Raw genomic sequence first — 249,855 nt, 5'->3', positions numbered from 1 at the left:
ATTCACTCACTGATGGTCACTAGCACGCGGTTTAGAATCTACAATAGGTATAAATGGAAACTTAACATAGAGTTAATTCTTGATTCTGGGGCAAGCAGGTGGGTTTTTAGATGCTTCACCTTGGGCAAAAGAACCTTTCTGGGCCTTGGTTTCCTTATTTGTGAAATGACAACACTGGTTTCTTCCTGGTTTGGCCGTCATGACGTGTAAGTAAGAAAACACGTGGAAAGCACTTGGTATGATGGTAGCTGGGAAGCAGCCACCATCACTATGATGCTGGGTATTGAACTTGGGAAGCAATGACATCTCTCCTGGGACTCTCTTGGGCTGGTGGCACTTGGAGTAACTTGGAGAGAGGACTCCTGCTCCTGGGATCTTGTGATGATGGCTGTGTGGTTGGGGTGTTTCTGAGGCTTTGTAGAGAATTCGGCAGTGCTCAGGGTGATTGTGCCCTAAGCGTGTGATTTCAAGCTTGACGCACATTCTTTGCAGAGCAGTTGCCAAGGAACGAGGCAATCCTGTGACAGAATACCACCTGGTGTTTCAGTTTGCTGGTCCAGAGGGTTTTGGGTGGTGTCAAACTTTGTCACTGGCATTCCTGGTCTCCCTGAAACAACCACGTGAGGAGACAAATAAAAGGCTAAAAACCGCAGACCCAGCTTGGGAACCTGCAGACAACAGACACTTCGTTATTGATAGTGATTACAAAGATGTACGGGATTTAAAAACAGTAACACCAAGACTGCATACTTAATCCACAGCCTGGCACTTGGCAAGACGACTGATAAATTGATTATCTTGGGGAGTCCTGGGCGTGGCCCCTTGGCTCTACCCTCACTAGATATGTGACCACAGATGAGTCAGGTCACCCCTCTGAGGTCACCGCTGCCTTCCTCGGGGTGGATGGGAAGTGAATCAACACACACAAGCAGAGAGCAGGCACCGGTGACTGCCCGCACCACTTCCTAAGAGGCGCTGTGAAGAGGTGGCTCTCGTCCCTCTGTTCTAATGCAGCTACATCAGAGCACACAGAGCTCGGGGTTATGAGGCAGAGAGGACTGCTCTTTCTATGTGAGTCCTCAGTAAAGGGGTGTAGTGTGACGTTAGTGATCTCTATACTCCAGAGTGAGTGGCTCTTTGGCTAATAACTTCTGGTGATTATGTAAAGCATTTCTAGCCCGTTGAGTCAAGAAGAATTTCTAATGATGTGAAAATAGCGACCCTTAAGAAGAGCTACTGTGATCACGTGGCTTGATTAACATTTTTTGCAAGTTGAACATGGATGTAACGCACATAAACTCGACATTGACAAAGGCAGGCGCTCCTCAAATAAACTCACAAGATCTTATTACAAACTTTGTCATCCAAGGACAAAAGCTTTCCCTGGAGACATTAAAATTATAATGAAAGTTACACCTGAAACTAATATTGTAAGTCAGCTATACTTAAATAAAAATAAAATTAAATAATGAACATCAAGAAGAAAACAGATGCAAATTTGATTTTACAAAATTTGACAATCAACCAAAAGAGTAAGGTATAATCAAGACATTCAGTCATTTTCATATTATTTTTCATTAAAGGTTATTACAAGATATTGAATATATATATGCATGACTGGGACATAATGCTGTACAGCAGAAACTGACACATTGTAACTGACCATACTTAAATAAAAAAACCCCGACATTTAGTCCGTTACAAGCCGCTTTAGCAGTTTTAAGAACAAGAGAAATCCCAGTAGATAGCTCAGGGGCAGCCTCCCTAGGTAACGTGGGGATGGAGGGGAGGTGAGGACCGGCGGCAGAAGGTTCTGGAGGACCCTGTGAGGGTACTCTCCAGAGGGACTCGTCTCTACTGGTACAAGCCCTCCCCTTGCGGTGGGGACAGAGTCTGAGTGGGTCTTGTTGCTGTGTCCCTACTTCTATCTCCTCTGAACCATGAAGCAGCACAGAGGGAGAAGCGGCCAGTCCCCGCCCCCACAATGGGACCAGGTCTGGAAACCAAGGGTCCTGGCCCCGCCCCCCAGGGAGGGCTGCCTCTCAGCAGGTGGAAACCGCACCCACGGGGGCTCCTGCGGCACCGCCCTCGTGGCTGTGGGTGGAGCTAGGGCACCGCGGGGAGCAGTGCGCACCCGGAGACCAGGGCAGGGAACGCCCCATCCCCACTTTTCCTCAGGGTGAGCACGCTGCGTCCCCTCCAACTAGGGGAACAGTATTCTATGGACCAAAATGAGCAGGACAAGATGCTTAGGTCGCTTCTGGACACACAGGCAATCTGAGAGATGTACTTGAGCTGCTGACGTGTCAGATTTTTGGAGATGATTTTTGGAGATGATAGTTGGAGTATTTCAAATCAAAGGTGTGCTAGAAAACTGGTCAGGATGACAGGTGAGCCAGTGTGTCCTGTGGCCGATGGTCACCCAGCCCACAAGGGACCTGAGCCCGGTGCCATTGGTCAGCCTTGGTGCCAACCTCAGCACACCGAGAGCTGCGGGCTGAATCCACATGGAGATCCAGGATCTGCACTGGTTTTCAGGAAAAGCCCGGAAATTACAAAAGATCCTGTCCAGTTTCAAGGTCAGCCTACTGTGGCCACCCAACCTCCATCACAGATACAGCCTTTACACCTGGAAGACAAGCTCAGCCAGGTATCAGCCAGGAGGCGAACTTCAACCTTTGAAGCTTGGAGACGCCAGACTACAGTTAGACCCTCCCGCTGGGTCACCCCAGTCTCTGAAACAAGGCTGAGAGTCAAGCCTCTGACAGTCCCACAGGAGGCCCCAAGAAAACTGCGGGACAAGGAAGTGGCGGGCGGCCTCTAGTGGCCACTGATGGCCGCGTGTCACAGCAGGTCCTTGACTACGGTGGAGAAAAGGTACTTTCAATCTCCTGTAATACAGCAGCTGTCCTGAGACTACAGAATAAAGAAACCAGGAAGAAAAGATGTTTGTAATTACATCTTCAGTATTTTGCCAAAGAAAAACCTCAAATACTAGACAGCTGTCCTGAAAATAAAATTAATCCAGGCAGATTCTTTTGAGGATGTATTTATTAAGTTGTAAAACCTTGAATAACTTTTATTTAAAAAACTCAAACTGAAAGAAAAACTAGGAAAACTAGAAACTTCAACATCTTTCACAGAGGGTTGCAGGTGTCCTTTTTAGTTATTATTTTTATTTTTATTATTATTATTTTGCCTAAAGAAAGGGGAGCTATGTTTCGGAAAGCTTCATCGACTGGTGAACTTCATCTTGGTCTCCACTTTATGTCTGTTACCCCATGAAAATGTCTTTTCAAAGCGGTGTTATCTGCCCACGGAGAATTTAAACAGGAGTCATCATCATTTTCTTCCAATTTCTGGAAATAAATGTGTTTTACTCAGGAAGGCATCGCAGGAAAGTGTTTGGCAGAACCGAAGACCAACCTCCTCGCTCCCCGCCTCCCCAGAAGCAGGGTATTTCTAGGCTCTAATGCAGGTGGACACCTGGTGGGGCCCCACAGCCCTGGAGAGGCTGAAGCTCAGAAAGTCTCCTCTCCACATCCTGCAGAACACGCTGCCCCTTAACTGCCCCAGTGCTGTGGGGAAGGCATGCGGGTGAACACCCAGGCGCCAGCTCTGTTGAAAACCCGTCATTCCCCTGGTACCTTGAGCTCCTCCTGTCTTCTGTGGTAATGCAGCATCAGCTGTTTCTGCTCCTCAGGACTAATAATAGGCTCTCGGGCTGGAGCTCCCTGTCCCCTCTGAAAAGATGAGGGTTAGGGTTTGCAAATTGCAGGTTAGGGCATCCTTGTAAGGACGCCCCAGGAAGTTACAGCAAATGTCTTACACTTGCCTTTGTCAACTACTAAAGATAAACAGGTCATCCACTTCCATTTCTGCTCCTCCAAAGTGAAGTATCAGGGGAAGTTAGGTCTTTGGCAGCCCCTCAAGACCCTCACAGGAGAGGCGGGGTTGTGCCATCTCAGTCACAGCCATTCCCAAGTCAACCACCGCAGGCCCAGTGGGAAAGGGGCAGAGATAATCACGGGGGGGAGGGGCTGCTTCCCCCAGTTGTAGAGATGATTTGGGAGAGAGCACACCACACAGCGGCCTGCAGAGATAAGGCCCCACACTGTCCTTACGGCCACCCCCCCACCCCAGCCTCCTTCACAGGGGATCAGCACTGAGGCAAACTTGAAAACAGAGCTCTCAGCTGTATTTTTCATTTCAAGAAACATTTTTTAGTTACCTGGAGCCCTATTTTTAAAGCTGAAATTAACAAGGCAGACTCTCCTTTCCCCCCTAATTAAAACACACCCTAGGTATTGTCCTCAATCCATACTTTCCTCCAGTTTTTGTAGCTCTGTAAAGAGGCCAGTTTTACTTTAAGCCTGGACCAGCAGGACTGAAGTGTCTGCACGAGGAGTTTAAATCTTTCAGATTCACTGTAAACTGCCGTCAGTTTGAAAGTAAGTGAAAAATAGTGGTATGTCAAAGTAAAAGTACTTACTTGTTGAATCTTGACAATAATTTTGGTTTTTTCATTTTTCCCCACGTAGTCGGAAAGCTTCTTTGTTCTTCTTAACTCTTTGGCAGCCCACCACAGTTGTGCCTCTGATTCTTTGATGACATTCAGTCCTGCCTGGGGCCATGGTAAAAACCAGCTTTAGGGTTGTCAGGACACTGCCAGGCACCCTGGGTGCAGGGAGGCTGGCCAGAGCCCCTCCCAGCGTGGGACAGGCTTCCAGCATCCTGCCCTCCCCCACCTACTCAGAGCCCTTGCTCATTCCAGCACCTTCCCTGTTAGTTTCAACTCAGGCCCTAACTCCAGTAACTTCTTGCTCTGGGAAGGGGGTATCCTATCTCATGGGCACTCTCATCTGTGATAGGTCCCTCTTAGATGGATTTTTTGGTTACTGCCAGGGAAGACGACTGGAATCCTGCTGGGTGTTGAAATACAGAAGTCTGCAACTTATGACAGTTCGATTTCTGACTTTTTGACCATATGATGGTGTGAAAGTGATACGCATTCTGTAGAAACTACACTTCAAATTTTGAATTTTGATCTTTTCGGATACACAGTGTGATACCTCGTGACGCTGGGCAGCAGCAGCAAGCAGCGCTCAGTCAGCCTCGCCTGCCAGTGATCAACCCGCACACTTACAACCACCCTGTACCTAGACCACTACTCTGTTTTTCACTTTCAGTACAGGATTCAATAAATCACATGAGATATTCAACACTTCATTATAAAAAGGGCTTTGTGTTAGATGATTTTGCCCAACCATATGCTAATGTCAGTGTTCTGAGCACACTTAAGGTAGGCGAGGCTAAACTATGATGTTCAATAGGTTAAGTGTATTAAATGCATTTTTGACTTATATTTTCAACTTATGATGGGCTTATGGGGATACAACCCCACTGAAAATCAAGGAAGAACGGTCTAGCTATAATGGGGCTGTTTGTTCGCTCCTGAATATTCCAGTGATTTAAGATGGCTCAGAGGAATAGATACCATCCCATAGAATAAGGAATAAATGAGAAAAACAAAGGAGAATGGAACATAAACCTAGGAAAGTAACAAGGAGCAACAGGTAAGGCTAGAACACAAAATTCCATGCAAAGGAACCAGTATGTTTGGGTAGAAATAGGCACCAATTAGGTTTCTAGCTTTTCAGTGGCCAAAGAAAACGAGAGTGTTTTCAGTTACTCCGGCTGGCCAGCTGCACAAACCTTGCGCCCCTGTGTGTCTGTGTGCGGGCCAAACCCGCAGCCAGGAGCGCGTCCTCAGGGCGTCCCCTGAATTCACGGCTCTGCTCTGAAGCCTGGCCCAGCAAGTGGAAAGCTGCGCATGAAGCGTAAACTACACCAGAAGAGGACGGCCAGGTCTGAGGGCTTTTGCTCTTCAGGGAGGGTGTGAACCCACCTTACAGACGGCACAGGGGCCACATACCTGAGTTCCCGACAGGTCTTCTTTATTTTCAAATTCCATCCGGATGGGATCGTAAGGTGGCAACCCCATGGGATACACAATCATCACCGCACCTCGAAGCTGGTCCAAGGCGTCTTTCACCATCTCCATGGTAACGCAGACGCTGGCTTCCACTTGTTTCTAAAAGTAGTTGCAGCCATTGTTATCTAAGACACAGCTAAACAATTCAACAAGTTATCAGTCAAGTTCTTGTACAGCCCCGTGCCACATACTGCCAGAGTAATGAAACGAACCAAACACAGCTCGCTCCCAGTGACTACAGCCTACTTCTGGGGCTGCGCCACGGCCACCACGACCTGGATCACAGAGCAGAACACGAGCAGCACCAGGGAGACTGCAGTGATGTGCAGGGAATGGTTCAAGAGGAAGGAACCCCAGTCCAGCAGTACAGACGGGATGGGGACCAGGAAACAGTGCAGAGAGGACAGCATCCCAGGTGGCCCTTCAAACGCAAGTGGAGTGACTGGGTGGAGATGGGAACAGGGGGCTTCAGAACAAGCAGCAGCAAAGAAAAGCAGGTAACAGCCAGCAGCCCATGCTGCTTGGGGAGGGGAAGAGAAGAGGCTGCTGGCCGGGCCGGCTGGAGCCCGCTTTGGAAGGGCCATGGACGCCAGGCTGTGGAGTCGGCATTGACCGTGAGAACAACGGGCAGCAGGTGGAACTTCCGGGAAGAGGTGGTGATGCTGGGAGACTAACCTTGCAGTGGGTGGAGCACGGAGCTAGGCAGTGGGGAGACCAGGCAGCAGGCTCTGAAGAGTGCAGGGGAAAGGTGTGATATAAAGGATGTATCTGATCTCTGCCCCCTGCTTCTGGCACTGCTCCAGGCACAGAGCTTCAGAACCCCTGGGCACTTTGTAAATGATCGGAGTGTCCTGTTATTCGTAACGAGTCTTTCTGACCAAACCTGAGTTCATGCCAACAAGGTGACCCACATGAGCCCTTAGATAGTTTCATGGCCGGGGGAGGACAGTCTCCCCAGGAAGCCTGAGCTGAGATTAGAGGGCTGGAGCTTTCGGACCTGCCATCATCAACGCCTGGGGAAGGAAGGGGACTGGGATGAACTCAATCACGTGGCCGATGATTTAACCAATCAGGTCCAAACAATGAAACCCCGATAAAAATTCTGGACATTGATGCTCAGAGGAGCTCCTGGGTGGAGAACACACTGACGTTCTGGAGGGTGGGTGCCCGGAGTCCACGGAGGAGGAGAGGGCACGGAGGCTCTGCACCCCGACCCCCAGCCTTGCCCTATGGGTCTCCTCCATCTGGTGGTTTCTGAGTTGTATCCTTTACGACAAAACTACAAGAGTAAGCACAGCACGCGCTCTGTGAGTCACTCTAGCGAATTACTGATCCTGAAGGGGGTCGTGGGAACCTCCAAATCAGTAGCCAAGTCAGACAGAAGTGTGGTTGCCTAGTGTCTGAAGTAAGGGAGGTCTGGTTGGAGACCTCACCCTTTAACTTGTGGGGTCTGCGCCAGCTCTGGTGGTCAGCGTCAGAGATAAGCTGAACTGCAGGCACCACCCACGCGCTGGTGTCTGAACACAAAGCTATCAGGGAGCCTTAAATAAAGTGGTGACTGCGGAAATGAAAGGAGGAGGGGGATTTAAGATGCTTCATGGGAGCAGAAGGGACAGGACCAGACTTAAGGCATACGGGCATCCGAGAGAAACGTGCTGAAGGTGACACCGAGGACAACAGCCTGGACAACTGAGACACTGGTGACTCTGTTAGTAGAAGTGAAAAGTCTGCAGAAGTGCCTCCGCCTGGGTACAGAATACAGGGCGGAGGAATCGATGAATCCCTGTGCAGGGACCTGAGACCGCAGTGCTGGCTGGACTTTCAGGTGGACCCACCTAAGAACCAGCTGAAAACTCAGGCTGCAGGTGGAGGACAGAGATTTCAGACTTATCTGCAGAGAGTGGAATTTGTATTTGGCAGAGAAGGTAACATGTTTAGGGAGAAAGAGCAGAAAGAAATAAGAAGAGGGCCAAGGGCCTGGTCGGTGAGGCCACTGGGAGCGAGCCCTCACCTGCTGGCCCACTGCGTTCTGACCTACGGGCTCACAGGGCAGGTCTGGTGAGGCCGGTGTGATGGGAAGTTGGGCCTGGTTGCCCGGAAACTCGGCAACTTTTGGCAAATCACCTCAGCAAATGACTGAAACCCCTGTGAAATCCCTCTCTCTAAATTATGAAATGACTACATAAAAATACACACAAAGGGAAGAAGTGATAGGAATGAATAGGAAGGATTTCCACAGAAGAAAGTCTTGGGGGGTGAAGAGAGCCGAGCAGGGTCCAGGCCACCACTTTCCTAACAGGTTCTCAGATATGCCAATCTGACAAGATGTTAATAGTTATTATCTGTACTTTTTAAAAAGGTTCTGCAGTCAGATGCATTTTGTGAACACTGGACTGAACCGAAGCCTTCCCTGTAGGCCTTCCCAGAGCCTTCCCTATGTTAACAGGCACAGAGGGGCAGTCTTTCCTGAGGCACTTAAAGGGTTGGTTAAGAGCTTGAAGAATTTGGGAAACCATAATTATGCCCAGTGCACCGGGAGGACTGAAAGAAAAAGCAGTTATCAAGTGAGAAGGCCTGCGGTGGACGGTGGTAGCAACTAGCAACAGCAACACAGAAAGAAAAGCATCTGATAAAAACATTCATTTCTTTAAAAATCCTGAAATTCTTTTCCTCCAGACTCACATTATCTGTATGTGAGTGGTATGACTTATGTTTCTCCTTCGATGAAATGGTTTTTGTGTAAATACTTCAGACGATTACAAGAAGCTAACGCATAACAGACACGTGCTGGGTCAGCCAAGTGTCTACAGACCTGGCAGACGGTTCACATCCCCTCTACTTCACTTTCTTTAGTTCTTAACAGATACAAACTACTGCAAATAAAACAGATAGGCAACAAGGACCTACTGTATAGCACAGGGAATTATATTCAATATCTTGTAATCTCTAAAATAGAATATAATAAAAACCAAAACTGAATCACTCTATTGTACACCTGAAACTAACATAATATGGTAAATCAACTATACTTCAATTAAAAAAAAAGTTAAGGAAATAAACTCACATATGCATCAATTCATATTTGTACCTCATTTACACAAGCCAGTAACATTTTTTTTTTTTTTTGCCTGACCTGCAGAAATTGGGAGGATTGAGGACAACTGTCATAATTACGAAAAGAAAAAGCTAGGGCTCACCCCAAACATGCTTGTTTCCCTTGCCTCTGGAAAGCTTGAAAAGAAGAAAAGAAAAGAATAGAAAGAAAAGAAAGGAAAAGGCTGGTTGGCAGATAACTCTGGAAACCATAACTGGAGTTGACATTTCAAAAGACAAGATTTAGAGCATCACTTAGAAAGCTAACCTTAGATATTATCGCTTTGGCTTCTTCTATAGTCTTCTTCAAAACTTGCTTCATTTTTTCATTTGGAGCTATAGAAATAGAAAAAGGGAGGGGGAGAGAGAGTCATCTTTAAAACTCTTAAATATCCTAAACCCTTCTGTCTGAGTTGGGGAGGAAGTGAGCTGAGAGAACGTTCAGAATGGGATTCAGGGGAGGGACACAGGAAAGCTGGCTCTCAGAAGTTAGGTAAAAATCTCTCAAACCTTATATTCTTAATAAATAACGGTAATACTTAGACATTAAAAATACGAGAAATATAACATTGTATTAAAATAGAAGTGATTAATTTAGACAGTTTTGGTTTAAGGATGATAAGGAACTGGCTAATAATAAACTGGTAACTGTTCTTATGAGATACTGTTATTTTTTTCATTGATGCAATTCCTTCCAAAAAGCAATCTCTCCAATTTGAGAATGAGTTTAGGTATAAAAAGATATGGCAGACAACCAACAATTTTCTAGGTTAAAATTAAAAGGAAAAAATACTAGAAATTCCTATTACCTTCAATACTAAAAAACTTTTTCTGGGCATACAAAGGCCTTATGGGACACTTATGTATTTCTTTTGCTCCCAGTACTGTTTTAAGGGTACAGTAGTTACTTAGGTGTTTGTTAAATGATCAATTACCGTCTTTTAAACAGAGATCTTTATGCTGCTTAAAAGGGATAGGCCACCAAAATGGATTATCACCCCTTTTTCCCTCCAGTTCCACATGAGTGACCATGTACTAAAAGCAGAGTAATTTCCTCAGTGCTCCAACATGTCCTAAGCTGCTCTGTACAAAAGAGAGGCGGGTCCTCAATTCAAGTGGAGACCGCCGGGTTGATATTCATTTCTTTCTTCAGCACAGAATCTCTAAATAAACCCTGATCTGCACACTGTAACAAGCCTACCCTTCAACACATTGTCAATGATTACCCCCCAAACTATCAGGTTGAACCATATGAAACTGCCAATTTTCAACCATCTGTTGCTTACAAAACTGGTCATTTCATATGGTTCATGTATTACATTTAAAGGCTAGGGGGCAACTTACAGGAAGAAGACAGACGCTCCCTTTATCCACCTAAGTCACACTGGATTAGCATTTTGCCACGAGGAGTTACACAGGGCAGTATTTCATAAGTTTGTATAGAACTATTGAAATCCATTTTTTGACTTAAAGAACTGCTTTCACACTGGTTGCTATATTCAGGCAGACACACAGAAGAAAACTATTGGATTACCTTGACCATTCCTTCGTCCAATATCGTCCTTTTTAAATACTGAACCCCCACTGGGGACACACTTTTCACCCCATTCATCTTTCAATTTCAGTTCTTCAATCTGGTCATCAGTCAGTCCTTGCATATTAGGAGGGAGAAATATGCCATGTTCTGCTAATTCTTCCATTTCTTAAAAACAAGAGAAGTTACACAATATGCATCACTATCATCATCGTGACACCTTACACCTCATCAGAATGTGAGCTCCCTAGTGGTCAAGGGTCTCGCCCGCTGGCTGTTTTATTTAACAAACACTTAGATGCCAATTTGCTGTGTACTAGACCTGTCCTTGACCTTTGACAAATGCTCACTGATTCGTGAGCAGAGGTCGACAGCAGCAGAGTTTAGGATCTCACCCACCGTCACAGGTTGCAGATTCTGCGCTCCAAATCTCTGTGCTATGTTGTACTTCCTAGCACTCAGGAGGCACAAATTAAAATTCATTAACAGTCTGCACACCTAGTCCCACAGGGCATTACATTTCTCCAAGTGCACTGACAAGGTTTATCTCTTTTCTCCAACTTGCAGCTGTATCACCTGAGGCTTGCTCAGGTCATACTGCCACTACTGTGTGTAAAACTTTATATAAATACTTCATAAAGAACTTATGCACCCCAATGTTCACAGCAGCACTATTTACAATAGCCAAGACATGGAAGCAGCCTAAATGTCCATCGACAGATGACTGATAAAAAAGATGTGGTATATTTATACAATGGAATACTATTCAGTCATAAAAATGACAACATAACGCCATTTGCAGCAACATGGATGTCCCTGGAGAATGTCATTCTAAGTGAAATACGCCAGAAAGAGAAAGAAAAAGACCACATGAGATCGCTCATGTGGAATTAAAAAAAACAAACATAAATACAAAACAGAAAACAGACTCATAGATATAGAAAAGAAACTTGTGGTTGCCAAGGAGGAGGGGGGTGGGAAGGGGACAGACTGGGAGTTCAAAATTTGTAGATACTGACAGGCATATGTAGAATACATACACAAGATTATACTGTATAACACAGGGAAATATATACAAGATCTTGTGGTAGTTCACAGAGAAAAAGAATGTGACAATGAATACATGTATGTTCATGTATAACTGAAAAATTGTGCTCTACACTGGAAATTGACACAACATTGTAAACTGACTATAACTCAATAAAAAAATGTTAAAAAACTTATGTAAATCTGTGGACTACTACTCAGCCATAAAAAAGAATAAAACCATGCCATTTGCAGCAACATGGATGGACCTGGAGATTGTCATTCTAAGTGAAGTAAGCCAGAAAGAGAAAGAAAATACCATATAATATTACTCTTATGTGGAATCTAAAAAAAAAAGAAGACACAAATGAACTTATTTACAAATCAGAAACAGACTCTCAGACATAGAAAACAAACTTATGGTTCCTGGAGGGAAAGTGGGTGGGAAGGGATAAATTGGGAGTTTGAGATTTGCAGATACTAACTACTATATATACAATAGATAAACAAGTTTCTTCTGTATAGCAAACTGTATTTAATATCTTGTAGTAACCTATAATGAAAAAGAATATGAAAATATACGTATGTAAATGTATGACTGAGACATGCTGTACACCAGACATTGACACATTGTGAACTGACTATGCTTCAATTAAAAAATAATAATTTATGTAAATCAGATCATGGTGGGGGGTGGATTTAAGGCAGCTCACGCCCTTCTAAAGTGCCTGACATAGGAAAAGACTGATTTTCTACTATCATGTTCACTATTCAGATGCATGCTTTTTATTTTTCCTATTCCATATATATTCACAACCAAACGAATCTATGTTTTAACCTTGTAAAACTGCCTTTCTTTCTTTCCTTCCTTCTCCCTCTTTCCTCTCTCCCTTCCTTCCTTCTTTTTTCTTCGATGTGAAAAAGGTACATGGAGCTAAGTCTTCCCACCGCACTGTATGAAGACACCAGGTGGCCTGCAATAATACAATACTATGGAACAAATGCTGTGACTTAACGGGCTATTTATGGGATATCTATTGTCTCTCTCCCCACCAGACTGTATCAAGAGGGCAGGCGGCTGGCCTCATTCATCCTTGTCTTTGCTGGGCTTAACATCAGAGCCTGTCTAAATCAACTGTAGATGAAGTGAATGGGTTTTAAGTAGAAAGTTCCAGTGCACTGCGCTGCTCCAGAGCGTTGAGAGGACGGTGACAAAACTACTGTAACATGAGTATCAGGCTGTTTCCTGGAGAAGGGAACACCAAGGGAGGCAAGAACACCAAGGCTTTCTCCCTGTTTCTCACCCTTGAAGGCCATCCCAAAGCTGGGTGGTTCACCACCGGAAACTGCTCTATCTCAAAAGTCTCAAAATATGATATTCACTTTTCAAAAACGGCCCCACTGGTCGTCCCACCTCTCACACTTGTTAAAATCCACTACACCTCCTCTGGGGCCCAGGCTTTCGGCTCCCTCCTGTGCCTCTTGCCTCTGTACCGGGTCTATTTCAGTTTGCTTGCTCACAGCTCCCCAATCCCGGTTCCAGGACCCTGGGGCGCGGCCGCCCCACTGGCTCCGGGCGCCTCTCCACCGGTGCGCCGGCTCTTTAACCATCTCTAGGCGAACCCCACTGTCCCAATTCAAGCCCGTCTGCCACATATCTCTGCAAATCACAAACTTGACCCTGGCCCCAGCCTACTCGAGAAAGCCCCTTGGGTCCCGCCCAACTTCCTCCGTCTCAGATGGCCCCGTCTCTTCTTCCCTCCTGGGCCCCGCACGGCCCGGGCCCTCATCCCGCCCTGGCTCGGCTCTACCGCCCCGGCGCGGGAACTCGCCGCGCCAGGTCGCACCTGAGCAGACGCGCTGCACCTTAAGCCGCGCGTTGTAGACCCGGGCCACCTGCACCGTGAGCTCCTCCAGCTCTGTGCTCCCCGGCGCCTGCAGGAGGAACTGGCTCTCGTCGCCCCGCTTCACGTGCAGCAGAACCATGGCCCCGCCGAGGCGGCGAGAAGGCCCGGGATGCGCGGCCCCCGGTCACTCGCCGGGCGAACAGCGAAGGCCGGACTAACCGCTGCAGGGAGGCCGGAACCCGGGGCTCGGACGCCGGCGGGGCTGGGGGAACTGCACCCGCTCCCGGAAGTGGCTGTCGCCAGGAGCAACAAAGAAACGCAGTCTGAGGGGCCACCGCTAAAAGTCAGAACCCGAGGCTGGGGAAGCTACGGTGCGCGGAGACCCGGCCCTCCACTCCCAGAAACGGTCCACACAGCCCGAGAGAGCCGCCGGGCCGGCCTGCGGGGCCAGATTAGCCGAGTCCTGTCCCGGAAGTGGCTGTTGTCCGGGCAACCATCAAACAGACCAAGTCGTCGGAGGGGATCATAGGCCCCCAGTCGTCTAGCTCGTGGCCTGAGATTCCACCCAGGGAGATGGGTGGGTGGGAGGGAGGTTGCTAGGTCGGGAAAGAGTGGGGTGGTGGGCACCCACAGGTGCCGAACCGTGCGGCAGCCTCCCCACCGCCGCTCCTAGTCTTAGCAGTACTTCCGCCTGCCGCAGTTTCACTTCCGGAAACGAATCTTGCTGTTTCCGGTGTGGAGAGTCTTGGAGAGGTTCTCTCGGTTCGCTGAGCCCTGGTATCTGTCACCTCTGCTTTGGTTTTTAGCACTCAGGGGTCAAGGAAAGTGCCCGTACTCCTTCGTGCGAGCCGATTCGGATTCGCATATCTAGAGTGGCTCAAGCAGTTGCGTTCAGAGCGACCCTCCCTTAACTAGCCAGCCAGTCACAGCCCAGCAAATGCTAATGGAAGGGCTTCGGCGGCGCTGTTTTTTCCAGGCGCCGGTGACACGGAGGCAGATCCAGAGTCACTGCTTTCATGGAGCTTATATTTAGTGAAAATGACAAAGAGAAAACAGAAACAGACTGGCAAATTCAAATAGAAGTATAAAGGAAACAAAACAGTAATTGGTTTTTTAGATTGGATACTCAAGGAATGTCTTTAGGGATGGATAACATTTGCACTGAGCCTTTGATAATAAGGCGCTGGCAAAGCTGAGATAGTGCCAGGCTCCTACCCCTGGTTATTTCCTTCTACGGGCCATTGCTGAATGCGAGGTTCGAATATTAAAAGCACCTGCTACTTTGTATACCCGAAATTTTGGCTCCCTGCATTAAAACTGTATACCTGGAGTTCTGGGGCAGGGTAGAGAAAGTGTGTGACTGTAGGCCTGGAAATGCCCAATCTACGGCTTCATAGGAGGACTGTTAGACTGATACTGGATGGAAGAGGGGATGGCGCCCAAGGAGAGGAGATGTGTTTTCATCTCTAGTACTGTTAGGGCAGGAATCACCCAGACCCTGGAACATGCAGTACTGGTCAGACTGGCAAATGTCTCTCTTCCCCAGAGGGAGAAAGGGGCATACTGTGTTCTCTTAGCTCCTGACTTTTGGGGTTAATAATAAGATCATCCCCCTATTTCTCCTGAATCCAATTCCACATCCATCAGGCCAACTCCTGCTTAAAACTTGTTTTACAGTTTACAGTATAGCCTTCTAGGTATTGAAAACCATTTATCCACAAACTCATGTATTACAAGGTTTCTGGGTGTAATTTTTAATAATAAAATGAATGAAAAGTATTAGGAAACCCATGTTTGTACTGAGCATCCAGTTTTGTTTAAATATGTAGTTTATTAACTACATATCTGATGGAAAGTCTGCCAGATTGTCACAGATTAAGCCCTTGCACCAACTTTAATCTGTGCCAGCACTGACACTTGCCTTTGTAGTCCTCTTAACTTTATTCTTTTTTTGCATTCCCTTCAGTGTTCTCTTAAGGACTTTTTCTTCTCATATAGGCCTTGTCTTACAGACTTGTGTGTAGGTTTTTCTCAGTGTGGTTTAAGTGATCATAAATCATGCCAAAGCCCGTTGTCTTGCCACCACCCAAGTGGGTTCTGAATCCAAAAACAAAGATGACATCTGTGTGATCTTATGTACTTTGGCTTATTGTCTCTAAATATTTTAGGTACTGTTGCCTTTCTAGGGGGAAAGGCATCTTATGATCATTTGCATCTGTTGAAGCAATCCATTAATGACAAACACTCTGGTCCAGATAATTAATGGTCCACTCATGATGGCTGTCAGAAACCAGGCAGCCAGGGAGGAAAAGAGCACATTTTTTCTCTATTGAAAAATTCGTCTTTTTAATCTCATTAACACATGTATGTATCCCTAAAGAGTAGAGCCTATTGTTTTGAATGTTTTAAATTTTATACAACTGGTGTCATACTGTATTATTTTGTAACTTGCTTTATGGCTTCATAATGAAATTTACTAACATTTCACTTACTTTCACTGCTGAATTGTATTCCACTGTATGAATATGTCACACCATCCCCTTCTTGATGGTTAGTTTATTTCTAGTTTTCACCATTACAGACAATGCATGTCCCGTTCCACGTGTCCTAGAGTTTCTCTACAAGTCAGATCTCTTGTGATAGAATATATGCACTTTACTGGACATTGTTAAATTGCTGTCTAGAACTGATGTGCCAGCCTGCCCTCTCACCAACAGCAGATGAATTCCCATTTTTTTGCACGTTCGCTAAATCCTGATGTGGTCAGACTTATTTTTCTAATATCAATAAATTGGCATTTTGATTTGTATATCCATTTTTTATGAGTTTGGTTTTCCTGTGTCAGTCACTTATGCTGCAGTTGTGGACCTGCAGGGCTCACGATCTGGCCAGTGGAGCATGTGAAGAGGCTTAAGAGATAAGCTAAGACAGGGAGAAATATCTGCAAAAAACACCATAGTAAAAAAAAATATCTATTTAGAAAATGGACAAAAGACATAAATAGATACTTCCCTAAAGAAAATATCAGATGGCAAACAAGCACATGAAAATATGTTCACTATCATTAGTTACTAGGGAAACACAAATTTAAAGCCACAATGAAATATTCACTACTAAAATGGCTAAAATAAAAAATACCAACAATAGCAAATGCAGGCAAGGATGCAGAAAAACTGGCTCTCTCAAAAACTGCTGATGGGAATGTAAAATGGTAGTCATTCTAGAACACAGTTTGGCAGTTTTCAAAAAATCCAAGCATGCAACTACCTTGTGACTCAGCAGTTGTACTCCTGGGGATTTATCCCAGAGAAATGAAAATTTATGTTCACATAAAAACCTGAGATGTATGTTCATAGCCGCTTCATTCATACTAACCTCAAACTGGGAACAACCCAGATGTCCTTCAATGGGTGGGTGAATGGTTATACCAACTGCGGTACATCCATACCGTGGAATGATTCATAGCAGTAAGTAGGATCAAACTACTGATACACGCAATCTAGATGAATCTCCGAAGAATTATGCTGAGTCAAAAAAGACAATCCCGAAAGGTTACATATGATTCCATTTATATAACATCCTTGAAGAGGCACAATTACAGAAATGGAGAACAGATTAGTGGCGGCCAGATGTTAAGGACACAGGAGAGGGGCACAGGATGGGAGGGAAGTGGGAGAAGGGTAACATGTGGGATCTTTGTGGCAATGGAACGTTTTCTATTGATGTTAGTGTCTGGGTGTGGAACTGTGCTAGTTTTGCAAGTCGTTACCACTGAAGGAAACCAAGTAACAGGTACATGGGATCTCTCTGTATTATTTCTTAAACAACCATGTACAAATCTACAATTATCTTTGAAAAGTTTTTACAAAGCCTATTATTCTGTATCTGTAACTTCTTCATCAGAGGTTAATGAATACAATTGAACTATTTGAGAATCAAGGTTTTTGTCTTGAAAGCAATCTGAAAAAAGGCAATGCTGATGGAACTACCAAACTGGACCTCTTACTTTGGGTCTTTTAAGGTGGTCTCTTCTTGTGTCTGGCTGTTCGTGTGCCTGTTTCCCCTCCGGCCCCCAGGTGTTTCTTTTGCGGTGGGTTAGAAAGTCGTCATTCATGCTTCATGTGTTATTTTCAAGCCAACAGGATTTTGAATGGGGGCCTCTTACAGACTAAGTGCATGGCTTCTAAATGATGATCAGTATCGCAGAATAGCTTTCTTCTTACTTTTAGCCGAAGTATTATATAGAGAAGTGAAAGGGATGAAAATAAGATCTTGAATGTAAAATACCTGATTTGACAATAAGAGTTAGTCCTCAAATGTCACTAAACTTGTTAAAGGAAAATGGCCGAGAAAAATTCTTCTCTTCTGAGCAAAGTAGTCAATATGGTAAAGACAGGTATATTTATTTCATATGAGAGCACATTTCACAGGATATATATATATATATATACACATAATGTTTATATACCACTGACTGTAATACTGTACTTCTATAAAGTACATAGTTATAAATATTGTATGCCACATAAGCAATAAAATTCTTACATATAAACAGCAATCTACTATAGAGAACAAAGAATTCACAAAGAGATCCTTAGTGTCTAATTTCTGCTCTGCTTTTAACAGAGCTCATAAATATTTTAAGGATACACAGAATGATGGCTAGTTATTTGCAGCATACCTTTAACTTTCGTAACTGAGCACTTTTTCAGCAACTTGCCAAATAGAATTTCCTGATAAAGGCTGAGCTGCGGTATGATATGTATACTTTAGACAGTAGTTTATATTCAATAGGAACCATTGCTCACAGAACTGCAGTCTGCACTAGTGAAGTTCATAATGAATAATTTTGCTAATAAAGAGCAAATACCATATATACTAATCACATAGATGTTAAAGCCACAGTTTCAACAAGTTAATTCACATTTTGAAGCACACTGCTTATAGTAATACTGCTGTTTAAAATACACTACTGCTGAAATGATCAAGACCTCCAAAAAAAGCACAATATAAAACTCACAAGAGTTATTTCTAACAGCAAATACTGGCTGTTAATAGAGAGAGGATTAGTTTTATAAATATAGTATTCTGATAACATTGGAGCATTTAGAAAAGTGCTTTTTCCTAACAGATTTGCTTTACGTGTTAAGTGCAATGCAGTTTGCTGTGCTTTTACATTTTACCTATCCTTAGCCATGAACTCTATTTTCTGATGTTGCCCCAATGCACATCTTTGAAGGTGAAATGTAGACAATGGGATTTAGGTGGACATATACAACTCTTTGTATAAAAGGAACGTTAATGTAAGTCTTAACGGGTAGAGGTGATTTTAACTTAAACTGACAACAAACTATTGCTCAAGGAGATTTCTGATTGGGATTACTTAATGATATCAAAATACTACATTCTGTACAAACTCCGTGTACTTCTTCATAAAATTAATCAAAGCAGGATCAGTTGCTTATTGGCAGTGCAGGAGACAAAATCCACAGCTGATTTGAGGTGGAGCCTCTAAAAACGTAAAGCGGCATCACAGATGGGTCGTGTAGCCTCGTGAGGGGAGAGAGCACACACGCAGCACACCCCGGTTCAGCACACCTGCCTGGGGGACGGGTGCCCTGCTCACCGACTTCCAGAGCGGGAGCAGCGGACAGAAGTGTGGGAGGGACGCGGGCAGCGTACGTTTAGCTCTAACAGTTCTCACTGAACTTGGTGGCAGGTGCCTTCCTGACATCTAAGGCCAGCGTGCATTTTTGAAAAGGCTGTAGAGTGTCTGTCCACACGACAGTGACCACAGTATGCTGTTCCCGGCTGCAGAGCCTCCTCCCACAGAACAGCAGGCGGAGGTGCTGGAGTGGAAAGTAATGAGAGTGTGTGATGTGTGGCACAGGGGCGGGTGTGGAATGGTAGCAGATTCTGGTTCTGTTGTGAGATGATTCTCGTTTTGGAAAGAAAATTAATGAAATGTCCAAATTTCATTTTCACCCATCCTTTTGATATTGAAATACTGAAAAAAGAACTCTGTTAGAGCTTTCAGGTAAAAATTTGGTCTGACATGTTTTAGAATTTAAATGAGTTTTACAAATATATGTGTATATATTAGTGTGTGTGTGTGTGTGTGTGTGTATACACACTTTTTTTTTTAAAGCAATGTCTTTCTAAATTGTTTCAGTATGACTTTGACAGCTCTTTGGTAAAATACTTGTAAATACCAATTGTCAGCAAGTCCGACGGGCTGGCAGTACTGTCAGCTAGAATTTGGTTGGGCTTTTGGAGATTCTTTAAAGGGGACTGACAAAGAATTTCTGAATAAAGACCATTTTCTAAAGTAGCTTTGAGCACTTTTTATGGCTTCTACTCTCTCTTATTTATCCCAACAGAAACACACCAAAATTCCAGTTAATAACGAGAAAGATTTTTCCTTATTCCCAATATACACATATTCCAACTCTGTACACATTAAATAGTGGTATTTCATGACAACCATCAGTGCACTTAACAATTACTTATTGCACATAATGAAAAACTAATGCCCGACTCTTTTGGCTCTACCCTGCCGAAACTAAAAAACAGCTGCTTTCTACCGCAGAACATCATCTTTCTGTAAAGTCTAGTGTGGGTGATGCCTTAGATGCCAAGGTGGTGAGAGGACCTCCTGGAGGGGTGGTGCCAGGTGCGAGGAGAGGGACAGGAGGTGGAGGTGGTCTTCTTGCCGGCAACACACAGAAAGAGACACTGGTACCTTGGTTCCAGTCATCATCGAAGGTCGCCTTGGAGCCGGAAGACAAATCCAGCTGACTGCCCAGTAAGTCTGGACAACAAGTGGACCTCGGCTTCCCTGTCACCCCAAAGTCCTCTTCTTCCTCGAAGGTTACCCAGCCTTTGGGGTTGCTGATTTTTATTGTAGGTGGGCCCTGAGGATCAAAACTGTCCTTAAAGCCATCCAGCAAAGATGAAGGCTTGCTGCTGTCATGACCGAGCGGCTTCAGAGAAGGGAAAGGACTGGGAGCAACAGGCTCTTCTTTGGAGAACCATGGAGTTGCCTCTGATTCTTGAGCTTCGGCTCTAAATGGGTTTCTGGGAGCGGCAGTCCTGTCGGTGAAAGGATTTGTGCTGCTGGAGCTTGTGACGAATGGGTTTGGAGAACAGCGCATGTTTTCCTGGGATTTGCTCCGGGTTGGGATTGGAGGCATTGTCGGCATGCAGCTTACAGAACTCAAAGGATTCGTGTTACTTAGGGTTGCAGAAGGCAACGAAATCAACCCCTTTGGGTCTGGGGTTTGAACAGATAACTGAGCCTTTGATACAGTAAGCAGATTCAATGACAGATCTTCAAAAAGGTCATTCTTTAGTGGTGATTCCAGTCTGATGGCCAAGACGCCATTTGTTTTTACCTGGAAGACAGGAAGCACTGAATAATCAAAACAAACAAAAAGTAATACATTTACTTTTACTACCCACTATGCTTCCTGTCTTAATTATTCTTCATTTTAGGGGGCAAGTATACAAATCTAGGGGAAAAAAAAGGCAGCTTTGTACAGTCTGTTACTCTAGTGGTTTAACTAAGAGAAAACAGCTAAAATCTTATTTTTTAAAAACTCCTTACTAAATAAATCCTTTTATTAGAAAGAGCTTATTTTGTCCATGCAAGTATTGATATGGTAAAGTGGAGAATTGTACAGAATTAGCAGATGAGCTCTATTCATGCCCTTTATCAGATTTTAGCACGAACTTAAGAAACCATATTCTAAATCTCTATAAATAAACTTCCAACACCCATCCCCGATGATGATGTGGTTTCATTGTTATTTTAAATATAATTTCATTTAAAGTTAATGTTACTATGGAAATATAACTTTGTGGATGAAAATTAATTTTATTAGTGTATGTATATTCATAAGCTGAAGACAATGCATCTTTTCCTTTTCAGCTTGAAAAAGAAATTTGCAAAGCATTTTTGCCTCTTAAGTTCTTTGCAGAATAAACTCTGTGAATAATGGCACAATATTCCTTAACTGACCTTCTTCATCTAAAATGTTCCAAAACAGATATGTTTATTAATAACCAAAGGCAATGATTGTTTAAAACTGGGTTGGGGGGAGATCCCATTTTCTATTTGGTTATTAATTCTGAAGCCAAGATGAAGCTGAAGCTGTGCCCAGAGGGTGCACAGTCCTCTCTACGTGACAGAGCTGGCTGTGAACTGCTGTTGGTAGGAGGAGGGTTCTGAATTACTTCACAGTCATCAGAAATCTGCCCTCTGCGCCTGTTTCACAAAGAAGCCGGCTGGAGTGGAGTATGGCTGTGGGCTGAGCAAAGCCAGCTTTTCTTATGGGAAGTGAAACATGATTCTGGCCTTATAAGATATTCAGCTCATCAGGAACTTCACTTCATTAAAAAAAAAACAAACTATATAATTATTAAAATTAGGTGGATGACTTGGATATTTATGCCAAATTAAAGGTAAGAAAACAAACCTTTGGGTTAAAAAGGACAGGAACTTTTAGCTTAAGGCTTGCAATGTAACAAAATGGAACATTATGTAAAATGATTTTCTTTTTTTTTCCTTTTTTTTGGGGGGGGAATTAGGTTATTTTTTTTTTTTATTTTTAATGGGAGTACTGGGGATTGAACCCTGGACCTTGTGCATGCTAAGCATGTGCTCTAACCACCGAGCTATACCTACCCCCCCACACACAATGAATTCAGATAGCTGTTAAAGGAAATAACTAAACATTCATAAAACTGTTGGAAAAAAAGAGCAGCAGTCCCAATAACACGTAATTGCATCTTATAAAACAATAATCTGGTGCTTAAGAACAGGGAAGGCTGTTCGTCTATGAAAGGAAACGGTGAGGATAACTTCATAAGTGAATTGCCCTCAAGTATCTGTTTTCTTTGACTGATCTAGAACATACTTTATAATTGAGTCAAAAAGTATGTTTTTCTTCAAACAATGTGACAATAAATTTGTACAAAGTTAAAGAGCAAACATGTCACAGATTGTCAACTGTATTCTAAGTGTATTAAAGTACTTGAGAGACAAATTTATTATAGACATAAAATTACAATTAACATCTACACTATCACTAATGTCTGGATTATTTATGGTTCATATAACAAAACAGAAATACTTGATTGGGTCTGTGACCCAATTCTCCCATGACAGAAGAGTCCACAGCATAGACATGATAGGTAAGAAGTTTCTGCTTTGCACAGCTTAGAATAGCAGGCCCTTGCCAAATAAATGCTATACATTTAAATGTTTATTTTCATATATTAAAACTTTTTCTTTCCAAATGAAGGTAATTTGATAGCAGATGATTTTGCCCAACTATACTTGAAATTACAGTGAGAGCCACACCACCATTCATTACATTAGAATTCATTTATACATATCTAAGCAGGATTTGTGATGACTCAACATTAATATTAATGACAATGATGTTTTTACAGAGAAGGGTGTTGGAAGGCCCCTTAAATAAACCTGCTATAATGTTAACTTTCATCTTTGTAAATCATCAGTTTTTCCTTACCAAAAAGAATCTTGATACTAAAATTATTGAAAAAAATTTCCCAAGTGAAACAAAACCTGAATTTTGTATTTATGTAAAACTATGCCATTGTTAAAACCAAGAACCAATTTGGTTTTGCCAAATAGACATTCATATTCCTAAAGCTTATCTTCTAGAAGTACCCTTTTTAGTTTTGTTAATTTTTGTAAAAAAACAAAGCAAAAAATGGTAAAGCATTAGCAAGAACAAATAAAATGGTTCCTAAAAATTCAAAATACTAAAAAGAAGGAAAGTTTTATGGTATGATAATAGAATTTATTAATGTGGACAGGTGGTTTTAAAAATGGGTGAAAATTTAGATGTATGAAGCAAAAGATTCATACATCTAATGTGCTGATAAGACAGATGAAAAGCACATATAAGATTGAGAAATAATCCGATACCTGTTACCCTGATGGCTGCTCCTGCTTTGAGAAAGGGAACACAGACATCAAAGGAGAGAGTTAGGAGGACAATCTGAGACCAACCAGCAACCCTAATTATTCGGTCTTCAAAATACTTTCAGTTCTACATCATACAAGGAATCCAAGAGCAGTGATATCTGCAGGTCACAGCATAAATTCAGGAGACAATTCCGATTTCATTTGTCATTTTGAATGAGAAAAATGTATTGTTGAATTAGGGCTTCAATTTTGACTTTCTCTGAGGTTGATTACTAATTGGTTCAAAATCAAATAGGTTTTTGGAGCTCTTAAGCAGCCTGTTATGGATAAAATGTTTGTGTCCTCCCCCAAATCCATATGCTGAAGCCCTAACACCCAGTGTGATGGGATTTGGAGGTGGGGCCTTTGGGAGGTAACTGGGGCTGGATGAGGTCATGACGGTGGGGCCCTCTGCAGGGCATTAGCACCTTTAGGAGGAGGCACACCAGAGGGCTGGCTGTCTTTTTCTCCCCCTGCAAGCACCAAGGAAAGGCCATGTGAGGTCACAGTGAGAAGGCAGCTGTCTGCGAGCCAGGAAAAGAGATCTCACCAGAACTCCACCATGCTGGCATCCTGATCTCAGACTTCCCAGCCTCCGGAACTATGAGAAAACAAATGTCTGCTGTCTGAGTCACCCAGTTTATGGCTTGTTATGGCAGCCCAAGAGTAGGACATAGCCTTAAGATAGCCATTAGAGAAAATGTACAAAATGGCATCACTGTGCAAAAAAAGTGAAAATTGATATTTATTTTAACAAATGGTCAGGATTCATGCTTGTTCTGTATTACTCAAATTTTCTGAAGGATGATACTATCATTAATTCACTTCATAATTTATTGGTTGAAAAGTACAAGTTAAGAAACTAGATTCTCTTTTTGTTGTTTAAAAGTGAAATCACAACCTTTCTATAACACAGCAGTACTTTTAAAAACTGCAGTATTCTCAAGAAACAGTTTGAGCAAATCCTCCCCAATATTTAAAGCTTACCTTATTTTAAAATACCAAAACTCACTTTGATAATTTAGAGAGACACCATTCTGAAATACATTATGTATTATTTGTTTCCTGCCTACAAAACATGAGACTCCTGAATTTAAGTTATGGATATATAACATGTTACATAATCATTTGAATTAAAAGGATCTTTTCTATGTAGAATTATAGAGTCAAAGAACATTTCAATAGTAATAAAAAGTAAAGCAGGGTCATGTGTGTTTTTATGTTTTAAATACCTTGCAGATTTTTGGCAGAATTAATAAAGACTTGTAAAAATTACTAAGTGTTCAATTCTAAGACTACTTCATATTATTACCAAAATATCAAATGTCATATTTTGATATCTTATTCTTTAAGTTATAGACACTAGAGAAGGTTTTAAAATTTTTTAATGTTTATAATTTTTTGAATAGGCATTATTCTATGGTTCAAAATTTGAAGGATACAAAAGGTAAAATTCTTCCCCTTCCGTCTTGCCCCTCAGTGCCGTAGCTCCTAGGAGGAAACTAACCACTTTGTGATTGTTCACAAAGACAGTCCAACATGAACAAGACCCCCACCCCCAACCCATGAGAAAGAAGAGTGTGTCTGTATATAATGTTCACAGGAATTTGACATCAATGACTGAGGCAAAAGAAATGTCTAAAAAAAATCTTTCATAGCTTTGATGAATAGAATACAGGATTTGAGAATACAATCCACTAAGCCACACACAAAGCATGTACTTGCTGTGTGTCACCAAATCACCCATTCCAGTGAAAATCAGAGACCAAAACAAGGGAAATGACCTAAGAAAACGACACACTGCAGTTATTGGAATATTCATCCTGCAGTATTTTTATGTCATAAGATGACTTTCTATTGAAAATTGCAATCTTACTTGACAGTTTATTCTTTCTGAAGTTTTTCAGAGTACTGTATTTACCTACAATACTTAAAACATTTATAGAGTTTTACTAATTGGCATTCACTTTTACCAGGAATAGGAATGATCACTTTCTGTCCTAAAACAGTAGTACAAAGCTCTAAGGTGGCTACTTTGAAAGTTTTTTGCCCTCCAATTATATTAAAGAGAAAACACTATAGTGCATCTTAGAAGAAAACTAGAAGAAAATTCATGATGCACTGAAAGTGGGTTGGCAGAGAAAATTCATTGCCTGAAAGATTTCTACAAGTATTATATATCTTCAGCATGCTCAATTTTCTGAATTAAAATACAAAGAACACTTTTTTGTATTAATTAGCAAAGAGAACATTTTGTCTTTCTTGATTATATAATCCTCAGATTTTACAAATGTGACCAGCTAATGAGTCTAATGAGTAAGTGCTAATTGCTAACAATATTCGTTTTAAGATTCATATTTATTTTAATGTCTAGGTTTCACTATGGAGAAGCATAAGAAACTGTTAACTTCTGCCAACTAACTGGACATGCTCAGATATCTATAAAAATAAATGCAAACTATTATTTATTAATGTGCTTAAGGGACATTCCCAATGTATAACATTTCTGTATTTCAGATCTTTCCAAAGTTTAAAAGCAGATTACAATGTCACATATTTCTTTAGCCTTGGTGGCATTTTCAAGTTAAAACTTTAGGATGAAATAAAATGTAAGGCTGGACAACAAAAATGCACTTATACTAAAGATAAATTTTAACAATTTTACTGAAATGTATATAATACAAACAAAGTAAAATAGCATCCAAATAAAATAACTTGCATGATTATTCCTGTGTTAAAATAACTTTGTACACACACACCAGAAGTCTTTCCAGTGTGAGATCACCCTGGCATAACAAAGTCCCTGTGACCCTAAGACTTCTACCCACTAAGGCAATGGCACTGTTTTCTGTGTGATAATGATGAGATAACTTACTATTTTGATGGTTTTTACTTTGGTGAATAAGCCTACTGCCGCACGCCCCAAACATCTAAACTGACCCAGCAGTGTCTGAAAGTGTTAGAGAGACCGGAGGAACCCAGCGCCAGCTGCACCACAGACAAGAGCTAACTGCTGCCTTAGGTGGAATAAAAGAGTTCTCCTCCATTTACTGGAAATGAACGACATTGCCAATGGTCAAGGATTGATCTATGCCTCTCATTCCAGGAAGTGAAAGGGAAAACGAATTTTTGGCCACAAACAATAAGAAAATAAATTATTATTGTCCATCCTATTCCATTAACTATCTGAAGTAAATTATGCATTAAAAAAACCAAAAAGTCACAAACACGTTAAACATTAACAAGATAAAACAGCCTCGGAGGCACTTGAAAATTCCCTAAAGAGCCTCAATTTAGGGTTCCTCTCTGAGAACCCCTGATCAAAGCAACAGGTTCAAACAAACATAAACCCCAAACCCTCAAACAGCCAAACCATGCATCTGTTGTGTGACTAGTCTGACATGTCAAATGACATTCACTTGTTGAAGTCACATCTCAAGATGCTATTAACTACCAAAAGACAAATATTTAAAAAAAAAAACTGAATCTCATATTTGTTTCTTAAGCTAATAATTAAAATAACTATGCTCAAAAACTATACCAAAGGCATCAAATATATCTCAATAAAAAAATAAAAATTGAAAAAACAAAACAACAAAACAAACACCCTTCTCCCTCACAGAGGTATCACGATGCTCTTTTGTTTGCTGGGAGGACTTACCTGCGGTTGTGATGAGGGCTCTGAAGGCAAGCTGTGGGAAGACCTGCTCCGAGGTGGTGGCTGTGGTGGGGTTTCCAAGTTTGGCTGCGGGGCGGCCTGAGGCATAGGTGCGGCCACTGGGACCAGAGGCTCCTGCATCTTCTGAACAGGTGTGGGCAGAGAGGGCTGCGCAGGAAGGGCAGCCTGGGGCTTCAGTGGTTCAGGAAGAAGAGCTGGCCCTGAAAACATTTCAGAGGTTGGGTGTTTTCTAGAAAACCATGTTTTATCCTTCCTTTAGTGAAATGTTAGGGGATTATGGTATCATCCCTGCCCCCACCCCACCCCCGTCCCCCTTTCTGGCCCCGAGCAGCCTCATTTCTTGCGGCATAAAGAAAGAAAGAAGGGTATTCTTATTCGAGCAAGTTGTGTAAAGTGAGAGACTGCAGAAAGGAAAAGGAAAAGAAGTGAAAGGAAAGAATATAGAAGGAAACTGCCGTTTCTGATACAGTGTCTACCTCTCAGTACTTCTGCTGGTTTGCTTTGGCTTTCGGGGGTCAGTCTCCCCGCAGACGCCCGAGCATGGCTCTGCGGGGCGCTGATCACTCCAGCGCGGGGCGGAATAGTCTAAAAATGGGAAACGTTAACAGTTGAGACATTTACTCATTTTCAACAGTTATGATTCGGTGAAAATACCTGCTTTTGCATCTTGTTTTATTTCCTCAGCCTCTTGTCATTTTAATTGCTATTGACAGCCATACAGTGATAAGTTTTAAAATCTTCCTTTTTATTTTCCACTGTTTACTATGTACCAGGCGCTGTGTTAATTACACACTGTATAGGCATTTCCATTTCATCTTCCAAATAGCCCTCAGAGGTAGGTATTATTTTATCATCTCTATTTTAAATGAAGATGCAGAAGTGTATACAACTTTCCCAGAGCCAGAGAGCTAGAAAATAAAGCCAGGATCCAAACTCAGGTCCGACCAGCAGCAGGGCCCTTGCTCTTCACCCTGTGTGGCGCTGCGTGCGTGGGAGACGGGATGGTATCAAAGGTCACAGGAGACGGTCAGGGATATACGCTTTGCAACCCGGAGGCTTACAAAAAACCACCCTGAGAGTTATTTCTTTAAACATGGAGGTGAAAGCTCTTTAATGATTAAGTCAATATGCTGAAGTAAATAAACTGAAAGACATGCTGGCGAAAAAAACTTTCTACTTTCATACGTTTGCTGAAGGCTTTAAGAAGCCCGATACTTCTTATTTTAAGCAAAAGTTACAAAGGGACTCACAAAATCCTGACTTTCCTTCCCTACTCTTAAGAGCATTAAACAGAATAAAGAAGGTACTTTGTGGAAAGTAGTGGAGTCAGTGAACAGCAATTTTCCCTTTCTTGAAAAAAAGGAAGACTGGGTAATGGTTATTTTTAGGTATATTCCACAGACACTTTGCAGTATAGTATTATATACAGTAAAGGACATTTAGGTTGGATGTTATATAGAAAACTGCAAGACAAAAAAACAAAATGTTTCTAACTTAGAAATTTTATGAGAATTTCTTAGAAATTAGAAGCAGAAGTTTCCTAATTTCTGGTTAGAGTCATAGTTCCCAGACCCCCCTTCAGCTAGAGGCCTCCCGCCTGCCCCAGTCCCCACCAGACCAGTCCAGGTCACTGAGCACTGGTTTCCATTTTCTTTCTTTTCTTTTTTCTTTTTCTTTAAATTACTTCTCTATCCCAGAGAAAATTTTCAATTGGGTAAATAACAGAATAATTCTATGTATGAGAGAACACTGGTAAACACCCAGAAAACCAGAGATTCACGGCATAGGGAAAAGCTCTGTAACACCGTCTGCTCTCCTGCTTGTAATTCCTTTAGAACCAGCTTGATTTGACCGACTACCATAAATGGCTTTTCTGAAATCTAATTTTAAAATTCTTCTTATTGAAGAATGATTTTACCTCATTAATTACTCAGACAATATCATAAAAAGTTGCCCCAATACAGTACTTCCTCATATACTTAGAGACTTCTAAGATATTTATTTAATGACAGTAATTACTTAACTGCATCACTTTTATTCAAACAATGAAGTATGTTAAGTTATTTATGCAGAGGATGTTAAAATACTGTTATTTGAAAGATGCCTTGGAGATCATCAAGTGCGATTCCCTCATTTTAAGTTGAGGAAACTGGGGCCTTGATGGGCCCCCTGACTTCTCCAAGATAACATATTTGATTAGTAGCAAATTGGGACCTAAAACCTGGACCTCTCGGCTCCCAGGCAGGGGTGCTGCCTACCGGTCTGGTTGCACTGTATCCAGCAGGTCCTGGGCCTGTGAATCCTGCCTGAGGTGAAGGCTGGTTGCGTCCTAGAACAAAGAGATCACACCATGTATTTAAGTTTTTGCGAGAAAGAAAGAAATAAGAAACCATGTACTTCTATCCCAAGTGTCTAGTCATGATCCAGTTGTAAGGTTAAGTAGCTAAATTCAAGTGTTTTTACCTATATTTTCTTTCCGTGTCGTTCCAGGGCTTTTGGGTGCTTTGAAGCAGGAAGGGAAAAAAATTAGTCATAAGTAGACAATAAAGCAATATTACATAACATTAGTGGGCTGTTCTGTTTCATTATCAGCAGAAATGGGGGTATGAGATGAGAACAAAAGTACTTTGTTTTGGATAATGATGAAGGGTATTATCAGCCCTGAAGGGTATATCCCCAAACAGAGAAAAATTACAACACTTATGGTGATATTTCTGGCAGACGGGTTAGCACTCAGTCTGATACCTCATCCATAAGGTCACTTTTAAGGTGACTTTCCCAGTAGAGCTGTCTCCTGTGAACCTAGGACACATATGGTCAGCCTGTGGGAATGGTCACAAGATGTGGTACTACTAATTCCCAGAACTTGGCGGACAAATTACTCCGGAGCAAACAGACAAAAATGCATTTTCCGAGTCACGTAAGAGGCACCTGAAGGTGCCTCAAGCTGAAGATGTCATTATGGATAAAGTAATCTTACGATGAGATCTTCTGGATTTCTACAGAAAAATCCCAGGATTAAGGCAGAAGACAGGCACATCTTGCTATTAACTATCTGCCTTATGCAAGACAATGTTAAAATATGGTTCAGTCTCAGTAGAAAGGTAATAAAAGGATGAAATGAGATTAAACTACTTTGGGGCCAAAAGGAGTAGGGGACACTATTAAGGGCAGCATCTAAGGTTTCTTCTTTTTGAAAGGAAATTCAAGTGTAATTGTTATATGAAATATATCAGTCTTTTAGTAACTATAATCTTAACGGCCTCTAGTCTTAACAATCTTTTAAGCGAACTTAATTCAACATCATTTATATAGAAACATTTATGTTACCTGAAATCATCCAAAAAACACTATATTCTTGGACCTGAATTAATAAGGTTTAATCGGTCAAGTACAGTACATTTCTAAAATCTGACTTATTCCCCCTCAAATTTTGAAGGCATTCTTCTTAAAAAAAAATTGTACAGTAATTTCACATCCTGATTATATATGAAATATATAAAAAACAGAGTGCAAAACAGCATAATAAGAACTGCAGGGAAATTAAGTGGACATCCATTAGAAACTACACACAACATAGAATGAAAAGAGAAAAAATACAAGGTAACAAGGACTACATAAGGAGTGGGAAGAGGAGTTTACAGCTGGACTAAGAAAAGACTTATTATGCCTTTAAACACTGGAGGGGCTGACATTTAGGAACCAAATGAGAGATCCGTTTCCATGATGCAAAAGTCTTGTTACCTTCCATCTCTCGCCTAGCTACCCCAGGACTGGGAGGGGCTCCAATACCTTTTTAGAGAAAAACAAGAAGCTGTATATGTTCAGAGCCCACAGCACAGAATGAAAAGCAGGTACACAAAACAATTTCTGAGTTAAACTTACTTTTGCAAAGAAAGTTCACCACTTTAAATTTCTTCAAAGATTATCAGTACAAACCAAAGTGACTTTAGATGCCTGGCCCAAACCTGAGTTGGGCCCTTTCCTCAGTTATGAGTAGAAAGGGGATGCTAGTTTTCTTTTTATATCTGAAATTACTAGCAGTGGGGAATTTAAAAATCTGTGTAATGAAAGACTTCGCTTCATGATCATATCATTCTTTATATTCACAGTTAAATCATTAATAAAAGCTCCAATATTTGACAGTCAAAAAGGGAAAAAAATCTTAAAGTTCCAATTTCATTTTAAATTTCTATGAGACTATTTTAGTCTCTTAGAAGTTAGTTTTTGATGTATTATTTTAAAAAACTCTAAAAGTTCTATAATTACTTTCTCTGAGCTTACTACCTTCAAACAGTTATTGGTTTACAGGGTTAAAAAAATATGCTGCAAACACTGCCTACAAAAGAACTGTGAAGAGGAGCAATTTTTAAAATTAAATCAGATTTCTAAGTAAGCCACTGAGTTGCTAACAGGTATAACTTTTCACAAATTTATTTAAAAATTTATTTTTATATAGATAGATTTGTTAATTAAAGGAGAAGAAATAGAATCTATCATGAAACTATAAATAGAATATGAGTTTGAAATGGGAAAAAAAATGTCTGTAAGTCAATCGGAAAATTATCACCCAGCAGTATTTTGCAGAAGCTGTAGTGCTGAAATAATTTTGCTGTCCTTATTATACAAAGTCTTTCACATCTACACACAGTGAAGTCAATCTGTAATAACACATGAATCGGTCAGCAGTGTCGTTAGGCAGACAGAGCAGAAAGAGACCAACTACACGTGAGCCTTAATGATGTTAAAACTGGATTTGTAAAAGCTCTCTGTGGGACTGTGATAACCTGCCTCAGCCCTTCTAGAGAATTAAATTAAATTAGATTAAATAAGCTTGTCAAATGTATACCTCCGACTGAGCTTTGTGCGAGTTTTCATGTGAACCAAATAAACAAAAAGCGACCCATGTGTTAGTAAGAAGTTCTTTATTGAAGTATATCAAAGAAAACTGTTCTTCTATTTTTAAAAATGAGGCATGAATTTTATGACAGGGCATGAAAATGCCGTGTAAAATGAAAGATGTATTTCAGATAATTATTATAATTGTAAACTGCATTCCTGGAACATGTTGCTAATCCACAGGCTACTAGAAAGGGAATGCACTAGAGCTGATACAATCTAATAGAATCAGATACTTGGGAAATATTCTATATTCACTGTACCTGAATCATTCTTGAAATTAGTGTGATTTGGGGGAATTAAATCTTTGTAGCCAAACTGACTATATTTATTAAGAAAAAGCATATCAGGCCTTGATGAGTAACTCAACTGTGCTTATCTGGGAAACGGACGCTCTCATTAATTCTATTCACTAATAAAACCGAGCTCTGATCTTTCACTCAGCAGGAATATAATGGAAGTTTGCACTTATTTTTAACTTGGAATATAAATGTCATTCATTTTGACTTTTATCAAACAAACCTAAAATGTCTTTCAGTTATAGGGACCAAACACCAAAAAATTAATGAACCAAGATCCATACATTATAACAAATATAAATGGTTACCTCCAAATTCTTTTCTAGCAGGTGCAGGACTCCTAGCCCCTTATAGTTCACAAGAGAATGTGCAGCAGAAAGGAAATGACATTAAATAAAGAATGGAAACAAAGATTTACCATAGTATTCATGATGTCAAACAGCATGTAGAAACTACACATTCATATACTGGCACCATAAAAAAGCTATGATGTAAACACTTCTAATAACTAAAGAAACAACACTATACTTACTTACAAGGAACATAATACTTAAAAAGAACAAATACATAAAACTTTGTAGTAAATAAGTACATGCATGTTCTTCAGTTCTAGTTATGCATTGTACAGAAATTAGTATGACCATATGAAATCAGCAGAAACAAAACAAACGCCTCTCGCACGCTTGTAAGAAGTCAGCTCTGAAAACATGCTGCAGGAGTCTAGCTGGGCGACAGTCTTTCCACCTGTCCTGTCAGGCCTGCCATGTTCTTTAGTAAAGCTGAGGAAGGAGCACCAACCAAAGAAAAGCAATAAAATCTAGAAGCTAGAGGTTCGAAAACATGCAACATGTTTTAAAATAGAGTGGCGGAGGATTTTCAACCTAGCGAAACTGGAAATAAAATGGTTTGTTACCTGAAGGCGGAGGCGGTCTCTGTGGGGGAGCTGGGCGTGCAGGAGGGGCAACGGGGCGGGGGGGAGGAGGCCGCTTGGGTTCTAAGGTCTGGGAAGACTCTTTCTGCTGCGGTTGTGTTGCTGGCAGAGTGTCAACAGGAGAACCTACAAAAGTGCCTCAGGTAAGAGGGTCAGGTTCCAGGTGGGTATGAGCACAAAGCGCAATTTCTACACGCATCTCATCAATTCTCTCTTGTGCTATTTTCTAACTTTATACTACAGCATAATGACGCACAGTTTTACTATCAACAACTTAAGCAGTTCTGCTATTCAATTATGCTTTGGTACCATGGAAGCATAAGGCTAGCTCTACCGGACCCCTTCCCCAGGCCCCAGGTGCTGAAGGGGATTTACTGAGTGGCCCCATCGAGACCGCACAAAGTACTGTAGACATAAGTCACTGTGGTCTGCTGGCCAGTGGAAAAGAAAAAGAAAAAGGGAGTCTCTTCTCTCTCTACCTTAGCTTATCTCGAATTTATTGAACGAAGCCAGACCTATAAGAGTCGCATGGGGGAACTAGGGAAATGTGTAAGTGGAAGACATTTTCTGAAGATGCTGGTTAACATGGAACATGCAACTTAACCACGTCATGTAACAACTTCCAGAGACAAGTCTTCCCACTTTGAAGGAGTCATGACCATAAAGTTGAATTTGAAAAATTTGCTTTGTCTCTTTTGTTCCATATTATAATTTAGGTAATGTACAGACATACAGTTAAGCCCAAACAGCTAGGGGTTCTTACAAAACAATAGAAAATCATCAATGATAAGTTACGGACAAACCTGACCACGTAGAAAAAGGATGAAGAAAAATTCTCATCCAGTGACAGTGATGAGTATCCTGTTCATTTACTACTTACAAAGTTTCCTCTTTCATATGCAGAGAAAACATGGTACACATTAGCCTATGGATATGAAAGTTAAACAAACACGGCTCTCCAAAGGAGATCCAAGGGCATCAGAGATGTAACCTTCCAAAATCAAATGTATCAGCCAGGGAAAGTCATACAACACTTTAAATAAAATACACACTTTGTGAAGCTGGGTGCCCAGGCGTTCTCGATGGTGCTCGACTTGGTCTTACGGGAAGGGCAGGTACAGGGCCCTCCGATATTGTGGGTGACTGGCAGGGACTGGTTCGGGGTGAAGAACCCGGGGAAGTGCCAAGGCCAGAACTCGAAGATGGCTGGAGATGCTGAGGAAGAATTTCCTCCACCTCAGCACTGTAGTCATCGACATCGCCTGGGAAAACACAAGGTTCTTAACGTTACCACCGTAACTTTCTCAGAGATTTTTTCCACCAATCTAGGTTTTAAGGGGTTTATGACACTGTAAATACATAAAGATTAAACATGCAGGCATATATAAAAATGTATATGCATAAAACTAGGAGCACAAATGCTCTGATGGAAAATGTAACTAAAGACCGTCTCTTGTCTCAGAGCAGAGGATGCAGGTGGTGACTCACGCCCAGAGCTGGGCTGATTCAATGGTGTTCAGTGTTCCCGTGCGCAGCTGTCTCCGTGCTGGCTGACTCAGACGCTTACCGCTCTGCCTCCAAACCTCCCATCTTACTCTAGGGCACTGCCTCCTACCCACTGCCCTCAGTTCAGGTCTGGTCCTTACAGCAGACAAGCTCTCACAGAGTCACACACCCTGCCCCAAAAATCTCCTCACTACTCTGTCCCCTGTGCTCCTCCTACCCAATATACAGCCTCTTTGCTTGAACTGAACAGGAGGAAATGGTTCTCCCCTGAGGTCTCCTCATCTCCGCTTTCCTTAGGGTTGGCAAGTGCGGTCAGGGTGCCCCTTGCAACTTAATTCCAATTCCAGAACTATAATCCTCCAACCTGGAACAAAAAGGCCTATTTCTTGGAGCTGTGCCATCAAGAAATGTATATCACACCCTCAACCACCGCTTGCCGCCATAATCTCCAACCTCCCTCCTTCTGGTCACTTGAACCCATTCGTCTAGGACTAAGGACAGAGCAAGATGGCAAGTGGGTCCTATCATCTTTCTGAGTGACACTGAAGTCCATGTGGAGAACCCATCAATGGGCTAATGTCTTATCCCTGCTGCCAGTCTCCTCCACTTCAAACACATGCGTGCCCGGAACCGCAGGACCTCCGAAACAACACGCTCAAAACGCTTCACTCTGACCACCAGCTTCCAGCCTTTCAGTCTTGCCCTTGGTTACTCTTTCCTCTTTTGACTTCAGCAGGATCCAGGCCTTCCATCCCTCCTCTTTTGGCCCCTATTCAATTCTGCGTCTCTGCATCTGTCTTCACATCCTCTGGTTCTTCACCTCGGCTGTCCCCCTCCTGCACATTCCTCCATTGCACCTGCATCGATCCCGCTGTCTGATCTCTCTATAACCGCACCAAGGCTGCCGAGGGCTGCAGCCAGAGGAAACAACACAGTCCTGATGACTGCAGTCATGTTAACTCCGTGGGTTTCAGCCTCCTCTGGGCTCCCACAGCTGCCTGGCAATCCCACAAGTTCCTGGCTGGCTCTCTCTCCCCCTTACCCCTTCTCAGGAGTGCTATCTTGAACCTGCTCAACTCTCCGAAAACTGTGGGTTGCCTCACTCCTTAAACTTCACAGAGAAGAAGGGCAGTCTTAAGATGGAAACCCCTCTCTTCAGTAACCTGCCCCCCAGCTGGCATTGAATCACATGGTTGGCACTCATATTTGTAGATGAAAAGAATGGGGTTCTGACCACCCCTGTTTTCTCTGCCACCGTGCTCTCCTGCTCATTCTCCCCTGCCCCTCCCCAATGTCGCCAGCCCTTTCCATCAGCACTAAGCCTTCTCAAGCCTCTCGATTTCAAAACTATACTCCCTGGGGCAACTGCCTTCCTATTCCCGCTCCCCCTCAACTCCGCCTTAGCCAAACTTCTTAAAAAGTTGTCTACAGACACTCTCTGCACTTCTTCACCTTCCCTCCTCACCTCGATTTACCACCATCTGGCTTCATCACTCCACTGAAATCACTCCCCTGAACATCACCAACAGCCTCCTCCCCGGTGCTAAACCCAAAGGGCAAGCTGCACTGCTCACTTCTCTCTCTGCAACACAGGACACCTCGGACCACGCTCCCCTGTTACCCTTTCTTTCCTTGATGTTTAAGCTGCTGGATTCTCCTGGCTCAATGACATTTCTAGTTGTTTCTTCTCATTTTCCTTTCATGCACAGCCTTGTTCTGCCTATCCTTAAAGTCTGAGTTTCTGTTCAATCCCAGGACCAGTCCTCTCCCATCTCTGTATAATCCCCCTGGCCATGCTAATAAACACGCAGGACTCTAACTCTCACTGGGGCTGCCTCGCGGGCCCAGAGCTCTCTGCTGAGCAACTAGTCCACACACCCACAGCCTGGGCACGACAGACCTCACAGACCCCTCAGATCCAACATGCCCAAAACCAGTATCTCCTGCCATCCACCCTGCTCCTCCTCCCGCACTTCACCTCACTTACTCCCACACTTCTCCTCACTTACTCCCACACAAGCGTACCTGCAGCGTCTGCTTAGATCCTTTTTCCCCCTTAGGCCTCTGAACACTCCTCCTTTCTGGTTCACCCTGCTCTATTCTCTTTAATCTAATTCTCACCCAGTCCTCAGATTCTCAATTTCAATTTCTCTGGGAACTTTCCCAACTTCCCAACTCTAGGTTAGACAAGTGTCCCATAACTCCTGTACCATCGTCCCCTTGTGCACTGATGTCACATGATTATAACTGCCTGCTTACTTGTATGTAGCACCCACTGAGCTGTGAGTCTGGGGAGTGCAAGGATGACATCTGTTGAATTTCTAGCACCTAGCATGTACCTGGCATATAAAAGGTACTGCATAAATGTGGGGACTAAGCAAACAAATGAACAGAGACTGAAAATGAGACAATCTAAGGTGTTCAACTCTGAAATGCATTATCTAGCTATACAGGGTATCACAATATGATGTATGTCATTTTATAAACTAAGGTATGCATTTTAATGGAAACTATGCTAAAATAAAATAGCAGATAGTATGAGAAAGCAAATGCATTTCTTAATCACATTTAAGCAAATTATTATCTTGAAATAACCTGTCCCAAATTCTAAAATTGAAATGATTACATTTATATAGGTGTGAAGGGTTCAGTTTCAAATGCATGTGTTCCTAGCCACTTGGAAAATCTTTTAAAGTTAATTTTGAAATATATCCCCTTTTGTAGCAACTATTTTGAACTCATTTCTGCACAATGAACTTCTCCTTTTTTACCTTAAGGACAATTAGTGGGACCAAACCATACACCCAAAATACCAATTTGTGCTCTTATCACATAAGGACATCAACATTTGTAAAGGTCTTAACCTATGAATGGCCCAATGGCAAATACATCTGAAGTCTGGGTACGAGTAAAATACACACAATACAATGCAAAACAAAACCTAATTAATATTGCTCTGTGTGTTACAAGAAGGAAGAAAAGGATAAACTCGGAGGCTGAGACTTCACTGATGGGAAGGAAACTTATCTAGAAGTACAGAAGTAAACGCGCCCAGTAAGCAGACCTTCCATGTCGAAGTCGGCCGTGACCTCCGCGTCCTCCCCCAGCAGTGTGGAGCTTGTTGACGATGGCAGCGGGACACCGATTTTCTCTAAACTCATTTCTTCTTCCAAATTTTTGATCCAGTCTGGACTTTTTAAAGTAATAGTTATAGTCCGACCCAATAACTAGGTAAGTAACAGAGATATAAAATAAAAATTCATTGGCATGAAAATTAACTCTCTGGGAATAAAGTGACTGCCTTAGTTATACTACGCAACAGTATAGGCTCAATTCGGCTACACTCAATTCAAAATAAACTGTTTTACATATACTGCATTTTTAACTAGTTAAAAATGTTCCCAATTCTCCCTTCAAAAGCCTATGTTGCTAAATCTAAGGTCTTCTTTTCCAGAATGCACACAGATTTAAGTTTCCTTTGCTGACAGTATCTTCCGAAGGTGAGATATAAATTCACTGACAATTCTGCTTCATCATTTCATACTTCCTAGGGTTTTGAGATACAGATTAAATCACTGTTCTTATGTGAAACAACTTCAGAAAGGACGGTGGACAATCCTTAAAATACTTTCCCTGTTCATTCGGTATAAGGGTAACTTTCTAACTTGGTATAATGGTCTTGAAAGTTACTTATACTGCCAAAGTAGTTTCAGCATTTCAAATGTCAGAAGAATAATGAGAGAATTTAAGACCATTTTTAATCTTCAACAAAAGTTTAATCATTCTAAAAACAGAAAGGCTGGTATCTATGACACTGGCACCCTGCCTTTCCCATAAATATGAGCAGCTTTTAGATAAAAGTATAATCTAAACCAACCAGTACATTATAATCAAGGTATACTGTCCTGTCGATGTATTAAAAAAATACTCTCCTTGGCTCAAAGTGCTATTGACAGTAGAATTCTTTGAAGGCATAGGATGGAGAGATTGAAAGCTGCTGGCGTGAATAGCACAGCTATGTATGAGAGTAATTAGTGTCTACATTGAGCTTTGAAGTCAAAGTCCTAAGGACTAATTCTTTACTCACTTATTAGACCACATCAGTTAAACTTCAGAACTTGGCAACAGGCTTCATAGGTCATTTGTTACTTTTTAAAGTCAACCACATTCTTTATGTATTTGCCAAAGAATACCAACAAGTATTCTTAAGCCCCAGTCACTATCATGGCCATTTAAGATGAACTTCCTTAAGAATATCCACTTGGCAGAAATTGGAGCCCAGAGAAAAGAAAAAAAAATTACGTGACAGAAAAGGAAATGCTCAAGAAGGTCATCCTTTAGGTTTGCCCTGCTGAAGCTGTATACTTTTTCCAGATTCTCCCCTGAAATGGAAGAGTTCCTATTGATCTATTTGCAGCTAGAAGATTTTGGGCTGAAATAACAGTACTAACAAAGATAGACCAGAGGCGTAGAAATGTCTAACTTTCAAAAGGATAAATCAAACATTATGTATTTTCCAAAAACATTATTTTCTCAGAATTTTGAAAATCTTTTAAGGGAGCTAAGGCGGCTACTTTCTAAGAGCATAACATAGATGACCAGACTTGAGGGTGAGGAACAGAGCTGAAAAGAAGGAAGGAAAAACAAAACTAGGAAAATTATCAGGGAAAGGTAAAAGAAATATTCAGGAAGGGAATAAGGCTGACAAAGTACCAAAATGAGAGTTGCTCTTAAATGTGTCTTCATGGGATGAGGAAGGGCTTTTAAGAGGTCAAAGGTAGAATTAAATTTTAAAATCAATACTTTCCATATGGTGAAGACACAGCAAAGTCACAAGACAAGCTGGGAAGAGTATCTTCAGCACATTATAAAAAGGGATTAACATCAAGGGAGCTTCAAAAGATGAATACCCCAATGGGGAATGGGCTAGGTCATAAACAGCTTGTCAGAGAAGTACAAATGACCAATAAATTAAAAAAACTAGTAATCAAAGTATTAACACAGAAATGACATAGTACTTCTAGTTCTACAGATTGTCGAAGTTAAAAAATACCCCATTTTGATTAGGATGTTGGATATTAGGTAATCCGAGTCACAATGCAACTAGATACATTCTTTCTAAAGAGCAATTAGCCAATAAATATCAAATTTTCATATGCCTATATTCTTTGACATTGCAAATGTACATTTAAGAATTTATCTTAAGGAATAACAGGATAAGCATGCACAATTATAGTGTATACAGGGGTTCCCTGGAATGTTGTTTTTAATTATTAAAAGTTGGGAACAATCCAGATGTCTACTAATAAGAGTCTGGTTAAGTAAATTTATATTTATATTTATATATTTATCTACATAATGAAACTAATTCAGCCATTAAAAATGACATGTTTGTTCATGTAGATGTCCATGATTCATATAGCTCATTTGTGTTAATATATATATGCATATATGAAGCTTAAGAAAAATTATTTTGTAATGGTCAGATTACAAACAGTCTTTATTATTTTTCTTTATAGTTTTCTGTATTTCTTGATTTATTTTTGCATGAGTATATTACTAGCGCATTCAGGAAAAACAAATAAAATCTTACAAAATCTATTTCAAAAACAATAAATGGATGAAAATCTTTTTCTCCAAGTGGAAGTTCTGAAACAGAAGAGGAAGCTCAGGAAAATCTTTATGGAATTACCTACCATTGGAGAAATTAGGCCTTGATTTTAGTCCAGTCTATTGATCATATACTTAGATATTTAGGATTTGTCTGAAACCATTCACGAAACACTAGTGGACATAGACAGCATCTTACAGAAGTAAAATTATTCTAGGCCATTGATGTAAACTTCTCCCATCAATGACACTTCAAATCACAGGCTAGGAACATCTCCACTAATTAAAAATTTCTAAAATGCCTCAATGGGATGGACTTGTTACCTATGGGAATTATTCTACCTTTGCTTGAAAAAAGGTACCTGGGTACCATGATCCAAGCCAATAAAACAAGTTCCTTAGACTAATGAGCACCTTCCTCCCTTGTTTTCTTGTAAATAAAGCATTTTCTTCATTTGCTAGAAATCTGTTCTACTATATAGATGAGCCATAGTAACTATTCCAATTAAAAATTTTAGTTTTATATAAAAAAATAATAAAAATAAAATTGGGTAATAATACTTTTTTTTCTTAGTCTATAGCCATGATTAATATCTCTAGGGAGGGACCAAAATAATCTTAAATTAATCTGAAACCTAGTCTAAATAATAAATGTTAAAGTACACCATAAGGTCTTTTATCCTCTTGAACTAGAAATATATTTAGATAATTTGCTGTATGCCTATAAAAATACAATCTTCAGATACTTAGTTGCAGAATGGTTTAGAATCAACAAACTTACCTCTTTACCATTCAGGCTCAGAACACTCAAGGCAGAGCTTCCCTCCAAAAATGTAACCCACATTTTATCTTCTACAAATCTTTAAGGAAGAGAAAAACAAACAATAAACAACTATAATTAATATTCAGTTTATAACTAGCTCAGTGACTAGTCCAATGATTACTGATTCACGAAGGCTTACAGAGGCCAGAAAGTAAAAACACAAGAGCGAGAGCAGTGGGGCCAGTGGTGACCTGCAGAGGGCACTCTTCCCCTAAAAGCGTTCAAATACAAATTTCTTTCAAGTACTATGTTAGTTAATAGAACAGTCTGCCAGAAGAAATGGGCCTGTGGACCTCCAGTTATGATCCCTGCTAATCTAATCTTTCATTTCATTGACAAGAGAAAAAGGGCCAGAGGTTAAGGGGCTTGTTCAAAGTGACCCTACGAGGAGAGTAAGTTACAGGGCTAGGATCCCAGTCTCCCAAGCCTGGAATCCAGTACTCTGTATTGCCACTGTCTCAGTGACTTTCCTGAAGCAAATTTCCTGAAGCAAATTTCTTTTGACCAGGAAAGAAGGCAGGGAGTTGTCACAACAACAACAACAACAACAACAACAACAACAAAGTCTGTCAGTCAGTCACTCAATCAGACTGGCCCGAGGGACTCTTAGGTTATGGTCCTGTCTTTATTTATTCAATGACAGCCAGTTACTCTCTTGAGACTTCAAAGCCTTACTGTGATTCTAAGTTTATAGTTTTGAGATAAGAAACCCACAAAAGGAAAAATAGAAAGGCCATTAGAACAAGTTCTGAAGAAGACGGTCACTGATATGAAATAATGTTATCATGAAAAAAGAATAAAACAAATTATAACATTATGAGTCTTATTTATAGAAACAATTTTAACAGTTGAACTAAATCCAAACTGTATTTATAAATTCAGACATCCTTGCAGATCTTTCAGATGAGAAATGGCAAAACACACAGACGTGTGCACGCACGCGCGCGCACACACACACACACACTCAACTTAGGTAAGAGACTCAATTTCTTGGCATGAAGTTATTACTAAGTTGCAGGATGCTATTGTTTGAACAACATAGGGACACCATTCCTACCTAAAGATTATGAAGGGATCTTAGTCAAATTGTTGACAACGGACAATAACCTTCCTCCAAAGGTTATAATCACTACTATACAGCTGCACTCAGGCTGCACCAGTCTCCCCGACCCCAAGCAGCATTTGTTCTTTGATGGTGGAACCAAAGCATTTGTGATCATAAGGCAGGGCTAATTTCTTGGTCCTATTCTTAACTGCCAGTGTGTCCCTTACACGTTTTTTAACTTTAACAAGTTAACTGTTAACTGGATTCTGATTCTGATAACCCACAGATTTATGTAGGACATTTCAGAAGCTGTGTTTTCTTCCTATTTTCACTCACTAGGATAAAAACTACACTTTTCCCCCAATAAGTATCTAAATTTGCCCAGTCTACATTTCCAGAAAATCTCTTAATTACATGTAAAGGGGTGTACAGACTTGAGCCACTCCTTAATGGTTACCTTATTCTAGACCAAAAGGTGATAATCAGTTTAGCCTTACCTGTGACAGCAGTCCTGTCCTTGTTTACTTTCAGCGCCTGCTTTTTCTAGTCTAACTTGGATATCTTAAGGTGTAACAACTGGAATATTCCGTGTGAGGAGGCACCCCATGGTTTTATAATGTTAGAGTAATGCCTTGTTCTGTTACCAATACTTCTTCCAATGACAACAAGCATTTGGGGGGGAAGCTTTTGGCTCTAATTTAATACCAAGTTCTTTGAGACTAGGATACAGACAAGACAGTCCTCTTCAGAGTCTTTCATCCCTGAAGTGCACTTCAGGTTCTGTCTAGCCCAGTGCAATATTTCACACTTGCTCAAAGGACGTTTATCTGCTACTTGGCCGCCCACTCACACAGTCCACATGATGGTCCCGGTGGTTTGGCATTTCTGTACTTGGCAAAGCTTACTGTCATCTGTAAACTTGCAGATTTCACTATGGACTTGCTAGAGCCTTACAATTTTCAGATATTTCATGTCTCATTTTAAATCCTTGGGGTAGATCTTTGTCAAACGGTTTGAGGGAAGTCTAAACACAATTTCCTCTCTATTTGCCCATTTACTCTCTAAAAGGACTCTAGGGTTCTCAGTCATGTTCCTCACTCAACAAGAAATCATACCAACTTCATTCTGTGGACAATTCTGTTTAGGAGCTAGGGAGGCCATTATACATATGCTGATCACCCCTAGATTCCAGACAGGAATTGAGTCTTCAGTTTCTCCTCTGCTCTTCCACAGCACCTAGTATAGAGATGTGCCCACCAACTGTCTATAAAACACACCTAAATAAGCAGATGGACAGCACAGAAAGGAACTTAATAGTACCTCTTCTGTATGGAAGTCAGACACATATGTTTTTCGATGTCTCAAAACTGCTGCACATTCAGAAGAGAACTTTTTTTTTAACAACAAAAGAGGCATCTGGTTCTGCAAAAGGCACATGGTTAAGTCGCTGACGGGAACCAAGACAGGAACGGGTGACTCCTGACTGTTCCCCTAGCAGTACTGCTTCTCCATTAGCTGGAAATTAAATGACTTAAAATTATTAAAATATTAAATTTCTTAAACCTAGGGCAAAACAGTCACTCCACTTTACTCTTACCTCTCCTTGAAAAAAAACAGCAATCACATCTTCATTTTGCCACAGGTTTACATGTTATATAGCATATTAATCTTGAGAGAACACATTTAAATGTGCACATATTTTTGTTTATCAATTGTTCATATACAGTTTCACGACTCAAGAATTCAGTTTCAAAACCTATGAGCCCTTTGAATAATACTTCTATAGTGTGATTTTCTTTTAGTTTGAAAATACAAATACTCACACACTAGTCAAACATAAAGTAAGTGATTTCTAATACAGAAAATATTACTTATGAGTCATGAGTTGCTTTTGGACAGTACATACTTTACTCACCTTATGAGTATAACTTCACCAAAGTGTGTAAACTGCTGCAGAAGCTCATCAATCAAAGCATCGTCGAAAAAATTACTTTCTGGTAAGGAACTCTTGATTGAGACTAACACCGTACCATCTGGTGGACCCTGAACGGCAATCACTTCTTTATAAATGTTCTGCCTCTCTTCAGCTTCAACTTCAAATATATCGATATCAATCAGGGCAACGACAGGCCTTAGGCATAAAGGAAGAGAGATGTGTTAGAAACATTTAAGAAAGGATGTATTTCAAGTAAACTGCAAGCACGGTTATAGAAATACGGAGACTTTAAACCTATGGTCCGAAGTCTTCAGCTCAGCCCTTCCGTAGTGCAGCAAAGTGCCAGGAGTCCACGTGTAGAGGATTTTGCTTCCATCTTGAAAACTAGCATTTAGAAGATCTAAATCTTCAGCTGCAGTCAGAATAAAACAAAACACAGAAGCCACATGAGCATGACAGGTCACGTGGAGAAAGGAGCTGCCGCCTTTGTTTCACCAGCTTCAGTTTTCTGAGGCTGGGACGCCAGACACACTTGCTAAGAGGCAGGAAGCATACACACCATTAGGTTAGAAAGGTTCTTTGGTGAGGTTATCATGCTATGCTTTACTTAGTTAAAATTAAAATGAGCCTTTACTGAGATTACTTAAAGGCCTGTGACCAAACAGGGTTTCACACATAATTCAACAGACAAGTAGCAGTTCAAAATATTTGCAAACCACTTGACTTATTCAAGTTAAAAACCTTAATTAGCATCCAGCCAACAATTTTATAAAGAGGTTTCCTTGCTTTTCTTTATATGACACTATGTCACTGAAAGAAAATAGACTGAAAAATTAAATAATTATAAGCAGGTCTGAGAATTTTTTTTAAGTTTTACTTTTAAATTGCATTGATTTTATCCTAGATAACCTTTATTGAAAAAAAAAGTAGCCCATCTCTCTCCTTATTTGATATTTATATCATTTCCCTTTTTCTTTGTAAAATTTGCACTAACTCATTTAAATGAACCCCATTTCCCGACCTGATCTGTCGAAAGGCCATTTCCGTCTTCTCCAGAGGACACGGTCTGTCCATGCAGGAGTGCGGCACTTCTCACTGGTGTCATAGTCATCGGAAAACAAATCGTATTTGTATGTTGGAGCAAAGGTTACTTTTCCTTCTAAAAATCCCCTAAAGATCTAAAATGAACATACACAAAGTAAGTTATTCAAAAAGGCAAAAATGTTCTGTTTTCACTCAGGCAGCCATTCATTAAATATCTACTATGTGCTGGAGACGCTCATGTGAAATCTACGTGCCTCTGATGAACACTTCTAACTGAATGGACAGACCTTAAGGAAAACAACTTAAGACTTGGCCTTTTTCATGGCACTTGTCTAACATTTGGTTAAACAAAGTACAAAAACATGAACGGTGGAATTCCATGAGACTTTTGCGCTATATGAGGTATTTAGAACTGTATGGAATTTTGGAAATCACAGAGTCTGGTGTCTTACTCTCAAATGAGGAACTGGGGCCTTAGAAAGTTACATAGTACCCAAAGTGTTAGAATTTAAGGCGGATGACCACAAAGGTACCATATCAAATGGCCTCAATCACTTCTTTTAAAAAAAAAATTTTTTTTAGTAAGTTCTTCCCAAATCTTATGGTCACAAGTTTTAAGAAGTAAGTTTCAAAAAGTCAGATTATATGAGAAACAACAGCAAAAAATAAAGCCAATTACCATAGGTTCTTAAAGGCAAAAAAGCAGTAGCCCTGATGAGTAAGATTCTAAATTTGCTATTACTGAAAAAAAAAAGCATATTCTTCTACTTGAAAGTGAATCTCATAGAGACATAATACCTTTTGCCCCCGGGAATTATTATGAGTTTTTCTTTCCTTTTCTTTTTTTAAAAGAGAAGCTAGTTTTACAGCTGTTAAACTATAAATATACATTTATTAAGTATAGAGAGACTCCAAGAGATTAAAAGAAAAAGCAATAGTTTGATTAAGGAACGTATGTTTTCATAACCGCAGATCCTCTTCTTAATGCAAGTACTTTAAGTATGTATTTACCTGCCCAGCATTTTTCTGATTAATAAGTTGATCTCCTGCTATAAGAGAATCCCAATTTTGCTGTCTTATCAGCTCTTTAACTTCTTCATTAGGGAGATCAATTCGGTAGTTGAAATCACCACACCAAAATACATAGTCATGGGAAAACAGCATCCTTCCCTAGAAGCAGGGAGATAAAATTTTAAATTAAAAACCATCAATTTAAACGATGTTTTACAACTTTTTCTTTGCCTCAGATACGCTTGCCTCCCCCATGCTGTGTCCTGTTTATGTAGCCTGACAGTCATGTCACATGAAGTATCTATTCAGGTGAACACTGCTGACATTTCTAGGAACTGCCTGAAGTTTGCAAAAACTGATATAGAATTTGGGGTAAACTGTAATACATTTCAAAGCTTCCAATTCAAAAACAAGCCGCAAGAGTTTACCATTGGAAAACTCAGCTTCCGTGCTATTTCTACAAAATCTTCATTTCTTTCTTTGACTTGTGACTGTCCTGCAGCAAAGTGGCTGCAGACGAAGCAGAGGCTAGTTGTGTGGAACAGCATGCGTATTGCAACCGCTCCCTTATTTCCAGTGGCGCCTCCCATTCCAGTCTTCACAGTATCAACCGCAACATCCCTTTAAAATGAAGAATTCTAAATCAAAGACCAGAAATTCCAACAGTTCCGTGTGCATGAGCAATTAGGAATGTCTATTACATAATTACAACCCTGCACACCGTGGGGCACTTTGAGGGCAAGTCTGTGAAACAGTACAGTGAAACCACTAGTGACTCTCCAATCAAGAACATATTTAGACACAAGAACCATGAGTAAGTGTTTCTCTGAAGCCACAAATGTGCTTTCCCTGTTACGAGATTCTGGGAAGGAGCCTTGGGGGAGTGATCTGTTTACTGACCTGATGAACGGAGCATGCTGTGGTCTGATAAAAACAAACAGGCAGACGCCCACCAACTGCTCAGAAGCCAGCAGCACATACTTGTTGTCTCTGGAGATGGTCTTCTGAAGTTCCACAGCCCAGAGCTTCTGATTTGTTGTGCTATCAAAATTATTAAAAAGGAAACCTTCAAAAAGATGACTACAGTAATATAGCCTATTTTGTAAGACATTTCACTTTTATATGCCCACATTTATTAAACTACTGACGTCATGAAATCCACACCAGCAGTGGAATGCAGGCCGTTTCTTGGTTTCCTTTAAAAAGGAAAATCCCAAACTTAGCCAAGAACACCACACTTCGAAGTCTAACTTATTACTCCCTTCCTTACAAAGAAAACTTGAGCTTACTTATTAAACGTGTGTTCGCCATGTGAGTAACCTCAAGCTTGTACACTTTACTTCTTCCTTAGTATTCACTAAGGTAACAGAGAACATGCTTCCAGATAGACTTCTCCCCCTCTTTCATTATTTTTATGGATTGTAATAGCTTAAAAAAAGTTATTATGGAAAATTTTAAACATATACACAAAAAGTGATAATCATAAAATAAACCACCATATGCCCATTACCCAGCTTCAACAATTATTAACATTTTGCAGATTTTTTTCATCCATACTCCTCCCCCCACCTTTTTATTTTAACTTGGAATATTTTAAACCAAATCTAAGATACAGGCCATTTCACCCAGAAACACCTTAGTATGTACCTTTCACATAAGCACAGTGCCATTATCACAATCAAATGTTAACAATTCCATAATATCATCTGATACTCAGTTCATATTTAAATTTCCCTGATTATCTAAAAAAAGTCTTCTTACAACTGGTTTATTTAAAACAGGGTCCAAATAAGGCCCATACATTGCATTTGCTTGTTGTCTCTTGAATCTCTCTTAATCTTTAATAGTCCCTCAGCCCTCCCTAGCACCTCTATTTTTTTTTTTTTTACACTCCACCCCCTTTTTAAGGCATTTACTTTTTTAGAAGCTAGGCTATCTGTCTGTAAAATGTTTAACAGTCTGGATTTGTCTAATGCGTCTTCATGGTACCTTAACTTGATCCTCTAATTGTCAGATTTGTTTTAAACTGGTTAATATAGAAGCTTGATTAATAAATAGTCCATTTTATTTATTTGTTTTGGCAAAAAAATAATCTCATAGGTGGTATAGTCACCCTTGCATCACAGCAGAAGTACATACTCTCTGATATTACACCCGATCAGCTGTTCAGACTGTGACAATCAACTTTTTTTTTTAAATTGACGTACAGTTGATTTACAATGTTTTGTTAGTTTCTGGTGTACAGTGAAGTGACACAGTTACACGTATATATTCTTTTTCATATTCTTTTTCATTATAGGTTATTACAAGATATTGAATATAGTTCCCTTCTATATAGTAGGACTTTGTTGTTTATCTATTTTATATATAATACTTTATATACAATCACCTCTTTATAATAAAAAGTTCCCCTATTGATCCTTCTTCTAAGGTTTTAACACTTACTGGTGATCACTGCCTAGACCCATTATGTCATTAGGGGTTACAAAATGTTGACTTTATAATTTCAGCATTCCATGGGCATTTGTAATAAGTTGGAATTCAACTATAAAGAACTTTTCTCTAATCAATGATTCAGTTATTTTGAAACACAGTTAGCATAAACGCTTGAGCCATTCTATCTAGGCATTTTCAGAGTAATAAGTTTGTGCCCAAGAACCTCCAATGGTGAGCAAGAGTTTTTCTCATAGTTCCAGGTCATACAAAGGATAAATGGTAAGCCAGACTATGATCTCACACCCATCCATCTAATCTACGTCACACTACGCCATGCTACCACCAAAATACAAATTCAGCGCATGGATTCTCTACCCACCATGACTCCACCCACCACGACCTGGATTCTGAAAAGAAAATGACAGCTTTCGCCCTTTCTTCAGCTCACTTCCCAAGTCATCTTCTCCATGAATCCTAATCATCCCACTCAAAACTGCACACATCTCCCCACCTCCACATGCTATGTAATATACTTACTAGAGTTGTTTATTGTCTGTCTCTTCTATCAGAAAAGAAGGTCCATGCAGGTCAGGGTTTTTGTGTTTTATTTAGTGATGTATCTTTAGCACCTAATATAGGTGCTCAATAGATATCGATTAAATACATGAATGAGTAATTACTACTTTTATTAAAGGATAATTTGATTAATCTCTACTTAAACAAACAACTGAACAATTTGTTTGGTACTGGGAAACCTAAGAGTATGTTCTATTTTAAGATCTGAATATGCATTTTCAGGAAAGATATTCAAACAGCAAAATGAATGAAGATGGATTTCTTTTCTACTTCCCTATATAAATTGTTCACTTTTGCTAAGAAAAAGTTTTCATTCACAAGATTGATGGTTATATACCATATGATTTCTGCCCATAATTTAATTTTGAAAACTTTTTTAAAAAAGTCACAAAAATGTCAATGGACATTTAGGCTGTTTCCATGTCTTGGCTATTGTAAATAGTGCTGCTATGAACATTGGGGTGCAGGTGTCTTTTTGAAGGGTTAAAGAAGATGTGGTATATTTATACAATGGAATACTATTTAGCCATAAAAATGACAACATAAGGCCATTTGCAGCAACATGGATGCTCCTGGAGAATGTCATTCTAAGTGAAGTAAGCCAGAAAGAGAAAGAGAAAGAAAAATACCATATGAGATTGCTCATATATGTGGAATCTAAAAAAAAGGAACATAAATACAAAACAGAAACAGACTCATAGACATAGAATACAAACTTGTGGTTGCCAGGGGAGCGGGGGGAGGGAAGGGACAAAATGGGAGTTCAAAATTGTAGAATAGATAAACAAGATTAATACTGTATAGGACATGGAAATATATACAAGATCTTGTGGTAGCTCACAGTGAAAAAAAATGTGACAGTGAATATATGTATGTTCATGTATAACTTAAAAATTGTGCTCTACACTGGAATTTGACACAGCATTGTAAAATGACTATAACTCAACAAAAAAATGTTAAAAAAAAAAGATCATATCCCCCCGCAAAAAAAATAAAAAAATAAAAGACCCCTGAATATAAAAAAAAATCACAAAAATGGGCAACTACTAAACTTTCAGGGCAAGTATCCTTTCTTAAAATAAAACTTAAGCTTTAAATTTCACTAAAATAATTTGTATTTGTAATAAGGCTTCAGAACAGCAGTTCTCAAAGTGTGGTCTAGGAACTGGTGATCCCCAAAACCTACAAGGACAGAACTCCACTAACACATTGTTTTGCCGCTTTCACTGTGTTGCCTGACATTTGCATGATGGTGCAAAAACGAGTAAAAGTGCTGACGCCTTACCATGAAACCAGGCACCAAACTGTACTACTAATATTCCTTAACCTTTACTGCCACACACTCGCAGTTTAAAAAAATGCCATTTCATCTCAGAATATCCTGATGAAGCAGTAAACATCATTAATTTTATCAAAGCTCAATCAAAGTCCCATCTTTTTATATTCTGTGTGATGAACGGGAAAAACACACCAAGCACTTCTGCTGCATACTGAATGCACACACGATGGTTGTTTCAGAGGAAAACACTCGACAGTCTGAGTTCAGAGCTAAAATGCCACTTTTTTTTCGTGGAATACAATTTTTACTTGAAGGAATTAATGACAGACAGGCTATAGTTATTCAGATTTAGGTTATTTGGCAAACTTTTTTTTAACCAACACTGTCTTTTCGAGCGAAACAACCAATAGTATTTATTTCCAATGATAAAATTCATGTTTTCAAGCAAAAATGAGAATTTTGAAAAATCTGCTTCTGCTACTATGATCTTGAAAGCTTCCAAATACTTGAAGAATCTGCTGATGAGATCAGTGAGGAAATTAACCAGTATGATGTTTTGATACTATATAATGAAATGTGTCAAAATTTGAAAGACCTACATAATTCAGTGAACTAATATGTTCCAAATGACCAATACACGATGTTTCAAAATCATCCAAGGGTAAAAGATGGACCAGTGTTTTAGTACAATAGTGCAGAAAAAGTTCATTGCTATGGTTTCAGACTCCCCAGTGCAACTAAGCTTTCAGAAACTGCTCTTTGTTAAGCAGTATCAGAGAAAAAATGATCTGAAAAGGCGATTAAAATATTTCGGCTTCCAACTACATATTTATGTGATCTTCTTCATATACTTCAAAGAAAACAACATCTTGTCACAGAGCAATGCAAAAGCAGATGTGAGAATCCAGCTGTCTTAAGCCAGATACCAAAGAGATTTTGCAAAACTGAATGAGTGCTATCCTTCTCAGTAAATTTTGTTTTGGAAAATAGTTACTTTTCAGGAAAAAAAAAAGTGTTAGTTATGTTAACATGTTATGAGTTTATTATTGTTATTTTTCAATGAATTAAGTGTCAAAATTTTGACTTTTAATTTCTAATGTGGCTCTTCCAGATTTTCAATATTTTTTAGTGTGTAGAAAGACCTGAAACCAAAAGGTCTGAGAACTGCTATTTTACAGTTTAAATAGCACCATTCTGTAAATTATCTCAATCTATCCTTGTAACAAGTACTTAGTTACCTGCCCTCTGTGTCTCTCAACTAGAAAAATTTCCTGTGTGTTACCCAGCTGGCTTACCTTGCATTCACAATGTTTCCAGCATTCAACTCTACCATTTCTTCAAAACCAATTGCAAATATATCAGTTGGTTTACTTCTTTTATCTACAATTAAGCATCCAAGAAAGACTTTTAAAATATGGCCTTAGTTAAATGGCAACTCCCCTATCCCCAACACAACTAAGATCAACATCAGATCTCATAAAAGTCCATTTTTGTGTTTCAAGTTTAACCAAATTCAAATCAAAGGCAAAAATCCATGAAGGGGACAAAATTACTTTAAATATACTTTCTATTTAGGTGTCCTAAGTTTGCTTCTTTAAGTTTGTTATTCTTAAAGATCCTTAAGTCCTTTCAGAAAGCATTTTGCAAGAACTCTTGCTGAAGTTTCTACCATGGACAGCAGAGAAACAAGCCACTTCTCAAAGGTTAAAGTGAATCAAACTGGTGAGGTAAAGACATTTTTCAGGAAAGGCACAAACAATAAAGTGGTTGGGTAACCATCTCAAACTAGAGAAAACAGTTGAGAGATTTTTTACACTTAAATTTGGAAATTCCTAGGGGGAAGAAATCTAGGAAAATGAGAAGAGTCAGGGGTTTAGGCTGATTGGTCTGTTCTAGCCATTAGCTGTCTCAGAGCTGACAAGACCAAAAAGAACAGAAGCTGCTTTAGATAAGCAAGCCTGGGGGACTTTGGTGGCCCAAGGATTCAGAAATGAGAAAAAATAGCTAGAGGGAGAGCCTATAAGTACTATGAGTGAATTCTGAAAAATACGAAGATAAAAATATTTATTGACTGCTATTATGTGCAAGGCTTATATATGAATCTTCTCATTTACCACACAAACATCCTGTGAGACTGATTTTATCTGCCTTTTACTTACAGACAGGAAACTAAGGCTTTGAAGAAGCCAAGCAACTAGCCAAAGTTCAGACATAAAATGCAGCATGGCACAACTCTGGAACCAAACTGCCTGAGTTCAAATCCTAGCTCTGCCACTAGGATGTGAACCTTGGGCAGGTCACATCTCTTACTGTGCCTCAGTTTCTTCATCTGTGAAACTGGAATAATAACAGTGACTGTAACTGTGTATTAGGTCTGTGATAAGGATTACATAAATAGATGTAAAGTACTTAGAACTGTAGTGTTAGCTGTTATTTTATTATTGCTATTATTACTACTACAACTACAATTTCAAGTTAGGTTCAATGTAAAAGAAAAGGGGCATTTTTTAAAAAGTTTAGGGAAAAGTCCCAGGGTTTAGGGTGTGACTGGTTAAAGATAACTCAAAAGGGAAAATGTGTCTCTCGTGATATTTCCTAGGCACATCACCTTTATAAACAAAACTTGGCAAATATGTACCATTTTAAAAAGGAATTAAAGCTGACTTCAAAAAAGGAAGGCCTCAAATTCATGATTCTAATCAAAATCTTAATAAAAGCGTCCTTAGCTTAATCCTTGTTTCTGGCTACTAAGAGCTTGGTGGCGGAGTCCCCAAACTGAATGACAAGCAAGTTTTTACAAGGATAAATCAGCACTGTTAAGTATAAAGGGCCAACAAATGTCAAAACAAGTTCTGTAAAACTGCTTGTGATCCACCCTGACTACTCTTATCTTAGTAAGCACAGGACTGTATTTGAAAAGTGGAACATACTGGATTTGAAAAATTATCAATTACAAAATAAGCTTGCTTTGTATCAATTTAGAAGAATAAAAACAGAACTAGCATTTCTCATCCATGTGGTTATCTTAAAGATACCTATTTATATATGGATCCCAATTCCTGACAATCAAACATCAAAGAGAAAGTTTTTTTTTATTTTCCCATGATGTCTTCTTATGAAGTAGCAGATAAAGGTCTAGGAATACAAAAGAGCTAAGATTTTAAGAGATCTGATCTGTAAAAACACTGGTCTTCAAATGTATAAATCCCAGTTTCTTCTGTAAAGTAATGCATGTTGTGAAGTGCCACATTTGCTTTATAGGTTAATAATTCATAGTCAGAATTGAGTAATTAAATCCGTTTTCTAGAAAGCCAACCTTGAAACTCCTGGATGCCAGCTAACTTGGGTGCATCAAGAAGCCAATCGGTGAGGGTCTGATTCTTAAAAGCTATGCTGCGAAACTGCTTCCCGCCGTTCACGTTCCACGTGCCCACACACACTCGAATTTTCTTGGGCTTTGAATACTTGTAGAAATTTTCACACATGCTCTTTAGTACTTTAGAAGATGCTAATCAAAAACAAAATACAACAGCATTTTGGCTGCATTAAACCACCGATAGCAACTGATTTTCATTAACTCAGAAATGATGGCTGTAAAGTACAATCATCACTGTCAGCACAAACGAGCCTTGGATACATGCACAGGCACACAAAAAAGGATTAACCTTGAACACAGAGCCCAGCACGATGCCATTAACCAACACAATTGAAAAAAAAAATCAACTCATTAAATACAACAGGCAAAGGAAAAAAACAATTACAAAATTATTGCAGGAACATAAAACGTGCAGAACAAACAGTCCTGTTTCAATGAAACAGTACATTATTTTATGCTATACAGAATTAGACACTGCACATTTTTAGGAATATAGCAACTGACTTTCATACAACTTTCATTCAAGGGCTGGTAAAACAAATTTTATTCCTCCCCAAACAAAAACACTCAAGAACTATTACATTTAGGATTTTAGCTAAGCTAGTGACAGGTGGTTTGATGAATTACAGCTCCCTGACAAAAATACAAATTATGGACAATAATGAGATGACAGAGAATGAAGTCACTACTAAATGCTTCCCATCACAGAGGAGACACCAAGTCCTTGAGGACGTTCTACAAGGTCCTAGAAAACCTGCCCTGCCTTTCTGCCCTCATCTGTCACTCCATCCCTGTTCACTCACTGCTCAGCCTTTGGACCCTCCTTCACACTGCCTGCAACATTCTTCCCTCACCCACTTCAGGTCCTGACTTTCCTGACCACCTGATTCAAATCCGCATTCTGTCTCTTATCTTCCATAGCCCCTCCTTGTGCTATTTTTCTCTACAGCATTTATCGCCTTGTACAAATTATGTATTTTATTTATTTATCCTGTGACTGATCTGTCTTCCCTCCTCACAAGAACAGAACCTACCTAAGGGCAGAAGTGTTGGTCTATTTTATTTGCTGCCATATCCCTAGGGACTAGAAGAGTGCCTCGTACACAGTAAATGCTCAATAAATGATGGTTACATGAAAAAATGTTCAACACATTTTGAATCCTCAATCTCTTCCCTGCCTATTTTTTGACTTCCACGTATCTTTTTTCTTGGCACTTAAAGTAAACAGAACCTTAACAAGACCTCAACCTAAAGACAGAAAATAAGCCTTTAATTGGCAGTTAATTGGTCAGAGGAAAAGGAAGTATAAATGATTCTCATCTTTCACCAAATGATCTTATTTTATTATGATATTATTTTTGGATACCAAGGCACAGCAAGCAGTCTTGAGAGAGAACGAGTGAAAAACGCAAATAACATTGCAGGATTAGAATGAAAATCGTATGACCTGTGAATCCCATGAAAGAACTGCTGATTTAGATGACAAGCACATCCCCCTACTGCTCCCAGGGACAGACATGCAGATTTCTAGCCCTCTTGCTATTTGATTAGATTACTTGTGTAGAGGTGTCCAGTGGGAATGGAAGTAGATTATTTGTTCCGGTCTATTGAAATCGTTAACTGAAGGCTGGCTGTACCTCGATAAAGAATCATTCCCTATCACTACGACTTATCACTGGTCTTTATAACTGAAGTCATTGCCATTGTTACTGCTACAAAAACAGCTTCTATGATCCTTTCTACATCAAAACATAAGTTCTATGAGTTAACAGCTTAAAATAAGTCAGCAAGACAAATAATGAGTTGTGTGAACAAAAATACATTGCCACATTGTGTGAACTACTAAAGTCAGTTTACAAATGGGATAAAAATTTTTTTAAATTCCTAGTTCATTCTTAATCGGTTGGCATCTAAACGTGCAGAACGAAATGAGTCTGTGTTCAAACAGATGTCCATCCCTAAATACCGAATCATTTTAGAAAATGTATTTTATGTGTAACTTAAAAATATATCCAAGTGCTCTCTTTTACAACCTTCTCAAAAAAAAAAAAATCACCAATAGTTTCTCGAAACATTCAGAACAACAACTAAGTGAAATAAATCTTAAGTGATACCAAATCTTAACTGAAGGAAAGATGACTTTTTGGTTAAATTTCAGACAAGAGTTTAGCTTTGGCCCCTTTTGCCACAGATTCAAGTTTAAAGACAAGCTCATAAATCTTGTCCAGAGAATGAAGGCGTGAGATCCCTAAGAACAGGAAAGGAAAGAAAAATAATGACCCTTAGGTCTTATACACTTAACTCTTCTAAATTTGTCAGCAATCTTAATGCTTTTTAAAAGAGTTCAGATCTTATTTTCGTGCTGGTCTTATAGTTACAGAAAATATCTCATCCACAATATGAGAAAATGAATCAATACCTTTTAAAATATTACATGTGAAAGAGACTGCTGAGCCATAAATCTCACAAAGAGTACTCGGACATTAATCCAAAAGAGTCACATATGGGTTTTTTCCATTATCCTATTAGGAATAAGATATAACACTACTAATGTTTGTTCAATGAAATATAAAGTGAAATTAAAACTCCATGAGCTATATTTAACTGGAATGAAGCATTTGCTACAGGAAGACAAAGAGCACTGCATATTTCCTTCTAAATGAGCTACTCAGTTTTCTCAAACAAATTTTTTTTCTCAGATTAAAACATGGTATCAATTTATCCTGTTAGGATCTGAAGGCAAAATAAGAGAAAGTTTCCATTTATTTACAGCTTTATTTATATACAACATCAACTTAAAAAAATAAAGTTGCTTTTATTTATAGATTGATTTTTCTATACTGTACCTGACTGTAATGTCTGTTCAGAAACTACGGATGCGTCAGGAAGAAAACAAAGAATCATTAGTGAAACAGCAAGTTACAGTTGAAGTCTAGAGTGTTAATGACAAAACAGTCTCAGACGGTCTCACTTTTTTCCTTTTGATTTAGTTCAATGACTTTCTTTTCTTCTGATGGCAATAGGACATCAAAGATAAAAATAAATGACAATAACTGATGCAAACCCTCTGCATCTAAGAAAAAGCCGACAGTGACTCAGGGATGTCCAGAGTTTCACAATCAGAAGGTGCTAGGCCTGCTGCCCAGGCTTCTCTGTGTGTATGTATGTGTGTGCATGTGCACATACTTGTAAGGGAGAATATGAATCTGAAACCCTAAGAGGCTGGAGGACATTGAAATATGGAGATACTGCCGTAACATATACCTTTCAGTAGTCTTTCTGGGATTCACCAGTTGGTAAGCACAATCAGTTATAACAAAACATATGCATTCCAGCAAAATCACTGTGCTCTGCAAAATGGTGCAAATTCACACAGCCACAGGGCTTATGGCAAAAATAGGGTTTGGGAACAACACTCAAAACACTTCGGCAATTACGTGCCAAAAAAGATAGGCACCGAATATAAAAACTGTAGCAGAATTTTGCATGTTACATGGTTAAGAAATATTGAATATGTAGAAAATATGGTACTTTATCTTAAAAAAGTCATGAAGTTTTCTTATAGAAATGGGCATCAGGAGGCCTGTGCTTGTAATTGTGAATCCTGGAAGAAAAGGTCTCTGAAGTTGGACGGTAAGCTGTAACACCAGATATGGATGAATATGGCTCATCACACATCTGGTGGACTGAGGGAGAGGGGTGTCTGAGGTGTACGTACACGTGTACATGTGTCTTGTATATGTCTACCCAACTCAGTTCTGCTGGGTGCACTTTTCTGCATTTACCTAGCATTATTGCCAGTGAAATCATGCATAAACTGATGCAGAATTGGCATTATGCTCAGAATGTTCCCTGATATGGCATCCATGTGGGAACAAACTCCCATTCTCAGAAAAAGCGTTATAGTAGAACTGTGCTTTTTTTAAAGGTGTATTTTTCATAGAGTAAAATGTGCAGGAAACTAAAAAACTGATGATCAAGTCTGAGAATTACTCAGGGCCCTCACTTCTTTTCTTTCCTTCAACGGCTTACTTTCAGTTGTTGCTGATTAATGCTTCCACATCAAAGTAGCACAGGTGGAAAGAGGTGAGAAGATGCAAATCAGTGAGTGTCTACTGCTGGAAGCCAGGAGGAAGCCTGAAGTTAAAAGCGGTTGCTAAGATCGGATTCTGGTCTTCAGAGCTTTAGCAGGTTTCAGTCCCCCAGCCTACCCACAGATCCCTGAGGAGGTGACTATAATTAACTACCTCCAGCCCCAAGTGGAATTCTGAAAGAATCCATGATAACCTATTTGACCAAGGAATCACCCAAGAGTACATTATTTGATGAGAAACAATTTCTCCTGCTTGAACAGGGGTAATTGAAAAGTTTGGTTTGGGGGATAACAGAAGAAATGAAAATGTTCAGAGTGCTGAAAAGTTAAAATAGAAAAAAACATAAAACCAAGGAAGTCTAATTTATTAAGTTCTACAATGCATAATACTGAGTTTTCCCATGATACCACTTAATATATGCTCACTGATCTGAGCTCAAATTCCTTTGATTTTAATGAAAGACACAGTGAAAAATCAACAGCCATCCTAAAAGCCATATACTTATGTCAAATATTAAAACTAGGAGTGGTAGTGTCCAATAATAAGCAACATTTTAAATTATTAATATGATTTAATGCTTATTTAAACAATAGCATTTAAAAAGTAATACCAAGTTACAGAAGCCTTTGGTGTGGTGATTAGCAAAATAACCAACATAGGGATGTTTTTCTATATAACTGGGTCATTGAAATACTAAAAGTACTAGCTGAATATTTTAGGAGATCCTGTCTTATATTAAGCTAGCAATACCTAAACCATTTACCCCCTCAATCATAATCTATGAAAGATTATGCATAGGCCTTGGTTTATGGCTTAAAAATTCTAATGATACAAGCATCTTAGAAGAGATAAACTTCCTCTGAAGAATACAATTTTAGAAAATTACATTGATAGAAATCCCTTCCAAAACTATTTTAATCAACTCAATCTAAAAAGTATTTATGTAAATAAGTTTACATTTATCTCTTGGACTTTTGGAAGGAATATAAACAAAATAAAGTAAGTAAAATATAAAGCATGCATACCACGCAAACTTCCAGTAGTTAAAAGGGCTCGAGCTTTGTCAGCTAAATCACTATTTAGAGTATTTCCCAGTAGCAAAACATCGATGGCCTCTTGTTTGGAGCTGTCAAAGAAGTTATTCTGAATTGTTCTGGTAACAGAACGAGCACCATCTTTTAACTTTCCAGCCTGTTGGGGAAAAAAAGCACGGACTTTCATTCTAAATACTGATGTTTTTCCTCAATAGGTACTTTGAACCTAGTTTTATATGACTTTATTGTAATAAAAAAAGACCTAATCATTCTATTTTGAATATCAAATCATCACATTAAAATTCCTCAAGATGTCACTGTTTCTTTTCCTCTTTTGGATAACAGCTCTGCACAGAGATGGAAGAAGCTCTGCGCCACACTGCATCCACTAATGATATCTACAGAGCAGTAAAGTTTAAAATTGTTTACTATAAAGGAAATAAACTGATATGTACTTATTTAAAACAAGGAAATGACTTCTTGCACTATCTTTTAGACTTGGGGATGGATGGGTTGGGTGGGGAGAAGAAGGGGACATAAAGGAGGCTACACCACACTTATGTGTTCTTAGAAAAAATTCAAAGTACTCTAATAGAAGAAAAATAAAATTGAAATTGCCCCCAAATAGCTCGTATTAGTTAAAACTAAAACTGAATATGAAAATGAAGGTCTAGCCTATAACATATAAACTACATTTAGTAACTTTAGGTCATTTTGTTGCCTATGTAAATAATAAAAATCATAAACTTATGCCAGTTCCTAAAGTGAGAGAGTTGATTATTACTTTTAATGAACATATATTTTACTCAGGCATGTTAGTTACTATGAAGATATTCTGATCTTATGGATTTTGATAATTATTAAAAAAAAAACTTAGTTTGCAATATGTAATTCTTATTCTTTAAAGAAATAATAGTAATTTGAAGTTTAAAATGTTACTTCCTTCCATAAAACATATGCAAATGACATTTGAAAAGACACTCACCATTCACATTATCAGGCAATTAATCAAAAGGAACACAGAGAAAGGAAAAGAAAGAGCAGTTCAGATGTTAGATTTTAGTTCAATTCAGGTTGGTATATTTAATACATAAAATTTCCTATCTTTTGTTAGAGATGAAAGACCATTGAAAATATATGTAACCTCTGTACATACACAGTCTTAGTCAACTACAGAGACAAAAAGGCAGAGCACAGAAGAGTATTTTAGGCAACAGCTGCAGAGAACCAGGTTTGAAAGCAAGAATTATGTTCTCTATTCAGAAGGAACACTTGAAAGTTTAACTATTTCAGCTTTTCAAACAAAGGGCCCATTTAAGAAGTAAATATTTGTAAATGTCAATAAAAATTTCTGAGTTGAACAAAAGGAACTTTGCAGGCAAGGCCAATACCTCTGAACAGAGGCATAGCATTTTATGAGACAGAAGAGGAGGAAGATCTGAAAGTTAAAAGAAGACTTGGAGATAATAAATGGTCCTTAAGAATTCCAACTGCTACACTGAAGAGGCTGAATAAGAAACTATAAAAGTGGTAAATGTCCTTGTTTCTATTCCTGGGGTAATTTGAGAAATTGTAAAGATTTAGAATATTAATAAATTCAACTGAGGCCAGGAGCTTTAAAAATTCAATAATTAAGTATAAAAAATAATGAAAAATAACTTAAGTATGTATCCAAAGTCCCTCAATAAGGGCCAAACAGTAGAGTAGAAAGTAGTTTGCAGGTAATACCAGCAATAAAAAAGTAATGATAAGGCACAGAATTATAATTAAGTCCAGATCTCACACTTCGTTTGCAATTTTGACAGCCTCCTTTTCAAAATAAGATTAAAAAAAAAAATAACTTAAGCCCTAATAGCATTGGGTTCATAGTGGACCCACAGTGGATAAATTGCCCATTGGTTTATTGTCCATCCAGCATCTGTCACACATCTATTCAACAGTATGAACTATCTAAAGTGCTGGGGACACAAACACAAGTGAGAAAAAACCTTTTATTAGAAGGACTAATGGATAGGATTTTTTAAAAAATCATATTTTTAATCAAAATAAACATTATGAAAAGTAAAACAGACATGCAAGTGAAAATCATTTTAAAAATGTAAGCAGTACATATGTAGGTCTAGTGGATTATCACTAAACAACCAAAGGTCATACATATACACCCTCCAAACCTAGGGAAATAGCTACCTTCACTCAGTCATTAGTATCCAATATAGAAGGAAGTGTCAGAGGACATAAAAGCATGATAAAACAGAATTCTAAAACAGATACCTAAAAAACAAACAAAAAGCCTATCAATTTAAAAAAGAATCCATTTAAAGCTTTATTAAAAAAGGAAAAAGAGGATCTTTTACAACATTACAATAGATCTAGATCTACCTTCGCCTTTCCTTCTAGAGCTCCAGTTCCTGCATAAATTTTACTGATTGAATCACCATTCACAGACCACATAGATCGAAAAACTTCTTGAAAGCGAGTCACCAACTGGGGCTTTTCAGCTAAGCCGAGATCTTCCAACTGTTTGGCTAGCATCTAAAATAACAAAGGAAATCTTATATGTATGTTAATACATTAATTATTATGTGACATTTTAAGAACTGCCAGAATGAAACCAAAAATATACAGTTATAGGACTATGGGGGATTGGATTCTGAAAACACAACAGTTTACTAAGCTGTGTTATTTCCCACCATTTCAGTTTCTAAAGTAAGTGCCACATCAGTGAAATCTACAAGCAACTCAGCACCCCCTTATCGTAATAAGAATTTCTTTCTGGCTAAATGATATTATTTTATTAAAATGTCCCTATAAATCAAACAAGTTTACCTTGTTCACCTAAAAGAACTAATTATGCAACAGCATGCATTGGAGCAAAGAAATATTTACCTAGTTTATTTAAATATATATAACTAAATTTCTTTAGTTTGGGGATTTGGTTCTGTAAGTTTGGCTAATTAAGGTCAGAAGACTATGAGAAAAGTAGAGCTGCTCTTGAACTGTTACTAAAATTTAAAAAACAAGTCATCTCTCTGAATAAAGTCACATCAGCTTTTATAGAATAAAATTCATACTGATAATGCATAGAAGGGAGAACCAGTGTAAACACAGCATGCAAAGACTGCAAGGATTCCTAGGCCAGCACAGTTCCTTCATCACAGATCACGGTAGAAGTGTTGAGAAAAGTTACTGGTCTTTACTCTGAATGAATTTTAGCCTTGAAGTCTGGCAGAGTCAGTCTGGCAATGTATAATCCTTATCCAGTCTATTTCTCTTATTTGGAATATAGTCGTAACTTGTGCCTTGCATTTTTCTTAACTCCCCACCACTTGTGTTTTCTTTTATTTTGTCTATCAGTGGAGATACTTATAGAGGGATCAAAAACTAAAATAATATAAAAGAAAACCTAAACTGAGTCTATCTGATTGCCAAGGGACTTACACGAAAGCTATTCTTTGCTAGCATGGAGAATTAAAAAAAAAAAATTCCAGAGTCTCCTTTATAATTATACCTTTTTTTTTAAGGAACTGGGCAAAATAGTCTTCACCACTAGTAGTCCAGTTTTGCCTACTTTAGCAGTAACTTTTGTAACCAGTTAACCACTTGCTATACCACGGAATATTCTCACACCTAAAAATGAACAGTGGGTACTTAGTCAAGTCAGATTCTGAAAACACCTGTTTAACTTTTAATGAAGATGTTTAAGTATTTCACTAAGTTTACTCTCAGAATCTAACTACATGTATTCAGCCACTTAAGAACAGAACTCAAAACAACCCTGGGCCATGTGACAAACTCCATCCCAATGACCAAATGCCTGCTTTCACTTTTCTTGTCTCTGTCAGATTTTCCAAATAAATTAAAATGATAAAATTCAATGACAGACTTCAAAAAAGGCAGGGTAGTAACAGTTTTTTTAATTGTTAATATTTAATTTTTATTTTGAATACTTTTTTGCTCAGGGTCAATGACTGTATATTGCGAGTAAATGAAGTAGATGTTCATGATAGTAACATTTATTTAGTTGCATGAAAAATATATTTCTGTAGCAGAGAATTCTACACAGCATATTTTCATTTTTGAGATAGAAAGAAGAAATTAACCAATATTCTGGCCAAATCTAAGATGATTTACTAGAGAAAACAAGAACATGTTACTTTCTATTCCTGTTTTTTACAGTATTTGAGAACTATGTTAAGTTCCTATGGAACTAAATGAAGACCCAGGATAGCCCTAGGACCCTAACTATTGCATAATAGGTAAGACTTAGGAATCTCAGCATTGCTTCACAGTTTGTCAAATAGTTGAGACTATGCCTAAATTAGACTGAATCTGATAGATTTAGTAATAAAGAAAAACACTTTGAAAGACTTTGTTGGAGAAGTTGGCTCTCATTTACTTTCATTCTGACAATGACATTTTTCATCTGATCCTGTTTTTTGTAGCAACTGATTTGAAAATGCCATGTAAACTGCTCTGCATAAGACTCTGTCAAGTATATAATACTATTGAGCTGTACGTGTGAAAACAAATCCTCCCCAATTCTGAAAAGACTTTTAAAAGAGAATGAAGGCCAAATATATACATATATATACATATTTTTTCTTTATCCAAAAGACAGGCAAAAGAAGCAATTACTGGAATAGTATAAATAGCACTTTTTTTTTAAGAGAAAGTTAAACGATAGAGGGAAATAGAAGCTATTTAAAGGAAGTAATTAGAACAGATAAAGGAAACATTTAAATGAAAAGGGATGTTGGCAAAAAAAAAAACTAGAAGAATGCCTTTAGCATAACTTCATTTTATGAAAATTAATGAGAAACATAAAATGTTAAAAAAGCAGTGAAAAAGTCATTTGATACAAGTTGCATACACATATTTTAATTTTTTTTTTTACCTCTAAGCCAAGGAACGCCTGTACACTATTTGTTCTATCAAGACAATCCAAGCAGTTTGTTCGAACTGTACCACTCTGGCATCTGTAAAAATGTGGTGAAGTTAAACAGCTAGTTTGAAACAAAAATAGGAAAGCTAAAACAAACTGAGAAAAATTAAGCAGATTAAAATGTAGAATCCACTTTCCACACCCCCAACCTTTTTGGTATAATTCTCAAACATACAAAAAAAGTGAAACAATTTTACATTGAACATCCGTTAACCAACCATCCAGATTCTGTAACTGTTAACACTTTGCCATATATTCTTTACTACACATCTCTCTTTTCAGCCACATCCACTTATTTTTAATTAGGCCAGCAGTTAGGAGCTGAACACACATTCAGATTTATAACCCTACAGTTCTATGCTAAAGCAGACGATAATAGTGTTTTTTTATTTTTATTTGCATTTAATAAGCCTTACTAAGGTCACAAAATATTAAGACATTAATTTTAAGAGAGAAATAGAATAGAGCATTAAGTCTGGAGCCAGATGAATCCTAGCTCTAATGCCTCCCAGTTATGGGACTTGGGGCGGATGATGGCTTTATGCCTCCATGTCCTCAGATGCGAATGGTGACAGTAATAGAACCTATCCCTACAGTTGTTATTAATACTTGTAAAGACTAAGTACACTGCCCAACCCCTAGTATGTGCCCAGTAATGTAATCTATTATCACCACTTGCTGAATTCTAAAGAAAGAAAAAAAGCTTAAAATCAAATATAATAAAGGAAGATATTTTACTTAATTAAATAAAATTACAGCAAAGTGCCAATTTAAAGAAAAGCGAAACAAAGCAGTCAGACCTTTGAACTTCACTTCCATTGAAATAAAAAAATCCATAATCTAGGAACTTTTGGACTTGAGGTTTAAGGACACTATGTAATTTTTCTGCCTTTCCTCCTTTAACCATTTGATGATAGTCAAAATTCACCATCTGGATATCAGCAGCATGCTCAGAAGCTTTCAAATGACTCTGAAAATAAAAGGCAAATAATCATTTAAATGTTAACCAAATCTGATCTTATCAATACAGTGTTATAAATGGAAACTTACAGTTTAAATTAAAATCTCAGCATGGTCCTTGAAATCTTACTAATCTCACAAAGCTTTCATTACCACTGGCAGTAAAATGGAAAATTACTTGCTGATATCTTATGGCATCTTTTCCCTAAAACCTCATTCACAATCCCAGAGAGATTAGGTATGACATAATTAATATAAGGGAATTTAAATAACATTCTCATCTGGTTTAGAAAATGAAAAGCGATTTTCAACTACCAGCATTTCATTTACTATGCGAACATAATGACTGTTTATATCTATTACAGAATCTCAAAATAAAGAAAATTATTTTTAAGACAAAGCCTATCAAAGACTGAAAAATTCATTTTTTGTAACTTCATTCAACACATACAGATATTTTAAAAGTTTAGCATAAAAAGGTCATTCGCTAAAGTATAAATTGTTTACTAATAATATTAAAACAAAATAGCCAAATAATAAATTATTATAATAATAAATAATTCTGGACTTCATTAACTTGAACTTTAGAAAATGTTTTCTAACCATGTTGTTTAATTTAAGCTTATAACCTTATGTAACACCATAATTTATATCAATTCTTTTTTTTTAATTTGGGGGGAGGAGGTAATTCAGTTTGTTTGTTTGTTTGCTTGTTTGTTTGTTTGTTTGTTTTAATGGAGGAACTGGGGATTGAACCCAGGACCTCATGGATGATAGGCACGCACTCTACCACTGAGCTATACCCTCCCCCTATTAATTCATTATTGAATCAATAAACATCTGTAAAAAATATTTTTTCTTTAGAAGTCATACATTTCTTTAGGTTCTTATTTACTTGAAATTCCCAAATCCAAATTTTCTTTCTCAATACAAGGTATAGTCTTGCATGTACACAAATGCATTATTCACCACTTCATAGGTTTAAAACAATGACTTTGGTTTCCAGGAAATAGACAAGACAATGAACAGATAAAGGAGGAGACTGCCTGGTATCTTTCTACCAGTGACAAATGAATATTTTTGGGGGGAAGGTATTCTTCTGCTTCTCTACAACATAAATAAGGAGATTAGAAAACAGAGTCAGTTGCCTTGAAAGCTTTCCATAATCCCAATTTCAGCAACATTACTCTAAGCTGTTGCTTAACTGCCTCAAAGAGTTAATGGTTCCAAGAAGTACCCAACCTTTCACTTGGAAGTAATTTATTTCCTGGAAGAATTTGATTATTATATTATATTATTTTAAAAGTACCATTTTAGGCATCCATGGGCCAGAACAGAAGAAAAAAAAATGATTATATTTACCTGGAAAGCCTTACTTAGCATATGTTCACCTTCCTTAGAGCCAAGCAAATTTACTATTATTTGTTTACCATATAAATTCTTAAGTGTTCTAAAATGCCTATTAAAGAAAGGAAATAAGCATACATCAATGATAAGCCAAAAATTTTTTTCAATTAATAGGAAACCATTATTAAACAGGACCTACATGGCAGTATTTTAAACTCACAGAACTGACACAACTGGATACAAATTCATTTCACACAGTCTCAAAACTCTAAATTTATGAAAACTCAGTTAATGCAGTTTCCTCTCTGACTTATCAATGCTAAAATTCCCACCTATGCTGGAGCTGTTAGAGTCATCCAGCTCCCTCTCCACTCAGGCTGATGCTAGACAGGCATGGAAAACACAGGTCACCCAGCTTGCTGGGAAGGCAGCTGGGGCAGAGGGCGCAGGGCTGCACTTCACACGTGAGGACATCACATACTCCGTCAATCTTCAGAGGCCTCCTTAGAGCTCCAGCCTTAAGGAAAATAGGCCCCAAATATGAGCCCCTTTTCCCTCCAGCTTCTAACCATGCAAGAGGGTGAAGAGCAATGCCATGCAAAGGAAATATAACATAAGCCACAGATACAATTTTTAATTTTCTAGATGGTACATTTAAGAAAGCAAAAATAAACAAATGAATTAATTTACATATATTTTATGTAACCCAATACAGCTAAGCTATCATTTCTACAGGTAATTAACATGTAAAAGAAATATTAATAAGGTATTCTGCTTTTCTTTTTTTGCACTAAGTCTGAAATCCAGTGTGTACTTCACACCTACAGCACATCTCAACTTGGACTAGTCAATTTGAAATGCTCAAGAGCTCCACGTGGCTAGTGGCTACCGAATCCAGGAGCACACCCATCAGAGGTAGTTTTAAGGCCAAGACATCAAGACCCACACACCTAGTGCCATCATTCCTAGAATGTATAATGGTTAAGTGTCACTGTCTTCCAGTGAAATTAGGAGTCAGGAAGAAATATTACTTAGAGCCAAAAGCTGAAATGAATCAATAAATGTAATTACAAGAGTCTTACCACTTAACTATGTCAAAACTTAACGGCGCTATGTAAAAATAATCAGTCTCACCTGTCAAAAGCAGGTGCATTGGCTTCAAATCCCCTTGACATACGGACACGGTGAGATCCCACCTAGGACAAGAAAATTATATTTAATCATACCAAAAGGCAGCATGTGGACAAAAGAAATACCATTGTTTACAACAGGTAATAATTCATTTGCTAAAAATTGTAGTAAGTTGAAGGACTGTCATTCATAGTATTCTTTTAAAAAAACAAGTTCTAGAGGTTTCTTCTTTTTATTTTGTAAAACACAACCTCATGAAAAAGAACAAGTTAGTTCATTATCAAACACTTGTAAAGTAAACTAACAGGAATTTTTATTTATGAAATATATTTAAGACTGCTCTCATATACACTACTTTGTTTTAAGCTCAAACAACATAAGCCAACAGATATTGCCACTTGGGCAATAAAAAAAAAACAAATACAGCCAAGGGAAGTGTCCTCCTAGGGACACTAATTCCAAAAAAGATTCGAATGACAATTTAGGCCATCTGACTAAAATTCCTCCTCTTCTAGGCTGCCTACAAGTGCAATGTTTACATATTTTTTTCCTCTGTTATGCTGAATACTCTACTTACCATTCCCTTATCCAAAGATGCAACACATTAAAAATATTGTTCCTGGAAAAAGACTTTCCAAGTCAATCTCTCAGTCACACAACTATAGTAACAGCACATCTTGCAAAATAAGAAAATGAGGGTTAAGAAAATTAAACCAGATGGAAAATAACCACCTATTGTGTTTTGTTACAGTTTTTCTTTTCTCATGTAGAAAAGTAGCAGAGAGATGAGACCGAATTGAGAAAGATGTAACAGACGCCAAGAAGAAATACAAAGGTGAGATCAGATTATTTCCCTGAATTTCCCTTTTAAACATCTCCCTCTGAGACTTTGGGATCAAAGTTTCCCAGAAGTCATTCCCGCTAATCTGTAAACAAAGTGACTTTAAAGGGGGCATGGGAGAAGGGTTGCCAAATCAGTCAAGCAGTTGGACAAATAAAGCTAGAAAAAATAAGCTTTCATGTGCTCATGTAATTCAAAAGTTGAATTTACAGTATTATCATTCATTCCGCATTCTCCCTCCTGTTCTGATAAGTGAGACAATTGAATGGCTGTCCTGAGAAATTAGTGGATTCTCTCTTTAGTGTTTTTCTTCTTAATAAGAAATTGATCAGCCAAATGTCACATGTATATTCAATTTCATTTTCTAGTGCTTAATAGTCTGCATAAAATTTTAAAACTTGAAAGGTGTGCTCCAGGACTTGAAGCATTTTTAGACTCCAGAAAACTCAGCGGAAGGCAATACTTCTTTGAAGTAATCTCAGGTAATTGCCTATAACTCTATAAAAGTTTGAGATTCAGCATTCTGTTTACTCATTCATCTTCCACAGTACTCTTAACTGTCAAGATGGTAAAAAATATAAGTTCTCATATTTTTCAGGTATAATGGCTGTGGTTGATCCCTACCACCCTGCTCCCCAACACATACACACAACTAGCTACGTATTGTAACTCTCACAGCAATATACTGGTTAGATTAGACTAGGCTTTGTTACTCAATGTTAAAAAAAAAATTTTATAATAAAAGAGTTATATCAATGGCACTAAAAGTAGCACTCTGGAAACTTTTAAGGCTTTAAAAAACCATAAATTTACCCATTATTTTTAACAAGTCGCATCAAACATATTTTTAGAAAACCATTTAAATGGGTGGTATGGAACATCATTTTCTGACAATGTTATGGCTTCATGTTCACATATTTCTGAAACTTCAATTCAGCCAAAAATTCAGTATGCAACACTATGCCAGGAGCAAAATCTCATGATGTTTACATCTTTTAAGATTAATATAGACTATAATATAATATCAGAGTGATACTACAAACTATAAATGCTAAATAACTTCAGAGAAAGGAAATCGTAAGTAAAATGGGTGAGTTGCCAGCATGTAAAATATCATTCTTAACTGTGCAGCATCTTATGACAACTCTTCTGATGCCTCAGACTAATTGATACTGACATTTGCCTTTTCTGTAAAAGGCCTGACTCCCTGAACAGATTGTGAGTTCTTTCTGGAAGCATAACTAGAACATCGCTTTGAATTTCTCATAGGACACAAGACTACAGACACCTAATGTATATGGAATAATACCTATTGGAAGAATTCAAGGATTTAATAAAGAGAGGAGTGACTGGAGTCCATTCCACGAGATCTGAGTCGGCTGCTGGAAAACAACAAACCTTAATCTGGGGAGCAGAGGAGCCCTGTCAGAGAACAGCCAGGTGTGAACAGGCACAGGGTGATGGAGCCACAAGAAGAAGAAATGCGGGCCTAGTAGATCTGATGAGCATTAACAGATTAAAAGTGGAAAGGACTGCCTGAAAGCCAGGAGACCAGTTAGAACACTGTGACAATCTTCCAGGTGAGAAGAAATTATGAAGACCTTAACTGAGATGACAGGAGAGGGAATGAAAAGAGAGAGAGAGTCCCTGGACCCAGGAGAATGATGGGGCTGGGCGTCAGCGCCGCTTTGCTGACTCAGGAGCCGCGGCCGGCGGGAGCAGACGGGGCTGGATGTGCTGCAAGGTCAGCAGAGGAGGACCCCGCCCAACAGGAGTGCTCAAATTTGAGCGGCAGGGAATCTGTTAAAAATGCAGATTCCTGGCCCCATTCTAAGAGATTCTATTTCAGCTGATATGAGGCTGAGGCTGTGAATCTGCATTTTAAAATCACTCCCAAAGATTCCTTTAAAATATTTTAATTTAAGAACCTGAGAGGAATTAATCATGGAGAAAGAGAGGCAGAACAAGGGGCAATTGCCTAAGGATTGTCGGTCCGTGACTTCGAGGTGGGACATCTCACTAGGCAACATTAACTTCAAGGATCCTCTAAAATAAATTCCAGTCCTGAGAACACACAGGACGACTAACCACCATTTACAACCAGGCTAAGTCAAAAGTCCTTGTTTATCTTCTATGAGGAAATGAATTTGGGGCCTTGGTATTCTGATTTTTTTTAATCAATATCCATTATTTTCATTCCTCTATTACCTACTCTTTTAGAATGGTGGGGGAAATGATAAAAGATACTCATGATCCCTGTTAAAGACAGGCTGGCTTTAAAAACTACTGAGCTAAATAATAGGGAACCACTGACCTAATCCTCAACCCAACCCAAGAAAAGAGGCCAGCTCGGTGACAATCTGGCAGGATTGCTCGACTGTCTTGATGTCTCAAAAATTACTGTATCTATCAAAAAAAGCACAATTAAAAAATCTGTAGTTTTCAGCCCATAATCACATGACATTATCCAGCCAGACTATCTGTGTGGACGAACACAGAAGGAAGGAGAAGGAAGTTCTGCACAAGGAGGATCCCTCAGTATAACTACTCAGGATCTAACCTTACTGAATAATTACACATTGTGATTCTGAACTTAACAAAATAACACAGAAACTAGTAAAACATAGGGCCTATAAATAGGTTATAACAATCTCTTACACTAGCCTATTTCTAAAGCAAAACCATAAACTTGATTCAAAGCTGGGTTTTAGAAATTTCTTAAAGCAAATATTCCAAACACCCTTCTCTGCTTACAAAAGCTTAGGAGAAGTCGGGTAGGGTTGGTATTCTTTCCCAAGGGAGATCTGGGGAGAAATATATCTACTTAAGTTATGTCTATATGCCAAAGATAAAATCCACATGGGTCAAAATGGTCTTGACAAGAACTCAAGAATTTTAGCAAAGCAGTACAAGTGTTAATCCGTGTTAATTCTTAGCCTGTCTTGAGTAAACTGCTTTACTGAAAAGAGTCAAGTGGTCTGCAATTTTTCTCTGCAACAACCATCCTAGAATGTCAGAGAGATCCACCTGTGAACTAAATGGAGGCAGGATTTTTCTCCGTCCATTTTCTCAATACTATAGACTGAGGCACAAAATTTACTAGACAGTATATACCAGAAGCCTAAAATGAATATAATTTATACTTTAAAGACTAATGATACTTGAATAAAAATAAAATGCAAAATCACACTACTATGGGCAATCCAATATTATGATCCTACATGAAAAAAAAACTTACATTTTAAAGATCAGACATTTAATCAACAAAGGAAATTTTTTAAAAAATCAGAAAGCAAGACAGAGAATATATTCAAGATGACAAGTCACTACAAATTACAAAGTAAAATTTCAGTAGCAGATATACTCTTTTTTTAGCAGATATATTCTTAACAGCAATAACACTATCTAACCCTTATATAGCACTGTGTGTGCCAATTACTATTCTAAGCGCTTTCCATTTCATCTTTCTAAGAGCCCGAAGAAGTAGGTACTACTAATGTTATTCTCATGTTACAGATAAGAAAGCTGAGACACAAAGGGGTTAAATCACTTGTCAAAGATCACACAGCTAGTAGTGGTAAAGGATTCAAATTGAGAAGTCTGTTTTCAGAAGCTTTGTTTTGACTACTACATTTTTCTGCCTACAGAGACTAAATTGTTATGTACCAAGATACTGAGATAGTAAATACAGAAATAGAAACACTTTGAAAATCAATGTGCAACGAAAACATCAAAATTGTAATATTAAATACAAGAGCTGAATTTCTATGGATATTTGAAAGAACATTAAAGGAAAAAACAGATCTAAAACAATTTTAGGAACTCTGTACATAGGTCCTCATATATGAATCTAGCTAATATTATTAGATTGATAGAACTGGGGGAGGGTATAGCTCAGTGGTAGAGCAGGTGCTTAGCATGCATGAGGTCCTGGGTTCAATCCCCAGTACCTCCACTGAAAAATATATATATATAAATAGATAAATAAACTTAATTACCTCCTCCCCCCTCAAAAAAGCAAAAAAAAAAAAATTGATAGCACTCTTAAATGAACTAATAAATTATCCTGAAAGTTTAGAAAATATGGAAAGTTCACCAAGAGGGAAAAAAACTGAATGTCAAAACACATACCTGCAACCCTGGTTGCTCCCAGAACAACGGGACAGATCCCCGGATTTGTATGAAGGAAGAAACAGAGTCATCTAAATACACAACCTACAGAGAAAAATAATGTATAAAATACTCCCACAGGCAACGCTGTTACCTCTACATTGGAAGACAAATTTACTAACATCTATTGCACACTAATTATATCTTATGGCCAATCTCTCATTTACAAATTGTCCTAACAACATATCCAAAATAGGACACTATATAAGTTGGATAAGTTGAATTTTTTTTTCAACTAGTGATAGTTCTTCTATATACACTCACCAAGAAAATAGTGAAAATATAAGCATAAGAAACACAATTTTTGAAGAAGAATTCCTTTTGAATCTCAATACTTTTATACATGTACCTTTACAGTTCATTTAACTTTTTTCTTCAGTTTTTTATATTTTTCGAAAACTTATTTGAAGATCTTAGTTGCACTAGGTGCACGGCCTAAATTTACAATTACATAGTTTCACAGCTGAAAATATTATATAACTTTTAATTTTAGATGGTACATATATCTATTTTTAAGAGTTGGGTTTGGCTTAATTTCACACACACACACACAGAAAACCCCACTTTTCTTAAGTTGTCTAGCTCTATAATTGAGGATTTTAAATTCAATACTAAAACATATGGCACTGACAATCCCATGCTGATCAGTAAAAAATTTTGTTACTTACTTGAAGAGCCACACCCAAGTAAGTTTGTTTTAGGGAAGCCTTTCTTAAGGCTTAGTAAGGAGCCAAGAACAACCATAAAATGAGATTACTTATGTCAAAATGAGTTCTAACTCAATCAAAAATCTGTTACTCTATTATTTTCGGTGCCTCTCATCTAATACATGAATTAAGTAATATAAACATTATATACCTGTTCTGTTTCTACAAAATTAGCGACGTGACCATCATCATTTGTTCCCCGGACATTAAATCTGGTCCCAGCACGTTCACAGCTTAGTCTGGAAATGAGGCAAGCCTTTGCCTGTTTATGAGCAGCATAAATTGTTCTGATTTCTACTCCCCCACACATGAGGCGTAATAACCAGTCATCACAATTCACACCATAGTGCTTGAGATGTAAGTGTAAAGACTGATTCCTAACAGAAAAAGAAATAACTGCATTAGCGTAATGAGCACTGGGTAACATAGCGTTAAGTTTCAAACGGTGCTCCTCCAACATTAACATTAAAAGGCACCAAAAATAAATCAATTCATTTACATTTACTATGCTAGGGATTGGAAGATAAGCAATAAAATGAGGTCCTTGGACATGTGATCTATGGTCCATATAAAAGCAACATACATTTTATGTTTTTAGAATCTGTAACCCGTTTCTATTATATGTTCATTTATAATGCATTTATAACTCCTTTCAAAAAGGGTTTCATACACACATCCCTATCTCACTTTAGAAGGCTCTACTTTTAAGGCTTAACCTTTATAAGGCTCGATTTTAATTAATTTAAATTTAAATATCCAGATGGGCTAGTGGCTACCATATTAACGCATGCCTAGAGTTTTCCATTGCTGCAAATACTTTTACCTTCTACATAACAGATGGGGTCTGGTTTCCAAACTTTTTCAGGGCAAAGGGTTTTGTTCAGACAAGCATGCGGAAGCCTGATGAGTGGGAAACAGATAAAAGCAGAGTGGCTATGGCTAAAGCAGGAATGGGGGCTATGGCCTGCAGCACTGGCCATCTTCTCACCCTCGTGACTGCCTCAGGGTCTGTGCTGGAACCTGAGTCCTCCAAAGCACAGATGTGAAGCTCCTAACCAACCTAACACCAAGGAAAATACACTGTCGTACAGAAAAACTTTCTGTCCGGTACTTTCAGATAACAAGGTGCTTCACAAAAGTAAAGTTTCTCTAATACTGAAGCGTGGGTCTCTAAGTTTTAAAACTCTACCAATTTAAGTGGAAATCTTTCATAAGAGCTTTGCACTATCTTGCTGTCTTAAAGGTATAAAAACAATGCAATAGCATTTTCTTGAAGCCTTAGGGTCATTAATATCAAGCATATACAGAAACACTGCTGGAGCAGTCATCCCCAATGCCACCTCCCGTCCTACCCCCGCTCCCCACCCTCCCTCGCCACTGGCTGCAGGAGCGAGAAAGCAGGCGGGGTAGCCGTGTGCAGTTCTGGTAACCAGCTATAACCCCGTCCCCTCTCATCCACTCAAGAAAGCACAGTGGAATGCAAAGGAGCAGTAGGATTACTACTGGGATAATATTAAATCCGATGAGCATGATTAATTTAGAAATAGGACTTATGCTTCCATACTTGACTATTCTCTACATTGACTTAAGGCAAAGCCCAACTGACTGCGACCCAGTTTGTCCAGACACCACAGCTGAGGCTCTTGTCCTAGCAGAGTTAGTATAAGAGACTTATTGTCCTCCTTTAAAAAGAAGTGAGAGATCCTGTGTATTTGTTCAGGTAGAGTTTCTCCCTCTGCTGTCACTCTTCATTTTGCTTTGCTGACAATACATTACTGTTTTAATTCTATTTAAATTGATATACCACTCAAGACTGGCCTCAAATCTCCGATGGAGTAAAACTACCTGGGTTTCTGCGATAGGTATTTGCTACTCTCTGGCTACAGAACTTATCTGGCTGTATCCTGGGAACTATTTCTATTAAGGTGCTAGGGTATGCATAATGAATTCTATAAGCTTTCATTTTTCTATGCAAAGTAAAGCTCCAGAATCTAAAATCCGATCCTTAGCAAAACTGTAGAAACTGGGGGAGTTTCAGCCTATCTGTTCAGCCTGTCTCCTGCTGCGTAAACCTCCTCAATTTGCCGTCTAAATGTTCCCCACCTCCGCCCATCACTAAATGAAAAGATAAGTGAATTATTCCCTCTGGTTAAACTCAGTGACGTGCTTGACTGCTGACCGTTTAGCCAGTGCATCTGCACCTGCTTGAACTTCTAATTATGGCAGGAAAACTCTTCTCTCTCAAGCTAAGAAATCTGGGGCAAGAATGAGCAGGGGGAGAAAAAGGTAAGGACAGCTGCCCTAAGCCCAACTGCAATACTGTTACCTTCTTCAGAAACTTCCACATCACTTCCAACGGAAAAGTGAAGGGCTGACATGAGCAGACAGGACTGTCCACTCATCCATCCCACTGACTTCCCTTCCCGCCCCCTCATCACCTCCTCCTCTGCTAGGCTCCAAGTCTCCTACTACAGTGCTCACTCTGTAGAAAGCCCTTTCTCACTCTGAGAAAGCCCTTTCTCACTCTGCCCTCTCTGCACCCCTGTGCCACTCCTCTGGGCCAAGACACTTGGGAGCTACAAGGTAACCCAGATGCTGTTCTAGAGTTAGTTTCCTTTCCTAACATCGTTGACTTGAAGGCCTCTGACACCCAGGGCCTACCCAGGATCACACAGGCAGACAGTGAAACTGGGAGGGAGAGAAGTATACAGAACACCCTGAATCTGAACTATTGAGGGAGGCCGGGAGCAGAGTCCTGGACTTTGGCTTTATAACCTATGTAAACAAATGAAATATAATCTGTCCATTGTGTTAAGGAAAAAAAGTCAACAGTGATGCTGACCGTGAACAAGAGAACCACTATGCTAGAAATCTGGTCTGCTCCAATAAAGCAGTATTAATTACAGTCACATAGGTCCTCTGTTCCATTCGTGTGTACTTAAAATGGAGCACATTTACGCATAATCAAGAAGTATGTCACAGTTATCTACTTAAGTCTTATCTTATTACAGGACTCAACTTCATCGCAGTGTACTACCTCCTCACAGTCTGCTGCTCTTGAATTAAGTTCATCTACTTAACAACCTTAAAATTAAAATAATAAGGGAATGTTGGCTTAGAAAGGCAATACTGCCAGAGACAAGATCTCAAAACTAGGAATAGTAGAACAGAATTCTATTACAATTAATTCACCCCTAAGAGAAATAGTTTAAATAGATGCCTGAAATGGAAAGTCAGTCTAGATCAGGAGGGACAAATAGGCTTCACATCACATGACAACTTTAATAAAGTGATGGTGGATGCCTGCTATGCTCTGCTGAGGATCTGAAGCAGTGAAGAGTGGTGAGCTCAACCAGCAACGCCCACTGCTGTTATCTCTGGAAATAACTGTAAAATCTGCTAAACCCCAAATCACAAAGCTGCTGTATAGCGCATGATTAGGAAGGGAAAAACATAATACAAACTCACCAGAAAAATCTGTTATCGGTTGTTTGTTCTTGCATGCTACGATGGGCATTAAGACTCAGATCCAAACTGACTCCAGATGCAGACCATGCAAAATAAAAGTTTCCTGAATTCAAAACTTTTCGCACTTCTGAAATGCGATCCTCATCTGAAGAATCAATTCGTAGCGATATAAATTCAGTAGAAGTAACTCGGAAAACTTCAGATTCTTGAATTTTCCCAACAGACATGCATCCAGTGACTAGGACCAGATAATGTAACATAGCATCACCTGCAAAAACCGAAGACTTAATTGGATGAAAAGTTCCAATATTTCTCAAGCTAGTCAAAGTTTTTCCCAACTTTCTTCTGGTGTCTCCATCTTTTAAAATATGACATCGTGGTTATATTTAAGTTCACAACCAGACTTAGGTAAAAATTGAAAAATATCCTGGTTTAGATTGTTAGGAAGTTCAGATAAGACAATCAATGTGAGAGTTTTTTGTACAGTAAAGTTGAAAAAATGGCAAATAAAAATGACATGCTGCTGATACATGTATGGAAAAAAGTCCCTGATAACAATTTATAAAGCAATTTAGCTTACAAAAACTTTCATAGAGATTTTTTTCATCTAATTTTGACAAAAAACCTAGGAAATGAGTATGCAGGTGGAATTCAGCTGGGGTGTACTGTGAGTGTGGGCTTTGATGTAGGCAGAAGTGCCCCAAATCCTGGCTCCTCCACAACTTACTATCTAGACCAACTTCACTGTTCTGACCTAACCAACCTGAGACATCCTCCCTTATAAAATAAGATTAAGACAGATCTCATGGGACTGTAAGGGATGACCCAAGACGGTATTAGCTAAATGCTAGGCACAGTGCTTTACATGTGATAGATGAATAATAAATGGCAAATCTCCATCGTATAGACCAGCGCTCCTCAGAGTATGGTCATGAACCAGTTCACAATTACCTGTTCGCAGTGAGAAAAGGTGCTTGTTCCAGAACAGAAATTAGCTACATCACTAAGTTTACCATGTGGTTTAGCTGACTTCCTTCATTCTCAGTAAGTAAGACTTTATCAGTGAAGGAAGCCATGTGTTGATCTGCATGATGGTGCAAGCTTTTTACCTCATCCAGACCAATAACAAAACAGTTCACGGACCGGTAGCCAGTCCTTGGGCCACACTCCAGGTCACACCATTACAGAATCAAACTGGTAACCACAAAGGTTACTCTGTAGCCATGGTGACACTATGTGGAAGAGACAGGCTCAAGCTGAGATCTTTTGAATACAAAACATATGTATTTCTTTTCCACTGTAAACCAGGGAAATCAGTGGTGTAGTTCCTAGGAAGGCATCTTTTCCTAAATGCACTGAAGCAAAGAAAAAGGGAAATGTCCCGATCTTCTCTCCTGACAGGTAATACCAATCTCTTCAAGTGTTCAAATAGGCTGCTATTTCTGGAACTTAAACTCACAAGGGCATAAGCACATAGCATACCTTTTTGGGCAACAAACATTATCCCAAGATTAGCTTAATTAAGGTTTAAAAGATGTTATGTACTTACAGCTCAAATATGGTATCTGAAATAGGTAATCTCTCTCAAATCCTTAGAATTACAAAAATAGAAATGAAAATATAAATTAATTATATTGTATACTTACCAAGATTTAATCGTAAAACACCTAAAAGTCCATATGCATCTAGTACTTTGGAGTATGTACCCTTGATTGCCTCTTTTTCTGCTGATGCTACAAAAAAAACACCAAAAAACAAAAAAACAAAAAGCAGTTTTAGGCTGAGAAAAAGGACCTGAAACATCAGATTCTATTTAGCGATAAAGCCAGAGTTTCAACCCAAAATGCCTAAATCTAAATGAGATATTCTTAACCTAAATGTACTGCATAAAATATTTTTTCAAACTAGTTAACTTAATAGTTTTTCCCAAAGAATTAACAAGTTATTCTAGCACCATCTATTCATTAATCCATCCTACCCCAGTGATCTGAAGTACAAACTTTAATAATATTCATATATTTTGGAGGTTGCTTTTGAATTTTCTTCCCTGTCTCACTGATCTGTTTGCCTACTCTTAATACCAGGAACACACTACGTTATGATATCCCCTGTAAGACAACATCCAACTCCTTAACAAGGAATCTTCTAAAATCTGGCCTCCACATATCTTGCCTGCTTCGCTTTTTTATTACTGCCCTCTCCCTCCCCCCGCCCCATGCATCCTACACACCAATCACATTAAACTCTCACTATTACCCAAACATGCTCTTTTCACATTTCTGTACCTTTGCACAGCAATTTGGCTTTCTGCCTGCAAGACTCTACACAACCTTTGCCTCTCGGCAAAATTCTATTCACCTTATAAAAACCTAGGCATACAGTTACTTCCTGGAAACCTTTCTTTATTCCTCCAGGCATAGTTCTTTCAACAGAGCTCCCTCTTCAAAACATTTTAAAGACACTCATCACTTGTCTTTCTCCTTAGCCGGCCTGCTGCTTGTAGGCAGGAACTCTGTCCTATTCATCGTTTCAACCCTGGCACTTAGAACAGTGCTTGACACACAGAAGACTGCAAACGTTTAAATAATGAAAGCTAATGGTAACACCTCACCGCAGAGTCTAGCACAGGAACAGGGAAATCATGAGTCTGACCTTTGTCTGGATTTATTTCTTCTGCTATAAAGTTAATGTTATCTGCTAATGAATAACCCACGGAGTAATTTCCTTAGGACAGGCTGTTGTAGTTGTTAAACAAAAACAAATCCTGAAGCTTTAAAGGTAAATCTTCCGAGTTCTTAGCAAATACACTTATTAAAAATTGGACACAGGACCAAAGAAACATAAATCATAGCTAGTATCTCCATGAACAATTACAAACAGTACATTCTACGGTCTGCAGATCTGGAAAGATATGATCCTCTTCCTCATTCAGTCCTTTCCCTTCCAATTCTTTCCTCTCTACTGCCCTCCCTCATCCACTCCCCACCCCACACCCAACTCACCTCCTGGCGGACTGCTCCACTCCTTATTTACCTCTTTTCTCTTGCACTGGCCCCTTTTCCCTTTCCTCATTCCTCTATGATCTGTACATGACATTATCAATTCTAATATTCTAATAAATTAGATTCTGATACAGAACTAGAGTATCTTGTGACAATACTCATGTGTTCCACATTAGAAAAGCATGTAAGCAGATCCTCATGGCTTTCTTCTCAATCTCTATTGTCAAGAAAAGGGCTATCTTCTACTGCTAGTGAAGTCTATTGGCTTTGCCTAATATCCCACAGTGCTCTACATTAGAGCTCTTCCCCTGTGTCTCAGAGCTCTTCTCCAGGGTTCTACAGACCACCTCACGTTCCCTGCCTACTGCACCTCTTTTCAGACCATCTACTTTTACACTTCTTCCTGGTTATCCCACTTCTGCCTCTGAATGAGCTGTGCTCTGCTAGCTGGCAGCACAGGCTAAGACTAAACGATCAATCACGCCATTAACTGAAACTGTCACAATGTTACAGTTCTTTAGTATGTTCATTATTAGGGGTGGGCCTTTATTTTTATCAAACCACCCAGTATGAAATTAGGGAGTAGGATTTCACCAAGTCATTAAAATGATGGGGATTTGAATTTCTTTCTGCATTCCTAAAATGATAATTCCTATTATTTTTATTATACTATATACAATAGAGAACAGATACTCCCAACGTTCCATGACAAGGAACACAAATATAAAACATCATAACATAAATTTTAATTATATTTTATAAAGTAAAACAGAAACCCTTTCCCCCAAATACGGCCTCATTAAGAGGACCATATGTACACAAAAGCAAACCTTAGAGAGACTTAACATCTCTAAGACAGAAAGCATGGCTTCCAGGGTAAATGTTATTCTAGTTTTACACTTTATATGCTACATGCACTTCAAATACCATCACTAATAGAGTAATACAGGAATTACTAGACGTATCTATAGGTTTTAGCAGTAAATAGGGGTTTGAAATAAAATATATTTTTAATTTTAAGTCATCACTTTCCCTTAGAAAACAAAAAGCCATTTTATAACAAATTACCATGCAAAATCTTCTCTCTTCTAATTATGCAATATAATTACCTTTTCGTTAGTTGTGCTCCAAATATATGGGTATATCATGTCTCTCAGGCCCAATGAAGACCCATGTATTAGACTGTCACCCGATTCACACATGCAAACAAACGTCATGCTGCTTAGTTAGTTATGCTTTTGTATTACATTCTGAGACTCAGGAAACAGGACATACACACACAATTTAAACTAAAGTGCTTATTCTTAGATAAAAGTGTGCTTAAGGAAAGAGAAATGATTCGAAGACTAGATTAGATGTCATTTTTCCTGCTAGGAATTTTTTGGTTTCCCCTCAAAACACTACATGAAATTTTAAAATGATTTTTTAGAGTGACAAGTGTTGTTTCAGCTGAGGTACCTGTATACTGTTTCTGTGATAATTTTATATATATATATATATATATATATATATTTTTTTTTTTTTTTTTTAATGGAGGTACTGGGGATTGAACCCAGGGCCTCATGCATGCTGAGCACATGCTCTACCACTGAGCCGTACCTTACCCACCTGTTTCTGTGATGACTGTGACAGCAGCTAACTACCTCATGGGCTAGGTATTTTCTATGCATTATTCAATTTTCACAACCACCCCATGAGCAGAATTACTACTATTTTCATTTGACATGAGGAAAACAGGCTTAGAGAGGTTATTAATTTGTTACTAACTCGTCTAAGCGTAAACAGCCAGAGACAGAGAGCGCAGCTTCACGAGGGAAGGGGCTCTGCCCAGGTCACTGCCCTACCCCCGGGGCCTAGCTCAGTGCCTGGCATCCAGGAGTTTAGTAATTGTATGTTCAGTGAACTGCTGAACGAGATTTCAGAGCCATATGAACCTTTACCTCTAGTCATTTCCAACTTCATAAAAGAAAACAATCTTTTCTTCTTAAATATTTTTAATCTAAAGGCCTGTGGATGTTTACCTGTTTTTCCACTTATGCTTTAAAGGTTTGGGGCAGAATGGAAGGAGGTGCTTTGCAGGCTATCAGAGCCCAGGCTATCATGGCCCTGTTCATGGAGCTGAAGCCAGAGGTGGGGAAAGAAAGCAACCACTTGGGAGGAGGGGCAGCCTGGCATGAGATATTGACAGTTGAGTGAAATGAGGAGGGTGGTGTCCACCCAAGGATGGTGGGAGTGGCCTGGCATGGTATGTTGGAGCTTGAGGGGCGGGGGGAGAGCAGGGGTCACTGGAAGGAGCCCAGGACAGGGTGTTGGAGCCCCAGTGGGGTGAGGAAGGCACCTATGTGGTGGAGGAAGCGGCAGTGACAGCATACATACATACTTACATACTTTCCTTAGCTCTATCCATTGACGGGACCTGTAATAAGCAATACTCTGACAGCAACGAGCATACCTAGCACCCAGACCTTGCCTTCTAATACCATCCGCTACTAACAGGAACAAGGACTCCTTGGAGAAATGGCTGATTCCAGGGCAAGGGCAGGGACAAGATGAGCCTAGAATATATTTTAGTGCCAGAAAATAAGAAAGCGTTCAAATAATAATGGAGACATACCACAAAAACACAGAAGCCAGCTCACAGGGGCTTCTACTGGTGGAATCTTGGACAATTTGAGCATCAAAATAAATTACAAAGTAACAGATTACAATGCACTGAATAAACCCATAAATTGAAAGTTTGAAGAGGAATGGGATCATACGTGGTCTCAAAGTACCTCACCTCCAAACATTTATTAATTATAAAAGAAAAAGGAGTTGTCCAGAGATGCCACCTTAACCCAAGTAATCAAAGTGCAGGCCAACAGTAATGAGACAAGTCAAAACTGTGTCAACTGACAGGATACAATGAAAAGAACACAGCAGCACTTGTGTAATATTCCTGCCAAGGTATATAACCCGAGTCTGAACATGAGGAACCATCACACAAACCCAGAGTGGGGGACGTTCTACAAAACAACTGACCTTCATCTTCAAAAGTTTTAAGGTTACAAATGTCAAAGACTGAGAAACTTTCCCAAATTTAAGGAGACCAAAGAGACATGACAACTAAGTAAAATGTACAAAATCAACTGGATCTTTTTGCTGTGAGAGACATTGTTGGGACAGCTGATGAACTTAAATGGAGTCTGAGATTTAGCAGTAAGGTGTTAATGTTAATTTTTTAATGGTTATATTGTAGTTACGCAGGAGACTAGTTTTCTAGGAAATATGTAATAAAGTATTTGGGGGCAACAGTATCATGTCAGCAACTTGGTAGTTTCAAAGAGTTCAAAAAAAAATTCTTCGTACTGAACTCCAACTTTTCTATGTTAGAAATTGTTTTAAAAAATTTTAATGTAACCAGCAAAGACAACTTTAAAAAATGCAGGTGCATATTCCTAAATTAAGAAGCTTTTATCTCTAAATGACATTAAGATAAACTCTCTCATAATGCCATGTTGTACCCTCTGCATACATATATTTTTTTTTTAATTGGTGGAAAAAGATTCCCTTGTTTTATGAAACTGCATGAGATACAGAGAAATAGATTGGACCTAATTAAATTATTCGTTCCATTTCTCTGGTAATTTAATTCTAGAAAGTAATTTGAGAATCTTCCACTATAATGAGATTATTTAAAATAAGGAAGCTGTAATACTTTACAACAATGTGTATAACCTTTAGATAAAACAAAGCATTTGTAACGACTCTTCTCAGCCCACCCTTATCATTCTTTTCCCCTGAACACTCTCCCCCTGCATCCCAGGCTTCAGCCAAAATGAATCACGTGTTGCCCCTTCTACAAGCTCCAAGATCTTTCCTCTCCCTTCCCTCTTTTGTTGTTCAGTGTTCTTTTCATCCCAAAGACCCTTTAGCCATCTTTGTGCTTCCAAATATTACCCACCTTTCAATACCTAACAAAACATGCTACTTTCTTCCTGAAGCTTTCTCTGATTACTCTGGCTGGAAGGAACTCTCTTTCTGCTCTTTATTTGCTACTACAGACACCTGTATAATAATAGCAATAGAAACTAGGTCTTATTTCTTTATAGCTCAACACAATACCCACCTAACACAGAGTCTCTGAACACTGCAGCTGTTGATTAAGTATTCATCTAATAGACAAAAATAAATTGAGAGGTTTGGGCACAAAAGGGAATGTTTTGCTAGTTTTAAAATAGCACGTAAAAGGATAAACATTTTATCTTACCATTCACAGTATCTGAATGCCCCATTATTGACTGAAGTTTAACAATTCCTCCTAGTGATGTCTGGAAATTTTCAAACGTGATGTCCACAGTGGGGCGTGAAGGTGGGGTGGGGAAGACAGGCATTGTCAGGGGACCACTAACCAGGGTCTAAGCTGGTAGAGTGTATAAAATGGCAAGGGGTGTGGAGGGCTCAGGGGCAACAAAGTGGAAGAACAAGTAGAAATGAAAGTTCAGGAAACATGGTCACAGGGCGAGGTCAGGCCACTCACTCTCCTGCTAGTGCAGTCTTTCAAGGCATCTACTGTGCTTTCCACGAGGACAGATTGCTTTTTGTTAAGAGGGCTTTGTTTTTCCTCCTTTTCATGTTGCTGTTATTAAACAAACAAAATGCAATGAAAAACAAACCTTTCTTTTTGCAAGTTACTTATTTCTAATCACAAGTAGGTATGAATGTCCAAGAAGACCATTGTTATAGGAGTAATTCTGAGCCAATCAAGATCTCGAGCAGCCAGTTCAGCGGAGGTAAGGAGAATGCACCTCATCAGCGCACCTGCGAGGTACAGCAGAGCCAGGCTTCTCAAGTTACTGCTCTGACACCTCAGGCATCAATAGTACCTAACTCCCTCCATAGCTTATTTTAAAAGGAAAAACGTTTCTTCTGGTGTCACAATAACAACACTATTTTTCATTCATGCTTTAAAACTTAAGTCTTCAGTCTAATGCCAATATGCATTTCCTGAGAACACAAAGCTATCTTAAGCGTAAATCAATTTAAGTATAGTTATATTTTTAAATATATCCTCACATCATTAGAACTGATCATCTGAAGGCCTTCTGATTCTACCTAGCGAATATACGAATATGAGTAAGGTCACAGAAAAAAATTTAAAGCAAAATAAAATATGTGCCATAAACATTTATTCTCATAAAAACACTTATGGATGAAATTAAATGATGTTCAGGGTTTACTTCAAAATAAACGGGGAGGGGGAGACAGTAGATAAGGGATACAGATAAACACTAGTGTCCATGCTAATCGCTGAGGCTGACAGACACATGGGAATCAATAATACTGTCCTTTCTTCTTTGATGTATGTTTGATATTCCCCCAAATAAAATTTATTCTGACAGCATTCTTTGGTATCCTGCATAAATTCAGAGAGGAGAGAAAACAAGATAACTTTGGCCAGTCAGTGAGAGAGAAGAGGCTACTGGAATTCTAAGAGATCCGACAGGTTATTTTCCTCCAATTAGTCAAAAGCTCAATGTGCACTAGGACTTTTATCAACTTAAAAAGGAGCAGTAAGGTTCGACAACCTTGAGATCAGCCCGTGGCCAGCCCTTCCCAGTCCTTCCCAAGGCCACCACATTATTCATCAAATAATAAATATGTAATAAATTGGGAAAGGAGAAGACTAGGTAGTTAGAGAATGGAGACCCCAGGAATAGTAACTTCTGCTATACTCTGTCATAGAAGTTTTCCTTACAATTGTCCTAAATAACTTAGCCTTAATACCCTCCTCTGTTGAAGAAGGTATAGTTGGAAAATAATAAACTTGCCTTTACTTATCATCACAGAGGTAGTTAAGAAATAATTTAAACTACATAAAGCCCTGAGCTAGTGATACCCTACAACTTCATACAGATAGCTTAACTCATGCATTATTCTAACTCTATGCATGTTTTCAGAGTTCTTTTAACTGAACAAATTCATGACTGAAGGCAGGCCTAATCTACAGTTCCTATTTAAGTTACAGGAAAAGTAGTGAAAATAGGAGCTATCAAGATGATCTATTTTAACAGACTGCAGAAACCACTCAGAGCATAAATATATCAATTGTTCTCTATCAAAATTTAACATACCGATTGTTCTCTGTCACATTAGTCGACAGTTTTTTCTGCTGGAGTGGCTTGCTTTTACAGCACTGTGTCATATGACATAGCTGGCATTACTCAGCACTACAGCCTCTCTTCACAAATCAGAACTGAAGGCAAATTATGAAACATAAGATCAGGCTATAGAAATTCAGATAAAAACATAATCATATATCCATTTCTTGATTTTCATGAGTTGTGATTCTAAAACAGAGGCTTATTAAACATAGAATAACTGTCACATAGTGGTCATACCTGCTCTGCCAATGCCACCGTCTGAACAGAAAGAAACAAAACTAACTCATTACCTAACATCATCAGATAATTTAAAAGTCACTTTTCTTAAACTTAAATGGTGTTCTGAGGATTAAATTTATATGTAAATTTCTCTAAATTCTGATGAATTACAGTATTCTAAACTAAATAATCAAGCTACCGAATGAAGATCCGGCCATCCAATGTCAACATTCTGCTGTGGCTCAAACCTTCTAGGTGGGAACAGACTGTCTTTCCTCAGCTGATACAGAAGACCAGACTAAAGAAAACCAGGAGGAATGTGAAAGTAAGATTACAAATTAGCATGATCTTCCTAGAATCACAGTTTGCCTATGGTTGCACGCTCCGCAGTTTGTGGCTGGCTTATTTGCATGCGGGCACTATTCTAGAACCAGAGAGCCTCTAGTCAGAGGATCCCACAGATAATGCAGTTCAAGCTACTCATTTTCAAAAGAAAAAGACTAAAGGTTAAGTGATTCATCCAAGATCACATAACTAGCTGGTGGTAACGTCTCTTTCCATTTCATCATACATAAAAAGAAAACGATTTTAAAAGGAAAAGGTTTTCTTCGTATTATTAAGTAATCAGAATTCTAGCTGAAAGATACAAAACTATTCAAATTAGTGTTCATATAAGTTATACGTTCCAATCTTGGCAACATTTTAAATAAAAACAACCTTTCACTCACTCACTCACATAACAAGTATTTACTGAATGCCTACCATGTACCAGGACCCTGACAAGGTACTAGGAATAAAAGAGCCAGTGCCCTAATACCTTCTATTAGGAGGACAGGCTTTCTATATTCATATAAATGCAAAGTTATAAACTATACTAAGTACAATGATGGAGCCCCAACAGACTGCAATTGGAGGACCTAATTTAAAATTATTTGTTGGGGAGGGTGTTGATTAGAACAGGCCTGCCTGCCTGCAGAAGTGACCATAAATTGAAACCTGAAGAATAAACAGGAAGTTAGCCAAATGAAGAGTGGAGGTAAAAATGTTCCAGGCAACATACACATAACCTATGACCAGAAATTCCATTCCTAAGAAAATATCCAACAGAAATGTGCACATATGTGCACCTAAAGACATGTACAAGGATGTTCATACTAGTGTATTCATAATAGGGAAAAATGGAAATAAAGCAAACGTCAACAGAATATTGGACTATTCATACAACGGATTACTACTGAGCAATGAAAATGAATGAACTACTGCTATATGCTACAACACGAACGATCTCTCATACAAAACACTGAATGAAAGAAGCTGGACACAATAAAATACATATTGAATGATTTCATTTATGTTAAGCTGAGAACCAGTTAAAACTAATCTATGATGCAAGAAGTCAGGACAGTGATTATCTTTGCAGATCATGATGGAGATAATAATTGGAAAGGAACTGAGAGAATCTTCTGGAGAGCCAGCAATAATGTTCTACTTCTCAACCTAGTATGGTAACATGAATATGTTCACTCTGTAATAATTCATCAAGTTGTACATTTATGGTTTATGTACTTTTCTACATGTGCGAATAAGTTTATTTTCAAAAATAAAATTTTGAGCAGAAAAAAAAAATTTTTTTTGAGCAGAAGGAAGAGCATATGTGAAGACCCTGAGACCAGAAAGAATTTGGCACATTCAGAACTATAAAGAGGTCAACGTGGCTGGAACACAGAAACCAAAAGACAAGATAGTAGGGAGGGAGGCAGGAACTCAATTTTATCGCAGGTCATTTCAGAGTTTAGATTTTAAGTTGAGTGGTCAACCACTAAAGGGTATTAAACAGGGGAATAATAAGATCTAAACTGTGTTTTTAAAAACACTCGAGAGTGAGTAGGGGGAGTGGAAGCAGGGAGACCAGTTAAGAAGGCTTTTATATTGGTCCATGAAAGAGACTACAGTGGCCTGACTGTAGAACCAGTGTAGAACTAGTGAAAACGGTGAACTGCACAGGTTCTCTATGAAATTAGGAAGCTGAGTGGACTGGACTTGGTACCAGAGTGAATGTGCTAAGAGGAGATGTAGAGGGTGATTCTTAAGTTCTGGTTTAAACAGCTCAGTGGATGGAGAGCCATCCACCGAGAAAAGGAGGACCAAGGGAAGAGCAGGTTTGAAGGAATGCAGTGGTCAGTACGACCACCAACCCAGCATCCATGCCAACCTTCCCTTGCTGTGTAGCCATCATACACCACACAGGCGGGGTATCACAGGAATCCAGACAATCACAGTAATTTCTACCTTCTTTTGCCCACCATCTGCCTGATCTAAGTAGCACCTGACATCACTATAGCCACAGCAGTTCGTTCGGGAATGGACCCAAACCTCAAACTAGTCCATTGTAACAGGGAGTGCATTTTCATTTTGTGGGCTGTAACCCACAATCTCGGTTTGAAAAAGCTGGATCTCAGTTGTGTCATCCAAAATAATTAATTATTCTACCCAGCTCTGTATCAATCCCACACAGCTTTGCAACATCTACAAATCTGACAACTACACTTTCCACCCCATTCTCCAAGAGAATGATGAAACTATTAAACAAGGTAGGCCAGAGACATATCCCCAATGTTGACCAAGACAGACCATTAATAAGCACTAATTTACTTAATAACAAGATTCCAGCTAGAAATTTACTTAATAAGATTCATCCTGCCCATACTTTGCACATGATCCACAGGATATTAAAAGACTTTACCTACATTTTAATAAGGTATTAGACAGACTACAGCAATCTTATGGTCTTCTAGTGGATAAAATGAAACACAACCCATAATAAATATTTACTGCTAAGACTCAGTTTATGTAAGTAAATATACTTCATACTTATTTAAGGAGACTACAAAAAAAATGGTAGAGTATCTTAATGACTCAACATATAGGAATATTTAATGTTTAAGCCAATAATTTAATAAGTGGTATCTTTTTGTTTATTTGTTTTTTGGGGGAAGGTAATTAGGTTTGTTTGTTTGTTTTTGACAGAAATACTGGGGATTGAATCCAGGACCTCATGCTTGCTAAGTACACCCTCTACCACTGAGCTATACCCTCCCCTCTTTTATTTTTTTCTTTTAACTAACTTAGTTATCTCAAAATCATCCCGGAATGTAAAGAGCACATAAATTCTTTCAACTTGAACTGAGGGAGTAATTAAATAGTGTCCAATTGACCAAGAAGAGTTAATGCACATTTCTAAATGCCGTATTTACTCAGTTATTTGAATAGTTCGGTAGCTATGAAATGCACTCCAATTTGAATGCATTGCTTATATTACATAACATCACATAGAAGCACCAATGGCTTATATTCACAAAATCTATTTTAGTGGAAAAAGATAAATTCTTACTAATAACCATTATAAAAACTCTAGCGAATTTAAACCATCACCAGTAACAATGTGTGCAATTTTTAAAGTTGTATCTCCTTTTAGCACTCTTCTCACAAGGATAACGCCAATTGCACTAATCCATTCCACTCTTTCTGATCTTTCAAATTTACAGTTTAAACATAACTAAGTAATAAAATCTCACTGATTCAGACTTGACAATCTCAGAATTTCTGAAAATGTTGGCACTAGATGCAAAGAAAAACAATACTATTTAAATTGCTCTCAACAAAACTGGCTCATTTTTTTTAAGCTTTGGATTGCCTGAAAAAGTCTGTATCATCTTTGTTTGTGATTGGGTACAGAATCCTAGTGGGCAGGTTTGGTTTTGTTTTTTCCATTTCAGTACATTAAAGACCTCGCTCTGTGTTCTCTGGCTTGGATTGTTTCTAAAGAAAAGTGTACCACGATTCATATCTTGATTCTTCTACACATACGTCTTTCTTTTTCTTGGGCTGTTTTTAGGATTTTCCTCTGTGCCATTAGTTTTAAGCAACTTGATCATGTATTTGGGTGTAGTTCTCTTCATGTTTCTTCTGCTTGGGTTCATTTAGCTTCTTGGACCTGTGGATTTATAGTTTTCAACAAATTTGGAAAATTATCTGCCATTATTTCTTCAAATATTTTCCTGCTCCATTCCCTTCCTTCTAGGATTCTAACCACACATATATACTGGGCCATCTGAAGTTGTCCCATAGCCCTCTGATGCTCTGTTTTATCTACTTTAGTCTTTTCCTGTGTTTCATTTTGGGTTGTTTCTATTATTCTGTCTTCAAATTCACCAATCATTTATTCTGCAATGTCTAATCTATTAATCCCTATTACTGCATTTTTTTTCATTCCAGATATTGTTGTTTTCATATCTAGAAGTTTGATTTGGGTCTTCCACATTTTTCATGTCTCTCCTTAACATGCTCATTAACTGCATGTTCCTGAACATATGGAGTATCTTTGTAATAGCTGTTTTAATGTTAATGTCCTTGTTTATTGATTTTAACATCTGTTTCTACAGATTGACTTTTCCCCTCACTACAGGGTATATTCTCCTGCTTCTTTGCAGGCATGATAATTTTTAATTGAAGGCCAGACACTGAAATTTACCAGGTTGAATGCTGGATATATGTATATACATTTTGTCTTCCTATAAACATTCTTAAACTTTGTTGTGGGATAGAGTTAAATTATTTGGAAATTAAGTTATTTGGAAACAGTCTGATCCCTTTGGGTCCTGCTTATAAGCTGTTTGTCGGGCAGGACCAGAACGGCATTTGGCCTAGGGCTATTTAGCCCGGCTACTGAAGCAACAGCCCCTTCTCTGAGCGTTCAACCCAGTTCCCCGAGTATTACCAGATTTCTCCATTTGGGCTGTTTGGAGCATGAACTATTCCCAGGCCTGGGTGAGCCCCAGGAATTTTCCCTCTTGCTCCTTTTTGGTGGTTCTTTCTCTGCCTTGGTAGCTGCCTCACACACTGGTACCAATCAGAACTCCTCTGACGTCTCAAGTGGAACCCACTACACATCTCAGGAGCTCAGTGCCGTTATCCCTTTTCTGGTACTTAGTCCTGAGAATTCTAGCTCTGGTTTCCCCAAAGTCCAACTGTCTCCTCCACTCAGGGAGATGGCCAGGCTCTGTCTGGGTTCACCCTGCCGCAGCTGTAGCCTGGAAGCTCCCAGGGCAGTCGGCTGGAGCTACTGTGAGACTCACCTCATTTGTTCCCCTTCTATGTTTTGTGTTGCCTATTGTTTAATGTCTGAAAATTGTTTCACATATTTTGTTTGTAGTGTTATTGTTGCTGTCTACGGCGGAAGGTAAATCCAGATCCTGTCACAGCATCACGCTCAGAAGTGAATATCCCTAAGTCACTGTCCTGCTATTATACAATTTTGAACCATTTAATCCTGTCTACAATTTAGAACATCTGATAGACCTGAAATCATGCTTTAAGAAGTCACATAACAAAGTTTTACTGTTCAGTGAGAGAGAAATTTTCCCTTCGCCTTTTATCTCCTCACAGCAAAGTTAAAGAAACGAAAACATTTAGAACTATCAGTTTGGCCCTACATTAGTAGGCTAATCATGCTGCCCAGGATGGAGGAGAAAGGTTGATTTTTTTTTTTTTAAGCAGTGGTATTTAAGTTGCTATTTACTTTCTGTTCTATTAAAGATGAACATTCCAAAAATTATTTACAAAAAGAAGATGAATTTTTGCAACCCTAACATAAAGTGATACATTAACAAGTCTAAATTTCATTATTTTTGTGCAGAAAAAGTCAACTATAAAAAGTCATTTCTTCCCTCAACTTGAAATTTTTTCTGAAACAGAGATAAGATACTGCAACTATCTAAAGGGCAATCATGCTGACTGGCAGCATTTGGCAATTAAAAAAAAACAAAACTATGCACACTGCTTGTCATCACCACCTACTATGCTTATCATCCAAAATTCAAAAACCTGACATTTAACTTGGCCCAGAGAAAAAACTTTGTTTTTAATGACCTAATGCTAAACCAAACCATGCTTCCCTCTTATGTATTAATAGTTTATAGGCAAAAATACACAGCAAATTTAACACATTAGAAACTCATTAGAAAATGCTGCCCATTTTGTTAGAGCAGGCAGGCAGCTAGATACGAGCAGAGAAATGGGGACACAGGCCAAATGGCAGAAAAATATACATCTTGTGAACAATGAGGGTCCTTGGACAGACCAAGAAAAGCAGGATCCTCCAGGCTGATAAGAAACCATACATTCTGGGTTGACAAGTGTCCTGGAGGCAAAGAAAGGTGGGACAAGACAGGAATCTCCACCATCCCCCACTCATTATGACCTCCATCCAAATGTAACCTTTCACTTATGATACCCCATTCAAACGCAACATTTTGTTCATTATGACCTCATCTGACTTCCCAATCAAGGCTAAGGACAAAAAAAAAAAAAAATCCCTCCTCCCCCACTAGGAAGGTGGAGTTGGGATGAAGATCAGAAAAGATGACCCCAGACCCCTTCTTGCCAAAGAATATTCTGTCCATTCATTTTTACACCCATATAAACAACTTGCTAAAGAAACTCGGGGCAACTACCCACCTGCGTCTGCCCACTCTTTTCTTGAGAGCGTACTATCTATCCCTTAATAAATCCTTGCTTTGCTTTCATGACCTCTGTGTCTCATTTCCGAATTCTTTCTGAGATGAGACAAGAACCTCACCAACCATAATTTCACTCAACTGTAAAGTCTTTTTTATCAGCATTTCTTTCTTTTTGCTCTTCGTTCCCCAACCCTAAAAATGATAACCACCACCCTAACAACAGCACAAATAATAATTACAATGAAAAAAAAAACAAATGGTAAGACATGTCACTGGAGCAGTTATTTAATCTCTCCAAGCCTCAGTTTCCATATCTGCAAAATGGGGATAAAAGTACAACCCACAGAATTAAATAAAATAAAGCATGTCTAATGCCACCATCTAAACTATATGCTGAGATGCTCCAGGACACTTCAGCAAACTCCCAGGAGAGACAAGGGATATTCTAAAAGGAAGGAAACCTGGAGATGCTCAACATGACCTGGACACTGCCTGAACTATTATTAGCAGAAGGTAGTTCAAAGTTTTAACATTCGATTGCAGTACATTCCTTCATGACATCATATCTTTGTGAAGCTGGATTTCCAATGGTTGCTGTGATAAAAAGCAAATACCACTCCAAAATCAACCTGCAACAGGAAATGAGGGTGGTGCTGTCCAATCTGATGCCAAGGTTTGAAAAGCTGTTCAGTGCTCAACAGGCGTATCATGCCATAAGTTAAGTAACTGGTTATTTATAAAGGAAATTAATTATTTTCAATTTACTTGCATTATTTTTTCCAAACATCTACTGAAGTTGTTAGGACATAAATATTTATTGTTTGTACCTAACTATTTAATGAACAGAACTGTGCCTTAGGGGTGCTGTTAAAAACTTAATGAGACATGAAGGACACCATGAAGCAATAAAGTTTAGGAACCTCTGGCTTAATGTTGTGACTAGCAGAGTAGTGTCCAAAAAATGGCAAGTATTACTCCTTTATGGCATGCAATTTCAAAGAAATGGCAGGACACTTCACATTCTGTGATAGAGTTCCAGAATATCGTCCTACAGTTCTGTGGCTCAAGTTTCCATGCTAAAGGAAAAAAAGAAGGTAGACAAAGAAACTTAGACGATCTGGGGTAAAACCAGGTCCAGAGTTAAAGCCTGAAAATAATCTCACCACTAGGCAGATAAAAGCAATGAACACCTACTACCGCACCAGCAAGTGATACCAAGAAGGACAAAAGCTCAAATTTTTTAAGTTAGGAATTTACATCAACATCTTACATCCCCATCTTTTAATGAGGCAATCCCTAATTCCTGTTTTTAGACTCATCCTCCATTTCCCACGTGCTGATCTTCTCTTTTCTTCATCTTTTAACTAGAATGTAATTATGAAGTAAATTATTTATCTTTACTGAAGTATGACATAGACTATAAAATAATGAGATAGCTTGTGAACTGAGTGCATGTATCTGTCTGACTGGCTACTTGTCCCCCCTGCCCCATGATGGTCTTTTCATGTGCGTAACTGTAGAATGAGGAGGAAAACTGAACTCGACACAAAACTGATAGATGTCTTCTAGTATGTCTTGATAAATTAGTTTCCAAGAAAAAATGTGTAGTGTTATGACTTGCTGACCATCACACTTGCTGCTTATGCTGGTTTAGACACAGCATACTAGTCACAGAGAGTCCACGTGCTACACTCTACCACTGGTCCATCAAATTTTCAGGTTAGCTGAACATTTTTTTCTGGACCAACATTTTCAAAAATAAGTAATACTAAAAATGGACATACTACTGAAAAAACATATTAACTTATATAAGGAAAAGAATGTTTCAGAAGATTTTTTTAAATAAATATATGCAATGAAAGAAAAATCAATAATGAAAATGTTTTCCATCTAAAGAAAAGTAATTTTAAAACAAATTGTTAATAGTACTTACGGAAGTTATAAATAACATTCATCACACACAGTTTAACTGGTATTTCTAAAAAGCCTTAATAATGTAGCTAATAGCTATTTCCAATAGAATTTTTCTATAACAAATTCTAATAATGTGTAACGTATGTGTTGTATATCAGCAGTTCAGTCAAACAGCAATTCTTTAAAAGACAGAAAATAAATTTCATAGGAAAAGGTACCCTACTTTCAAACAGAAGATCGCACCTTTGCCAACTTTGTAATCTAGTTTAGGTTAGTCTTTCCCCCTATGCCGCATATTTAATAATCATTTATTCTGCAATGTAAGTAAGACACTGAACTAAATACTAGGGATACAAAGATTACTAAGACCTTTTCCTCAAGGAGTGCAGCATCCAGACACAGAGACCCGAACAGTTTCACATTCTGCGAAAGCACTAGACTAAAAGTGCTACGGGAATGGTAGCATGTGGTTCAGGCTGCGGGTTTCAAGCAAACTCATTCCTGATCCCATAAGAGATAATAATAGCATTAAAATTCTGGAAACATGGCTATTTTGGATAAAATTTGCAAGCCAAAATAGTTATGCTATAATCTATCACAGAAAGGCGTATATAAACAATGCTCAGAAATGGTCATCCCAATCTAATTATACCAGAATCTCTGGGGAGCTGGAGCCCAGGCACCAGGATTTGTTTAGAGGAAAAAAAAAAAAAACTCCCAAGGTAAATAGAATGTGTGTCTAGGGCTGAAAATCACTGGATCGTTGACTGATTAAGTCATGGCATCATGACTGATTTAACATCTTTATCGACATAAAGACAGATTTCTAAGGCTGGACTGATTAGTGGATCCCCTAAGAGGATCCATGATCTGAGATTACTACTGTTATTTGCGCTCTGTTTTTTAATACAGCTAATAATATGAAAGATGTTCATGTTGGGTATCTCATGGCACATCTGGCCTACGCCAAGAAAATTAAGTGATTGCCAATCCTCCATGGTATGTATTGCCTAAGATGTCTAACTGTTTAAACTTTAAAGCCAGGCAACTGCAGCCTAGAGCAATCAGAAACTTTGGGTTCCTGCTTGGGTCATCTTCACCATCTACATTCAAGAAAACTACCTGTATACAGGATTGAAGACAACAACAAAATCAGCATATAAAAAGGTGGTCATCTCCAACACAGACTAAGTTCTACAAAAAATGAAGGGAAGGAAGGGAGGAGAGTGAGCTGGGGGTGGAGGGTGGGGGGAGAAGATGGAGGCAGATTCTCAAGAAGGAAGATTTGAGCTGGAACTGACAGGCTTCAACTGGAAAAGTACAGAAAAGCATTCTAACAGTCTTGGAGGGAAGAGGGACAGCATGATGAGGGTTGGAGAAAGCATGGTACTTTGGAAAAGCGCTGAGGAAACATCAGAGGCGTCCTTAAAGGAGATCAACAGTGAACCAACAAGATGGGGCCAAACTGTGGAAGGCCTTGATTGACAGGTCGAGGAGACTGAACTTGAATCTTACTGAAAAATGGGGTTACATTTTGGTTTTATATCAAAAATGATTCTGGAAAATCCTTCTGGTAGATTAATACGCAGAATGCATTGAAATTCAAAGGACTGGGACTGTTAAAGATAAACAGAACACCTCAGTATTGTCCAAGCTCAGTTCCCTAAGTACAACAGGCACTGAAAAAATGTGAAGGTTTTAAAGATGAACATTCTGTAGCACAATACACATCTCGGTATTACTCCAAATTGAAGGTCAAATTAATTTTACAAGTCAAATTATTTATTTAAAAAAATCTGTTAGCTCTTAAATGTTAATATTTAAGTATTAAAGCTTATAATAGAAACGTTAATGACATACCCAAGAAAGTATATATCCATTTATGCTAGCTTTACAAACTTTACATTTAAAGGTTTTTTTCCCCCTGAATTACTTATATAGTCTAAAGCTAATGAAAATAAATAGAATTAATAAATAGTTAAGACAATTTTTTAATATTTTTTTTCTCAAAATGAATGTTAATGCCAAATGGATGGTTTGGGGAGTGTTTTTTTTTTTTTTTTTTTTTTTTTTAACCATGATTTGGCATAAAAGAGGACTGCTGAAGGTTTGGAAGTAGGATTATCCTGAGGCTTCCTGATCTTGGAGTAAAATAGAGCAATAACCTTAATAACTAATAGCTAATCTGTACTTTGTAGCCAAAAATTGGACTTCCCATTATTATCAGTAACCACAATTAAAGGAACATTTAGAATTTAGACAAATTAGGAAATCAGATGTCACCAAAAAAACACAAGCAGCTGAAAAATGTTTCACATATTAAAACAAATATTTTTTTCCTACAGATGGTTTTAATTAAGAATTCAAGAATCTAAGAGTTATATTTGTAGTATGAAGAAATATGCTATGCAAATTAATACTGTAGCAAGTTATATTTTGGTTAAGTATAAATAACAGTTTAAATGAATTAAGTCCATACTGACTGAAAATAACTAATATTACTAATATTTGTTTCTTAGAACATACAGATCCTCTTCCTGCTCCCTCAAACCACGTTACTATATGTACCAAAAAACACGTATTTCTTATGCGCTGTTCTTTGCTTAAGACTTTTCATTATGTCACCATCCTTTTCCCCAATCCGGATAAAATGTTTCCACTTTAGAGTATTAAGATTAGGTTTAACTGATATTAATTTAATATTCTGTATGCAAAGATTATAGACTTATGCTCTTCACTACTGAAACTTGAGAAAGTTTAGTGTTTAAAATATTTTGCGGCTTGTATCTGTAAGTATACCCTTTAAACGCTATTTTTAATTGATAAAAATATGACCAATAAATAAACTGATCCTACATAGCAAAAAACATGATACAGAACAAGTAGTTGTCACTAGAAAGCCTCTAACAATACAATCACATATGAAATAATCCCAAGCTGAAGTTATCTGCCAAAATCTTATATTAAGAAATGTAATATTCAAATTAAACTTATTTTAATTTTATCCATCTGCCCACAAAATAACCCAAATCTTACTAATCTACTATTTTTCTTGTGGCGCAGTAGTCCTTTTCTTTAAAATAAACTGTCAAAATAATTTCTTAATAATACGAAATCAATCGTCTACCTAACATGAAAGTTTAAAGGTTGTTTACAGTTCTCTTAATGAAAATATAACAGCCTTACCATACGGTACTCCAATAACATTAAATACTCTTATAATCCATGTCTAAAACTGACAAATAAGAAATTCTGTTCATCACAGGAAAAATGTCAAGCAAGCCATTCTATGGGTTTATGTGCTATGCTATAAATTGCAACCATATTTCTTTGGAAAGAAAGATTTACTTTTTGAAGTAGCATTAGAACCCAAGAAAGCAAAACCTGTACCAAAACCTGCATCTCCCCCTAACCCCAACAAAAACCTGCAGAAGGGGAAGGAAAAGAAAATAAAAAGATTAAAAGAAAATAAGGTCTAGTTAAAAGGAAATAAAAGCATGACCTGCTAGATGAAATACAATGAGGGGGTTATCAGGGTCTTCTTTGAAAAAATGGTTGAATCTGAATTATTTCAAATCAAAACAGACCACGATCAGCTGGGTTGTAAGATATGACTTACAGAGCACGGCTACAGCCCCGGACTCGAACATAAGACATTCTTCCTTATGCCTAGTTTCCACTATGAGGCTGAAAGGTGGGGGATCCAATTTGTGATAGATCCGAAATCCTTTGCTGAACGCCATTCTCCTTTCTTCGGAGGCAGCCCTGTGAAAACCAAGCAAAGGAAAGCTGTTTCCTTCTGCAGCAAGGACTGCAAGGCATCCAGAAGTCCCTCCCTGCCAGGTTTTGATGGGGGGGGGGGGGGGGTGGAAAAAAAAAGGAAGAGAATGGTTTATTCCAAAAGATAAGTCGTCACTTAATTTTAGTAAAATGCAAGAGGAAAAGCTACCAATTCTCACAGCAAGGCAAGACAAGGTTTTATCACTCCAAGTCCATAAGCGGTTTGGTTAAGTTGAGTTTCCCCTTTACTTTATGTTTACCAAAAGGGAAAATTTTGAGCGTATTTCGTTCGGAGTTGTTTATCAGCTTCCTGCTTCAGGATTTGCCACTACGTTGAAAGGGAAACGATTCGGAAACTTCGAGCCATTCCTTTGCGGGGAAAGGAGAGAGGTAGGTGGGAAGGAAGGTTAACAAGGCTGGTTCAAAGCTCCTTAGGGGGCGAGATAAGGGAAAGGATTATCCGACACCACAGGCTCTCCCGGGGGCGGCGGTGAAAGGCAAGGAAGCGGCACAGGTTACTGCTGCCTCCAGCCCAGCCCCAGGGCACCTCGGGCTGAGGGGTCCGCAGGCTAGAGCCAGTAAATATGAATGGCCACCGGGAAGAGTCACGACTTGGGACACGGGCCCGACCCGGGCTCCTCGGCGGTCCCGGGCAGTCGACCGCCCGGAAAGCGGCTCCTTCCCAGAGGGATGGAAGCGCCGAGCAGCCTGACCCCTCCATTACACGCCAGAAGAGATGACCCGGCGCCCAAACCGACTCGGTGCCTTCTCCGCGGGCAGGCTGACAGCTGCTGTCACCACAGACCCCGCCGACGAGGCGCCCGGCAAAGCCGGTGGTCTCCCAACCACCCCGCCGGCCCTCTCGTACCCGGCTCTCACCGCTCCCGCCCAAGCTGCGGAGGCGGAGACTGCTTCAGGAAGCGCTGGCCCGCGCGCCCCGCAGCCGGTGGGTCTGGCCGCGGCCGCTCCCCGCTACCCGCCCCCCCGCCGGCTGGCTCACCTCTTTCTCCGGCTCCTCCTCCTCCTTCTCCCGCAGCCGCCGCCGCCACAGCCGCCGGAAGCGTCACTTCCGCTCCAGCAGGCCCATCTCTTCCGCATTGCGCCTCAGCCGGGGGCGGAAGGCCCGCCCCTCGCGGGGAAGGGGCGGGGCATCGGAGCGGTCACGCCCACTCCGGGCTGCCCTGCAGGCCGGGTACTCGTGGGTTGCCCGCCGCCTCCACACGCAGCGACCTTCGCCTCGGACGGCGTGTTCCCCAGCCTGCAGCTGCAGGTCCCACCGCTGAGGACGCCGGGAGAGGGAAAACCCGGCCTCCCCGGCCTCCTCGCGTGGGCTCTTCAGAGCTTACCAACCCTCCCCGTGGGCGCTAGGGAGGGACTCTGGGGAAAAGCTTTGGGGGCTGGGTATTGATACGTGCCCAAGATGGGTGTCAGGACCACCCCCTGCCGCCTCCACCGGCCTAACGGGTTCTGGGGAGGGCTCGGGACGGTCTGCCCTGCTGGCCAACCCGCGGCGCCTGAAGAGCTGTCCATGGTGTCCCCTTGCTAACTGCGCCGAGTTCTTACTATGACTGAGCGTCTGGGTAGGTAGCAGGAAGAAAAACTAATGCCTGCTTTGGAACAGCTCTGTTCGCTTCCTTTTCTTCTGGTGTGTTCTGGAGCTCTCAGGAGTACTATTATAAAAAAAAAAAAAAAAATGAGGGCTCAGCTGTGGAGATACTGAGGCCCAGGCAGCTGTGGTCGTCACTGAATGGCGACTAGCTTTTGCCAACCGTGTAATTTCTTAAAGACATCTTGCCCTTTCACCCTATCCTCACTTTTCAACAAATCATGCTTCCTGGCTAATATCCGTGTGCCCCCACGGGCTTCTCATTCCGTTTCCACCTAATAGATCTAAATATGGGAATGAAGTCAAACCTGCAGGGTCAAGAGGAATTGAAAACCCAAAGAATTCAGCACTCTGGGAAACCGTTTCCACTTGCCTTTGCTTTTTCTTTACCTCTTCCCCTTCTTGCTTTTATTAACAGCAAAAGCAGAATTTAAATTTAGTGTATTGCACAAGATCATTTCCCCCTCTGAGCCCTGTCATGTGGCTTGATTTAACACTTCTTCATCTATTTCAGAGAAGCTAGACCCACCCTGGTTTCAGGATACTAAAGTAGCTATAATTCATTAGAAAAGAAGCCACTTCTTTTCTAAAAGGAGATTTGCAAAGACACTTAGATTTAGTTCTGAGAACTGGAGATTTCTCTCATTTAGTACCATCTCCTTAGAGAAACTTTTGCTCTTTGTAGTGGTTACGGACAGCAGCCTCAGAATTAAATTCATTAAAATATTCTACTTACTCTACATTAAAATACTCTGCTTTTTATGTTTATTTTTCCCTCTTGGAGAATCCATTTCAATTGGAGATTGCATTGGACAGAGAAAACAAAATGCAAGTGGGTGAGAATGGAATTTTTCTTATTTGCCTTTTCAGGTATACATCTATAGCCCCAGAAGAAAAACATGTGGAAGGTACAGCTCCAGGTGAGAGGTTGATGTTATTGAATATATTGCTTGGAAGTTGACAGCTGAGACCCAGAAAAGTTAACTGGTTAAAAATTACTGTTTGAGGTGGAGTTGAGACCTCCATCCAAATTTGCCCACCCCAAACCTTCCAGTGCACCTGTGTCTGTGTGGCTACACTAGGTACCCCTTCTTTCTCAGAGTGGGAAATATCGGTGCTAGGCTCTTTTAGAAGCAAATGCTTGGCCTATTTCTGGCTTCTTTTGATCTTGAACTGAAGAAACCGAGGTCAATGTTTCTTGGTTCTGTGTTTGAATTTCTGCTTCTTTCTTCAAATTAATCTGCGGGTAAGTGGGACTCTTAGTCCTCAAGTTGTCAGTAGAAGGCCACAGCTTTTCCAAATCCTTGCAAAATAGATCGTTTTAGTCATGAAATGAGCACATGCCCAGGGTTTAAAAATATAAGGGCCATTTTACTAGTGATTTTAAAAGCTGTTACTCCTTTCTGTTTTTCTCACTCTTTTCTGTTTATACTTCTTTGTTCATCACAGCACTTGAAAATAGCTGGACAAATTTTCACCAAATCTAGAGTATCCTTGGCGTGGCCTGACTTAAAATACAGGTTAAGTGGCATATGCATACTTCTTAGTGAGGTCCTAAGGGCCTACAGAGATGTGCTGACACTATCTTGACCCTTGAAAATGAGCAATGATGCCAGTGGTAGGAAGAAATACCACCTTCAAAAGATACCCATACACGAATCCCTGGAACATGTGAATATTAACTTATGGGAAGAATAAGTCTTTGTGGATATGATTAAGGATTTTGAACTCTGGATTATCTGGGTAGGGCCTAAATGCAATCACAAATGTCTTTATAAGGAGACAGCAGAGGGAGATTTTACACACACACACACACACTGTGAAGACAGAGGTAGAGACTGTAGCAATGTGGCCATTAGCCAAGGGATGTCAGCAGCCACCAGAAGCTGGAAGAAGGCAGGAAATTCTTCCCTAGAGCCTTTGCAGGGAGCATGTCTCTGCCAATACTTTCATTTCAAACCTCTGGACTCAGAATTGTGAGAGAATGAATTTCTGTTGTTTTAAACTACCCTGTTTGTGGTAATTTGTTACAGCAGCCACAGACAACTCCATACAAGGCTTATGTGACTCCGTCAGAAGAGAAACTGAGATCAGTAAACAGCCTGATGGATGTTTCAGACGTCAGCTCTAATAGTGTCAATGAAATGAAGGTAAACACCATGATTTTTAAATGTTGCTTTTTGACTGAGTCATTTCTCCTATGGGCAGTTCCCTGTATCAGGTTGAAACATGCAATCACCATTTCCATAGGTCAAAAATATTCACACAGTGACTATATATGGCCCAGTCTAATAGTATGTCCCCAGTACATGACAGGATTTATTAATTTAGAAATTATTGAACATTGCAAACCAACTATAACTCAATTAAAAAAAAAGACTGATTATGCCAGTGACATAAAAATATACCATATGTTACAAGGCTATGAATTTTGACAAATTAACCATGTAAATTAGTAGTAGGGCATACTTTTTCTTATCAAAGGACTTCCCTATCAAAAATGATAGAAAGCATTTGGCAAATTTGGAGAATATTAACAACCCTGATTCAGTTATCTTTAAAAGCTTCTTTTCAGATTACATAAACTAGAGCTAACTTTCATGTCAGGATCTGCAGAGATATATATAGGAAGGGATGTCTCCTTATTAAAGAGAAAACAGTGGTCTTGAGAGGCAACACAACAGTAGGTGACAAAAAGCATTTGCTATTTGCTTAGAATACGTCCACAGTAATCAGTGAAGGATAAGATTTTAAATTGGAAAAATGAAAATCCTATAACTAGCAAAATATAGGAGCTTGAGAGCAGAATCATCGTGAGAGTAAAATCAAACAAAAACTTCAAAGTTTTTGAAAGACTGAAAAATTGCTCACATGTATCAGAGATAAGAAAACTGCAATGGGAGCAAACAGGGAACTTGCATGTGACAAAAAATTTTCATTTGGAACAAGAGACCAAGTCAAGAGAGCTCAAATAAAAAGGTTTGTTTTAATGACACGTAAGGATTCTCATGGAAATCAAAGGACCAGAGCTCTAACAGGGTTTGGGCCTTATTGAGATCAGAGCTGTAGGATGCTCACTCTTCAACCTGGCTCTTGGTCCCTAAGCAGCAGGCATCTCTGAAATTTCAACATCTAAGTTACATGTAAAAGGTAAGATTTCATGGTCAAAGTGCTTTTGTAAAGTAGCTTAAAATGGTTTCTACAGGATTTGTCTAACCTTTTATCATTTACCATGTATTCTCAATTATCAAGCATTGGATGTAAGGTACATTTTCCTAAAGATCTTTTAAAGTAAGAGCCCAGGAACTAGTGGACCACAGCATACATTGAGAAATGCTGTGCTAGGCATTCTCATGGTACTGGATGATTCTCCTCTAAGCCTCTGCTACAGTTAGGGCTGACAGGGCTGGGACAAAGCTAGTACAAATTACTGGGGCCCAGAGGTCCAGAACTCAACACTACATATCAATATCAACTCCATATGACAATTGTTAGCCTGTCTGCCTTTGCTGGGCAATCTGAAGTCACTCTCAGCAGCTGTGAACCTAACATCCATAGACTGTTCTGGGGGGGGGAATCTCCAAAAACGTATTGGACAATGACAGCCTTATCGAAGTATAAGGCCTCCCAAACATTTCAGACATATTTCATTGTTTTCTCACTACATGTAGGAGTTCTAGTGCTTAACTGTCCTCATTTTCATTTACTTGAAACTAGAGACCAAAGTGTTGTCATAATCAGAATGGCAACACTCCCTTTACTATATGGGTATTACCATGTTACAGATCAGAAGAGTAACTGTAACCATAAAGAACCACTACAACATAGCAACTGACATTTTGACAGGATATTTTGAAGCTATACATCTGACCATTTTTAGGTTTTCATGATTTCAAGGGAAATTAGCCATTTAAAACAAAATTAGGCATTTGTCTTAACCCACTGAACTATACATGCTTATAGAGGGTAAACTTTACAGTTTATAAATCATACTTCAATAAACCCATCTTTAAAGAAAATTAGGGAACGCTACATTTTAGTATATTCTCATGAGGCAGGTACTTGCTTTAAGACTTGTGCAATTCTTGGCCAATTCTGGGTGATAAGGTTATCACTGCAGGCAACTATGGCTCAAATCAACTGAAGCCCTCTGGGAGATAATGTGGAACATACCTCTTCCTATCTGAGATTAGGAAGCTGTTGTAGACATGAAATTGTGCCTCTCAGGTCTCCTACAAGGAGAATCTGGTTGTACCGGCCATGGTCCCCAAGAACTGCTCTCTACCAATTACTGAGTGTGGTGGGAATACAAAGGAAGGTAAGAAACTGGTGACATGAGCCATAAAAACCGACAACATAACGCCATTTGCAGCAACATGGATGTCCCTGCAGAATGTCATTCTAAGTGAAGTAAGCCAGAAAGAGAAAGAAAAATACCATATGAGATCACTCATATGTGGAATCTAAAAACAAAACAAAACAAAACAAAAACGAAACAGAAATACAAAACAGAAACAGACTGATAGAGATAGAATACAAACTTGTGGTTGCCAAGGGGGTGGGGGGTGAGAAAGGACAGACTGGGATTTCAAAATGTAGAACAGATAAACAAGATTATACTGTATAGCACAGGGAAATAGATACAAGATCTTATGGTAGCACAGTGAAAAACAATGTGACAATGAATATATATATGTTCAGGTATAACTGAAAAATTGTGCTCTACACTGGAATTTGACACATTGTAAAATGACTATAACTCAATATAAAATTGTTTTTTAAAAAAAAACTGGTGACATGAAATTCCTCAGAATCGTGACTTTGGATTGAGGGCTCCATCAGCCTTGCCCAAACTTTTAGAACTGCACTGATGTCTGACACCTTCCTTAATTCCTTCCCTCTCTCCTTCAGAGATCACACCTGCCTCGTGAGCTCTTGGCTCTAAGGCTAGCTCAGCCCCTTCCACTTCCTCTCCTTTGCCCGTCAATGTCATTTCCCTCAACAAGTCGCTTGTACATCTAATGCCATGACAGTGACTGCTCCCCAGAGGACCTGAACCAACGCACTGGGGTATTTATCCTCCTGCTGCTTTCTTTGGCTGAGGGTTGCTCCCAGTGACATTAGGTGACAGACACTCTAGCCTGTAGCACAGGCCAAGGGAAAGTCCTCAGGTAGAGCTGCAGGTGTTTGCAAGTCACCATGGCATCAATAAGGTCACCAACATCATCTGGTACAATAGTAGTTATCAGTCTTCATGACTATGGTTAATACAGTCTCAATAAAACAACTTTCCTTTTCAAAAACATTCCTCACCTATTTTGGAAGTATTTCAGAAGACCGCTCCAAAAGACAAAACTGAAAGGACAAAACCTCCACTTCATTAAAATGTCACTCTCTGGATTTATCTTTTGACAATTTACTTCATAAGAAAGGATGTCCTTTAGCTATTTCAGGAATAAAAAACTTCTGGCTGCAGTGTGCGAACCACTTGCTTTCTATGATAAATCCACCTTACATTAAGGTCCTACTGTGGGTTCAAACTCATTTCTGAGAGTAAAACAGCCTGATGGATTTCACAGGATGAAAAAGCTGAGTTTACTTCAAATGTCCTTAAAAGAAGATACCTGAAAAGTAATCAGTCCAATGGGTTTGGAAACACAAATTAAGGCACAAATTACGTGTGTCATACACACACACACATTTATATGTTTTAGCCCACTGAAGGTGAGAATAAGCGTTCTCATTTTAATTCTATTTAGTATGCCACTAAGGGTAACGAACAATTCATCCAGAATGAATTTGTAGGGATAAGCAATGTTCCTACAAGAAAGATAAAATTGACAGCAATTAGAGTGCATGGCACTGTTCTAAATATTACTTGACCAAGGGTACGTGCTAAGGTCTCATTATATTAGTCACATGAAACACTCTAACTAAAATTAGTTGTCAGCAAAATACAACAAAGGGTCTATTTAAAAATTAATTTAATGTTTGGCTAAAGCTTAATTACATATATAATTATCAAACAATAGTCCTTAATTTCCAAAAAGTTCCTCTTTTGAAAATCACAGAATCAGAAAGCATAAACTTTAAAACAAGTTCTCTGAATATTTACAGCATGGTATAAACATTATAGAAGACCATGGATATTAAACTGCCTGGGTGTAGCTAATCGGCAAGGCGTGTTCTTTATTGCATATATAACTCACATATGTGGGATTTTAAATATAATGACAGACTACTAAAATTCAAATGCATGTATTTTTTTAAGCTGGTCAGGGAGTAAAATCATGAATGAGACAGGACAGTCAGCCCAAAACCATGCAGTTAGGTTGTGGGTCTATCATTCCCCAAAATTAAGCTGCTATGTTCTTTTCAAAAACCTATGTTGCATGTACTACTTAGAGTTCACGTTAAACCTACATTTGACTGTAATGCTATTCAAGGAAGAAAAGTTCCCCATTCACCCAATAACCAAGTCCACACTCACGTCTCAACTTTAAGGCAGCGTAGCTACAGTGACAGCAACTGCTAACCAAAAGGTCACCTGCCAGCCCTTTTTTTGTAACAGTGTAGGAATTTCCCTAAGACAATATGCTACTGAATAGTTTTCTGCTGTTAAAAGGCTTACTCTGTAGAAAAACACCACAAATTTCCAGTGTGAAAGTTAACTCCATGATGGTATAAATATATATATATATATATATATATGCATAATTACACAATATACACTGCACACATCGTTTACAGAAAACAATTAACTGAAAGGGTTCATTTGAATGAACATATAAAATACTTCTGTAAACAAAGTATGACAGGCAGTAAGGAAACCATTCATAGACTTCCTAGAAATAACCCGAATTCCTTTCATTCCAAAGAAATTGCATTTAAGGACACGTATTGAATATTAATAATGTTCTTTGTATTAAAACAAGAATCAGTATTTTACAGTTTAAGAAACTTTACATATATACAAAATTTGTACATTGGGAATGGTATTAGAGCAAACAGGCTTTTTTTCAGTCTCACAGATCTACTTTCCTTCAATCAAAGACTTAAATTCTTTCACATTGTGGTCACTTGCAACAGACATAGCATGATCCAGAGCTCGAACACTTGCAAGGAGTTTTACTATCTGCTTTATGTTTTCCCTAAAAAGGAAAAAATATATAGCAGCATCTCATTAATTAGCACAAAAGCCTTCAAGGAAAATATCTGTTACTGACTTTATGATCCTTTCTGCACTTGGTAATCAATTTTTCCAAGCACATACTTTCAAAAAAGGGAAACAGAGACAAGCAAGTCACAACGTGTGAAAAAAACTATCCACATTAAACAAAACTTGCCTATGTTCAAATGACCAACCCAGAAACAGAGGACCCATTTTCAAAAATAAAACCCTAAATTTTCATTCAGATACATGATTTTCAATATCTAGAAAGGATAAGAAAATCTATTGCCTAACTGCTTCAGAGCCCTGCCTCCCATTCCTTCCCAGAGTCCTGCCTCCCATTCCTTCCCAGAGTCCTAGCTCTTCTAGAATATACCTGGAACACAAATTATATTTGTCTGTATTCATCAAAATCCATTAAGATCCAGTATAATTCCCACTCCTCCAAAATTCACTAGTAAAGTATAAACTGGCTTCCTTTATCACCCCAGCTAGGAGTCATTCTCAGTAATCCTCAAACTTCACCGCACTTCTGAATTACCTAGAGGGGTGTTGAAACACAGACCACCAGGTCCCACCCTCAGAATTCTGTTCGGTAGGTCTGGAGTGGGGCCTGAGAATCTGCATTTCTAACAAAGCTCCCAGGTGATGCTGATGCTGCCTGCCCAGAAACTACTTTCAGCATTTAGTTTGAACCACTGTGAGAAACCACACACAACGTGACATTATTAGTTGTCTCTTCTCTACAAAATTGTAGGAAGCACCTTTTAGGGAAGGATTGTAATTTGTAAGACTTTGTAATCCATGTGGAACCTACTTTATGTGCACTGCACAGAGAAGGTGCTTAACAGCTGCTGAAATTGTTTTCTATAGAAAAGAATTTACTGTTTGTTGATATTTAACTCCCAAACAAAAACACTGTTAAACATATAAACTAAACTTTAAAAAGTAAATAGGATCTATCTAGTAAGTAAATGGGATCTATCTAGTAAACACCAATATTGAGAATATTAGTGCCGATAAGTAACAACCAGCACCAAAATGACACATTAAGGATGAAATAAACATATAACCCAAAATCACCTGCCAAACAATTTTACCACTGAAGGATTTACTATCTACTTGGCTTTTAATTTTATTGTAAAAGTTAGCAAATTTTCTCTCAAGAAAATAAGGTCCTTTTTTTGTGGAAGGGGAACAAGGAAAAAGAGAGATTTTGTTATAGGGGCATGACTAATGGTGTGATCTAAGTGAAAATAAAACTGACATAGGAAGAATATATGAAATAAAACTTTCAAAAATAAAATTCTTCTGAATGATACTAGTTGTTATTATTACTATTTACTTACTTTTTATGCTAGAGATTTATCCCCAAATTACATGAACATCCAAGACAATGTCCCGAGAAAGGGATAATGGTTTGTTTATTCATTCCTTCCTCAAAACACTTGATTAAAAAATATGCATGAGCTGCTCCCCAAAAATCATGAGTGATGACCTTTTTAGTCCACAATATGGATACAGAAAACCTCAATGTAGAGCACAAATGTCCCCAAACTGGGATAGAACCTTCAGTACACTTTAGGTTTCAGTGGCCATCTTTCCTGGGGTTTACATCTGTATAATGAATCTCCAAAGACCAAGATCCATGACATTCTTCTTCTTCTTTTTTTTTTTTTTTTTTGAATTTAAATTTTATTCTTTTTTGGAGGGGGGGTAATTAGGTTTTTATGTATTTATTTTAGTGGAGGTACTGGGGATTGAATCCAGGACCCTGTGCAAACTAGGCATGCACTCTACCACTAAGCTGTACCCTCCCCTTTCCATGACATTCTAAGAGCCTAAGATCTTCTCAATTCCTCAAGGGAGGAGACAGAGAAAACAATGATTCATTCATTCCCCTTATGGCTGGTGCTTACCAGAAGTCCTCCCTTAAGACCTTCATATATAACACATTGAAAAAAGATTAGGTAAAAGCTGCAAAAATGAAGAAATGCATAACTTCGGTAGGTTTATCAATACTAAGTCATTGTACAGTTTAAAGTAAAATAGAAACATCTCTACTGAAAACATTTTACTAATACTAAATCTGACAACTAAAGACTCTCGATCACTGTTTCATTCAATAATTATAAATAATTACCTTGCATTTCTTTTTTCCACATCAGAGCACCCGATACTGTTTCTGTAAATTGTATCTGCTAAGTGTACAAGGTATCGACAGAAGTTTTCTAACTGAGAAATAGTTCTTTCTCCTTTCAAATTCATGAACCACTGCTTGGGGAAACAATTGATTACCTATGAAGAAGAAAGATATAAAAGTTAAAAATAAATGAGTGTCTAAAAGCTGAGTCTAGATAATGGGTATAATCTATTTAACTAAAAGACTTCCTGTTGAGCTATATGTAACTCATTACTTAGAAAGGATTGTCTTTTAAACCTGATTTTCTACATAAATTATGCAAATATACCTGAATTTTTAACTTCAACAGATAGGTACTAAAAGCAAAGTATATTTCTCCAATATTTAAGTAAATTAGGAACAAAAAGTTAATAACCAATTGTTTCATTTTGCAGTCTTCCAAGAAGCCTTAAATGAACTGAACTGTCCTTCATCAGTAGCTTTTGATGTAAAAACATGTATAGTATAAATACCAAAGTGCAGCCCCTCCCCATGCTGAACGGTTCAGTCAGTAGGCATCCGTGCTGGCAGTGGGAGCCATGCTAGCCCAGAATGGGGTAAAGAGAGCATCACACCAGAGGCAGCCTAGGGCAAGAGCCTACGCAGGGGAAACAGAGCATGGTGGCAGCCTGGCATGGGGTACCACAACCCAAGCAAGGGCAGGCTGGTTCCCACAGGGGAGAAAGCAGTCAGTGGGTAGAGAAGGCTCCTCATCAAAGAACCCAGGGATGTTCGAAGAAATGACTGTTTCCAGAACTCGGCCGAGCAAGTACAAAATGGACCTGGAACATTGTGTGCCAGTAAGCAAGAAAGTGCTTCCTCCAAATTAGAGGACATGTCACGAGGTCACAGAAGTCAACCTGGAGGGATTCCCACTAATGAAGTCTAGGACAATTCCTGCCAGAGATGCAAAATCTGAATCTAATCATGAGATACTATCAGACAAACCCAAATTGAGGGACATTCTATCAAATAACTGAACCATGATCTTCAAAAGTGTCAGAGTTATGAAGGTCAAGGAATGAAGAAGTCTTCCAGATTAAAGCAGACTAACAAGACACGACAATTAATTGCAAAGGACAATCCTTCCTCTTGCCAATTTCTTTTGGATATTATTGAGACAGCTGATAAAACCTGAAGAGAGGCCTAGGATTAGGTGTGAGTAATATATAAATGTTTATTTACTGATGTTGATAGTTATATTGTAATCGTGTACAAGAATATCCATGTTTATAGGAAACAGACACAAAAATATTTAAGGGTAGAGAAGTATCACATCAGAGAATTACTCTGACATAGTTTAGGTCAAAAAACTGCACTAGCAAATTTTCTTTAATCATATGACTGCTTAAAAATTTTTTTTAAAAAGATCAAACTCATGTATATAAAGTAAAAAAAAATTAACTAAAATTATTTCTTTAATGAGGAGAGACCATTTCTTTAGTAACACTCAAAATAGCATTCACTCAACTGAAAAAAAAAAAATCCCCAAATTAAAACTATTATTAATACCTACAAAAATAAATACTGATACAGATAGATGGATAGAAGAATAAATATACACATAAATAACAATATAAATCTTTATTTAAAAAGTGCTAAGGGGGTTTGGAACTACTTGGGAAGCAAGGTGATTGTCAACATTACACCAAGTTCAATAATCAAAGGAGTTTTCATAAAATTCTCAAATCTCTTCAAACAAAACTTAATTCATTTTAACTTACATGCTTTAAAAACTACCATAAATCATTTAACTCACATTCTGGGCTTTTTTGATGCTGTCATCTCCATATTCTGAATTCTGAAAAGCCATGAGAATGTATCTATTTAACAAACCGTCTATTGATAACTCCTGAAGAGTTTTGTTTGAGAAAATGCCATACCATTGGAGAAAATTCCCTAAGAGCTAGAAAGAAACAAAATTATTTTCCCCAGTTTCACTGACATATAATTGACATGTTACATTGCATACATTTAAGGTATAAAACATAATGATTTGATACAAGTATATATTGCAAAATGATCACCATAAGTTAACATACCTCACCTTATTTCAGTTATAAATCTTTTTTCTATTCTCTTAGCAACTTTCAAATATACAAATATACAATACAGTATTGTTAATTACAGTCATCATGTTGTACATTACATCCGCAGAACTTATTTTATCTTAAAACTGGAAGTTTGTACCTTTTGATCCCCTTTACTCAATCTCCCCACCCCTACCGACAACTCCCTACCTGTGGCAACTACAAATCTGACTCTGTTACTAAAAGTTTGGTTATTGGAGAAGGAAAAAAAAATTAGTGAGAGGCAACGTTAAGCAATTAAATTAAGTACAAAGTAAGTTAGTTACACAGTAAAACACCTTATGAAATACAGTGGACCATGTCTTGCCCAAGTACTAATAAGCAGTTTTAAAAGGTCTGAGTATTTCCCAGAATGACTGAGATCAACTAAAATTTAAATAGCCATGTGGAACAAGTGGTTACCGTAATAAACAATGCAAATACAGAACATTTTCCATCATAACAGAAAATACTAGTGGTCAAGTGCTGATTCTTAGGTAAATGCCCTCCTTGAAAATCATGCCTAAACCAGTCCTATGTGCCCCCGCCCCCAAGAAATGGAAATTCTCTTTGTGACTATCATACTGCATGTTTACCAAACCTCTTGATCCTGGGCACTGGAAGCTACTTAAGCTCAAAACATGTAAAATGGAAGCCCCCAGCCCATTCCACCGTAAACATTTTTCAGCTTCCAGTATTTCTCATCTTAGGAAATGGCAACCCTATCCAACCAATCAGGCTGGAAGCCTGCGTGTCATTTTTAACCTCTTCCACAAGTTCTTGGACCCCACCTCCATCCATTCTGTACGTTCCTCTCAGTTCCCACTGCCACCCCCTAATCTAAGCTGACATCATCTCTTTATGGACCCTACAGTTACTCAAGTGGTTACGAACATGAGCTCTGGTATAGTCTTTCTCAAACAGCATTCTGTGAGAGAACTAAAACCTACAGAAAATGATTTGAGTGACGTCTTAATTTTCCCAAGGGTGGTACAAGCCAGTACCATTCTAGATGCATACACAATGGAGGCCTTAGGGCATCAGCTATCAAAGAACCCTAGCTGAGAAGAGCTGCTCAAGAGTCAGAGTGCCCTGAGTTAGACTCCCATCTTTAACACTTAACAAAGGAATGAGCCTGGGCAGGTTATTCTGTGCCTCGCTGTCCCATCAGGAGCTTGAGAAAAACAGTGTCAAGCTCACAGGGCTGTTGTGAGGATTCAAAAAGATGATCTATGTAAGAATGTGGTGCGAGGCTTGGCACATAATAAATATGTAAGAAATACTAATTCCCATTTTCATTATTATTATCTTCACCTATTTCAATCCATTATCTCTACACAGCAGTCAGAATTATCTTTAAAATGGCAATTTTTTCAAGTCACTTTCCTACTAAAAACCCTTCCATAACCCATACAGGATCAACTGATTTTCAACAAAAGTACAAAAAACAACTTAATAAAAAAAGGGTAGCCTTTTCAACAAACCATGCTGGGACAAACAAACTTCAATCCAAGCCTCATGCACTATACAAAATTTAACTCAAAATGTATCATAGACTCACATGTAAAACCTAAAACCATGAAATGTCCAGAAGAAACAATAAGAGAAAAATTTTGTGGCCTTGTTTTAGGCAAAGATTTCTTAGATATGACAACTAAAGGACAATTCATAACAGGAAAAACTGTTAAGTTGGACTTCATCAAAATGAAGAACTTCAACACTTTGAAAGACTGTTAAGAGAATGAAGACAAGCCACAGATTGGGGGGGTGGAGGAATGGGGGGGCCACAACCCTGCAAATCATGTATCTGATCAAGTACTTGTATCAAGAACACAGATTTTGGGGGAGATGATGGAAGCATTATCCAACTTGATCTGGGCAGTGATTACATGTCTATATGTAAATTACAGCTCCTGTATCATTTGGACCACTTATCTCTTCCCTAACTCTAGCCATCCTAGACTTTTCTCAGTTCTAGTATGCCCTGCTCTCCCTCACCCCAGGGTCAACTCTTATTTATTCTTCTAGTCTAATAACCGAAATACCACTTCCTCAGGGTGGACCCACCCATCAAGGTCTCTGTGCCCCTTGTCATATGCTCCCATACTACTTTGAATTTCTTTATTAAAATTCATCACACCTGAAGATTACTTATTTTCTATCTGTCGATTGTGCTGGATTATAAGCATCATGAAGGCTCTACTTCTATCTTATTCAGTGCTACATTTCCCAGCTTAGAAGAGTGCGCAGTACTCTGTTTGCTAAATAAATTAACAATGGTATAGTAGGGCATTTTGCTGGCCAGGTGGACCTTACTGGAACTCAGGATTCATTTTCTCCTCTGGAAACATCAAACCTGAATAAACTTTCGGAATAAAATCAGTTTATAAAATGGAGACTTTGTATTTAGATACAGACCTAAGCCTATGAAGTTACTGAACCAAATATTAAAATACTTTTTAAGGTATAATGTATGAAGTCAAACAAAATCTGAGGTCTTTTAGTTTAGATAGCCTACAGACACGTACCTTAACTGAAGACCAAAACTGTCGTTGAAAAAACAAATAAGGCCCAGAATTTTTATTTTCCAAGACACTAAGGAAAAAAGACAAACACATCACAATCAAAAATATTTTATATGTGAAGTGCCATCTGATTGCTAGAACATTTGTACAAGTAAAAAAGGTGAACAAAAGAAGTAACTAATTTTTCAAATTTTCAAACAACTATATTCCAGAAGACAATAATTTTATTTTTTGGTTGGGGGAGATAGTTAGGTTTACTTTTCTATTTTTGGAGGAGGTACTGGGGGTTGAACCCAGGACCTTGTATATGCTAAGCATGTGCTCTACCACTTGGGCTATACCTCCCCACTCCAGAAAATAAATGTAACGGCAATTTATTCTGAGATACTGAAGGAGAATAAAGGGCATTATTTGCTTTATTCCGCTTGAGGGAACAATTTACCCACTGAACTAGTCTCTTTGGACTACAGGTTTACAATACATAAATCAAGTTTGTGTTTCAAGCTATGTTTAGTTGTTTCAGGATTTAAGAAGCCTTTTCTGAAAGATAATGGAAAACGTTACCATATTTCATGTTCTCAGGAGTTACTTACTTTTTGGGATATAAGGGCATGAATACATCATCATCTAAAGTTCTCCTCATCCTCAATAAAAGTGCTTTCAGGTACACCTAAAGGGTTAAAAGTTGAGCATGCATTTTAATAAGGGTTATGACAAAATTTTAAGAAATAAAAATAAGCTATATTCCAAATCATATAATAAACTGAGTACTCAATTTTGAGTGTACAGTTTCTCAAATTTTTTACTTTCCCCACTGAAGGGTCTAAGGTCTTTAATATTTACTACTCTTAGCTTACCCTTCTTCAATTACCAAGCAATGAACCCATTTAAAAAGCTTCCAACCCCTTAAACTACTACTATATAAAGACTTAAGATCAAACCTATAATCCTGTTCTTCTCAAAACGAGGTCAGTGAAAATAAAACAATGATAAAGAGTACTTGTCCAAGTCTAAATAGCTCATAAGAATGTCCAGTGGGGGATAGTAGCCATTTGAAGCTTGGAAACTAGTTATAAAACAATACTTAGTTGTTTTATATGCTATTTAAACGTTTCAGTATTTAAATCATCGTTACCTTTTCTACTAGTTTCACGTTTTCGTTTTTCCTAAAAAATACAGTTCTTCAAGAGATGTCTGATTACTCTGGTTGAGAATGGGGGTGGGGTGGTGAGGAGGGTGACAACAGTACAAACCAGAGTCTATCAAGACTAATAGTATCATCCTTACATATAGATATTTTAAAACTAAAAACCATTATCTTAAATTTTATATATTTCACGCTATAAAGGACCAAATGGTCCAAATGGGAGAATCAGATTTTCTGGCTGGCTCCGGCAGAAGGACATAACCACTCAAATTCTCTCAACTCTTACTCATTTTCAAAAGGAAAGAAGATAAAATAATAAATGTTTAAAAAATTTTTAAATGTTTCATAGATAATAATTAAATTACCTGTGTATTTTTGTTTTCTGCATTCACTACTGAAGGATATCCATTTATTAATTTTAGTGTAATTCCAACCATTCTTGAAGTCTGTGTTGTAGAAAAGGGGTCCCACATATTTTCAGCTATCACTATTAAGGAAAAAAAGTAGCACATAGTGAGATGCAGAAGAAATCTGCAGCTGACTATATCTAATGTCAAGCAGTCCTCAACTTAGAAATGCCAATCGACGTTTATTTTTTCTTTCTCTAGAGTATAAGCTTCAGTCTTCTTTGTCCTGCTAACTGTGGGAATGTTGAAGATTAGGCAAATGATGAGAGGGGACAGCCTCCCATTGTTTTCTGGTGCTTGGCGAAAATAAGACTGGGGAAAGCAGGATTTCTATATCCTAGGAGGCGATGCCTCCTCCATGAAGAATTTTTAACTGAACTTGAGCTCTGTTTTTAATATTTTAAATAGGTTCCTATGTCAAAGATTCCTAATCTTTTGTGAGAAATTGATGAAAGTAATAAAACTGCTCCACAGAAAAATGCATATGCTCCCCTGTCCCAAAACTATGTATTCAGTTTTGCTTCAGGCAGTCCTTAAATGTCTAAAACTTGCCTATGGATCAATTACTGTCCCCAGCTGCAGACCCTCCTGAAGGTGGTCTTCAAATCCCAGGTTGAGAAACGTGTACCCTTTAGGTAACTCTGGGCCCGGTGGCAACTTTATTATTTATAATGTAGTTTCTATGAGAAAATACGCTTTGATTAAAAGCTCCTAAAAATAGATTTAAAAACCCAATGTGTTTGAAGATTCAATTCAGTAATCTCTACCTGTTAGTTTAGGAAGAATCACCTTTTCCACAATGGTAGGTAATAGTGCAACATCTACATCATCTTTTTCTTGCTCTCGCTCTTCACAGCCATAAAACAGCAAAGATTCAAACCACAGCATATTCTCAAAGTCACGACATTTAGCCTGGAAAATATTTAAAAGGTTACCCAAACATTTAAAATGGTGGATGTTTCTGCGTCTAGCCATGCAGAGTTAACAGGAACTAGATTTAGCCTTCAGTCGTAAACTAAAAATGGGATAAAATATTATGAAACATCTATTTTCAAACAATGGACCACTGGCAGTACAGGACTGTGACCCCTGAAAGAAGGGAATGAAATGAGGTGAGCTCCTGGTCAGGACTGCAGAGCAGGGAAAGGAATTGCAAGCAGGGGGCAGTCTTGCTGACTTGAGAAGAAACTGGAGTTCAGGGAGGCTGAGGCAGCTGGAAGCTCTGGGGCAGAGGAGGGAGCCACATGCACAAGGTGGAACGGCACAAGGCCTAGCAAAGAGCAATCACCAGGAGCTGTGAGTTGAATGGTTCCCAGACCTTACTTTTTTTTTCCCCCTGTTGCTTCCAGGGTTTCACCCTCAGCCTTCTTTTCATAATAGTTTACATACTGAGCCCAGCCCATCTCATTCATGCCCACAGCTCCATCCATATGTTGGTAACTTTCAAAACTGTATCTTAAACATGACCACTAACATGTATATAGACAATTCTAGTTTCCTCCCTTATGTAACAGGCAACAGGTCCTACTGATGCTACCTTTTAAATCCATCAGTTTATCTCATTCTCCTGATTTCCATCACCAGTGACTTAGTTCAGGGCCCCATTTCACATGGGCCTCATTGAGCTTTCCCATGAGGCTCTTACAGTTTCTGGGACCAAAGAACCAAATTCTTATTCACTCACATTCATATCTTAGTGTCATTACGTGTACTTTTAGTTGATTGAGAAAGACACTGCATATAAATCAGAAAGCAACAGACAGCTCTCCTGAAGAGGGACAGAGCATAAATGTGAATATCATAAGATTATACCCAGATATAATTTCTATCAATTATAGCTCCGTGACCTATCTCCCCTGAAAAATACTTTGCTCAAGCTTACATCTCCTAGCTTTGAGATTAAAATTACCCAGGCATCATGGTCTATTGCTTTCTAACAGTGACAGAAGCCACTCACCTCAAGAGGAGTCCAAGTGAGAAGCTGTAGCCTTATGAGGGGATTGAACAACTTTGGCAAACAAAGACCGATGTAAGCATCCTTGTAGGACATGTAGTATTTTGAACGCCATGCCTCAAACTGGGATTTAATACAATCGATTGAATAGAAACTCTCAAGGACATCCTCAAAAACCTTGCTGGACTCTTTTGAAATGCGATCTAAAAACAACAACAAAAACCCCCACAGAAAACCGTAACTTAATATGCAGTAGAAAAAACAGTTTTTTTTCAGTGCTTTCTTTGCAGCTTGCCTAACAATAAAATAGGCTTATTAACAAAGGAATAATTGTTAACTGAAACTGAAAGGATAACCAGAGGTAAGTTTAGGTTCCAAATGTCTGTCATGAAAACCACAATGCAGGCAGTCTTCGTTTTGTACAGTTTCAATATGTACCATCTTCTGTCAGCACAATTTAAATAATATCTGTCCCCAACATCTTGGTTCAAATTTCAGTTACCATGGTATAGTAACTGTGAGTAACTGCTTAAAGTACAAACTCTGTATCTAACTCTTCAGCTCACAAATCACTGTGTAAATAACAGATGTGTACCATGATCAGTGACCAATCATATCGCTTCTTTCAAAGTATGCTGGTGACTGCAGTAACTGACTTAGACAAGTATCAGCAATGGATGTTAGCATCTCTAAATGAAAGGTTATCTAATGCCTCATATGACTTCAGAAAGAGAACTCTTTATAATGGAGAGCTTTAGTCATGACAGCCTACTTCTCAAGATCCATCTTAATATCACCAATAGTGGGACGATCTAACATTTGCTCTCTGTATTATGCAATAAGAAACAGCATCTTTTATGAAGTATTCTCACCTAAAAAAGTTTAATCTGAATCTTATCAAGACTTCAGACCTAAATCCCAGTTTACAAGAAGTACAGTGAATGGAAGAACAAGTTAATACCATGAGGAAACAGACAAATCTAGAATGTAGGATTTTCTACAAGAAAATCTCTTCAGAAAGTTAATGTCTTAAACAAATACATACTAGGGGTGTATGTATGTGTAAGTATGTGTGATATTCATTAATTTTAGATAAAAAGATGTAACAACCAAATGCAAGGCAGGAATCTTGTATGGGTCCAGGTTTGGAAAAAACAGAATAACCACAAGAACAGTCCCAAGAGTTTTTGTGGGGCTGCTACTGAGGAAAATTAAATACAGACATGGTATTAAGAAATTTTAGTTAATTTTCTCAGGTGTGATAGTGGTGTTGCAATTAGGTAGAAAAGCATCCTTATTTTTAGGAGACACATGCTAAAGTGTTTAGAGGGAAGTGCTATGATGTTTTTAAGTCACTCTCAAATGGTTCAGCAAAACACACATATCCCTACATAGAGAGTTAAAGCAAACTTGGTTAAATGATGGTAAGAACTGTTGAATTTGGATGACAGGTATACAAGTTATCAGTGTGTCATTCTTTCCAATTTCCTATGTTTGGAAATACATGTAGAAATATACTATAAAAAAGGGGGGGGGGGATAAGCTTCTCCAACTAAGTTCCAAAGGGCCTGCACTTAATATAACTCCAAATAATTATAGCCATTGGTGGGAAATGAAGACTTTTCTTTGGAGATCCTTCTGAAAATGCCTGACATGTAGCAGCACTAACTATTCCTCTTGGTTGAATTATTCAGGACTCTCTAAACCAGGAATCTCCTTTAGGGCTGAGTGCCCTAACTTTCTAGACCATACAGGCTGCATGGGGCTGCCCCTGGGATCTGAAACATATTCTTGTCACTTTCAGAATTCTATGATGCTGAAGGCTAATACCATTTATGATGCAAGTACTAAAGAAACCCCACGACAAAGTGTTACCACTGATCTTGAGAACTCATCATGATATTCAATAATAAAAAAAATGGGTGCAAGTTTTTACAATTAAGCAAAAAGTGCCTGATTCTAAAGCAGAGGCCACAAAATTTCAAACTATTTCATGGTAAAAACCACAGCCAAGGAGAAACCCTACTCACAACGAATCTCATTTCCAAGTAAATGTCTAACCTTTTTCCAGATTGAAGTTTGTAATATCTGTAGAAGTTTCTTCATCATCACTGGACAGGCCTTCAAGGTGATCTGCCGTCTTACCAGTTTGCTCTCTGGCTTGTCTACGACGAGTCCTAAACAACAAATAACAAGCTCCCACACCAGACAAAAGGGGCTCCACCCTTCACAAGCAAACCAAAGGAAAGCATTGGTAGAACTACCTCCTGGCCTCCCGTTCTGCAATCCGACGCTTTGCGTGCTCCTGATACAGTGCCCGATCTCGTCCAAAGGAATCAAGATTTGGTGCCATCAGAGCCTTATCTGTAAAACAGTAACGGTTAAAATTAAAAGCCTTCCTTCAACAATCTTGAGGAAAGAGTTTGCACAGAATAAGCCATAATGACAGACTGCTTACGAATCTCAACAGCAGGGTTCTGCAGTATCTAGTAAACCAGACAGTTTTCTAGTTCAGAGCAAATCTCAATATTATTGTGTTCCCACAAAAAGGAGTAGAAAAATAAACAGAGAGCTCAACAACACTACACAAATGCAACTGGGCTTAATCACTGTTCTTATGTCTACTAAGAACAGAACTAGTTTATGCTATCATGATGACCAAATAAATTAAAAATCTGAATTACTTGTGCAAAGGGAAAAATAGTTAAGATTTTTTTTTAAGGATGAACTTAAGCACCACATGTTGAATGATATGAAATGACAGCAAAGAAACAAAGGTAGGAAGGATGAAAAAGCAGCTTTGTTGCAGGAGTTTAATAATTTATTCTAATTTTTCTTTGTAGAAATTAATTCTCTATTACTATTTTTAGAACAAGAGCAGAGTCAACATGTAGACTGAAAATCGTACCTAAATAGGAACAAATCGTGCTTTCTCAAACACTACTTTCAAAGCACAATGCTCTTATTTCTTTTTTTCCACATTTTCCATCTCTATTTTTTAATTTCCAGGGCAATTCTCTAGCTTTAGCTTTCAACCTTTCTATTTAAATTTCTATTTCAGTTACCACATTTTTTTAGTTTCCAAGAGATGGTTCTTAGTCTTAGAATATCTCTCTTCTACAGCACCCTCTATTTGCACTATGCACAGGATACCTTCTAGCATCTCCCTGAGGATATCAATTATGTTTTAAATTTTCTCCTGCCACCTGCAGTCTTTTTCCTCAGTCCTTTGGTTCTATTGCTTGTGTTGCTCTCTGATGATCATTAACTACCTCCTATGTAAGAATGAGATTGGAAATTCCATGGAATAGGTGGGAGTTGTCTAACTGAGGCATATCCATCACATCACTGGGTAGAAAGTCAACTTTTTGTTGGGGCCCCCAGATGTTAGTGTCTCAGGGTTTTTTCTCTGGACCCATTCTCTTTCTTCAGAGAAGAGTTCTCGAATCTCTCGCCTAGGGTAGAGGAGGAGTGGGGGAAACAACTGTCTGTGATACTTCCTCACTTCCTATATGGAGATATTCTTATATATGGGATAGTAACAGGAAGCAAAAAATCCAATGATGGGGGAATCACATGCAAAATGAAAGACAACAATTAAGGGCTTTGGCCTATTTTTTCCCTGATATCAAAGATGTGTCACCAATAGCAGCAACAGGAAAAATAAAAACAAAAATTAGCTCTTATCTACTTCAGTGTATCCTAACTAACCTAGATGCTACTACTTTTAAAAGTTGTCTTTTTCACTGAGTCTTTCATTCATATTTCAGAACAGCTTAAGATATTAGGAAGTGTGTTCCAGAGCTTACATTACACAAAAGATTAGTAAACGAGAAAGATGCCCCAGCTCTACCTCAACTGTGACTCCACTACACGCTACAGATGAATTAGCTAAGACATCCCAAACTACAGAAGTGATTCCTGCCTCTTTAAGCAGTAGCCTTCACTAAAGAAATATTTTAAAGAAAATTCACTATAGTAAATGCTTAAAATGTTACTATATTTTTTGTAAAACATATATTGAGGGAGATAAAAGAGTAGATGACTCAAGTGATAGCCTACTTCATTTTTGTAAGAACTGTATGCAATAACTGTGATAAGTTTACAAATCTAAACAGATGAATTTCAGGCTATGTTTTGTTTCTTCAAAAAAAGATCAGAAAAGGAATTGATACTTTAATATCCCCCACAATTTTCCTCAACTCTTTGGCAATTAATGAATACTCCCTCTAGGATAGTATTTTTCACTTTCTCATTACCTTTCATTTCTTTCCAACTCTCAATCTAATTAACATCCATCATTCAACTCTTACTTCAAATTCCATGTAAGTAAATAGCTCCAAATTATAAAGAACAGAATATAGGCAGGAAAAGGTATCTGATAAAATGCACAGCTCACACAACCTTAACTTAAAAGGAAATTACCTCCCGTCGTAGGTATAAAGATTACCTGAAATCTGCCCCAGAAATCTGGTTCTGTCTGGATCAAAGGTGATTTGGGAGGGATGCATTAGTCACTTAGATGCCCAACATGGCAACAATCCAATTCAAACATGTGTGGCAAAAACAAAAGGTCAAAGCCACTCATATGGCTTATATCTGAGCCTGACTCATCTCTGATTATCGTATTTCCACCTCTGTATGCTGTTCCAAAACCCATCGGCACAAAGAATGTTTTCTTAGGGATCCAATGTCTCTCTAATCTAGAGGACATGCTATATGGCAAAGTATTCTTTTCAGAAAGAATAGTAACTTAGGGCCCTTTGCACCTGAAACACCTAGGGTGGCTGTTTAACATGCAGATTACTGGACACTACCCAAGACCTGGGGACAGCACCAAGAAATCTGCATTTTAAACCAATATCATGGGTAATTTCAATGCATACTTCCATTTAATAACTGTTGACATAGGGACCAAAGAGATGACAAAAGAAGCCACAAGAAATTCAATGAAGGAAAATTCCCAAGCATCCAAGAATACAGAGGGCAATGAAAAAATAGAATTAAAAGGTTTAAAATGTCTGATGTTTAAAGAATTTCAGCTAAACTATTTAATAAGAGGTTTCTAATTAATTTTGGTTTTCAATTAACACATGTAATGAAAGGAATATAAATTCAATTTCCAAATTTTTACATTAAAATTTTAAGAAGTGTAGGAATCAACTGATCTACTAAAAAACCCAGTATATAAGGCAAATTGGAAAATATTAAAAAAAATGTAAATACAAAAAATTTTGCTTTATCCAAGGGGTGAAACTCAAAACTCCCCTAATCTTGGAGTTATATCGTTTGTTATATAAAACTCCCCCCTCCTATCCAAAAATTCTCAATTCCTAATTAAAAAATCTTTGCTATGATCAACAATAGCATTTGTATCAGTGTTATAAACAAGATAAAAATGGGGGCAAAAATCAATTAAGAGTCAAATAAACAGTGGTTTTAAGATAAAATACTGACAATGTCTTTTCTATACTCAAAAGAATGAAAAAATATACCCAAAGAAGAGTAAGACTGATAGAATACTAGTGCATGATTTGAGCTCCTTTGCGAGCTATTTTTCTCAAACACAATCTAAGCACATGCTATTATAATTTTTAGATCTACCTGACACAAGAACAAGGAAATTCATTTCCTTAAAAAAAAAAAATGCTCTGAGATGTCTAATTTTCAATTAGGATGCACTAAGTAAACAAGGTTGTTTAATGAATAATAAAAACCTTCAAGATGGACTGACTTGAATGGCTTGAAAACTCCGAAGATTCATCTTTAATATCATCTTGTCGTCTTTGGACAAGGCGGGAAGCTCGCTGTTTGTACAGCTGATGTATTGCTGATTCAAGTTCATTAATCAGTGGCACCTGTAAAAATACAACACACTCCGTAACACCAAACTCCCAGCTGCTTATTTATCTGAGGGTTCCATATTATTTCCGGATTTCTGAAAAAGTACCCTCTGGACAGAATAACCATGAATCCCTAATGGGACACAAATAGCAATTCAGTTTTAGGATGTTTGGGAAACACCACTTCTTCTTTTAATCCATATATAGAGCTATAATGTCCAGTGCCTAGTTATTGGAGCAAAAGTTTGGTTAGGAAACTTAACACTTTAACAGTAGTAAAGAGAGCAAGTAAAGAAATGTCAGAAATTTTAGTGCTTTTCTTCTAAAATAAAGTATTTGGAAGAACTTTTTGAAAGTCTATTTTTAATTTTCTAGCAACATGATCTGCCTTGCAATTTTTATAGTTTAAAATGAACCATTATTGCAGTGTGGCACCAAAAAACATGAAATGGCTCTGAGTAGACAAGAACAGGAGTGTGCTAAATGCCCAATTTTGAACACTTAAATTGCTCTGCCATTCATGTGTACCAAGTACCTTATAGCAATAGTTACACTATTTTGCAGCTGTATTGTACATTTTAAATGTGAACTGCATTCATTTACATTAATAAGGTAAATAAAATTTCTAACTATCACTAACCTATCTAAAATCAATCTATTTCAAACTCAGAAAGTTCTTCTCTTCTTATCAAATGTTTAAATTTTTCCATATTCGTAATAAAATCCTTTGCATGAATTGTCAGTTTACAAAGTCAACAAATTTTTCCAGGTTATTATCCACAGCTAAGCATTCACTTGGTTCATATGGAATACATAAGCTTATAGAACGAAACCTAACTTAAAAAGAAGAAACCAGAAAACTTTCTCTTTATAAATACCTCATGTTATAACCAAATGCTATGAAACTTTCACAAAACACTAACAACCACTACACATACCTGAGGAAACCAGAAATTCTAGTTTCCTGATGGTTAGTACAAATGGAAAACACATTATTTAGAGTTTGGGAAACACTGGCACCAAGTGTTATAGCAGCTTCCTGAACTGAACAGACTGCAAATGGAAATAAAAAAAGGCAGGTGGAGTATAAAGATGTCTGTAATAAAAGCAATTTCATACACTTGCATAATTCCATTGCAAAAGCAGCAAATGTTCAGAGAGGTCAAACTGATGGAGTTGTTTTATTCTTTAATATGCCACACCATGAGGAACAATGTCCCCAAATTTGCATTGATTATCTTGATATTAGCTGAGCCCAGAGACTCTAAAATTTACTATCATTGATTTTTAAAGTAATTACTTCCACATTATTGTGACTTACACTTTCCCACCCCCTCATTTTTTCAAACCACGCAGTACTAAAGACAAGTGTACCCATGGACCTACGATGCATTCTTTTAGTCCTGGAGATTGTTAACACTCCTCAGCTGTAAGAACTACATGCCTGAGACTGCATCAGACAGAACTTCATTATTCAATTTATAGTTACAATTCTGATACTGTAATTTTTTTTATTTATGTACTTGAAATACTTTTTAACAAAGCCCAGAGGAAATTTTACTGAGAATAAGAGCCCTAAAATACATTTCCAGCTCTCATTCATGTCTCTTAACAATACAATTTATCCCAATTGCACCATGACAATTTCTTTACCCTCTCCAAACTCAAAACTGTTATTAACTATTATTATTTCAGGAACAAATTTAAGGCAAAGAACACAAGGAAGATGACTACAGGAAAATAAAACAACAGAAAGTTAAAATGACCTGCAACATAATTAAAAATCTAAGTTCAAAACCACTTAAATTTCTGTAAGTGGAAAAGGCAAAAAGAATATTTATCTTTCTATGGCCTTACCCTGAAACAACACTTTTTATTGTATAACTGAAATGAATATTCAAATCTATCCAATTATTCCTAAATATTTCCAAAATGACAATTTATGACAATAGTACCTCAGGAGTGGTCTCTAATAAAACCAAATACAGAAGAAAATGTCAAAACGAATTAACACATCTTTAAAAGAGGGGTTTATCTACCTCTTTTATTAATAGAGTAGTCACTATATAATAGATAAGGTTTAAGAACTGCTCCAAACATTTATCTAAATAACTCTAAGCAAACATATGAACACAATCTAAGGAACAGGGTAATCAAGGAGAGAGAAAGTGTACTACTGTTTTTAAAATAATAAGCAGTTGAAAACTATAGGAACTAGATGGACCTAGTACCTAGACTAGTACCTAGTCTCTTTCACTGAAACATGGTATACTCTGTGATCATATTATTGCCAGTATTTTTTAAGAGTTCAGTTTGCAATTACAAGTGTATGAGTTTACTCAAGTAAGTTCCAAAGCAAAGACCAAGGTACTTCAAGAAAAAGCTCCACAGAGACAAACTTCACTTACAAAGTATGGTTTAAAACGAAGATCCTTTCTCTGGTCACAGAAGATTTTTAGACCAGCCCCCACCACCATGCCCGCTGGGCTCAAAAGGGCTTTATCCAAAGAACACCAACCACCAGCTCTGATCCTTCTGTCCGCTTCCCATTTTGACTCTAGCCCCTCTGTAAAGAGTCTAGCCCATGTTTCTTTCTCACCCCTGTACTTGTCACCCTAAGCCGCAGATCTGCCACAAGGGATACTGTAGCTCAGAATGTAGCTGCTTTTCCAGAAATTAAGTGTTAAGCACAAAACCATGAACCCTTCAGAGAAGACTTGGTGAATGTCGTCTCAGCCTGGATCTGACTACAGACAGGTTGGAACCATTAAGACCCATTAGGAAGATAGTCTGCCATTGTTCTTTAGCCAGCCTTTGCCCTTAGGGTATACTGAATTAACCCAACAGAGATAGTAAGAGTTAAAATACTCATTTAAACATACTATATGCTTACAGATTCTATGCTAATTCACATAGCCAAGAATAAGAGAAAATGTGCCTCCGAAACCTGTTATCTCTTGCAAGTATAGAGATGGGATATTCAAAAGCACCATATTTTAATTTTTTTTTTAAAGAAAAGGCTAGAAAGTTCACAAGTGCCTACAAACCAATGCATCAAACAATACATTTATCTTAAAAGAAAAATCAATTAAAAGGTTGTCTGAGAAAAGGATTCTGTGTGCAGCTAATTTTTAAAATGCAAACAAATGGTACAACAGAATGCAAATAATTGTGCCAACTATCATACTAAAAAAAAATGAACTTAAGGAGAAATAAGACCTTAAAAGAAATTATGGCCAGTGAATGGTTTCTGAAATGGATAAAGCAGAGGCTTATTCAGATGAAAACTATCAGCAGCAATGGCAATCAATTTTATCTAGGATAAAAAATAAAAACTAACAAAATTTTGCAACTTTATGCACATTTGGAATTACTTGTAGAAAAAGTTTAAAGATAAGTTTGGATCTGACCACAAAAAAGAAAATTCTACCAGATGAGTCTCTTATAGTCTAATATTCAAGGCCAGACCAATTATCTGCCATTACATTAAGACAGGACTTGCCAAAATCTTATTTAAATATGCTTTGAATTATCTTTTTGTTTTCAACAAAGGTACTAGATTAGCCCCTAGGATAGAATGTCGCTAATGAAGTGAAGAAAATGAGGCATGACTTTTCATCTCTTTTAAAAGGCTGAATTCAGTGGGTATTTTCTGAGAAATATAGAAATGATCTCTACAAGGCTGTATAGACTTCCCTAATTTTGCCTTATTCAAAGAGATTAATATTTTTGCATTCTTACCTTTTCACTGAAACACTCAAGCAAGTCTTGGACATACCCTCGCATTTCTTGCAAAAATTTATACCGTTCACCAATACCCCCAGAAGACCCTTCTAATCTTTCAATAGCCCTGGTGGAGTCCACTCGGCTTTGCAGATGTTTCTCATGCTGCTGTCGATTTGTTTTGTGCAGCTCTTTCATGGAGTCCAACCTTAAGAACAGAAAAGGATAAATATAACACATTTACATCCAAAAGTCTATGCTGTCAGGACTCTTGCAAAATTACAATAATGCACTTAGATCCACTATTAGAATACAAAAATGCATGGAGTGGATCTTTTCATTTGTACTGCTTTTTTCTCCAAAAGTGGCAGTTTATACACTTCATATAAAGTTATTTGGTGGGCTAACCAAAAATCTCACTGTTTTGCTTTTCCCCCCATATCTTGACTACACTTTTTCAGAGTCCAAGAGGTGCAAACTCAGAACTGTCTTCAACAAGACCATGGAGTGGCATTTTTAAAAACTTTTCGAGGCTTCCACAGAAGTAATCCAAGAAGGTAGCAGAACCAAGTATGAAGTCATCTTCTGTTTAGCTTTTGAAGGTGGGCCAGTGAATCTTCTTTGCCGATATTCTGCATCTGCTGCTACCCCAGACTACATGTTGCCTGAGGGAACAGAAAGCTAGGACAGGTCTTTAAGAAGTTGATCTGCCCTACCTGTCTTTAAGCTGTTTCTTTACCAAATCAATAGTAACGGGAGTCATCTCATTACTGGGAGTTTTGAAAGGGACTGTATTATCTGTTTTTTGAGATTTGGCATCCGATGATCCATAGGCCGTATAACTATAAGGAATGCCATAGGATGAACCATAAGGCATTGTCTGGTAAGTGTTCTGGTAGTACATATTCACTTCAGTGGGCTGACTTGCTTGAACCTAGAAAAGAAATGGGATAGAAATGAAAACTAGTAGTAAAACTATGAAAAGAATAATCTCATGCTTTTGGGGTTAAAAAAAAAGCAAAAATTACACCTATTTTCTAAACAGTATAAAATAAATAATCACAGAGCTCCTTAAAATCAAATAAAAGTAGGGATAGATGAAAGTTCTAAGTCTTATGGGATTACTGGATTCATTTCTAATAATTTTCAGAAAAACAGTATCAAAGAAGTTTAGAGTTAGAAGGGACATTAAATTATGTCAAAACACTAGTAATAAAAATAGCTTACATTTATGCAACATTTCCATTGCACTATTTACTTCTATAAAACAAATTGTTGTAACTATTTAGGAAGATATTTTTCATCTACAGTGAGTTATTGCATTACTGAGAAATACATCTTCTACAAAATAATTTTTAAAGTCAGAAAATAAACAAGCTATATGAGAAAGAAACATTCAATACAGTGGTCCTCATACTTGAGTGAGCATCAGAATCACCCAGAGGGCTTATTAAACAGATGGTGGGGCCCACCCCCAGAGCTTCTCATTCAGTAGATCTCACTCAGGAGGGTGAGAGAATTTCCATTTTTAACAAGCTTCCAGATGATGCTGATGCTGTGGTTGAAAGACCACTTTGATAAATATTTAACTAAGAATCTAGAAATTCTTTCACCATTTTGACTGTAAAAATCAAAATATAATAGTTTCTTCTAATAGCTTAGTCAATTCAATATACAATGTTTTTACTTCAACAAAATACAACAAAAAATTTTAAAATTAATTTCTTAATTTTTGAAGTTTAATTCTTTCATCTTACCTGAGGGATATTAATTCCTTTTCTTATCTGCTCCTGTTCCCATCGGCTGAGCTCTTCATCTTGTTCTCCAGTTACTAAAGCATCATCATCACTCCCCTCAATACCTACAGCCATAAGCAGCAAAGAAACGTAAATTACTCCAGAAAAGCAGTGACGGAAGGGATACTATTTTACATTTATTAATATAAAAACTAAGCAAAACTGTTGGTATTAACTCAATCTTACGAAAATTAAATGTCTATTATGATCTCCATCTCATCTGATACTGACTTTGCTTGTCTTATACACAGTATCCCTTAAGCAGAAGGCAGCATCAATGTAACAGTTAAAACCTTAGATAGGTTTCCTTACCTCTGTGAGCTTGACATGAATTCAACAAAGGGAAGAACGAAACCTAACGCCTCCTAAGAATGTTGAGCCAGTTATATCTCTACGTATCTCAGGTGCTTAGCATAATACTGGTCACACTGTACTCAATAAACAATAGCTATCAAAACCATGCTCTACTTTTCAAAAAATCCCAGTGAGACACTTGTACCCAAGCAAGAACAGTTCTATAACATTAAATGTAGTTAAATAAATACGGGTACTTTTTATTTGACTTTAATATCAAATCATATTTAGTAGCATTGTAACAGGCTTATTGTCCCATTAAATCAAGTTACCTATTTCCTCTGCAATTTTTTGTCTTTGTGACTTTTCCTTCACAGAAAAAACTATACGGCGTTTCTCATCATCATCTTCATCATCGCTGGCATCATTCTCATCTTCTCTAACAAGGCGGCCTTTCCCAGGCTCACTATCATGAGGAGTGAAATCCCCCAACTCCCGGGCCATCTGACGCTTTTTCCTTGCAGCATGTATAAAAGCTGCATCTGGAATTTCTCCTGGAAATAGTTGGTAAGGATTATAAACTATAAAGTATTAGGGCACATGTTTCTATTTTCTTAAAAATATAAAAGATAAAAGAATTTCACCAAGATAGCCTTGCATAGTGATGTTCTAATGTTAGTTGCTGGCACCCCCTTCCCAAATTGTGCTGTGCAATCCAACTGATTTATTTTTAATTTAGTTTAAATGGAAACTAAAAGTCACTAAGGAGACTAAAAAGTACACATAATGGCAATATGTATGGGAAGGGAGAGAAGGGAAAATATACTAAAGCAGTTTATTTTAATAGTAATTTTTTTTCATTTTTTTAAAAATAAGCAAAAGTAATAAAATCATTACTAAACTAGGAAACAGATAAAAACAAGGTACCCACAATTTTTTACAACGCTAAAATACACCATTAGATTTCAAATATATTTCTCTTGCAAATAGTTTTCCGTTCACCTGTAAGCACACTGAATATATAATTTTCATCAATTTTTCTTCATATTAAAATAAGCTTTTTTCCAAGTTGCTAAGTACAAATTTTAATTGCTTAACAACACTCACTCCGTAGACAAAGTATAATCTACCACATAACCAAACTGACATTTTTACCTACAGTAAAAATTAATGTCTTGCTACTTTTCTAATTGTTATTTAAATAGCTATGTAGTATCCCACCATGTAAATGCACCTTAACTGACTAATCCATTCCTCTTCTGCTAGACATTTTATCTAAATGCTGCTCATTACAAATAATGTTGCAATAAAAACATTATTTCCTTGGGATAAATTTCTAGCTATGGAATTACAGTACAGGGTCAAAGCGTAAGAGTATCTGAAATCTACTTATTCGTATTGTCAAACGGTTTCCCATAAGGACTGTACCGATTAAAATGCTGCTAGATGTATGTACAGTATTTTCTCAACTTTACCAACACAGGGGGAGCGCTTCTAAATTTTATAAACATTAATGAGTTAAATGGAAATTCTTCATAATTTAAATTTGGCTACCAAGCACTTATTCAAAAGCTGATCAGCCAGTGAATAGGTCTGCAAACTATTTCCATAAAATAGTTTAAAAAAAAAAAGTGTGAACATAAAATAGCTAGTTTTGCCTTTAGCGACAGTTCTAAAAAAGTTAAAAATCTTCATCTGAAATTCATAAAAAAAGACTTTAATACCATTTATCTATTTACTTGAAGACTGATATTTGCTTTGATAACTGCTTGTCTCAGGATGAACTGGAAAGTTGGGAAGTTTCTAGTTCTCTTACTTTCTGTATTTGCAAAAGGAAACAAACATCTTGGCTTCTAACAGGGATGTCATAAGAAATACCACTTAGCTAACCCCTTCCTTAACAACCATCTTTACAGATGGCTCATTCCTGAGGGCTTACTTCAGTTGTGAGAAGTATTTGCGAGCACACACCTGGACGGAGAACGTTCAAAGAAGATAAAGCATTTGAAAAGGCTCCGCCAGCTTTTGGCTTTTCTTCCTCCTTCTCGCTTTCCATATCCATTTCATCTTCCCCATGTACACTGATGATAATTCCATCTTCTTGATTGGTGTCCTTAACATGACCTGTTTTGTCCAAAGGTGGTTCGTCTACATTTTTGAAAAAAGTAATTAAAATATATTTAAAACAAAATCCACAGATTAAGGAGATACTCTTTCTCCTATTATGGGCTTGATTCATTAAAGCCTGAATTACTTTAATTGTTTATAAAAAAATTCAAATTACTGATGTGTGAAAATGAAATACCATAATAGACACAATTGAGAGGTAAAAATAACAGGGGAAACGGATGCACGAGGCCCTGCTCAACCCCTAGCTCTAGTTAATTTTATCAAAATGTTACTAGTTTATCAAAACTAACCGTTCCTTCCTCTAAATTCCCATAGGTAACTGTCTGTACCTCTTGGAAGCATTATTTCACTTTATGTCATTAATTCATTAAACTCTTAAGCCCATTCAAGGCAGCTTTCTATCAAGAATGAAGATTAAAGACCAGATAAACCTCTCTGTAGTGAACACTTACAGGTTATCTTCTAAGTTCACAACCATTTGTCACCTATCACCTTAAGGGGTGAGACCCAAACATCACAGTTACACTGTACAAAACTCTGACTCCACTGCATGACCAAAGAGCGGATTGTGTTATGTTTTAATTTGTGACTGAACCTAATCTTTCTGGGAATCTGGAACTGGGACACAGAAACAAGTCAGAGACCAGGTGGTACTAAAAATCACATGCAAACTAGGAAGGGAGCTGTGGAGTAGCCCTACGGACAGAGAAGAGAACTAATTCTCAGGACGTTCCTGAAACCAGTTTCAAGACTGCTTTCCTGCCACAGGGTTCCGGGAGGCACCACTTGGTTTTACTTTACACCAAGTGGTTTACTTTATTTGTAATTAAACAGTCCTATTACTACCTTCCAACCCAGGCAAAAGTCAGAAAGTGTTTTCCACCTTGAAGCACTGAACCTAACAATGTACACAACAGGCAGAGTGAATATAATGAAACAGTAAAACAAAAGTTCATTCTAAATATGAAAGGTGTACTTCTGTTGTGTCCCTAGAATGTTTCCTTCCCAAAAACTGCTTCAAAAATTCTCAATTCTTCTCAAACCATATTCTACTTCCCTAAAGAATTCCAGGGATAATTACCACCACCACCACCCCTCCTTAACTTTGCTGATAAGATTTAGATCACTGTTTTAGGCTCTCTCACTTTATCAGACATATAAAGACAGATGGTGTCAAGAACTACCCATTTCCTTCTGCTCTAAATCTAACTAAATCAATGGCTTTTAATAGACAAAACAGAACTTCGAAAGTTTTACAAGATCAGATATTCCCGGATAATGATTTCTGCAGTCTTAAAAGACTCACTATCTCAACAAGTTCCCAAGTATTTGCTTGTGATTGAGCATACACAAGTCTAAAATACGGTGACAGCTGAAATTTTTGTTAGTTGTCAGGCATTTTCCTTCCAGACATCTTTATATGAAAGAGATGCTAAATAACCTTTTTCTAGGCTACTCTTGTGCCTCAATTTCTTTGACTACTATTTTAGCAAACTTGCTCTCACAAATATTCTCTTTACTTTGAATTTGGTCAGGCCCTCCCTATCCTCTCTTCTGTCTACAGACACAGGCTTCTCTTTACCAACAGAACTTCTACTTGATTCCAGTTGTCTCTCTAGCTATTATCCTCTACTTCTCTCTCTGCCCAGCTTCCCAAAGCAGCAGTGTGGACCTGCTCCCTACGACTTTCTCACCAATCTGCACACCTGAACACTGGCAAATGGCCTTTGATTTCTCCCATTCCACGCTCACCAGTTAACTCAAAAGCTGCACCCACAGCTAATTCACACAGTATCACTGAGCAATTTAGCAAAGATGTTCCTTCCTCCCAACAGGCGCACAGCCTGGCTAGTAAACTAGCCTCTTTTGCCAGATGCCCTCCTTCAGAAAAAAATGTAGCAACCCTGGCAATAGCCCTTCCTCAGCCTTAACTTGTCCTGACCTTTCCGGTACTATTTCATATAACTGACAATCACCACCCTGAAACTTTCCTATCTTTTCTCCTTTGGACTTTATGATTCTTTCCTCTCTTCAGCAAATCCTTTTCTCTATGTAACACTTATTATAGGCAGAAGTCTTTGGTTCAAAGGAATTTTTCTTTTATGCTATTCCTTTATCAATTTCATTTACTTTTGGTTTTAATTATCACCTCAATGTACCTAAATCTACATCTCCAACTATTCACTGGCTCAAATCAAGCCAGTGATTCAACTTGAACTCAAATTCAAGTTTAAAAGTGAACTCACCACTGTAGGAATATCACAAAATAGGTTTTCCAAGTTGATACTCCCCTAGTTTTCAAATCAATGCACCTCTGCCTATCTCAGGAAGGTTGGGGTAGGAAGAGTTCAGGACTGTGAGTTGATTAATGAAAGAGCTCCAGAGAACCAACGCTTCAGGGATGACAACTTATAATACAGAGGCTCTACCTTTGGGGAGGACATTAACTGAGTTATCTGGTGAGTGGAAAATCGGTTTTATGAAAGCAGAAGACAGAGAAGGTCACAGAAGGTGGCCTCATAAACCTCTTATTTGCTTTAATTTCTAAACTCAACACTGAATGATCCTTTCTCGGTTCTCACTTTTCCTGATCTTTCTTATATGATTTCATCATACACAGCTGCTTCTCAAATGGTTTGGAAAAACTGAAGCAGCTTCCCAGACTCCAAAATAATCAGTTCCCCTAAAAATACTCCTCCTCCCACCTGCATTCCCTATTTCTGTATGTAATATATAATTATTCACTCAGTCACCTGGCACAAAAGCTCAAATTTGACTATTTCTTTTCAATCCAATAGCTAAAGCACTCAAGTCGACCAATCCTTCCCTTGGAATACTTCTCAAATAATCCCTTTTTTTTCCATTTCTCTTCCCACACCCATAATAAACATTTTTAACTCATCCACGATTTCCAACTGAGTCAGGAAAAGCCTCAGTCTTGCTCAACTGAGACCTTTTTAAACCCACTATTAATGGATCAAAGCTGGCCCTTGCATTTAACCTGCTTTACGCCTCCAGTCTCTCCTTGTGCCAATCCATGCTGCATGCTAATACCAGGTTAAGGTTTCAAAAGGCATTTGTCATGTCACCATCTCAGCAGGTCACTGAATACAGCCAACTCTAAACCCCTTACTACATACTAAACATCCTTCACAATCTGTCAACAACGTACCTTTCACCCTAAACCTCTGCTTCCTCCACAAATCATCTATTTTGGCCACCAGGTGTACTTACTCCTTTCCAAAGCAGCCTAAGTCACTTTAATCTTAGGTAATATCCCCATACACTCCCTAGTTTTTGGAATTCAAATTATCAAAGATCCAGCTTCAAATTCTACTTTATCTATAAGACATTCCTTGACCCACCTCTTTAAAAAGAAAGTGGTTAACCTTTAAGTCACTCATTGGACATTTTGCCGAACACTGGGGTCCAGTTATACATTTAAGTGATGCTGTCTCCAAAATTAGATTGTAAATTTGAGATATAATGATACACTTTTTCACATTAAGCCTGTAGTGGAAAACCTAGGAAACAATAATTTTACCTTGAATTACATTAAAGAAAGATTTCCCTAAAGCATTTGCATGAGAGTAACTAAGACCACAGCATATTATAATGAAACGACTTTCCTAAGGACAAATAACTGCTTAAAAATTTTAACTGAGGTTGTGAGAGGAAGCAAGAGATATCTATACAATGTAGGCAAGCACCATCCACTGAGGAGTCTTCATCTGCGTATCTGACAAGGCTGCTGAATGGGAGTATTATCAACATTAGACCTAGGACATTCCTAAAAATTCCCTAAGAATTAAACCAACTGTGTAAGTAACACCAAAGAAACTGAAAACTTGTCTCAGCAAAGTACTTTTACAGGAATTTGCACAGTACTACTTCAAATAGGAATAAACCTGAGTCTCAGGTTTAAGTGGGAAACCTCCTTTCTCTGTCCAACAGGAATCTGAACACAAGTGAAAAAAAAAAAAAAACCAGGAGAAGATTTAGTCATTGTAGCAGAAACATTCCAGTGGCAATGGTTCAATCTTTTGAAAAAAACGCACTTACAATGCAATTGTGTTAAATAAAAGAACTCAATCATCACTCAACTTTGAGTCTTGACAAAGACAAAGTCAAATGAACAAGTTCACAATATATACCAAACCCATTCAATTTCTATGAGAGAGTTTCATTTTGTCATTTCAAAAGAATTTTATTAGTTTGACTTACTGTCAGCTGATGAGTTGAGTTCTGTCTTAATCTTCGATTTTTCAAGATCTTCTTTATATTCTTTCTTAAGCAATTTTACTATCTTTTTGCTATAACTTGATTTCTTCACTTTGAAAACTTCTTCATTTTCTTAAAAAAAGAAATTAAATGAAGTCTGTAGCAACCATTTTCAGACACTATCTTCCATTTTAACTTTAAAATTTAAAAAGTGTACATACTCATAGTCCAAATCACTACATAATATGAAGTTATTTCAAATCTGTCATAGGCTCTCAAAAACTGAGTCAACTTCTTAATTTGCAATAATGTCAAGTTGAGACTTTTAAAAAGGTGTAACACATGTAACTGAACAAAATTTTCCTGTCTCTTACTGTCTCCTTAAATCATATATTTCAGGAGGAAAAAAAATTATTGAAAAAGCACCTAGTCATCAAATTCTTAAGGAATATGAAACAAAATATCCAAAATCAAAAGGTGCCAGTTAACAGAGCTGTCAAGTCTGAGTAACTCTCTTTGATTATAAAGTGACATGTTGTTATTTCAAAGACTAAATGAGGACTAATCACTTTTCAAAAGTAAATTTTAATGACGTATCCATCAACTTCGATTCAAAAAATTTTAAATCAAACACACTTTACCAAACTGCCCCTATATCCTCAAAAACAAAAATGTGGCTGTACTCCTCTCAAACTTGAAATAAAAAATAACAGAAAGGCCAAAGAGAAACTCCCTATTACTGGAAACAGGAAAGTATCATGCATCAAGACGCAAGAGTGGTTTCCAAAAAATTTTAATTTCTTTTTGCGTAAAGTGGACTTAATTGAATTATATAAAAACACACTGAGCACTTCTAGAAATAAAATGGTTTAAGGCTCATTTATGATCAGAAACCTAAATCCACTGCAGCCTGGCCCCTCACACCGGATTGGACAAATTGCTTTCAATTACCATTACACCTCTTCATTGTCCAAATGTCAATGCAAGGAAAGCCACATATTTGCAGCTCTATTCACTTTTCGGGGAAACTGAGGCTCAGCCATCGCAGGGGACTGGCCCAAGGTCAACCAGAACCAGAACTTCAACTCCAGGCTTCTGTTCCCAGACTTAGTACTACTCTTCACAAACCCGGCCTTCTTGATCAAGAATGTCTGACCAAGACCAGGATGCCAAGAGGCGTGGGCACTGTGACCTGCACAGGGCTCAAGGAACGTGCCAAGAGCAGTCAGGACACTCAAGTTCTCCCTAAAACACACCCGCCAGGAAAGAGATAGGGCAGGGGACACTGAATTTCCACTTGAAAAACCCAGAATGACTGATCTGAGACCGGGCCCCTCAGAATAAGAAATGCACGGGAGGACGGTGAAGAGGAGGCGGTAGTTAAGAAAAGGCTGGTGGCGGCGCGGGAACGCGTTCCCTGCCGGAGCAGAAGGCCGGAGGCGGGGAAAACTATGCAGCAAGTCGGGCGGGAAGGGGATCGGTTCCCGGGGGCTGAGGCTGGGAGTGCAGGGAATGTGGGCACCCGAGGTGGGTCCAAGCGCCGCAGTTACCTTCGTCCTCGTCCTGGAAGCTGAGCAGGCTGGCCCGGGGCACCTCTTTGTTCTCTCGCTGTCTCTTGCGCGGCTTCAGCCCGTTGCCAGGCTCTGCGCCGCCCGGGAAACAGCCCCCAGCCTCAATCCCGGGGCCCGGGGTCAGCGCGGAAGGCGGTGGCAGCCCCGGGCCCAGCAGCGACTCCCCCCCGGGGGCCCTGTCGCCGCCGCCGGGGCCCGGCTCTTCGCCAGTGCCCGGTGGCGGCAACAACGGCGGCGGCTCCTGCTCCTCGTCACGCTCTCGCTCCTCCTCCTCCGAGTCATTCCGCTTGCGCACGTTCACTCGCCGGGCCTTTCGGAACATTCCTGTGGCCCGAACGGAGGTCTCACACCCGATCCTACACCGCGGCTCCGGCAACACCGAGCTCGCGACGGCGCACGCGCGCTCTCCGGAGCTCCAGCCGGGTCCGGTCTTCCCTCCAGCTACCGCGCTCCACTGAGTGCGCATGCGCTCCCGCTCTCACTACTTGGAGAGATCTCCGCGCCTCTCGCGAGAGTGTCAGCTTTTTGCACCGTCCTCTGCCGGCGTGGAAGACTATTGGCACGAAACTCTGTGACTCCAATGCTATCTGACAGGTCACAAAGAGGATCATAGAGATGAGAGGAAAGAGTAAACCCTGCCGTTCCTCAGCCCAGGGTGCTGCAGTGCGTCTTCCGCGCTTACGCAGAGTGTTCACGCGAGGAAACCTCCCGCCAAGCGCTGGGAGGGGCAGGTAGGGGAGGAGGAGGAGGGGAAGGGGGAGGAGCGGGAGAAGGGGGAGGAGCTAGAAGGTGCAGCCAGGTTTGATGAGCGAAAGTGCTGCCCCGACGGTGAGGTGGTCTTCTTGAGACTCTAAACTGAGGTGTAAAATGATAGTTATTATTAACTCTGTTTGAGTAACACTTAGTATTTCTACAGCTTTATGGCTACAGAGCACTTCCAAAAACACTGAATTTTATTTATGAGAAAATGTTACCTGGCCTGGTATTTTAGCCCCCTTCCCTTTATTACACTGAAAGCAAAAGTGTTTTTGAAAGAATGCCAAGTTTGCTAGGCAGTTCCGAAACATGGCTGATTTCAGAAACAAACGGAAGGAGAAATCAGCTCGAGGGGTGGGGATGGTTGTGACACTTTTCAGACTCGTGTCACAGAGATAACAATCTTAACGGGCAAGGGCGAGGAACCGCTTATCTGAAGTTGAACTCACAGGCTTTCTCGTTGTATAACCAAATCTAGGGCCTTTTCCTTCACCTGTGTGCGTATATGCAAATTACTTTTCATGTCTCAAAATTCAGAAGGTAACAAAGCGCATTCATATAGTGAAAAAAACCCACAGGCCTCTAGAAGCCTTCCAGTTCAGTGGCAATGTTAAAAGTTTCTCATGATCCTCCAGAGATATTCTACGAACATAAAAGCAAATATGTATATTTTTATGAGTTACCTTTTTTACACAGTATGTAAATGCTGTATTTTTAATCTAACATAAATTGAAGGTCAGTTCATATCTGTACATAGTGTGGTTTCTTTTATCCAGCTGCATAGTGATCCATTGGTAGACTGTACTGTAATTTAACCAAGCCCAAAATATTGGTATTAAGGTTTTTTCCTGTCTTGCTGTAATAATCAATGCCGCAATGAAAAGCTTCAAAAAATGGTCACTAGTGAAGAACCTAGGTTTGAAATTGCTGAATCCAAACTGTTCATTTGTAATTGTGCTCATTCTGAATTGCTCTTTGTAGAAGCTGCAACAATTTGTACTCTCCATCCTGTCAAAATTTCACTTGATCTTTAAGTTCCAAGTTGAAGCAACAGATCCTAAACCCAAGAATCTCTGTGTCATACACATCTGCCTCGCCTCTTTGGTTTCCTTTGATTGGATTTGAGATCTGCCCACCCATGACTCACTTTTGGAAACTAGAAAGATGGTGTAGGCTGAGAGCATCCTCTGTAACATTTTCTTTCCAGTTAGTAGGGAAAGTTAATAACATCTGGCTTCCATTCTACTCTCATCACTCTTAAGTTCTTATATTCTGACAGTTCAGCATTGATTTAAGTTCTGATTCAAACAGAGTGTTTCATTGGTGAAATTAAACTCCAGTTCCCATCACAGAAGATTCGAATTGTGCCTGATCAGCCTCTAGACACCAACTCCAGAGCCAAGACACAAATCTGCAGTAACATGATTAGGGCAGAGGTAACAAAGATAAGGTCCCAAGCAGAATACATTAATATCTTGGCCTAAAACTTCAAAAAGATCCTCCACTGTGAAATTGGTGGTTGGCTATGAATAGAGAGGAGGACACTGTTCATTTTAAAGCAAGCCAACAAATTAAAAGACAACATGTATTTATAACTTTGACAGTCTACCTCTTCAGATAATTGAAGGGCAAAGTTAAACACTGAAAAGTTATCTTGCTGCCAAAGGTCCTTCTAGAGGTTATAGACCTTGCAGAAATTAAATTCCTGAAACTGAATGGCTGCTTCAGTCGCCTGTCAGCCAGTATATTATCCAAAACTAATTATTTTATAGTGCTTTGAGCATTAAATGAATTTGTTTATTGAATATGCTATGTCATCACTATGTAATATTGGAGTGTTTTTAATATTCTGGGAAGACAAAGGTGCTTCCATAGAACTGTTACATCTTATCATGTTGTTTGAATCAATCAGTTAGTTCAGTTTTTTTTTTTTAAATCATCCTTCCAAGCAGTAAGTCTGATTAGTTTTTTTCACCGAAAAATTATGACTTCACATTAATTGACTCATATATTCAGACACAATAGGCAAACCAGTGTGTTTGTTTTCTTTGCCGACTCAGTACTAGACTCTGTAGTCTGGAACAGTGCAGGTCTATGAATCTGTGAAAAGTTTTCCCTAGTCAGCTGCCAAATGAGAAGAGGAAGAACAGTCTGTTTGTATAGAATAGCCAGATGTCCTTTCTTGGGGGGAAAAAGGTCCTTTATTCTGAGATTATCTTTCCCTTTCCATGTCACTATACTAAAATCTCTTTCTTTATATGAAAGAATGATGATAATATCTGGTAGAGTGTTAGTTTGTTGTTACACCTTTATTTGGCAAACTAAAAAGTGGTGAAAACGTTGAGTCCTCCCAAATGGTTTATTTTAGCTAAAATTTTTATTTGGCAGGCAAAATCTAGTAGTCTAGGAAGCCCTTATCTATGAATTTTTTTCTTTCTAAAACTATAACTCAATAATTCTATTCTAGGGGGCGAAAAAGCTGAAATCATTTAATTATTTAAGTAAGTTTCTTCAGACCTTGCCTTGGTGAAGGCAGCTCTACATTAACTTAAAGTGTAAGCTTCATGGGGGAGGACATTTTATGTTCTGTTCACTGCTAGCTTCACAGTACCGACCTGGCACACAGTAGGCAATACATATCTCTCAACTGAATGGTCCTGGACATTATCTGTTTGTTTAGTTAGTGGTAAATGTTTTGCCCTATGTTGCTATAAATCAACATTTTCTACAGCTTGTATCCTTTTATTCTCAAAACAAGATGGGAAGACATTTGTTATAAATTACTGGATAGATTAGTTCTTAAAATAGTCATAGATACTGCCCTCTCTGCCTTTGGGAACTACGTCCTTTGGGAGAAAGGCACCCAGCCCAGCGAGGCTGGAAGCCTGGTTATACAGTGTACTAACTAGGCAGAGGATGGGCATCTGATCCAAAGGAGGCCAATCAGGTTCTACCAAGATTTTGTACTTGGAACAGAGACAGTGAGTCCCTGCTTGTGGCTGGAATTGCAATGAACTCAGAAGCCAAAGGAAAGGCATAAATTACCATGTCAATTTAGGAGCTGAGAAAGCTAGTCTGTGCAGCAGGAGAGAAGGATTAAGCAGATGTGCTAGAAAGCAGAAGAGGACAGGAAGAATAGCATATGGGATTCTCATATCTTTACTGGTTCATGTTGTCAATTCTTCTTAAAAGCTGGACTGCACTCCTGCCTGTGGGTTCCCTTCGATACCCCAAAATCCTTAGAATAAATTTCTTTTTTGTTTTGCTGTTGATGATGTTTTATTGTTTGTGTGTGTGTTTGCTTAAAGTAGTTCAAGTTTATTTCCATTAATTAGGAGCTAAGAACACTAGGACCAATGAGTTCTAACAAAATAAACAAGAGTTACTTAAATTCGTAGTAATGGTAATTTTAGCCAGTTTAATAACTCTTCAGCTATAGCTTTTGTTCAGAGAGGAGCTTTTCTTTCTTCCTTTTTTTCTTTTTTTAAAGATATTCATACAGATATACTCAGTGGTATTTAAGCAGTGGGTTAAACTGAGTAAAGCTCTTTACCGTGCAAGCATGTAGCTTTTGCAATTAAAGAGAGCCAAGCACCTCTTTCCAGAGCATGTGAATGGTCCTCTTAAAAATGTTAGAAAATTTCTAAATTCTTTACCTCAAACTGCATTTAGCCATTGTATCTAATTCAGTAAGATTATCTTTTCTAGCAAACTACTATTATTGGTGTAATTCACATTTGAAAGCTTCAGACTTTTAGAAGTTAAAAAATAAATTTTTTTTGCCACATTAGTATGCCCACTGGAGAACACTCAACTTTTATGAATGGACTGGCAATTGAACTGTAATGGCTATTCCTTCATCTTCTGAAATGATAGTTTCTTCAACAAAAAGAAAGTTAGTGAAATTTCTTTCCATCCAAATTTAGAGTATCTTAAAAGTAAACAATGTTTTATTTACTTCCATGGAAATATTGAGCTTATTCAGTATTTTAAAAATACATCTGCTATTTAGACCAGGTAGTTCTATCATCATCCAATCATCCATTCATTCAACAAAATTTATTTAGCATCTGCTATGATCTGCTATGATGCTAGGTAATAGGAATATAAACAAGACAGATGTGTTTTTTCTCCTTTTAGGTCTTTAATCAGGTACTGGAGATAGATAATAAAACAAGTAAAAAAACAAAAATTAATTACTGATTGTAGTTAATATTATGAAGAAATCAATAGGATATTATAACTTAAAACCCACAGATACAATAAAATGATATAAATTTCAGCTTGATTCATTTTTTCCCTATGTGCCAATGGCCATTTAAATCTCTTTATCATTAGTACATGTGGAAAGATTTCTGGGATTGAGCAGAACATTTTCCTTCAAGATGATTACAATTAATAGCTCCAGGATGTCTCCTTTTGTAAACTTTTCTTTGAGTATTTCATGCAAAATAGGGAGCAGCTGAAAATTATTTTATCTGGTTTAGTATTTTATGTCTTCTAGTGTTACTGTGTGAAAGTATAATTCATTACCGTGGTATGATATTTATATTACATTCACAATGCACACTTTATGAATACATCTAAGAACTATACAACCGTTACAGAAGCAAAAATAGCAGTGCATCCTGTCTAAAAGAACATACTTATCTCTGTTAGCTCAATACCATGCATGCAGTATTGTCTTTCCTTCTTGGGGGAAAAATCAAAAGCAGATACATTATTAAAGACAACAGAGTTGTAAGTATCTCTTCTGGGTATAAAAGAAGTTAATGTTTCTTTTTTCTGTTATTTAGTTTTACTCAAGGGCAGCAAATTGTACACTAAATACACTGTAGTATGGTTATAGAAGGAAGTATCAAATCAAGCTTTGAATTTTTAAAAAACTAAGTGGACTTTTAAAAATAATCTTTTTCTAATTATAAAAGTACTACCTGCACATTTTAGAAATTTAGGAAATGCAGAACAATACAAAGAAGAAAATAAGAAGCACTGATAATCTTAACACTTCATTTTTGGTACATTTCTTTCCAGAATTGTTTTATGAATATTTGCTCATTCATTCTTAGTGGTTTCAACGTTCCAGTGCAACACCTACTTGGAGTTTGTTCTCTATCCTCCTGATCTCCTCCGTCAGCCTTCTATCATAATCATAATGATTGCACCCTGGACCTTCTCAAATTACTAGGGAGTTACTGGGAGTCTTCTCTAGTTCACTTTCGTCCTTTCAGTCTACTGACTCTACCTCCAGTCCAATGAGCCCTTCACTTTTCACCTCCCATCCTCTTCCTCCTGCCTTTCCCCCCTCCTTATCCAGATTGGATTTTTTGGGACAAGATTACAGTCACTTCCTTGCAACAACTTCAACTCCCTTCCCCCTCTTCCTTTGTTGTTCTCACCCAGAAAAACCCTAGCCATAGTTGAGCCAGACTGTGGCCTTCTCTGTATCTGTCTCTAATTAGTTAACCTTCCTGATTTTCCCTTAAATGGACTACAAACTTCAAATGGACACTAAATACGTAATTTTTTTTGTAATGCATTATTTTACTATGCTTCTTAGTCTGAATTAGACAGATAAAGTAGTCAAATAACATGCACGGTAATATGGGATTTTAATAATATAATCGGTGAGCTCAAATGTACAGATAGAATTTTGTACTCTGCACAGACTACTTAATCACCTATTTGTTAATATCAATCATTAACCTGGCTACAAAAACAAACAAACAAACAAACAATAACCTGAACAAATTCTTCAAAGTAGAGATTTTATAGGGCACATTCTCCAACCAGAGAAAAAATTAGATGACAAACCAAATTCAAGAAAGTGAGAGATCCTTCCTAATTAAAAAAAAAAAAAGGCCTTAACTACTTGGGAATTAATGAATAGTCATCTAAATCTCTGAATCAAAGAAGACAAAATACATGTACATTATCTGAAAACTCCAGAAACTAATAAAAATCTTATTTCCATATAAAAATATATGGTACGTAGCTGAAGGGGCACTCAGAGAATAATGTGTAACTTTAAACTAAGTTTATAATTATAAAAGTAATAACAAAAATAAAGTATTCAGCCTCAGAAATGACCCAAAAAAATAAAACTAGCAAAACAATTCAAAGAATTTGAGGAGTAGGACTATTCAAAGATAAAATAGTAATTAATAAATTAGCAAATAATAAAATAAAAACCAAAAACATAGGAATTACAAAGAAAAATGAAGCCTAATAATACAGAACACACACACATATCACCCACAACTTCAGATATAACCAGATATGAGGACGAGCCAAATTAATTATGAGAAAATGTTATATGGAACCCAAAATATATTTGAAATTCTGCAGGAAATGTGTATTCTAGCAAAACACAAATTTCACAAAACTGTCCTACGAAGAGCCTTATAGCTCCTAACAAAATGGTAGACTAAGAAGAAGCTGGGAAGATTTTTTAGTAAGAAGTAAAGAGACTTTGAGTAAAGATGTGAGAATGACTGTGTTTTTATCAGTTCCTTTCCCCATCATTCCAGTAAAACAATGACAGAGACTTTAAAATGTATGAACATATGGCAATGAAGAGCTCATGGGAGAGCCATCTGCAGAGATTTCTATGCAGTATTTTTAATGTCTCCTTGGTAAGTTTGCTTTCCCACACTATGAGCTTATTACTATATACCTCTTCCCTAACCTTTCATGCCTCCCCAGCTGATAACTACATAATTCTTTACTGAAAAGATAGAACCATCAGAGAGAGCCACATGGACAAACCTGCTTGTGTCTGGACTCGTCTCCCTTGCCTCCACTTAAATGAAAATGTGAAAAAAAGTGAAAATGTGAAAATGAAAAAAGTAGCCTTCTTCCTATCAAAGATGAATTCAGCAACTTGCTCTCAAGATTCTGTTTCCTCAAGGACTTCTCTCTTTTGTCCACCCTGTCTTCTTCTTTTTTTTTTTTTTAACATTTTTTATTGATTTACAATCATTTTACAATGTTGTGTCAAATTCCAGTGTTCAGCACAATTTTTCAGTCATTCATGGACATATACACACTCATTGTCACATTTTTTTCTCTGTGAGTTATCATAACATTTTGTGTATATTTCCCTGTGCTATACAGTGTAATCTTGTTTATCTATTCTACAGTTTTGAAATCTGTCCACCCTGTCTTCTGCCTCATCAACACTTTCCACTGTGTCGTTCCCAGCAGCATGTATACCTATTTTAGTATGTTCCGTCCTAAAACTTCTTTTAACATCTCTTTTCAGCCACTGCTCCTTTTCTCTGGTCTCCTTCATAGCCAGGCTTCACACATTTGTCTCCACTCCCTGCCAGCCCTTCCTCCTGTCCCATTCATTCCTCAAACCTCTCCAATCTGACTTCTGTCCTCACTACTTCACCAACACTCCTGTTATGGAAGTCACCAATGACCTACCTCTTGCACATTCAGTGGACTCTTCTGTGTTCATCTTATTTGACCCATATACAGCCCTCAGCCCAACTGACTCCAGTCTCCTACTTGAAACACTCTCCTCTGAAGGGTGTGCTGGAGCTGGCCCTTTTGGCTTACAAGAGCTAATTGTCCACTCTCCTCTCAACTTCAGGTTCAGTGATGCCACCTTGTAGCTTGAAATTGGCCATGGTGGGAGTATTTACATCATGGAAATCAGCAAAAGCCTCAGATTAGATCTCTTTTTCCTGGAGATTAAGTATTTACCAGTTATTAAATATTTACCAGAACACCATTGCTTCAAAAACACCCTTAAGCTTATGTTATTTCCTTCTTCACAAATCTTGTCAACCCCCTTATTGGATCTCCTCTAAGTGATCCCTAAGTATTCAGGTGCTTTGTTGTTTGACCCTGGGTCCTCTTTTTCACTCTCTTTTTAGGGACCAAATTAAGCCCTATGGCTTTAAATACTCTTATAATAAGGATGCTCTTAGGTCCGTGGCCAATATGGATCAAGTAGTAAGGTGAAGTGGAATTCAATTAAATGACAAATGAGTTGTTTCCTTTTGAGAAATTGCTCCTGGCTTGATGTAAGTCCTAACAGAGACTGAATGCCTAACCATGGGACACCAAGGGACCATGTGATCTTAGCTGCCCCAAATAAATGGAAGTTATCTGATCTACTAAAAATATAATGTTGGGCAAGCAAAACAGAGTGGACATAGTATATAGGTGACTGGATGCTAGCAGTCTCCGAGACACGAGCAAGTTGGGAGAACACCTACTTGCTCCCTGTGCTTTTCTGCTCTCGCTCTTTATGCATTGCTGTCTGTCCCTGGAACTATACTTGTGACCTCTTGAGAAATTCCCTATGACCAACTGATTAAGGAAGAAAAAAATTCAAGTCTAGGACACGTATATTTCCACATGTTGTGCTGGCATCATCTAAAGTGGGCTCTGTAGCATTATAGCCCCAGTCAGAAGTGGACATGAGGGAGGTGGTGAAGGGGAATCCTCCCAGTATCAGAATACCGAGCAGTTCATCTGGTTGTCTGCTTTACCTGGAAAGAACATGGTGAGAAGTGCAAGTCTATCCTGACTCATTAATAGTAACTGATGGCTTGGCTTGATCACCACTTCTCAACTGGGATTCCTAGAGAGAATTAGCCATAATGCCTAAAGGCATCCATTTGATGTACTAAATTAACTTATCTTGTATGCATCTAAGTATGTTCCATCTTGGGAGAATTGAGAAAATAGTCATTCAGATAATTTTCTATATGGTTTACTTCTCTCATAGAACCCAGAATGAGAAAGGCTGGGGTGGATGACTGGGGACTTGGAATAAGGGGGTATTTGTGTCTATGTGAATACTCTGAAGTGCTCCCACCAAAAAGGATGCTCTCAATAAGCAGATGGGTGAGATGACTCATTCTATAGATACCAGTCTACCTCTTTCCCTGCCTATGCCAGTGCTTACACAATGGGCTTGTGAACAAAGTAACCATGGTATCAGGGATGAAGGATAGATTCAACATGGACTTCTGATCTGGTTAGTGCTCAGCCTGTCAGCAGCAGAGGCAGTGTTGATCCCCCAATATGGAACACTCCCTGGGAGGACCAGCTAGTTTCATTGTACTAGACCCTTTCTATCATGAAGGGGGCGCAATTTGTTCTCACTAGATAAAGTGATTACTTATTCTATGGATTTGCCTTTTTTTGTCTGTGATAGTTAATTTCATGTGTCAACTTGACTGGGCTAAGGGATGGCCAGATAGCTGGCAAAACATTATTTCTGGGTGTATCTGTGAGAGTGTCTCCAGTAGAAGTAAGATCACCCTCACCAATGCAAATGGGCATCATCCAATCCTTTGAAGGCCTGAATAGAAGAAAAAGGCAAAGAAGGTGAAAGTTTACTCTCTTTGCTTGAGCTGGGACATCTGTCTTCTGCTGCCTTTTATAGCTGTTGGTTTTTCCCCTAACTAGGGTCCAACGATGATCGCACGTTACATTTAGTTGTCATGGCTATTTAGTGTCCTTCATTCTAGAACAGCCCATTCCTTTTTTAAAACTTCCATGACATTTTTTAAGAGTCCAGGCCAGGTCTTTTTTTTTTTTTTTTTTTTTTTTTTGCAGTGGGGGAATGTTTGTTGTTTTTGTTTTTGCAGAGTGTCCCTCAATTTGGGTTTGGATTAGATTCAGTCTTAACATTTTCGGGAAAAATACTACACAAGGAATGAGTGCCTTCTCATCAGGCAGCCTGCGATGCCAATTTGTTCCCTTAAGTTGAGTCACTCACTTACGGACCTTTCTCCATCATAAAGGTACAATTTTTAATGAATAAGTAATCTGAAGGATCATGATACTTTTAGACAATATTTCATCCAATCATTTTAGCATCTACTAATGATTCTTTTCAAAATTCATCATTACTGTGTTGTTTGCAAAATGCTGATTTTGGTTTCTAATATTCCTTCTATATGTATTAGTTGCCATTCTTCTGAAAAGCAGTACTTTCCCTTCCCATTCCCACTTCATTCCTTTTTCTCTCTTCCTCCCTCCCTCTTCCTTTCCTTCCTCCCTCCCTCTTTCTTTTCACCTTCCTCCCTTCCTTCCTCCCTTCCTTCCTTCCTTGTGACAGTACTGACTCATGGAATCTTTTCCAAATCAGTATGCTATGATCACTCCTGTAATTGATCGCACTGATGTTCAGGTGGTCCTTCTGTAGCTAATGGAATCCTCTAAGCTGACTCCTGTATTTTTTAAAATGTCCCCATCAATTTATTGACCTTTTCTTACTTTCTGTCACATTAAGATGTTTCATACTCACCTTAAATTTTTTGCTGCCTTCGCCCCCTGGAATCAGTCCTTTCTTTAAGGCTCTATTTTCTTTGTTGTGGTGGTGTTTGTTTTAATGGGAAATGGTTTTGAGAAGCTAAAATGTAGATATTGGTGTGCTCTTTGCTACAGGAGTGTCATTGCTTCTTGGCTGTCTCAGTGGATAAAGCTAAGAAATACATGTCTTAAAAATGTCTCAAAAAATGCTACATGTCAGGGTTTGATTTATTGTTTTGTTCAGTGTGATAGAAAAGAAAGGTTAACAATGCAACTGAACTTAAAATATATATCATGTCTGTAGCCCTTACATTGTGAGTAGTCCCCAAAAGTGAGGAAGATTTCCTTCAGTATTTGAAAACTATTATTTGATTCAGCTAAGTAGTTGTTTACAGCACTGACTAGCAAGTGACATTCCCACACACATCTTTATTGTTTAAATTTCCTCTTACTCCTCACGTAAATGAAAATATCCACCAACATTTATGCCAGAATTATACTTGCTCATTAATTGTAACCCTAGGTTGTCTTTGGATACAAGCATTTGGCAAAAATCAACTAATGCATTATTTGAGAATTAATTGTATACAGAGTTTATAAAAAAAAGATCATTATATATTTTATTATCATTTGTAAATTATGTGCTACACATCCTTTATATCAGTAAAATTTATAATAAACTCATGGACATTTATATACACACATACTTTCTGGGGGAGAGCTGGTGGTTAAACTTTCACCAGCACATCACTGATCAAACGGCTAGCCCCAGATTAGCTGCAGACCACTGACATAGTTTGACCCACACAGTGCTATTTAAAGCAATGAATAAAAAAGTGAGAGAGTGTGCTGACATTTACAAATTACCTGGAATTCCTTCTTCTCCTAAAGGATCAGATCTGGCCCCACTGTGTTCTCCCCTTGCAACACTCAGCTGGCCTGAGCTGCTGTGGCCCCTTCAGGGGGGATGTACACTCTCAGTTTGCCACCATCCCCACTACTCCCTGCTGTCCTCCCAACCCTGTGGCTGAGCACCACATGCCTTTTTCCGCCATGTATAGGCTGTAGATTTTCTCTGCTCCTTGTTTATCCTCTGCCACCACAACCTGAAATGCATTTCAGCCCAGAAATCTGGCAACCTCACGCTTGATTTATAACTTAATTAGCTTTCTTCTTCTATTGATTTAAATCCCAGTGACCCACAATTATTTCTTAGAAGAAGCACTTAAAACATGTGATAGGGCTTTGAAACTCTGAAAAGCCACCAAATGGAAGATACACACGTTAAGATGCTCATAATTTCTAAAGTCATTTAATTTTATACTCTATTTATAAAAATCCATTAAAATTCAATTTGTTACATTTTAAGTAACTAATGGCAGTATATTTATTATTAATCTTTTCACTTATATCCTTCTTACTATTTTTTTCTTTCCCTCTTTTTTTTCCTTCTTTGTCTTTTTCTATTATTTTAATCTTACCTCTCAAATACAATGTCAGTAATGAGGTCACTATATTTTTCTATTAAAATTCATACTTTGGTCTTAGTTTTGGCCTAATTTAAACACTGACATTATAGACTCATACTAATTAGCCTGAATGACCAAATCCCCCACCAATTAAGCAAATGTAGACATTTCAGGTTGTTTCAGTTACCCTATGTTAAGAATTAAAAGAAAAATGTGATAAATGTGATTTGGAGTCATCAATCCCAAGACATCCTGTTATTTCATAATAAAACTATTTCTTATCATTATGGTATCATAAATTCAATAATGTTTCAACTTCTTTGCACTCTGAATTTAGACATTTATACCACAACTACCACAGATTCTTTACATTCCACTTTAATGGTGAGCTGTGTCTCTGTGAGGGAAAATTTTCTTTGTACCATGATGAGCCAGTTTATTTGAAAAAAAATGTTGGCTTGGTTCCTTGTATCAACACGCATAAAATTATTTTGTTAACTTGGTTGTACAAAGTGTCTTAACTTTTCAGTCTTAAACTTCCATGTGGACTGAGCCCTAAAAGCTCTCTTGTTAATTATCTATTAGTAATCGAAAAAAAAAAGTTGCTTCTGTGTAGCACAAGGAAATATCTTCAATATCTTGTAATAACCTTTAAAGAAAAAGAATATGAAAATGAATGTATGTATGTATATGCATGACTGGGACATTGTGCTGTACACCAGGAATTGACACATTGTAACTGACAGTACTTCAGTTAAAAAAAAAGTATCTATTAGTAATTGGAGTATATTTACTCATGGGAATAATGCTATCAGTGGCTATTATATTTGCAGGCTAGCCCTTAATGTAGCTCTAATGGTATTAATCTAAGTTCTGAGTTCTAGAGCAGAAGGACAGGATGAGAATGATGAGAGGAGAAATAGGGAGGTGGTACAGCAGGGCCAATGACAGAAGGAGGCCAGGAAAGAGAAGCAAACTGAGAGGAGGACCACAAGAGGAAAACTTCCTCTGGGTTTAAGCAAAACACCCTATGCAATTGGGTTTTGTGGCTTTCAATTTTCATTTCTGTTTCCCCCTCCTCAGGACCCCAGTGCCCTCATGTGGTCCTAAGTCCCACCCTATCCAGGCCTGTTCTTCCTCCAAGCTTCAAACCACCCCCACCAAACACACACAAGACTCCCTCTCTCAGTGAGAATGTTCTTAGCAAGATGTTCGGAAAATACCAGTCTCAGAGAGCCTAATCATTTTGTGGGGCTCACAGTCCTTAAAACCTCTGAAATCAATCATTCTCTACTTAGGGGAATTCCAGGCCCGTGTGACAAAATGGAGCAAAAAAAAAAAAAAAATCTGATGCAGTGTTTCACAGGAAGATAACTTTCTTGAGGGTCATCCGCTATGCTGGGCACCTCCAAGCAGTCCCTGGTGGGCTTTGCTATCTCCATTTCTGATCTAACATTTCTCTACCCATCCCTAGCAGCAAGGGCCTACCTTCTAGCTGGCCCTCGAGACATGTTTCCAGACTGAATCAAGTAGGTTTTTTGATTCTTTTTATTTTGTCTTTCAGAACAGCAACCATGGATGAGCATAGATGGGGCAGAGGGGGCTGGCTGTGTGTGAATGGGGGCTGGGGGAGGAGTGAAGTTGCCCAGAGGAATACCCATGACCTTGTTCACAGATTCCTTATTGAAATGATCCATGGTGTGCCAGAGTTCCCGGGGGTCGGACACAGCTACGATGTTAGTAAATGAATGTGACAATATAGCTTTTGTTGCTTAGAATTGGGAAGGTTTTAAAGTAGGAAAAGTAGGGGAAGTTGTTGGCCGTGCTGGCAAAGTTTTCAATACTATATGATTTTAAGGATGAGTTCCTGTTGAAAAGTGCCATATCTAAGAAGGAAATATACATACAGTTTTGCCAGCCTTCATGTGGCAACACGGGCTTCTCACTGGATTCGCTCTCCCCACCATCGTGGATGAGTAAACTCTGCTCTGGGGAGGGACGCTTGGCCTCCGTGTTGATGCGAAGCCTCTTCAGACCGCAAATGGCCAGGTACTCAGTGGGGAGAGTGGTCGCACTGCACAGAGAAAGCTTCAGGTCCCTGACCTGCGTGAAGTTCAACAGGAGGCCCAGTGCAGTTGTGTCTGTGAACCAGATGGTCAGATGATCATCGTAGCTAGTTTGCTCAACCGCAAAAGGTAACACGGTTTTACAGCTGCACATCAGGTTGGCCAAACTGTAGTCACAGTCCCGGATGTCCGCAGAGCAGCTGCAGTTCCGGATGGTGTTTTCCTTCGTGAAAATTAGCGTGCTGTTCCTCCGAGCTCTTGGGAAGCATTCGAGTGCAAAGATGCCGAGTGCCCCGATCAGAAGGAGGCTGCGACCGGAAGGCAGTGCCATTATTGTCTCAGCGTGGGCCGGCGTGCTTGTGTTTCCCCTTCATGAGCCAGTTCATTGGAACTCTCCTGCAAGCAAAAATGCAGCTTTGTTATCACAGCCTCTCATTAGAAATGTGCAGCTTATGGAAAGGGAGCCCCCCAAGTAACCCGTCATAAGCTTTTCTCTCTTGCGGTCCTAGCAAAGGCAGGCAAGACTGGGAGCCCAAGTGCAGGCAGTGCTCGTTTCTCAGAGTCTCCTGAGAGGCAGCAGCCGGCTCCCTGGTCTCTGCTCACCTGAGCTATGAGACTCCCCACGATGTCTGCTGGTGGGAAGGCTAACACACCAACAAGCAAGCAAGAGCAGATGCCAGAGACGAGACCTACCGCATCCTGTCTGTGGGCAGGAATTCGGAGTGATTTGAATGTGTACATCCTCCCTCCAAACATCCCATTACCAGCGCTGAGTACCTGTCTACCCCTTAAACATGCACGTTCCCTCCTCCTCCTCGATATCTGACTTCCTGGAATTCAGCAGACAAACAGTTCCTTGTTGGATTCAGTTACCCACGTGCTACCTGTTAATTCAGCATGAATACCAGTGAAACATTTAGTTAATGGTAAACTTCAGTTTCTAACTAGACAAACATACTCTCCTCAATCATATTAATCCAGTCATACTTTTCCTGGTCTCCTAGACCAGTATTAGAGTTGATTTTAACTGTGTTACTGGACAGTGAGAAGACTAATCACACACCAGTTAGTCACAATGATTCTGATTTATCTACTCCTTTCCCAGAACAACTTTTATGAACTGATTTTAATCAAAGAACATACTGTAGTAAGCAATATATAAGCACTGTTAAATGATCTAAATAAGGTAGGAATGCATGCATGATTTAAAAAGCAACACCAATGTCCAGTTCGGGGGGAAATTGCCCTACAATGCCTGGCATATAATAGATGTGCAGTCTTCTTTTATGGAGTGTTGGAATAAGGCACATATTATGAAATAAGGCACCAGATTTCAGCTTTGCAAAAATAATTGAATTTCCCCTGAGTTAGCTGATGACTGAAGAGACCAAACAATACAGTTCAGTGCATCTATATGTCTAGTAGTGGGCAAGACAAGATACTTGGAATGAGGTGTCCAACTAGGACAGTACAGAGCTAGTGATGGGGCCCTGGCAGTAAGAGTGGTAGGGAGGGATTGATGGAAAGTGGAAAGGTCAGTCCAAGGAATTAAACACATGTCCAAAGAAGACGGTGACAGCAGGAAAGGGGCTAGGCAGACTTGTAGCACTTGGAGAGCAAGATGAGGCTACAAGGTGGCAAAGCAAGGTGATGTAAAATCCAAGGTGGGCAGAGGGGTGGGTATAGCTCAGTGGTAGAGTGTGTGCTCAGCATGCACGAGGTCCTGGGTTCAATCCCCAGTACCTCCATTAAAATAAGTAAATACATAAACCTAATTACCCCCTCAAAACAAACAAACAAAATAAATAAAATAAAATATTTTTTAAAAAAAAGAAATCCAAGGCAAGCAGGGCTGAAAATGCTGGGGTCAGGCAGACAGGCAGGCAGCCTGAGTTCATCAGCTGATGGCTGGAGCACAGGGAGATTAAAACCCAGCTCTGCCAAGTAAACTTGAACAGAAGCTGAGACATTGGTTCAGGGTAATCATAGTGTCATTCATTCATTCATTCAACAAACGCTCATTGGGAGTTTACTGGGAGGCAGACACTTTGCTGGCCCTGGGGATATAGCCTAGAGTAAGACCATGAGCTTACGGAGCTTCTGTTCTTAGGGACTTGATTCTGCTTCCAGAGTCCAAGGCAGGCCAGGCCTGCATGTGAGGATCAAGGGGCTGCAACAGTAGGGAGGGAGAGGGAGGCAAAGACAGGAGTCAGATAGCACTTGGCATGTGCTGTATGCCAAGGCCAAGTGGAAGAAACAGAAATGAACAAAGCCTGGACCCTGCCCTCCAAGGACTCTTATGCAAAGGGAAAGACAAATAAAGCTGGACTGAGAAAGTCTCTCCTGAAAGTACACCTAGATACAGGATCACAGCAGAGAGATAGGTGAAGTCCATTCAGGGGACCAGATAAGGTGTTTTATAGTGTGTTGTGTTTATTTTGAAGTTGGCACAGGGTTCTCTTAAAGGATTTATTCATTGGTTCATTTTGTGACAAAAAAGGGCTTTGAGAAACACGTAGAGCCAGAGTTCTCCCGGAACAAGAGGCTTGTTTGACATTGTGCTAGAATGTGGTGGTGACTACCCACCTTGGTGAGGAACAGTGCTTAATTATTAATTACAAGATAATTTTAGATGATCAGCTGTCCCAGATTCCACTGGAGGTTTCTAGGACTTCCTGTCCCGGTAACCCCATCATCCCAGAACTAGGAATACTGCCGTTGGCCTGCTCTGATCCCAGCCTTAGAGGGAAAGGAAGGGACAGGCATCTATACATCAGCTGGAACCTGGTGACAGACGTGTCTCCCTCGTTCTTTAGGTGCTGATGCTGTTCAGAGGCATGCATGGAAGAAGAAAAGGGGTAAGAAGGAAAAAGGACATGGATTTCCAGGAATGAGTGCAGCTGGATTTCCTAGAATGAGAGGGATTTGTGAGCAACTTCCCAGATGTCCAGCTGCTGGCTGGACCTCAGGGGGGCCCCTGCCTTCTGGACATCAGGGAGCTCGAAGGCCAGAACAGGGAGGCCAGATATGTGAAGCCTCATGAAGGGGTACAGGGTGGGACAAGTATCCCTGGTAACCAGTTTATGCGGTTTCCATGGAGATGCTAGTTGGACATTTTTTCCTTCAGTTTCACCTTGGATTTCTTTCTTGAGGTTTGTTGAACATGGATTGTGAACACCCTCATTGCACTACGTATCCATTCATTTGTGGGCACATTCCAGCACAGCATAAGCAGAACGGGTGCAGATCCCTCACCTTGTCCCTGACACTTGATCTGCCCTTGCCCGTGGTAGTGGGGGCACTACTCGGAAAGAGACTTTTTTCTCTGGGGGTTTCTCAGCTTGTAGAAGGGAAATATGAATCTATTGGTGACTGCCTTGTATGAGCTTATCTGAGAATGAAGCCAATACAGAGGAAAACAGAGACAAGAAATGGAGAGATACTCCTAACACTCTTTTTTTTTTGAGCACCCAGATCAAGCCATACCTGACAATCTTCCTTGATTTTTTAAAGTATATGAGCCAAGTTTTTTTTTTTTTTTCCTACTTAAGCCAATCTGAATTGGGATTTCTGTAACAAACAGTTAACAGAGTCTTGGTACCCTGACATTTGGTAAACTGTGCCTTTTTCATTCATCCAATAAACATTTGTTGAGCGCTTGCTTTGTGCTAGACTCTGTGCCAGAAACAGAGAAAATAAAGCCAATCAGAGCTCCATGAGGGGTTATACCCCAGTCAAAGAGACATTGGAACCAATAATCACAGTGTAATGTGATAATAATTATAATCATAACTTGCATGAGATGTTAAGTCTGCACCTAGGACTGCCTGGCAGTGGCAAAGTTCATAGAGGAACTAATATCTGATTAGAGAAATATTTTCTTCAGTGGGAAAAATAAAAGGAAGATATTGATGTAATTAGTATAGAGTAAGCAGCATTTGAAATATCCAAAATTAGGACTGAAAGATTGACAGGCTATGGGGATGGCAGAGGTGGCAGTGGGACATTGGGAATCCAGGGGTCCTGTTGGGCTGGAATCCTCTGATTTGAAAATGACACATCATTTTCTCAGCATCCCAGCTTTTTGTGAGCTCCATCATTGAGATTTGCCTACTGTTTCCTAATATGCTTCACATCCCCAGGGGCAGGGGCATAGTGAGGGGTAGGGGGAGCGAGATGGCTTTGTTCCTACGCTACTTATGCCGTGCTGGAATCTGCCCACAAATGAATAAATGCGCCGTGAAAGACCGGCCAAGGTTAATTCCTCCCTTACATCACAGTGTGATGCCGTTGGTGGGTGGGGGAGGGTATGCTCTGCTCCACGCAATCATTCAGGGATTCAAGCTTTATTATTTTTTTTTATACCAACTTCTAAGGCCCTCAGGTCCTCCACAGTATTTTCTACATGCATTTCATGGGCCAGAACTCAGCCAAGTGGCACCACCTCATTACAGGCAGCTTGGAAATAAAGTCCAGCAACTGTGCCAGGAGAGGAGAGGAGAACATGGGTACCGGTGGGCACTAGATGTGCCTGACATACTGAGGTTGTGAGATACAATGAATGACTTTCTGCAACCATGACCAAAGCTCAGGGGGTGTCAGTCCACCTAAACTTTTCAGGCAAGATGCTGAAAGCCAGGTATGATCATTAAATCTTTGACCACTAAGTCACTGAGCTTGTTTAGAAACCAGAGCTCCTATTCAGACTCAGTTCAAATATAATTTTTATATTGCAGTTGGAGAAATCTTGATAGCAAGTAATACTAGCATGAAAGCGAAGATTCCTGAATTGAGCAGATACAGACATCAGTGACTTCAAAACAAATTCCACACAGATTCTTCTCAATCTAGGATTACACCCAAAATTTAGATAATGTTTATACTTGGCTCCAAAAGGAATGTTTCAAACTGAACTAGTTCTGTTTATAAGAAGATATTACTAGTAAGGAGATACTGTGTCAGTGGGAGGATAGCGTTTGGACCATTTGCCCAAAACAGTTTTGAAATACCATGAATAATGATGTTTTGAACTCTATAGTCTTAACACAAAAGACAAGAAATATGATTGTGGGAAAATAGAGGGCCACTCTCCAAATCCTTACAACAATTAAAAATCAAAAGTGATTTCGAATTTTAATTCAGAAGTAAGTTTAATTTGAAATTAGAAAGGAGTTTTTTTTTAAGTGGAAAGGCAATTAAGGAAAAGACTCAATTGAAGAAATTAGAGAAATAACAGGACCCGAAACTGATGAAATGCTCCAGCAAGAAGCAGACGGTCTGCAGTGTAATTCTGAGCTGCTGCCTGGGGAGGAAAGGCAGAGGAAAGTCGGCTTCTGGCATCCCAAGAAACCCACTTTGAAGCCAAGACTGGGGGAGCTCGGCAAGGGAGTGCCTCACAAATGCAATCCCCAAAGTGTGTCCCTGCAAAAATCCTCAAAGATTCAGAGGCAGTGAAAACAAGAGGAATTCCTGAAAAAGAGACAATTTGGAATCGTGGGTGCATCCCACAAAGTGAGACGTGTCCCCGCATGTTTGGAGTGTATTTTATCCAAAGGGTGCCCCCTGCTTGCTAACACTGATGGCCTCGCTCACCCCAGGGATCTAATGGGTCGCCCAAAGAACTTCCATGTGTACTCTGGGCACAAACAGCTGGGCAACTGATTATAACGCGATGTGAGTGCTGAGTGCTTATTAAAGACACAGATCGAGTGTTAGACACGAAGTAATAGGAAAGACTCCCAAAGAGGATGCTGTTTGGGCTGAGCAGAGAGGGGTTGGGGTGAGGAAAGCTGAGATGCTGTCGACAGAGGAGTCACTTGGGCAAAATCTCAGACTAGATTACTTGGTGTGTCGTGTCTCGGGGGCCCTGAGGCTGGGAGCAGAGGCAGGGCAGAGTAGACGGGGGACTGTGCCGGCCACGCTAAGGGGTTTTGACTACAAACTCCTGATCTTCACCCCGTCAATAAAAACCCACTCCAATAGATGTAATTTCTTTTATTTTTAAGGTTATATGAAATGCCATACTTCTCTACATTGTAAACAATACACAAAGAGTAGAATCTTAAATATTTGAGACAAAAAATAAAAATCAAAGTTTGAGTATTTTCAGTCCTACACCACTGGCACGGCGTGTGTACTCCCTTGGATGAACACACCCCCTTGGAAGGCCCCTGCAAGAGGCAAAAAAGCAGCACTGAAGGTTTGTAAGCAGGGAGACCTGTCTGCATCTGTGCTTAAGAAGTTCACTTAGGTGCCAGGTAGAGATGGAATGAGAGGCGTACAGACAAGAGGACAATGAGTTCTGAGTAAGAAAATACTTTTCTTTGGCATTTTCTTTGAAGGTGTATCGCTCTCCATCTGCTGGCTCCTTCTAACTCCAGGCTCTCCAGATAAATCTGTTTTAATATCTGGAATCCTTGAAGGACAGAGAAGACCAAGAGAGTAGGATTGAGGAGGTAGAATGAGGTCGAGGCTCCTGCCCTGCTGTCCCTTTGGCCATCCCCTATCTACTCTTTCCAGATGCCCGGGTCTACAAACTCACTCTCCAGTAGGGGTCTGATACCGCTGTTAAACCTTAATACAGATTTAAGTAAGCACATTCTCACCCAAGGGTATTTGCACTTTAAGCCTTATCCCTACCTTGCTCCTTGTTAGAGGGATAGCAAGGGTTAAATAGAAGTACAGGGCAAGTGTGGGGTCGAGACTCCTCTTTAGGACCCAGAATTGAGCAGTCAGGGTTCTCAGGTCCAGTTCCCACTTTCATGGCTAGGCAATCACCCTTCCCACGTAGGCCAAGGAGGAAATGTTGGCTACTCTGTATTATGTGCGTAAGATGCTCACGGTTGAGAAGGATTTTTGAAAAAAGGATTATTAGCACTTTTCTTTTCCTTGGCTCTGTTCCACAAGTGCACTGCAGGAGGTAGGTTAGAGAGAAACACTACGTAACACCATATTTAAAAGAGGAGTGATATTCTTGTTGTTTAATATATCAAAGCTTATAATGTTGAAAGTTAAGTTAACTTGAGTTTCTCCCCAGTGTTTTCTTACTGGGGTAAGTGTTGTCTTTGCTTGCTTCCTCACATTCCATGATAGCACCCTCCCTGACCCCGGGACAAGCCACTGGATTTTCACATGCCCTAACAAGTGTCTGATTCTGAAGTCACCGCCTTTACAGTCTCTGTTGACGAAGATCACTACCCTTTCATCAAGGTTTACACAGTTCATTGTGAGAGGCAGGAAGCTGGGTTCACTGTGATTCTGATGTGATCGGTTTCTTGTTTGATTTATGCAGCAGGACCTAAACTGCTATCGTCTGATTTATTTCCTTATCTAGAAAAAGAGGAAGTAAAAGTTCATGTCTCCGTAAGTTGGAATTTAGCGTCAAAATTAGCGTCAAGCATGCAATTTGGGCCTTCAGGAGACACAATGTAAAGTATTTTTGTGATTGTTCGTGTTCAACTCACTGGGGCATCTTGGGGCCAGAGAGCCTTTCTGAGTCATTTTTCTCAATATGGCGTGGAGATGATAATACCTACCACACAGGGTTAGAATACGATTAAAGCAAATGCATGTGGTAGTGTATACAGTCTATCAGTGCTAGTCGTAAGTATTATACTATTACTTATAAGTAACTATAATACACAGAGTACTAAAGTCCTGTTCATAAACTATGATATTTTGTAATGTCAGAATCACAGTGATGACAGGAACATATTAGCATGCGATTAGAGCACCCCAAAAGCCAGCCACCCCCCGCCAAAAATCTAAAGTAACAGTTCATTTAATGCACCGCTTGCATTGAAAATTTGAATGGAGAACAGGCTCAGCATAAAACAAAAAAGGCCTCTTGTGTCATTTTTCCTTAAACAAACAAATCCAATTTACAAATGTCCTCCTGTAAACTCTGGGGAAATGGGAAGCCTTGAAACTTAGTAAGCAAGTCTGGTAGATGCAAAGAATTGTCCAGTTCCCATTTCTGCCAATCTGAATGTATGTAAAACGTTTACAGAGACAGCAGGAGTATAGGATGTGATCAAAACACTTTCCTTCTGGTCTCCTGCTGTGCCTGCTGCATAACGGCCCCTAGAGATGTCCACACCCTAATCCCTAAAACGTGTGAATGTTACAAAGCGGGAGGGATTTTGCAGATGTGATTAAATTAAAGATCTTGAGATGGGGAGATTATCCCGGATTATCTGGACGGGCCCAATGTAATCACAAAGGTCCTGCTAAAAGGGATTCAGAAGGAGACAGAGAAGAAAAAGGCAAAGTGACAACAGAAGCAGAGATTGGAGTGATATGGCCACAAGCCAAGGAATGCCGGGAGCCTCTAGAGGCTGGAAGAGGCAAGGAATGGATTCTCCCCTGGAGTCTCCAGGATGAACCCTGCCAACACCTTGAATTGAGCCCAGTCAGACTGACTTTGGACTGCTGACCTCCGGAAATGTAAGAGAATAAATCTGTGTTGTTTTAAGCCAGCTCAGTTTGTGTGAATTTGTTACAGTAGTGATAGGAAATGAATAAGAAATTATGAGGAAATGCAACAAAACACATAAAACTGCTTTTGGACCAAACACACTAGCCCCTCTTTATTCACAGCCCTGCAGAATTCACTAGTTGTTTCATGTGTCCTTTTACGCTTGCTAGACTGGATCATAAGCTCTTAGGGTAACCGTGTCCTCAGTTCCTTTCAGTTCTCCTGTAGTACCAAGCTTAAGGCTGTCATAAAGTAGTCACCCTGTATTGGATCTGGCCCAGCATAAACAGGTGCATCCAGACATTACTCGTGAGTTCAGGCGATGACTGGATCCAGGTGGTTATTTGCATATGTGGAATTGTTGAAGAAAAAAGAAGGAAGAGTCAAGATGATGTGTGAGGGTCTGGGGCAGGAAGAGTGGAGGGATGGGAAGGCACTTGTCTCTTCTCAGCCCAGACTAATTAATGCCTTGGGCTGAGTCCAGTGGAGTTGTAGGCAGAGGCTGCCTGGACAGCTCTCAAGAACTCTGAGATGTGGGGCACAAGTGGTTTCTACCCATGTGACAAAGTGTGACATGAGCAGGGGACAGAGGCATTCTCCCCACTTCTGCACTGAGGGCAGCCCAGCTCTGGCACAGTGAGGGATGAAGGGCAGGCAGCACTTGGCCCCTCCTGGAGGCCAGACTGGGATGCCCCTGGATACTGCTCTCCAGGCAGCCAATCAACAGGGAGCCCCACGGCAGTGGCACAAGAATCAATCTCCAGTGGTGACTAGGGGCAGAGGCACATGAAGGATCATTTGTGAACTCCTGGGGACCCCAGGTAAGACCCTCCTAGGGACCCCACGAAATGATTAGAGGAGACTCCATTGTGTAGACATGGTGGTGGGAAGGAGGCAGGTAGGTGGGAGCATGAGCCAGCCAAATACAAGCAATTAGTGTTGATTTAACCTTATTTGTGTTTACTGGTTGTTGAAGCCAGGATCTCTTCAAGTACCCGTTGGATTGCTGCTTTCAGATTAAATGTATTTCACAGTAGAAATGAACTGAAATCCTCAAATCTTCTAGACTAAGATAATTAACTAACTGAAAGGCAGACATTTTATGTTTTGAAATCATTCAACTTAACTGAATGCAGATTTCGCCCACTAATTTGCTTATTGGATGCTGGACCCAATGCCTTTGCTGTGCTGTGTCAGCCAGGTTTCTGATCACAAAGCCCTGGTCTTCCCGTTGACCGTGGTTTCCCCAGCCCTCAGCACAGGGCCCGGCACACAGAGGCACTCCATACTTCTCTAATCCGAGTGAATCCCTGCGTTAGCTAAGTCAGAGATGTATGTTATTGATCCTATACTTCCCCTCTTACCCTTTACCTCCTAGAATTGTGGAGTGTATCGTATTATCAAGTCAACTAGCAAAATTCATCTTCTTCAGCAAGAATTTCAGCGTATGGCCTAGCCTAGAGGAAGCAGAGTCAGATTGTGGGTATGAGTAAGGGGGTGGGCCACTTGAGTTCAGTGTCCTATGCTTTGCCTGTGAGTCTCCTTAAAGGTCATTGAATGACGTCTGGCAAAAGTCCCACAAAAGTCCCATGAGACATCCCCAATCTCTTATGACTTCACCAATGAGCATTGTCTAAGTTTGCAGGTGTCTTGGAACTTTTCTGTGGATCTGCTGGAGACACAGGGAAAACACACTCAGGATGGGGACCATGAGCCCCACGTCAGGGCCCCAGGTCAGGGCTCCAGGTCACTGATCTTCTGCCTCACTGCAGACAGCTTCCCAAGCTGAAGGAAATCATGAGCAGAGTTAGATATATTGATCTCACAGACATTTGTGAGCATCAGAAGCCATCGCCCCAATTACTCTCGGCTGAGGGATTATAATAACCCCTGCTGCAAACTTCCCCACAGTCTAACATTTAAGCATCCAGTCTTGTAAAACTAACTCAGGGAGAGCTTTGCTCAAATTACTGGGCCTGTATTATATGAGTGTGAGGTTGCCAAGGAAAATAAGTCAGAGTAATCCCTTTGCTAGGAGATGAGAAACAAAAAAAAAAAAAAATGCTGGCAGACATTTAATATTTTAATTACCTGCTTCCAGAACAATAAAAAGGGATTCAGACCTTCCACTTAGAGTTGTACATTATTATAACTCCATAAATACTTTAAACTATTTCCTTAAGATGTAAGCCTTAAGCTTTTTCCTTTCATCTGTATTCAACATTAGATTTTAGAAAAGTAAGAATTAAATTTTCCTTTAGTGGTTTTAGTTATAAATATTGGAACCAAAGGCAGTTTAAACCTTGCTGCTTCCTTGGAAGATGTTTAAGTGTTTTTAAATGCCTCCTGGGAATGACAACTAAAGGTAATGTGGGATCCTGGAACAGAAAAAGGACACTAAGTAAAATCTAAAAAATTGGAATAAACTATGGACATTAGTTAATAATAATAATGTATCAATATTAGTTCATTAATGGTGACAAATGTATTACTGTAGTTACGTAAGATGTTAATAACAGGGGAGGCTGGGTGTAGGGAACTCTCTGTGCTATGTTCACAATTTTTCTGTATGTCTAAAGCTATTCTAAAATAAGACTTTTATTTGAAAAGAATGTCTCCTAATCTCATTGATGACTCATTGATGGTTATTTTGGTGACAAGAGCAGAGCTCCAGTGCATAATCTGGGCATCACAATTTGGGCTAAACTGAACATCCATGAAGTGGTGACTAGGCATGGCTCCAAATGAATTTTTTAGAACTCCTGGCCACAGAGAAGATTCCAGCTTCCTTAATAACCTTGGGGACCAGGCATTTCAGAGACGCGAATGAGCAGTGATCCTTTTATGGGAAATGGACCAAAACTAGAAGGGAGAGGCGTCAGGGGATATTGTGCGAACAAGTCCTGATGGGGTGTGTGTGTGTATTGTCTCCTTTTGTGTTTGGCCTCCCTCGTGCTGCTTATGTTGCCCTCTGTGTCTAGGACTGTTTTCTGTTTCTCATCTGCTGAGGAACCACCCTCATCTCTTAAACTGTCTTCAGATCTTTCATGAATCTTTAGTAAACTAGGTGCATGGATGATAGTTCTTGCCTGCCTCAATCCTGTTTTTCTTATTGGTCCACATCAGTCAACCATGAAAGAAATTTAAAAACAGCATTTTGCAAGCAAATCTATAATCATACAGAGAGCCCAGTGCCTGTTGGTGTTAGATTTTTAGCCACTCTACTCAGGCTGTTCTTCTGGTCACTCTATTGGGGTGATTGTCACCAGGTTCCCAGTGACTCTCATCTCCCAGGGTGCCAAATCCTATGGTTAATTTCCTCGTCTCATTCTGCTTGACTTCTCACCAGTATTTGACATGGTTGCCTACTCCCTCCTTCCTGAGCAAGGACTTGCTGTTCTTCCAAGATACCACATCCTCCTGTTTTTCTTGCTACCTCAATGGCCACTCCTTCCCAGTAGCTGGCTGGCATCTCCTCTTCCCTGAGGTTGTTGCACGCCCCTGGCTCAGTGCCTGGCTCTCTCCTCTATGTATATCCACTCCCTTGGTGACTCCATGCCAACTCATGGATTTAAATATTATCTGTACGCTGATGATTAACCAGATCCCGAACCCTGCCCTGAGCTTCATGCTCATATATCTAGCATCTTACTTGCTAACTGCACCTAAATAGCTAACAGACCCCTCCAACTTAACTTGTCAGATACACAGCTCTTGATTCTCAAGAGAGTTTAGACTACTAGGTAAGGATGCTATTGTAACAGCATCTTACTGCACCAACATTTACTGCCCCTCAGCCCTGAGTTCCCAAGGCTAACCTAGCTAGCTATAGAAAATTGATGAGAGGGAGTGGACTTCCAAATAAGAAATGTGGGTTGAAAAATGACTGAAATTAGGAAATCTATGTGTTTTTTAATGATTAGTAATAACATTTAATAAGTGCTTCTTTCGTGCCGGGTACTGTTTGAAGTTCTTTACATGTTTTATGCCACTTAACTCTTACAGTAATCATCAAGGTAGATATTATTTTCTGATATGAAAATGGAGACACAGAGAGGTTAAATAGATTGGTCAAAGTCACAGAGCCAGAAGGAAACAACTGAGACCTGAAGTCAGACAGCCAAATCTACTCAAGGAAGTCGTGGTAGAAATTACAGTGTTATTTCCCACCCCAGGGTCATGTTCCTACTCAAATGACATTCCATGGCTCATATTCTATTTATTGCTAGACTCTGTGGTCTTCAAGCTAAAGTGTGTATAGAAACCTCATGTTAGATGAATAGGATACAAAAGATACAAAAGGAATGAAGTGAATTCTGTTACCTACGGACATTAGAACACTTTTTTTTTTAAGAAACACGTAGATTTTAAAATAAGGGCAACACTGGTTGAATGCTGCTTCTGTTAACAGTCGTGGAATGTGGGACGAAGACAGAGAGTGAGCGAAAGGGAAGCCTCAACTAAAATATGTAGCTACTGCACCTTTCTGCTCAACACGGATCCTTATAAGAGTTAATTAACCAATGGTTGCACCCTCCTCAAGCCTTTCCCATGGATGGCTTGCCATATGCTCAGCTAATGAGCAGCAATCAGTGGTGCTCCAACCCCAGCTCAGCACATCTGCCCCTCTGTCACACACCCACAGAACTGTGTGGTTTGTCTCTTCTCTCCACTCACATGGAGACATGATCCATCAGACTGAATTTTAAAAGTGGATTGTATACTAGGTTTAAGCAATAAAAATGTTGATGGGAAAAAGAAAATTGGGAGATCCAAGTCAGCTGTTGAAAAATATTCATTTCCATAGACACTTTACTGAAACTGTTATTTTCACGAAATGCCCAATTTTGTTAAAAAAAAAAAAGTAATGAGAAATCTTTTTATCTTTCAAAAGAATTTTTTTAAAATATTGCACTACATTGCATTATTTGGTCTAAAAATATCCTAAAGATAGTTCTTTTCATTAAAAAAATTTCAAGCAAATGAGGTCTGATATTTTGGGGTAGTTTTTAAGGACAGGTTTTTATAAATACTGTGCACAATTCTTTTGAAACTCTTTTCTCAGTGTACACCAATACACTTATTGCTAAAAACAAACAAACAAACAAAAAAACCTGCCCCAAAACATACTTATTAAACAGTGAAAATATGCAGGACAGTGTAAAGATTACTGGTTTTGACAAAAACGTCCCCAGCATCTTCCCTTTTACCACAATATTTATCATGTTTGTTTCACTTTTGAATACAAGGATCAATTTTTGTTTTAAGTTAACTAACCAATCCAAATGTTAATGCTCATCTGAACTTGGTTTCTTGTCTTCTTATGTTTTCTAATGCATCGTGTGAAAATAAGCAGTAAATTCAATACCACTAGATAAAAGCAGAGCAAAGGAACAATAAAAGCTCATGTTTTGAGAATTCCTAGTTTTGTTTGTGATCATGATAAGGAAAAGAGATACTGCCTTCATTTGTTACTGAGCATTAAAGACTAACAGGAAAATAAAGCCAAATTTTCAACATGGAAACAAGAAAACCAGATTCCACAGAGATATCTGTTACGTAATATTAACCTAAATGAGTTTATCTATTTAGGGACTAATGAGAAGACCGTTTCATTCTTTGCTTAATGTACTGAAAACATTTCCTTTTAAAGGCAGAATCTCAGTAAAGAGCAATTCACATGCCTGGAAGTTTAAGGAGTGTTTAGTGGTGAAAATGACTCACTTGTAAGTGTGCTTTATGTTCAGGAAATGCAAACACTACAAGAAGGTGACTCCAACTTGGTGACTCTTCAAACTATCACAGAACTTTTCCTGTCATGCAGCAGAAATTCTGAAGCTATTAAAAACCGTCTGTCAAGCTAGACATTCTTTTCAAAAAAGAAGAACAGAGAAATTACTCACATCTCGGAGTTCCAATGCGAGGCTGGTTGCTCTGCTGCCCGGACCTCTGGCTGATCCTTCACTCTGCCTTGACAGCTGGTTTAATCTGCGAGGCAGGACCGAATGCCTGCCCTTGCACTTGCTGTTCTTTTCTGTTTTCAGAGGGCCAGTGACCCTGCTCATTTCCATGGCAACCAGAAGGAAGCTGCCGGTCTACCAGTTTCATTAAGCACACAGCGGGAGAGAACCCTCCTTGGTGACTGCTGGCCACTCTTTGGGGGTTCCAAAGTGGAAAGTTTCCAGAAGAAACTAAGGAGGCTGCTGCTCTAGGCTGACTGGAAGGGCTGACAGTAATGGAAGAAATTCTACTTGAGCAGGAAATTGAATGGATTAAGTACAGAGTGTGGAGACTCCTTGATGCTTCACTTCCATGATTTGCTGCCCTCTTTTTGGTCTGATGAAGTGTAACTTATGGCAAATGCTTGAACTAGTGTAAAAACTGTCTTATTGTGGTTGTTCCAAAGAGAAAGTGAACTCATTTCAGCTCCAAAGATGTAGTCTTGTTCTCTTTTTTTAGTTCATTAAAAAAAAAATGTTAAAAACCACAGAGCAAATAAACATATAAAAAACATTCTATTACATTAACTGATGAGGGCTCATTAGATATTGATGTGGTAATGGAAGAAAGTCTTTCGCTAGAAAAACACTAGAAAACTAGAGCAATTGATTTGTAATTACCCAGATATGGATTATCTAATATTTTAAAGAGGAGGGCACCTCCCTGGGGAAATGTATCCATTTATTTATCATTCATCTAGTGAACCCTGTCTACACTCCTGCACTGTACCAGAAGCTTTAAAGATCAAAAGTGATAAATGTCATCATTCTTGTCTTCAAGGAAGTTATCATATGAATGGGGTGATTATACAAGTTGATTGTGGAAAATGTTTGAAGGGAGGTACAAAGAAAATATGCGGGTGATTCAGAAAAGGTAGGACTACCTTTTGGCAGTGAGACTGGACAAGTCTTTGTGGAGAGATTGCTGCTCTGGGCTTGAATCAATGTCTAGGATTTGAGTAGTCAGATATGGGGGAAAGGACAGTAATAACTCATGGTAGGATTCTTTGGCCAATGGAAGACGTGAGCTGATAAATAAATGTTTCCTTCTCTTTCACCCAGTACAGTCCTGAAACACACATCATCTCGCTTCTCAGGTCGTCCCCAGGATCAAGCAACTCAAGCAATTAAGAACATTGCTGGAGCAAAGATGTGGAGATGGGAGAGCACCAGGACTCTCCAGCTCTTTGCAAGCCAGTGATTCATAGTCAGGAGCAAGCAATTTGAGACTAGAGAGAACCCACTATTTTTGGTGTTCAGTTTCAGCAAACAAACACATAAATTCTACCACATGAGAATTGTGGAAAATGGACTTTGGTTCAAATCTCGATTCTGCTACTTTCTTGAACATTATTTTTTTAATTTTTTATTTATTGAAGTTAGTTGATTTCTAATATTGTGTTAGTTTCATGTGTATAGCACAGTGATTCACTTGGGTTATTTTTGCAGATTATATTCCATTGTAGTTATTATAATACATTGAACATTATCATTTAACCTTTAGGAGCTTCAGTTTCCTTATCTAGGAAATGGGGATAGTAATATTTCATCAAAAGGTTGAGGTGAGGATTAAATAAGATGATATATGGAGACAGGACACCTAGGATGGAGAAAGGAAGGGTGACTGACCATACACCAGCTTTCCCAAACTTCCAGAGAAATCATGGCTAATGTAATGGTTTGGTGTACTCAAGCTCTGTTCCAACATTTTCTCTCTTGCTTGCCAAATCTGCTACAGAGACTGGAAAGCTAAAATACTCACCTTGCAGAGCCTTCAGCTACTATTGCAGCTGAGACTCCACACATGATTTAAGTTTTATTGATCATTTATCCTTGATTCAGAACTGAGTCACATGGAGAGAGGACCACGAGAACTCGTTTGGGAATCGAGTTCAGTGGCAGGGAGCAAGGAAGGAGTTCTGAGGATCTCTGTTGCTGGCATGGGTCTCAGCAGACCTGGCCTCCCCTGAGAGCTAGTGCTTTTGGGTTGAATTGCTTCCTGGTTGTGGCAGATACATCTAGGATCCGATGACTGTGGCACTGGCTTCCTGTTGGAGAAGGTGGCCTCTTAATTCAGCAACTGCCAGATTGTGAAAGAGGCAGCAGCTCCCTCCCTGGATGGCCCAATTCTCTGGTGACTTTCCGGGTTCAGGAGTCTTTTCAGCCCTCCCACATGATTTAGGAACTTGCTGTATGTCTTTTAAAACTCCTTGCTGTTTAAACCAGCTAGAGTGAATTCTGTTGTCTGGAACCAGCATGAACCCTGAATAACGTACTGGGGATCAATTCTGGCCGAATCAAGGCAAGTGGAAGTTTGTTGCTCCAGTCTCTTCTGCTTCTTCCTACTTGAACATAGACACAGACTGGGGGAGTGCTTCCTATCGCTAGGAGGGCAGAGCGGGAACATGAAGGAACCTGGTGCTTTGAGGACATTGCTGAATCCCTACCACAGCTCTGTACCACCCAGTCTGCAAGATAGAGTTAAGATCATGGTTATTTTAATAACTAACTAGGATAAGCCACATCGAGTATTGAGCCTAAACTGTGCACAAAGGAGACATTCAATAATGGGAGCTATTAAAATCATTACTTGTTGTCATGTTCTCTGTTTATGACCTTGATGCTTTCCAGGACCTCTTGCTGAGTGGGGGACTGGGATGAAGGCAAAGAGGGTGTGGAGCTAGGTTCCTCCCTGGAAACTTGAAGGCAACAAAACAAAACAAAATAAAAAACCCCAGCTGCCAAAGAAATATGGCTGGAAATATGGCTAACATGTGCGGCATGTTAAACATTTATCGCTGGTTTTATATCTCTCCATCTTACTAAAAACTTCATTTCCATTTGCTCTTTCTGTTAGCTGGGTCACACAGTTGAAGCTGATTTAGCAAAGATGAGTGCTGAGAAGACTAATGAAACCATGGGACTGCCTGTTCTGTTCAGCTGTGGAGTCAAGGGGTGGTAGACAAGTATTTGTTCACTGTGTGCTTGAATTCTACTTTCGTCCTGGACTAATTTTGTTTCTTTCATTCTTTTTAATCACAAGAACAAGGCAGCCTCCTGATAGCATATTCAAATAATACCCAGTGTTTTAAACAAGAGTGAAAATCTATGCTTACCTCTCCAACTTATTCTGAAGAAATAATGCTTGAGTCAATCTTCATGGAAGCAAATCTTGCCTTGTCTTTAAACTTCAGCAACTGCTTTGAGTGTTAACATGCTGGCTCCTTAAACTCTTCTGCAATGAGATCTCAAACCCCACTGCTTCCTACAGTCTTTCTCTATGTGTTATCATCCGAAGTCTCTACTACCACGGGCTTAACCACCTCAAGATCATGACCAGTATCTTCTAATACTGTTTATTCTGTTCTGGGAAACTTCAGGAATCATGTCAGATTCCTCCTTTCCTTCTCAGCTCCTTCTGTGGCAACGTCAGCAACCATGATGCTCACTTCACTGCAGGACACAGACACGCATGTCCTCACCTACCAGCACTGAGGGGGCTCTAGACTTTGTCATCGGTATATGGCTCCGTTCCACCTTCAGATGCCACTGCTTCCTCTTTATTCTTTCTCCCATGCTCCTGCTCCGCTCTCACAGAAACCTCTATATGTCTGTGCCTTGGTTTTATTTTATCTGTTACATCCACTCTTGATTCTCTGATCAGCTGCTTCCATGCCTCCCTCCCCCAACTCTGATGACCCTCCCACCTAGCCGTGGCTGGATGCCCCAGACCATCCCACCACTGGGTCATTATCTGCACAGTCTGCTTTCTCAGCTCCTGCTCTGAGGAGCGGTTGGTTGAATCTGTGGATGTGGAATTGCAGATACAGAGGAAACGCAGATACCAAGGGTCCACTATAAATTATACTAGAATTTTCTACTGCAAGGAGGGTCAGCACCCCTAAACCCCACATTGTTCAAAGGTCAACTGGACTAAAGTAATTTGTCATAGGACATCATCTTAACAGCAACATTATCCATGATCTTACCTGGATCTGTAAAGAAGTATAGTGCCTACCACTTTATGATGGTTACAATACATATAGAAATTAGTCGAGAAGAGCAAAGGTGTGATATGATATAGATGTTGGCCGTAACCCACTCCTGTGTGGCAGTTTCACAGCAGACAGGATTCCAGTGTGTGCCTCGGCAAAATTTAAAAACTACCACCTGTCTTGGATTGTGGAGTCATTAACAAATGGTAGGAACCAGGAATATCGAAGCTACAAAGGCCGGCGACCTATTGCATTTTGTATCTCTAAATCTTTACTGTCTGAACTTTGAACTTCAGACAAGCACAACCTCTTCATCCTGAAAAAAATAAACCTTCACTTGACTTTAGAGTGCCATCAGCTATCATTCTATTGTCAAATAGATCTACTGAAACTTCACTCTCCAAGTCCTCCATTGAGGACTTTCTTTTCAAATCTAGTGACTCTAAGCTTTAACCTATTCACCCTCTCTGTGGTATTTGCCTATTGGCCGACTTTTCCTTTCCCCCATTGTCATCCATGGTTCTATGATTTTTCTTGGTTTACTTCATTGACTAAATCGTCTCTTTCCTTTTGGCTCCTCTTTCTCCTTCCTTTGAGCACTACCTGAAGCTCATCCTTGACTCTGATCTTCTTTTACACTTCTTCACGAATTATTCCAATCCCTTGTGTCGATTATACTGAGGTCATTTGGAGAACAAGTAGTCAACACAGACTATTAGAAATAGGAGAGGGGAGGGTATAGTCAGTGGTAGAGCACATTCTTAGCATGCACAAGGTTCTGGATTCAATCCCCAGTCCTTCCATTAAAATAAATTAAATAAAATATTAAATCTAATTATTCCCCCCCCAAAAAAAGAAATAGGCAGGCTGTCTTCTTGATATTAGAAATCCATCCTCAGTAGGTAAATTGTTTACATCCTTACACAGCAGATTTTTCAGTTTTGGACAGCTCTACTATGTAAAATGGTTTAGTATATATGGCTGAATCTGTCTCCTGGTAATTTTGAGACCTGTTTTTCTGTCCTGCAAAGTAACATTGAAAAATCTTTCTTCTTTTTGATAACCCTTAGCAATACTCTGCTGGCTTATATTAAGCTCCTCTTAGTCACTCAGACGACAAACCTCAGAAACATTTTTGATTCTTCCTTCTCCTTTAGTTCATAGAGCAAACAAGTCACCAAGCACTCAAGTCTTGTTTTGAAGTTTCTCCTGCAGAAATAGCATGTTTCAAGGTAGAAAAATTAAGTATTATAAAATAATAACTCATCTCAATTGAATTTATAGAGCTAATGCAATAGCGATAAAAGTCTCCATTGGATTTTTTTTCAAAGGAGTCAATACAAGTTTTCTGAAATTCAACTGAGACAATAAACAAAGAATAGTACAAAATAAAGAGTGGTAAGGAGAGATTAGTTACATGCATTATTAAAACAAAGTCACAGTCTTTAAAATAGTGTGGTACTGTCTTGGACTGATCAATGGAACAGCATAAACAACTTAGAATTACAGTTTATTAAATATAAAAATGTGATATATAAAAGAAAGCAATCATATCAATGAGATTAAAGATTACTCAGCAATGATTCCTAAATCACTTGCTAGGAATTTATATTGTTACTGTATATTGAATAATGTTTATATGGGATTAATGAATTTAAAAAATAAAATCATAGACAAATAAGAGGAAAATTAATTGAAAGGTGCTTAAATCTCTGAAACACTGAGAAGCTTTTTTTTATTAAAGAGTAGTTGATTTACAATATTGTGTTAGTTTCAGGTGTATAGTGTAGTGATTCAGTATTTTTAATTTCTTTCTTTTTTTGGTGGGGAATTAGGTTCACTTATTTATTTATTTATTTTTAGAGGAGACACTGGGGATTGAACCCAGGACCTTGTGCACGCTAGGCATGTGCTCTATGACTTGAGCTATATCCTCCCCATGTGATTCAGTATTTTTGCAGATTATATTCCATCATAGGTTATTACAAGATAATGGCTGTAAGTCCCTGTGCTATGCAGTATATCCTTGTTGCTTATCTACTTTATACATAGTAGTTTGTATCTGTTAATCCCATACCCCTAATTTGTCCCCCCCCATTCCCTCACCTCTTTGGTAACTGCAAGTTTGTTTCCCATGTCTGTGAGTTCTGTTTCTGCTTTGCATATACATTCATTTATATTATTTTTTAGATTCCACACATAAGGGAAATCACATGGCATTTGTCTTCCTCTGTCCGATTTATTTCACTAAGTATAATAATCTCTGGTTTCATCCACACTACTGCAAATCACAGTATTTCATTTTTTATGGTTGAGTAATATTCCATTATATATATGTATGTATATGTATATACATCTTTTTTATCCATTCATCTGTCAATGGATGCTTAGGTTGCTTCCATGAATTGGCTATTGTAAATAGGGCTGCTATGAATATTGGGGTGCATGCATCTTTTTCAATTAGAGTTTTGCCAGTTTAACTTTACCCATCTTTTTATTTTAACATTTCTGAATAAATATTTTACTGTATGCACCTCTCATGAGGTAGTTTACATTTTAAAACAATCGTCTGCTGATGAACATTTAGATTGCTTCTTAATCCTCGTCTTCTTAATCCAGTCATCTATTGATGGGCACTTAGGTTGCTTCCATATCTTGGCTATTGTAAATAGTGCTGTTGTGAAAGTTGGGGTGCATGTATCTTTTCAAATTAGTGTTTTTGTTTTTTCTGGATATATACCCAGGAGTGGAATTGCTGGATTATATGGTAGTTCTTGTTTTAAAGTTTTTAAGGAATCTCCATATGGTTTTTCATAGTGGCTGCTCCAATTTACATTCCCACCAACAGTGTGCAAGTGTTCTTTTTACTCCATGTTCTCTACAACATTTGTTGTTTGTAGACTTTTTGATAATAGCCATTCTGACAGCTATGAAGTGATACCTCATTGTGAGCTATTTGTATACTTTGGATATTAACACCTTATTTGTCGCATCATTTGCAAATATTTTCTCCCACTCCATAGATGGTCTTTTTATTTTGCCAATGGTTTCCTTTGCTGTGGCAAAGCTTTTAAGTTTACTTAAGTCCCATTTGTTTATTTTTGCTTTTATTTCTTTTGCCTTAGGAGACTGATTCAAGAAAATATTGCTATGAATTATGTCACAGAGTGTTCCACCTATGTTCTCTTTTGAGAGTTTTATGGTTTCATGTCTTACATTTAGGTCTTTAAACCATTTTGAGTTTATTTTTGTATACTGTGTGAGGAAATGTTCTAATTTCATTGTTTTTGTTGGAGAGGGTGAGCTCCAAATCCTGCTATTCTGCCATCTTGAAGTCTCTCCCCTAATCTCATTGTTGTGCATGTGGCTGTCCAGCTTTCCCAGCACCACTTGTTGAAGAGATTATCTTTTCTCTATTGTTTATTCTTGCCTCCTTTGTTGTTTATTAATTGACCGTAGGTGCCTGGGTTTATTTCTGGGCTCTCTATTCTGTTTCACTGATCTGTGTGTCTGGTTTTCTGCCAATACCACACTTTTTGGATTACTGTAGCTTTGTAGTATAGTCTGAAATCTGGGAGGATTGTACCTCCAGCTTTGTTCTTTTTCCTCAAGATTGGTTTGGTAGCTCAGGGTCTTTTGCAGTTTTATGTGCATTTTAGTTTTATTCATTCTAGTTCTGTGAAAAAATGTCCTTGATATTTTGATAGGGATTGCATTAAATGTGTAGATTGCTTTAGGTAGTATTTTAATTACTTCTTTAATAACATGAATTATTCCAGTACAAGAGCATGAGATATCTTTCCATTTCTTTGAATCTTCTTCAGTTTCCTTCATCAGTGCTATATAGTTTTCAGAGTCTTTCACCTCCTTGGTTAAGTTTATTACTAGGTTTTTTTGGTTTTTTTTTTTTTTTTGATGAGATTTTAAAAAGGATTGTTTTTAAGTTTTTCTCTTTCTGATATTTCATTATTGGTGTATAGAAATGCAATGGATTTCTGTATAGTAATCTTGTATCCTGCAACCTTGCTGAATTCATTTATTGGTTCTAATAGTTTCTGAGTAGAGACTTTAGGCTTCTCTGTATAAATTATCATGCCATAAGGTAAGAAGTGATAGATGGTGCAGCCACTTGGGAAAACAGTCTGGAAGTTCTGCAAAAGATCAAATACAGAGTTACAATATGACCCAACAATTTCACTGTTAGGTATATGAGAAAAATGAAGACACATATTCCCAAAAAAACTTGTACATGAATGTTCTTAGCATCATTATTCATAATACCCTAAAAATGAAGACAACCCATATAGTCTTTATCCATCCACTGACAAATGGATAAATAAAATATGGTATATTTATATAATGGAATATCATTTGGCAATAAAAAGGGATGAGATACATGATGCAATATGGGTAAGCCTTAAAAACACTACCTAAGTGAAAGAATTTGGACTGAAAGTATTACATATGGTGTGATTCCATTTATATAAAATACCCAAAATAGATAAATCTATAGAGAAAGAAAGTAGATTAGTGGTTGCCTACGGCTAGGGGTTGGGGGTGTGGGTTTCTTTTTGGAGTGATGAAAAGTTTCTAAAATTGATCAGGGTGATGGATATACAATTCTGTGAATATACTAAAACCATTGAATTTTGCATTTTATAAGGGCATATTGGCCCCTCTCTCTCTCCCTCTTTGGAGACGGTCCGCATTCTGTCTATGGAATGTGTACCTACTTTTAATCTGAGCACCCAACCCCTACACCTTGTGGCCTTGCTCTTGCCTTTCAATGTATCTCTCTGAATAAATCTACCTTCATTCAAAAATAAATAAATAAATAAATAAATAAATAAATAAATAAATAAATAAATAGGCATATTGTATAGTATGTGAATTATATCTCAAAACTGTAAAAAAAAAAAAGAAGTAATTGAAGAAGTCAGAAAATATCAACCTATTACATTTCAAAAGATGCTAACCTTATCCTAAATCCTTTCTTAAATGAGATAAGAGTAAATAGTGTTCAAAAGGGCAGAGAGATCAAATAAGATAAGAACTGAAACCATGTGGACCATGAATCTGGAACCTTCTTCCTACATCACTTACAGCCCATAGATTTCTGACCAAATACTCCACCTACTGGATGGTGATACTGGATGCTCAGGGAATCAGACCTTAAACCCTGCCACGCCAAATGTTTACCAGCAAAACTTACCTTAATGAACTCTGTTATGTTAGAGGGGGTTCTCATATTCGCTTTATCTCATTTCTACCGAAGTTCCAAACGATTGACGAAAAGTTAATGTCTGTTAGAAACACTATCTGTGAAGCAATAAGATTACTTTTGTTATAAGCCAGACATTGATAGGATGAAACCAGAAACAAAAATTAGCTTCTTGTCTTGAGAGGAGGAGGGGGGTCCAACTAGTCAAGAGGATGGAAAGACAGACCAACTGCACTTGTTAGTCAACCTCGTCCTGATTCTGACTGATTTCTCCTAATATGTAGCCCTCAAATGGTCATCGGGGTGTCTATTTTAAATCCTTTAAGTTTATTGGGGTGGGAGTGGGGAATAGTAAACCCTGGATATTTCAGATCATAGAAGTACCATTTGTGTGGCTTGCCCAAACTAATGTTTTTATGAACTCATGGAATCCTACTGGCTTTAGGTGGCAAAGTAATGCTGCTACTTGGTCAGTTAGAAATGAAATGTAGGGTCATGGTTCACAGAATTTTTTAAAAAATCAATTTTGCAGTATTTTAAATATCACTTGCAAAAACAGGAAATGCTGCAAATGTGTTCTACTGGCTGATAAAATGAGAATGACAGTAATAAATCTTCTAATAAAAAGAATGGTGTAGTAAAATTACTGCAGGAAAAAAACACACCTTTATGGCAAAACCACAAAATGTTGTAGCTGCATAATGTTATTTGTTTGGGCAGGTGAATCATAATTCTGTACATTGCAGCTTTTCTACGTTTTAGGAACATGTAGTAAAAAGACTGTGAAATTAAAGAACTATTTTAAAAACTCCGGGAAGTCATAAATACTTGTTGTAACAGATGAGCGTAAAAGATTTACTGCAAAGTCTACTGGACCTCCAAGAAGACTCTGTTTTGCTCTGTGTCTGATCTCTGTGGCATTTTACCAGACAATGTGCTTCTGAATAGACAAAGAGCACATCAAACCACCCATGTTTGCACCATCAAGTTTGGAGATTCTGTTCCCTTGATCAAAGAATTTCTATTGGGCATCCACGATGCACGATGCACGGCGCATTTCAGAATGTGGAGGTAGAGCAGCGAGAAGACAAAGTACACCCCGTGGAGCCGATTCTTGGTGGGGGCAGCTTGAAGGTAAGTAGGGGGGGGATGCACACAGATAAAATGATTAATAGAGTAATTCAACTCATTTACCTATGTTTGCTTTTTGATAGGAGTGGATCCTGAACTCTTAATCTGTCCTCTATTATGTTTTTCTGTTGCTTTTTCTTCTTCTTTGCTTCCTTCCACTATTGAATATTCTTTTCCTTTAGTTACTAAAATTTCTGAACTTTGTTAGGCATAGATCTGCCAAGTTGAGAATGCCTGCCTGTCCCTTGTAACTAGGTGTAGCTACTTCTACACAACTAGTCATAATAACAGTAACAAAAACCCAATAGCCCTTAGTAAGTGCCAGGCAGTGTTTTAAACACTTTCTGTATACTACTCATGTAATCCTCTCAACAACTCTCTATGATAGGTGCTAGTATTATCCTTATTTTTCCAATGTGGAAATAAAGAACAGGGAGTAACTTGTCCAGGTTCTTATAACTAGTGAATCCTAGAGCTGGGATTGGAAGCCAGGGGGCCAGCCCCAGAGTCCATCCCTAATCTGAAGTTTTAAAGATATGTCTTCATATTTTCTCCTGAACATTTTAAAGTTTTGCTTTTCACATTTGAGTTTTTAATCTATCTATAACTAACTTTCAGCATGATATGACTTAGGCATCTATTTTTATACGAATAACTCGTTTTCCCAGTTCCATTTATTGGTATGCAAACATAATATTTCTGTCTATGTCTATGAGATTGTCTCTGCTTTCTATACCATTCTCCTGGCAAATTTGTCTATCCCTGTGTCATTATCAAATTGCCTAAATTAATTTAAAGCCCAGTAAGTTCTCTATCACTTTATTTCTCTTCTCCAGGAGTGTACTGGTTACCCTAGACCCATGCTCCTCTGAAAATTTTAGATCTAGCTTTTTCTGTCTCCCAGAAAACCCCCTAAAGCTTTTTTAATCTTTAGGCAAATCTTTAGTTAGTTGCCACAGGCAAATTTAGAGTTAAATTTGGAGAGAATTCAAATAGTAATATCTGTGAACATGGCATATACTTCCATTATCTGAATATTCTTCAATGTCTTTTAATAGAGTTTGAGATATTTCCACTAGAACTCTTGTGCGTCATTTGTTAGACTAAGCAAATTTTTACTGAAGTAAGACATTCTTGCAACAGAGTTTTCATATCTTAATTGTGTATAAGCTCCATGAATTCTCACAAAATGAATATGCTTTTGTACCAGGACTCAGATCAAGGAAGAAAAAACATTATCAGCACCTCAGAAGTCCCTTTCCCCCTCGTCCTAGGTAACCACTGTTCTGAATTTTAACACCCTAGATTGATTTTTACCAGTTTTTGGACTTTATGTATACGGAATCATTGGTTTGTTTGTTTGTTTGTTTGTTTTTTAGTTTCATGGTTTTATTAACACAAATACAATGTGCACGAGCTGTCTATTCATTAATTTCGCTGCGCAGCCTGCGTTGGGACTGGTGACTCCGATGGCCAGCTGGGCTGCTCTCTCCACAACGGCTTTGCGGGTCTTGGAGGAGACGTGAGCAATCTCAGCACAGTAAGATTTGTTGCACGTCAGCAGCACTTCGAGCTCCTCGACGTTGTGGACCAGGAACTTGCGGAAGCCGCTGGGCAGCATGTGCTTTGTTTTCTTGTTGCTCCCGTAGCCCTGGCCGTTGAACCTCCTGCGCAACCTGTTGTCAACGCCTCTGGGTTTCCACCAGTTCCGCTTAATTTTGACATATCGGTCTGACTGGTGCCGGATGAACTTCTTGGTCCTCTTTTTGACGATCCTGGGCTTCACGAGGGGTCTGAGGGTGGCCATGATGCCGACTAGGAGATGGCTGCCGCCTCCGTAGGTAGCGCCGAGGAAGAGAGCTGGAAACATTGTTTTTGTATTTTATTCGCTTCTTGTAATCTGCATAATGGTTACAATATCCATTCATTTGAATAACTAGAGATGACTCATTCTCACTGACTGCTGTACGTTATTCCATTGTGTGAATATAACACAATTTATTTATCCATTCTCTTACTGATGCACATTTGGGTTATATCCAGTTTTTGACTAGAACAAACATGAGATCATGAACATTCTTATGAGTGTCTTTTGGTAAATATATGTATACATTTCTGTTGAATACATGCCTAGGGGCAGAATTGCTGGGTCATAGAGTCCATATATGTTTCAGTTTTAGTACATATGGCCAGTTTTCCAAAATGGTTCAACCATTTTACACTCCTACTAGGAACATACAAAGGTTCCAGTTTGTCTTTGTCTTTGTCCACACTTGGTAGTGTCTTATTCATTTTAGTCCTTCTAGTGGGTGTATGTTAGTATGGAACTATGGTCTTGGTTAACCTTTTCTTCATACCTATTTGATGGATATCTTCTATGTGAAATGACATGACTGTCCCTAACTTTGCACATTTTTCTATTGGGTTTCCTAGCTTTTAAAAAGCCACTTTGTAAGAGATATTTACATAATCCAGATATAAGTCTTTTGTTGAGTGCATGTATTTTAAATACATTCTCCCAGTCTCTGGCTTACCTCTTCCCTCTAAACAGTGTCCTTTGAAGAACAGAGTTCTTAACTGAAAGGTATTTTAATTTACCTATTTTATTTCTTTATGATTATCGCATTTTATGTGTCAGTTTAATAAATCTCTGCCTACTTCAATATCATGAAAATTTTCTCCTATGTTCTATTTCAAAAGCTTTATTGTTTTAGTGGTTGCACTGTATGAAATTACCAATATTCAACCTGCAAAAAAGGGCAGCAGTTTCATGTGGTTCAGTACAACATATTTAAGCTGCAATCAATCTGGAATTGATTTTCATGTTAGAAGTGAGGTAGAGATCAAGATATTTTTTAAATTCACCTGTCCCAGCATCAGCTTTTCGTAAATCAGATGACTTCATATATGTGGTTCTCTTTCTTGATTCAGTTTTCCGTTCCACTGGTTTATTCATTTTTGTGCCAATACCATACCACCTTAGTTACTATAGCCTTGTAACAGGTCACTTATAAATAGATCTCAGTTTGAGCTTCTTCAAGATTGCTTGGCTACCCTTAGTCTTTTGGGTTCCCATTTAATGTCATGGATTCCCCTTTTTTCCCAGTCATTGCTTTATATATTTTGATGCTATTTTAAGTGATGCCTTGAAGTTTAGAATTGTCATGCTTTCTTAGTAAATTCAATTTTATATCAGAATGGTAGTTACCCTCTTTATTGTTATTTTGCCTATAATTAATATGGCTATCTTAGATATTTTTGGTTTATGTATTTTTCTCTTATGTCCTTATTCATCATTTTTCTTTGACTAATCTCTTATCCATATGTTTTGAATTTATCTTTTGTCAATAGCATATAGCTACATTTTTCATCTAACTTGTTTTAATGGGATACTTTGATCCATACTAATTTTATTTTCAGTATATTTAGATTTGTTTTCGTCATTTTCTCCACATAATAGATTTGTTTTTTATCCCAATCACACATCTTCTATTTTTATTCTAAACTTTGTAAGGTTGCTTTGCCACAGTCCATCAGGGCATACCTGATAATGCTCGGCATTCCAAATTTGGCTGTCAAAAATCTTAAGCCTTTACTCTGAGTTTTGGGTTATCAGTTCATCTCTATTTTGAAAGTCATTTCTTAATAGCATATTTCCAAAACAAGATTACCAGACTCCCAGATCAGGAAGTTTGCTAATATGAGCATCTATGTAATCTGAGTCTGAATGGGACTGAATTAGGTGAAGCTTTTGACAAAGGAATCGTAACATGTAAATAAAAATGGGGAAAGTACCAGTAATAATGGGGGAAACAGCGGATCGATCACGAACTGAAAATATTTTTATTCCCCTTTCCTGTCCATCTTATGTTTCTGGTGATTTCCGTAGGAAAGAAGAGCCCACTTACATGTTTTTTTTTTTTCAATTCACTGAAGTACAACTTTTAAAGTAGGAAGAAGATCAAAAGTTTTCCCGGGAAAGCTTAAATGTAATTCAGCTTAAAAGTGAGATGGTGCTATACACATTTAATCCACCATTAGCTCAGGAAAATAAACAGAAGCATTGCTTTTTCGTGCACTAGATGGCAGTGTTTCTCTGCAAACCAAACCAGATTTACAGGCTTTTTGACAAGCTAGCCGGCTCCCCTAGGAGGTGCCCAAGCTTTCCCAGTAGCTTTCCCAAAATAAGAAGCCAAATTAGAAGTGGTCCAACTTCTATTAACTGAGGAAGGAGAGATGCTGATGGTCCCCTGAGGCTTGTGACTGAGTTAGAACTAGGAAGGAAAGAGAGTGAGTGAAAGAAGAGAGGGTTTACTTAATTACAGCAAACACTTCACTGAAACACAACGGGAAGCAGACGCCTTTCTGAGCAAGTAGTCTTTGGCCCTAACTTTGGATTTGAAAATGGAATTTGCTCTCCTTCTCTTTGATGGTCTCTCTTCACAGGCTTTCTTCATCCAACTGTCTTGGAAAGAATCTGAATAATAGTGCAGCTTTAGGTCTCCGTATGACTCAGCTAGGAATCAATTCACCTTATGAGATGCTTAATTTGTTACGTCATTGTGCTTCTAATTAAAAAAAAACTTTTTTTCTAGAATTTCCAAAAATTTCTTTTAGTCTTCGATCACTTTTCATCAATAGACATTAATGGAGATAATTCTAAGTTCAAAAAGTTGTGCTAGCACTTTGGTAACTATAAAGAAGTACTTGGTAAATATTGAAAAAGTGCTATTACTCTGCTGTATAAGCATATTGGGTTGTCAAAAATGGCCACCTGTCTATGAAGGGGCTGTGTTTTTAAATTTTTGGAACTCAAAATATTTTTCTAATTAATATGTTTTCCATGGATGTTAGTTTTCTGAATTAAGCCATAATATTCCTACTAAATATTTTTATTATTTTCCTTTATCAATAAGGTAATCTATGACTATTTTCAAAAATAGAAATAGAAATAAAAATATTTTAATCACCCCAAATTCCATCCCCAGAGATAACCACCGTTAACATTTTGTTCTCAATATTTTTCTGTTCATTACAAAAATCTGTCATAATTTTAATCATTAGGAGCATTCGCCTTCATCAATTAAAATTCTTCAAACATGCGGACTCTGGAAGAGAGACTGCCGGGTTTGGTTTCTGGAACTAATATGGAGTTTGGTCTCTTTTTCTGCAAAGCGGAAGTAACGAGAATCCCTCCAACACAGGATTATCTATAAATGAAACTATACAGGAAATGTGCCTGGCACAAAAGAAATGCCCAATAAATGTTAGCTTTTATGCTGTTATTACCATTATTACATAAACTTGTCTATTCTAAAATCATGATTTAAAAAAAAGTTTAGGAAAGTCAAAGGAGTATAAATAAGAACATAAAAATCACATATAATCTCACTACACAGAGATGATCATTGTTAATCTTTCAATTCTTTTTTAATGGTTTTCTTAAAAAAAATCCAAGTATGCATCATACTGTATGGTTTTGTTTGCTGCTATTTTGACTTACCATTATCTCACCAAAAACAAAAAAAAAAAAAACAAAAGCCTGATTTTATTGGCTGCAAAATGGTCTATTTTAAGGAAGTATTATAGTTAACTATTTCCTTGTCACTGGATGTTTGAGCCCCTTCCAGTTTTTTGCCTGTTATAGACAATGATATGATGAATATTCTAGATATAAAGCTTTATCTGTATTTGGCCTATTTATCTAGATGAGTGTCATAGAAGTTGAATTATTGAGTTGATGTATATGAACTGTTTTTTAATTCTCGATATACACTGGCTAATTCTTTTTGGAACATTTGAACTAATTTGTATTTTCTCCAGCCTCAGTGAGAGTGCCTGTAACTTTAAGTACACTCCTATTTTGAATTTTGGCTAATTTGAAAAGTAAAAAATGCAATTTCGTTTCACTTGGCATTACTTTGGTGAATGATTGGGTAAGACTTTTTTTCATATTGTCATCTGTTCTGTGAAATATCTTTTTCCTTTGTCCATTTTCCTGTTGAGGTCTTATTTTTTTTAAGTCAATTTGTATCAGCTTTTTATATAAAACATATACTAACTCATTGCCATATTCATAGTAGTTATTTTTGAAATGTAGTTTACTTTTTATTAAGCTGACAGTGGAATATTCTTGCAGGAAAGAAAATTTGAATTTGTTTGCAATCAGATCTGTTTAATTTGTGGAGGAGGGGTGTGAATTTCTTCTTTTGATCTTATGCTTGAAAACATCCTTCCTCACCCAGAGATCAAGTCAAATTTTCTTCCACAATTAAAAAGGGGTGAGACTTTGAGACTGTGTGACTCTCCTGTTCCCCCAACAAACTTTGACCCACCGGCTTTGATATCCATTGATAGCTCTTGACCGAATCAATTTATTCATTGATGATTGCAATATATAATTAATTCTTAAAAATTTAACAATTTTATTCCATATGGACTTTGGTTTGACTACAATATGAGAGGAAAAGTTAAACTGATTATACTCCTTCCAAGTATGGATATTAACTTTTTATTAGTTTTTTTTAATTAAAAAAGTTACATGTGTGATAAAAATGCCAAGAGTTAAAAAAAGAAAATACAATAAAAGTAGGTTCTCTTCTCACCCTGTCCTTCAGTTCCCCTCTTCAGAGTTAATCAGTGCTACCTGTTTCTTATATAACCTTCCAGAATTATTCTAAGATACAAGTTCAAGCATGCGTGTGGGCAGGTATGTGTGTGTGTGTTCACCCATTTTTATTTACATCATGGAAACACACTCTACATACTGTTGTGTCCCTGGCTTCTTTCTTAGCATTTCTGAAGTCTGTTTCTTATCAGTCCATAAGGGACTACCTCAGTATGGTTTTTTTTATGACAACAAGAGAGTTATATTTGAAAGATGTAAGATTTATTGGACCTATTTCTTTTTTCAAAATTTTTTAAATTTTTGAAAATAATTTTAAATGTTTTTCTGGAGGGGTAGGTAATTAAGTGTATTTGTTTTTTCACTTATTTTAATGGAGGTACTGGGCATTGAACCCAGGACGTCGTGCGTGCTAAGTGCGTGCATTCTACCACTGAGCTATACCCTCCCCCACCATTTGACCTATTTCTAACTTCAAAATAGACTTTCCTGAGCTGGACTGAGGATGTGCCATGCCTTATTTTCACTTTACTGTGGGAATAGATGTGGACCCGGGAGCATTTCCAACCCCCACGAGTAGGTAAGCTCACTGAGGGCACTGGTTCTCTTCTTCTCTGCCGTATCCCCAGTGTCTATCACTGGAGTATAAATCAGCCCCTTGTGCTCCCTAAAACTTCTCTTTTTCAGCCCTCATCCTCAACTTGTAGCCCCGAATGGATGAGCGCTTTGACAAATCTCCTTTTCCTTGCCCCACTGGAGGCATCTTTGTACGGAATAGTGAGGGTGATAGCTTGGAGCCGCCCAAACAAGTGGGATAATTAGAGAATTGCAACAACTGGCCTCTGAGGGGCTGAGCATAAGTGCAGCTTCTTCAGTGTCAGTTTAAGAGCACACCACTGGGCATGACTACTGGTCCTGACCAGTAGCTGCCATTCTTGCTCATCCCAGTCTCCAACTATGACCTCTGGTCTTTGGAACACCCAATGCCCATGATTTTTGACCCAACCTGGACCTGTAATCCATTGTAGCTCTTGGTTCATCACTACTTCCCACCCCCCTCCTATCCTCACTTCTTTCCTTGACTGGCTTCAATAGTCCCATCAGGATATTCAGAGAAAGGGGAGAACAGGGTGGAGATGAGGAGTCGGAGAATGTGGGACTCACACTGATCCTTTGGTGAATGAAACATCCTGTTGTGTGGGTGTGGGGGCTGCTGTAACAAGGCCCACAGACTGGGCAGCTTCAACAGCAGAAATTATTTTCTCACAATTCTGAAGACTAGAACTCCAAGATCAAGGTATCAGCAAAATTGACTTCTTCTGAGACCTCTCTCCTTGGCTTGTAGGTGGCTGTCTTTTCCCCATGTCTTCACATGGTCTTCCCTCTGTGCATGCCTGTGTTCTAGTCACCTCTTCCTATGAAGACACCAGGCATATTAGATTAGGGGCCACCCATGTGACCTCATTTTAACTTAATTACCCCTTTAAAACATAGTCTCCAAATATATTCAAGTTCTGAGGTTCTGGGGTTAGGACTTCAATATACGAACTTGTGGGGGGGGGGCATAATTCAGCCCATAACACTTGTAAAGGTGTGGGGAAGGGGAAAGAATGCTCAGGGGAAAAAAACAGTGTGAACAAACACCTGGCCAAGAGTGAGCAGGGTTTGGTGAGCTCGAGGGGGTCGTCCTGGCAGCCTGGACTGGAGAGGAGGGTTGGTTGGAGCTGGGGAGTCAGGAAGAAGGGCGAGGGAGCAGGGGAGTGGGCCAGAGCATGGTGTGGGGGGGGGGTGCAGTGGTGGTGGTGGTAGTAGAGTGGAACAGGACATGATGGAAGTGACATTTTAGGCAGGTCAAGGTTGTCTTATATTAATGCATGTAAGAGGGGACCTGAGATGGTGAAGGAAGAGACAGGAGGTGTGTGGGAGGAATATGACTGAAAGGAGATGCTAAAGACTTGTGAAATAACTTGAAGGAGGAAATAATAAGACTTGGAGACAAAGGGCATAAGGAATGGGGTTGGAGTCGGGGTGCGGAGGAAGCAGAAAATTTTCTAGTTGAGGAAGTGGAATGTAGGAAGTGCCAGGCGGCAGGAAGCTAGATGACGTTCTCCATTTAAAAGCAGTATTTTTTTTAACATTTTTTATTGATTTATAATCATTTTACAATGTTGTGTCAAATTCCAGTGTTCAGCACAATTTTTCAGTCATTCATGGACATATACACACTCATTGTCACATTTTTTTCTCTGTGAGTTATCATAACATTTTGTGTATATTTCCCTGTGCTATACAGTGTAATCTTGTTTATCTATTCTACAATTTTGAAATCCCAGTCTATCCCTTCCCACCCTCCACCCCCCCGGCAACCACAAGTCTGTATTCTCTGTCTATGAGTCTATTTCTGTCCTGTATTTACACTAAAAGCAGTATTTTTTTTTAATTTTATTTTTTTTATTGAAGTGTAGTTCATTTACAGTGCTAGTTTCAGGTGTACAGCAAAGCGATTCAGTTATACATATACATACCTATATATGTTTTCAGATTCCTTTTCATTGTATGTTATTACAAGAAATTGAATAGAGTTGCCTGTTATTACAGTTGGTCCTTGTTGTTTATTTTATATATAGTAGTGTGTGTCTGTTTATCCCAAACTCCAAAGCAGCCTTTAACCTTACTGTTATGAATTCTCAGAATTGGAGAGCTGAGAAAGGACCCCAGAAGTCATTTAATCCACTCTCTTCATTTTGTCCATGTGGGCCAGGCCTGTTTGATGACAGCTTGTATATAGTCAACTCCTATTTTAACGTTCCCTCTAAATGCCGCAGTTCTAAACATCACAAACCCCACGGAAACTGATTGCTGTTTAGCCCATTACAGGGAGGAGTTCACTCCACCAGGAGATGGGGCCTGGGGCCTGGTGCTGCCCCCAGTGGTCCCCCACAGTGGACTGACAAACTAGGCAGTCACCAGGCCCATCACCTTTTCTGCCTCGAGGCTGAAAGCTGAAGGCCAAGCAGGATGGCCCCTGGAGGTCCCTGCAGCCTTGAGACCTGGGGCCCTGGCAGGCCTGGTCACCAGTGCCCGTGGCTCCACTACCCCATCTGTGTCCTCATACTTTCATGAGTGAACAATAGCTTCAACATCCTACCATCTATTTAAGAGATAAGGTTTCAGATTTGAACAGGAGAAACCCGACTACTTAAAATGACGGGAGAGCGCAAACATGGAATCAGATCTTTCACTCAGAGCTAAGACTAAGAAGGGTACAAAGGATGAGAAGAGAGGAGGCCACAGGCATCCGAGATAACAGGGGAACTAACCCCTGCTTGCCTGCTGCACGTGGCCTTTCAGCCCTTCTGTTCCCAGCTCAGAAGCTGAACCTGGAAAAGCGGGCAAAGCCAAGTCACCGCCTGGCAGATGGTGAAGGGCTCCAGGCCGAGGTGTCCTAATGAACCTGGCAGAGCCGGGGCCTGGAGCAAGGGGAGCGCCCTCCTCCGGCTCTGGGTTCTCCCCAGAGGGTTGCACAGCTCTCTCGTATTTTATTGTTGTCAACAGCATTATGCTCCAAAGGTGTCCGTGTGGTTGCAGGTATAGCAAACAATCACAAATAATTACTCACTGCTATTTTTCCTTCAGAACCTTCGTATCAGCCACACACTCATACTGAGCCCAGCCGATTGAATCCAACTGTAAAGGTAAAAATAAAACTGTCCCTACAAAACCACACTTCTCTGTAGAGTATCGCTATTATTTTCTTTGTGATTTCATGCCATAACTTATTTTTCCCAGGGCTAACTTAATTCTGTAAATTATTCACCACCACGTTCAACATAGGCTAGTCATCCACAGTTCAAGATCAAACTGTATTTTGTAATTTGCTCTATTTATGAAACAATTAATGAAACAGATTTTTGTTTCAATTTATTTGTTGAAATATGGAAAAAATTTTTCTGAAACTCGGGAAGTCAATTGTTTTAAAATTTTTAAATATTTCCCTGCTTGTTCAATGGATTTGCAAAGGTGCTAAATACAACTGACAGAGGGCCACAGTTTGCAAAACTCCAGAGACCACAGCCCTCTCCTCTGCTGTTCACACATATCCTCTCCTGCCTGCAGGTGAAAATGCAAGGAATCTGTTTTAAAATTGTGCCATACTTATTTTTCCCAGGGCTAACTTAATTCTGTAAATTATTCACCACCGCGTTCAACATAGGCTAGTCATCCACAGTTCAAGATCAAACTGTATTTTGTAATTTGCTCTATTTATGAAACAATTAATGAAACAGATTTTTGTTTCAATTTATTTCAAAGTCATCTCCAGTTTTAACAGACTTTTTTTTTTCATAAGACTCAAGTAATACTCACCAGGAAGAAATGACAATTTTTTAAAGCCATCAAATTGTAAATAAAACTTACATTATCATATATTATATATAAATTATATATATATATTTCAAATTAATTTGCCATAATATGATATTAATTTAATATAACTTCTGTTTCTTTTTGCAACTAAAAATTACATTTTAATAGCATCTATTTCAGTAAGGGAGGACTAGTATTTTAATTGTAAGTTTTTAAAAAGAAACCTTATGAAAAGATTCTGAGTTTTTAAAACATTAAATGTTTACCTAGAATCATTTGCAATTATCATAACTCAAACACTGCCTTTCTAATATTTGTGCTGGATGCTTAAGAATGAAATGGAAATCAATAACAAAGCATAGTAAGTTCAGATGATTAATACATTCACTATGTTGTTACATCTTCTGGAAAAGGAAGGAGTGCAAATTAATATGGAACTGTGTGAGAATAATATAAAAATCCTTCTTAATAAACCACAGATTTTAAGAAGCAGAATCTGCAACCTGAACAATAAATTTTCTCTATTTAAATAAGATGAGAACATTTTCATTTTTACTTGACAACTTTTTTACTTGGTTAATTGTTACTTTACATTGTTAGAATTTATAACCAGAAGGCAAAAAATCAAAGAAACAGAAAATTACATTAAACCTATTTACCAACAAGCTAATAAATGATAGTGCATTGTTTATTTGTGTGTTTTAAGGCTTAAGAAAAGAAAAAGATTCATTACCTGGAGCAAGCAGAAAATCTGTTTTCACTGATTAGCTCAAATGGCAGAGAATTTTTAGATCACGTTTCATCTTCATTGCCTGCCCACGTGAAATGACAAGTAGCAGGATTTGCCCTTATTTTTCATTGCTATGCAATGAAAATGGGAGCACGCATTTCAGAACCAAACTGTTGCATGATTGAGCTATAGCTAAATGCTGTTGGCCTCAGTGGTCCCCAGCCCACTCAGCTCTTCTGCAGTCACAGAGCCCCTCCCTCCGGTGGGTCCAGCAGCCTCCTGACTCTCTCCCCCAAACAAGATGCAGATCCATCATCTCCTGGGGAGGCTGCTTGGGTCAGGCATGTGCACAGCTTTTGGAGTCAGACTTCAGCTCATCCTGCTCTGCCATCAGCCACCTGGGTGATTATATTTCCCTGAACCTCAATGCCATTCTATAAGCCAGGGCTTAAGTAGGACTGACCTTTCATCTGCAGAGGCTGGAGGACTGCATGAGATAACAGAAGTAAACATAAGCTTGCCACGTGCTTAATGGATACAAAACAAAATGCCATTTTATGTAGGCTTCTAGGCTTCAAGTGGATTTCACTTGGCTCCTGTGATCTTACACAATTCGCATGTCTTCTCTGAACCTCAGTGTTTTCATCTGTAAAATGAGCCCATAAGGCTCAATCAAGACAGGGAATTGAAAATGCTTTGTAAATGGTAAAGCATTAAATAATGTTACAAACGTACCCTTCCACACCCATTTTTCTTGCTTTATCTTGGTGAGCAAGGAAATACTACATTCCCACAAACGAGGAAATTGAGGCTCAACTATGTTAAGGTAAAGTCAAACAGCTAGGATGCAGCCCAAATATTATAATTATAATGCTATCCTTAAATGTTGTACTCAAATGCTACAATATTAATATTATATTCAAATACTAATACTCAAATGTTGTACGATTGGTACCATACTCAAATAATATGCTACAGTACCAATAGTCACATATTATAATGCCATACTCAATATTATACTCAAATACTAATACTCACATATTACGATACTGTCTTTTGAGCTTTCTCATAGTTATCTTTTTGTTTTGTGATTTGCCGTTTATTTCCAAGTTCTGTCTCCAGGAATGGGTGTTCAGGAACTGAAGTTCCTCACAGTAAGGGAAAGCTGAGCTCAGTGACTGGGCACTAAATGCTTTAGGTGGACCAGCTCATGTCTGTGTTCTGCTGTCATTGATCTAAGGCAGGACAGTTTTTACCTCCTCTCTCAAGACCTCCCCCATCACTCCAGGCTACACAGTCTCTCCATTTCTTCATCTCCTGGGATGCATAGAATCAACACTACCAGGTTACACAACACTACAGAAAAGGACCAGGGATGCAGGGTCAGGCATCAGATGTGGATAAACCATCCACCCTCGTGGAGGGACGCATTTCCAGAAAACAGCTGAAACTTGGGTTCTTGGTTTTTGAGAGCTCATTGACTATAGACTCCTATAAACACGTTTATTCATAAGGGTAGTTTAAGCTTAAGTTGGTTCCTCTACATGCTATAGTCACCCCCCGCCTAGCTACTTTGGGGGAACTTGCATTCTTATAAAAATGGTCTTAATACTGTATAAAAGCTCACTTATTGACAAGTGGAGAAGCCGTCACACACAAGAGGACTTATTTTCCATAAGGGAAGACATGAAAAATGTTCAGGCTTCACCAGCACTCAAACAATGGAAGTGGCAGCAACTTATATAACCAGCCAACATGTTCCTAATGTGAAAGCTTGCTGTGTCCATGAGGCTTTGGCAAAATGCGATCTCCACTCATAGCCAGTTACAATGTAAATTGGTTCAGGTCATTTGAAAATCAGGTGGCAATTTGGATCTACGATCTAATAAAAATGAGTAAAAATGTTCCTGTTCTTTTTGATCCAGTCATCAGACTCCCTGGAATCTCTCTGAGGCAAAGAATTCAACAGAAGTTGAACACTGTGTGTCTGAATATGTTCACTATCATCTTTATTGTTAGGACCGAACATTTGGTAACAAGCTAATAATAACTACCACTTGCGTGGGCTTGGCAGCCCAGGAACAGCCTCCATGCACAGGGTCTCCTTTGATCTTACAGTGGCCCTGGGACGTAGATGCTGTTCCCTCCCTTCACAGATGAAGAAACTCGTTTTCAGAGTGTTTAATGTACACAGATCACGCTGCTGGAAAGAGGCAGACCGGGGCTGAAGTCCTCTCGCCTATAGGATTACATCCTTTTTATGTCCAGCAGTAGGGTAAAGGTTAACTATATGAACTTGATGAAATAATTATCTAGGCACTAAAATGATCATTATGAAAGCAACATGGCAGTATTAAACAATACTGGCCTGAAAATAACCAAAATACAAAAATCCCATCTTTGCCACGACTATTGCATAGAATTAGACAGCCACAGCCAGTGAGGACTTAGAAGAGGAAGGAAGAGATGAAAATCACTGAGAGGTTCCCTTTTATTTTAGGGCCACTGTGTTCATAGTTTCATATTGCTCAGAACCATCTGGCACCCTTAACTCTTTCATGGCATCATAATTTTCATAGGAAAAATAATAGATGTAGAAAATGACTCCACTGGGTTGTACTGCCTTTGAGAACTCTGAATATAAAGGTGCCTGGAAATCAAAATCAGGCTTTTCATGGAATTATGGATCCCGAGAGTAACAAAGGCCTGTGAAGGATGGGCCAGTGCTGGTCACAGGGGCAGTCGCGAGTCCCCTGGACTGGCTGTTTCATCTCAATGACACTTATGAAGGGAATCTTGTGTGGCACAAGGGGAGGCGGGGACTCGTTGTAAAGCTGACAAAAGAGGGCTGGTCTCGTCAAATGGAATCAGGCTCTGGGAGGCTGGGGGAGCCTCCATTGTCCTCAGCTCCAGCGATTAAATGCCGGATTAAAGAGGAAACATTCCTTCCCCCGGCCCCCAGCCCCCAACCTCGGCTCATCGGGCCCATTCACAAGGCTCCAACCAAAAAATATTGACGAGGGGTGCCTTCTATTCATCTCCCTCACAGCTGACACTGCCACCCAGACAAAGGGGCTTCAGGAGGTTAATTAAAACCAGGTAATAGAAGGAATAGAGGACCAACACTTCAAAAAATGCCACAGCGGCTCCGGGACAGGGGAAAAGACATATGGTGTGAAAGCTCCTCCTGGACACGGCTCCACTCTCACGCGGTGTCTGTAGCCGGTACTCGGTGATTTTCTCGTGCTGATGCACGTGAGGAACCACTTTCTCCCCGTTTTTCACCCTTCTCCTGACCAAGCACGCTGTGTCTTACTCTAGCACGTTTCCCACCTTTTCCAGACAAGGCATGTTGCGTCCGGCAGCGTCCTCTGCTGCCTCCTTATCAAACTGACATTTGATGACGTTTGCTACTTAGTTCAGTTCTCCCTTATTACCCTGGCCATCCACACAGGATCTGCCAGGATGCCATCAGACCAAGCGAGTATCTTGGGCTAAGCTTGATATTCCCTCAGTCTGCGTTCCAGGTCTCAGTAGGTGGGACAGAAATATTGAAAGATCAGGGAGATTTATGGAAGTACTGCCTGGACTAAAGGGATATAAACATTAGCTCCATTGCCTAGGCCTAAATATTCATTTGCTTTTTTAAAGGAAAATGTATTCTATAGTGCCTTCCAAATAGGAGGTACTCAGTAAGCACATGTTATAGGCTGAATCAATGAGTGACTTAGGGAATCAAAGCATAAACTCTGAGGCCACATTCCCTGGACTTTGTCACTTACTACTTGTGCAACATCAAACAAGTCACTTAAGCTCAGTTTCCTCATCTGAAAAACAAAGATAATGATGATGATGTTGACAGTACTTTCATGACAGGGCTGCTCTGAAGATTGAAAGTATTAATGTATGCAAAGCTGTTAGATTAGCATCTGTCACAGAATACATGAGATATAAGGGTGAACTACTACTACTACTACTACTACTACTACTACTACTACTACTACTACTACTACTATTATTATTATTATTATTATTATTATTATTATTATTATTATTATTATTATTATTATTTGCTTCCAGCAAATACATTCTAGAGGTATAGTAACAGCATCCCCCTTCCTACAGTGCCAAAGAGAATAGAAACATCAGTACAGAGAGGGACAATACTATTTCTTTATATTGTATTCTTAAGTACAATTCTAAAAAAAAATTAGCATATAGAATTAAGCAGTTTGTAAAAATGCAAAAATCATAGGAATGCAAGGATAGTTTGACATTATGAAATTTGATATCAAAATTCACTGTATTAATAGGTTATAGGGCAAAACCCCCATAATTTTGTTTTTGGTGGCCAAAAGAGTTTTTAATCAAAATTTAACAGCTATTTTTTATTAGGCTATTAGGAATAGATCAGGGACATAATAAGTTCATATACACATATTAGTTAAAAGTATCATGATGCTTAAGGGCAAAATGCTAAAAGATTTTCCCATTATCAAAGACAATATTGACCACTTATGGAAACTAATATTTAATATTATTCTAAAAGTACTAGCCAATGCAATAAGAAAAGAGAAGACAAGAGAAACAAACAAACAAAACCTATAAATATGAGGAAGGAATTATTTGCAGATTATATATTTCTAAAATTCATAAAAATCAATTGAAAAGCTGTTAGAAACAGGATGACTAAGTAAAGTTACAAAATTAGTTATATAAAAATTAATAGGTTTTCTACAAGTAAAGATGAGCAAGATGAAATTGATCACTTCCAAGTGTGACAGGCTAAATTATTTTTGTTTCAGCAAACTAGGCTTCATTCTGCCTCTGAGCAGTGGGCTGTGACAGGATGAATTTCTACTGGATAAACTAAAGTGGTGGCTTGGACAACAAGGCAATTCTTCATCAAGAGACACTTTTTTGTTGCTTCTGATTACCTGCTGGCAGGAACTAAGTTTGTCTGTTATATATGTACCATGTGTGTCAAATCAGAGTCTTTGAAGTTGTTCAAATAAAAAGGATTAGTCATAGTTCTAGGGAGATATAAAGACTAAGCCAAAAGAAGCAGAGTTCATATGGCTTCATGCATCTGTTAACCTGGCTTCAACACATTTCCTTGTTGTAGTATGGGTATTTTATGCACTGTTTGCCTTAAAATGGCCACAGATTTAATCAGTTCTTTATGGTACTAGACCTCTTGTATCCACAGAGAAAGAAGATGTTCCATCAGTGCCTTAATAGCACAACTAATACAGAGTGGCAGTACAATCCAGTCAGAAAGCTATTTCTCAGACCATTACATTTATATATAAATATCATATATTGCTTTTAAGCTTATTTTCTGATCTCCTGCCATCAAACACGACTTACTGTTTTGTTATGATAAACTCTATATGAGAGTTTATTTTTTTTCCTCTAAAATGGGTTTTAAGAGCTGAGGCTATTTTAACAATATTTTTGAAGTTATGTGATTTAATTCTTATTTACTCGATGCTGTCAAATATACATTTCAAAGATGTGTTATCATTTTCAAATGCTAACTAGTTAAGGAACATAAAACTTGGTAAGTGACATAAAACTTCATTCATAAATCCCACACACATTTCATCCATAGTATCAGAGCACTCCTGTGTATAACATATATGCTGAAAAAAACAGATGTGCTTGTATGTTTGCAGAAATTTTTTACTTAAAAATGCTAATCATTTAAAAAAGACCTAAAGATTTATTTTAAAAATCAGCTTGAATCAGAATTCTGATTATTTATTATTATTTTGACAGTAAATACTTGATATATATGTCACCACATAAACAAAGAGAAGTGAGATGTTACTGTAAATTTTCATTTCTTTCTTTTATCATAGGATCCATATATACACAAAATTGATTCCTTGAAATAGCAGTCTCCTTTAGTACAACTAGAAGTGTTTGATTTACAAAAATTAAAAATACACATGTGTTTCAGAGCCCATCCAATAATTTTTTTGAGTAAAATTTTTCTGGCAGATACATCTTTGCTTCCCTAATTGCTACCTCCTCCTCTATTGAATTTGTAATCAACTTTGATATATATTATAAAATAAAAATATATAGCAAAATTATTAAACATTTCTATATGTTTAATTTTGAATTTCTTCCTTTCATTCATTTAACAAATATGTCCTGAAAACCTACTATGTGCCAAGTATATGTGTGCTGGGTTATAGCAGTGAACACAATTCCTGTCCTCATGGAGTTTATTCTGATTCTGGTGGAGATAAGAAACTGATGACTTTAAAAAATGTTAAAGTCTATCAGATGCTGAGTTTCTCAGAAAAGAAAAGGAAAGAAAAGGAAAGATGGCTCAGGTCAATACTTGTATCTTGCTAATCTGAATCCTTCTTGGAAGTTGGCAAGGTGCTTATCCCTCAATTATCAACCGCTTGGGCATCCTGTGATGATCGTGGTACCACTCTAACTGCAGTGCACAAACAGAAAAAAATCCTTTTCCGACAGTCATTCCCACTTGATGAGTCATTTGATGGGAGCAATGGGCTGTTGGAATTTGCTGAGAGTTTCACACCAGGCACAATTCTGGGTTTACTTTGAGGTCAGAGAAGCCCACCTTCAAATCTCACCTCCTACCATGACATTAGACCAGTTACTTGATTTCTCTGAACCCAATTTTTCACCTGGTAAATGGGTATACTAACCCTTCCTCAAAGGACTGTCATTCCGATTAATGAAACAGTGGGTGGAGAGAGTGTGGCAGGTGGGACTTACCTTACGCAAGGTCTCCTTCTAGTGGCAGAACCCAGATTAGAACCCACCTCACTCTGGGCCTGTCCTTCGTCTTGTCCCCTGTTTGCATTTCATAACCTCTGCTGGTTGCCATGTGACAAGTATCATTTATTCAGAAGACCTGATCCCTCTGCTGTGCTGTCGCGGACCCCACTGGGCCTCAGTTTCTCCTTGTGTAAGATGATGGACTTGGAAGAGATGGTCTTTAGGGTCTTTCTCAACCACGCACTTCTGTGACTCCAGGTAGGGCGACCAACCGTCCTGGTCTGCCTGGAACTGAGAGGCTTCCCTGGACATTAGTCTTCTAGTGCTGAAATCGGCAGAGTTCAGGCACACAGGGATGAATTCGCTCTAACTTCAGGCTTCTCTCTCCTTGGTTTCCACCATCGCCCTTCCTGATATTCCACTGCACACCTAGAATTGAACATAATCCAACCAAAGAATCCAAACGTAAAGTAAGCAAAGCAACCATGCCACAGCCATGCGGGCCCCCCACCTCTTCATCCATCCTTTCTTCTCCCTTAGCATTTTCCCATCTGAAAGCTGGTTAGCAAACCTTGTTAATCATCTTCTTCTGTGGTTTTAGTTCTGGTACCTAGTCGTCCTAAAGCGGCTGACCAGCAGTCTCAGGAGACTAAGGAACAGTCTGAGAGACTCTCTTAGCGAGGCCCCTGCCTCCAGTTACCTCGGTGGCAAGGAATCAGTATTTCCAGAATCCCAACACCTGGCCTCATCAGGAATGGTCCCTAGTGAGTGTAAAGGCAAGTTTCTTCTCCAGCGCCTGCTTTATTTTTATTCTCCTCATCACTTATTATCATTGTTACCAAAAGATAGTCACCGCTATGGGAACCAGAGCAGAAAGGGAGCACTCAGAACACGGTGTTTTGATTCTGCACGGAGGCTGCACACCTTTCTGCAGTTCCCTGGTGGGGACACTGGCTCTGCCAGCCCCAGCTGAGATATCACTTAACAGTGCGAGCCTTCAGGGGCAGGGTCTGCTCAACATGTTTACAAGATGTGTAGCTATTAGCAACATCTTACAGCTCACGCTAATTAATGGGGAGGAGAGCGGCTGAGGCAGCCAGGCTCTAAAGAGGGCCAAATTGCATCAGTGTTTGGGCTTCAAATTAATACCAAAAAATAACTCATCACAGGTGTGTTTTGAGTAGCATCTTCCCCTAGCAGGTTGGTTGTTTGCTACGCCTCAGTTACAGCAGATCCCACAGTGGCCAAAACGCCAGGGTTACGAGTCTATTAAGGTCATTTAAAGTGGTTAAGCCTATCTGTTATTTCAGCTGCGTGACAAAGACTCTCCATGTGCACCAACTCCCATGAATCCCACACCAGGAGCAACCTGATTATTAAGTCCTGCCCTGTCGTGGTTGGGGGCGTAGATTTGTGTGCTGTTCTGAGCCTCGTACTGGAGGGGGCACTCTCCCATCTAAGACACACACACCCCAGTTATTCCAGCAGGAACACAAAGTTTCCCTCACATCTATGATATCTCTCCATGCTGAATTTTCTTTATCAGGCCAGTAGATGAGTTTTAGTTCTTATTAAAATCACCCTTTTACTTTATTAGTAGCTTCTTTGGCAGACAATGACCTTAACAATAGTTTATTCAAATTCTGCTTCAAGTTATGAAAGTTTCATTTAATTAAGGGAAAAAACTTGGAAATTTGAGGTCACTAGCATTGCCACTCTCCTGGATTTTATTGTCCTGAGTACCTAGTTATTTATTGCTTTTTGCCCCCTTGGTGGGAAGGTGGTGGGTTTTACCATGTCCATTTTATGAAGGGTAAAGTAGCAGCCTTATGGTACTGCATCATCCTACCAGAATTTAAAAAATAAATAAATCAAGATAAAAACCAGTATCTCTCAACTTCCAGCATAAGAGGCTGGTATTTGTGAGATATTCACACCAGGGCGAAGTTACAGGGACATTTTGGCTCATTCTCAGCGTCACAGAGGAGATTTCAATATCCACTGGGAAACTGATCAGGCACCACCTAAGATCCCTTTGAGAACACATAACATACCAGCAACAGTGGTCACGCTGGCAGAAGGGAGAAGGCTGGTCAGAGGGGATGGTCAGTTGATAAGATTTTCACTTTGTATCCTCTACAGTATATTTTTTTAAAAAACAACATGTCTTATTTTTTTCAATAATGTATTTTTTAAAAGATCTTTTATTTTCAGGCTGTGATTCAGAGACTTCCTACTTGCTTGATTGTGTTTGCCTCCATTCTCTGTCTATTTATTGAGACATAATTGACATACAGCTCTGCATACATTTAAGACGTACGACAGAATGACTTGACATACCCTATGGCAATCTTAATGTAACCCCTGCATCCAGGTTGGTCAAGCCTTCTTATTCTGGGGGTGCTATGAGGTTAGGGTGGGAAAAAAAGTTGCAAATGGGAAAAGAGGAAGATGGCTTTGACACCATCCTATGCCAAGCTCACAGGGGCTCTGGGAGGATTGCTGCTTGCTAATTACACTTTGGTGAGTGCTCATGGTCCTTGGAGGAAAGACCAGCCACATAAATGCAAAATAACAACCAAACATTGCTTCTAATATTACCTAATGACTTTTTCTCTTGAAATTCAGTCTTGGCCTAGTCTTACCTTTCAGTGGCACATAAACTATCTCTTCTAAGCTCCAAGGGTTCTACAGGACCCACCAGAGGCTGATGGAGCTGCCCTGAGGCTGGCTGCTTCACAAAACACTGTCATCTCTCTGTCTTGATCATTAGAGAAACCTTCTCCCTTTCAGCAAGTCTTTTAACTGCATGTAATTATTCCTATCTTGATTCTAAAACCTACCCCCCAGTCTGCTTTCCTAAAAGAGAGGGCAAAAAATAGGTTTCTGAGAGCTCAGCATCCATTCAAGTGGCAGGGCTGAGAACAGACATCTTTCCTTCCAGGATTGCTGCCACTGTGATGGAAGAACAGGAAAAGATGGACAGTTGATTTCCCCCTTCTAACCTGATTCCGTCTACTCGCCTTCATATCTCACATCCTGGCTGCGCTTCCGTTAACAGCAAGCCTGCAATTAGAAGCAACCACTTTTATGAGACATTGTTTTGCAAAAGCAAATACCCTCAATGCGTTGATTTACAAGGTTTCAGGGGAGCCACGATGGGGCGACTTGTGCAATGCCAGGCTAACTACTTTTGAAAGAGGACCATATGTTGCCTTTACAACATCTCTTTGGTGTTTAATTTGATGAAACAATGTGCCATAATCAGCCGTGAGGACAGCAGCAGTGGTTGATGGAGAGGGACTCACGTGGTACAGCTCTGATTTCAATATCACCACGCTAATCCCATTATTCGCTTGAGTTGGCTTGTTTTGGGCTACCTTAAAAAAAGTTATTTCTTTAATGATTCAATCGCCTTGAGGTCCGGAAGATTTAATGTATCATAAAACTCAGTAAATAACCAGCCTGGCAACCCCTCCTTCTGGGTGGTGTTCTGGTGTCTGGGGGATCCTAGTGGAAAGCTTCAGCCTTCATTTACACACCATTCAACCGAAGACTCAAAGGATAAGTTGGGAGCATAGAGAGGAGTGCATTCTAAGCTAGCGTTCCTTAAACTTTAATGTGCATATGAATCATCAGGGTCTTATTAAAACAGATTCTGATTCAGCAGGTGGAATGGAGCCTAAGATTCTGCATTCTTAACAAGGTCATGTTGATCCTGCTGGTCTAAGGAACCTCACTTAGAAGAGCAGGGCACTAGACGATCTTGAGAATATCCAATATCACCCCCACCATATAGGTGAAGAAATGATGCACAGCCCAGTTGAATAACCAAGGTGCAGCCACTTGGAAAACCATAAGGAGGTTCCTCAAAAAACTAAAAATAGAGCTACCATTTGGTCCAGCAATTCCACTCCTTGATATGTATCTGAAAAAAACAAAAACACTAATTGGAAAAGATTCATGCACCCTAACATTCACAGCAGCACTTTTTACAATGGCTAAGACATGGAAGCAATCCAAGTGCCCATCAGCAGATGATTGGATAAGAAGATGTGGTATACATACACAGTGAAATATTACTCAGCCATAAAAAAGAATAAAATTTTGCCATTTGCAGCAATGTGGATGGACCTAGAAAATTTTTTGATGTTGTATGTATATATTTTTATTGAAGTATAGTCAGTTTACAATGTTGTGTCAATTTCTAGCATACAAAGTAATGCTTCAGTCAAACATGAACATACATATATTCATTTTCATATTCTTTTTCACCATAAGTTACTACAGGATATTGAATATAGTTCCCTGTGCTATGCAGTATAAATTTGTTTGTTGTTTATTGTTTATCTATTTTATATATATACATTAGCCAGTATCCACAAGTCTCAAACTCCCAATTTATCCCTTCCCACACCCTTCCCCCTCTGCTAACCATAAGTTTGTTTTCAGTGTCTGTGAATCTGTTTCTATTTTTTAGTAAGTTCGTTTGTCTTTTTTAGATTCCACGTATAAGTGATATCATATGGTATTTTTCTTTCTTTCTGGCTTACTTCACTAAGAATGATGATCTCCAGGTCCATCCAGGTTGCTGCAAATAGCATTATTTTACCTTATTTTTATGGCTGAGTAGTATTCCACTGTAAATATACCACAACTTCTCTATCTAGTCATCTGTCGATGGATATTTAGGTGGCTTTCATGTCTTGGCTATGAATATTGGGGTGCAAGTATCTTTTTGAATCAAGGTTTCCTTTGGATATATGCTCAAGAGTGGGATTGCTGGATCATATGGTAAGCCTATTTTTAGTCTTTTGAGGAATCTCCATACTGTTTTCCATAACAGCTGCACCAAATTGCATTCTCAGAGAATATTATGCTTAGTGAAATAAGTCAGATAAAGACAAATACTGTATGATATCACTTATATGTGGAAACTAAAAAATAATACAAATGAATGCAAAACAGACTCAAACTCACAGACATAGAAAACAAACTTGTGGAAGTAGGGAGGGGCAAATTAGGAGTATGGGATTAAGAGATACAAACCACTATGTATAAAATAAATAAGCAATAAGGATATACTATATAGCACAAGGAATTGTCATTATCTTGTAATAACCTACAATGGAGTATAATCTGCAAAAATACTGAATTACTATGCTGTAAACCTGAGATTAATAAAATACTGTAAATCAACTATATGTCATATATATATATATATATATATATAAAAGTTAATTTTTAAAAGTCTATACAAATAGAAAAAAAATAATCAAGGTCACCCAGCTTTTAAGGAACTGAAATAAAATTTGAAGCCTTATCTTCTGACTGCACAGCCTATTTATTTTGTATTTTTGTTTTCAACCTCTACACTACATTCCTTCTCAAGTGGGATTTAATATCCAGGCCCCGTCTTTAGTTAAAGAGTGGTGGCTGTCGTTTACATCTTCCATGAGCTGGTACTGGGTGAAATGATGAAATTTATCTCGAGTGATTAACCTTTCTGTTTCTGTATCCCTTTCTCTAAAAGATAATCTCTGCCAAACTGGAGTGCTGATATATTTGAATTTTAGAAAGAATCTGTTGAATCAAGGTGATATGTGGTCCAAGCAACTGAGCGGCTGATACCCTAACCTGAGCCCTGAGTGGCAGCTGTTTCAGCTTCTGTCCTGTCACATTGAATTGGTGCTTGTGATGAATCTGGTCCCCAGGAGGGGAATGGCAAAGGAGAAAACAAAAATCTTTCAAGGTTTTTAGGGGAACTTAGGGCATCTTAGAAAACCTGGATAAAGTAAAGCAAATACATTTCTCATAAACCTCGTTTTAATTGCCATTCCTGTTTGCCATTCATTTGACCCTTGGGTCATGGTTTAGGTACAGTTTTCTCAGATCAATACATTTTTTTATGTGAAAAATGTATTTTGGATGTTAACATTTTTAAAAGATGCTAAAAAGTGAATAGATTTGTTTTGTTTTGTTTGACTTTACAAGGAACAAAACAATAACCACCACCTTAGCATTTAACTGCTAAAAAAGTAGACACTGTAATTAACTCCTAAAAATAGCTCTCACAGAGCCATAAACACACCTAAAAGGCAAAATGTGGCCAAACAATATCAATTCAGAAAACTCACTAAACTCACACAAATGTCCCATTTTTTTTACAAATAATATTAGAATTATGTACCCAAAAGATAAACCAGTTTACAGCATTTATAGCATTTCCTTTAAAATAAAGGAATAAAGACATTATTATTAGACTAGGGGGTCAGGCAGTCTGAATTTTAAACTAATGTGAATTTGAACCTTGGTTTCCTCATCTGTGAAACGAGGGAGGCAGACATCCAGGACTGACATTTGATGAATTAGGTCTCACCTGGGGTGCAGCGCAAGAGTGGCATTTACCAACTGGGTTAGCTTATTAAGCTACATCCAAGACCCCGTGCTTTCCATTGGGTCTTCTGGATGCCTCACAAGACACTAGTACTTTTCTGCTTTAGCTGGTTGAGATTTCTCAGAAACCTCATAAGGGTAGATACAGATAAAGATATAGATACTGATTATATATATATATTTATATATATATATATAGCGAGAGAGAGAGAGACTGCTGGACCAGGCGACCAGCCGCAGTGTAACACACAAACTACTCATCACAAAAACAATATGAAATACTATATTGCAGGGGCAGAGAAGCTCTTAGAAGGGTCATTTTGCCACCCAAGAATACAATACATACAGGTCAATGGCATTTCCTTCCGCAGAGACCTGCGTACAATGGCCTTCCCCTTCCCCACTGCTAATTCTGCAGCTTTCTTTAGCCTCTTCTCCTTTTTAAAGCAGGAAGGCTTTGTATCTTAGCCTATCACTTGCTATTAAAAATACTTCCGCCAGCAACTTTCGTTTCTCCTCACTACTAAGGCAATAAACAGCCCTAAATATTTATTCATTTTTTTTTTCTTCAGTCTTTGCATGGAACTTGGATCAGCTTTGGTCTTACTCATCCCTGGGTTCTTTTCAATCGTGGTGGATTGTAAGGAGAGCCTACCCCAAACAGATGACACGTGACCAAAGCCCCTGCATTTTGCAATAGCTTTCCATGGTAAAGGAGTCATTCCACTGCAAAATTCATCGGGAAATGCCATTTCTCTAAGCACATTTCTCTAAAAATAATATTTCACCAAACATATGCATTTCCTTAGCTCGAAGTTCTTCACAAGTCATGGCCTCTGTCTTTAACATGCTCTAAAATGTCATGACGAAGTAGAAAAAAATATTAGGTTTGATGGAAAAGGAATGGGTGTTATAGGGAAGCACTGGCAAAATTCTGGGAGGAGCAGAGAGAGCTAGAAACAGAAAGAGACCGCCCAAGGCTGGTCATTGTGCAGCCTTAGTGTAGAGTTCCTTGTTGTTGAGTTGTTTGAAACTTTCTCTCCTACTCCTGTTCCCAGTTTAAATGACCAATTTTGACACCAGAGCTCATGTGTGCAATATACTCCATACTCAGGCAACGTCATGAAAAACGATCCAACAGTATCAGGGATGAAGGCTGTCCCGCTTACTCATTAGCAGTCTAATGTTTTTACTTTATTCAGATTCCCAACAGCCAAATGTCATTGACTCTGCATATTTATGAATTAAGATTATACTTATTGTTTGGAACTCAATGCTGCAAACTAATAGTACAGGATTTCAGACACTGATAAGAGAAAAAGTTTTAAGAGATGATTGAATTAACTCATAAATGCTGCTTGCAAAATTGCCAAGAGATCTGATTTTTAAAAATTGTCTTTGGAGTACACGGAAACGTAATGATGAACTGACTAAAATATGAGACTCTTCCTAGTATTAGAAAGGGTTTGGCCTCCCTGGGGCTCAAGAAGGAAAAAGTTCTTACGTCAAAGATGGTAGATTGAGCTTGAATTTGAAAAAACTCTTAGTCTGTTACCTTCATTTGTTTGTTTCTCCTATAGTGATAGAAATATATGATATTACTTTTTGTCTGCTGTTCCGCTGCAGTTATAATAAACCAAAGGGTTATATTTGCCCAGACAAAAAATTATAACCAAACTGGTAACAAATTACATGGTAAAAATACATTCACGTTATTTCCTATAAAGCATTCTCCCTCCATAAATTAGTTTAATTTATTCTCAAAACACTTGAAACTGCCATAGAAAAATAAAATGGGTTTTATCTAATTTACACATAATTGCCTTTGAAAAAGTTTCAGAAATCTAAATGACGCGTTTTAAAAGACCAATGCAATTAAAAGGAAGGGAGGCATTGTAACCAGTTTTCAGTAACAGGTACTAAAATGAAAAGAAATGAAAGTTTTGATCTCTCCCCACCCCATCTTTTAAAATCACACATCTTAAATTAATTCCATTAGATTTTCAGCTGCTTTCAGAGAAGCAGGGTGCCCGAGCAGAACAAAATGTTTCCTGCCAAACAATGGTCCTGCTTAATTTGATGCCTTAAGCGAAAACCCAACAATATTCCATGAGACCATTACACACTATTTTATCCTTTTCTTTTCTTTTTTTTTTTAAATGTTTCACTTGCAGGAGCTGGGAGGGGAGGGGAAAAGGCTAAAACAAACTAATTTTTGGTCATTTTATTCCTTTTGCAAACAGTTTGAAGACTAACCAATTTGTACTTACAAATCTGGGGCATTAGCAGGCGGGGACCCTAAATCCGCATGCATACAAGCAGTAACTGTTTGTATGCCAAGCTGTTTGTAAGCCTGATTTGACAGGAGAGAGCTATTCATTCTTTTGTCAACTGTCAGTCCAAAAACGTTAACCTGCCCGGGTCCCGGGGTATGGGAGCGCTAAATCTTCCATCCTACAACTGTATAATGAACAGACTGTTTCATTAGTGAGACAATTCACTCGACAAATCCAGCCCAAACAACTTATTTCACAATTTGTGAGCAGAATTAAATTTAGGGGGAGCCGCGAGAGAGGGGCGGGAGGGGAGAAGGGGGAGTAGGTGAGCAGCACACAATGTCCCGAGGGATCTCTGTGTTGGGACAAGTGTTGCAGGCAATTTGGCCAGCAGTTGGGGGCTGAGGCTCGTGAGGCCGCAGCATGCAGATCAGAGGATTAGGGGGGCCAAAGCATTAGGTCAAGTGTCTCGAGGGGGGCTGATAAACACCCCAAACCTGACAACAGATTTTCCTTTCTGCCTGCACCACTTGTTAAGTGTCAGAGCAAATCTTTTGAATGGCAGTTGAGTTTACTTAGAGGCCTCTTTCTTTAAGAAGACACTCTATCCATTTTCTGAAGCCCATTCCAGGCTGCCTCGGGAATAAATTTGCCCCGCATCTCGCACACAAAAAAACGTCTTTTTCCTCCACATCTTGACTATGAGCCTTTGTCTCAAGGTGTGTGAACCAGAACAAAAATCCACATCGAGAGCCCCTAAGGTTTCAGAGCCTCTGGATTTAGCTTTAATACAGATTAAACACTTTGAAGATTACACAATCAAATACTTTTTTGGGGGGTGGGGTGGGGAGTGGTGGGTCTCACCAAAAAACTCATTTTTAACATTAGCAATGAATGGATTCAGCTAAATGGGAAAATTTTAAGCAGCGAATGGCCTTAGAATAACTTGATCTTAATAATATCCTATAGATACATTGCTATTAATTCAAACCAAATAGGTAGCCAGCATGCTCAATTTCTTATGTTTTCAGAATCCCCAATGGGAGAAGCCATGCTTATTGTATTAAGTTGTATCTCTGTGTTAACTCAAAGTGCATGATAGGAAATCTGTGTTGTAACATCAAATATTTTCTAACTAGGTTTGAGCAGAGATACTTTCCACTTTGAGATGTTCTAAAACGTTTAAATAGGCTCAAGTGTTTGAAGATTCTTTGTTGCAGCTTGGTTTTACTTTATGGTTTTCTCTTTTATTTCTTTTGGCAGTTAAGTTTTAAAAGGATCAAATAGGAACGCCCTCTGAAAATGACAATGTCATTTTCCCAGACATTTGAATTGGAACTCCTTGGGGCAATAATTTTGAAGATATTTTTCTTTTAAAGAAGTATTTTGGCTCTATCTTTGTGATCCCTTTTTTGAATTTAGGTCATGGAAAATATGTCATTGAAGTATTGAAAATAGTTTAAAAAGTGAGGACTTTTAATTTCTGTTGCTAACTCCATCCACTCTATAAAGAGTCTTCAATCAGGCAAACTAGTAACCAGGTCCAAAATGCTTCTCATTTACCCCTAAATTTTTGCGCATTAGAGCTATTATACTTCTAATAGATAACTACTCACATCTTTAGTTTATGAGAATTTCAAAGCTAAATATAATAATTACAAGGATATTCTACAGTTACTGCTGAGTCCTGTTATATTTACAGTAAGAAAAAATCCTTTGATCTCTTTTTTTCACCCTCTTTTAGGAAAGAAAAATTTAGTATATCTCATAGTGCTGAATGCAACGACCATTCAGCACAGTTTGGAGCCTACCCATGGACCTTGATGATTTAGTACATCCTGTGGAACAATTTCTCCCCCACCTCCGAAGAAGGTAGCATTTCATGAGAAAATTAACTTGGGATTTGCTTTCCCTGCACACAGGCCCTAAGCTAATCGAGAAAATCCCAGTTAACCAGGTGGTTCCAGTGGCCCACTGAGTTCTCAGATGGCTAGAATTCTATGAATACTAATGGGAACGCGCAATCCCACGTAGACTTGCAGAGAATTCAATCTAATTGCCTCAAAATTCTGCTTCGTCACAGACCTTTCTCTGGCCATTAACTGCCTTGGCTCACTCTTTGCTTCCACACCACTGAAGACTTTCTGTCCACCCTCGAATCCATCCACACGGGCTCCCGGATCAGTATCCTGGGGTTTCCCAAGACTTCCCAAGAAGCTCCAGTGCCTATCCTTTCTGCCTCCTTCCAGGACCAGATGATGAAATCCACACCCACTCTTGTCGAATGTTCAAACAGCACAGGACAGAAAAAGGAATGAAGTAAACATTTTCCTAAATTCCCCTCCTAGAGAGATCCACTACCAATAGACTGGAGAACATTCTTCCAGATGTCTCGCTACCATTCATACATCCTGTTAAATAGAAATGACACTGTACCATACATGTCTTTTTATAAACTGCTTGTTTTTGCTTAACCATATGTCATGGAGATTTTTTTTCATATCACCAACTCTGTGCCTGTATATTTCTTTTTAAAGGCAGCATAAGAGTCCCTCATATAGATACTCCTTAATTGTCTAATTAGGCCCTTTTGTGGGACATTGAGAGTGTGTCCATTTCTTTCATATCATAAAGAATGCTGAAATGAGCATCTTTATACAAACAGTTTAGTGTAATTTTCTGGTTAGCTCTTAAAGACTTAAAAGAGAAATTACTGGGTGGAAGGACGTACCTGGTTTTATATGTGTCGTCAAGTTGTCTTCTGGGAGTTAATTATATAATACAAGTCTTGCCAGCTGACTTTTGGCTGGTGGAGCATGCTGTGGCTGGGACGCCATAGTTCCGTGTCCTGATCCAGCCTCTTGCAGCTCTCAGGCCTTGGAACTGTGGTTTGTACTGTATCCTTTCTAGGTTCTTTTTTTTTTTTTTCATTTTGCACATCTTTTTCTTAAACACAGTCAATTACAGTGTGTCGATTTCCACTGTACAGCAAAATGTCCCAGTCATGCACATACATGCATATATTTGTTTTCAAATCTTTCTAGGTTCTCATCAGAGTGATTCAAATTGCTGCTCTACTGCCTTCTACCTCTTTCTTTTTCTTATCTAAATAGCCTATGACAGTTTAGGGACCAGTTTCCTAGTGCTTACAAAAGTCTCTGGAATTGTTTGAATGAAGAGGTGATGGAAGAGAAAAATCAGAATTCTTGTACATCCCATGTTCTGTTACTTAGTTGACCTAAGGGTGATCTCTCCATTGCTTTCTTGGCTTTGTCACCTTCTTTTGTCATTTTTTGGTGAAAGTGGGAACCTTAGCACATAGAACCTCTTACTTCTAGTTATAGTGGAGAATCACTCTCTTTTTATTTTTAGTGGATATTTATTGAAATTGTAAAACTAACGTGGTCACATTCCATAAAGATTGAAAACCAGAAAAACAAAGCACATCACCATTTCTCCACATTGTGAAACTGTCGCTGAGAGGGTTACACAGTCTTTGCCCCATCAGAGGATTAGCTGCTCCCTTGTGGCTGGAATGAGGTATTTTCACTTTAAACCAAAGAATTACAGGGGTATATGAACTTTCAGAACACTGGCTTCTCAAAATACAAATGCATTTTCTTTATAAAATAAGATCAATGTTTTGGCTTTAAAGAATAGAGATGTCTGTTGGTGCAGTAAATATGAGATTTAGTTTAAAAAACAAAAATAAATAAATAAAAAAGGGAGACTTGTCTCAGTTTTTATGGTATCATTAAATACATAATGCGCCTTGTATAGACTGAAGTAACAGCCACAGATCTTGTGTCCTATTAGAATGCATTTCCGAATGTCTGGGATAATTTCCCATGATAGTACAGGAGGGATGAAAACAGCCAAGGTGGTGGTTGTGACATCAAGATTGGTTGGTCTTCTATGTGGTCTAGGACCTTCCATTCCTGTGTCTCATGAGCCCCAGCTTTGGTCCACTTCAATGCTGGGTGTGCCCTGGAGCGTTGCTTCTTTGATGTGTGTGCATGGATTCTTGCTTCTGTGTATTTTGACATCCTTCATTTCCAACAGCTGTGGGATAAACACTTGCAGGCAAGGAGTGGTTTCATCCTGCAAGCCACCAGGATGCTTGCCAAAAGTTTCATGTTTTCTCATCCTGCGTGGAAAGCCTTTAAAAATGCTTAGTTTTCTTTCCTCTGATTTCCAACAGTCTTGCCCGCTGTTTTAGGAGACGTGGCTGGTGAATCTGGGTGTCCTGTTGGAACACTGTTTTTTCATGGGATTTAATTTCTCATTAAAAAAAAATGAACGTATGTTCCTTTATTTTCTCTTTGTGATTAATAGCATTGACTCATATTTGTAACCCCTACACTCATCAAATTATGACTGGAGAGCTTTTGTTCAACATCTTTGATTCTAATCAAGTGGTTCCTGAGAACTGTTAAAATAGCAAGCTCTGAATGGAAAATAGAATCAGGAACTTAAATTATATTGAATTCCTGGAATGTGAACTCCATGAAGATGGACATTTTGTTTTTTGGTCCATTTTGTTCACTGCTATCCTTTGCAGTGCTGGGAACATACTAGGCATTCGGTAAATATCTGTAGAGTGAATGAATGAGGAATCCAACAAAAAAGAATTATATACTTTGAATAATTCAATGTAGTCACAATTCAAATCCCTTTTCTCACTCTCTCATTGATTTTTAAGTGCGTAAAAGCTCTGTGACTTTGTCAAGTCTTAAATTTGATGAATCTCAGCTTTCTCATCCATAAAATAAACACATGATAACCTCAAAAGTCCCTTCCAAGCCTAAACCTTTATCATGGCGTGTGATACACGTGTATCCATCTATCAATGATACTCTAACTGGTGCGCCTGCTACCAACCAGGACCGCTACAGAAAAGATAGTTTCAAGTGGGAATTTTCCCCAGATGGTTGGGGATGGAGTTACTGGAGAATAAATGCACCATCTCCAGGTAACACCTTTGAATGACAATATTAACTTGAACGTGTAGATTCCTTCCTTCCTTCTTCCCTTCCTTTCTTTAGTCTCAGGCTCTTAACTGATGGATACTCTCAATAAAATGAACTTGAAAATGACTCAAACAAAGCAATAAGGCATTTCCCCATTTTTCCATACTTAAAGTACAATACTTTCTTTGTGCTTTCAAACCTGGGAAAACAATATATAGTTTAAGTGGCGTAGAGTTCTGTTGGTCAGTGCCATTTTACTTGTTAGTATTAATGCATTGCCCTGAAAAATAAATTTTTAGACAATATACTGAATACAGTCATTTCATAAGTAGCTGAATATATTCTGGAATGAGTTTATTTTGCCTATTTTAAGACGACCTGAAGTGCTAGAGATTGTATTGCTTTTTACAGGTTGTTTTGTATTTTAATGGTTCTCACCTTCAAACATTTTCTATTTGCTTGGCTATTTCCATGTCATTATATTTTTCTCGACTAGTTCTTTCTTAATTCATTAAAGGAAAATAGTTGAGCAGTCAGCCTCTTGACCTCTTGATATAATTTCTTTATGGTTGCTTAATCCTATATATGAAAGATCCAGCCATTTGTCTGGTTACCTTTCTTAGTTATGTGTCTAGTTCCAATATATTAGCATGGTATTTCAGCACTGAAATGTTGGGGAGATTGTAAAGACCCATCCACATAAGACGAATGGATCCTTGAGAAGAAAAAGAGGACATAAGGAGGAAAATGCTAAGATTCTCTGTTAAAAAAAAAAATGGTAAAAATATCTTGTGGGCCCAACACAGATGTTTTACTTTAAAATTGAAGGATAATTTAATTTTTTGATGTTGGTTCTACTTAGTCATCTACTTTTGTATGGAGATTTTTAAAAAGGAATAGAGAAATAGGAAACTAAACATAGAAAGAGAGAAAGGAGGGAAGGAGGAGATGAGCTGGCTGTTGCTAAGGCGGGACCCCTTGCTTATCTGAGTGGAGGATGTTTCGGTGATGGAAGCTTTCCAATGACAGCAACTCGGAGGAGCCCCACCGTCCCTTCTTTCCTTCCAATCCTCTCCCAGTTTCACTTTCCTTCCTTCTTTCCAATTTTTTCCTCCCCTCTCAACTTCCTTTCTCCCTTCTTTCCCCAAATATTTCCCCACTCTTGCCTCTGGTGTGCCTGTAAGGTGTTACGTTAGTGACAACACAGACATGATACCTCATATGTGGAGCTGAGCCTCGTCTCGGGGAGGACAGAGACAGAGCAGCAAATCACATGATCTATTCTAACAAAGCCTGTGACAAAGGGGATGACAGCAGGACAAACTTAGTCTGAATGGGTCAGCAAAGAACTCGCTAAGAAAGTAAAATATGTACACTGAGACTTGAAGGATGAGCAGAAGTCATCCAAAAGTAAGGGGTGTGTTTGTGTGTGTGTGTGTGTGTATCTGTCTGTCTGAGGTGGGAGGGGAAGATGTTGTGTCCAGGCACAATGAGTAGCATGTGCAAAGGTCCTGAGACGAAAAAGGCTGAAAGTTAGAGGAGCCAAAACGTGGTCAGAGTGGCCAGTTGGATGGGGGCAGGGCTGGTAATGATACTGCAGTGAGGACCAGCATAGGCAGAGCCTTTTGGGCTGTGTCAGTTATTTCAGATGCTGTCTAGACCATCCACAGGAATCCACTGAAGAGTGCTGAGTAGGAGTTTAATGTGATTTGAGTCTTAAGGAGACCTGAATAGTTTTGAGATTTTTCTGATCACCCTTTATGGAATGGATGGCAGTTATCTGAGCTGACGAATGCCACGTGCACCCAACCAAAGTATAGCTGTAGAGCATAATGGTTGGAGCCAACGAGTCAGATTCGAATCCCAGCTGCTGGTCTTGGACAAGGGAATTAAATTTTCTGTGCTTCCATTTATTTATTTGTAAAAGGAGGGTGAGAACAGTATCAATCCAAGGGCTGTTGTGAAGATTAACAAAGTGTAATGCCTGGCATATGGTAAGTATTCAATAAGCATTAGTCATTAAGATGACCTATTCTCGAACTTTTCTCTTATAAGATACAGTCTGTCAATATGTAAAATTAAAAGACATTCAAAACACTTTCTAGGAAAAATAGCCCATGTAGAATCCTTCAATAAAACAAGTAAGTAAACAAACAAAAACATTGTGTTATCTTTCTAGTTGGAAAAATCTTTCCAAATATGAGGTTGCTCAGCACTGGGGACAATCGTGATGCCTGAGTCCTCCTCGAAGGTAGTGAACCAGCCCAGTCTTCCTACTTTAATGTATCCAGCAAATTTCAGAGTATCTCCAGTCTGCAAGTTACTGGTATTGGTTAAGGTGGTTTTGGTTGCAAGAGACAGAAGACTTCTACTCAATCAGCTTAAACCACGAAGCACTCTATGATTTTATGCAGTGACAGATCCAAAGGCAGGGTGGCCCCAGCTCTGATGCTGTCTTTCTGGATTCCTGTGGATCCACCCCTTTCTCATGATGGCTTAATCTTCAGACTGGTGTCAAGATGGTGGCTTTCACTTCCTATATCTCGTCCAGACAGACAACATCCCTCCTAAGCAGTGGGATAATCTTTTCCTGGTGTCTCCTTTTAAGAGCAAGGAAACCCTTCCCCAGTACTCCTCAGCAGAACCCCTCATGTCTCATTGACCACAAAATTCCCCCATGACTATGTTGGAACAAGTCATTGATGAGGAGAAGGGCGCCATCTTGATCAGCCTGGACTCCTTCTGGCCCACACCCGAGGGGCCCAGTCCCCTCTGAAGCACATGGACCAAGGGGTTAAGGGGAGACACATGAATCAAATCAGGATTATGTCAGGAATGGGGAAGGAAGAAGTGCCTGAGGGTTAGGTCTCCAGCAGTGCCTGTGACGTAACTATAGGGCAAAACATTGCCTTGAAAACCTCACACCCAGGGAGTGAGGTGGAGACACACACAGAGCCTGAACATTGATCAGGATGCAGTAGTTAATGAAACAGAGTTTTGATCAAAGGACATAGAAGTACGGGAGAAAACTGATTAATTCTTTCCCAGCTGGTCTCAGGGCTGGTGACAGTGTCCAGCTCATTGAAGAATAAGAGTCAGCTGAAACACAGCTTTCTTGGTAGAAAAAAAATGTTTTTAAATGTCTCTGAAACCAAAATTTTCCCCCCAATTTATTAAAAACATTTTTAAAATTGTGGTAAAATGCACATAATTTAAAATTTACCATCTTAACCATTTTTAAGTGCATAGTTCAGTAGTGTTGAGTCTACTCACATTTGTCTACAACTAATCTCCAGAACTTTGCTATTTTGCAAAACTGAAACTCTATATCCATTAAACACCGCCCCTCCTCCATTTCCTCCTCCCTCCAGCCCCTGGCGACCACCATTCTTCTTTCTGTTTCTATGAATTTGACTATTCTAGATACTTCATGTAAGTGGAATCAGACAATATGTGTTCTTTTGTGTCTGGCTTATTTCACTTAGCATAACGTCCTCAAGGCTCATTCATCTTGTAGCCTGTGTCAAAATTTCCTTCCTTTTTAAGGTTAACATTCCATTATATTTATATATCACATTCTGTTTATCAAGTCATCCATGGATGAACACTTGGGTTGCTTCCACGTCTCAGCTATTGTGAATAACACTGCTATAAACATGAGTGTATAAATATTTCCTCAAGACTCTGCTTTCAGTTCTTTTGGATATATACCCAGAAGGGGAATTGTCAAGCTTGGTCTTTGAATCTCCCACCAGAGATGTGTGTCCTTATTGTAAATATATTAGTCGAAGGTGGATGTATGATTTGTATTTTAGAGTCTTACTGCCCAGTAACACGGGAGATGGTTAGATATTTTAGCCCTCGCTCTACTTACTGAATCGGTATCTGCAAGTCTTAGGGAATCCCCGGGTGACTCAAATGCACATCAAGATTTGAGAAACCCTGCCCTTAGTATATATTGCTTCCCTTCCAGGAATTTACGATCTGGTATATTTCGCTGTTTCTACTTTCATTCAAATATTTGCTCTTCTCTCCTCTTTGTGCTACATACAAATCATTTACTTTCAGAGACTTCATATTTAACACTGCAGCTGCAGAGTTTTGTTTTTTGTTTTTTTTTTCTTCTTCTTCTTTTTCCCATTGACTGTTTCATCTGCTGATAAAAGAGGCAGGAGTTCGATCGGCAGGAGTTAGTTCAGCAGGAATTAGAAAGGAAGACCCACGTAGAGGTGACTGCTAATTATGTCCCATCTTGAAGATTATTAGTTTAATACAGCAACAAAGAGAACAAACAAAAAAAGAGCATATTTTAGCTTTGGTTGAGAAGGGTAGGACCCAGGAAAACAGAAGTATGTGAAAAGAATTGCTAAGTGACTGATAAATAGGCTTAAGTTATTTAAACTGGCACTGAGCGCAGCTTAAACAGTATGTTTCGCATCATCTAAATTTCTAAATACCTGGAGTATATTTGTAAACATGGCAATCTAACATGTTATTGAACAGCACATTCATATTCAAATTAGCATAAATGAGGATTTAACAGCTGATTGCACAGTATGAATGATAGTACCTAATTGTCAAGTCGGAAAGTTGCGCAGATAACAGTGCTAATGCGATCGGCGCGCAGCCGCAGTGATATGACTTACAGTAGCAAATCCGCGCATTTTAAGCTGGCTGCCCAAGTCCCCGTACATAAAAGAACGAGTCTGGATTAGGGCAACGTGGGCCAAATGGGCAGTCAGAAGGGAAAAGAAGGGGGAGAAGGAGGAACCGGGAGCTAGGTTTGAGCGGCGGTGTGAAACTTTTCTTTCCTCCGACGACGCAGGGCTTCACCTCTTTTCTAACAGTCGTCAATGGGGCTCCCTGGCCATTCAGCGCTGTCCTTCTTCTAGGAAGCAATTGTTCAGAGGTGTGGCTCATTTCAGGCATTAATCTCCCCCTGAATGGCGGCTGTGTTACCCATTCTGTCTTTGCCTGGAGCCTGCAGGCAGCTGGTCAGTGGAAAGTAACAATGACCACAGGAGGAGAATTGGCAAATGCCTGGCTGCAGACGCGGCGTCCCAAACATTGACCTTGGTCATTTTCCTCCCAGGGTGGCTTGGCCCCTTGCAGCAGGAGCCTGGCTTTGCCAGGCTGCCATTGCAGGCAAGGTGGCAGCTACCTGCGGATTTGTCCCCTCCTGGTAACAGTTAGACCCAACAGGAAGTCACAATAAGGGCTGGAGACTGAGGCCAATGTGGACAAGGCTGCTGAGGGCAAAACACGAAAACAAAGCCCCGCATTTCAGGGAGGGGCTTTTCCAGCAGTGATTAGTGGCTACGTTCTCAGCGGGTCTGGTGGGTGATCTGAAGCCTAGGTGTTGGGAAGCGGCTATTCTTTTAGGCCAGCACAGCCTCCAGAATTGTCCGTCCCCCAGTCACCAGCCTGTGCTGTGTCAGCCAGGAGCACTAGGGACTCTTGGACTTGACGCGTTTGCAGGACAGTGAGAGGAGGAGAAATCTAACAAATAATCCTGCCTTCTGTACACCCCTAGTGCCTTCTACACTCCCAGTCCCCCAGGGGAAAAATACATCCTTACCGTCATCCTTGTTCCAACCTCAGCACCATCTCCTTTCTCATCCCATCTCCTCCTCCATCTTTGTCTACCTCCGCCTTTCTCTCTCTCACCTATCCATTGTCTATCCATCGCCAATCATCTATCTATGTATCTATTAATTTATTATCTATCAATCATCCATCTATTAGTCATCTATTATTAATCTATATCATCTATCAATTTATCTATCTAGCTATCTGTATCTATCTGTTTATCTATCTATCTAATACAGAAGAGCAGATTTGGTTGAGTACTGCTTATCACCTCCCTGATTAAACCATCAACAACTCCCCTTTGACAACAGAAAGCCCAAACTCTTTACTACTACACTGCAAGTCTTTCATAATCTGTCCCACCTTGGTTTTTAAGCCTCTTCTTCCTTCCCTTCCTCCCTCCTTCCCTTCCTTTCTCCCTTCTTTTCTCTGAGGTGACAGTCTCGGGCTAGGCACAGGACATCCTGACACTCCCTCCCACTCACTTCCCACCGACTTCTCTTCATCCCCCCTCTCCCCGCCTCTCCACCATCTCCATCACCACAAGAGATTGGTCTCAGGGCCTCGTTAGACCGCCCGTCTGCCCCCAGGTCTCCTGCTCTTTCTCCTCTCTCGGCCAGTCTTGGAGACTTCCTCTCTAGAATGCCTGTCCCTTTGAACCCACATCCTGTGGCATGAACGGCTCCTTCTTTAGAGCTCCCTTTGTCAAGACCAAACATGGCTGCATCTCTCCGTAGACCAAGGGTTCTTTTCTCATTGTATCTCAGTGACTAGAAGCGTTTCCAGTTTAATAATAGGTGCATGTGTGGGAGGGGGCGAATAAGCCTTGACTGATACTTCCACCTGGATGGAAGTCAAGACCTTGGACTCTGGAGCCAGGCTGCCTGCTCAGTCCCACCTCGGCCACTCACTGGCTGTGCACCCTTGGTCCAGTTTCCTCAAGTCTCTGAGCCTCATTTTATCAACTGTACAGTGCCACTTATTACAGGACATACCCCATAGAGTTGCTCTGAGGATTGAATAAGTGAGTGCATATGAAGTACTTAGAAGAGTGCTTAACTTACCATAGATGCTCAGTAAATAGACCATGAACTCCTGGAGGACAGGGACCCTTGTCTGGTTCATGGATGGGTCACTGGTATCTAAGACTCTGCCTGGCATGGAACTGAATGGAGGGAGCTATAGTGATAACCGGATGTGAAAACTGGAGTTGGTGGAGCCTCCTGGCCTTTGCACCCATGTGGGCTGGAACAAGCCTTGGGTGATCAGCAAACCTCTTTTTTTTTTTTCTGTTTTCAATTTTATTAGGTAGAATTGTTACAATTTGACTGCACTTGTACAATATATTGCATGTAAATACATATACACAATATATGCATATTTTAAAAATTTACATATATATATGCTGTTCATTGCTTCTAAGAACATTTAGAGCTTTAGCTTTTTAAGCTTACATAGTTATCAAAGGAATAAAGCCAACCACAAAACAAGAATTAAGTCAAAAAGATACATACATCCTGCTATTAACAGCAACATTATTTATAACTGCCAGGGTTTGGAAGCATCCTAAGGGCATATCAATAGATGAATGGATAAAGAAGATGCATTGTATATATATGTAATGGAGTACAACTCACCCATAAAAACGAAGGGTATTTTCCAGCAAACCTCTCTTTACTCTGCATTTGGAAAGACTGTGCCCTGGACTTTGCTATTTGGTTACTGTTGCCCCAGTTCACCAGGAAACACATCTCTCGTCATGCTGCCATTCAAGCATCATTGAAAGATGGAGGAGGAGATGGGCTGAGAAGGGAGATGGTGCTGAGGTTGGGATTGGGATGAGGATAGGGATACATTTTCCCCCTGAGGGAGTGGGGGTGTAGAAGGCGCTAGAGGTGGACAGAAGGCAGGAGTATTTGACACCCCGTGGTTTGAAATTGTTTTCAAGGGTGCCCTCCTCCAGCTCTCCATGCTGAAGATGTTTTCTTGCCCCTGCACAGATGGTTGTGTCACCTTGTCCACAAGGTCTTGACTTGTCCTCTCATGTTTAACTTGGTATGTCCTCCTGCATGGCTTTGCTAAGCCTTGTTTCATGCAGGGCACTTGTGATGCTTCTGTTTCCCTCACTTTTACACATGTTGGTTTCCCCTGACCCAGTCAAGGTATTTTGGTTACAAGTGCCTGCAACCAGCTCAAGGACTGTAAGGAAGACTAAAGGGTTGTGTGTGGTAGGGGTGGTTTACTGGAAGGAATCAGGAATATCTCAGAATCAATGGTCAGGAAAGGCTGTTGGAACCAGCAATGGGGACTGGTCACTGAGACCAGAGCCTCACAGAGCCCACAGGCAAGCATGCAAGAGGACTCGGCTGGATTGGTCTGGGGCAATGGGCTTTGGACATAGGTTACCTGAGAGCAGATTCCACTCCAGGCCAGGCCAGAGGAGAGAAGAGGTTTTAGGCTGCAGAAACAAGTCATCCCATCCCAGCATCCCCTGCTCTGACAGAAAGTTTGGAAAAGTTAGAGGGGGGTTACTTTGGGACTGAGTGAGAAGGGACCTTCACCCAATTTTCTTCTTCAGGCAAACCGAGGGGAAGGGCATGCGGGAAAAGAGACTCTAAAGGGATGGTTGTTAGGGCCTGGTGCAGCTGGGGTCCCCAGTCATGGGACATGGGACGTGGGACCCCACTTAAGTGCAGAAAGAAAGCCTGTGTTGGGTCCACCCTTGCACACAGCAGATCACAGTGCTAATTCGGAGACCAAAGGACTTGGGTGGGGCTGGAGTTGGGATGGAATTTGGGTGATGAGATGCCGGTGATGTGGGGCAGGGATTCGTCTTTCCTCCTCTCCTCAAGCTCATATTACACATTTCATAGATAATTTTGCTCCCTGAGTTATAAAAGGCCAGTTCTTAATCCCAGGATAAATATGTTCATTTTAGGATTTTTGCATTGATAACAAATTGATGAAGACAAGCATCACTGCAAAAAATAGAGAGCCATGTTCCTTGATATTCACTCAGTTACAGCAATTATAGGATTTCGTTTTATTCTTACTTTTCTACGGCAAATAGAATTGTTTTTCTGTTTGTTTTTGACATTTCTCTCTTTTCTTAAAAAATTAATAACTTTTTAAAGAGCATTCTTACATTCACAGAAATAGAATTGGTTTTTGTTGTAGCTTTTATGATTCCAATTTCACACACAGTGTCTACAATCTACACATTTGTATTTGTGCTGTGATAAATTCCATTTAGTTTTACTTCTAAAATTTTTACACAGAAAAATAAAAATAAGACATTTTTAAAAAGTCAGTGATTCCTGAAGGCTTGTTTGGCAACAACACAGCTGTGGAGCTGGGAATGCGGAAACCCTCATTTGGACAGAATGCAGACAGTTTATTGTTCAGATTAGAACAATTCATGAAATCAACCAAAATCATAAACAAAATATTAGCGAATAGAATACAGCAATGTATAAAAAGAAGAATATACTCTGACAAAGTGAGGTTTATCTAAGATATGGAATGTTTGTTGAGCATTCAAAAATCAATGTCATAAAGAAGAAAAAAACCTTATGACCATACTAATAAATGCAAAGGAAACATTTGATGACTTCTAACACCCATCCAGTATATAAGAAAAAAAGTTAAAACAACAATAAACACAAAAAGCTCTCAGCAAAACAGAAAATCAAGGAAACTTCCTCTCTCTAATAAGCAGTATCTATTGAACACTTAGAGCTAACATCATACTTAATGGTGAAATGTTGGATGATTTTCCTCTACACTCAAGGCAAGGATGTTCACCCTCAACACTTCTATTCTATGGTGCAGTAGAAGACCAAGCCAGTGCAATAAGGTAAGAGCAAGAAATAAAAGGCATAAAGAGCAGGAAGAAAGAAGTAAAACTATCTTTATTCACAGTTGACATCATTGCGTACATGAAATACCCAAAGGAATCTATAAAGTGCTAGAATTTTTTTAGTGAATTTAGTAAAGTTGCAGGATACAAGGTCAATGTGTAAAGATTAAATTGTATTCTCTATACAGGCAACAAAGGGTGGGAAAATAAAATTAAAATGCACTACTTAAAGTAACCCAAGAGTCAAATACTAGAAATAAATTTCAGCTTAATGAAAGATGTGCAAGACCTCTACACAGAAATTTATAAAATATTGCTGAGACAAATTAGAGACATCTTAAATAAATGGGGAGATATACTATGTTCACACACTGGAAGATCTAATATGTTAAGTTGTCAGCTTTACTCAAATTTATCAATAGAGTATATGTAATCCCCAGCAGGGATTTTTGTAGAAATGAATAGGCTAGTTCTAAAAATTATGCAAAGGATCTAAAATACCCAAAGCAACTATGAAAAAAAGAACAAAGTTGGAGGAGTTATGACAGCTGATTTTAAGACTTACTAAAAATCTATAGTAATCAAGACAGTGTACTATAGGTGTAAGGATAAAAAATAGATCAGTGGAACAGGGTAAAGAGTACAGAAACAGATCCACAGTGATAATTGGGCAACACATAGACACATGGTCAATTGATTTTTGACAAAAACGCCAAAGCAATTTATTGTGGAAAGGCAAATAAATCACATGTCAGTAAATGTCAAGGGAAAATGATGGAAAAACTGTTATCGGCAGTGGAAAAAAATTAACTTTGACTCCTACCTCACACTACATGTATAAATTAGTTTGAAGCGGAAATTTTAAAAACATAGGTGAATATCTTCACTATTTGGGCAGGCAAAGATTTATTTAAGAAGTCACCCAAAGTACTACCAATAAAAGCAAACATTCACACACTAGACTTTATCAAAATTAAATACTTCTCATCAAAAGAAATATCATTAAGAAAATGAAAAGTCAAGCTTTAGATTGGGAGGAAATATTTAAGAAATATATATCTGAAAAAGACTTCTGGAATATATAAAGAATTCCCACCAAGCAATAATAAAAAACCCAATTCGTAAAAAATGGACAAAAATCTTTAAAAAGCACTTTCAAAGGAAGACACCTGAATAGCCAAGAAATAGATGAAAAGGTGTTCAATGTCATTAGGCAACAGGGGAATACAAACCAAAACCAAAATGAGATACCACAACACACTTATCCGAATGTCTAAAATTATAAGACTGACAATATCAAGTGTTGACAATGATACACTGTTGGTGAAAATATAAAATAGTATAATTTTAGTTAAACATGCATCTAATTTATAAGCCAGAAAATCCACTTTTGGGTATATACCCAAGAGACATAAACATATATTCCACAAAAAGATGTGTCCAAGAAAGTTCACGATAGTGTTATTCATAATAGCTGGGAACATCAACAAGAAAATAGATAAATAAATTACAGTATATTTTTATAATGGAATACTACTCATCAGTCAAAAGGAACAAACTCCTGATACGGGCAACAAGCAATGGATGAATCTGAAAAACCTTATATTGAGCACAAGAAGTCAAACACTAAAGAATACTAACTCTATGATTCTATTAATACAAAGTTCAAGAACAGGCAAAACTGATTTACGGTGATAGAAGTCAGAATAGGGCTGAGTGATTGGAAAGAGGCACTGGGGAATTTTCTGGAATGATGGAAAGGTGCTCTATCTTGCACTGGGTGATAGTTATATGGGTTCACATTTGTCAAAATTCAAAGAGCAGTAGACTTAAGATGTGGGCATCTGACATTATCAAGGAGTACTGTCAGCACAGAAGAAAGAAAGAGGCCGAAAGAGAGAGTAAGAGAGAGAAGTGTATTCCAGGAGTTTGGGCTCTTAACATTAATCAAGTAACAGAAAATGAAAACAGCCCTTTCCCCTCTTAGATTCATTCTAAACATACAAAATAAACTGTGAAGTCTCGATCCTATGACTTTTGGGTCTTGGTTGTCTTAAACTTTCTTTTAAAAAGTAAGCAGGGCTGTGTAGCACAGGGAACTATATTCAATGTCTTATAATAACCTATAATGGAAAAGATCTGAAAAAGAATATATATATATATATATATATATTAACACTGTTGATTTACAATGTTTCAGGTGTACAGCAAAGTGACTCAGTTATATATATCACTTTGCTGTACACCTGAAACATTGTAAATGAACTATACTTCAATAAATGCAAGGGGTAGGGTATAGGTCAGTGATAGTATGTGCTTAGCATGCACGAGGTCCTGGGTTCAATCCCCAGTACCTCCATTTCAAAAATAAATAAATCGTTAACCCTAATTACCCTCCCCCCAAAATAAATTTTAAAAATATTTGAAAAAATAAAATTTAAAAAAGTAAACTAGGGAATAATGATTCTCATTGGGGTAGAAAATGGTTGAACTTGATTCTAAATTCAAGTCAAGGCGAGAGTTTCCAGCCTTGGGGATGGCCTCCCCACGCTCTGGGTCCCTGGTGGATCTCTAATAAGTTGGCAGTTCGGCAAGGAGACACTTGCTGCAATCAGCTTCCTTAACTTAAAAGCCCCAATCACTAAAGTTAATTGTGTCTGCACCCCCTTGGCCTCCCCACTTCTGGTGGGTTTCTCACCTTTTCCAGCTATGCCATAAGAGGCATTTTGCTAGGCCCTTCCCAGCAAGGAATAAAATTGCAAACAGACTGGCAGTGTCCTTTTGTTTTGTTTTGTTTTGTTTCTAAGGAAGGACTGCTTGTGGCTAAGCCCTGTGACAACCAAGAGTATTAAATTGCAGCTACTGCCGCTGTGGCTCCAAGGGGAAGCAAGTGGGCTGGGTAATCTCGTCCGAGAAATTGACATCAGATTTGGGTAAAAATGCTGGGTGACTCTAGGCAACATGTCAACCAACAGTTCTTATTATTAATCCCAGAATCCTGGTATTTCTTTACAGAAAAGGAAAACTGCAATTCTCAGCAGCTCTTTCTGGTCCACCAAGGTAGAGACAAAGTCCATATTAATCTATGTAAACAAAACTGATGCTTCTGAAAAATTCAAGGGTTTGGGGGCAGGACACACATGCCTGCAGGGCATCAGGCATCTTGTGATGTAAGGATGAAAGCCACATGCTGAGGGTGGTTGGTCAAGATGACAGCAGAGCCTGCCTCCTCAAAGATGCTGCTGGTCTACCTGCCTTGGGTCTTCTTGTTCCATGAGAAAAATCAACACTTACCTTTTTAAGCTGTAGTCAAGATTTCTGTCACTCAGTGCAAAACCCATTTCTTACTGAAAAAGATTCTTTCATAAGCAGGTAACTGAGAGGTGGATATTGCATATTATGTATTTTTAAAAGCATCAGAGATGGAATATGGCAATCTCATTTGCACTCCTTCCCCTGTCCACGTACCCATGCCCTTTGCCGTGACACCTGGCCATTCCTCTCACTCGTGGCAGCACCAAGTGTTTTTCCAGCTCATTGGTATGGGCTTGGCCACGGACTTGCTTGGGTCATGGAATGCTGGTGGATTGTAAATGAGCAGAGGCTTTAAATGTGGTTGTGGGTGAGGCTAAGACGGTGCCCCTGAGCTGCTGTACTGGAGAGATGAGAGACAAAGGGGATACACCTGACCCAACCTGCAGCTGGGAGCCCGTCCTACTGCCCCCGCCTGAAGAAGAGCCACCCAGCAGAGCCCAGCCTAGATCAGCCAAACCTCAGACAACCTGCCCACATGAGCCCAAGAGTGACTGTGTGTGGTAAGCCACTGAGTTCTGGGGTGTTTTGTTTTGCAGTAATACTGAGGATGATCAAGTTATAGTAAACCTACAGTTTTGTAGCCTAATCTTTCAGTTGGTAATACATTGTAAACATAAATATGCTTTTACACCTTGTGTTTTCAAGGTTGCCTAGTATTCCATAGTATAGAACATCCTAATTCTTTCCATCACTTCCCTATAATTGGACAGACAGTTCCAATTGTTTTTTAGGGTTTTGTTAATAGAAATAAAACTGCTACAAACATCCTTGTGTAACTCTCTATGCATGTTCTTATGTCTTCTGGAATAAATCTTTAAAGAATAAATTCCTGGAAGTGGAATTGCTAAGTCAGAGCAGATGCACATTTTAAGGCTTTTCATGTATATTATCACATGGCCCTTCAGAAAGATTGGAACAATTCATGTTTCTACCAGCAAGGAATAAAAGTATTCATTTCCCTAAATCTTTCCAGGATTAGATACTATGATGCTTATCATTTTTGTACCAGGTTTGTTTTTTTGACGGGGGGGGTGGTAATTAGATTTATTTATTTTTAGAGGAGGTGCTGGGGATTGAACCCAGGACCTCATGCATGTTAAGCATGTGCTCTACCACTTGAACTATATTCTGCCCCCCTACCAAGTCTTGATAGTGGGATGATAGTGACTTTTTGTTTTTTAGTGTTTTATGCATCTTTTTCTTATTATAAAGGAAATGCAGGTTAATAATGGAAACATGGGTTTGTGAAAAGAATAAGTTCAAATCCCCCAAAATGTTCTGTGGTGCTGGGGTCCCTGATTTCTAGGCCACGTGGCTGCCAACACTGAACACTATATTTCCCAGCCTGTCTCGTAGTTTGATGTGGCCATGTGACTAATTTCTGGCTAATGAGACACCAGCTGATGTGGCAAGTTTCTAGGAGCTTTCCTTGAAGAAAGCAAACATGCTCTTCTCCTTCTCTTTTGTCCTTCCTCATGACTGGAATGTGATTGTGTTGGCCAGAGTTCTAGCAGCCATCTTGGGACAATAGGATGACTCAGGGGGCATCCAAAGTGGAGTAACAAGAAGGAAAATGTCCCTGACACTGTGAAGCATCACTCTACTCTAGAATGTCTGCCTCTAGACATCTTCATTTTGCAACAGAAATACCCTATCTTATTTAGTTTCCTGTTATTTCATATTTTTTCTATAACTTACAGCTGAACTTAATTCTAATTAGTACAGTATACTATTTGCACCTGCCTTCCACACTCCAGAATGTTCTAGTTACTGAGATCTGCTATGCTGTGATGGGTTGGGGCTACATTCTGGAAGGGATGAACTTGGTGAGGAGCAGAGGAGGTGTGGGAGGAGTGGGGGCAAGAGGGCAAGAAATAAAGGTGGAAATGGGCTAAGCTCTGGAAGGGGCTGGACCTAGGCTTCATCTTTTTCTGCAGGCTTGCTTGAGTTTGGCCTGGAGTCTGACCAGTGTCCACCAACAGCCAGGCTCCTCACATGTTTTACCCACCATATTCTGTGCCCAAACATACCTCTGACATCTTGGCAGCTGAGGCTGGATCCACCTACTTGACCAGGCCTGGCAGCCCTGATAACCTCAGCCCTGTTAACAAGCCATGGAGGTAATAGGAAATGTGCTTGTGGCTCTTCTTCATGGTTAAGGGCTGTGGGTGAAGAGAGCTAAGATGATTTGGAAGGTGGTGGTACTAGGTGTAATCAATTTTGAAAATCCATAGTGACCTGCAAATCCAAATATGGATAAAACCTAGTGGGTTAAGCCTCAGCAAACCGTGATGTAGGGAGAGCACACCTTCCACACCTTCCTGACCTTCAGCTTAGACTCTGTCCCCAAATCCCTGAGGTTCCTGGGGCCCTTAGGTTAACTCTTGGGTATCTATAGCCCCGTGGCAACACGGTCTCTGATGTGCCCTCTGCCTGCACCAAACCCTCCTCTGGTTCATCCAGGCTTCCCATCTGACACATTTTCCATTCCTTTTAAATGTGGTTCTTTCCTCAGTAATAACAGCGCAGGTGCTCATACTCACCACCTGGTTGAAGTGTTGGCGTATTTGTTTCCGAGGGCTGACGTCACAATGTACCACAAACTAGGTGACTTAAGCAACAGAAATGTATTCTCTAATAGTGTTGGAGGCTAGAAGTCTGTGCTCAAGGTTGGCAGGGTTGGTTCCTTCTGAGGGCTGTGAGGGAGCACCTGCTCTGGGCTGTTCTGCTAGATTCTGGTGGTTGGTCATCCAGCTTTGGTGTCCTAGACTTGTGGACCCATCATCCCAGTCCTCCACCCGCACATGGCATCCCCACTGTGTCTCTGCACGTAGTCTCCCCTCTGCACGTGTCTCTGTGTGTGTGTGTATGAGTGTGTGTATGAGTGTGTGTGTGTGTGTGTGTGTCTCAATTTCCCCTTTTTATAAGGACATCAGTCATGTTGGATTAAGACCCAACCTAATGATTCTATTTTAACTTAATTTGCTGTTTCCAAACAAGGTCACATCCTGAGGTGCTAGGGGTTAAAACTTCAACATAACTTTGTGGGGAGACACAACTCAACCCACAACGGTTGGTCAACAGAGTGATGCAGTTACATTTTAACAGAGGCGTGTGGATCTCCACTGGGGGCAGAATCTGAGCTATCTAAATGCAGTAAATGCAGGGAGAATCTGTTCCCCCATCCCTGTCTTCAGCCTGTGGCGCATACCTCTGTCACCCCTCCCAGGAGCTGTTTTCTCTATTATGGGACAAAGCCAGACATCAAAGCCGCACGGAAGTTCAGAGATTCATACTCCCTCGTCTCTGCACAAACCTCATGAAAACAGTGCTTTAATTTTGCTTCTAAAGAGTATAGCCCAAAGCAGGACGAGTATGTCTACGGAGAAGGCTGTGGACCTGCAGCCAGTGGGCAGTGGCCATTGCTTTTCAACCAGAGAAGAGGCTGGTGATAAATGTTAACAGCATAGAAAATGTTCCAGAAATCAGGCCAGCAAAACTTCAGCAGGAGTGTCATGTGCAGCTTCTCATAAATGCTTCTTGTTGTTAATCCCAGTTTTAATTTCTAGCCTTATTAAAGACTTAAGGCTTTATCTCCATTTCTCCCCGTCTGGAAGACCAGATGCATGTAATGATCTGTATTTCTGTCATTTTCCCGGTGGTCACAGTGTCTGTGCTGCTTAATCTTTTTTATTTCCACGTGGATTAATGAGCACTGGGTGATTCCGTCTTTGTCTCCCTGACGAGTCCCAGAGACAAGATCTGAGGATTCTGCATTGTTTGTCGGAGCTAGATTTTTACCATGAAGACAAATACCACAGCGTAGGGGGCCAAATACTGGGCACCAGCTTTTCTGAAATGGGTTGGGACAGAATCCAGTGTCCCCATGTTAATGTCTTCTTAGGATCATGTTTATGTTCCACCCATGGACCTTGTCTGGACACCTGTTGCAATGACGAAGCCAAAGGACCCACCAACTAACAGGGAAAGAACAATGATCATAGCAGTAGCGTCTTAGAGCCAAAATTAACCTCAGAGATGATTTAATCCAGGCTGCCTTTAACGGAAGGAAACAGAACAGAACAAAACATCGGAGAGGCTGTGTAATTTTCTAAAGGACACACCACCATGAGTTTATGAAAGAGAAGATTCAGTCTTAATCTAACACTCCCATTGATCATAGCCTAATGACTTACTCACAACCAAGGGTGAATACTTGTTTTTCATCAGCTTTAAGAACATGTGCAAAGTTGGGGGATTGAAATTTCCAGTATCTGCCAGGGACACATTCTTATGCTGTGAGAAGAGCAGCAATCTAATGAATATATACTTTCCCTAACAAAGTATCTTCCCTAATGCAATATTGTAAATCAACTATACTTCAATTTAAAAAAGAAAAAAATAGTATCCTTCTTTCCTATCAAAAAAAAAAAAAATCTACTTGAAGACATTCCAAAGAGTGTAAATCATATGTGACCTATTTTTTTAGAGAGGACTTCAAGCATTTGAACAGGGAAGTAGCAAAGGCATTACTCACTTATATATGGAACCTTAAAAAATGACACAAATGAAATTATTTACAAAACAGAAACAGACACACAGACATAGAAAATAAACTTATGGTTACCAGGAGGGAAAGGGACGGAGGTGGAAAGATAAATTGGGAGTTTGGGATATGCAGATACTAACTACTCGATATAACACAGATAAACAACAAAGTCCTACTGTATGGCACGGGGAATTATATTCAGTACCTTGTAACCCCATAATGAAAAAGAATATGAAAAGAAATATATATATGTATGTATAACTGAATCACTATCCTCTATACCAGAAATTAACACAACACTGTAAAATGACCCTACTTCAATACAAATAAGTAAATAATTAAACTTAGAAGAAGAAAAAATAAAGTACACCCTTTAGTAAGGGACGGGGTACATGCACATTTTTGGAATTAAAAGAAATAATATTTTAAGAGCTTTATTCTGGTTACTCATGATGCATTGGCCATAATTTAAAGTATTTGGGATTTAGATGAAGCCGCTACTCTTCTTGCTCCCCTAAGTTACTGAGGGATGGTAGTATTGCCGTGGGTAGTACAGAGTTTCTAGGAGAAAGTTGGCGTTCACCTGTGCATGGAGCTGATGGTGTCTACAGGGAATTTCTCTCAGGACAAAAAGGATGGCATTGAAAAGGAAGTTGGAATTTGATGAATAGAAAACGAATGTGATATAGAAAATAAATGCTAGTATGTAGAGTTCCAAATAGAACATTTTACAAATAAGAAAGAGTTTGGTTCAGTGAGCACAGCTGGGAAGCCAAGCTTTCACTGGCTGGTTTGTCTTTCTTGAGTCAGAGTAAGAAGGTGGAATGCTGGGGTGAAAAGGAGGGGCAGAAATGCACGGGTCAGACCTGGCTATGGAGGGTTGGAGTAGCAGCAGTGTTGAAAGCTTACGGAGGGTTGTGTGTTGGAAGGTATGTGATGACTTTAGCTTTAGAGTTGACTGTTTCACACAGCTGGAGCCAGGTGGCCAAGCACATGAGCCTCAGCATCAGATAAATCTGCTTCAAATCATACCCCATTCTACTACACTTATAGCGTTGGACAAATCACTCAACTTCTCTAAGTCTCAGTTTTCTCATCTATAAAATGGGACTAATCCTACACAACTTGTAGAGTTGTAAGATTTCACAGGGTAACAGATGTGAAGCACTCTGTACACAGTCATTGCTCAGTAACTGACGCAATAACTGATGTGTTTATCACAATTACTAATAAGAACAAACATTCTTTAAAATTGATTTTAAATGAATGGAATAATTATCACAATACTTGCTTATTTCAAAAGCTCTCATTATGGGTTTTATTGGTGGGCTATTTGTCCCTCCTAGGGAGTCAGGGACACTTTCTACCTACCATGGAGCACCGCAGCCCTCATATTTTGTTCTCCCTCCCAACCAGAGGGACTTCCATTCCAGGCTGCCTTCCCCCTAAATGACAGACTCATACACACAGCAATCCACTTCTTGGAACTATTTGGAAGTTTACCATCATAGTTTTGATATAACAGAGCAGGCTATTGTGGTTTCTTAAATGAAATATCATGTGACTCAAAGGAAACAATGGAAATCCACAGACAGTATAGCCTTACTCACCGTCCGTGTAGTCAGATAGTGACTGTAGGATGACATCCTGCCCTTATGCATGCACAAGAAGGAGGAAGCAAAAGACTTGGGACATGTGCAAAGGAGAAGAGCTGGGGTGCTCAGGGGGAGCAGAAGCTGTGTTCCCAGAGACACAGCTGAAAGGAGTGGGATGAAAAATTGTGGGAAGAAAAGACGCAAGAGCACACAATAGTATCTCCTAATATTTGAAAGGCTGTCATGGGGACAGTAGGTTTGATACTAATGACTTCTCAAGAGAGAGATTTGGGGTTTGTTACAAAAAAAGAACTGTCCAAAGATGGAGTCAGTTGCTTCAGAAATGTATTAGTTAGGGTTCTCCAGAGAAACAGAACCAATAGGATCTCTGTAAATCTGTATCTGTGTATATGAGACTCATTATAAGGAGTTGGCCTACACAAGCATGGGGGCTGAGAAGAACAAGATCTGCAGTTGGCAAGCTGGAGACCCAGGTGTAAGCTCCGATCCCAGAGCAGGAAGAGAGAGAAAATTCAACCTTCCTCAGCCTTTTTGTTCTACTTTGGTCCTCAAAGGGTTGGACGGTGCCCACCCACAATGGGAGGGTAAAATCGGCTTTACTCAGTTCACCAATTCAAATGCTAATCTCTTCCAGAAACCCCCGCACAGACATACCCAGAAATAGTGTTTAACCAGTATCCCATTGTTCAATCAAGTTGACATGTTAAATTAACCATCACTAGAGGGTTGTGGAGTGAGTTTCCTGTTCCTGGAAGTACAGAAGTCTTGATGACGTGGTTTGTTTGTTTGTTTCTTCCTTCCTTCCTTTCTTCCTTCCTTCCTTCCTTCCTTCCTTCCTTCCTTCCTTCCTTCCTTTCCTTTCTTTCTTCTTTCTTCCTTTCTTCCTTTCTTCCTTTCTTCCTTTCTTCCTTTCTTCCTTTCCTTCTTTTAATTAAAAAAAATTGGAGGGGAGGTAATTAGGGTTTGTTTGTTTATTTATTTATTTTAATGATAATGGGCATGCTAAGCACTTACTCTACCACTGAGCTATACCCTCCCTCTATGACTCGGTTTCTTGACTGGACTGAGAGGGAGGGAAGGAAGGCATTATTAGATGGGAAGTCTAGATGGCCCATGAGTCCTTTTTTATCCTGTGTGGATAGCTGCCTCTGTCTCTGCCTCTTACCTAACCCACCACCATAATTCCCCCTCTGTATGGAAATTCAAGCCCCCCTGTATGAGTTTTCTGGGGCTGCCATAAAAACTGTACTATAGACTTGTTGGCTAAAAACAACGGAAATTTATTGTCCTATAGTTCTGGAGGCCAGAAGTCTGAAATCAGCTGTTGACAGGGCCACATCCTCCAAAGCCTCTGGGGGAAACCTCCCTTGCCTCTTCCAACTCCTGGTGCCTTCAACATTTCTCAGTTTGTAGTAACATAACTTTGGTCTGCCTCCATCATTACAATACCATCTTCTCCACATCTTCTCCTCTTCCTATCAGGACAAGAGTCACTGGATTTAGGGACCACCCTAAATCCAATATGGTATCTTGAGATCCATAACTATATTCTGAGGATCTGAGTGGAGATGAATTTGGGAGGACACTATTCAACCCATTCCACCCTCATTTTGGGTTATTCCCTTTGTCCTTGAGTCAGAACTCTCTGGTAAAGGATGTTGTTGCTATTTATTTTCCTAGTAATTAATAAGGAACATTTTGCCAAACATAAACCACCTCTGCCCTAAAGATGCAAACTTCTCCTTCACGTTGTCTTTAAAAACCTTTTCCTGAAAGCCATTGGGAAGTTTGGGTCTTCTGAGCATGAGCCACCCGTACTCCTTGCTTGGCCTTGCAATAAACGCTGTGCTTTCCTTCACCATAATCTGGTGTCAGTAGAATGGCTCTACTACATGTGGGTGAATGGACCCAAGTTTGGTTTGGTAACAGAGGGCTGACTAAAAACACTCCCAGAAAAAAATGCTGTTTGAGCCATGCTGGGAAGATATGCTGACACCAAGTCTTTTTCATTTGCAAATTTTAGTATTCTTCCTTGTTTGGACTCAGGATTTGATAAGCATCTTTCATAAAAAACACTTTTTCTATCTCTGTATCCAACATTTGCTCTCATTTTCAGAGAAAATTTTAACGACTCCTTCTCTCACAGGGAAGTGGCTGCTCTTTTTGTAGAAGTTTAACTAATGGCTTCTCAGCAAGATCAAAGCAGACAGGTCACCACAGCCATCCAGAAGTCTCACTCCCAGATAGAGCCGAAGGAGTGACAACAGAGGGGAGGATGAGTGAGGGCAGGTGGCCAGCTGGCTGTGTGCCTGTTCTCAGCCTGTTTGCTTGTTAGTTCCTGGAAAAGTGTAGGATTTCACAGCCTGATCTGAGGAACAAACCCACGTGTGCCAAACACCCTGAGACAAAAAGGCTGATGATGGGTCGTGAGGCAGTTGGTGCTAATCAGACTTTCTAAATCTGTACTTTTCCGCTTCATCCTCGACAGTAAAAGTGGGATGCTGCCTGAATTCCTTGGTTGAACAGCATGCAGGAAACCAGATCATCAGGCACTCACGGGCCCATGACAGTGTGGTCTGTCTCAACAAAAATTATCTGCAGTCACTTGGGAGCAGGCATTAGGGTAGAGGGGGAAACTAAAATATTAACCAGACCAACCCATTCCAAAGCTATTGGCTGCTAGAGGAAGGAAGTAGAGGCCCATGTGAAGGGGGAGAAAATTGCCTTTTTGCTACATAATACCAAGGCAAATGCAACACACAACACACATAGCATCCTCATTCATTCACCAAACATTAATTGAGGACCAAATATATGCCAAAGACTGTTGGAGGGGGTTCTGGGGTGAGTAGAAAGAATCAAATGATCAAAGGGGATCTTACACTCTCAGGAGGTAATCAACATGTGAGCTAATAATTAGGATACAGTGGGATAAGTATCTTAAAGTATCCAAAAGTAACTAAAAGAAGGGAAGCCAATCAGGATGGGCTTCACAGAGGAGGTGACATTTGAAAGAGGTCCAGAGAGATGAATGCACTTTGCCAGGTGCAGAAGAAGAAAGGCTATTTTAGACAGAGCAAGTAGTAAGAGGTGAGAAAGGGTAGTGAGTTTTTGCATCTGGCGAATTGGTGAGTAATCCAGTAAAAGGAGACCTGATGGTAACTGATGTGTACCTGAGGAATCATGAGGAACGTCTGCATGGTTGGATTGGAGTCAGGCTGCATAGGGCCCTTGGCACATACTAGGCACTCAGTTAATATTTGCTCAAAGGTGAAAGAAAGAAGAATAGCAAGCATGTAATGGTAAACATGATAATGACAGTAAAAGTAATAGCTATTTACTTGTGGCCTACCCATTGTTTTACAGATTTACAAGATTTGGGAAAGAAAGAAAGAATTACACAAATTCATCTACTTATTACATTGCACAACATATCTATCTATCTATCTATCTATCTATCTATCTATCTATCTATGAATGAAAAAGACAGTAAATGAGTAAAAGACAATACAAGAGAACTGTGGGCTTCTCTGACCTTGAGTCCTGTGATGGGATGGCAGTGGGTAAGAGGTCAATGTCAGACCATCTGGCCTTCCCATCCCAGCATCTGTTGTGGGCAGTGGTCACTCTGAAGATGGGACCAGGCCCCTGTGTGATGCTAAGGGCAACATCTTAGGGGTAAGCTTCCCTCCCTGGGGTCTGGATCATGCCCATTCATGGAAACCTTCCTGCAGGGTAAGGGCATGACCTCAGACAGAATTCGCTGAGCTGGCCAAGTCTGAGCCTTGACCCTTGGGTGAAGAGGGCATTGAGTTACCTAGCAAAGCATAGTTCCTTTTTCAGAAAACGAGCTGAGTTAAGAGTACATATGTTAACACAGAGAGCTTTAAAGATTTTCGGGGTGAACAGCAGCAACAGGCATCTGTATGGGTTTTCTGAGATGATCCTTTCACCTGTTCTGAGGTTCAGATCACTGCCCAGGGCACTGCCTTCTGGCAGGTCAGCAGCAGGGAGCTGCTTCCAGCAACACAGGGGAAAGTGTGTAATGGATCCTCCATGTCACAGAAACTCTCTCTCTGGAGTAACGGGAGAGGAGATACAAGGACTCTCCCTGGGGAGAAGGTGTCACTCACGTGCTTCACGTAGGAGGTGGTTAGCATGCCTGAGAGTAAAGCACCAGCACGCCCTGTCCTCCGTCATAAACATTCTGGCCCACCATCCTCCTGGGAAGCTCCGCGTGCATGTCTCTACTCCACTGGCACTGCTGCTGTGCAGGCCTTTTTTGGAGCTCCCCAAACTGCAGAGCCTGTTTGTAAGTCACAAAAGAAAATAGGTCTCATTAAATCACGTCCCATTTTGGACCCAAATTAAGATGGTGCAGATCAATCTCAACCTTATCCCCCAGACCAAGATCAATCACAACAATAGTAAGACCTAAATTCTATTAAGCTCTTATACATGCCAGGTGCTATACACAGCATTATTGAATGCTCTCAGGGGCACTCAGGAGTATAAATGATTATTATCTCCACTTGACAGGTGAGAAAATAGAGGCACAGACTTGTAACCACTGATTATAATCGGTGGGATCTTTGCTCTGCAGTGTGGTTGGGCTCCATGGCTCCGGGATGAATCTTCTGGCCCTCCTAGAGACTCTGAACTACCTAAGAAATCTTTTAGGAGCAGCTTCTCTCCTCAAGTTAGCTGAAGTGGGTTCTGCTGTTTGCTGCTAAGAATCCAACCAGACTTCTGTGATCCCATCTTCCTGCCCATTTTGATTTTCTCATGTGCCAAATGGGAATTGAAGTAACGCTCACCTCACAGGGTTTTCATTAGGATGTTACGAGATTTTTAAAGGAAAGTTGACTTTGAAAATTCTAATTGTATAAACATCAGTTATTTGAATTTAAAAAGCCACAACATTATGCAGTCACGGTGGAAAGCAGTTTGGCGAGTTCTCCAAAAATTAAACATAGGATGACCTTATGATCCAGCAATCTGCTTCAAAAGAATTGAAAGCAGATACATGTACACCAAGGTTCATAGCAGCATCATTCACAATATCCAAAAGGTGGAATCAATCCTAGTGTCCATCAACAAGTGAATGGATAAAAAAATATTGTCTAGTCATACAAAGGAATATTGCTCAGCCTTAATAAGGAGTGAAATTGTGATACATGCTACAACGTGGATGAACCCTGAAAAAATACTAAGTGACAAAAGCCAGACACAAAAGGACAAATACTGTGGATTCCACTTATGTGAGGTATCTAGAATGGAAAAATTCATAGACACAGGAAGTAGAATGGTGGTTGCCAGGAGCTGGGGGCAGAAAGGAATTGGAGTTTCTGTTTAATGTGTATAGTTTCACTTTGGGATCGTGAAAAAGTTCTGGAGATGGACGGTGGTGCCAGTTGCAGAATAATGGGAGTGTACTTAATGCTACTGAACTGTACACTTAAAATGGTTATGATAGTAAATTTTATGGTGTTATTTTAGCACAGTAAGAAAAATCCTGGAAACGAGGAAAGAGGGAAGGGAGAGGACGAGGGGAGGAGGAAGCAGAAGAGAAGGGGGCAGGGAGAAGGAGGAAAGGAAATGTTACCAAACTCAGGTTTGGCTGCTCACTTCCCAAAGCCAATAATTTGAGAAGCAAGTGTCAGTAGAAAGGAAAGGTGCTTTAATCAGAAAACTGGCAATCTGGGAAAAAGGTGGACTCGTGTCCAGAGACCCACTCCAAAGATTCTGCTTAGCCATGATAGTTTTTAAGGGAAAAATGGGGGTGGGGGAAGCATCTCAGTGAATCATCAAGGCAGGAGTTTGAGTTCTGCCTCATTCTCTGTTGCATGCAGACTGGCTGACTCTCTCTTCAGATGTTATCTTGCCTACATGATCTGCCTTCAGGATTGCTAAGGGGCCTTTTAGGGGTAGAGAACTAATCATTTATTAACTGCTTTGTTCTCCAATCTTACTTCTTTTTGTCTAGGAAAAGAATCAACAGGTTAAGCAAGGCATGGTGTGCATTCAGGAGAGCATTAGTCAGGAGTTAATTTCAATTATTTAGTGATCTCAGTCTTATAATTAAGTTCTTTTAAGGTTAGAGGGGGACAGAAATGGGCAAACAGGAAAGGGGTAAAAGAGCTACTTTCAGAAATATCCTAGTGACACACTTGATTTTCAGAAACTGGTATCAGCCCTTTTTCACTTAGCAGATTGAAAAAAAAAATCCATGAATTTGGTAATGTTCTGCTAAGCAGACTGGGGGCGGGAGTTGGGTGGAGGATGGGACAAGGCATTCTTAAGTAAGTGTGGTGAGAATGTACATGGGTACAATCCCTATAGAGGGCAGTTGAGCAATACTATAAAAATAGCAAATGTATATACATATCTTTTGACCCAGCAGGCTTGTGTAACTTAGCCTGACAAATACCATCCCAGCCTGCTCACATCTGGTCTCTCCATCCTCATTGCTACCCTTGGATTTTAGCAGAAAAGAGATCTCAAAGAGTGGGAATGACTCAGCCCTCTGTATCCTTGGGTTCTGCATCTGCAGATTTTGATTCACGGAAGCGGAATCTGCAGATAGGGGCTGGAGGGCGGGGACCCTCTCTATGCCATTTTATATAAGGGACTTGAGTGTCTGCGGATTTGGGTGTCTGCTAGAGACCCTGGAACCAATGCCAGGCAGATACTGAGGGACGACTGTATGTGAAAGCTGACATTCATTCTTCTGGAATAGCTGAACATTGAGAGGAGATGTTTGATTAGAAAAGTTTTCACAAATCCTTTGTCATGAGGATTTTCAGGAAAGGTGACAGCGAACCGGGTTAAGGTGACTTTTCATACACCAATTAAGAGTCCTGATTCAAGGACTGCAGGGCATGAAGAGAGCTGGCGGCAGCCCCGGGTGTTCTGATCTGAGCCGCTCATCAGCGCATAATAGCACCTTTGCTGCTTGTGGAGATGAGTGACCGATCTCAGGCTTTTTCACCCTCTCTCACCCAGATTTTCTTTCCCTAAGGAAATATGAAAATGTCGCTGGTCGCTGTTATATGAAAATGTAGCATCCTGTAAATTTATGTCGCTATTTTGTGTTCTGGAGGAAGAAAAACTCACCATCAGAGAGAAAACTAATTTTTCGTGTTGCTAATAAGCTATGTATGTGCAAAACGTTCATTTCTGAATTTCTTTCAAAGAGTCTTTGACTCAAAGTAAGAGATTTTGTAAACTACAATGGGTAACTGTGAGAAATGAGAAATGAAATGGAGTTTGGAGTCTTCTACATATTTCAAGTTTAAAAACGATTTGGTCTCAGCATCATTAAAACTAAACTTTCACCTGCTGCAAATCGAATTCTTTGTTCCCAAAGCTATTGTTTGTTTGAACAGAGAGGAAAGGAAGCTGGCACGGACCTTTTGCACGGTGCAAATGAGAGCAACATCGGCGGAGCCACAAGTGTTAATGAGAGAATGGTGCTGATCAGAGGGTGGACTCAGACACAGAAACTTTGTCTTGGATTTAAGTCGTTTTTTCAGTTGGTGATTGGGGGTCACAGTACAATGAATTAGTTTTCAAAAATAAATATTGAGTGATTCAAGATATTTTAAATTATCATGACCACATTTTGTTGCTCTTGTGTCATGCCTTATCCTTTGCATTTAAGCAATCAACCTATACTTAGAATTTTTACATCTTATATATTACTGCACACATATTTTGGAAAATATATACATAAATATATATTATTGAAACCAATACATGTAAGAATACATTTCTTTCAAAAGAAAGATGACAACTACAGTTACTTCACCTGTGGGTTCATTGAAGTAATGCTCCTTAATCCACTTTTTAAGGATTTAACATTTCATAGATCAATCTGTCAAATGGTTTTTCCATCCAATAATAACTCATTTTATCTTCAGAACTCTACAGAACTCTACAGGTCAGAGATTACTATCCCTACTTTAGAGATAAGGAAACAGAGTCTCAGAGATAATGTTGACTAAATGCTGAGACAAATCTTTGAACCAGAGAGATGATGCATCTCTGAGGAGGGCAAAGAAATTAAAATGGAAGGGTGAATTCTTATGAATACTGAGAACTAATTTTAAAAGATAAGAAACGTTTTTCTCCCACTGGAGTGGGGAGGCATTATCAGTGCAGGACAGTGACATGCAGAAAGGCATTTAATCTAGGGAATTACGCTTACATAAATGTCTGAAGGTCTGGAGAAGCAGAGGCAGATGGCATTCTCTAGGCTTTAAGGTCACATCACAACAGCTGTGTCCAGAGGGAGGGAATTTCCATCATCACCTGAGCATCCTGGTCAGCAAAGCTGGCGCCAGAGTAGGGCAGAAAATCCATCTGGTGCAATGCTTGCGTCTGTCGGCGACTTCCCATCAGACACGTCCCTCAAAGGCAGAACAGCTCTGCCTCACCACCGACCTCCAAATGGTGCACAAGTGCATCTGATTGGCAGAACCTAAGCTGTATCCAGAACCCTTGTGGGAGAGTCTGGAAGATGTAGTTCAAGGCTTCCAGTTTTGGAATACGGAGGGAACATAGAAAGGCAACTGGAGTCAGTGTAGTCTGAGCTATGTAACAAATAGTCTCCTCATATTCAGCATCTTTAAGAATAAACGTTTATTACTCAGGTGGTAGTCCAAGGCAGTGGCAACCCTGTTCCATGTCGTCATCCAGGGACTCAGGCTGATTGACGATGGCTTTGCTGTCTTCAGCATAGGTCTTCCAAGGATGTCCTGGAGTGGGTCTTCCAAGGATGTCCTGGAGTGGGTCTTCCAAGGATGTCCTGGGTGTTCATCCTCTCAGTCGGCTAGAAGAGGGACAGAGCATGGAGGGATGCATGTGAGAAGCTTTTGTGGGTGGGCCTGGAAGTGGCAGCATCATTTCTGTTTGTATTTCATTAGAAAGGACTTGGTCTTCTGGCCACACTTAACTGCAGGAAAGGCTGGGAAACATTGTGTCGCTGGATGAATACGGGCTTGGTGCCACCACTAATGTGAAAAAATCAAAATACGGATTTTAAGACAGCCAGAAACCTCTTATAACCAACGGAAAGGATGCCAATTTCCAATGGGTGATATCCAGCACATGGACAGAAATTCTCTCTTGTCAATTTTCATTTATATTATTTGAAGGTATAATTTGGAGTGAAGTTGGCCCAGAAAAATCTATGTGGTTCATTATAAGAGGAACTGTACATTTTCTCTCTTGCTCGTCACAAAGTTAAGGTGCATTTTCTGTAATTGAGGATTAATACCTTGTGCTCAAGATGTGTTTCCACTTAGAGTCAGTTGTGATAATACTGCAATTAATTTCTCTTGTCAAAATAAAATGCCCTGAATCCCGCGTGCTAATCTGTTGTTGTATGTTTTGGTTTGTAAATTCACTATTGGAATATTTCTCCTCACCTTTCCCACACCCTCCCACACTCACAAACCACTCCCCACCCCACCACACAATTTTATTTTGCCTGCAATTAGAGGTGCTGCCAACAGGTGGTAGTGGTGCACTACTCAGGCAGATATTCTGAACTGAGAACTGAACTGGTCTTAGAAATAAAATACAGGTTTTAAACTAATTTTCAGAAAATAAATAATTCTTCAACAAAATAGCCATCCTTAGAGAATATTAATAAGACTATATTTTAAAATCTACCCTCCTCAGACCTATGTGTACACACCCTTGGAAATCAGATTAAACTTACTAAAGCACAGGTCAGCTCTCCCAGGATGCTGTTAAATTCATGGTCTTCTCTCTAGTTTAATCCTTTATTATTCTTATTCACTTACTGTGCCCTCTGGTCAAACTCCACAGCTTTCAATTTCCTAAATCCTAGCTTTTGCTCAAGACATGACTTCCACCTGAGAATCCTTCCCCTTCTCATTTTTCAAGGACCATTTCAAATATTGCCTCCTCCATGATGCTTCTCATGATGCCATAGTATCAGGGAGCTCCCTTTCATTAGACTTTCTACCTCTCTCATATATGAAGATCTTTATTCTTCCCCTTGTGGTCAAGTTACTTGTCAAGGTCTCATATTTTCCATTAGACTGTAAGCTCCCTGAGGGCAAGAGCCATAACTTACTTATCTTTATACTGCTGGACAACCCATCTCTCCTATCTATTTTTCTAACTAAAATCACTGTTGTTAACAAGTGAATAAAAGGGTAAATCAAAACAATGCCTAAGGTACAAATTTGATACCTCTCCCTTTGAAACTCAATTCTTATCGGCCATGGCTCAATTCAACACTTATTCCTAGAATTACTTTGCAATGATTCTGACTGCTGCTATTAGCAACTGTCTTTGGACAGAGAAATTTTGTTGATCTTTAATTTTTGGCTTATCTTATTTCTACATTTTTTTAATTGTGGAAACTATGCATAACAAAAATTTGCCATTTTAACCATTTTTAAGTGCACAGTTCAGTGACATTATGTACATTCATATTGTTGTGCAAGTATCACCACCATCCATCTCTAGAACTTTTTAATCTTCTTAAACTGAAGCTCTGTACCCATTAAACATGAATTCTTCATTCCCACCTCCTTCCAGACTCTGTTAACCTCTATCCTAGTTTCTGTCTCTATGAATTTGACTATTCGAGGTACCTAATATAAGTGGAATCGTACAGCATTTGTCCTTTTGTCCCTGACATTTCATTTAAAGTAATGTTTTCAAGGATCATCCATGTTGTAGCATGCATCAGAATTTCCTCCTTTTCAAGGCTGTGTAGTATACCATCTATGCAATATGCAGTGTGTATATACCATGCTTTGTTTATCCATTCATCCATTGATAGCCATTTGGGCTGCTTCTATCTATTGTGAATAATGCTGCTGTGAACACTGGGGCAGAAATATCTGTTCAAGTCTCTGCTTTCAATTCTTTGGGGTACACGCCTAGAAATGCAATTGCTGGATCATATGGTGATTCTAGGCTTAATTTTTTGAGGAATCACCATACTGTTTTCCACAGCAGCTGCACCATTTTACTTTCCTACTAGCAATGCACAAGGCTTCCAACTTCTCCACATTCTTGCCAATAGTCATCATTTTCTGTTTTTTGATAGTAGCTATCCTAAAGAGTATAAGGTTGCATCTCATTGTGGTTATTTCTATATTTTAAATAATGAAAACACATTTATTTAAACTTTCAAAAACTTAAAGGGAGAAATGTCCCTATTTTTCTCTCATCACCAGTTAATTTGCAGGCAAAGCCTTCTCAGGGCCAGGAAAGGCTTCTGTGGCTTCATGCTGAGCAGACTAGCTGGCACCTGACTTATCACATATCTACTCTTACTCTTCTGTGAAATGAGATGATGTGTTTAAGCTGAGGAGTTTCACTTCAAATTGTTTGATCAATCAAGGGACATGAAAGTGTGAGCAGAAAGTGCTTTAAAGCAGCCTTTCAAGGAACCCACGTGGGCTATGATGAACAATAATGTTTTTGAGAATAAGACTTAAGGGCTGTGCTTGTGGTTTTTTTTTTTTAACAGCTTTACTGAGATATAATTCACATGCTACACAAGTCACACATTTTAAGTGTACAATACAATGGTTTTGATATATTACATGATTAATTTAAAAATGTGTATATAGTATATATCAGAAAATTTGCCATTTTAACTGCATTAAAGTGTACAATTCAGTGACACTAATTACATTCAGAATGTGCAGCCATCACCACTATCTGGTTCCAAAATTTTTTCATTATTAACCAATAACCTCCCATTCCCCCTCCTTCTAGCCCCTGGTAAACTTTAATCTACTTCTGTCTCTGTGAACTTGCCTATTCTAGACACATATAAGCAAAATCATACAATCATACAGTATTTGTCCTTTTGTTTCTGGCTTATTTCATTTGGTGTAATGTTTTCAAGCTCCATCCATGTTGTAGTGTGTATCAGGACTTCGTTCCTTTTAATGTCTGGATAATATTCCATTGTGTGGACATACCACATTCCATTTCTCCATTTCATCTGTTGATGGACAAGTGGGCTGTTTCCATGTGGTTGCCTTTTGACATGAGCTGTACTGTCCTTAGTCCCAGTTCCCCCACTTCCTGTAAAGCTGCTCAACCAGCAGCAGCTTGGGCAGCACCTGGCCACACCCAACCTGTCGAGGGCTATCTTGGCCTCCATTCAGATGGTGCACACTGGCCAGCATGGCTGCATTGAAGCCCAACTATTACTGCTTTGAGAGACTATCTTTCTTGCCATGCGGCACCCACTGTAAATCCACATGTGCTGTATCTTTTTGACAGACGCCATCATTTTAAATCTGGAGGTGTGGCAGTGAGTCTTCTCTTTCAGTTCCAAACTCACCCTTCAGAAACCTTCTGTACGCTGTTGGATTGGGGCAGGCCGTCCAGGTGACGGAGAAAAAGTGGCTTCTGATGAATTCATCAGATTTTCGCCTCACATTTCTTCTGTGATGCCCACAAGTAAAGACTGGCTTAAACTTATCAACTTAAACGTACCAACTCTGCTCCTACCAGAAACTTAGTCCTGCTAGGCAGGATTAAGGGATGGGTCCTGTATCCAAACCTGAATCAAATGTTAAGAAGGAGTAGTGACCCTGTCCCCCAGGGGTGAGTGGCAGCCCTAATTCACAAGAACTCTTCACTGGGGAGCATGAGTCCCCCAGGATTGAATTGATGACAGACTTGGGGCTTAAGACAAGAATTTCAAGGGATGCTAAAATTATCGGATAAAAGTTTGAAAAGAAACAAGGTATTAAATAGTCTGAAAGTATTTCCCCACAGATTGCTTATTAATTACAATGGGAATCAAAATAATTACAGAGAAGAGAAACATGGCAGACACCACCTTACCCAGGTGACCTAAGTTGACATCACCAGTAACAAGAGAAGCTGACATCATGTGTCCCCTGACATGATATATCGGGGACACACATCACTTATGTAGTGCTCCTGCCAGAAATGCAGAAACTGACCCTTCTCAGCTCAAACCCAAATCATGGAATATTCTTTGAAGCAACTGACCTGCACTCTTCAAAAATATCAATGTCTTGAAAGCCACAGGAAGGCTCTTGGAACTTGTCCCAATTAACAGACACTAAAGAAATATGGCAACTAAATGCCACATACAATCATGATTGGAGGCTGGATCAGGGGGACATTTGCCATTAAGAACATTTTTAGGATGATTAGCAAAATTTGAATTTGGGCTGTATATTAGATTATAGTTTTATGTCAATGTTAAATTTTCCAAATTTGATAGTTACCATGTTTATGTCAGTTAATCTCCATGTTCTTAGCAACACACACGAGTGTTTGTGGGTAAAGGGGTCGATGTCTGCAACTCTCTCAAGTAGTTTAGGGAAAAAAAGTGGGAAAGGTGAATCTCAGGTGGCAGGTGAGGGGGGCAGGAAGAATGAATGACAAAGGAAATGCTGGCAAAATGTTTAGAATTTGTCAGTCTATGGGAGTTTTTGTACTATGCTTTCAACTTTTCTGTAAATTTGGAATTATTTCAAAGCAAACAATATGGGGGAAAAAAGAACTGATCGAAACATGCAAGCAGCTTACAGCTTATAAGATAGAAGATGTTTGGAAGGATCTAGTCCTTGGCCACTGTTTTTCCATTGTGCAGGCCTGTTGGACAAGGAGGCACTAAGAGGTAGCCCAGTGAATCTCCTGAGTCCAAGCACAGAACTCCATTCCCCTATTATGTAATTTGCCCCTTGGTTATTGGGGTCAATCTCCCTAGACAACACAGTAGTCCCCTCCTCTGCCTGCTGGTAGGGCAGCATGAAGTTCCCCCCAAAACAGCCATAAGCCATGACTCGTCTTCTTGGGCAAGTCATTTTCCCCCAAACATGGTGTCATGCTGCGGTTCACAGAGGATGTTTCAAGAAGAAACTGCAGGGTTTCCTTGCATCTGCCTCTGCAGGGAAACCTCAGTTCTGCTCTTAAAGCCTTTCAACTGACTAGTTCAGGCCCACCCAGTTCATCAAGGATAGTCTCTCCTTTACTCAAAGCAAACTGCTTTAGCTGTTAATCACATCTACAGAATACCTTCCAGCAACGCTTAGACTCGTGTTTGATAAAATAACTGGGGGCTAAGTCTAGCCAAGGTGACACATCAAACTGACTGCAACAGGCACTAATGACAGCTCCAAACCCTCCAAGTCCAAGATGCTAGGGAGAGAAGCAAGCCTCCTTCAGGGGGTGACACAGTGCAGCAATGAGGGGGACGCTCTCTCAGCAGCCCCTTGCTTCCCAGGCCCCTGCATTCTGGCCCAGAGGAAGATGGCCCACATATTAGCTCTCTGTAAAGGCATGTGGGACAGATGTGACAGCACTCTGATCTCCGGCCTGTCACCTCTCAGCTGGCACTGCACATGAGCCTTCAGCTGGCCAGCTACACTCTTCTATTAAGCCAGCAGCTTCTGGGTGATGTGACCTTTGGACATTAGCTCATGGCCACACTTCCTTTGTCCTAGAGTGTAGGCGGACAAAAGAGGGAAATTTTGATAAAGGAGGTGTCAGTCCCTTACAGGGTAAAGCTTATTTTTATGGCTGATTACAAATGATCATGCTTTCTACAGTGTATCAAATGATGCATAGCAACAAAAAGATGTTCTCCCTAGCTCTGAGGTAATTTTATTTGAAAAATAGTTTCAAATCATCTTGATTTCTATGAAGAGTTCAATGTAACTGAAGAAAATGTAAAGCAAAAGACTGTTGACACCTTGTCTAAATAAACCCTAGACTTTGTTCATCTACCCACATATTTGGCTGACAGCGCAAATGTAAATTCTCACAAATTCTGTTCAGACTATAAATTTCTTATCAGAGGAAATAAAAAGATCTTACCTGCTAGTGGTCCTGTACTCAGGGAGTGTAATTTGCTTATTTGGGATATTGCTGCTTTCATAATGAAAGTTTTGGGTCACCTTGTAGTTTTCTCAAAACAGGCAGAAGCACCTAAAGAGACTTTTGACTTTATAGAAACGGAAGGAGAGAGCTTTGCCACGTGCCTCAGTGATTGCCCTCATTATCGCTGGTGTAGAAGAGATGTTGACCTGTTACAAAATCTTATTTTCAAAGTTTGGAAAAAGAAGAGTGTCCTTCTGGGGTTTGGAGAGAACACTGAGGATGAGGATGGAGAAAAGGATTGCAGGAAAACAGAATCACCTGCTCTTTATCTGACTGTGCTGATCTTTGAAGAGGTACCGTATCTTGATCGTAATCTAGCCTACAAGATTTAAATATCCAATGAAGAGTTGAAATACATTGAGAACAGAAATAAATATGATCAAGATATAATTTTTCACATATATTATTTGTTTAATTAGTGCTGCTACTAACTACAATCAGCCCTCCATTTCTGTGGGTTCTGTTTGTGGATTCAACCAACTGTGGATTGAAAGCTTTTTTTTAATTCCAGAAAGTTTAAAAAAGCAAAACCTGAATTTGCTGCACTCAAGCAACTATTTACATAGCATCTGCGCTGTGTTAGATGTAAGAAGTAATCTAGAGATGATTTAAAGTACATAGGAGGACTGGTGTAAGTTATATTAAAATACTACAGTATTTTATATCAGGGACTTGAACATCGGTGGATTTTGGTATGGAGGGTGGGGTCCCCTGTATATACCGATGGACAACTGTTCTAACTGCCATTGGTAACTAGTCTTAATGTTTTGTTTAAATAATAGCATTTCTGTAACAAAAAAGTAAGTAACATAGAATAATAAATCATTTCAGATAAAAACCTATTTTTCATATTTTCATGTTAAAGGAATAGCAGGCTTGTATCTGAGTATCTACTGTGTATTACATTGCTATAGGTGGTTACTGTTACTTTTCGGTCTTAAACTGGCCGTGTCCCAGGTTGACATTCTAAAAAGCTGGTCACCCTGCTCATTGGCCAAACACATTCAGGAGCCAGAGGGCAGGGGAGCCCGTGGCTGCAACTCCTCCAGATCCAGGGCGCAGAGCAGAGAGGAGGTGACTGGGGAGTGGATTTGGAGGGGGAAACAGAAGCCCTCTCGGTTGTCCAGCACGAGCTGTTGGGGCATGCATTGCTGGGAACGTCAGGTGCCCGAGACCACCAGCAGTGTAGCTGCATTGACAGACCGGCAGCATCTGGGAGATGGAAGGTGCTGATTTCCATGAAGAAACCAGAGTTTTCTTAGGGCTGCTTCTCAATCTCTTTTTAAGAAATGATGGCACTGCTGGTGTCCCAGAGTGTCCAGTGAGTGTGACTTTTCACTGACGTGCCTATGGGCAGTCACTAAGAGCGTGCAGTGATCCCGAGGTTCAATGTTCTTATCCATAAAATGGGAAAACAAAGCACAGATGTGTTGTGGGACTACAGGTAGTAGACAGGAAGGGCCTTGAGAAGCTCAGTGATTCAATCATTTCTCTGCATTTAGCTCTTCCACCTTTCAGGACACTGAAGCCTTTCAAATAATAATAATTCTCTAAAGTTGGATATTGTTTCAAATCTAGCAGTAATAACCACCACAAAAACAGCAAACATTTATTGAGGGCTGACTATGTGCCAGAATCTGTGGGAAGTGCTTTTACACAGATCATCTTATTTAATCCTCATAAGAACCTTAGGAAGGTGTACTACTGATGAGTTTCGCAGAAGAGGCTCAAAGCATTCAACAACTTGGCCCATGTTTCCAAAATGAGTGAAGTAGCAGATCTGGGATTTGAACCCAGGCAGTCTGACTCAGCCCACCGTTTTGACTAGTAAGCATTCTGACTCCCTAATACAGCTTTTTGTAAATGTAAAGCCAAGATTTCATACACACACACACACACACACACACACACATAACTGAATCACTTTGCTGTACACTTGAAACATTGTAAATCAACTCTAATGACAACTACTTAAAAAAAAAAAGTCAGTTTGCTTTTGTTTTGTTGATTTTGTTGCAGCTGCGCAGCCCTGTACTCGCCACCCCCCCTCTGGGGTTGTTTCTCTCTGCTGCCTTAGAGTCTGCATTTCAGAAGCACATCTCGTTGTGGGTTTCAGAGTGTCCACGCTAAGGAGCTAACTGGGAATACTGCAGTCCCAGTCACTGAGCCATTTGGCAAGTTGGCCAGATCTTTCTTGGCTGCAAAGCTGTTACTTGCTTTTCCTCATCTTAATAGGTATGTGTCTTAAGTTGAGGCGGGGGTTGATAGAAGCATTTTTATCCTCTTTATAAAGAGGGAGCTGCACCCATCCCTGGCTATGTTCCCTGCGCTGCATGAGCCACTTGTAGTTTCAACCACTGTGTAGGAAACAAGCTCTCTGCTTCCTCTAACTGCTTCCAGACCCACAGGCCAGTAGGCTGGTAGCTTCAGCCCTGCTTTCACTTTGGGGTTTCTGGCCAATGGAATTTTTTTTTTTTTTTGAGCATGACAGTTTTTAAAATCTATCATTACTCTGTGTTGGTGCTAATGGAAGGCTCAAAGCATGAATTTTGATGCAATTTAATGCTCCTGAGGTATACATGTCTCATTATCATTCTGTAATGTCTTATCAAAAATCTCCCTACAGAGAAGTAGTTCCTGGTTGTTGTATGGACTTACAAAGAGCTGTATTAGGGAGTCAGAATGCTTAGCAGTCAAAAGTGTGGGCTGAGTCAGACTGCCTGAGTTCAAATCCCAGATCTGCTACTCACTCATTTTGGAAACATGGGCCAAATTGTTGAATGCTTTGCACCTCTTTTGTGAAATACATCAGTAGTATAACTTCCTAAGGTTCTTATGAGGATTAAATAAGATAATCTACATAAAAGCATTTCCCGCAGATTCTGGCACATAGTCAGCCCTCAATACATGTCTGTTATTATTATGGTGGTTATTACTGCTTAGTTTGAATAGTTGCATATGTATCTATCTGTCTATCTATTTATCTAAATAGATAGACATCCATCTACATATCTATAGTTATCTACCTATATATATAGATATATAGATAGACATATGTATCTTTTTCAGATTCTTTTCCATTATAGGTTATCACCAGGAATTGAATATAATTCCCTGTGCTATACAGTAGGTCCTTCCTGTTTATCTATTTTATGTACAGTAGTGTATATCTGTTAATCCCAAACTCCTAATTTATCCTTTCCCCTTTGGTAACTGTAGTTTGTTTTCTATGTCTGTAAGTCTACTTCTGGTTTGTAAATAAGTTCATTTATATCATTTTTTAAAGATTCCACATATAAGTGATATTTGTCTTTCTCTGTCTGACTTACTTCACTTAATATGATAATCTCTAGGCCCATCCATGTCACTGCAAATGGTATTATTTCGTTCTTTTTATGCCTGAGTAGTATTCCATATATGTATATCTCACATCTTCTTTATCCATTCATCTGTCCATAGACACTTAGGTTGCTTCCATGACTTGGCTATTGTAAATAGTGCTGCTGTGAACATTGGGGTGCATGCATCTTTTTGAATTACTTTTCTTCTTTTCTGGATATATGCCCAGGAGTGAGATTGCTGGATCATATAGTAGTTCTATCTTTAGATTTTTAAGAAACTTCCATACTGTTCTCCATAGTGGCTACACCAATTTACATTCCCACCAACAGTGTAGAAGGGTTCTCTTTTCTCCCCACCCTCTCCAGCATTTATCATTTGTAGACTTTTTAATAATGGCCATTCTGGCTGGTATGAGGTGATACCTCATTGTAGTTCTGACTTGTATTTCTCTAATAATTAGTGATGTTGAGCATCTTTTCATGTACCTATTGGTTATCTGTATGTCTTCTTTGGAAAAATGTCTGTTTAGTTCTTCTGCCCACTTAAAAACATTTTTTTATATTGAGCTGTATAAGCTGTTTGTATATTTTAGAAATTAAGCTTTTGTCACTTGCATCTTTTGCAAATATTTTCTCCCATTCTGTAGACTGTCTTTTCATTTTGTTTATGGTTTCCTCTGCTGTGTAAAAACTTTTAAGTTTAATTAGGCCCCATTTGTTTATTTTTGTTTTTGTTTCCATTACCATAGGAGACAGATCCAAAAAAATGTTGCAGTGATGTATGTCAAAGAGTTTTCTGCCTATATTTTCCTCTAGGAGTTTTACTGTATGTAGTCTTACATTTAGTTCTTTAATCCATTTTTTATTTATTTCTGTATATGGTGTTAGGAAATGCTCTAATTTCATTCTCTCATATGTAGCTGTCCGGTTCTCCCAGAACCACTTATTGAAGAGATTGTCTTTTCTCCATTATATATTCTTGCTTCTTTTGTTGTAGACTAATTGACTGTAAGTGTGTGGTTTTGTTTATTTCTGGACCTTCTGTTCTGTTCCATTGATCTATGTGTCTGTTTTTGTGCCAATACCATGCTGTTTTGATTACTATGGTTTTATAGTATAGTCTGAAGTCAGGTTCATTTTTCCTTCCAAGATTGTTTTGGCCATTCAGGTTCTTTTGTGTTTCCATACAAATGGAAAAAAAAATTTTTTGTTCTAGTTCTGTAAAAAATGCCATTGATAATTTAATAGGGATTGTATTGAATCTGTAGATTGCCTTGGATAGTATGATCATTTTAACAATATTGATTCTTCCAATCCAAGAATACATCTTTCTATCTCTGTGCTTTTCAATTTCTTTCATCAAAGTTTTATAGTTTTCCGAGACAGCTAGTGAGAAAAGCAGAGGGGACAGAAAAGCGACCTCTAGTCCCCTCTGCGGGAGTGCCATACCCACACTCCAGACTCAGTCCCCTGAAATTTCCCAGGACAGAAGTTCTTCCTCCGGCTTCTGCAAAGAGAAGCCAGGGGGAAAGACCCAATCACACAAACCCAGAAGAAAAGCACAAATAAAACCAGTGTTCCCCACCAACATGCATGGGAGAGCTCTGGCCATCCCTCCGAGCGTAGCATTCCCAGTCCTGTCCTCAGCCAGATTCAAAAGGCAGAGACTGCAGACCACACTCAAATCCCTTGAACAGAGCATGGCTGCTTCTGGTTTGTTTAGCCACAGTAGAGAAAAGTCTAGTCACAAAACTTTCCCCGGGGCTGCAGAAGATTTCTCCTTTGAAGCAGTTCCCAACAATAATACTGTAATCGAAACAAAGCCTGCTCTTCTTAGGCGGAACCTATTTTCTCCTGGAGAACCACAACCGGGTTTGCAAAGAGACCTAGAAGATGCTTTCCTGGCCTGCGATGGGTTAAACTTTTTTTTTTTCCACAAGAGAGCCATAAACACAGAGATACCAAAGAGTTAATTTGCGGTTTTTTAAACCTCCTTCCCAATGCCTGCTCTCATTCCTGCATAAAATCCTCATGTCCAGACATCAAATCAGTAAGCCCTGTTGCCTGTCAGAGAATACAATGTCAGGCCATTAGTATGTTAATAAGTCCGGAGGGCGACAGGTGGCCTACTAGACAGCTCAATTAAGCTGCTCATTAAACACACGCTAACGAACAGCCCAGGCAGGGCCTGAACAGCACCATTCTGTAATGACATGATGTCAGAGTGAACAAATGAGGAAAAATAACAAAAACATTACAGCAGGGACAGACGCCACTAATAAGGACCCCTCGTACTACATCAGCCCGCAAATCAATGAGCCACAGGGATCAAAAAACTCGACCCAACATTCTCAGGAGACTGAATGCAGTAAGATTTTTTTGGTCAGTACTTAAAAAAAAAAAAAAATTCAACCCCCAAACCAAAAATGATCGCAGAATATCACAAATTAACTGCTAAAAGAAATTTTAAAAGAGCAAAAGTTTGACACAGAGCTAATCACAAAGTCTGAGATTTTGTATTGTTGAGTTCGAATGAAAATCATTATTTAATGGGATCATCATTTACATTTGATTGGCATCTTTTTTTTTTTTTTTTTAAAGCCCACAGATTCGAATCACTCGCCTCCTCCTCAGCCAGCATAAGGGCACAGCAGAATGTAAAAGAGCCTGGAGCCAAGTTTCTTAGGTGAAGATTCTACTTGTTATTATTTTGAAAGAAGGATTTCCAGCAGTTGCTAGAGGTTTCTCTCATTTTCAAGTAAGGGGCTTCCTGAATAATAAAAAATCTAATCTCCACCGGGCATGACGCTGACATTGGAGACACATATCGCTAAACTAATAGGCTGGTTCACCATTAGGAGGCCATGACCTTGGCTCTTATCTTTTGTCAAGTTGGCAGCTGACACCTCCTCTGGGTGTAGACTTTCTTTAGGCCTCACGGAGGTGCTTCTTCCTATGAGGGCGAGGATGGGGAGCCCAAGGCAGGCAGGAAACTCGTGACCGTGGCTGTTGGGTTTGATTTGTGAGCTGAAGCAGACACTTGGAAGCACAGTCCTTCCCAAACTTGTTGAACTTCCTCTGCCCAATCTATGATCCCAATCCACGCAAGGCTCTCATCTGTGTGTCCCTCACTAGGTCACTTTACCTCCCTGTCTCTATTATCTCCTTTATTTATAAAATGGGATTGGACTGGGTATTCCCTCTGCCCTTCCGTACTAAGGGGGTCTTCAGCACAAAATAACTGTAAGATGCTCATGGAATTGGCCATTTGGTTGGAAAGACAAAGCTAGTAACTGAAAATAATTCAAATTTAAGAGCAAAGTGCCGTGTGTTACCGTGGAGGTACACTACGGCATTCAAAAACAGGAGATGCCAGGGGTTTGTAAGGCTGTACATCAATTCCCCCCAAATCAGCAGGACCTGAGTGGATGGAGGATGCAGGGGGTGGGGGGTGGGGCGGGGAGGTTTACTGGCTCCTCAGGTGTGAGCAAAACCAGGAAGTAGAAGCCCGGGAAGTATTCCAGGGCAGTGCCTTTTTTCACAAATACACCTGTCAATAAAAATAAGTTAGAGTACGCTCCAAACGTGTGTATTTAACTTAGAAATACGCACATATTATTATGCTAATGTATTAACATATTAAAATCCATAGCAGAGCAAGACACTTTTATTTCATTTTATTTTTATTTTTTAAAATTTTATTTTATTTTTCTTTTGGGGGGGGTGGGGGTAATTAGGTCTATTTATTTATTTTTAGAGGAGGTGCTGGGGATTGAACCCAGAACCTTGTGTATGCTACACATGCACTCTATCACTAAGCTATACCCTACCACCTAAGACAATTTTAAATGAGATTAAAAAAAAACAAAAATGGAAGTCCAAACATTTTCCCTCTACACTGCAGAGGCTCCTATGGGGCGACTCCTGGGATGCACACACCGCAGTTTGGAGACCACTCTTCTGGGTATGGGGATGGAGGGGAAGGTTGTTCAAGAACAAGCATGGTGGGCACATGTGTGTAAGGTGTGTGGTGGCGATGCCGGCACAGACCTGCCTCAGTGAAGCAGCAGTGAGAGTGGGCGGGATGCAGCAAAGCCACAGGAGACAACGTGTGCAAGGACAGAGGCGAAAGGGAGCTTGGGGAGGTCGGGGAGCACAGCAATCTGGCTTTTTGTCTCAGGGGTAGTAAAGCGCCTGCTTAGGCTGGCAGATATGAGAGCACGCAACAATCCCCTGAGGGTTCCTGAGGTTCCTGCTCTGCTCAAGGAACTTTGGGGAGTTAAACA

At 39.2% G+C, this 249,855-nt stretch overlaps 4 protein-coding genes, 2 long non-coding RNA genes, 1 other non-coding gene and 1 pseudogene across 17 annotated transcripts; 2 read left to right on the top strand and 6 right to left on the bottom strand.

The window, feature by feature from the left end:
- Positions 1–3,033: 3,033 nt before the first annotated feature.
- On the bottom strand, positions 3,034–14,112 carry CFAP298 (cilia and flagella associated protein 298). Of its 3 annotated transcripts, XM_032475765.1 has the most exons (8): positions 13,496–14,112; positions 10,623–10,790; positions 9,357–9,424; positions 5,936–6,094; positions 4,493–4,624; positions 4,329–4,396; positions 3,648–3,743; positions 3,034–3,359 (listed from the first exon to the last, which is right to left on the bottom strand). In XM_032475765.1, exons 1-7 carry the CDS (start codon positions 13,632–13,634, stop codon positions 3,683–3,685), a joined length of 795 nt encoding a protein of 264 aa, XP_032331656.1. In that variant the 5' UTR covers positions 13,635–14,112; the 3' UTR covers positions 3,034–3,359; positions 3,648–3,682. The 3 variants fall into 3 exon arrangements, with proteins under 3 accessions (XP_032331656.1, XP_032331589.1, XP_032331730.1); XM_032475698.1 differs by lacking the exon at positions 4,329–4,396 and having other exon boundaries at positions 13,496–14,076; XM_032475839.1 differs by lacking the exons at positions 4,329–4,396; positions 9,357–9,424; positions 13,496–14,112 and having other exon boundaries at positions 10,623–10,700.
- A 3,767-nt stretch (positions 14,113–17,879) lies between these two features.
- SYNJ1 (synaptojanin 1) lies at positions 17,880–99,325 on the bottom strand. Of its 7 annotated transcripts, none has more exons than XM_032475203.1 (32): positions 99,213–99,325; positions 98,052–98,197; positions 78,283–78,369; positions 76,637–76,904; positions 73,320–73,545; positions 72,423–72,506; positions 67,454–67,515; positions 66,335–66,431; positions 64,813–64,982; positions 63,965–64,046; positions 61,450–61,602; positions 59,062–59,227; positions 56,789–56,812; positions 53,883–54,074; positions 51,862–51,946; positions 47,176–47,316; positions 46,704–46,896; positions 46,276–46,434; positions 45,242–45,398; positions 44,515–44,632; positions 44,200–44,415; positions 41,198–41,276; positions 37,871–38,033; positions 34,353–34,562; positions 33,283–33,426; positions 32,678–32,716; positions 30,916–30,963; positions 29,635–29,673; positions 29,430–29,500; positions 27,648–27,756; positions 27,154–27,371; positions 17,880–20,889 (listed from the first exon to the last, which is right to left on the bottom strand). In XM_032475203.1, the coding sequence occupies exons 1-32, from the start codon at positions 99,308–99,310 to the stop codon at positions 20,089–20,091; spliced, it is 4,845 nt and encodes a 1,614-aa protein (XP_032331094.1). In that variant the 5' UTR covers positions 99,311–99,325; the 3' UTR covers positions 17,880–20,088. The 7 variants fall into 7 exon arrangements, with proteins under 7 accessions (XP_032331094.1, XP_032331160.1, XP_032331223.1 ...); XM_032475269.1 differs by having other exon boundaries at positions 59,062–59,218; XM_032475332.1 differs by lacking the exon at positions 56,789–56,812.
- TRNAD-AUC lies at positions 65,708–65,779 on the bottom strand. Its single transcript has one exon. It is a non-coding gene; the product is annotated as a tRNA-Asp (tRNA).
- On the top strand, positions 98,497–101,974 carry LOC116662170. Of its 2 annotated transcripts, none has more exons than XR_004318191.1 (3): positions 98,497–98,602; positions 100,689–100,738; positions 101,852–101,974. It is a non-coding gene; the product is annotated as an uncharacterized LOC116662170 (long non-coding RNA). The 2 variants fall into 2 exon arrangements; XR_004318190.1 differs by lacking the exon at positions 98,497–98,602 and adding an exon at positions 99,330–99,792.
- Positions 101,975–105,785: 3,811 nt separating this feature from the next.
- Positions 105,786–137,319, bottom strand: PAXBP1 (PAX3 and PAX7 binding protein 1). Of its 2 annotated transcripts, XM_032474842.1 has the most exons (18): positions 136,831–137,317; positions 135,284–135,412; positions 130,901–131,077; positions 129,262–129,483; positions 128,597–128,700; positions 127,556–127,773; positions 126,858–127,047; positions 123,008–123,131; positions 119,538–119,637; positions 119,335–119,450; positions 117,277–117,476; positions 116,087–116,231; positions 115,278–115,399; positions 114,359–114,435; positions 113,769–113,835; positions 110,931–111,077; positions 109,133–109,287; positions 105,786–106,969 (listed from the first exon to the last, which is right to left on the bottom strand). In XM_032474842.1, the coding sequence occupies exons 1-18, from the start codon at positions 137,315–137,317 to the stop codon at positions 106,852–106,854; spliced, it is 2,898 nt and encodes a 965-aa protein (XP_032330733.1). In that variant the 3' UTR covers positions 105,786–106,851. The 2 variants fall into 2 exon arrangements, with proteins under 2 accessions (XP_032330733.1, XP_032330803.1); XM_032474912.1 differs by lacking the exons at positions 105,786–106,969; positions 109,133–109,287; positions 110,931–111,077; positions 113,769–113,835; positions 114,359–114,435 and having other exon boundaries at positions 115,276–115,399; positions 116,109–116,231; positions 136,831–137,319.
- A 13,570-nt stretch (positions 137,320–150,889) lies between these two features.
- On the bottom strand, positions 150,890–152,283 carry C1H21orf62 (chromosome 1 C21orf62 homolog). Its single transcript, XM_032474989.1, has 2 exons — positions 152,117–152,283; positions 150,890–151,819 (listed from the first exon to the last, which is right to left on the bottom strand). The coding sequence occupies exon 2, from the start codon at positions 151,752–151,754 to the stop codon at positions 151,095–151,097; it is 660 nt and encodes a 219-aa protein (XP_032330880.1). The 5' UTR covers positions 151,755–151,819; positions 152,117–152,283; the 3' UTR covers positions 150,890–151,094.
- A 4,579-nt stretch (positions 152,284–156,862) lies between these two features.
- LOC116662006 lies at positions 156,863–177,726 on the top strand. The gene is made up of 5 exons (XR_004317987.1): positions 156,863–156,873; positions 161,527–161,536; positions 175,887–176,248; positions 177,456–177,519; positions 177,625–177,726. It is a non-coding gene; the product is annotated as an uncharacterized LOC116662006 (long non-coding RNA).
- LOC102518451 lies at positions 177,667–190,505 on the bottom strand (annotated as a pseudogene).
- Positions 190,506–249,855: the final 59,350 nt, after the last annotated feature.

Source organism: Camelus ferus, chromosome 1 (assembly GCF_009834535.1).
Source record: "Camelus ferus isolate YT-003-E chromosome 1, BCGSAC_Cfer_1.0, whole genome shotgun sequence".
NCBI lineage: Eukaryota > Metazoa > Chordata > Mammalia > Artiodactyla > Camelidae > Camelus > Camelus ferus.
This window is presented reverse-complemented; position numbering and strand designations above follow the sequence as displayed.

Bases quoted from the DNA above. Each gene is read 5' to 3' on its own strand.
- C1H21orf62 (XM_032474989.1), bottom strand. From the start codon at position 151,754: ATGGCACTGCCTTCCGGTCGCAGCCTCCTTCTGATCGGGGCACTCGGC.
- SYNJ1 (XM_032475203.1), bottom strand. From the start codon at position 99,310: ATGCGGAAGAGATGGGCCTGCTGGAGCGGAAGTGACGCTTCCGGCGGC. The intron at 54,075-56,788 runs GTACAGTATAGA...GTTTTTGATTAG, and splicing joins TGAACAGACATTACAGTCAG to CATCTTCTAAAGTACTAAAG. The intron at 44,633-45,241 runs GTCGGGAAATGG...TTCTGACTGCAG, and splicing joins ATGGCCTTTCGACAGATCAG to CTGAAGATTTAGATCTTCTA.
- CFAP298 (XM_032475698.1), bottom strand. From the start codon at position 13,634: ATGGTTCTGCTGCACGTGAAGCGGGGCGACGAGAGCCAGTTCCTCCTG. The intron at 4,625-5,935 runs GTATGTGGCCCC...CCATGGCCCCAG, and splicing joins AAGACCTGTCGGGAACTCAG to GCAGGACTGAATGTCATCAA. The intron at 3,360-3,647 runs GTACCAGGGGAA...ATTTATTTCCAG, and splicing joins GAAGACAGGAGGAGCTCAAG to AAATTGGAAGAAAATGATGA.
- PAXBP1 (XM_032474842.1), bottom strand. From the start codon at position 137,317: ATGCGCACTCAGTGGAGCGCGGTAGCTGGAGGGAAGACCGGACCCGGC. The intron at 127,048-127,555 runs GTAGGGCAGATC...TCTGTTCTTAAG, and splicing joins AAGAAACAGCTTAAAGACAG to GTTGGACTCCATGAAAGAGC. The intron at 111,078-113,768 runs GTACGTGTCTGT...GTTTCTTTCTAG, and splicing joins AGTTTTGGTCTTCAGTTAAG to CTCTTAGGGAATTTTCTCCA.